The sequence below is a fragment of the Hemibagrus wyckioides genome, linkage group LG09 (assembly GCF_019097595.1).
Source record: "Hemibagrus wyckioides isolate EC202008001 linkage group LG09, SWU_Hwy_1.0, whole genome shotgun sequence".
Lineage (NCBI taxonomy): Eukaryota > Metazoa > Chordata > Actinopteri > Siluriformes > Bagridae > Hemibagrus > Hemibagrus wyckioides.
Genome location: NC_080718.1, coordinates 14,449,807 through 14,715,656, shown reverse-complemented (window position 1 = coordinate 14,715,656; position 265,850 = coordinate 14,449,807). Strand labels below are relative to the sequence as shown.

The window sequence follows — 265,850 nt, the reverse complement described above, 5'->3', positions numbered from 1 at the left end:
ATTTGGGTCTAATAATAGTTGTTTAAAGCTAACCTGACTCATCACAGCAGCTGTGGTTTGAGTTTGAGGCTGCTGGCAGTGTTCAGGGTTTATGCAGGTAAACATGCGCTGACTGTTTCATGACCTCTTGCACATTTCTGTACATTAACTAGAGAGTGTCAATGATGTTGCAACCTTCTGAGCTTGCTAATAACCGTCAACTTACTGAAATGTTTAGGCCATGTTTGGACTGGAACGACTTGGAAAAAAAAAAAAGACTTGTTTATTTTAAGGTTGGTAAGTACTATGGAAAGGAGGGACAGAGAAAAAAAAAGGGTGCAAACATTTTAAATATCTTGTTCAACACCACTGAGGAGTGCTTACTGCACACTCCCACTAAACTGAAGCAAAACATGTGCTTTTACTTATCGCCTCTTTCTGTTCATTTGTTCTTGTTTGATGGACAGCCTACAAACTGCAGACTGTGTGCGTGTGTGTGTGTGTGTGTGTGTGTGTGTGCGCGTGAGACTTCACCCAGCTCAGAAAGTCACAGCATGCTTTTTTATTTTAGTGGTGTCACTAAAGATTAGTCTGACACTGAGAGGGTATGTGTGTGTGTGTGTGTGTGTGGTTTTAAATGAGACATTAAAGAGAAAGAGTGCATAGTGCCAGAGAGAGAGAGACAGCGAGAGAGAGAGAGAGAGAGAGAGAGAGAGAGAGAGAGAGGAGTAAGAAAAAGTGTGTGTGTGTGTGTATATGTGTGTGTGTATGTGTGTGATAAATGAGAAAAGAGAGATTAGTACATGCTGTGCAAAATCTGAAACAGTCTCTCACTCTAGTTCTTTCTATCACGTCCCTCTCTCTCTCCTTCCCCACAGTCTTTCTTCCTTTCTCTCTTCATATTTTCCTTTTCTCTCTAGCCCCTTTAACACATCCCGTCCTTTTTTATCTCCCATGCAATATATCCCTGTCTTTCTCTCTTTATTCCAGTCTGCGTTGTCTCTTTATCCCATGTTCTATCGCTCCATGCTTTTCTTCTCTCCCCTCTTTCACTCCCTCTATCTCTCTATCTTCCCATCTGCACTTGCACAGAAAGCAGTATTGAAATTGACCACCCCTCTCCCTCTCTTACACATACACACCTCCATTCTTAATACACAAACATACACACACTTCTCCTGTTTTCATCAAACAAAGGCGTGACCACACACAAACAGTGAGCAGAATGTCAAGTAAGAGTGCACACACACACATACACATGCAGTCACACACACACACACAAAACATTGGCCTACTCTCTTATCTCTCCAGTCCGTTGACCAAATAGAGGCTGGTTGCCACGGTTACACCATTTACCATGTAAATGGCCATAAGCAGCAGTGGGCCGAGCATTGTGGGCCTTCAGTTTGGCCTTTATCACTAAGAAAACTATTTTAAATCTAACAGATCGAATAGAGTGTGCCATCACACATTACAGAGCCTATAGCTCAACTGTCTTGCAATAAAAATGGGACACTGGCTTTTATCAGCCTCATACAAACAGCCGTTAATGTTAACAATTCAACACTAGCATCTGGACATCAGCTGGTGGACCAAAAATATCACATAGCCTCACTTCTTAATAACATTTACTCATGAATTTACTCAGAATGGATAAATAAATGTTAATAACTATATACAATAGTTAATAACTACTAACACTTATGTATATGTTGTTGTTGTTGATCTTTTGGCTGCGCGTGTAAGGGGTCGCCACAGCGGACCAACTGGCCAACTGACCAACTGGTCCGCATAACAACTTGGCACAGATTTTAACGCCGGATGCCCTTCCTGATGCAACCCTCCCATTTTATCCGGGCTTGGGACCAGCACTGCATCCAGTGGCTGGGGTTTGGGCACTGGCTGGGAAATCGAACCTGGGCCTTCCGCATGGTGGTACCCCTGAGCCACCAGCACCTTTCGGTCACGCCTATGTATATAAAGTATAATATATAATAGACTGTATGATATTCGGCTCAATTTTCCTGTCGCAGGCTCAACTTGTACATCACATAGTGTAATCTTCGGTTGCAGGTTGAGTCTGTTGCTCTTTGAACGCATAATGGGACATGCTTGCTGACAGACAACTTACTGCTGCTGTGAACAAAGACAGCCGATGACAAAGTTCTGCTTAAAATCTCATCGTGGGAGTGCTGCCATGACACTTTGTCTACAATCCGCCAATAGGAAGATGGCATATGATTACAAAACAAACAACTACGAACATGGGAGAGACCATGGCAAAAGACCTGATGCAGATACTGCAGAATGTCACATGAATGTCTTACTAGTTACAGTGAGGGAAAAAATAATTTGATCCCCTGCTGATTTTGTACGTTTGCCCACTGACAAAGAAATGATCAGTCTGTAATTTTAATGGTAGGTGTATTTGAACAGTGAGAGACAGAATAACAACAAAAAAATCCAGAAAACGCATTTCAGAAAAGTCGATTACATCGATTTGCATTTTAATGAGTGAAATAAGTATTTGATCCCCTATCAATCAGAAAAATTTCTGGCTCCCAGGTGTCTTTTATACAGGTAAGGAGCTGAGATTACAGTAGGAGCACTCTCGGGGGGTGCTCTTAATCTCAGCTCGTTACCTGTATGAAAGACACCCTGTCCACAGAAGGAAGCAATCAATCAGATTCCAAACTCTCCATCATGGTCAAGACCAAAGAGCTGTCCATGGATGTCAGGGACAAGATTGTAGACCTACACAAGGCTAGAATGCACTACAAGACCATCGCCAAGCAGCTTGGTGAGAAGGTGACAACAGTTGGTGCGATTATTCCCAAATGGAAGAAACACAAAAGGACAATCTTCCTCAGTCTGGGGCTCCATGCAAGATCTCACCTCATGGAGTTTCAATGATCATGAGAACGGTGAGGAATCAGCCCAGAATTACACTGGAGGATTTTGTCAACGATCTCAAGGCAGCTGAGACCATAGTCACCAAGAAAACAATTGGTAACACACTACGCTGTGAAAGACTGAAATCCAGTAGCGGCCGCAAGGTCCCCCTGCTAAAGAAAGCACATGTACAGGCTCATCTGAAGTTTGCCAATGAACATCTGAATGATTCAGAGGAGAACTGGGTGAAAGTGTTGTGGTCAAATGAGACCAAAATCCAGCTCTTTGGCATCAACTCAACTCGCCATGTTTGGAGGAGGAGGAATGCTGCCTATGACTCCAAGAAGACCATCCCCACCATCAAACATGGAGGTGGAAACATTATGCTTTGGGGGTGTTTTCTGCTAAGGGGACAGGACAACCGCACCACATCAAAGGGACGATGGAAGGAGCCATGTACCGTCAAATCTTGAGTGAGAACATCCTTCCCTCAGCCAGGGCATTGAAAATGGGTAGTGGATGCAAAGAGGAGTAGGCCCAAATTCCTTGAGATGTGAGATGTGTGCAAACCTGGTGGCCAACTACAAGAAATGTCTGACGTCTGTGATTGCCAACAAGGGTTTGCCACCAAGTACTAAGTCATGTTTTGCAAAGGGGTCAAATACTTATTTCACTCAATAAAATGCAAATCAATGTAGAACTTTTTTGAAATGTGTTTTTCTGGATTTTTTTGTTGTTATTCTGTCTCTCACTGTTCAGATAAACCTACCATTAAAATTATAGACTGATCATTTCTTTGTCAGTGGGCAAACATACAAAATCAGCAGGGGATCAAATAATTTTTTCCCTCACTGTACATCATGACATGGAACGCAGCCTGGAAAGAAATAGAGGATTAATTACAGCTTTCAGGTGTGGAGCTGGCTGATTAGCATGCACATGTCTATTTTAGTCTATTTACTATAATGACAACAGCCTCCAGGATCCCGTGCTGTCATTGCCGTGGCCTGGGTTCGATACCTGGGCGGGGCGCTAACCCAGACACTGAAGAGCTAGCTCTCAGTGCCGGCCTCAAGCCTGGATTAAATGGGAGGGTTGCGTCAGGAAGGGCATCCGGCGTAAAAAAGAACCTGTGCCAAATCTAAATGTGCGGACCAAATAACCTGTTACGGCGAATCTACAACAACAACATTTACTATTAAGACAAAGTGAAACTATTTTTATGCTTTCCAGTTGAGGAGCTAATAACCTCTGCTGTGTCGTTTTGCACTCAGTGTGGCACAACATAGTAACTATCTTCATGGTTTAATCAGACATCACACAGTCGGTTACAGAAATCTTTTTGCGGTCATCTCGTACAGTGTAGCAAGGAATAATCAAAAGTCTGCTGGAACTGCACAGTGTAAACTAGCATGAAACTTTATTCACAAAACAAGGATGAAGTGGCACGGATGTGATTGTAATCTTTTTTTTTTTTTTTTAAAGCTAAATGATCACAATAAGGTTGTTTCAGAAGAGGTGATAGATTTGGGACACATCTATTGATCGATATGATCCCTCAAGGTAAAAAATTAGAGACTTTTTCTAGGGAACTGCTGACAAACTCGCACAAAAGTGAAGCTCAGACATGCTTCACTTAGAAATATCAGACAACAAAATCTGCCAGAAGCAGAATAGGTGATTATACAAACACAGGGAGATGATGAAAAGAAGAAAAAAATAAAATAAATGCAGAAATCTACATATTAGGCTCTATTCCTGTAATCACAGTGCTTTTGCAAAAAAACAAAAAACAAAAAAAAAACAAGGTATAACACTGGTGCATTGTACATTTCTGGAATTTTTCTGACCAGCTGCTCAAAGTGGCTTAGGATTTGGGTTTTAATGAATAAATTAATAAGCGGTGTGTGTACGCGTGCTGCTGCAACATCCAATCAAATCAGCTGCTCTTGTTTCCTTTAAAGGACGGAGTGTGTGAAGTGGAGGACTGGGGATTTCGTAATAACCTACCAACAGAATTCACTTACAGGTTTTAGAGTGTTATATAAACAATACAAATCAAAATCTGCCCTCTTTTTCACTGCAATCTATTGTACTCGGAGCTCTGAATGTTCCGAATCAATTTACTCCTGACTTCCGATTTAAAAGTGTCTAGTGCTTCAGCTTGGAAAAGACTCGGAAGCCCGGAGCAAAGTCATACATGTACGCCTACTTTCTCAATTTGATCGACAAGAATTTTTAAAGGTTTAGGTTTGTTTGGTTAGAGCACTCGGTATATACTTGAGACCAAAATCCATTCAGATTCACACAAGGGGTTAAATAATACAGCTATCAGGAAATTGCAGAGAATGAATGAACCTGCAGAAGGCAAATAATGCCTAGAGACAGAATGACAGCCTGTTAGTGTATGTAATATTTGTATATTTGTTTGTCTACGATGCAGACTCATTTTGGATTTGGTCTTTCCACGTCCCTGTCCCTCCTACCAGCCATCTCGTCCTGTCACGTCCTGACAGCTACCTACCAACCCTGGAGCAAACACGTGCTTTCTCAAAGAAATAAGAAACATGAAGCCAACTGACGCATCTTTTTGATCTGCTGCTCGTGCTGCATCACAGAGTAGTGCTATCTGCCCTGTTCTGTATACATAAGCTCACAGATGGCTAGTGTCAGTGTGATTGGCAGGAGAGAGAGGAACAGCGTAGCCAATTTTGCTCTTAGGACTGGCCACGGGTGGCTATGGCAACATCGGGATTTGACCATGCAATTGCTCATGAAGAACGAATGCTTTCCTGTTACCCCACTAAGGAGCATTTCTCTGTGCTTTTACCAATAGCAAGAATTTAATCAGCAAATTTTGTTTCCATCAGCACAAACAACACGTTTTCAAGCTGAAGGTTTTAATGGTCACATATCATGCAGATGCTTAGTGTCTGTTTTCTCAACAGACCTTACTGCTCATAACCCATGGTTACCTCCATCTTACACACACTAACACACACCTAGCCTGTAACCACGGTAACACACACACAACCAGTTGGCATGGTTACGTAAGCAAGCCCACATCCAGTATAAGGAGCACTGTGGCAGGACACAGATACAAAAAATCTCCTCTGAGAGCAGGAGCTCGGCACGGGAGCTAGTAAACGCCAAGTGCTCAATCTGCTTTCTCTCTCTACAGCCTGGGAGTCTGTGTGTGTGTGTGTTTTAGAGAGAGAGAAAGAGAGAGAGAGAGAGAGAGAAGGATGACTCACTCCAGAGTGGGAGTCAGGTGACAGAAAACCTTTTATGCTTTGACAACCATCAACACACACACACACACACACACACAGACTTGTGTGTCAGATTTACAACTAATCAAAAGCAGCCTTCAGAACTGTTTAAATCACACAAATTCCTAAAATCTGGAAGTGGAAAGACTAAAGAAAAACAAAAAAGTGCGGAAGAAAATCAATAACTGTCTGTCAAATGCTGTCTTTGAGCTGTTGCAGTAGAGGCAGTGTTGGAAAGAGAGAGAGAGAGAGAGAGAGAGAGTGAGTGTGTGTGTGTGTGTGTGTGTGTGTACCTACCAGTGCAGGCTGTGGAGAGCTGTTCTCCTGTGAGGTGCTGTTCCTCTTGGCCCATACCAACTCGTGCTCCAGCACAAACACCTCCCACTCCTCCCTCAGCCTCCTCCATTTACACTCTGCTGACGGCTCGCCGTCCCACTCCACACGCACCTAATATACACACAAAGACAGGAGGGGTGAGATGTCAGAGGTATCACTATCTCACTCACTCACTCACACACACACACACACACACACACACACATACACCCCAGGGGTGGGGATAAGGGGGGGTTATAAAAGCTCACACACACAGAAACATCAAAAACACATTCCCATAATAGCACCCTCATGGCTCACATACGGCCACAATTCAGTTGATTAATGTAATTAATAAACATATAACAGAGTGGAGTAATTACTAACAGACTGATGCATGGCTACACACACACACACACACACACACACTGAAATGCATTTCCTCAGTAGCAAATTACATCCTGAAACCAGAGCACACTCTTACACACACACACACACACACACAAATTCTCCAGCAAACTGTATCCATGCCACACTATTGCACAGTGTCTCTGATACTCAAAACTCTCACACTCATTCTGTCTAGCTTTGTCAGTTTAAGCCATTTAATTGACAGAAGTCCTTTTGCTTCATCGCCTGTAAACAGTTTCAGCACAGGAAAGCCTTTACCAAGAATAATATACTAAAGAACCAATTATGAATTTTGGAATTTGGCAGCAATGTTAGCATTTGTAGGTTTCTAAAGTAATATGCAATTTGAGCAACAGTAGCTCGTCTGTTGGATCGGATCACACGGGCCAGCCTTCACTCCCCACGTCTTGGCTGCCCATGACCCTGTCGCCGGTTCACCACTGTTCCTTCCTTGGACCACTTTTGATAGATACTGACCACTGCAGACCGGGAACACCCCACAAGAGCTCCAGCTTTGGAGATGCTCTGATCCAGTCGTCTAGCCATCACAATTTGGTCCTTGTCAAACTCGCTCAAATCCTTACACTTGCCCATTTTTCCTGCTTCTAACACATCAACTTTGAGGACAAAACATTCACTTGCTGCCTAATACACTATATTGCCAAAAGTATTCGCTCACCTGCCTTGACTCGCATATGAACTTAAGTGACATCCCATTCCTAATCCATAGGGTTCAATATGACGTCGGTCCACCCTTTGCAGCTATAACAGCTTCAACTCTTCTGGGAAGGCTGTCCACAAGGTTTAGGAGTGTGTTTATGGGAATTTTTGACCATTCTTCCAGAAGCGCATTTGTGAGGTCACACACTGATGTTGGACGAGAAGGCCTGGCTCTCAGTCTCCGTTCTAATTCATCCCAAAGGTGTTCTATCGGGTTGAGGTCAGGACTCTGTGCAGGCCAGTCAAGTTCCTCCACACCAGACTCTGTCATCCATGTCTTTATGGACCTTGCTTTGTGCACTGGTGCACAGTCATGTTGGAAGAGGAAGGGGCCAGCTCCAAACTGTTCCCACAAAGTTGGGAGCATGGAATTGTCCAAAATGTCTTGGTATGCTGAAGCATTCAGAGTTCCTTTCACTGGAACTAAGGGGCCAAGTCCAGCTCCTGAAAAACAACCCCACACCATAATCCCCCCTCCACCAAACTTTACACTTGGCACAATGCAGTCAGACAAGTACCGTTCTCCTGGCAACCGCCAAACCCAGACTCGTCCATCAGATTGCCAGATGGAGAAGCGCGATTCGTCACTCCAGAGAACGTGTCTCCACTGCTCTAGAGTCCAGTGGCGGCATGCTTTACACCACTGCATCCGACGCTTTGCATTGCACTTGGTGATGTACGGCTTGGATGCAGCTGCTCGGCCATGGAAACCCATTCCATAAAGCTCTCTGCGCACTGTTCTTGAGCTAATCTGAAGGCCACATGAAGTTTGGAGGTCTGTAGCGAACACTTCCCAAACACTTCCACGTTCTTATAATACAGCTGACAGTTGACTGTGGAATATTTAGGAGCGAGGAAATTTCACGACTGGATTTATTGCACAGGTGGCATCCTATCACAGTTCCACGCTGGAATTCACTGAGCTCCTGAGAGCGACCCATTCTTTCACAAATGTTTGTAAAAACAGTCTGCATGCCTAGGTGCTTGATTTTATACACCTGTGGCCATGGAAGTGATTGGAACACCTGAATCTGATTATTTGGATGGGTGAGCGAATACTTTTGGCAATATAGTGTATATCCCACCCACTAACAGGTGCCATGATGAGGAGATAATCAGTGTTATTCACTTTACCTGTCACTGCTCATAATGTTATGCCTGACCGGTGTATTTGTCTATATACAGAAACAATATACAGATGTTCTGTCCACAGCCACACTTGTTATCTATATAATAATTTCATAATTCGTTTCTAAAAGCATGGTTCTGAGTATTCAGCATGCTCCTGACATCACTGTGCACTTCTAGAGGATAGTGACCACAATACGCTGTGGAGCTGGTAGGGAATGAGAAAAAGTGTGCCAGAAGGAGAGTTTTATTGGCACAGGCTTGAGCAATATAAGGATATTATCATCCCTACATGATCTTCCACTGCCACAATGTTTATCCAAGGATGTTTATCACAATTATATTACCAGATCTGCCCTTACAGATTTCACACAGGAGCACTGCGATTTAAGATTGGAGAATGCAAGTTATCACTAAAAATACACCCATAAGATAACTCCATTTCTCCTCAGTATAACAAGAGATGAGCTACACATGAATCTGATGATTTGAAATCTCCAATACACAACAGACACTTCCATTTATCTCACTTGCTCTGACTTACATGGGCTCCCTCACTTTCTGCAAAGGTTAATGGAGAATGTTTTCAGCTCTTTAATGCGAAATAAATCTATCAGTGGGGGGCCCAGTGGTTTAGTGGTTAGCACGTTGCCTCGCACCTCTAGGGTTGCGGGTTTAATTTCCGCCTCTGCTTTGGGTGTTTGCATATCCTTTTCGGGGTACTCTGGGTACTCCGGTTTCTTCCCCCAGGCCAAAGACATGCGTTGTAGGTTGAGTGCTATCTCTAAATTGTTTGTAGTGTGTGTGATTATACTGCTTCAAACATTTATGCAACATTTTGGACATAAATTGAAGCAAAGTACAGCAACAACAGTGGATAAGAGCCTGTAGATCAGCAACAAGCTAGCCAGTTGACAATAGCGAGCAGTTTAACAGGAAGTTACCTGGCCATCAATAATGATAACTCTTAATGTTGATGATTACCTTCTTTCAAAACAGCGATTTTGAGTACCATATCTGTAACAGAATTCTATTCACACACTATTCACAAACGTGTGTTGATTTGATGCCACTCTGTGAATGGGGAAGGAACTGGTAGATGAGAAGACTAACCCAAGCTGACAAAATTTAAATTTTATCAAAGTTAAAGAGGCATTGTCTGACCAGTTTTATGCAGGGAATCAAAATTATTACTGACCACATAGTGCTATTTAATATCACTATATGGTCAGTCTATAGGAGATCCATTTTTTACCATTATTTTTAAGCACCTAATCTTGTTAAGGAATTTGACTAGATAAGAGGCCGCTCATGAGTGCTGATATCCAGCATGCCAGCGGTGCTGCGTTGTATGTAGGCATGCTGATATAATCACTGATTACATCGATTTCATATTTATGAATATGCTTATGAAAATATTCGATTGATATTATGAATGGTTGTCAGATAAGGAAGAGGATGAAGAAGGGATGCTGACTGCTGTGTAAATGAGGAACACTGATAGAAGCTAGCTTCTAGCCATGAGTTGGAAAAACAGGTAATGTGTTGCTTGGTAACATTTCTCTTATGCTAATGAAACAATAAGCAAACAATGTTTTGTTGATAAGCCAAAATGGAATCAGAGCAATGCTGAGAAGAGTTGCATGATATAATTCTTACACAAAACGGGAAATAAATGGCTTCCAGTACAGTAGTGTTTCTATACTCGGTGGCATGATGTGGTGCTGCTGCCTCACAGCTCAGGGTTTGATCCTCAGCTGCATGTTTAAGTGGCTTCCTCTGGTTTCTTCCACTGTGCAAAAGCATGCAGGTAGATGGCTTGGCTGTGCCAAATTATCCCTAGGGGTGTGTGTGTGTGGTGCACTGCAATGGATTGGGGTCCTAACTGGAGTGGATTTTTCCGCATGTGGCCCAGTGCTCCAGGATTCACCAGGATAGAGTGAAGATGAATGAATGAATTGTTTCCATATTAAAAGAACTGCTTCATTTTAATAACTAATGCACTATTTAGAGACTAATTAATTAATTGATTGATTGACTGTCAGTTATGTTATTGTGAATATAACACTACTGCATGCAGTTATGGTATAGTGTACATTAGATTACTGCCATACACATACTCATAACTTGAATATTTAATAATAGATTTAAAAAAGGGAAGAAAAAGAGGAACACCTTGATATGAACTAAAACACTCAGGCCTCTTTACCACTGAGTATATTCATGGGCAGTAATCAGTAAGCAAAAGCGCTTGGTCAGTAATCTCTAACTACTCATCTCCTGTCTTTTGTATACAGAGAAGCTTAGACCAGCAAGAAAATAAAGAGGAATCAGTCAGCACTCTTTATTAAACTAATACCATCTGTCTGAATGTGTCAGTGCCGAACGTGTGGACGTCTTATTTATCAACTAGTGTGAGGCAAGCATGTGAAACTAATCTGGACACTGATCATATTAACTGGACATATTTGGACTTTCATCATATAGACTGCAGCCTTCACACTTATACGGTTTATCAGTGTCCTCTGGGCAAGCTTACTTCACACATTAATAAACACACTGCTGCCTGTGTGTGTGTGTGTGTGTGTGTGCGCATGGAGGAGTATCTCAGGCGACTGATTTGTCTCACACTCAACTGAGGGAGAAGGAGAAGAATAGTGTATAATATATTGCAGGGATGCTGTCATTGGTCAAGATCATCACAGAGACAGAAAAGGAAGGAGAGATGAGGAGGAAGGAGAGAGAGAGAGAGAGAGAGAGAGTGTGTGTGAAGACTTGAGTTGCTATGCTACGATCAGCTCCATCTCTCTCTCTCTCTCTCTCTCTCTCTCGCTCTCTCTCCCCATCTCGTGGTCTTTCACTCATTCCTTACCCTCCCACACCCCCTCTCTCCTCATCAGCTTCTGTCTGGCTGATTGTCTGTCCACCCTCAACAACCTTCAAAACACACACACACACACACACACACACACAGTCTCGCTCTCAAATTCACCTTCCTCTTTTATAACCCTCTGTACCTCTAACCACACTAACCTTTCCTCTTTTTTTTCTCTCTTTTTCCCTCTCCCACAAACACATGTATGTGCGCACACACACACACACACTCTCTCTCTCTCTCTGGTCTAAGGATGCATGTCGGACACTGAGGTGATTTACGTGCTCTCTTGCCATTATCACTGATGAGTGTATATGTGTGTGTGTATGTGTGTGTGTGCATGTGTGTGTGCGTGTGTGTGCGCGTGTGTGTGCATGTGTGGAGGGAGTAAAAGGAAAACAGCAATTATTCATTTAGAGAAGATCATTAGTCATAAGAACCAGTCTGACTACCATTTGAAATATCACACACAAATACAGAGAAAGAGCTTCATCTGTGCTGTGAATGTTAAGTGAGAGTGCTGTATTATGTAGTCATTGTTCACACTGAATATTCTCCTCTGCACGTGTTATAATAATGTGGGTTACAGCTTTATAGTCCCTGTGTGTGTGTGTGTGTGTGTGTGTGTGTAGTATTTACAATGAAATATTTTCCTGCCTCCCTTCTGTCCACACACACACACACACATTTTATGAAGTCTGTGTTTATTTGTTTGTGTTCCCTTGTGGGTGGCTCCTCTTTTGTGTGTGTGTGTGTGTGTGTGTGTGTGTGTGTGTATGTATGTGTGTGTGTGTGTGTGTGTGTGTGTGTGTTTGTTTATTGGGCTGTGAACCACAGACAAGCTGTAACAGGTCATGCTAGTTTTTCACACATACACACACACACACACACACGTGTATAAATACATAGAGACTCACACACCTCCAAGCCATCTGCAACACTGCGCGCACACACACACACACACACACACACACACACACACACACACACAGTATCTCTTATTGACAGACTGCCTCATTTCTCACTCAGTAAACTCTAGCCTGCAGGAGAGAAACATTACACACACACACACACACACACACACAGAGTGTAAACACTTCCTCCAGGCTTGTGGGAGGGAAACATTCAGAGGCATCAGATTTCAGCTTGGACAACTGCCAACACTTGGGCAGAAAAGTGCTTATAGCATCAGCATTTAAACACACACACACACACTCTCTCTCTCTCTCTCTCTCTCTCTCTGTCTCTCTCTCTCTCTCACTGTATGTGTGTGAACGGAAGAGAGAAAATGTGTCTGGGAGATAAAAGCAGTCCGCCAACATGGGTTGCATGAGGAGACAATCATGTGACTTAGCTTGTGTGAGCATGTGTTTTGTGCATTCTGTCTCATGTCCTTAGCCCCATGTCCAAAGAGGAGTTTACACACACACTCTCTCTCTCTCTCTCTCTCTCATTTAGTGAGAGAAAGAGATAGAGAGACACACACAATCACAAAGAGAGAAAGGGGGGGGGTATAACAGAGAGGGAGAGAGAGAGAGGGAGAGAGACACACACCCACTTACAGAGAGGGAGAGCGAGGGGGACACACACACACACTCACAGAAAGGAAGAGAGAGAGAGATATAGAGATAGAGAGAGAGACATACACACACAGACAATCACTTACAGAGAGGGAGGGGGGGACAATCACACAGAGAGGGAGAGAAAAAGATATAAAGAGAGAGAGGCAGGCACACACACAGAGGGAGAGGGAGAGAGAGAGAATCACTTACAGAGGGACACACACACACACACACACACACACAGGCCGCTCTGATCAATAATTCACTGAGCAGTAGAGAAAGTGTGTGTGTATTTGTCTCAGCTCCCTTTCTCAGGTTGGTTAGTGAGGACAGTGTGAGAGAGATTACAGAACTCTGATAGGGAGTACTGAGTACTGAGTGTAGTGTACTGCAGTGTAATATAGTGTAGCCTAGTCAGTAGTGCAGTGTAATATAGTGTAGCCTAGTCAGTAGTGCAGTGTAATATAGTGTAGCCTAGTCAGTAGTGCAGTGTAATATAGTGTAGCCTAGTCAGTAGTGCAGTCAGTGTAATATAGTGTAGCCTAGTCAGTAGTGCAGTCAGTGTAATATAGTGTAGCCTAGTCAGTAGTGCAGTCAGTGTAATATAGTGTAGCCTAGTCAGTAGTGCAGTCAGTGTAATATAGTGTAGCCTAGTGAGTAGGGTAGTCAGTGTAATATAGTGTAGCCTAGTCAGTACTGCAGTGTAATATAGTGTAGCCTAGTGAGTAGGGTAGTCAGTGTAATATAGTGTAGCCTAGTCAGTAGTGCAGTCAGTGTAATATAGTGTAGCCTAGTGAGTAGGGTAGTCAGTGTAATATAGTGTAGCCTAGTCAGTAGTGCAGTCAGTGTAATATAGTGTAGCCTAGTCAGTAGTGCAGTGTAATATAGTGTAGCCTAGTCAGTAGTGCAGTCAGTGTAATATAGTGTAGCCTAGTCAGTAGTGCAGTGTAATATAGTGTAGCCTAGTCAGTAGTGCAGTCAGTGTAATATAGTGTTGTGAGTGTAGTACAGCACTGTAGTGAAGAATAGCTTACTGAAGTGTAGTGAAATGTAGTGAGTGCAGTGTAGAGTCACTTAGTGAGTGTGGTGATGTTTAATGAGAGTGGTGTAGTGTAGCATAGCGTGTAATGTAGTACAGTGTTTTACAGCATAGTAAGTGTAGTGTAATGGAGTGTAGTGTAGTGCAGACTAAAGTAGTGTGTTTTGTGCGGTTTCATATAGCATAAGTGTAGAAAAACATTATGAGAGTAGTGGAGTGAGTGCAGTATAGCATAACGCAGTGAGTGTAATGTGCTGCATAAAAGCATAATGAGTGTAGAATAGTGTAATGCAGTGCAGTGTAGCATGGTGAGTGTAGTGTAGTGCAGTATAGCATAGTTCATTGTATTGTGAAACAGTGTAGTGTAGTGTAGTACAGCATAGAGGGTACAGGGTAGGGTAGTATAGTGTAGTGTGGTACAGCATAGAGAGTACAGTACAGTGTAGTGTAGTACAGCATAGAGAGTACAGTACAGTGTAGTGTAGTACAGCATAGAGAGTACAGTACAGTGTAGTGTAGTACAGCATAGTGTAGTGTAGTACAGCATAGAGAGTACAGTACAGTGTAGTGTAGTACAGCATAGAGAGCACAGTACAGTGTAGTACAGCATAGTGAGTACAGTACAGTACAGCATAGTGAGTACAGTACAGTGTAGTACAGCATAGTGAGTACAGTACAGTGTAGTGTACTGTAGTACAGCATAGTGAGTACAGCATAGTGTAGTGTACTGACTACAGCATAGTGTAGTGTAGTACAGCAAAGAGAGTATAGTACTGTATAATGTACTGTAGTACAGCATAATGAGTACAGTACAGTATAGTGTAGTACAGCATAGACAGTACAGTATAGTGTAGTGTAGTACAGCATAGTGAGTACTGTATAGTGTATTGTAGTACAGCATAGTGAGTACAGTATAGTGTAGTGTAGTGTAGTACAGCATAATGAGTACAGTATAGTGTAGTGTAGTACAGCATAGTGAGTACAGTATAGTGTAGTGTAGTGTAGTACAGCATAATGAGTACAGTATAGTGTAGTGTAGTACAGCATAGTGAGTACAGTATAGTGTAGTGTAGTACAGCATAGTTAGTACAGTATAGTGTAGTGTAGTACAGCATAGAGAGTACAGTATAGTGTAGTGTAGTACAGCATAGTTAGTACAGTATAGTGTAGTGTAGTACAGCATAGAGAGTACAGTATAGTGTAGTGTAGTACAGCATAGAGAGTACAGTACAGTGTAATGTAGTACAGCATAGAGAGTACAGTGTAGTGTAGTACAGCATAGAGAGTACAGTACAGTGTAATGTAGTACAGCATAGAGAGTACAGTACAGTGTAATGTAGTACAGCACAGAGAGTACAGTACAGTGTAATGTAGTACAGCATAGAGAGTACAGTACAGTGTAATGTAGTACAGCATAGAGAGTACAGTACAGTGTAGTGTAGTACAGCATAGTGTAGTGTAGTACAGCATAGAGAGTACAGTACAGTGTAATGTAGTACAGCATAGTGAGTACAGTATAGTGTAGTGTAGTACAGCATAGTGAGTACAGTATAGTGTAGTGTAGTACAGCATAGTGTAGTGTACTGTAGTACAGCATAGAGAGTACAGTACAGTGTAGTGTAGTACAGCATAGAGAGTACAGTACAGTGTAATGTAGTACAGCATAGAGAGTACAGTATAGTGTAGTGTAGTGTAGTACAGCATAATGAGTACAGTATAGTGTAGTGTAGTGTAGTACAGCATAGTGAGTACAGTACAGTGTAGTGTAGTACAGCATAGTGAGTACAGTATAGTGTAGTACAGCATAGTTAGTACAGTATAGTGTAGTGTAGTACAGCACAGAGAGTACAGTATAGTGTAGTGTAGTACAGTATAGTGTAGTGTAGTACAGCATAGAGAGTACAGTACAGTGTAATGTAGTACAGCATAGAGAGTACAGTACAGTGTAGTGTAGTACAGCATAGAGAGTACAGTACAGTGTAATGTAGTACAGCATAGAGAGTACAGTACAGTGTAGTGTAGTACAGCATAGTGTAGTGTAGTACAGCATAGAGAGTACAGTACAGTGTAATGTAGTACAGCATAGTGAGTACAGTATAGTGTAGTACAGCATAGAGAGTACAGTACAGTGTAATGTAGTACAGCATAGTGAGTACAGTATAGTGTAGTGTACTGTAGTACAGCATAGAGAGTACAGTACAGTGTAGTGTAGTACAGCATAGAGAGTACAGTACAGTGTAATGTAGTACAGCATAGAGAGTACAGTACAGTGTAGTGTAGTACAGCATAGTGTAGTGTAGTACAGCATAGAGAGTACAGTACAGTGTAATGTAGTACAGCATAGTGAGTACAGTACAGTGTAGTACAGCATAGAGAGTACAGTATAGTGTAGTGTAGTACAGTATAGTGTAGTGTAGTACGGCATAGAGAGTACAGTACAGTGTAATGTAGTACAGCATAGTGAGTACAGTATAGTGTAGTGTAGTACAGCATAGAGAGTACAGTACAGTGTAGTACAGCATAGAGAGTACAGTACAGTGTAGTACAGCATAGAGAGTACAGTGTAGTGTAGTACAGCATAGTGAGTACAGTACAGTGTAGTACAGCATAGAGAGTACAGTACAGTGTAGTACAGCATAGAGAGTACAGTATAGTATAGTGTAGTACAGCATAGTGAGTACAGTACAGTGTAGTACAGCATAGAGAGTACAGTACAGTGTAGTGTAGTACAGCATAGTGAGTACAGTACAGTGTAGTGTAGTACAGCATAGTGAGTACAGTATAGTGTAGTGTAGTACAGCATAGAGAGTACAGTCTAGTATAGTGTAGTACAGCATAGAGAGTACAGTATAGTATAGTGTAGTACAGCATAGTGAGAACAGTACAGTGTAGTGTAGTACAGCATAGAGAGTACATTATAGTGTAGTACAGCATAGAGAGTACAGTATAGTGTAGTGTAGTACAGCATAGAGAGTACAGTATAGTATAGTGTACTGTAGTACATCATAGAGAGTACAGTATAGTGTAGTGTACTGTAGTACATCATAGAGAGTACAGTATAGTGTAGTGTAGTACAGCATAGTGAGAACAGTACAGTGTAGTGTAGTGTAGTACAGCATAGAGAGTACAGTATAGTGTAGTGTACTGTAGTACATCATAGAGAGTACAGTATAGTGTACTGTAGTACATCATAGAGAGTACAGTATAGTGTAGTGTAGTACAGCATAGTGAGTACAGTACAGTATAGTGTAGTGTAGTACAGCATAGTGAGTACAGTACAGTATAGTGTAGTGTAGTACAGCATAGTGAGTACAGTACAGTATAGTGTAGCATAGTATAGTGTGGTGAGGTGTGGTACAGCATAGTGAGTACAGTATAGTGTAGCATAGTATAGTGTGGTGAGGTGTGGTACAGCATAGTGAGTACAGTATAGTGTAGCATAGTATAGTGTGGTGTGGTACAGCATAGTGAGTACAATATAGTGTAGCATAGTGTAGTGTGGTGTGGTGTGGTGTGGTACAGCATAGTGAGTACAGTATAGTGTAGCATAGTGTGGTGTGGTGTGGTACAGCATAGTGAGTACAATATAGTGTAGCATAGTGTAGTGTGGTGTGGTGAGGTGTGGTACAGCATAGTGAGTACAATATAGTGTAGCATAGTGTAGTGTGGTGTGGTGAGGTGTGGTACAGCATAGTGAGTACAGTATAGTGTAGCATAGTGTAGTGTGGTGTGGTGAGGTGTGGTACAGCATTGTGAGTAGTGCATTTTGGAATAGAGCTGTAGAGTAGTTCACTACTATATATAATAGTTGTGTGAGCATGCTATGTATTTGCATATTTAAATATGGATGCATCAGGTACTAATCAAGATACTCAAATGCAGGTATAATATAGTACAGAATGAATTACATTAATATAGCAAACAAGCCCATATTCTGCATGTTTCAGTCTAACATTATAAAGATTTTGTATTTATCACACTATATTGCTAACCAAGATTGCCAGGAAACTGCCATGCAACTTACTCAGAAATGATTCCATGTGAAGTAATCCAGAAAAAAGGATCATGTGGGTGGTGTGATTGGACACCTGACCAGAACCACTTACCTCACTGTCTATACTGAAGCTCTACAACTGCATAAACTCCCATACCTGAGATTATCATCTTCATACATCATTTTCGGGTATTTTAATGCCACATTAATATCATCCTCATCAGAGAGGTGAACATGTGAAGAGTCGGAGGTGTGATTAGCAGAATTACACACTGCTCAGTAGAAATAGCTAACTGGCTTGTTTAGAATCTTAATTATTCACATTGCACCAGTTTGCAATATATTATTATTTTCAATGGAATAAAATCTAAATATACGAGAAGTGAAAATAAATTCTGCTCTTTGCTTCATTACTTTTTACTGTTCAGATGTTCAGAGTCTAATTAGCATGTGTATTTATTCTATATTGGCTTTTGTATTGTATGTAATCCAGTGTACTGTGCTGTTGTATTGCTGTTTGTTGCACCATGGTCCTGAAGAAGTGACATTTCATTTCAGTGGATACAAGTCTGATTCTGAAAGGTGCATAACTGTGCCATAGAGCTGTCCAAAAAGAAATTCATGTGCTCATGTGAGCTAGAGAAATATCTGGGATTCAGTAGCTTAATATAATACAATGTACGTGTACTTGCAGGTTATTAGATGATCTTGGATGCTAGCTTTAATTAAGTTGTGTGTGTGTGTGTGTGTGTAGCCTAGAAAGGGATAAAATCTGACATATCCATCGGCTAGCACTCACACACACACACACACACACACACTCACACACACACACACAGCTAACTTGACACCTCATAAGGACGTAAATCTAGGCCACTGAATACATCGTCTTTATAACTCTGATTCTGACATGCACAGTGCTCCAGCTTAAATACACATCCTCAGTCTACTCTCTCACTTTCTCATTCTCTCTTTCTCTCTCTCTCATACAAATACACACACACACACACACACACACACACAATCCCTTTGGGACACTAGCTCAGGCGAATAAACTCTCTTCCTCTTCACCTGCACACAGACTTTCTCTTTCTCTCTCAACTCCTGTCTCTCTTCCCCTCTCTCTCTTTCTCTCTCTCTCTGACACACACACACACCATTGTTAGCTGTGCCTTATCAGAAAACAGGACTGAAAGAACTGAGTATTGTCATGTCTCTCTGTGTGTGGTAGTGTGTGTATGTGATCTATTATCACACTCCCTGAGCTGGACTAAAGATAAGCTACAGTGTTCTCACACTCACACACACACATACACACACAATCTGTCTGGTCTGCAGAATCACAAACACTTCCCTGGCAGTGCTTCAAACCATCTGCCAAAGGTCAAGGGTCAACTGAAACGAAAGCCATATATGGATCATGCATACACACGTGCACAGACACACACACACACGCTCACACACACTACAGTACACTCGGTTCACACACTCACACAAATGCTCACAAAGAATATATAAAGCAAGTGCTGTGTAAATACAAGCAAGCTTAAGGACTTGCTTATCTACAGAGAGAGAGAGTGAGAGAGAGAGAGAAGGGGGGGTGAGAGAGAGGGAGAGAGAGAGAGAAGGAGAGAGAGACAGAGACAGACAGAGAGAGAGAGAGAGAAAGACAGAGAGAGCAAAGTAGAGAACCTCCTTTTCTCCTCTTCTGTTGAAATGAACTGATGAAATACAACCTGTGTTACTGACACTGCGGAATCATAATGTGTGTGTGTGTGTGTGTGTGTGTGCGCGCGCGAGTGTCTGCGTGCGTACGGACACATTCTGAGAGACAGAGTGGTGCTGGAGAACACATACACAGATGCTTAAATAGAGCAGAGTACAAACACACACACAGCTGCAGAAGAGAGAGAGAGAGAGACAGAGAGAGAGAGTGAGAGAGAGAGAGAGAGACAGAGAGAGAGAGAGTGAGAGATTGTGAGAGAGAGAGTGAGAGAGAGAGTGAGAGTGAGAGAGAGAGAGTGAGAGAGTGAGAGAGTGAGAGAGAGAGAGAGAGAGAGAGAGAGAGAGAGAGATGAGGTGGAGTCCAAACAAAGACATCTGGCTTTACTTAATGCTGTGCAGAACAAAATCAGAAGACTATCAAAGCAAGCTGACAACACACACACACACACACACACACACACACACAGAATCATGTCATTTTGCCTGTTAGGCAACACATGTGAATGTACTTTAGCATGAGACACATGATAACAGATGATTTAGACCCGGTGTGCTATCAGTCATGTTTCATCCTTGGAGGCAGGTAAGAGCCATGTACTACACACACACACACACACACACACACAGAGCAATGACAAACATCTTAATCTGTCACTTAAGAGTGTGTACAGACACTGTGGCTGAAACTAACATTCATTACACTTTACAATTCTAATTATTCACAGTCACTGACCACTGCATGCCAGGTCACACCGCATGACCTGGTGTGTTGGAGATGCTCTGTCTCGGTCGTCTACAAGTTACCATCGCAATCTGGCACTTCAAAGCCACTCAGATCATTACGCTTGCCCATTTTTCCTGCTTCCAACACATCAACTTTAACAACTGACTGTTTCCCTGTTCACATTGACCGGTGCCACTGTACAGAGATGATCCATGCTCTTCACTTCACTACACTTTACCATGCAGTGGCTTTGGCTGACCGGTGTATATTAAAACCTCATGACTTATTTTCCCATCATGTAAAATGTACTGTTTGTTCTGTTAGCAGCGGCAGTGTCATCTGAAGACGTTTCCTACCGTTTGGACTGTCAGTAAGCTAGCATGCAGTCAGGTCTATTCATTTCTAAGAAAAGAATGCAAATGAACGAGTGTGTTCTAGCTAGCTGTCTGGAGCAGGAGGAAACCTATTCAAATTGGACTTGCCTTGAAGACCGCTGCCTGCTTAGACTACAGCTGCTGGTGAGAAAAAAAAATCAAAAAATGTCTTTAGCTGAACATTTTTTTATGGTTTTAATTTGTGATCAGCTTGTATTCCCCGCAATAATCCACCCATCCATCTTCTATACCCGCTTTATTCCTAATTAGGGTCACAGGGATCTGCTGGAGCTTATCCCAGCACACATTGGGTGAAAGGCAGGGGTACACCCTGGACAGGTCACCAATCCATCACAGGACCACACACACACTCACTCCTGTGGGCAATTTAGAATTACCAATCAACCTAATGTACATGTTTTTGGACTGTAGGCGAAGTGGTAGCTCAAGTGCTTTACGCTCTGGGTTGTTGACCAGAAGATTGGGGTTCAAGCCCCAGCACTGCCGCCAACCCACTCTGCTCCAGGGGTGCTGCATCGTGGCTGACCCTGCGCTCTGACCCCAACCTCCAGGGATGGGATATGCGAAGTAATGTGCAGTAATGTATATGTGACAAATAAATACAACTTAAAACATATAGATAATTCACTATTTATTGTAATCTGTGTGTTGTGGCATCATCAGTGAACAACACAGAACAGGAGCGTTGCAACAAGTTACCACAGAAATGGAGAGCATTAAGGTGTGTGTGTGTGTGTGCTCTCAGCATGCTCTTCAGCACGGCAGGTGGTTGTAACCCAGGGAAAACTGTCAGTCACACGACTAAGCTGTTGTTGCCACGGGGACGGTTATCTAGCCAATAGTGAGAGACCTGAGTCCCCAAAGACAAACAAGCCTGCATCTCTCTCTCCTTTCTCTCTCTCTCACACACACACACAGACATATTTACATACAGTTTCACAAACATGATCCACTGCATTCCCATAAACACACACACACACACACACAGCAGCTCCACCTACGCCCACACACACACACCCACACGGCATGTGGGATCAAAAGGGAAGTGGCACATATTTGCACAGCCAGTCTGAGTGCATTTCCCATGAGCACGTCAGCGTTTATGATCCTGAGTGCATTCTGAAAAACACACATTCACCAGAGAAATAAACACACACACAATAACAGAGTCACAGGAACAGGTACACACTGAAGACATGCACATGTAGGAAGTGCTCAATACTAAGACCTTATGGTTGAGTGGTGTGTGAATACACTCTTCCTACATCACAATGATAGCTAGTAAGAATTGGGGCTATGTGATGTAAAGAAGAACATCAATGACCTTGATATCGTGATCCATTACAACACATTCATGAGATTTATGTACTGTACTTCACTGTCACTTAGACTGAAAGTTAAAATGCACTTGTCGAAATACAGTTCGCTTCCTCCTCTTCCAAAAATAAACGCTTGCTGCGTATCGTATTTGTATGTTAAAGTGCCTCAGAACTTCAACAAGTAGTTTGATTTAAGCTGCAATATAACCCTGACCACTGTGAAGAGACCAGCAGTGCATGGACATAAGGCTCTCTACACACAGACACAAACTAATCATCCTCTTAGTGCAGAGAGAGAGAGAGAGAGAGAGAGAGAGAGAGAGAGGGAGGTGTTTATAGGTAAAGATGATAGCAGCAGCCCCCACCACCACCACACACACACACACACACCTCTATTTATTAGGAGAAGGAGATTAAGAGCTCTCATCTCCATCACTGAGCAGAATACACCAGACATATAAGGTGTTATTTGGCCAGCGCTAATTAGGCTTGAAATGACAGCTATGTGCAGGTGTTCATAATGCAAAAGCTTGGCTGGATAAAATACATCAAGAGTCAGCACAGTGCAGGTTTATAGCAGCTTCTCGCTTTCTCTTACAGTCAAGCTCAGAGTAATTCATAATTATTAATGATGAAGATATGCTTAAGCTTCTGAGGTGAGAAAAGTCTGTATTCAGTATTCTGGGCTCTGTATATGCACCACACTGACTTTATATAAAGAGACAGAATCATTACGGTAGGTGATTAGTAGAGAGGAGTCTCACTGAGCCGTGGAGACACACACACACGCACATAGACACACACACATAGACACACACACAGACACACACACACATAGACGCGCGCGCGCGCGCACACAGATTGGTGTTACTATCCTTGTGAGGACCTTCCATTGACGTAACTATTAATGCAGCTAATACTATGCTTATTCTTATCTATTTAACTAGATTATTTCCTATTTAACAACAACCTTCACGTCAACAAACAAAAGTAAACAATTTATCTTATTTGTTTTTTTAATTCTTTTTAAATAAAAAGCTGTAGGTTTTTCCCCCGAAACAAACCAAAACAAACATTTTCCTCACGTAGAACTGAAAAATGTCCCCAAAAAGATTTAAAAACACTGACACACACACACACACACACACACACACACGCGTGCGCTTTTTTTCCACAATCATAGTAACACGCCCAGGCCCCGGCTCCTCACACTCGGCTGAGTGTTTGTTGACTACACACACCCGACACACACCCGACACACACCCGACACCATGACGGTGCTGAGAGTAACGTTACACGAGCTGAAGTTTTGTAGAGACAGAGACAGAGACAGAGAGAGAGAGAGAGAGAGAGAGAGTAAATACTGGAACTTTTCTGAAGCAGTCCAGGAACACAGTGCAGATATGGAGTGTAAAGATCAAGAGTGAAGCGTTGAGTGTAAACATGTGTTTAGAGATGTGACTCACAGCTAAAGTGGGGCTGTCAGTGTGGCGGCTTGTGACAGCGCGGATGAGTCCGGCTCTCCAGCCCCAGCGCGCCACGCCGCCCAGCTCGCGCTCCTCTCCGGCGCTCGCGCACAGGAAGCGCCGACCCACCAGCTCCATGTCCCCGCCGAAAGAAAAGTGCCACAAACACTATATCCGCGGGAGAACTAACTTCCAGGAAGCGCTCCAACTACCGTATAATCATCATTCAAAACAAATAAAAACAACCGGACTAAAGGAAATAACGGTGCTGGAATTGTCACACTGACAGAATACCGGGTGGCCGGGTTAAATTCCCAGTTCACGGTCTCCGGCAACAGAGCTGTGTGCGCGCGCGCCGTGAAACTGATTTACACTGAGAGTAGTAACAGTCATTACAGCTCTCTCTCTCTCTCTCTCTCTCTCTCTCTCTTACTCACTCACTCACTCTCTCACACGCTCAGTTTCTCTCTCTTACTCACTGACTGAGACAGACACACACACACACACACACACACACACACACACACATTTGTAGTATTCATCCGCCGTCACTAACTCGCGATGTAAAACACACGGCACTAGCACACCGCACACATTCAAGTCGTTATCCTTCCGCCAGACAGAGTTCACTCGCTCGTTGCGTCCATCACTACATACAGAGAAAGAAACTAGTCCGTGCTGTAAATTACAAGTCTAGAACGAACCCTCAGTATAAACGCATCAGATCATAACTCGTGAACCTGTGAAGCTTTTAATAGGATTTATAAAACGATTCAGGAACTAGATAACGGTAGGATTAAACATTCACAATTAACTCTTTACTGCCCGAGGTGATTAGGTCTGCTTTAACATTATTGATGCATATTTGGCGATGTAAACAAATATTTCAAAGGCAACAAAATTGATCTATCATGCGTATATTTTCCCTTGAAGTCATTTGATTGTTTTAAATGAACATGCTGTAAACTCTAGAAGTGATATAAATGTAATAGCTTTAATAAATACAGCCAGCTGACATTGTATAGACCAAAGAAGTTTTGCAACTATATGATGTAGTGAAATATATTCCCTTGTTTCATCATCTGGACTGAGCTGAGGAGAATTTTTTTTTTTCCACATGTCATATGACATAGTCGCAGCTCTTTGTCAACCAGATATGACAAGCAATGAGATGAGTTGTGGAATGAATTGCAAATGAGACCTTTGTACACCTACAGATTACAGGCTATTAGAGTGTGGAAGAAATATAAGATACATTAGCCTATGGGTCTAGGCTGATTTGCTATTTTAGGAAGGGTATGGTTGTGTACAATTTTGGTGGTAGGCTCCAACCGCTCAGCATGGTGTCAAAACTTGTGAACAAAATAATCCCCTGTTCACACTCACACTCATTTCCATAAACCAGCCTCGTCAAAACCAGACCCCCTGATTTGCAGTCACAGTTACACACTACCACCTGCTACCACGGGCCAACTTGTGCCATGACAACTCATGGGAGTAAATATATCCCCTTAGGGTACTGGTGACTGTGTCTATTTTAGATGTCTTACACACAAGCACTAGCTGTCCTTCCTCTGCAGTTACAAAACATTAGCTTTCATCAGCACCACTGTCATAGTATCAGGAGTGTTAATTAAAGGGTGTTATATAATCTGATCTATATTGTAACTAATTGCATCTTTAATCATCTTCAATCTCTTTAAGGAAACGGTAGCCCTAAAGGAGTTCATGTATTCCAATAAAATCTTAATTTCCAAACGCACTATCTCGCGCACACGTCATCAGCTGATGTAGGTCTTAAACGCATCAAGGTCTTAATTGTATTTCAGCTGATCACCGCTAGATGTCGCCGTTTCCTAAAATCCAGATTTTGTCATTTCACCACTGCCTGATTAATAATCCTGCTGTAGTTATTTTGCCCTCTGGTGGTGTTCACTTGATTTGACATCTATTAATAGCACTTAAAAAAGGTATGGAACTAGACTGCTTTACATATCAAAACATTATTAATAGTTCAGTAATATACCCTGCATTTTTGTAGCTATTTTTGAACTTTGGGCCGTTCAAGCTGACATTAGTGACATAAAAAAAACACACACGTTCAAGTCAAGTCAAGGAGCTTTTATTGCCATTTCAACCATACACTATATTGCCAAAGGTTTTGGGACACCCCTCCAAATCTTTCCACAAGGTTTAGGAGTGTGTTTATGGGAATTTTTGACCATTCCTCTATTTGTGAAGTCAGGCACTGATGTTGGGCTAGAAGGCCTGGCTCGCAGTCTCCGCTCTAATTTATCCCAAAGGTCTTCTATCGGGTTGAGGTTAGTCAAGTTCCTCCACACCAAACTCTCTCATCCATGTCTTTATGGACCTTGCTTTGTGCACTGTTGCACAGTCATGTTGGAACAGGAAGGAGCCATCCACAAATGGTTCCCACAAAGTTGAGAGCATGAAATTGTCTAAAATGTCTTGGTATGCACCTGAATTCAATGATTTGGAGGGGTGTCCCAAAACGTTTGCCAATATAGTGTATATAGCTAAAGCAGTACACAGTGAAATGAAACAGCGTTCCTCCAGGACCATGGTGCTACATGAAAACACAGAGCTTACATAAAATAAAACAGAGCTAATGACTAAAAAGTAAGTTAAACCTAGCCACATGAAGTGTATGTGTGCAACCTAGTGCAAATTAAATGTTCAAGCTGACATTATTTACAGGCCTAAATGTTATTGAGTTATTGAGGTCTGGATAAAATCAATTCATTTGAAGGAGCCAATCAAACCTAATAGCCAGAATACCTCAATATAACATATGTTTGATAACAGTAGTGATTTCCATTTTCAAAAAACAAAAACAAATAAACAAACAAACAAAAAATCAATCACAAAACACTGTGTTTCCCTTTAAAAGTCACTGATCTAGGCCATATATATATATATATATATATATATATATATATATATATATATATATATAGACTTTAAAAAATATTTTATAAATGATATATAATTAAATTCTTCCTTAATGCCTTTATGTCATAGAATTAAAATGGTAAAATATAATCCAAAATGCCTAAAATTGTAAACATTTAAATGCATGTGACTACATAGCTTTGCATATCATTAAGACAAAATGTAAATAAATAAATAAATAAATAAATAAATAAATTAGGAAAAAAAGGATTTAATTTATAGAAACAAGACATTTATTGTGTCCGGATTCACAGATGTATTTATCTATTTTTAGTCACCTAACAGAAAAAAAAAATTGATACTATTAAAAATACGAAAAATACGATTGATGACGTAGGCTGGAGTTTGTGGGCGTGGCCTCCGTCTTGATCACCTCCACTTCTCGGCTTTCTTCACTTGAGAAGCTGGACTTCCTGTGAAAGGTAAACAAATGGAACGCCTAACACAAAACTGTCAAATTCGTCAAAATGTAACCCGCAAACGGGTATTTAAAGGACCGAAATGCCTGGACAGAAAAGAAAATACAACGTTCGTTTTCCACCCGTGAGTAAAACCCGAGGTTTCTTGATAATTAAGAAGTTTTTCTGTGCGTGAACTGAGCCAGCCTGTGCTCCACTCTCAAGCAGGGTCGCATTAAGAAAATCATGCAGAAAGACACGGAGGTGGGCAGAATGGCCACTGCTGTTCCGGTCATTATATGTATCCTTTCAGAGCACTGTTTGCTGTTTATCTACTCAATGCTAATGATTGTTAATTAGAAAGGGGAAAGGTGTGAACTCTGCAATATATTCCTTGACTTGATGCTAAGCTAAAGCTCTGGAAATGTTCTTGATCTCACTGCTCACCAAGACCAGCTTAATCACTCAGTCCAAGAACAGCAGAGTCATGTCCATCAACCACATGTAAGTGGTTAAAATATCTCATACTAGATTTACAATCAATTTAACCATTGTTCTGCTTTTCCTTTTTGCCTGTGGGTGTGTGCAAAGTGAAATCTTCCTCATCCATGCACTTACTTCATGTCACCACCTTTCATATATCCTACAGGAAACAGTGCATTGAGTCTGAGAAGCTGTTCGACTTCCTGAGGGAGCTTGCAGATCAGGCCTCTGGCTCGGCACCCGCTAAAGAGAGCAAAGCCAAGGGGAAGTGTTTGGGGCACAGGTACATAATCCAGCATTCAGCTGAAGAGCCTTGAACGGTTTTATTGCCTGTGTAGATTCACCACATCACAATTCATACGTTATTGCTCAGTGCTTGCTCTCTCGCATGTCAACTGCTTTGGAGATGATATATGCCAAGGATTCACTGTCACATTGATGTTGCATGCTTTTGAGTATAAATGTTGACCTCCTTTCTAGAAAGAAGTGGCACAACATGTCCATCAAAACCAAATCACCAGAGAAGGAGGAGCTGCCCAAGAGGCATAATACTGAGCCTTCAGACTCCTCTAGTGTAGGAAAATATTTTTAAAACCTTTCCCAAAACCTTTTTAATGTCATGCCTTATGCTTGAGACTCGGTTTAAAACAATATAGGTTCAACTGCCATTGAGCTCTGCATTGAAAATGTACCTGCGTGAACATCATTCAGCTCTCTGGACAAGCATTAATTCAGTTTAGTGTGTGTGTGTTGGGGTTTCTGTGTATGTTTTGCTCAGCCTGTGCTTGATTTCTTTCCCAGGAGTCTGAGCTTGTCATCTGCTTGGAGACACAGTCACCTTGATAACAGCCGCTGACATAGTGAGTCCCGCTCTTAAGATTCATTCATCGATTCTACTGTACGGGCTACAAAGGAGCAGGACTTGGATCCTCTCAACATATGCTACACACTAGATAAGAGGAAAGAATAGTCTGCATAAGGAGGTATTCTCCACATTTCATCAGCTATTATACTGCCGTCCAAATGTCATTGCAATTTACTCTTCTAGCTGGCTCTGTAGCTCACCTCTGTGACAAAAAATACTCCAGCAATATTTATGAAAACCCAACATTTTCTTTTAATATTCCCCCCCCCAAAAAAATTTTAATTTGTAATTTTTTTGCTACTAAGGCAGAATTAAAATGCAAAGAAAACTAAAATGCGTAGAATTTTGATAAAACAAAAATGTCTATCTATTTCTATATATATATATATATATAATGTGTGTGTGTGTGTAAAAATGGTAATGCAGATATCTTGTTCATGACTTTAGTAAGTTTTAAATCCTTTGTAAGGAATATGATTTTTGTGTTATTCTATAAAGAGGGAGATATTTGTTTTCTATTCTGAGCACTACTGCTACTTTTTCTTTTCCTCTGTTGGATATTCATAATTGTTGTTGAACCTGCGACTGTCTAACATGTTAAAGAGCTAATGAAAGATCAATGCTATCAAAACTACAGCACTGTTCCTTAACCAGATTTAATGTGCTATTCATGTAATCCAGAAGAAAATGGGCTTTGGGGAGAATACACATAAGAGGATGTATTTTATAGCTACAACACTATGTATTGTTTTAAGTTTTGCTGTAAAAATGTTCTGTGGATGTTACATGATTTTTGAAAGCCATTTTCCGTTCTTACTCAATATTTAACAAATCACTAATAGAATCAGAGGAAAAAGAGAGTTATATAAAAGGAGTGAGAGGATGATGAAAGTCATTTTAAGAATGCGAGTTACAGTTTCACCCCGTTTCCAAATTATGATGCTGAGGTAAAATAAATAAAATCAGATTTCTATAGACCTAGAGCATTTCCATATTTAAAAACAACTTTCTTTCATTCCTGAAATGAGTTCATATATTTTTTTTTCGTCTCATCTTCTGCACGATGCCTTGAGGAAAACTGTTCATTTGAATGACATCAGGTACATAAAACAGACAAAATATGCTGGGGAATGAATTAAATGTATACAAAAGCAGTCATGTGGAAGGAAAAAGAAAAAAAAAAATGCCCACTTGCACATTTGAAACAAATTTGAATACATCAATCTGAACATACAAGCCTAGGTCCTTTTCTGAGAATAAAACATTTCAAGCAAATATCACATAAATTATAATACCATATGATATCATGTTGATAACCATTTATAGAAATGATTTTTTTTCCTAATTGTTTTTTTTTTTTTGTCATATCTAATCAGAACAAAATTTAGTGGTTTGACAATTCATTTTACTTTTCTCAGTCCTACATGACAAACGGATCCATAAGTTAAACTCTCAATCCAAAGAAGGCACAAGTCAAGTCTGCCCCTGTCCAGACAAGGTCAGGAGGTGAGAGTGCCAAATGTAGATCTTACTGCGCTACGATAAATGATGATACATGAAAAGAATGTCAATACCTTACCTCATGTCAATCATTGTAACTATACATTTCTTTTCTGATTTTTGGATTTTTTTTTTTTTTAAACACATAAACCAAAACCAGAAAGGTAGAACATGGTGCAATGGTAAGTCTGTTTTTCAGTAGAGTCACATTCCAGGTGCTCATTTGTACATAGGGAAGAAAAAAGGGGGAAAAAAAAAACAGCCAAAATGATGTGACGGCTGAAGTTAAAGCTCAGCAGAGTCGTGCACCAAAGCCAAATGTCTGTTTGATGGCCTGGCAGTAGTACCTCTGCCAGCCTTCTCGCGTGCGGTCCTCCTCGCTCTCTGGCACGGCTCGGCACTCGATCTTCAGCCCGGTCTCATTGCCCTTGTCTATGAAGGTCAGCGTCACTGTCGCATAGTGCTCTACATCCCAGTGTAGACAAGACAAAGGGGAAAGGAGAAAAGTGAGAAAGCAAACAAGGAAGGATTAACTGAAACTTAAGCTAACACCAATGTTTTAAGCCCTCTATTTAGGCAGGGCACAAACATGATATAAAAAGATTTTGATAATCAGACTAATTTACACATAGTGCACCACAGAACTATTTCAACTATTTGGATTTCTCTCTCTGAACTGGAAGCCAGTCACAGAAGTGAAAGCAAAGACTTGCCTTTTTGTTCAGACAACAAAGATATAAAAAATGCCGTGTGTGGTTGAAATGACAATAAAGCTACTTGATTCTTGAATATCTCCATCATTAAATCCCTCAGGAAACCATCAAAAGCACTGTCATTTATAGATTAATAAATTTACTGAGGTATATACTTAAGTATTTAATGACATGTTTTGGACTAATGCAGACACTAACATTATTTAGTTCTTCTTAAAGTTTAATCTCTTACCGCTTGGCCACGTGTTGTACCTCCATTTCATGACTATCTTCTCGTCAGGAACCTGTGCAAACCCCAGCAAGATTTCCAGTCACTAGCTGCTTAATTTTCAAGTGGTGATTTACTTACATATACAGATAGTAGATATGAAACAACAAAGCTTTGTAACTCATTTACTCAAGAGTACTTCGAATGTACCGTGACAACCGTCTCATCTTTAACCCATGTATAACTCAGTACGTACATTTCTAATATAAACAAACAGATTCTCACCAGCTCCTGGAACTCTCCGAATACATTTCCATCCAACAGGCGGAACTTGCCTCCCTTCTCTGGGTCAACGATGGCAGCTGAGTGCGTAAATGCCTGCACCAACTACAACACACATAACTACATTATAATAAAGATGAAAATTACCCAAGAGAGCACTTTTTGTGTGTTAATAATTCAGACTATACTGACCTCCTGTTTGAGGAAAACTCTGTAGAGCTCCTCCGGTGAAGTGAGGAAAGTGTCTTTTATGGAGAACTTGCATGTAGGGATCTTTACCCCTGTGCCGGGAGGAGGAGCTGTGCCACCTGAGCCAATCTGTGCATGAAAATGACAAACTCCATCAGAAATCAACGCCACAGTCTGTTAATTCATTAATACACATCACTCAAAATTCTTAGAAAATTAAGAGTGATTTTTCTCAATTAAGGAGATTAACAGGTGCCACCTGCAAATGTCCATAACTACCTGGGTTTTGTTCAGCTTGACTTTCGTCTGAGAGGTTGCCTGTTTGGTCACACCATTGGCAGTTGGTAAGATCATGCCCTGCGTGAACTCTGTGCAAACGAGAGGTCAGACAAATTCATCATGGAGTTACACACAAACAGTATAATAACTGAATAACAGTATAACTCAATAACTCCTAAATCTTAATAACAGAAGTTTCCCAACATTATTTGTGGAACTGTTGATTGACCCTAAAATCTAAAGACAAAGACGAGATTTTTTTTTTATTTGTTCTTACAGGCATACTTACTGACATAATATTCAAAAACTAAATCATGTGTTCTCTGTTGCCCTCTAGTGCTTCCTCCCTGCAGCTGCAGGGTAATACTGCCCTGCACTGAAGAAAGCCAACCCCCTATCAATATGCCACACCTCACTCGTAGCCCTTTCATCTCCTATCAGGTGTAATGCAGTTTCTCTTGTAATAACTGATTTCAGAGTAAGCGGTTGCTAGACCTTTACTGGAGTATTAACAAAGCGGGCTGTCATAAGCTATGTTAGAACGGCTGACCTGTTTTGAGAAGGTCAAGGTAGCTGCTCAGTGCGTCGCGGACTTTCGAAGCCCCCTCCTTTCTCATCAGATTAAAGAGTGGTGTGTCAGGCTCGCCTTTACAAAGGGACACACTGATCTGTTTCCCCACATCAAAAACAAAAGCCACAATTATTAAACAGCATGAGAAAATATATAACAATAGATAGAATTAATAATGAATAGATATGAGAATAATTTAGATGGCTGTGTAACAATCACACACAACACACTACTCAGTGTGTGCAAAAAATATATTATACAAAGAAAGTGTTTTGTGCACTAAAATAACTTACGTCAAGGTCCTCTTTATCATTTTCATCAGACAGGTTTGGAACGTCAATCTCTCCTTTGTATTTGATCCCTGATTTCGAGGTCCCTATTTAAAAAAAAATGATTAAATAAATCAAAACTGGACAGTGTCCTTGTCACTTTATAACATCTGCAACTGGTCATCCTGCAGATCTCTTAGGTTTAGCTCCCCCAACACAAAACAGCTTCCTGTTTCGTTAACATGTTCGATTCATAGGGTGTAACACGTTACAGAACATACATTGCTTACTACTTGACCAAAAGAAAAGCCAGTCAAGGTTGAGCCATAGAAAGTGAGTCAGTTAAGTGACATTTTGTTCCTTTTTCATATATTTTGAAATCAAAAGCCAAAAGATAATAAGAAATATAGCACAATAAGTAAATAGTCTGGAAAATCTGACGAGTATTCAAATTTCATACATTAATTCTGGCAGCCATAACAACGGTTATGCAGCAACACATGCTCTTGCTCTCACCTTTCCACTTGGCCTTTAGGTTCCACTCGTAGAAGAAGATGAGCTTCCCTTTTCGGTTGTTGATAGAAGCCTCTCCTTCCACCTTGCTGACCTCTGTGATTTCACATTTGCCTTCATCGTTTTCTACTTGCAGACCCACCAGAAGCTCTTTCAACTTCTCTGACGACCAGTTTGTGGCGTCCCTCTCCGTCCTAACCAAGACAGCAACAGCTTGGGTTTACAAAACCAAATCACAGATACAGGGACATGGCAAGTTTTATATCAGCACTCTAATGTTCAAGAAATGACAAAGTGCAATAGTTGCATGATGACATCAGCATTCATTAAGAAAATCACTGCATACTTGAAGGCATAAATGCCATGAACTACTGCCTCACAGCTCCTACTGTTTCTGTTTTTCCTTTATGTGTTACCTCTGGTTTCCTCCCACCTCCCCAAAACATGCATATAAGTAGATGCATGAGTGTGTGTGTGTGTGTGTGAGTGAGTGAGAGAGAGAGTGAGAGAGAAAGAGATGTCCTATGATGGCAAGGCTTTCCACACAGGGTTTATTCCAGTATTCCAGTACTCCAGTTCCACCATGACCCTGACCAGCTGAAGTGGGCAAATGAATTAACTTGATTTAAGTTGTATTGATAATTAATTATGAAGCATTTTTCTAGTAGGTTTCTGGACATCCAAACGTGCCACAGACACTGATTACTATAATTCAAGGAGAAGCTATTAGTATTTAAGTAAAACATGTTAAATGGTATATGACTGTGTATATGAGGAAAAACAGAAACAGCTAGAAGAGCCTGGAAACCATCTCCCCAAAGCCATGAACCTCCTGTCAATACAGGCAAACATCTCAGTATTAATATTCCTCAGTGTCTCGACACCAGAACCCGTTCTACCATTGCGGATGCTATTGTAGTCTGTGGTCGAAAAGAGAACAATCAACAGGACCAGAGGTTACGTGTTGTCCATGCCATGATTCATGTAGCCCTCTAGCTAACACAGCGCCGGGGAAACAATGCTACATGTCTTAAAGCTAAATGCCGACAACCTGTCACAAATATACCTTGGTCCATCAGCTATAACTATCTGGAAATAACCTCGATATATAACTGTTGCTTATGCAAACAAAAAGAATATACATGTAACAGTAGCGAGTTATCTTATCGCCGGTGATTACAGTGGATGTCTCCATGGTTAGCAAAGATGGCTGTGATCAGCCACACGCCGGCTCAGCGCTCTCTCTTCACATCTTACCAGTGCCAATTGTTGACATTTGTAGCATCGGCTCTTTCTTCCACGATCCACCGAGGGTCCCCTTCTCCCCACTTGGCCATGTTTACTCAAAAGTACAAGGTGAATGATATCAGCGGACAGCCGTGAGAACCAGTCCGGTCTACAGGACACTTCTGGAACACTCTTCACGCGACCCACCGATTTTGTTGCCCGTAGAAATTACTGGAAACGGAATCACGCGTCACACGTAAAACGCTCCGTGTGCGCACCGCGGCTGTCGAGACCGTTCCTGCTTTTTTTTTTTATTTCGTTTTGCCGCCTGATATCTTTCGGAATAGATTATTAAAGCAAATTATATATATTTATTATATATATTTATATAAATATGGAGAATTAGATGAAAAACAAGACAAGTAATGTGCAAAACAAGTGTTTAAGGTTACATACCTAGTTGATGTGCAAAAACTGTTTATGTGCAAAAACTGCGTGTTAATGTTAAAATTCGTTCATTTATCCTTTCTTTTTTTCAATCATTCTTTCATTCATTATTAGTTTATAGAAAGTTTAGTTATTTAAAATGGTTAACCCCATGTTAATATTGCGGTTGTGATGAAAAGTTCGGGCCTGCTCTGTGGATAATTCACTGCACCCTAGTGGACATTATTTTCACGTAGTATTTCCACACATCAATCGAAAAAGCTGTCCAAAGCTTATCTGCCCAGACCCATCTACATGCACATGCACATACACAGCAAATAAAGGATGAAAGAGGAAAACAGTTACATTTTTCACCACACATGATTCCAGAGCAAGAAATTGCTTTAAAAAGCAATGCTTACTCTTGTCATGCAGACACCCACAACTAAAGTGGTTAGAGTAAAGGAAGAGGGTGTAATGTGTGTGACGGATATGTAACTAAAGCACGTCAGTGTTCCTGTTTTTTTCTTCAAATGAAAGTGCATCAGACTACACTCACACGGTGCACATCGTCTAGAACCTCAGTCTGTGATTGTTTTATATCTGTAAGTATTATAATTATTTTATTTCATATTAGGATTGAACAGAAAAAAACACTGGACATCTCTTGTTAAATTTAAGTGTGTTTTAATAGACTATTAATGTTCATGCCTTAATAGGGCATAAAATGTTCATCAGCATACCTATATATATATATTTAATATTTAAATAATATTAAATATTATATTTAAATATTTATATATTTAAATATATATTTTTACCTACATTGACTGGGCAAAGTGTTTTAGAGATCTTGAATAGGTCTGTTTCCGCTTTGTTCAATCTGCTATGTGAACATCATTGTTTTTGGTCTGTATTTCCAACACTACAATGTTACTGAGTAAACTTTGCACAGAAATGGAATTTCTTTTATTAGTAGCAAACAAATTTAAAAAATAAAAAGGAACTTAAAACATGTTTGTCTAAACTGCATGTGGTTGAAGGTGCTACATTTATAGATAGCATACATCACACAGTAGCAGTTGAGTGTGTTAATTTTTTAAACTGAACTGTATTCTATTTCACTACATGGATTACTGAGTCAGTCTCTGCTTCTCTCTGGCCAATATGTCTGTGTTTAGTGACCATGGGATTGACTAATGGAACCTCATACAATGTATCGAATTCATCATACAACTGCAGCCTTCCCTATGAAAATGACCGACTTCCACTTCTGATTCTGTATGGCATTGTTCTGATTGTGGGAGTACCTGCTAACCTCGTCACCATCTATCTTACTTTCCTCGAGGTGCAAAGGAAGAATGTGTTGGGAATCTACCTGCTGAGTCTGTCTGTGTGTGATCTGATGTACTTAGGAACGTTACCTGTATGGGCCATTTACATACACCATGGCCATCGCTGGCTCATGGGCTCTCTGGCTTGTAAAATGACATGCTACATTTTCTTTAACAACATGTATGTTAGCATCTTCCTCCTGTGCTGCGTGTCTGTGGATCGTTACATTGCTGTGGTGTATTCACTGAAATCTCGAGGTCTGCGGCAGATGAAATTAGCTATAATAGTCACTTCAGTAATTGTAGTTGTCGTGGCACTGGGACACATGCCAGTGTTTACCATGGGAGAAGGTGAAACAGATACAAAAGAGGAGAAGCGGTGCTTTGAACCTGGACAGAACACAGCCACCGTGACTGCCTTCAACTATTCCCGCTTTGTGATTGGATTCTTCATTCCACTGTGCGTTCTGCTGGTCACCAACCGTGGCATTCTTTCGATGGTCCAGGCCAGTGCTGGCTTGAGTTCAGAGCAAAAATTTAAAGTCCGCTATCTTGTTCTGGCAGTAATCCTGTTCTTCCTGGTCTGCTTTGCTCCCTATCACATTATTCTTTTGTTACGGGCCGTCAGTTACCATTTCTCAGAGACGACCTGTGTCTTTGACACAGCACTTTACTCACCTTACACCATCTCTCTGGGACTGTCCACTCTTAATAGTGCTACGAACCCTATTCTGTATGTGCTGGCCAGTGACAACACCCGCAAGGAGATCTGCAGAAGCAAGTTCTGCCTGTGCAGTGGTTTCTCTTCTGGACAGGAGACAGGACCAGTTGTGTCATCACGGGGGAACGGTCAGATAACTGCTTAAGTCTAGTGAGGGAACACAGGAGTGTGCCTTGCAGACAAAAACCATGTGAAATCTGTCTATTTGATGGAAACCTTGATGGACATATACATAAGCTATGTACATTTCATTGAATGGCATTACATTTTGGAGAAATCTTGTTTAAACATTCAACAAGTTTTAGGTTTTTCCATTTACATACTACCAGCCATTTTATACCCTTGCTAGTAGAGATGAATCTTCTTGTTATTCGTATAACTTTAGGGAAACATTCACATGCATGTACATTCCATGGCCGAGCTGCTACATCTTGTATAATAAAAAGTCTTTAGTTGGTCTTCTGAAAACCACACTTCATACATATTTCACAATTCTATATATATATATATAAATATATATATGATGAAATGTGCCAAACAAAAGAATGAAACCTGGTACATCTTTCTTGCCATTCATAATGATATGTACCTTAGATAGGTCAGATAACTTCTTTGATGGCATGAGTGTAACCCATCAAGGGGAATTTTTTTTTTCTGCAGTTGTGGGCCTTTTTTTTTCTATAGTTACCATAAACTTCCTGTAAGCTTGACTCAGTCTAGGTAATTTCTAGAGACTGTTTTGATATTTGCAGTTTCTGGCCTACACCCACGCCACGGTCAAAGCCATCAAGGATCATAATTTTTCCATTCTGATGATTAATGGGGGCTTTAACTTAAGACCTGTGGTATTGCTGCCACATGATTGGTTCATAGCACAAATGAATAAGTGTACAGGAGGTAAAATGAATAGTGTGTGCATATAATACGTTTAAAATTCAATAATTTTACAAGAACAAAAATAGACCAGAACCTTAACTGTCATGCATACAGGGGGTGAAAAACTCCCAGTGACTGAATATCTCTTGGGGGTTAAGCTCAGGCTTTCATCTTTGGAAGGGGGAAAGAACAACACACAGGTAGATCTATGAACTCTATAACAGACAGACTAATGAAATATTGATTGATTATAAGGAGGGGGAGCTATAAGAATACTGACCTATGAGAGTACCTGGGGCATACTACAATACTGAAGCCACTTCACTACTGACACTGAAAACACATCCTGTTTGTAATTTCCTGGAAGTTTGTGAAATGGCAGAATTTGAAAGTTATGCCACTTTGTGAGAAACTTTGTGTTCAATCACCGCAGAGCACTGCTGTCATTTGACACCTGTTGAGAAACTCACACACATTTCACACATGAGTTTCTTTAACATCCGAGAAACACGTGAAGGTTAATTTCAGTGACGGTATTTATAGGTTTTGGAACAATAATACTGAGCACCTGAGGCAGTGAAATTTGTAGTTGTAGAAAATAGTCACACACGTGTAGCAGTAAATTTGAAGCCAAAGAGAAAATTGCTTCATGGGGTCACAAACTTTTTTTATTTTTCCGAATGTTCGACAATAATTGCAGGTGCACAAATCTACAAATCACAAATGAAGAACCTCATAAACTTACGTTTCTGCTACAGTTGCTGAATGGTGCAAAACACATTCCCACACCTGTGTTAACAACAAAGTCACAGACAAATTCTGCCCACCTGTAAATCACTATATAAATTCATATGCAGTGAGTGTTGCACACCTTTGGAATATATTTTGACCACAATAACAATAACTGCTTGAATTGCTTCACTCACAAATGTCAAGTTTCATGCATTCTCACTTCTGCACCACATATTTCTCTGAAATGTAGGGGAAAAGTGATTTGTGCAACTATAGAAACAGGGGTGGGAACTGTTTTAAGAGCAGAGAGAGAGCTTTTAGCCAATCAAAGTAGCTTGTATGGGTGTCAGTCGCATGCTGTCCAAATGAAAAAAAAACCCCGAAAAACTCCAACCTCCAGGCAAACTCATCTTCATTATACTTCAGTCAGCTATATTAGTAATCCGTTTCTTAGAGCAGCTCTCGTTTGTATGCGTTCACTTTTTCACATGTGCACAATTTGGTAGTGACTTCACATTTGTTGTCGGGGTTAGAGAATGTGTTTTGCACCATATTCACTGAAGCAACTGTAGCAAAAAAAAAAAAAAGGTGAGTGCTTGAGCTTCTTCATTTGTAATTTGTAGAATCAATATTCAATAACACCTTCATATATAACAACCTGTTATGCCCTGAAATACGTCATTGAATAATTCATGTGAAAAGTTAACATGTGAAAATAAATCAAATGAAAAAAAAAAAAAAAAAAAAAAAAAAAAATATATATATATATATATATATATATATATATATAACATTTTATGAATGTAATTATTTAATTTTGATTGAAAAATATTTGATTACAAAAATAAATTAACATGTGAAAAGGGTGATTATTTACATGTAAACTTGAAGGAAATGAACAGAAGAGAAAACAGAAATTCCCTGTGTTTTGTTCTAGTTTTTTTTTTTTTAGTTTTTCTGTCTGAAGCCTTTGTTGTTTGGACTACCATGATTGATATTTTACAGTGTGTCAAGCAGACAAGACAACTGTTATCACTTCTATTGTGGTCTAGTTGCTTAAAAAATTACCAAGTAAATGATCTGACCACAGAAGTTCTGCATCTGCATGACAGTAACTGACTCATTATTGCTGATTTCCGTGTGTAACTTATCTGCGAAGATTTTATCTGATGCTCATGTACATACTATTGAAACTACAGCCTACTTTAACTATTCTAATATCTGCGATCAGATATAAATGTTACAAAAACAAAAACGAAAAACATTTTAGTTTAATGGAGCTTGTTGAGACAAATATATGAAGCAAGTATAGTGTGTGTCAGATCACTTTGACTCCTCCTTTGACATCTCAATCTTGTAAACAGACCTTTTCTCTTAAATGCATACTGTATATTCAATCTACTGTATTTATTGTGTAATAAATTAATATTGTGTACAGTGTGGAAGAATGCTGCTTATACCGAAGTTACATTAAATAAAATATTATATATAGATATATAAAATAATATTAGAACAAATAAACACAATTCATTCAGTTCTTTCAGTTCAGTTGTTTATTTTTCTCCTCATCCAACACCAAATACAGGTTGTGGAGCATAAAATCAGTATTTTGTAGTGCTTACCCAAAAATGCAGTGTTTTTTCGTTTGCCACAGATTTTAGTGGGAGGTACAAAATTAACAGCCACAAATCCTCGAACAAAATTAAGTTGAGACACTATCACACTTGACCCTCTAGGCTTCTATCCAATGACTTTTATTAGTAAGGCTAATAAAATTAATAATAAAGAGTTGACAGTCAGTCTCGAAAACACACAAAACAATTAAACTTAGCCGGACAAAAAACAGGAACTGATTCAGGAACAGGAACAGCCCTTCTCATGTATTTAATTATACATCAACCAGGCATAACATTATGACCACCTGCCTAATATTGTGTTGGTCCCCCTTTGGCTGCCGAAACAGATCTGAACCATCGAGGCATGGATGCACAAGATCCCTGAAGGTGTGTTTTGCCTTTATGGGACCTTGCAACTTACAGGACTTTTGATAGATACTGACCACTGCAGACTGGGAACATCCCACAAGTGCTGCGTTTATGGAGATGCTCTGATCCAGATGTCAAGCCATCACAATTTGGCCCTCGCCCAAATCCTTACACTTGCCCATTTTTCCTGCTTCTAACGTCAACTTTGAGGACAAAATGTTCACTTGCTGCCTAATATATCCCACCCACTAACAGGTGCCATGATGAGGAGATAATCAGTCTTATTCATTCACCTGGCAGTGGTTATAATATTATGCTTGATTGGTTTAAGAAATTCACACACACTGTAATAACAGACATTACTTCACTCCACATTGTTTCCTCTCCCAAATCTTGGCAATATATCAGTAATCTTTATGGATCTTTAGATCACATACTGTCTCCACGTGTTTAATAAATTATTAATAAATATCTAGTTAAAAGTAAATTAAAACTAAAATATTTAAAAAATGGAGAAGATAAGAAGGGAAAGGCATGACCTATCAGGCCTCCATGCAAACATTTGTTGAATGACTGATATTGATGCTGGGGCTCTGCCTCAGTTGCCCCTGTTGATGAGACACCACTGTGGACAAATGTAACTATACATTATGTATTTTCTTAACAACTAGAAGGCTATGTTATATGTCAAGGATTGTTCAAGCACTTAGTTACAGCCTAGGGGTGCAGTACCATGCACCCCTAGGCTGTACCTGCTGTGCTTGACAAGGAGCTGTTAGTGTAAACCTAGAAAATGGTAGACAATACTTTTGGACCTCAAATACATTTGTTGCAAGGTGGATTTGTTGCAGTCAAAAGCATTAGCAATAAAATGATATCATCTCTCCAGGCCACTGAAAGGGAGTCATTGAAAACTAACAGGACGTCCCTCCTTTATTTCATTTGGAATTACGTGAGAGAGGATGCCAGCTTGACACACATCCGTTCAGACATTGCAGCGTAAGTGATGAAATTAACACAGAGCACTGAAATCATCTCAGGCAAACATTTAGATGCACAATATGGAATGAATTAATGCTGCTGAGTTTAGTGTAACATACACTTCACAGTTTCTTAAAACCATTTTGCAATTTTGGAAGAACTTGAAACATGTCCTAGTGAGTAAAATATGCTTTGTGACTTTAGAGAATGCCTTTAAGCCATGAAAGTAAAGCATTGGATCTCCATGGCTTAAAATTTGATTTGTAGAATCTTGTTCTGTAAGCACCTTATATTATCGCCTCAGGCACAGTTTAAATGCCTTTTTTGCCTTTGATTGGTAACATATCGTATTTTTGGAGCAAGCATAATGGATGTATACACACAGTGAATTTCTCTTCGCACATTAAATATTTTCAAGCCCTTAGCCCTTGTTACACTTACTTGAGAGGTGTGAAGATCAATGAAAATGTCATTTCCTGTGTTAGTTTAGACCAGTTAATGTCTCTATTATTAGAAAGACTGCTATTGTTTTCTGTGTATCAGTATCAATATATCAGTGTTTCACAGCAGAAGGAAGTGTGTGTGTCATTACAGCAGGTCTTTCTTGCCCTGATGATTTTGTAGTCTCAAACTATACTGGCTGAGCCACTGGTGCGAGATCTGGTAGAAGAATCCAGGTGAATTCTGACAGCACGTGGGTGACGTTAACTGTACACACAAATACACAACAAGGGTTTAGCGTACACTTTGCAATAAGTTCAAACCTTTCAGTCAGATTGTAAGTGGCCACATTAACAAACTAAATCACAACAGCAACACCACAAAGAACACAACAGCATTTTTTTCCCAAATGTGTTGTTTTTATTTTATCTTATTTAGTGTTTTTATTTTTTTCTCTTTTACTGTTGCATTTCTAGCTTCTGCACATAAACATCACTATAGACACATATCTCTCCAAAAATCACAAACCTACCTTTGTTTGGATGAGAGCAGGAGAGGAACTTTCAGGCTTCTCAAACCCAAGTTGAGCTATATCTGTGTTCTGGAAATGTAAAGACCAATAGCTGTTTACTTTAGTTCATCCATGTGCACCATCTAGTGCCCTAGAATAATCTAGAACAATTCTCTCTTCCAATAACATTCAGTTTTCTCCATAAATTGCATCATGTTTGCCACATTCATCCCAAACCCCTGATATAATATAATAATAATAATAATAATAATAATAATAATAATAATAATAATAATAATAATAAAAATAATAATTGTATTATTGAGAATTATTATATTAATCATTATATATTATATTAAATATTATTGTTCTTATTGTTGTTTATTATTATTATTATTATTATTATTATTATGTCATATATAAATTATTTCAGAGTAGTAAATGTGTCTCTACATTCTCTTTGTTTACCTGTGTAGTGTTGGTCTGTTTGAGCTGTAGTGTGTCAGTGAGCTGCTTGTGGGAATACAAGTTGGGTTTCGTAGGACCCGTGATGCTCTGAGATTTTGGCTCACACAACAACCTGTGATAAAAGCTGGCACCCTTTCTGTACCGAGAATGTAGAAGAAAAATGTAAAAAATAAATAAATCACTGACTCAAATCTGGAGGAATGAAATGAATAACAGTGTTCCAAAACCTGTAGTGTGTTTGAAATGTCTTATACTGAAAGCTGCTAAACAGGTACATTTTATAACCAGCATTTTGTCCCAGAAAGCCCACTGCATACATTCCATTAGTTGGCAATACAGAATGTTTCAGCTTCTATGATACGCATGTCATGTCTTACCTTAATATAAGTGCTGGTGGAGGAGGTTTGTGTGTGAAATTGTGCAGTAGCTGTGACAGTGGCAGGACATCCGTCATGCCCGTTTCTCTTACCATCTCCTCAACATGAAAGCAATTGTGAATTGCAGTCCAGAGTGCATCATCTCTCTCTTCCTGCACACAAGTGTCAAGCTCTTTATCCATACACTTTACTTTTTTTTTTAAAACCACTTTACATAAGAAGATTATTTCAGTTTCATTTCATATTTTCAGCATTTACCAGTATTCTTTCTGGGCCTGAAGAATTTTCCCCATAAGTCATAGAATAAGAAGTATAAGTATTGTTGTAGGTTGTAGGTTTGTTGTATTAGAAAATATGCTTTAGGAAAAGGGGGAAAATAGTAATGATATGATATCTGTAATGATCCTCTATTAACTCAGAATGAAACTTTCGCCTTGTTGATATGTGTAATTTGCTTTCTCCAGAGATTTTCGCTTCCCAGAAATTAAAAGACACACTATTTGTCTTCATAAAAAGACAATGTTCTCATACTGTCCTTTATGTTTTCACACACTCAGTACTATTAGCCTTCGCTCTGTCCGAGCACATAGTCTTCTCCTTTAATCACATGATTAATATCAAAACCTACACTCAGGACAAAACCATCCACAAGGTCTAGTTGCACAGTTAAGGCTTCAAATCTTATCAAACTACTTGGATAACTCTCTGATACAAAATTTTCTTGCATGGTTCTTCACAGATAAACTAAAAAAAAACCATTTTAGGGTGCTCAATAAAGCATTTTCTTTGTTAGATTACTTCTGATGTTCATTATTTTGTTTTGCCATTTCTGCAACGTACCGTTTATTTTATGATTTGCATTTGCACCATTTATTTTACTTCAAAAGTTTCTTTTTCAAGAATGAAAGTAATTACAAGTTGGATGTGTAAACACAGTAGCATTTATAAATGCAGCTGTAATGGCTGTTGATGTGTTTACTGTAGCAGAAAAACAGTTCTCACACCACTGCATTCTCCTTTCCAACCCCCCAGATTTTCTAGAAACGTATTGGCAAAATGTTTAGGAATGAATAAAACTTTAAAACTTCTATTTATCATTACTATGAAGATAAAAAAAAAGAGAGCTTGCATTTAGTTGCCAAACACATCATAGTTACCTTGTGTTCATGACCATGTCCTTCCTGAGTTGATACATCTGCAGTATCTTCACCAAGACCTTCTTTAAAACTAGCCCAGTTCCCAAAGCCACTGCTGTCCCTGTGATCCTCATCCCAGTGTCCAGAGCTGCAGGTGGACCAGTCTCCAAACTGTTCACCTCTCTCAAAGCCATCTTCGCTGAGGTTCTCCATCGCTGCCCACTCACACTTTCTAACTACAACTCTCTCATCTAATCAGTGCAGTAATGCACAGCTTAAAACAGGTAAAAAAAAAAAAAATCCACTGGGGTCTACAGTAGCAGCTGAGGTCATCATATGTCCTCCTTCATAGTCTTTTCTAATCTTTCAGCAAGTCAGCACTCCTCAGTATGAAGGTTAGACCTCATGTTTGTCACTTCTTCACATTTTTGGTGACTTTACACATGTGCGATATTGTGGGAAGTTCTTCTGAGGAAAGAGAAAACAGGAAGTAGCGATTGTGTTTCATCCGAAAACATGAAGCCAACACTTGCTTCCTCTGACCGTATGGGTGCCTGTATTGCCTTTTCTATGGTGAAGTTGAATTTCCAGGAATAGAAGACAGAAGAAAATGGAGACAGTGAAGGACATGCTGGAGCCTAATAAAGTCATTTTTACATGAACATATGAATTGACATTGTGTCTTGGGTTTCTTTTTAGATAATTGAATGTCATGACATCTTAAATCTGTATATTACACATCATAAATCTGTATATTAGCTATAAACACTAGATGCCAGCTGAATAAATAACAGTATTAGAAAACCTAGATATGAGCAACTAAGAATAAATAAAAGTGCGAGACTCTGACAACAGGTGCTGTTTTTTTTAATGCAAATTCAGATGTGTCCGTGCTTGGAGGAAGGACATTCTTTCCCTTTTTCTTCACTTTCGCTTTCTCTGATGTTTTTCTAAACAGATAAAGTCCCTGGCATTTCCACTGAAAATGACCACAGCTCTGTCAAAGAATAGGCAGAAACACGCACATGCGCACTGGCGCCTCTCACAGCGCCTGAGTCTGAGTCTGTTTACTTGTCGTTAAGACCGTGTGTGTACGCTGTTAAATATGCTAACTTTATTTATTCATTCATTTATTTTTTCTCTTGATTTGTAGTTTTATAGTAAGGCACGTGATGTTTTAATCCCATCCCCGAGCACCAGATTTCTCCTGTACTTAGTTGAGTACATTAGAATTCTTTAAGGATCTGAGACTTTGGAGTCAAGTATCTGTTCCTGTTAGAGTCTAAACTGCAGGAAATATCACTAAACAAAAAAAGATGGTGGTGTTAATTTTCTGAAAGTGTATAAGAAAACAGAGTGTACATACTTTTTGTTGCCGCTGAGGATGAACACAGGTGTAAATGCTTCCGCACCGCCTGGGTTCTGACGCAAACAGGAGGAGCAAAGGATGAGCACAAATCTCTCTCTCTCTCTCTCTCTCTCTCTCTCTCACACACACACACACACACACACACACCTAGCACAGATATGTGGATAGTCAGTCCCCTCCTTAGTTTCACTGACATTTTAGAAAAAAAAAAAAGTCCCCATACAATTCATTCTACAGAAATATTTGTTTTGACAGTGTTTTGCGCACACAGATCTTCTCCCTTTAATACGATTTTTCATTCATTCTTTCATCTTTAGTAATCACTTGATCCTGGTAAGAAGTTGTAGTGGAATCATGTCCTGGGAACACTGGACATGAAGCAAGAACAAACTTCCTGGGTTGCCAGTTCATCATAGGACACCATGCACTAATATTTACACCTAATTTAGGTAGTCCACCTATACTATATGGCCAAAGCTTTGTGTACACTTGACCATCACACTCATTTGTGTGCCTTCCCAAAAATTTGGAAACACACAATTATGATATAGGATAATACACGGATCAGGCATAACATTATGAGCAGTGACAGGTGAAGTGAATAAGACTGATGTTCTCCTCATCATGGCACCTGTTACTGGGTGGGATATATTAGGCAGCAGGTGAACATTTTGTCCTCAAAGTTGATGTGGAAGCAGGAAAAATGGACAAGTGTAAGGATTTGAGCGAGTTTGATGAGGGAAAGATTGTGATGGCTAGATGACTGGATCAGAGCATCTCCAAAGCTGCAGCTCTTGTGGGGTGTTCCCGGTCTGCAGTGGTCAGTATCTATCAAAAGTGGTCCAAAAAAGGAACAGTGGTGAACCGGCGACAGGGTCATGAGCGGCCAATTGATTATACACCATGCCACACACTATAAAGGCAAATAATACTACTAACTGGAGTATTAACAGTATGAATGCATTGTTAATACAGGTCTTCATAATTACAGCTGCAGTCCTTATACTGTACATGTGGGGTTATCCAGTAAAGCAAGGGTAGGACCTGGGGATACTGTATATAAAATGTTTAGGACTTGCATATGTAACAACAGAAGGCAGGTTAAGTGGAGAAGCTACAAGAAATAAAGCCAGATATTTCTATCATTTACCATGACTTTTTCTGTTTTTTTTTTTAAATGGCAAAATCAGGACTTGCATACTGTATATCCTTATTTTTAGTAACTAATGTACACTGATATAAGTACAGTGATATGCAATTTATTACCATCATTGTTAAAACAATAAAGTTAAATGTTATTGATAGAGTGCTTAACATTTTCACAAAGCAGCTTTTTAAAAAAACAATCTAGACCACCAGGCCTTAAATACAGCTCACATATTCATTATCCTCAGCTCTTCAAGTCTTCCTCCTACTAACAACTAATACACCTTGTGGACATCTGACCATCATGTGCTCATTGAATATTCCTTTTTAAACCCTTTTCACTGCTGTAAAGGCCTCCACTCATTTGGGAATGCGTTTCACTAGTGCATGGCTGTGGGAATTTGCCCATTCAGCTACAAGAGCATTAGTGGCATCAGGCAAGAAGGCTTGGTGCACAAGGCTTGGTGTTCCAATTTATGTTAATGGGGTTGAGGTACAGACTCTGCAGGTCAGCTGAGTTCTTCTGCATCAACTCTGTTAAACCATGTCATCATGGACACATCACACCAGAACATATTTGGGCCCTTTAGTTCCTAGTAAGGAAAATCTTAGATCTACAGCAAAGACATTCTAAACAATTGTGCAGTTTCAGTTTTGCTGCAACATGAAGGCCCACATATAGGTGTGATCTCAGGTGTCCACAAACATTTGGCCTAATAGTGTATGTATAAATGCCAGGTAATCACCCTGTCAACATGTCAAGCATAAAAGAAAAACAAACAAACAATGCAATCAGGCCACAAACATAACAGAAATGAAGATCCCTTTATTTTAGACAAGCTGTAAGTGTAATGAATTACCTGAATGACAGAGATTAGGAAACAAAAACCAAAGATGTAGAGGTTTGATATTTCATTATATGTCTAATGACAGAGATTAAGCTTGGGTCTCTATCTCAATATCTGACAATAGAATAGTACATATGCATGGTCTGTGCCTCACACAAATATGTCCTGAGAGTTACCGGACAGACAGAATCTTTACTCAGAGAGAAGCAGATGACTCCAGCATGATCATGACTAGGGGTTAATGTAAGAAGGAACAATGGTTTGCTGAAGTTCATGTTAGTACATTTGTCAATTCTAAGATGCTTTAGACTCTAATTTGGGGCAGATTCAGGTAGAGCGGTTTTCTTAATAACTACGACCGAATAGTGTGTAGTGCTGGGCTGGCTCTTTGCCACTGACACACATCTGGCCTGGCTGGAGGGTCTTTAGTGGTTGGAAGGGGATGCACAGACTCTTGGCTCCCATTGAGGGTGCACCTGGCTCCAGATCCTGATCCCTATAGGCAGAAAACAGAAGTCCTTTTAGCGCTAATTAGGCAAAGTACAATATATTCTTTGTCACATGAAGGGACAATAAGTAAACATGGTTAGAATTAGGTCTCTTACTTTGCAGTGGTCTTTTTTATCCAGTCCTCACATTCAATGCCTCCACAGAATGGTATCTGCACAATCTGTAAACCATTAATCAAATACATTAGTGAGCATTGTGTACTTTTTCATAATTTAGATAAAAGACATTTGGTCACAGCTAAATGAAATGCATACCTTTCCCTGGTCCAGCTCTTTCTGGAACTGCTCCATAGTGTCAACTGCTACCATGTGTGACTTGAGATCAACAGATGCCCTAAATAATATACAAATTATGGTTTATTTTTTTAAATCATTCAAATATTGAAAGGACTTCTTACTCTTCATTTACAACAGTGTAGGCATGCATGATGATAGACATGTATTCTGGTAATTAGTTATCTGTTTATGTACACAAGAGCATGTACCGTTTGTAGAGGTTGTCCTGGATATCCTCAAGTAGGTGTGCAATTTTCTTTTCAAGCTCCCCATCTGGAAGGATGATTTTCTCTCCTGTGTCTCTCCTCACTGCCACACACTGTTTCTGCTTCAGATCTTTAGGTCCAACCTCCAAGCGAATTGGCACACCCTGAATTCAAGAAATAAAACATTTAGAGGTTTTCTACATGAACCCAGGAGTATGTTGAGTGCTGAAGATCACCTTAACAGAACACATTTACCTTCAACTCCCAGTGATTAAACTTCCAACCAGGTGAGTAGTTGTCACGAAGATCAGACTTCACCCTGATCTCTGCTTTCTGCAGCCTGGAGAGATACTTAGAGCATTGAGCCAAGAGGAGCTCCTTCTCAGCCTCAGGCAGAGAGACAGTGATACCACAGGGAATGATGACAACCTGAAAAAAGAATAAAATTAAACATATCAGAATCTGAAGTTCAGAAATACTGAGATGAGCTTTAATGAATCTTAGTAGTTTGAACCTGCAGACAGGCCACTCTGGGTGGCAGCACCATTCCTGTGTTGTCTCCGTGCACCATGGTCAGGACTCCAATGGTGCGTGTGGTTATTCCCCATGAGTTCTGATAGGCCAGCTGTTTCTCACCAGGCTTCTTGGGATCTTCAAACACGATCTCAAACATCCTAGAAAAGTTCTGGCCCAGGTGATGTGATGTGGCACCCTGAGAGAACACAAAGCTGTATATATTTAACCTCTGGGTTTATACACCAACCTGAATGGGCTTTAATTAAATAATATTTTCATGTACCCTTAATGTTGTCAGAAGAGTGAGCACTGACCTGAATGGCTCTTCCACTGGCTGAGATAAAGGCCTCTACGGTTGTAGTGTAGTCTCCTCCTGCAAACTTCTCTTTCTCCGTTTTCCTACCTTTCACCACAGGGATGGCCATGAGCTCCTCATACACCCGTGCGTACAAGTCCAAAATCTGTAGAACCTGTTCTCACAAACACACACACACACATATACACACACTGAAGGAGGCTTTATTTACTGCAGTAACCGCAGTAGTATAACGGACTCATGTATAACCTCCTCTGCAGCTTCTTCCTTAGTGGCGAAGGCTGTGTGTCCCTCCTGCCAGAGGAACTCTCTGGTCCTGAGGAAAGGCTGGGGATGCTTGAACTCCCACCGCTAAGCAAAAGAGACAGAAAGAGAATGTAAACAGGCCGATTTTAGTGTGGACCAATATATAGAGCTCAAGCATCAAATAATTATCTTATTAAATCTATTAAACAAATGCAGTTTTGTACAACTTTATATAAAATTTTACCTTTATTTAAATTTATTTTTATTATACTGTTAATATTTCTATTGTAAAATTACACAAATACTCTATATAAAATATTTATAGCATTAACAAAGAAAGAAACAGAATTCCATTGCATTTCTCAACCTCATCAGATCTGTTGTATCTATTAAAGCCATTTAAATTTCTACAATAATACCTAATGCTATTTTACATGATTTCCTTTTAACTGATCAAAGTGTAAACTTAAGTTTAGAATTGCATTGTAAACTATAAAAAGCTGTCAATTTGCTAGATGCTCTTTGCACCTCAAACCATTAACAGTGATCTACTGATCAGAGCACTAAGAGCACCACTGCACAGGTTGAGGAACATTAAAATACATGGATTTTCCTGACATTTATATTAAATGAGAGCAGTGCAGGTGTTAAAGTGTTTGTGCTTTTATGTGTAATGGAACAATCGTGATTTGAAACTCACCACAACGTTACACCACTGGTTGAGTTTTATTGGCAGATCTCTGTGTGACTGGACCCATTTGGCATAAGCAGGGTACATTACTGAAAAAGAAGCCAAATAAAAAACCCATTTGCACCAAAGTATTCATTATGATTCTGTTTTATGTTGTGTGAAGGCCATCGTGTGCCACACCTGTCTCACTAGTGGGACGCACAGCAATAGGCTCTGCGAGTTCAGTCTTCCCTGATCTCGTCACCCAGGCAACCTAGACAGAGAGGTCATCAGAATGAATGGTTTTGCTCCAAAACACCTCTCTATATTTTCAGATACTTCAAAACAGATCCATACCTCAGGTGCAAAGTCAGCGATGTGAGTCTTCTCCTTCTCCAGAGCTGCTTGAGATACGAACATGGGGAAGTAACAGTTCTCCACTCCTAGCTTCTTGATTTCCCGGTCAAAGAATTCTTTGATACTCTCCCAGATAGCATAAGCCCACGGCCTCAGCACGTAACAACCACTAACATCATAATACTCAATCATCTCCGCCTTGGTAATCACCTGGAGTATCAAGTTAAGCATGAAGATGTCAGAAACATTTTACTTTCACGTGTTAACATGCATCTTTACATGACATACAATAGAAATTGCAGCACAGTACCTGAGAGTACCAGTCAGCCAGATTTTCCTCTTTCTTTGCCTCAAGTCCTAGCCTGAAGCATAAGAAGGAAATAAAGAGGGAAATGTGAGCCTAATAAATAAGTAATACTGCACAAGCAAAAGTGCAATTATACTGAATACACTTTAATTTCTTGTTTGTGGAGCTGTTGTATAAAAGCAATTTTATACTTGCAATCATGTACTCATACTAAACATCAGCACTCAGTTTTGATTCAAAGGCAGATATAAGTACAGTGTTCTTTAAATGGGAAATTATTATCCCTTAACTGACACAAAAACTCAGGCACAAAATGGCCACGATTTTAGTTAATTTTTGTATGGAAATAGATCCCAAAGAAGCCACACTTACTTTACAGCATTTCAGCCATTTGGTTAGCTATCTCACATTGATGTGTACATACAAAAACTAGCGTCTCTCTTTTCTATTCTTACTACTGTACTAAACGTGTTGAACTTAGGAAAAGGAATTTCCTGTGGCAAACAGACGAGCAGAGTGATAGAGTGGAATTTCTCAGTGAGGTTATAGTACCTACAGGCACTCTCAGAAAACTGCTTGTCCAGTCTACTCAGTGGGCTGTTATACATTATACAACTAACTGTTATATAATGATGGTTTCTCAATTATATTACCATTATGACTTTTAATAATATAATCCCAGATGGACATTTGAACAGACGAAGAATCTTTTCTGATACTAATCTTGTTCTCATAGTGATTTATTATGTATATTGTATAATCCTGACAAATGTCCTCGACCATAGCGCATAATCTGAACTGAATAATCAGACATGAATGCAGTGATCGAGATTTAGTCTTGGAGGTTATAACCAGTTATGGCAGTACTGTAACACCACCCAAACTTTCTCAAGCCTCCATCGACAACCATTCACAAGATCTACTGTGTGAATAATTATGACTAGAGGAAATATGACAGCTTAATAGATAGATAACTTTAAGCATCCCAGAGGAAAATTTAACATTAGGGCTGTCAAAATTAACGCGTTATTAATGCGTTAACACAAATTCATTTTAACGGCACTAATTTTATTAACGCGCAATTAACGCAGCATGCATTTTCTGTTTGACCCTCGGCCTTGCCCGTAGTTTGGGAAATGGGAGATGCAGCAGCAAGCCGAAATTGAGAAAGAAAAGCGTCTTCTTTATATATAAAACGATGTCTGATGGTTCTGTCGACAAGACAAAAGTCTGCATTTATTGTGGATGTGAATTAAGTTATCACCGCAGCACGTCGAGTTTAAAATATCACTTGATGGCGAAGCATACAGCCGATACAGAGAGCTCTCCTGACTCTCGCCAAAGGCAGACAACACTAGATGTAATGTAATGAGATGTGAGATGAGATGTAATGTGAACCTGTGTTCTTTCTATGTTCTTTTCTTCATGTGTTTAATAGTCATGAACAAGTTATTTGAAAAATCATGCCTATGTTCTTTATGCTCTATATTTAAGGTGGTTTCAGTAATAAATGTACACTTTGCATGTTTAGAAGAAGTGATCTGAAAATGTTAACAGGCTTGTGTAAGTAAATCACTCAGTGCAAAGAAAGAAATAATTGTTTTCTATGTTCTTTTTTTCACATGTTTAAGAGACATGAACAAGAAAAATATCTATGACCTTTGAAACATGTCTAGTCTTCATTCTCTATGTTGAATATGGTTTCACTAATAATAAACGACATACATTTCAATATTTGTCCATGCCCATGTTGATTAGAGTATTAAAAACTAAAAAAGTATTAATTTAAGGTACATTTAGAATGGATAAAAATGTGCGATTAAGTTGTGATTAACGATTGACAGCCCTATTTAACATTATAACAATATAAGAATACATACATATACACACACACACACACATTACATATATACAAACATATACATATACATATATATATATATATATATATACGTAAAGATGCAGAGTAAGAGTGCAAGTGTGTCAGGAATATACAGCATTATACAGCAATATGAGGAATGGGGTAAAAAGAAAGAAAGTGGCAGTACATATGAATGAGAATAGTGAATGGGGGATCCAACAAAATCAGTGTAAATACCGTGTTTGTTTCTTCAGTCCCTGACCATCTCCTGCTCCTCCTGCCCCACTCTCCTGACCCTGTTGAGGTTTTTCTCCTCCTTTCTGTGACTTGCGGCCTCCTCCTCCTTGTTTCTCAGAAGTGTTCTCGCGCTCCTTGCGGCTCTTGTCCTCTGATCCTGTGCTCCCTGTTCCTGCTGCAGCACTCACTGGCTTGTACTCTTGCCCAGTGAGAGCTTTGTACTGGCCCTTTAGCTCCAGCAGGGTCTTTACTGCAGTGTCGACCTGTTCCTAATCAAAGAAAGTGAAATGAGGATGCAATGACTGGCCAGCTCTTGTCTTGGTGAACCACAGCACTGTATGTGCCATCAAGATGTTAAAGAAAAACAGAAACCACCAATTTTTACAAAATGTTACAATAACCTGGTTGCATAAATTACCTAAATGTATTCTTTTTTTAAGGCACCTTTTCTCATTTTAATTTTTCATTATTTATTGTATAGGTACAGCAAAGTGCGCACGTGTATATGTGTGCATACAACTCGAGGCTCCGAGTCTCTTCAGAATTTACATATGAATGACAAAACTTTGAAATCAATCACACAGAGTAAATGTGAAGGCTTTGAAGTACCTTTGGGGCTTTCTCTGTTTTGAGCTTTCTCACTTGCTCCCCCTGCTGGGAGACCTGTGCATACAGAGCCTGTGCCTGAGGGGAAGCACTGGACGGAGGAGGTGCGGGGTTGGCCTTTGCAGGGGCTGGAGCAGCGCTGGGAGCCTGGCCTGGTTTATACTCTTTTCCAGTTTGCTGTTTATATTCAGCCTTCAGATCTAGCAGCTGTTTCACAGCAGCATCCACCTGGTCCTAGATTAGAAGGAAACATCACTTGTGAATAAAAAAAAAAAAACAAACAAACAAAAAAAATCTGCAAGCATGACGGGTATAGGTTTGGGCTGGTGAAAAGATAATAATATAAGAAAATAACTTCAATTTAATTTAATTTAAACTTATCTTAATTTATTTTAAACTAATGGATGCAGTTGAACCTTCAGTGGCTCAACTATGTATACGAGATGTATCCAGACTTGTTTGTCACTTTGGATAGAACCACATACTAAATCAATGAGGATCTTTGTTAAAAAGGCACAAAAATACAAACCTTAGGTGCTTTCTCAGTTTTCAGTTTCCTCACAAGGTCACCCTGCTCTGCCACACGCTGGTAAATGTCCACAGTGTCTTTATTGAGGCATTTGGGTGCTGATGACACGGATGGCGTGGTGGTTGATGGAGCAGGGGCTGATGGAGCAGGGGCTGATGGAGCAGGAGCTGATGGAGCAGGGGCAGCTCCTGGCTTGTAGTCCTGACCAGTCACCTTCTTATACTCTCCTTTTAGAGACAGCAGCTGCTTAACAGCAGCATCAATTTGCTCCTAGGGAGAAAAGCATGCAGGATGGACATAAAGAAAGTCAATTTGATTCTCAATTTAATAAAACCTAAGTGGTTGCTAAGTGAAAGCAGACCCAAGAATCATGCAATATAAGCCACATTCACAGAAATCATTTCACTACAAACTGATTCCTGTCATTTTCTCTTGGTTGCAAATTGGGAAAGAGATACAGATCGAGTAGTAAAATTGTGTGTGTTCTATATAAAAATATAGAAACCTGTCATTTATGGAATCTTATGCAGTAAGTGATATTTTGAGCTCATCCAGGGACAGTTTTATTATGTAATGTTTTATTTAAGCATGTTTGAATAATTTAAGCATATTTAATGTTTTATGATGCCTAGCATTGAGTCTCATCCTGTTAGAGATACTTGCAGAAGGATTGTATCCACAGCTAAACACCAAATATTTAATGTGATTCTAGGCATATTAGGTCTGTACATGTGGACTCCTTTTCAAGACCACAGGTTTTGAAGTAACTAGTAAATATCATGGTCATTACAAACACTGACCTTAAGTTTCTTTAATCATTTCTGTGTTTATATGGAAGCATTTTTCTGTCCTCATCTTGTCAACTCTATGGCCAAGTCTGTATCTCTTGGCAGAAGCAGCCACATTTTAGGCCGTAATACCATGCAGCCTGTGGCACCATTGGAACTCCAGTTAAATCATAAGTCAGGATATATAACTGCTCCTAAAGCACATGTTGAGAGTACTTAACTTGATTTTTGGTTGCACCACAGGCACTTCAGTTTTGTCACAAATAGTACATAAAATGCTCATCAGTCAAGACCTTCTGTCCATTTTACTGTATCAATGGCACAGTAGGTTTTTTTAATGACCAGATGAATTGAATACTATTGTACAAGTTGTTACATCAGTTCACCTTTGCTGCTTTCTCTGTTTTGAGTTTCCTGACCACCTCTCCCTGTGCTGCCACTTGTGCACAGAGATCAGTAGGGGCGAAGCTAGATGTAGGAGCTGGCTGCGTTGGTGCTGCAGAGGGAGGAGTCATGCCTGGTTTGTAATCTTGCCCTGTCAGTTGCTTAAACTCAGCTTTCAGAGCCAAAAGCTCTTTAACTGCTGCATCTATTTTGTCCTGTAAAAGACAAAGTAGAATATTAAAAAAAGAGAATGCATTAATACAAAAAGAGAATAGTTGGGTTATTCAAAGTAACTAATAACTCCGACAGAGGCACACCTTGGGTGCTTTCTCAGCCTTCAGTTTTCGCACCACTTCGCCTTGCTCAGTTACACGTGTGTAAGGGCAGGATGAAGATATGCTTGGGCTTTTGGCTGTAGGGGTTGCAGACACTTCAGGCTCAGCACTTGCCTAAGGACAAATACATATGAACATATGAACAGAACCATAAAACAACAGATGAAAGGAAGAATATTCCCAGGATATAATGGAAAATATTACACTCACAGGCTTGGCAGTTGGCTGACTCTTACTTTTGTCCCTAGAGCCAGATGTTGGCATCTCCTTTGTGTGGCCGTCTGGAATATACAGCAGGACACAGGGGCTCTCCTTACAGCTGTGAGGACTGGACAAATAGATCAAATTTATAGTTCAGTAAGGTCTAAATCTTCAAACTACAGTATTAGTTTGTTACAAAAATAAAACTATAACAGTTGGTGATAAAGGTTCTGGTTTATGATTTATTGTAACAGTTGTTATAATCAGTCATAAGTCAGCAGCTTCATTAGCCAGACAGAATTACTAAAACATGCTAAGGTGTTATTAATGAGCAGTGAACTATATTAACCTGACTGGTTCATAGGGCTGATCACAGATATAGAAGCCCCTCCTCTGCAGCTGGATGATGTCACCCTTCTTCAAGTCCTTCAAGCATGGGTCTCCAATCATGATCTCTTCGGTCTTTAAAACACAGACAAGACTTCATGTCAGCATAATCCTCGCATCTGCATTTACTTATCCACAATGCAATCTGTTATCTGCCAAAACCCTGAATTGCATTTTCTACATAATACATCAGAGCATAAGACAGAGTATTAGACCAGACATGAATTCTGTCAGGAGAAATTGATGCATGTGTGATGCTTTATTCACACAAGTCCTGTTAATAAACTATGTACTTTCATTTAAAAAACTTCTTAAAACATGACATCTATTTGGCTTTTATTTGGTTACAACAGCATGCGGAGGATGCATTATCAGTGCCTGTTGTTACATCACACTTTTTCCGAAAAAATATTTCTTTTCTTCAAATTGGTATTTTGAAGATTGTGAAGGAGAGCACTGTCTAAAGACATATTTCAGTGTTAGATATTACAGCTATGACAAGCTATCAGAATACAGAATGAACTGAGAAATTTACTACAATTTACTGATTTCCCCTTGCCATGACAACTCTGGCAATTACAATGGTTATAATATATTTAAAAAAAAAGTGAAATTTGACTTTATAATGCTAGAACACATCAAACAGGCAAATTAGGCCAATGCAAAAATTCTGAGATTCATATTACTTTCTTTTTTGTCACTGCATTTGCTGGAGTAAATGAAACTGCTTACAGTCTGGAAATTAACCATGCTCCACTAGCCTCAGCGCTCACCTTGCTGTTTGGGTTAATGTAGTCCTTGAAGTTGTCGTCTTTGCCCAGCACGGGTTTGGTGATGAGGTGCTGGTAGGCGACACACACAGCAGGGGTGAAGGGAGCTTTGGGGGTTTCAGCCAACCAAGTGATCTTCGTTGTCTTCTTATAGTCCGTGTTCTCCAGGTTCAGACGGCCTTCCAGAGATGTGATGGCTCCAGTGCTGTTTCTGAGGAGGAGGGAGACAGAGGGAAGGGGAAAAAAAATTAGAAAACCGTCTTGTATTTAAGAGACATGTTAAATGTTAAGTGTCCATTAGCTATCAGATTCCAGAAGAATCTTACTTGTGAATTTTAGTGATGATGACATTGCCCCAGTTAATGAAGGTAACAGTCTCCCCTTCAGTGAAGGTCTCAGCATCTGCTCCCTCAACAAACACCTTTGGGCCATACCATACCTGCTTCATCCCCACATCCGCGTTCTACATAGGAAAAAGACAGGAAACTTAATTTCTCATTGTTCAACCAGATCAAACCACACTCTGTAGTCCAATTTGAGATAAAACTAATTTAATCATGATTTTATCTCTGAACTGATTCCATTTAAACTGATTGAGGTTAACGATTTAACATGAACTGCTATAACAGACAGGAGAAGGTGTATTTCTTGTTTAAGAAGAGTAGGGGAGAAAAGAGTATAACGTTATCCGCTGTACAGTCAGAACTGCAGCATTCAAAACTCAGAGTCTGGATTTCAGAATGAAATAAATGGAAAAAATACAAAAAAAACCCAGCATATGTTGATCCAACCCTTTTACAAATCGGTTGTCTAATGTTCATGTGGCTGATATTTTTTCTGTTGATGCTGTTCAGAGTCGAATGGGAGAGCGTGCGGGAGAGTGATGGGCAAAAGGAAAACAAAACAAAGCAGCATATATAATCACCTTATAATTAGTATTATCATTAATATTTTTTGTACATTGCTCAATTAGACACTTTGTTGTAGGCCTGCTTAAGTAGGCCTTTCCTTCCCTGTTTCTGATGAAGTAAATATATAAATAGTCATACTAGTCATACCCATTTTCTCAGAAATACATTACATGACAATGTAATATGATAGGGATAATAATATTACATCCCACATGCCTAGAATAATCCTTAAAACTTAACAATTGTTATTTACCTTGGGATGTCTGGCCACCTCCTTCATTTCTTCCTTGGCATCAGAAATGGAGATAGGAATGACTTGTGAGCTTAGCAAGGCACTATACCTGGGAGCGATGGGGTCAATGACCTACAGCAGAGAGAGCAAGAAAATCCATGAGACACTGATAAATGATGACAGACAGGGTAAAAACAAAAAAAAAAAAAAAAAAACATTCTGCCATTGCAAGAGCCCAAATCAGTAACAAAAAGAAACAGATGATGGAGGAGAGACAGATGGAGTGCAACGAAAGCTGAAATATTTGTTACATCCAAAAGGAGAAGATTAAAATGGTTCGAATTTTCCAAGGTTATACCAGCAACTCATATTAAGCACATTGTATAATGTGTGACTACAAAACCACTGCATGAAGCAAAATGATTTAGGTTGAAAATACTAAGTTGCAAAAACAACAGTGTCAAACTGAAGGCAACTAGGAGTTATGACATGGAAAACTATGGTGCATGAAATCTGCCAGAAGCTGTATGAAGGGAGGGGAGTCATAAAGAAAAGCAAATACACAGTGGGAAAGCCAGGAGGAGTCAGGTCCCATCACAGAAAACTGTTTTAGCACATGGATAAGCTGCATTAGCTCCAAAAACTTTATAATGTTTGCTCACTTAACAAAAAATATGCACAATAGACATGTGTTCTTGCCAAAATTACACTTTTGCCTTCTGTGACAGATGGCCTTGGGGTTGGAAAGAGAGAATGAGAGGAACTATAAATATTGAATAGAAAGGACACAGAAGTGAGAAAGGGAAAACAAGAGGAGAAAGCAGACAAGGACAAGGAGGAGGAGTACCTTTTTACAGCTAACTGGCAGCTTGGAAACAGAAGAGTGAGATGCATTTTAATGCAGAACACAGGACAGAGTTCAAGAGGTCAGACAGTTCAGGTCAGACAGAATGGGAAATGTTTTGAGGCGCTTTCTCCTTGCTCCTATCATTCAGTAACAACTGAAGGATGTGTGACTAATCTCCACCTGTGCCTCCTCCAGTCTTTATAGCATGGGACTGAAAGTTGCAGTCAGATCAAAGTCAAAGACCAAGTACAAGGCTATCCTTCTACACAAACAAAATGCATGTCACAAACAAAAACGCTGCACCCGAAGAAAAGCGATAAAGTGCCAAGAAATGCCTCCCTGACTGCAACCAGAATACAGTGTTGTTTATAGCATGTTACAGGTTCTGAAAGAGCAGACAGTTTGAGCCAGTGGCACACTTTAGGTTGAGAAATATGATACAGATGGTGCAAAATGCAAAACACTACGCATAATATGCTGATTATTTACTGTTCAAATGACAGGTAATGATCTCCATGGGTTTGGATGAGACAGGCTGCATTGCCGATATGGCATCTTCATAACATAATTAAGAGATACGGTTTGAAAGAAGCAGCTGCCAAAACACAATTACAAGAAAATAAGAGGGGTGGGTGAGGGCTCTAGATATAACAAATTGCAAATTAAAAAAAGAAAGCATGAAGGAAAGAAGGCGAGGATAGATGTTAGAACAAAACTCACACAAGGCTGGGAATGAGGACACACAACACTTAAGGAATACAGGGCCCTCTTAAAGTACAAAAGGCATCCAAACGTAGATTAAGCAAGCAGCATAAAATGAAAACAAAGAATGAAAGAATCTTTTACTAAGAATAAATAGAACATTATATCAGAGCCCAATGTTCGTAATCAGTTCTCAGGCTACTGTCAGATGTCTGAGTCTCTGCATCAAGCTTCCAGCAAAAAATGCTGACTTCACAGTGCTTCCTGCGGTCATTTGGAAGCACTTTTGCAAATCATGTCCTACATCAGCATGCTTACTGAAAAGTGTGACACGACTGACCAAAGATGCTGTTGAATTTAGCGCAACATAAGGCTGTAGGTCTTTACCTTTTTGTTAAATGCCCAGATCTTGTCCCACTCCATGTTGACCACAGACCTGGATCCGCCCTGTGTGAGAACAGGAAGCGTAAGGGAAATAAAAGGCAAAAGGCACAGACATGCTAATAACGCATAGATGCATAAAATGTCGCATACCTGGGCAGCAATGAATTGCTTGAGCCCTTCAACGGTCATTCCCCTGCGGAGGACTCCTCTGACCGTAGGGAATCGTGGGTCATCCCTGGGGGGAAAGACAAGCAGCATAATCTGTATTACAAGGTAAAACTTCATTCAGTGTGTAGCCAGCTCATACACACACACTTCAGTCATGAGCCTTTATTATACAAGGTTTGACATTTCTGACAAAGTTCTGTGGAACAACTCACCATCCATCTACATAGCCCTGATCCACAAACCAGGTGAGTTTCCTCTTAGAGAGCACAGTGTTGTTGAGATTGAGCCGAGCATACTCCCAGATGTAGGGCTTGCGCAGCCGCAGGGCTTCGATTACCCAGTAGTACTGCTCATCACGGTCGTGGTACTCTGTGGTACGAAGAGCATGGGTCACACCCTCAATGCTGTCTACGATGGGGCAGGCAAAGTCATACGTGGGGTACACCCTAGAGCAAAAGAGCAAGAGACATCTTAACACAAGTCAAATTTAGGACCCAATCAAACCATTAATCCACAATGCTTACATACACATTTTAAATCAACATTTATCTTTGTATCTGTATGATAATACTTGCAACTAAAAGATGTGAAACATCCAATTTCCAGTTAAAGGTATAATTAGATATTTCAATACATTGATATATCTGTTATTGAGCGGCACAGTATTTTCTCAGACCTTAAAAAATTGATGGTTGCAATTACATTTAAATGCACAATTTGTCTTTACTAGCCAGTTCACAGTGTAGTGTATTAAAACTATGATTCAATAATGCATGGTGTAACAGCATGAATCTTAAAATCTGATGGACTCAGTTTTACTGAAGGCTTTGAGCAAGACCTCAAAGACCTTGGTCACTTCCAGCTATTTCAACTGAATTATTTGTGTTCATCACAGCATCAACCAACAAAGATTTCCTTCAAGCTGCTGTGTTTTGACCACAAACTTCCCGCTAGAGCCAAATATGCACACCTCAAAAGACCTGCTTCCACCCGACTCCTAAACAGGAGGCAGCTATTCGGCTTTGATTAAAGGCTCTGAATTTAAAGAAAACAAAGCACGTTTGCTCATTTCACTTTGTAAAGAGAAGCCTAAAAGAAAAACCTTGAAAAACTCAGGGGCAGCATCCTGCCAGGAGAATATCAGTGCATGAAGATAAGCTCGATCGCATGTGAGGAAAAAAATGAAAGATTACAGAGATTGGCTAGTTGCTTGACAGCCCCATTATATCTCGTGTCTCTAAACAGCAGCTGATGTGGCCAGGGTAAAAGTTATTCCAGGATTTATTTATTCTTTTGATAATTGTGAGACTGGCTAGTGAGCAAGCTAACGTTAACATATTACTTTATACATTAATATTTGCAATGTAACTTTCTTTTTTCTCCAGAAGTTTACAGAGCGAGAGGTGCCACAGAAACCAGAGTTACTCCTGTGTGCAGTCGTGGCCTTTAACACCAGCCCACACACACAGGTCCTGTCATACATACATTATGACATCCCTGTATAAAGACATCAAAGCTGTGCATATGTGTGTACGTACTTATATGTGTTGCCAGTGCGGGGATGGGAGGCAATTTTGCAGCGGTACAGTGTAGGGTCACGCAAGCAGCCATTGTTGGAGTTCATATCAATCTTAGCTCTCATACAGCAGGTCTGACCATACTCTGTGCCTGCCTTCATCTCCTCCCACATCTGCAAATTCTTCTCCATAGCTACAGGAAGGAATAGAAACAGAAAAGAATGAAAATATTACATTTATTTTATTTATTGTCTTCAAATCCCAGCTTTAGTTTGGTAGTAGCAGGAACTCACAGTTTTTGCGGTTGTGTGACTCAATCCTCTGCTCCCTCTCCTGCTTCATGGTGTCAGGGGGTGTGTCGTCAATGTAAGCCTTGTCTTCCCGAATTAGCTGTTCAGCCAGACGTTCGGTGGTGGGGAAGTGGTCGCTTGTGAAGGTGAACTGATCCGGCTTAATCTGCAGCATGGCCACATCCTCCAAGATCACCTGTAGTAAAAAGCAGCATCTTACCACTGAATCTGCATAAAGAATCTTAAAGGTTTTACAAGTCATCCTTAGAGAGAGAGAGAGAGAGAGAGAGAGAGAGAGAGAGAGAGATGTGCTTAACAAAGAAGCAGCTAAGTAAAAACTGATTAAGGAAGCAACGTTACACACCTTCTCAAAGTCCTCCTTTTCCTTCTCAGGGTTCGTGTCATCAAAGCGCATGATCAGCTTGCCCTTGAAGTTAACCTGGTAGTGTTGATTGAGAAGGGCGGCCTTGGCATGGCCAATGTGCAAGTACCTACAGATGTTAGTGTGACATTAAGGAACATTTTAGAACTAGGTGATAAAACTGAGGAGCACAGCTCAGCAGTTTCAATCACTGTGTTCTATGCAAGCTTTGGTGTAACGTACCCACTGGCCTCCGGGGGGAATCGCACCACAACTTTTCCCATCTCGGCACCAGGCAGCTCCACAAACTTCCCAAGATCCTGCTTCTTCTCTTTCGGAACAGGCTGAAACAAAAAGGATGAAAAACAGAATAAAGTTCTGTCTGAAATTCATTATAGATTTCCCACAAACGTTTGTTATTATTTAGTTTTGTGCTATATATAATAAGGTTTTCCTTGAAGGTACAAATTATAATTTGATCATTTACCAAACTGAAAGTAGCCCTGCCCCAAACTACTACAGTAAAGTTCAGCTCTAGCCCTTTATAATGAAAGTCGATGCATACTCTATGTAATTTCAATATAGAGAGTTTAGTGCCTGTTCCATGAAGAAAACCCCCCACCAAAAAACAGAAGCTCCTTTAATGGGACAAACATTCATAGTAATGTAAAAGCACCGAGTGTGGATTGTGCCTTAGTTCTAGGACATTTAGAGCAAAAAAAGGGACTTACAGCAGCCTGACTGCTTGAGAGCTTGCTGGCCCACTTGGTGCCGACCTCACTAAAGGGCACCTGAGAGCTCAGGAAAGAGAACCAGCGGCAAACATGAGGAAAGGAGCTTGGTTTAGCCTGCACTGCCGCCCACTCCAGACTTCCTACAGACACACAAGAAATACACACTTTGATATATCATGATGGCTTGATAAGAATGGTAACCACGCAGACTTTTCTGTTACTAAGACAAGTAAGATGTTCGGACGAAGCCAGGTTCACGTTAATGACATAATGACCCTCACCTTTGAGAGCTGCCCACACACAGAGATCAGCCAGTGTCAGGGTGTGGCCCACCAGGAAGGTGCGCAGTGACAGTGCTGCATCCAATTCTGCAAGAGCAGGTGCCAGGTCCGACCGTCCACCCAGGCTCCGGGCGCTGAACTCTAGCCAGTGGTCCACCTAGAGACATAGAGAACAGCTTATATAGCAATTATCATAGTATTAACATGACAATACTACAAAAATCATAAAACATGCTTGCATTCCTAATATTCTCAGGAATATTATTCCTGATTTTAGGGATAAGTCAAGTATTTGTGATGTAATAACTACAATTTCAAATATAACGTGTCAGAATGGAATTTAACAGATCCCATAAGCTTTTAAATGCTTAGAATTTTTCTGCTGGTAAGGAAGCAGACTGAAGATCACTACATGTGGGATGTAGTAGTTTCTCAGCATTATCTACATTAAACTTCAGAGATGACACTTTAAATAATGACACAGCAGTACTGAAGGCTACACCACGGTTTTTAGTCATCAAATGCTATGGGAACATAAATCTTTTTTCAGCCTGATTTCATCCAAGATTTAATGTCTTTAACACGGCCGTCCATTTTGATTAACAGTGCTGCTGAATTGGACTCATCACCAGTCAATATTTCCGTATGGTGTAGGAAACAAAGAACCACCACATTCTCTCACCTCAGTTTGTTCCAGCATGTTAGAGCCATACAGACCCAGACTTGGTGCTACACGTGCAAGGTAACGTGTAATGGAGTTCACATCATTGAACTGCACCTGGCTAAAAAAAAATAAATAGATAAATATATAAATAAATAAAAAAGACAAATGTCAGAACATTGTGTGGGGTTTCAGAATAAACATATCATTAGTATTTATTAATTCATTATCAGTAACCGCTTAGTATCAGGGCTGGGGTGGATCTCTGTAATGGGAACACTGGGTACATGGCCAGTCAGGGGCAATATACAGTAGCCATTCTCTCTTACTGGCATGGCTTTGGGGGTAAATAAAAACTCACATGAACACTAAAAGAACCACCCCATAAAATTTATTAGAGAAACTATTAAGAACTAGTAATCTTCTTCACATATATTTCTGTTTATGTTCTACAGCATGGCCACTTACTCAGAGACTTGGAGTTTGGTGTCTTTGCCTTCCTCCACAGAGACACTGACACTGCCCTTCACGTGCTCTGCTGCTAACAGCGCCCCTGCAGGCACACAGTGGTACTACAAGTCAAAATGTTTTCTCAACAAGCAATGTGCACATAAATAGAAACATCAAAGCCTGCAAGTCATGAAAAAGGCAGCTGCTGAACCTCCTCCCCATCAGATCAATGTGAAATAACATCAAACATTGCTCGCATACAATCCTGCCTCAACTAAGCCTACGGTAAAGTGATAGTAACCTGTTTATAAGGTGGTTTTGTATTTTATTTTTACTGCCAGCCAAAACTGAAAGTGCTAGTCTTTGATTCGAAAAGATGCGCAGTTTATTAGTGTTGGTGAGAGTGTAGAATTGTTGATGAACAAGTACATTTCCATTAAATGCCTGTATTATCAATAAGCTTTGTGGAGACCGAGCTGCACTTCTGCAATGTAGGGATTTCTTATATTGGTCTGTCACGACAGCCTGCCTGTCAGTCTGTGTTTCTGGTTAGTCACTGTGCTCAGGTAATCTGCCAAAATGTACTGTCACTTTAGGGGCAGAGAGCACTGCATTAGAGCGTGATACTGTGGACTGTTTTAGCACAGTGTTGGAGCATGCTAGTGCAGTGTAGAAGAGTGTGACAATGTGGTGTTGGAGTGTGTTGGTGCAGTGCTGGAGCAGTTTTGGAGTGTGTTAGTGCAGTGTCAGTGTGATAATGTGGTGTTGGAGTGTGTTAGTGCCGTGCTAGTGCAGTATTGACGCAGTTCTGGAGCAGTGTTATTTTAGTGCAATACTGGAGTGTGTTGGTGTGGTGCTGGAGCAGTGTTATGTTAGTGCAGTGTTGGAGCAGTGTTATTATAGTGCAGTGTTGGAGTGTGTTGGAGCAGTGTTATGTTAGTGCAGTGTTGGAGCAGTGTTATTATAGTGCAGTGTTGGAGTGTGTTGGAGCAGTGTTATTATAGTGCAGTGTTGGAGTGTGTTGGAGCAGTGTTATTATAGTGCAGTGTTGGAGTGTGTTGGAGCAGTGTTATTATAGTGCAGTGTTGGAGCAGTGTTATTATAGTGCAGTGTTGGAGCAGTGTTATTATAGTGCAGTGTTATTATAGTGCAGTGTTGGAGTGTGTTGGAGCAGTGTTATTATAGTGCAGTGTTGGAGCAGTGTTATGTTAGTGCAGTGTTGGAGCAGTGTTATTATAGTGCAGTGTTATTATAGTGCAGTGTTGGAGTGTGTTGGAGCAGTGTTATTATAGTGCAGTGTTATTATAGTGCAGTGTTGGAGTGTGTTGGAGCAGTGTTATTATAGTGCAGTGTTATTATAGTGCAGTGTTGGAGTGTGTTGGAGCAGTGTTATTATAGTGCAGTGTTGGAGCAGTGTTATTATAGTGCAGTGTTGGAGCAGTGTTATTATAGTGCAGTGTTGGAGCAGTGTTATTATAGTGCAGTGTTATTATAGTGCAGTGTTGGAGCAGTGTTATTATAGTGCAGTGTTATTATAGTGCAGTGTTGGAGTGTGTTGGAGCAGTGTTATTATAGTGCAGTGTTATTATAGTGCAGTGTTGGAGTGTGTTGGTGCAGTGTTATTATAGTGCAGTGTTATTATAGTGCAGTGTTATTATAGTGCAGTGTTATTATAGTGCAGTGTTGGAGTGTGTTGGAGCAGTGTTATTATAGTGCAGTGTTATTATAGTGCAGTGTTGGAGTGTGTTGGTGCAGTGTTATTATAGTGCAGTGTTATTATAGTGCAGTGTTGGAGTGTGTTGGTGCAGTGTTATTATAGTGCAGTGTTATTATAGTGCAGTGTTATTATAGTGCAGTGTTATTATAGTGCAGTGTTATTATAGTGCAGTGTTATTATAGTGCAGTGTTGGAGTGTGTTGGTGCAGTGTTATTATAGTGCAGTGTTATTATAGTGCAGTGTTATTATAGTGCAGTGTTGGAGTGTGTTGGTGCAGTGTTATTATAGTGCAGTGTTATTATAGTGCAGTGTTGGAGTGTGTTGGTGCAGTGTTGGAGCAGTGTTATTATAGTGCAGTGTTGGAGTGTGTTGGAGCAGTGTTATTATAGTGCAGTGTTGGAGTGTGTTGGAGCAGTGTTATTATAGTGCAGTGTTGGAGTGTGTTGGAGCAGTGTTATTATAGTGCAGTGTTGGAGTGTGTTGGTGCAGTGTTATTATAGTGCAGTGTTATTATAGTGCAGTGTTGGAGTGTGTTGGAGCAGTGTTATTATAGTGCAGTGTTGGAGTGTGTTGGAGCAGTGTTATTATAGTGCAGTGTTATGTGTGTCCTGTCTTAATCACCTAAACCCTGGAAGCCTGAGGAGAAAATGTCATGTGATAAAAGTCTGCAGTCTGTAACTTTGGTTTGTCAGCTGACATCTTCTGCACTTTAAAAAATAAGAAGCGACTCGTTTCGTTTGGATTGCATCAGCCTGTAATACCGACTCTAAACAGACGGTGGCAGCACTGCAGGTTAGTGTATCTGAACCACTGTAGCACACAGTGTGCTCAGAAGACACAGCTAACTCTGAGTGCATGTTAAAAAAAATACACTTCTAACAAAAACAGACCGCACTCCATTTCTCCGGGTTACAAACAATCTCTCTTTCTCTCGCGCTACAGATCTAGTTTAAAATGGAGGCAGTCATCACTGAACAGAAACAGAAAGCAACATTTAACATTAGCTAAGGAGCTCTTTGCTCATGCACTGAAGCATTTCCACGCCACAAAGACATAACCAATAATTAACGATTCTTTATTTTTAATATTTTATATATGTGAAACTGTTTGGAGGAGCTGTGATATGAATATTTATAGCTCTACACCATGTGTTTAGCTAGCGTACTGACTGTGCCACGACAGCACTTGCAGCGCGTGCAGCAATCACAACATATTACAATTAAACCAAGACCCGCGTTTTTTGACACAGAGAAGTCATTTAAACCTTGGTGTTGTTTGTCTTACCTAGCGGAAGGTTGCTGGGATTGACGGTGAGGTTTAAAGCCATGCTGTTTGCTCCCTGACTGCTCCCGGTACCTTGTATCACGCTGCTAACACAAACAGCAGCTCTTCCCCAAGCGCCACGAAGTATCTGTGCGGATTACGACCCTCGTTTTTTTTTCCTAGCCGTATTGAAGAAAATCCCGCCCACTGCGCTATGATTAGTCAGTAGCTCACGCAGGAAACACATTCAGCTTTTGATTGGTCATGACAATGAACTGCAAACCAATCATACGGCATTTGATGGGCTTTCCACCCGAATACAGGTGAAGAAACAAATAAGTAACCGGCTGAGAGTTGAAAGGAGCAGTCCTCGGAATGATGGGTAAATTATGTCTAAATAAAAGTCCCCTGAGTAGCAGTCCCTGTGCCTGGGGTTGGTGCTCCGCCGCTTTGCCTGGAACTGGAGGACTTTTAAACCTATCTCGAGTTGGGTGAATTTGGTTGTTTTGCACAAATTTCGTAAATTAATCCAAGGCAAAATATATCTGTTACACAATCATGGGGAATGTGGGAGATTAAAATGAGGTGAAAGTGTGTATGAGTAGATAAAGGTCATCAAATACGAATTTGCTTAGTAAAATCAATTGCAAGCTAACATTTATTCATATTTATTCAATCTATAATATCACAAAACAATTTAGCACCCTGGTTAAAGAACTAAGGCTTATTTTAACACATTGTTGAATGATATAGAATGTTACTTTGCACATATTACTTTACATTTGGCCATACAGAGTTAACGTATTTATATTTGTGGATATTTGCTATGCCGTGGCTCAGTCCTGTGTGGATGCTGTGAAGTCTTGCATCTGATTGGCCAGAAGGTGTTGATTAATTAATTTTCCATAACAGCAGCTTACAATTGCCGAGAAGTACAAAACAAAAGAACAAATCTGAAAACAAAATAACAAAACCTAAAGCAAAATAACAAAACTGAAACGACAATTCAGACAATCCAGAAAAGGTAGGTATAGTTTGCGAATGGAATTCTTTTGTTATTTATTTATTCATTTATTTATTTATTTATTGTTTGGGATTTGTTACTTTGTTTTCTGATTTAGTATTGTGTTTTTTAATTTATTGTTTTGTTTTCTGATTTAGTATTGTGTTTTTAATTTATTGTTTTGTTTTCTGATTTAGTATTGTGTTTTTTAATTTATTGTTTTGTTTTCTGATTTAGTATTGTGTTTTTTAATTTACTGTTTTATTTTCTGATTTATTATTGTGTTTTCTGATTTACTGTTTTGTTTTCTGATTTGTTATTGTGTTTTCTATTTGTTATTGTGTTTTCTCATTTGTTATTGTGTTTTTGAATTTGTTATTGTGTTTTCTCATTTGTTATTGTGTTTTCTATTTGTTATTGTGTTTTTGAATTTGTTATTTTGTTTTCTTATTTGTCATTGTGTTTACAGATATGTTATTGTGTTTACAGATGTTATTGTGTTTTCTGATTTGTTATTGTGTTTTCTGATTTTTATTTTGTTTTCGGAATTGTTATTGTGTTTTGCACTTCTTGGCCACTGTAGCAGCTTGGACAGCAGTGCAATCATTTCTACAGTAACAGCTCTTTCACAGGGACTTGCATATTGAACATTCCACAGAGTTTAAGCATAACAATAAGCAGATAAACAACAGGTAATCATTAAAAAAAAGTAAAGGTGGTGCTCTTTCTGTAAGCAGATGATTTATGAAAGAAACCTTCGATCTGCATTGGTGCTTTCAGATAAAGCTGTTTGTTATAGCTGTCTTCAAGACCAAACACTTTGTGCTTTGTGGTTTCTTATGACAAGCTGCATTCTTTTTTAATTATAAGCTTCAGGTGCGAGAAGAACAGTTTATACCTGTTAAAACAAAAGTGATAACATTGCACTTGTTTTGCTGATGCACCAATGAATATACCTGTGAACTGTGAGAAAGAGATTTTAAAAAACTGTTGTATAAGCTGTTGTATAACTGTTGTATAGCTGTTGTATAAGCGCACTGTCTAACATCTTGGCCAAATATGTCTCACAGCTGTTCAGGTGGTTTGAGATATTTAACACTCAATAAACTATTTAGAGAGTGCTATTTACTGCAGTTAAACAGTAGATGGGGATGGAGTCATCATGGAAGAGACCACTTCCTTTAACATTTCATCATGGGATCAAGGTGGTCAGTCAAAATAATAATTTTAGATGTGCAGACACTCTTTGCTATATATGCATGCATTGTATGCACACACTGAGCAACCATTAAGTGGAGTGTGCTTACACTGTCTGGTTATTTTATCATGTATGTACACTGTCAGTTACTGACTGTAGTTGACCTGTTATTATACACATTGTAACAGAGGAAAAAAACTACCATAGGACCCATGCTTACCTTCTTTGAGTATACCAGAGACACTGACATGGTCGCACGGTAAGAGTATGTGTAGCTACAGCACAGCTGAAACAAAACATGAATGCCACTATTGGGTCATCTACCACAAAAATCTTCTGTTCCATATAATTAAGCACAGATTAAATGGAGGATCACAAATTGACTGTAACTTTATACCTACAACATGGTGACCTGTAAATGCACAATGTGCCTAAAAATCCCCGCAATGCTGCTGCTCCCGGTGCATTTATACCATGACTGTGTGCCACCATGAAAACAACATTACTGCTATGCCTAGATTAGTTCACTATCGAAGTAACATCAGGTAAGTGGTGGTTCGGTCACATTCCACTGATGGGTGTGGATGTTTGTCGATAGTCAAGTAGCAGGATAGGATCCTCAGTAGCAGTATAGCTATATATGTGGCTCTATGCTAGATTATATTTGTACCATAGTTATGGATTGGAAAATGCAAAAGTCTCTACATGGAGGTGTCTGAGAATTGTTTTTGTTCTACCAAATGAGACTTTCAGCTGATTAGTAATTATTTTTCAAGGGGACCCTCACTGAGGATGACCTCAGTAACTAAATTAAATCTGTTCAGTTTCAAAAGGGGATTTAAAATGTCCAGGCAATAAGTTAAATAATATTAAATGAAATTGTAAAATGGAAATTGGTCCTCATAATCAGCAACAAAGCCTCCAGTAGGCTTTTTCATGAGTGTAATTAGTGTAGCTGAGAAAACTGAAAGGCCAACAATAGACTTGTGTTTATGCAATATTTAATATAATAATATGCAGCATAAAAGGACATTGATAAATTATGAATCATATTGTCATTCTTTGATTGCACCTCTGTTTTATCCAGTCCTTAATCTGACAGTTACAGTATACACAGAGTTGTGATGTCTGATCTAAATACACAAATACACATACTGGAGTTATAACATTCACATATAATGACTTGTTATGGTCACAATGTGCTTCAATTCAGCATAGTGAATGGGATGAACAGGAAGTGACACATGTTCAAAATAAAATAAAATAAAATCACTCATCTTACAAAAAGTTTAACTGTGAATTTAACATATTAACACATTTTAAAAATGTTGAAATTTAAGCTTAAGTTAATCTGTAATTATATTTTAAGCTGCAGGTATGACTGCCTGTGCTGCTCATTTTAAAATAAATTGCCAAAGCTCTATGTGTTGCATTTTATTTTTGTATTCTTGATTGTTGTGTTAGTCCTTTTTAGGGTCTGTCATGAGATAAAGACATAAAAAGCTACAATTATCTCTTTGTGTTGTAAGCCAGTATTTTAATGAAATTGTCTCTCGCAAAGCTTCTTGCTATGCCAGTCATGGCAGCTTTCCAAATTTTGTAGAGCATTAGCATTCAACTCGAAATGAGAGTGGCACTCAGATGCCACATCATATTTATCTCTTCAAAAGGCAGATACATAAAACCTAATAATGCCTGACGCTTCAGCAGGTACACCTCTGTCTGATGAAATATGGAAATGCGGCTTGTTGTTCCACAGAAGTCTGCAGTTGGAACTGACATTTTCACACATTAAGCAAGTGTAAGCCTATTAATGTGGAAAAGATTTTATACATGGAAAAACCGAGACAGGAGAGAGAAAAATAATCTCTAGACAAAGGTGGGTGATAAACCTGCTCAGCTTGTCTTGTTCTCCTTGTATAAAAATACCTGTTTTTATCTTTAATAATTATTCAATAGTATCAATAAAATGCAGAACACATCTTTCACCATTTCCTTTGTCAATTTTGTCTATTTTTTTTCCCACCACTGAACATGTGACAGAGCCATTCCTTAAAAGAATCTACAGCATTGTGAGGGCTCATGTGAGGAGCCCTAACGTGTGAAAATAAATTAACCGATGATGTTTCATCACTTAATCTGACCCAGCTTGCACAAAAATGTCATGTATATCATTTGTAACATCTATAATTATTCCACCACATAATAACATTATGGATTGTTTGACTTTTCTCTGGTTCGTCTTTCTCTCCCAGTTTAACACCATAGGACCTGTCCATATCTTAATTACATGCCATGTCAGGTATGTAATTGCAGACAAAAATGAAAGGTCTTGCACTCAATCAATCTCAGTGCTGTAATTGTCTTGTCACCTCACTGAGGCGGGAGGTCTGGGTGAGAGCAAAAGAACTTGCTTTGGACATTTACACTTTGCCATATTCCCTCATCTGGGAATAATGGATTCAATTGAAGAAAATTACTACATCACACTTGTTCTCCGTGGCACCTATACAAAGACAGAGAAAAGTCTCATTTGCAGGGCTGAATCATCCTATGAATAAACGGAGTAAGTGATGTATGAATAAACACTATGAACAAAGTGACCAGGAGATGGAGATGTGAGTCTATAGAATGTAGGTATGACCTGCTTGGAGTGGAGTGACTAAACAAAAGCACAACAGTGAAAGAGGCAATACAGAATAAAAGCTATATCTTCATGCCCCACTCTTACAGAGAGGGTGTTAAATTAGAAATGTGTGAATTAATTTAGAGAGGGAGAGAGAGGGAGAGAAAGAGAGAGAGATGCTCTTTTGTTTTTGCAATACACTGAAGACATTTGGATTTGACAGCTAATAATGAATATGAGACGATAGATGCTTCTTCCTTCAGTGTCGACGTCAGGAGGTACAATGCTGCTGAGTGGGTTAAGGGCTGTTGAGTGTCTTAAACAGTCTAAAACCTTCCACTTTTCCCCCTGATGAAGTCTTTTGTTGTGTTGGCAGTGTGTTTTGGTCATTGTCTTGTTGCCTCCCAATAAAATTAGATGCAATTGTCAGACTTGATGTAAACTTTATTCTGCTGCTACCATCATGAGTAAAATCATCAATAAAGATTAATAAGCCTGTTCCAGGAGCAGCCATGCAAGTCCAAGCCATGACACTACCACCACCAGGTTTCAGAGATGAGCTCATATGTTTTGTATCATGAGCAGATCCTTACTTGGTTAATCTGTGGTTCATTTCTACATTTCTAAATTTTCTCATGGTATGGCATCTATATTTCTGCTTTCAATGTCTTCTGCAAATGATGGATTGTGATACGTTCACTCTTGCCATGTGGCGAATGTTGGTGCTGTCACTGATTGTTTAGCTCTCATGTTTATGTCATCATTTGTTGTTGTTGTTGTTGTTGTTGTTCCTTGGTGACCTTGTTGAAGTCTGGTTGTTAGTACACCACAGGTTTCTTTCTGTTTCAGGACATTCCAAATGGTTGAATTAGCTATGCTCAGTGCTTGTGCAATGGCTCTGATTGATTTTCCCTCTATTCTCAGCTTCAGAATGGCTTGCTTTTCTCTCATAAACAGCTCTCTGGTCTTCATGTTGATTTATCCCTTTTAAACAACAAATTCAGTTTTCACAGGATTCAAACCAAGAGTCTAAAACCTGTTAGTCCCATGTTCCAAGATTTCAGTTTACTTGAAAAATGGATAGCTTTTACATTTAATGTAGATGTAAATATCAGGAAATGTAAGCTGAAATTCTGATCTATTGTCTCAATGTCATCTTTTGATCTCAAACCCACATGGCTTCATTTGTAAAGAAAAAACAATATAATTGGCCTTGCTTTTCCAGTACTTTCAGTAGGGACTGTATACCACTTTATGATATATACATAATAAAATAAATATTGAATATTTATGTTTCATCGGTGAAAAGTTCATTACTTCAGTGTAATAAATCTCTGAATGTTAATGCTTTAACTAGAGGTGGTCTGTTAGCCTGCCAGAAATGGTCTTTGACTTGCTGAGAGAGAGAGAGAGAGAGAGAGGGAGAGAGAGAGAGAGAGAGAGAGAGAGAGAGAGAAGCTTTAGTTTCTCTGTAAGAAGCAAACAAAAAGCTTTTAAAGGACACAGTAGCCTACTTGGCAGAGGTTTGAAAATAACAACCTGATCTCATTGCCAGCCTTATAACCTGAACCCTATATCACAAAGACCCCTTAGAGGCTGTGCAGCCAGGCTTTTCTGCTCCTCTCACTATCTCACAGCTTTACATGTAATGTATTTATTTTGCCAAGTTAACATGAAAAAAGATTCAGCCCAATCAGGCCTGTATTACTAAACTACTATCTAGAACTATGGTGTATAGAATAAAATACTATTGCCTTTTCAATTTTTATACTTACTGTCCTAATTATTAATATATACACCCATCAGCTATAGCATTATGACCAGCTGCCTAATATTGTGTTGGTCCCCCTTTTGCTGCCAAAACAGTCCTGACCTGACGAGGCATGCACTCCACTAGATCCCAGTGGATCCTTTAAGTCCTGCAGATTGCAAGGTGGGGACTCCATGGATCGGACTTGTTCATCCAGCACATACCACAGATGCTAGATTGGATTGAGATCTGGGGAATTTGGAGGCCAAGTCAACACCTCAAACTGGTTGTTGTGCTCATCGAACCATTCCTGAACCATTTTTGCTTTGTGGCACGGCGCATTATTAAGAGGCCACAGACATCAGGAAATACCGTTTCCATGAAAGGGTGTACATGGTCTGCAACAATGCTTAGGTAGGTGGTACATGTCAAAGTAACATCCACATGAATGGCAGAACCAAAGGTTTCCCAGCAGAACATTACCCAAAAGCATGACACTGTCTTGCCTTCTATCCATACTGCATCGTGGAGCCACATGCACCATGACTGGTCTGCGTCTATGCAGCCTCACATGCAACAAACTGCGATGCACTGTATTCTAACACGTTTATATCAGAACCAGCATTAACTTTAGCAATTTGAGCAACAGCAACTCATCTGTTGGATAAGACCACATGAGCCTTGGCCGCCCATGACCCTGTCGCCGGTTCACCACTGTTCCTTCCTTGGGCCACTTCTGATAGATACTGACCACTGCAGACCGGGAACACCCTGTAAGATCTGAAGTTTTGGAGATGCTCTGATCCAGTCATCTAGCCATAACAATTTGGCCCTTCATCAAACTCTCTCAAATCCTTACGCTTGCCCATTTTTCCTGCTTCTAACACATCAACTTTGAGGACAAAATGTTCACTTGCTGCTGAATATATCCCACCGACTAACAGGTGCCATGATGAGGAGATAATCAGTGTTCTTCACTTCACCTGGCAGTGCTTAAAATGTTATTGCTGATCAGTGTATGTATTTTCAATCCTGTAGGTGTCCTTGTGCTGTAAACATCAATATCTACAGCATAATCCACTGTACTCTTACATTACATTTCCATTCTACCAATTTATGTCTGTGTGAGATTCTCATGTGAGAAAAATTGCGAATTATTAGTTTGCACACTTCAGTTCATTTGAACATGTTGGTCAATTTCCATAGTTATAGTACTAATAAACAGAAAAATGTATTAATCTTCAGGAACCATTTTATCCTGCTCAGGAACATTAAGTGCAACTTGGAATCTACCCCCCAGATGGGACCCTGCCCCTCCACCCCCACCATTTCTTGCACCTAATTTTACACTTCTTTACACCTATGCAGACATTCACAGGAACAATGTGAAAAATTGAGCTGAGGATGAGAACTGGGGACCCTGGAACTGTGTGATCCTGGTGCCCTGTCATGGGCTGATGTGTTTTCCAGTGTGTATCCCAAACCCACTGTGGATCCTCTGCAACACTGACCAGGTTAAAGCAGTTATTGAAAGTGAGTGAACTCTAGCTTGAATCAACAGTATGGTCAAAATAAAAATTAAATCTGCACAATTTTCCCAGCTGAGTTGTCGCCAATTAACACCCTCACATATGGGATGACAGCTAGCATGTGTCAGTCAGCCATCACATCTTTTCATTCTGTTGCTCATTCAGTGTTACTGGGCAGCTAGAAAAGGAGCTCTAACTACACTCATCCGTATACGTACGCTAACAGATGGCTCAGATTGACTAGTGTTGTTCTGATCGACAGAGGATAGAGAAATTGCAGCCATTTAATGAGATGGGCCAATTTTACTCTCTTGGCCTTCGCACTACAGATGGCTGTGGCATCGTCAGTATTCAAATTTGCAATCTTCTGAATACAGGGTGAACACTCAGGCAATTTCACCAATTGGGAGCCTTAGAAGGATCTATATCTCTGATGTAAAATCACTTCATATAGTGGAGACACAAGAAACCCCAGAAGATTTCCTAGTTTGGGTAATGATGAAAATGTCTCCTGATGTCCTATCTTCACTGTAGTATTTGCTTCTTCAAAAACTGGAGGGCAGGATGTTTGAATTTCTGTCTTTTTCAGCTGTTTAGAGGATAGAACAGCATTGGAACTACTCGGGGTTCATTTCCACTATCCACACATTTCCTTTTCTGTTTTTTTTCCCCAAGTAGCCACTAACCCCTAGCTGTTATTACAGCTTATAACAGCTTGTAAATATAACTATCAACTAATTTGTGGTCCCTAAATTAATTAATAAATCAATAAATTTGTAATTCAAGTAATTAAGTAAACCATAAATAAACTAATTAAAGTGTTTAAAGAAAGAAAAAAATGAATAACTAACATATTAACAAATATATTGTACAATAAACAAATACAAAAAAATCTTTTCATAATTTCTTTAGCTAGGAAATTAATTTATTATAATTTTTTATTATTACATGCTACTCATATTTGAGGTAAGCATTTCTTCATATGGTTTTATGAACCATCATTCTTACTATACAGCTGCTGATCCTGAAAACCCTACAGAGCATGCAGTATGTATGAGTGTTGAATCCACCAGCTTATCATGTGTCTGTCAAATACTGCAGTCTTACCTAATACTCCAACTCAAATTTCCCCCTTGAATATGTGGGGCAGTTGGGGCTCAAAGTCTGTTATTAAAACACCATCTACTGAGATGAATTGAAGTATTGCCAGGTTAATGGCTCCAGTGTTATTTTTTTTTCATCACAGACATCATTAGCGTGGAGGCTTTGTTGCCCTCTGTTGAACTCCTTAACACCAGAGATGATTTCACAGAGGAAGGATATTTGTTTTTCCTACATTGTTGTGGGCTTTTTGAGAATCACTGCAATATATTCTATTGACGTGATTCCATAGAGAATATTTTTCAGCCATGTCACTTTCACAATTGCCTGTCTACATGCAAGATAAACGTGCGGTGGCTTGACTGAGCTGCTAAACCATATATAAAAATACAATACAAACAAGTATAGTGCAAGTATCCAAATGATTCAGTATTTACTGCATGATTTTAGATTATTCGAGGCGTGTGTTCAGAAGTGTCTATATGCAATGCTCACACAATCCAATAAAGGTATAATAAAGGCTACTGATAAATCACATTAACTAACATGACATACTGTAGTTGTCAGTTCTTTTATTAAGAATCTCTGATATTTGGCTGTATGGATAACACTACATCAACATCTTGCATACATCCAGCACCCCATTTTAACAGCAATTTATCTGAATTCATGGTTCTCATTTCCAGTGCAGCATGGTGAACTTGAAGCCTCAGGGTCCAAAGTTCCCAGGGTCCAGTGAAAAAAAGGAGTAAGCGGTCAGTCAGATTTAAGAACCAATGAGCACGTATAGTTTACATAAAAATATTCTGAACAAAAAGTGTTTTCATTGCTAATACTAAAGTTAATCTAAACAAGTGAGTAGATTGAATTATGTAGTGCGTTGCGATCATGAAGTATTAAAGTGAAGCATTGTGAAATTTAATGAGCATCTAAAACTACAGTATTAAATTGAAGGGCTTAAACTCTCCATGGTAAAATAATGCAGTTTGTGGCAAAACACCAGTGTCATAGGTTTGATTCTCAGCTCAGGTAAAAGCTAGGTGTTTGATTTTATTCAGGATTTTAATGCAATGCTCAAATCATGTCTGATGAATGCAAAATTATTTTGTTACTGTTCCTTAATTCAATCATGTGCAAGAAAATGTTTTTAGTAAATTTAACAAGCAATATTTTCTCAGTGTTTGATCCCAAACTCGGGGTACTGATTGTGTGGAGTTCTGCATGGCTCTGGGCTCTCCAGCTTCCTCTCACTGTCCAAAAAAATCTGCTGGTACAGAGATGCTTAAGTGTGTGAATGTGCATCCCAAATAGTATGAATTCTCTCAGTGTACCACACTAGGCTCTGTATTCGCCAGCTCGAGCAGGATAAATCAGTTACTGATAATTAATGATAGTTAATCAACGAATTAATTCATAAAATGGGAAACAGGACAGGAAAAACATCCTCAAATTTGACTTACATTTTCATTTCCTTCTAGCATTCTAAACTGAATGCTGTACTTGTTCTTTTGTATCCTCAATATACTCATCTTAAATCTCACACTTCATCCATAAATTATATAACCTCCAGGCAAATCAGCACTCTGAGTAGCAGACAAGGAAACAAAGAAATTGGAAAACACTAGATACTTCATGAAACACATGAAAGGTATTACTGAACTGTAAATCTTTCTGATGGGCTTTGCCACAGTCGTTAGTGAGCTGCAGAACAGCATGACACAAAAGACAGTCAGCTTTTGACAAGACTGTATTTGCTGAGTGCAAAAAGAAATGTGAAATAATAGTTGCTATTGTGATTACTGTCATAATAATCCTTCACTGGATACATGGGCAGCTGGGTTCTCCTGAGCATTCACTCTCAGATCAATCATTTCCAATAAAGCCACTTTTTCAAAGCAGAGCAAATGAGCCAGACACTTTTACCAACATGTGCACTTTCCAGCCCACCTGCCGGAACTCAACCAAGGCAAGGCAATCACTGTGCCCAGGAGAGTAGAAACATACACACACACACACACACACACAGAAAAGGCATGTTTTAGACATGTTTGTGTTTTAGCTGGTTAGATAGGCAAGCAGACAAAGAGAGAGAGAGAGAGAGAGAGAGAATGTCAAAATGTACTTCTTGAATACAAAATTGTTATGTGCTTGCTACTGGCTTGAATGTTGTCATCAAAAACAAATACTTTGATTTGACTGCTTACTTTTTCACCCCCCCACCCCCACACACACACAAAATAAAAAATAAAAGATGGGTCACCTTTAAAATTTTCAATTTTCAGCATACAGATGTCACTATTACCCGTATATCTCCTGGAAATAGTATTAAAACAGGCATGCACAAATACACACTATTAATAAATTAACAAGGGCACACAACTTTAAAAATTCTCTTACGCTGTCAGTCACCTTATTAAACATGATGGTGGAAACAAAAAAGACTCTTTTGATTTTACTTATTCTGGAGAAGCAAGGCTACTATAAGTAATGTGACATTCAGCCTTGAGTTTCTCTCTTTTGCGGCTTCTGTGTTGTCATCACTTCTGTCTTCTCAGAGCTGAGTAATTTTTTAATAACTTGCCATTAAAATCATTTTTTTGTCTAAATCTAAAAAGTTTCTGTAAGACCTGCTTACAACTGGAGGGGATCTCTTGTTGGCCCGAAACTACTTAGCTGACATGCAGCATGACCGAGGCATAGCATGTGCATATATTGTGTCATTTTGTCAGACAGTAAGCAGACTGTTAATGTCAAATTGTCAGATTTAAATGGAAATAATTATAGTCCAATGTACAGTCTAATTTATCCACTATGGCTAGGCTCATGTTTGAGGTAAAACATATGGCCTCTTTTGAGTTTCTCCCTCTTTTTAGGCAGCAAAAAAGAGAAGAGATGTGTTTTGACTGCATAGATAGGCGAGCAGAGAGAGAGAGAGAGAGAGAGAGAGTGAGAGAAATTGGGGGTTGTTAGGTTTATTTGCTAATTTGCTAAAAAAAAATTACTGTTTTTTGTTACTGTCTTCCTTCTTCAATGTACTATCTATTTAATCCTTTTCACCCAATAATATGTTTTTGGAATAAAAATGAGAAAGCATTTCTGTGCCTCAGAATAAATAAATAAATTCTTCATCATGCTTAGAATAATGAAAATCTTTGTATTTGTACACTAGCATGTTATGCTTGAAAGACATGGCCTGAAATAATCAGGGGTTGTATTCACAAAACTTTTCACGACTAAAAATCTAAGACCAAAAATCCCATTTAACCCCTACAACAGAACCTGAAGTCACTTCCTGTTCACTGTATCCTCCTTAACCATGACCAAAACTGGATCAAGTCAAAATAGCATTTACATTTAGCATTTACATGAGCTGTTTAGTGTAGTAATTTATTAATGGTAATGGTGAGATGTAAAGGAATGAGAATTATAGGCTGCATTATAATTTAATCACCATCTACCTCCTGCTGTATGAAAGCAGGCAAGGTGTGTTTGCCTTGTTCACCATGTTATGAATAAAAAAAATAAAATAAAATTTCATCTGACCTTGCTGAGCTTCACCGGCAAAACCCAAAACCCTAAATGATTCATAAGCTGGTTACCCCTGCATGATAGTAGGCAGTTAAATGAGAGGAGAGTCAAGCGGGTTTTAAAACATTATATTAAACCGCACAGATTATACATGCTTCCTCTCTTCATTGTAATGTCCGCTAATTAACGTAGCACACAAACAGCATTTCCTCATCTTCACCTCATTTGCAGCTTTCTGTGAGTGATACACTGCTACAAGTTTGTACAAACTATGTACACACCACACAATGCTCACAACCTTGTGTATAAGCACAAACATTGAGACTTTTTAATTATAGATACTGTCATTTCTATAGGCTTTAATATCACTAGCACTGTTTCCTTGACCTGATTTTGTCACACAAAGTGCAGATCGGAGCTCTTAGTTATAACTGAGAGTTAAAATAAAATGTTACTTAAAGACATACGTGTACGTTTTGACTATAACATTTTTATATGATCATTAAATTACAGATTGCAACCCAGAGGATTATATAACCCTTCTACTGACATGAATGTTGTCATCAGAAGTAAATATAATTATATAATATCAAATAATTAGATTTGACTGCTTACTTTTTCACATCACATACAATTAAAAAAAAAAAAAAGCATACCAAAGACTAAAAAAAATCTGCTATGCATTCGGTGACCAGAATGTTTGGCAAACGTTTTTAAACCTTTGTCCCATTGTGTAAATTGCTGTGTTTTGTGCTTCTACCCCCAACACAGCAAGAAATTCCTAATTTCTTCCAGTTACTCTTCCCAAGAGAAAACTACTGATAAACACCTATCAGTACACAACACCCACCTGATCAAAGTCTTTAATCCAGTGTGGAGATGTGCGTGTGGGTGGGTGCATATATCGGAGGACACGAGGCTATACATCAGTGGCTGTAGTAGTGATGTATAGTCAGTATGCATTACTACAGTATACAGTTGAAGCTGCAACATCGCCGATCTTTTGAGAAAAAAAAGAAGAAGAAAAACACTACAATACAAAGGCCAAGGTGAGTTCAGCAAGCTTCAGAGTTATGCATTGACCTGTTTCAAATGTATTCTTCATTTATGTTCTGTTTATTTGACTTGCAAACTGTATGAGTTTATGACACATTCATGAAATTGAAATGATCAAAATGAATATGGAGGACAAACTCACTTTAGGTATGCACATATGACAGCTATAGACTGTGAATGTTATGATTTGCAAATGTAATTGGGTTTAAAGAAAAAAAAGTTCAGTGCAAATTCAATTAGAAAATCAATTTGAGAACGTATCCGCTGCATGTGTCATAAATCAATAAATAATGGCTTAATCATGCTCGTCTTTTTCTCTTTCTCTTTCTGCCTATCTGTTTCTCTCTCCCAAATGTTCAAAAGGCTTTTAGTCTGAGGGGCAGTAGAGGATTTTTCTGTATGTGTTCTGTGTACTGTGAAGGCAGAGGCACATGCCAGGGATATCAAACAGCTTTGAAACAGTGGGGAATCTCGCTGGTTGTCTGTCTGCAGGGTTGGTTGAGCTCCTAATATCATGATCTCAGTAGATAGGTGTCAGGTTCTTGCAGGACAAATGCAAAACCTTTATCTAAAGAACATTCTCAATAATAAATCATTGGATGTACAATTTGCATGGATCTTTTTTCTGTAATTCCTCCTTCTTTTTTATTCGTTTTCTCAATATCTTGCTCTGAAAGGTGAATAAAGTCAAAGCACCTCAATGTTCCAAACTAATAGGATACGAAAGCAAAATCATGATTTGAACCCTGATCACTTTATTATAAGGCTACTACATACTGAAGAAAGGCTTCACTTCAGTTTAGACATTATTACTTATTAGACCTTGTTTTTTAATCGCGCACTGGCTAGTTAACTAGCTGCACTAAGCTAAAGACAAGGCCATGGTACGGCTAGTATGATTTAAAGATAATCATAGATAATCTATAAGATAATTTTCAGTATAAAACATTGGTGGTGTGCCAAGGAGTGTTTAAGGTACCTTCAGATAAAGCGACATTTGTTGTCAGAAGCTTTGGCTGAAAAAGCTCAAAAGTTTATGTAAAATAGCTGAGTAGACAAAAACATTTTTTGAATTCCTATATGCCATGGAAAACGAACAGACAAGCAACAGCAACAAGAAAACAGAGTACAGAAAGAGAGCTACAAATGGTAAAAAATGTCTTCCAATCATCAGGCTTAAACAAAGGTGAATGCATCTGCATGCAGTGCACATAGCTGCAATAAGTTGTTTGTATGTGGAGCTAAAAGATTAGTGTCACACTGAGCTAGAATTTTCCTCGCTGTGGGACAGATTTGCATATTTCCTCATCTGTCTCGAAGCCATCCAACCTGCATCTCTGGGGCCAATCCCATAACCTCCCCCCCTTTCTGCAATCATGCATAGCAGGGGAATCCATGGTATGTGGTTCTGAGGGCAGCACAAATTGCCTGCAGGGTCTCTCGCTGCATGTCTTTGTTGTCAGTTCATTTGACTAGGGTCAATGTCTATCAATGTCAGAGCCAATCATTGTTATGGTACAAACATAATCGTACTAGCACTGGGCATCCCAATGAGCCCTGCATAGTGCGCAGAGCCACATATGATCACTGGGAAGTGGGACATTATGCTTCTTGGGTGCCAAACTCTCGGGATGCCAAGCAAAGGAGGCTGTTAAATTCCTGCTGTTCTTGAATGAAATGTCAATCTCTGTATTCTTTCCTGTTCTGAAACACACCAGCTCCCACTGTGTGCTAAAGGAGTGTGTTATTTCATCTCTTCTTTGTCACCTCAGGGCTCGATTGAAGAATCTAGATGAAGATACTTGCTATGGTAAACTTCAGGGAGGTATTTCTGGTGCCTCCAGTTTTAGATGGATCTGTCACATCCTTCAAGATCTTTCATGCCGTTATTCCCTTTGATGCTAATGCATTTTTTATGGTAGTCGAACACAAAATAGCTTGACTACCTGACATCAACGAATTATAGAGTTTTTAATTGAGACAATTCGGCGGCACAAGCAACAGCCGCTCCATCTGAGATTAAACGAGAGACGATAGCATATCGTTAATTAAGAACAGAGATACAGAGAACAGAGTTAAATGTAGCATATTTTCTGCAAGCATTTTCCTGAAGTGAATAGTGAGTAACTGTAGCATAAAAACCTTCAACCTTCTGCCTGCATTTTCTGCTAGCTAGAGATGGCCTCTTGTGCACAGAGGTGGAAAGTACTTCAGTAAATATACTTGGCTACTGTTCCTAAGTATCACTGTAATAGAAAATGAATCTGTGTACTTTCACTCAGTTACATCTTTCACTTTTTAGATTTCAACTTTTTTTTTTTTTTCCCCTGCTACCAATTCAATAAACTTTCTGTACATTTGAACTCTAGTTAATAATTATAAATAGTCTGTAGAGGTTAACTTTTTTTAAAACCTACAAACATATGTATACCAATTTGTGCGGATTTATTCAAGTCTATTAGTCTCACTTTAGTTTAAGAAATAATCTGATCCTTATTTCCTAAAAAGTGTGAGCAGCATGTGGGTGGTGTTTGTTTATTTTCATATAACTGAAGTCTTAAGAAAAGTTTCATAATGTTTCATGTAAATTAAATTATGTAACTTTTTACTTTTAAAAACGTAAGTACATTTTAAAACTTTCACTCAATGCTTCGCTAGCTACCAGCACTTTCATCTGAGTAAATATTTTACACAGTACCTGTGCTTTCACCTTTGGCTAATTTTATTGTATTATTTCTACTGCTGCAAGTGTGTAAGCAGGAAGGAAGTCAAGCAAACACCCACAACCTTCTTCCACTCAAAGACACATACACACACACAGATAGAGAGAGAGAGAGAAACCATTTACATCTACAGTTCACACTTTCAATACAGTATAGAGAGCAGAGACTTTGGATATGCACAGACACTGCACTTACTTCAAGAAGCATCTAATCTTCTCCTGATCTCTCTCTGCTCCCTGCAGACTTCAATCCCCTCAGGTCCCTACACAGACAGCATGTCAATGAGCTGTCAGTGTCATAATACCTGACACTCATTCTGCATCTGCAGTGTATACAGTATGTACTGCAGCAGGCACAGCAGAAGGCGCCATGCTTTACTGAGCCTCAACATGACGTGAACTGGCCTTTAAATATACTTCCTTACAGCGTGAAATTATTCACAGAATGGATGAGCAGTGGCAACTTTACTCAAGGGGCCAGACATGCATAAATCATAAGTAAATGGTCTGAAAAAGAGGAGGTGCTTTGGCCTTTTCCGTTTATTAATGCGATCTAAGGCTAGTTCATGTATGTTGGCTGAATATCAAGCTCTGTGAAATGCCCCAGTCACGTCAATCTCTCCTGGACAGTTAAATCAATGCTACAAAGGAAATAGCTCTTTAAATTATTCTCCATCTCTCGCTTTCTCATTCTCTCCCCTCCCTATCTGCGATCTATATGTGTTTATTCAACAGTCAAGTCATTTGAAAATCACTCCCCGACTTCATATGTAACCTGATTAAATGTTATACATTGAAATTTACGCAGAGCAATAACCTCCGCTCTGGCGTTTACATTTAAAATGCTCCAAAGGCCTTTCTTCTCTATCCACTTTGCTTGTCAAGATAACAACTTGTACAGCAGAACAGCTTTACAGCTACCTTTCTTCACTTAATCCCTCTGGCTGTGGTGGAATTATTCCAGTGATGCAATTGTCCAAGATTGTGTGTGATGCTGTGGATTTCATGTTTCCATAACATTACAGTCTGTTATTAGTTTCCAACATAGAATAAGTTCTTTACTAAATGCCTACAGCCATAGTGTAGAATAGACTGATTCATTATATGTTTTTACATTTCTGGCATTTGGCAGATGCCCTTATCCAGAGGGAAGTACAATTTATCTCATTTTTTTATACAAATAAGCAATTGAGGGTTAAGGGGCCTTGACCAGCAGTGGCAGCTTGGTGGACCTGGGATTCAAACTCACAACCTTCCGATCAGCAAGCTACCACTAAGCTACTATCATTTACCGATACAGCCTAGATTTTACTGCAAGCCCTATGTCTTGTACACTTCATTCTTAAATTACCTTATCCTCTAAAAACTCTAGTCTATGGTAATACTTCTTTCAGATGTAATTATGTAGCATGTAAGAGGGCTGGTGGATGATGTGTGGATTTGCAACTCCCTGCAAATTCTGCTCTGATTGTGAATTACTATTACATTAGATTTCCAGGAAGACTCACAGCAGTTCTTGAATTTCATGTATTTTGAGTATTTTCTTTCAATTACTGGCTTATTTTGTTAAAAAAAAAAACATACTGTAACTTTAATTGAATTTTTTAACTTTCAATCATTTGCTTGCTCTCCCATGTTAGGCCTGTAGTGCAGGACCTCATTGTAAGTAATATGTAAATGGAAGGACAGAAATTGATGAGTGACAGGCAGCTGACCAGAAGACATTCCACATTTTTGGAATTCATGTTGCTGATGGAGTGTCTGAATCCTGAAAGCACTCCTGTTAGGTTTTCAGTCTTTTACCAACAGTCTGCCTTTCTCCTTCTTTTTCTCCTCTCGGAGCGATCAGTCTTCTTCAGAGAAGCTGATAATACTATGACGTGCTTGATCTTCCACTGTTTCAAGTCCAGAGCTTTTTCCAGCTAGGAGACCTTGGGTTGGAATGACACATCAGCCAGCCAGCTATGTGATTTTTTTTTTGCTTGTTTGAATGAGTAAGTGAAAGAAACATACAAAAGACAAAGAGAGAGATATCACAAGAGAAGTGTATGAGTGATATTCAGCCACCCCCAGCTATGGCCCCCTTCACTGGATAAGGTCAAAAGCTAGTCAAAAGCTCTTTGCAAAGTATATTTCTAAGAACTCCTTGGGTTTTTGGTTTTGATTCTGTTATTCCATATATGGGAAGACAGACAGTGCAGTCTAAGAGATGCAAAAAAACACAAATTTATGCAGTGGTTCCACCCCAGGAGAATCTTTGTGGGTGCACATGAGCATGTAGCAGAAAAGTCAGGAAGTAGACTGTGAGGCTGTGCCCAAACAGGTGAAGCTGAAGAAAGTGGGAGTTGTGATTACAGACATGCCAGGTGTTTGTGTGGTCAAGGATACCTGCTCTGTTTGTGTCTTGAATCCTGCCAACACTTCCTCCTCATCACTTAACTCTGAGGAAATACTTTCTGCCATAATGAATTTTGAAACTCTTTTTGTGTTTAAGCTCACAAGCTCCGACAGGGTGAATTACAGCAGCTCCATTTTTAGAGGACTGTAATTTGACGTCTACAAACTGATTGCACAAGCTCTAGGGGCTGGAAATGGCGAGGTAAATGTGCATGTGAAGTGAAAAATACAGGCCTGCTGTAACAGAGCACAGCAGTGAGGACACAGCATGAGTCTTTCATCCATCTCCCTGGCTACCCTTAATGCAGAGGAACCTGCCATTCATCTTTTCTATGCTTAATTTCACAGTCTAAATGTAGCAGAAGCACTTCTTATACTTCAAAAAAGTAAAGCAATTACACCCTTCATTAAAACTCTTATATCAGCTGCTAATTGCCCCCGCTCTGCCAAACAAACATGCTTCTAGTCCTCTGGCTTGGCATTGCAACTGCTTGATACCAGCCAGCTCTTGAACTACCATAAAAATTGCAAGAGCCCTTCATTACAATTGTGGACTAATTTTAAAACAATTTTGCCTCTTACCTTTCTTTATTCTATATTTTCTGTTCTTTCTTTTTTTTTTTTTACTTTTGGGAATGGATGGCACTCTTGCTTGGACTGAAAAGCTACTTACAACATTGCTTGAGTGGAACAAATGATGATAATTGGTGTCTCTGAGCACTTCTGATTAATATTACTGGCTGATGAACACACATATAAAATCCCAGCAGTGATTAGCAAAACTACACACAGTAAAAGCTTGGCAGACGTCTTCCAAATGTGCTAAATGTTTGCAAAATATGTTGTCGGGCATATACTGTATATTAATTAAATATATATTCACAGATCAACATTTTGATGTAATTTATAATAACAGTGCTTTACTGAATTTCTCAATTCAGTGGAACACAGTAGTAGTTTTTATACCTGAGTGCATGTATCTCTTATTCACAGCTTATAACTATATAATTTTTTAAAAACACATTTTCTCTATGACAAACTAATGAGTTATAACAACAACAACAACAACAACAACAACAACAACAACAATAATAATAATAATAATAATAATAATAATAATAATTATTATTATTATTATTGTTAAAACCATGTGTACAGTGTTGCTGATGTCCCTGTAGGTTTTTTACATTTAGAAAGTAGAGGTTTTCATTGTCTATTAATACCTTTTAAATTAATTAATTTATTTCTTTTTGAAATTGGTGCTCAAACTCTTAGAATGCAAAAAGAAAATGAAGAAAGGATGAAGGTCATGGCCACGTCAGAATTCCTCTGTGTCATAATTGATTCTGTGGTCCTAATGAAAGTTGCTGAATTTGGGAAACATATTTTCTCTCATTATTGTTCTGAGAAATTTAAGTCCTTGAATTTATTACCAGATTTCTGTCAGTTCCTTGTCATATAGTCTATAAATGCCAAGCATGCAATTATTTCTCTTCTTCGGAATTTCCCGTGAATTTGATCACAGAATGGTATTGAACCCTCTGACCTTCAGTTTTATTTCAAATAATGTCCTGCTTACTGTGCAAACATCAACCAGTTAACACCTGTTGCCGCATTAGCACTTATTATGGTGTTCTAGTCTTTCTGATATTAATTTATTATAATTTATTAAATTATTATACTGAAATGGCATAAATTCCTGTTAATACATACACAAATCCCCAGTGTATGTCCTGGGTATGACCAGTTTTTTCCCCCTGAATTCAGAGTAAATACTATGATTTTAAAAATTTAAGTTATTGAAAAATAGGCCGTCTTCTTCAAACAGATTACTGAAGCCTGATGCCTGGAAAACACCAGATATCATGAAAAGCTGCTTTCATGTTCTGCATTAGAACAGCTTCTAGGCAAACATCATCCCTTAGACTTCGTCAGGGTCACTCAAAAAACAACATCTGAATATATGCCAGTTTCAGACACTCACCAGGAATCAGAGAGTAGAGAGAGAGAGAGAGAGAGAGAGAGAGAGAGAGAGAGATGCACTGCAATTTCATTTTGGTCATGCTTCATAACCAGATTTCATGACTTTAATGAGCTCATTACAGCAATCTGGCCTCTTGAGAAGAAGCTCTAGTACTGCTTTTGGACTCTCTCAGTCAGCCAGAGGAGCTACTCTTACTAAAGCAAACAATCCCACAACCAGAATCAAGCTGCTGAAAGAATATTAATTTTATGGACATTCAATTGATCATAAACACTGCTACATGCATTTGCATATATCACTAGCCCATATCGGGATTCTATGATGTGCTTCCTGAACAAATTATGCGATGGAAATTCTTAGACTTCGCACGAATTAGCAAATAAAATGCAGTTTGTCTAAATGAAATCGTTAAATCATGCAGTATTTGAACTCGCTCATTTAGTTGTGCAGAGATAATTCTCATCAGTGAGCTAAACGCAGGAGTATGTAAGATTCCTGCTGCATGTATTATGCATAATTAACCAAACTTAGTGTGCCATTCAGAATTTCTCTCTAATCTTCTGATTTGAGCAACATCTGTACTTGCTCTTCTTTCCCAAAAGTCAATTTATGTTATTTCAGGAAGAGTGACTAAAGACAAAACAAAACTGTCAGGAGAAAAAGTTTATACGGACAGATTTTGTACTATTTTGTTCCTTATCTCAGCATGGCTCCATGTTCACATGAACAATTCATATCTCCTCAATCTCCTCTTCCACAACCAAACCATACCAACCAAACCTATCAGCTTGCACCATGATGTCTGTATTTTATTGCTTCTTTTACCCTAGCCCTTTGCAGATGTTAGTACAGATACGGGACAACACATAAATAAATTAGACATAATACTCCTGTCTGTAATTCTCCTTTCTGTCTTGTTTTGTGTCCATTTCTTCATTTGGCCAGTGAAGAAACCCTCTGGTTCTGATCATATCATCTGAAATCACCACCATGACCTTGACACATGTTCCTCAGTTTAATGCATGTGATATTCTTTCAGCAGTCTACATTACAAGATAGGGTTCAATTCTATAGGAAGCCACATACTGATAAGGGCAGCAAGGAGAGACTGGAGGTTGACTGGGGGTGAGGTGAACTGTTTAATAAGAGAGTTCCAGATTTCACTAAAATGCATGCAGATGCAGCTGATAAGAGATAAGAACAACAATAATACTACTTCTTCCGCAAATAGGACCTGACTATAAGAACTATTCATTATCAGAATAATGAATATACTATATAAAGCTTCCTATATACTTTTGTATAGGTGAATGGCACTTGGCTGGCCACAGACTGAGCTGCTTAGTGGCTGGGGTGTTGTGGTGGATTGGAGGCTAATGACCCGTTTGAGCAGCTCTTCCCCCTGACTGCTCCTGCTCTCTTGAGTGGGATGGAGAAAACCAGTCAGGGGCAGCATGCTGAGGCAGGAAAGAGAGCTGTAAAGAACAACACTTCATCCTATTTTTCTTCCTTCCTAAATCCTCTTTTCAAATCTATGTGCTTATTTTTTCTCACCCCATCCACTTTAACTTTATTCATTTCTTGTCCTTGTTTAATGCAGCCGCAATCTCTTTTCCTATCATTCTCAGTCACTTGTTGTAGTAAAACTAAGGACCATCATGCATCTGGCAGGTTTGTGGGAAATGGCCCCAGACCCATCTTTCTTGTTTAGTGGCACATGAACTCTTCAGAATAAATACTCCAGGACTAGATTTGTCCTATATGAAACAAACCACGAGTGTGGACTAAAGTGCAGGTTCCTCTTAGTAAACTATTTTAATCCTTCGTATAAAAAAACAACAACCCCTCACTGTTTGCAAAGATAATGATTAAAGCAATTACTGTGAGCCTGCACTTAAATTTCATAGAAAAATGTTTAACAGCAGGGCATCATTACTCATAAATATGGGGCAATTTATTTCTTTAGCAAATAAAAGGTGCAAAATATCAGTGACTACACTGTTCCACCATTTATTTAACATGCTTTGGAAAGTTATCTTTACATAAAGTTGTCTTTAACTTTATATAAGGAAAGACAGTGGATGCACAGGTCCTGGAAGCCCAGTGAAACCCTGCTTTGCTCCTACAATCAATCATATGATGCATTCAAGCACACTGTGTAAGATCATTTTCCAATAGGCTTTTAAAGCACCATGAACTTTCACTTTAATTAGTTTCCTACTATTCATTTGAAAAGCAAAAGAAAGAATGCTATATTTATTCATTTTAAAGACATAATAAATGGCTGTTTTTGCAATATCCTCCGGCTGGTTGGAGATGATCAGCACTATAAGGACTATCAGGTCTATGTTTGCAGATAACCCCACATGCAAATCACAAGTAACCATTTCTTTATGTAACCCATGCCCTTACTCCAACCACAGAAACTGAATGAACTCTTGTCCCACCAGTTCAGCATCATTTTTCTTAAGCTATATTGAAATTGAAAGAAACTAGCTAGCTATATCTAGGTAGAATTATTAACCATTTTACACACATCGGTTAAGTGCAGTGGTTTATGTATATTAGGAACAGAAATGAACAGGAGTAGTAATGTAAGATAGCTATGCAGGAGTACCAATACAAGAGTATCTATAGCAAGATCTTCAGCAGTTGCCTTAGATCTATATGTAATGCTAGGTTAGGAAAGGCCTCTGGATAATTAACCTGTAGCTGCTTCCTTCATTCATCTTCACTAACAGCTTTATTATGGGCAGAGTTGCCATGGATCTGGAAAACACAAGGCAGGAATACACCCTGGACAGGACACTATTCTACACACACACAAATAAACATATCTATGGGCAATTTTGCATAATCAATCCTCCTACCTACACATTTCTGGGAGGTGAGAGGAAACCAGAGTACAGAGAGACATGGAGAGAACTCTGAAATTCCACACAGACGGTAACCTTAAATAAAAGCTAGATGAGAACCTTATTATAAAGAGTTGATGCATATTTTTAACATGACAAACTACAGAATAGCTCTGAGTGTTAAATAACGTTCTGGATAATTGATTTCGATAGTCCTGTGATGAGTTGCACCCTGTTCAGGCTGTCCCCTGCCTTGTGCCCCGAATCCCCTAATAGTCTCCAGGTTCCCTGTGACCCTGTGTAAAGTAAGTGCTACAGAAAATAGATGGATGGTGGAGATAATTTATTTAGACAGATAGCTGACAGTGTATTAATTGTTATAGACTACAATCCATTTGACCACAAGTTGTATTAGTGACAGTTCTTCAGTCATAGATTTTATAAGGTCATATTTCATATGGCCATATTAGTCAGTGCAAAAAACTATTTGTCGATTAATATAATAAATTGCATGCATTCCATTTATCGGAATTTAGATTTAGAATGAATATATTACTTCCATCTATTCCTTTTTCACCATGCTTTACATCAATGTATCCATTTTCCTCACGTTTTAGTAGCAGTAAATTCCTGTAAACAGCCATCACCACTTTTTGCTCTGCACAGTTGAATGCAATAATCAGTGGCTTGGGAAAGTGGTGTATTTGACTTTATAACCCACAATAATTCATGCACTACCATTAGTGCAGGTGTGTTGGTTAATTACCTCAGTCACATGAAAAAGCCTCCTCCCACATTCAAAGTTGACTCTATAAAGGGACCTTATTATTCATGACATTTTGACATCTGTAATCAAGTCAGAAAATCACAGAATAATCTCCAGTCATTTTCATAAATGTTACAGTCAGAAATAAAACTATTTTACCTCTATGCCATCTTTATATTGTGTAGATATTTTTACAGTAGTAATGGTAGTAATGGTGCTATGAAGAACTTCCATTAGGAATAACCACTTGCTGTAAACCCTTCAGTCTGGGTATGTTTTATAGCTCTCTAAATATGGCTGGCCAATTCCCATACTAACAGCGCAATGAGGCTGTAATCACTGTCTTCGTGTTCTGTGCTTATGACACTGATGCTGGCACATTTTAGTGCCTGCATTGGTGCTTCATTTGCCACCTCATAAAGCAAGCGGTCTGATCTAGGCCAAAAGCATTGCGCCTAACACCTGGAACCAAAGAAAATTGGCATGGCAACCTTGTGGGGGCTATGTGATTTGTATAGGCATACCTTCTGTACATATAAGAGTTTTTTATTCCCAGAAATCTTGTTTCACATTTGACACTGCTGATACTTTACCCATACTTAGCAATTAATACTGACTTGATGATCTAAATACAGCATGTGACTGCTTTAAATAACAGCTTGTCTCTGCTTTCACGTCAATGAGGGGAAAGAAAGGATTGTTCTGCTCTGTTTGACTTGTAGTTAACCAGACATTTGTTGATATCCAATTCCTGCTAATTTTTCAGTGGCACGTATTTCCCCTTCAATACAGCGCTCATTTCCATGATGTTCAGAGTTGACACTGCCTGACACCATAGTGTTGCTATGTCTTGGTTTTCACATGATATGATGGACGCACTTTTTAGTTTCTGATTGAATGTCTGTTGCTAAGCATCTAGCCATAACATTCTAATACCACATTGCTTCACACTGTATACGTTTGCTGAGTTAACACTGCAAAAGTGTTACAAGATATTTCAGGGCAGAGGATCATAACCCCAGGTAAAAAGCCGTACTAACCCCGCTTCTAAATTACAAGTGCAAAACATTTCTCTATTCAGGGTTAAAAGCGGGGTTTACAGCAACAATAACCCTGGGTTAAGTGTAGTGCAAAAAGCCCTATTTAGTCCTATTTTTAAAAATATATATTTATGTCAAATTACATGTTTAGTCTTTTTGCTAGTTGGCACGTAGAATCTCAAGGATAGGCCTTGAAAAAGCCCAGTTTTTTATGTCAGCAGTGCAGGTTTACTGTAAAAGCTTCAGTATGAATATGGATTAGACAGTTCTGAGCCACCTGAGGGCTTTTCCAAGACAGTGTGCAGATCAGTCAGTCAGAAGTCGCTGTCACCAGCCATAACAATCATGAGCGGCGTCAATCACGCATAGCCCAAAGCTCTCCACTTGACTTCTTCTTTGCCGTCTTGGCATCCGCTGGATTGGAGCTCATTTATGCGGAAAATGATTTGAGCTCATATGCAAAGGATGTGTGTAAGCCATAAGACTGGGTTGTAATAGCTCAGCTACATCATAAATACATACAGTATGTTCACTGGCCATTTAACTGGGTACACCAACCATACAGATGCACTTTGTAGGTAAATAATTACTGCCTGTAGCTCATCGTTTTGTACGATTTTTCAGCCACTTGTGTACCCTGTCCATCAAGGCACTGGTATAGGATCACAACCAAATATTATTTGAATTGTTGACTAATCTCAATGTTTGTAGATCCAAGTATAAATCCTAAAGGAATTAAATGATATTTAGGTTAGGGCCAGATACATCACTCTTGATGTCTAAAATGAACCAATGTTATAGTTTCTCCTCACAGTAAAACACAGTATATCATTATGACCTAGTGAAACCTAGTGCAAAAAAATCATTGAAAACTTGTTGCATTCTGCTAGGTGGCTGGCTGACCATGCGTTGACACTGCAAATGAGATGGTTCTGTTTGCAGTTGAGAAAGTGGGCTTTGGTTTATTGGAATCTGGATCCCTTTACACTAGCTCCATTAATCAGAGTCCATACTCACTGGAGCAAGGCAAAGACATTGTCACACCACCTTATGGTGCACCAGCTGTGAGCAGATGAACCTAGGCACTGTCTTAATTTGAGAGTGCATACATGCATAAAAACCAAACTACAGCCCACATACTTCAGCTACTGTTCCTGATTAGAATATAAAACCATTGAAAAAATCATTAGGAATCATTAAAAAATTAGTGAAACTGCTGTGTATGCATAAAATAAAAGCACAGCAGAGTTATAAGTTATATAAATTCTTTCTCGGGGCCTATGATGGATTATTTGTTAGCTTGTTATCCTCTTGGGGTTGGGGATATGATTCCCACTTCCACCAGTTTGCATGTTCTCCTCATGCTTCATGGCACTCTGGTTTCCTCCCCCAGTAAAAAAACATTATAGATTTACATCTCTAAATTGTCCGTAGTGTGTGAATGAATGAGTCCTCTAGGATAGGCTGCAGGATCTGTGTGTAAGACAGCAGTACAGAAAATAGATTGATGGAAATGCTTCCTGAACAGATTTTATATAAACATCTGTCTGATGATTTGATGTATTCCATATAGTATTGAATACACTGCATCCCTAGGCATAAAGTAATGCTTAAACTAATTTCACTGGTAAATATCACATATTTTTATCCCTGTACACAAAAGACTAGATGTAAAACACTAGCCTAGAGATGATCTCTTTCATGTGTACTGTAGCAGACTGTGTTTGTTTTAGAAGTTCATGAATGACCGGGTTATTTCAAAGCAAAGTCATCTGATAAAGTTGAGTACCTCAAGACAGATTAATATTAGAATTCTCCAAGCATCCTTCAAATAATATTTAAATATTGGAACTGTCACTGATAGACCTGTAAAATGACTTGTATGTCAAAACATTAAGCATTTACTCACAGTATGTGTGAATTTTACAACATCCTCAGGCGGTATTGAGTTCACTTTTGGTATGTTTATGGCCAAAGCTGTGTTTGTGGCATCATAATTAGTAAGTAAGTAGAAATTAGTAGTAATTAACAACAGTAAGTTTGATGTATTATGTACAGTATGATGTAATGGCAATTATTTCCCACTTCAGGAGATTTTTTTTGAGAGAAGTGGAAAAACATGACTAGCTCCATAAAGTGTGTCTTTGTTTGATCTGTAAGATCATGTACACCTCATAAATAGTTACTTTAACCACACTTTTACAGTTTTATTATTTTACAGTAGTGAACTTCTAGTGAACATCATGCAACATTTTGGACTGAAACTGCAGTACAGCAGCAACAGCAGACAATAGTGGGTAGCATTAGCAACAAGTTAGTCAGCTAACGATAGTTAGAGTTGTAACTCTAATGTTGATGATTAACTTCCTAAACAGTGATTAGTATGGTAAGTATAATCACCATAGATTTAACCAAGTGCTCATTCAGTATATAAAATGTTAGAATCTCATTTAAAAGTGAGGAAGAGACATCACTCTTTAAACTGAGGAGGAACTGGTCAGTGAAAAGACTACCTCATGTATACATTTTGTAAGGTGAAGAGACATTTTCACAGTTAGGGTTGGGGATTAGTTAACTCAGTCCAGGTTAATCACTAGAGATATCTTAACTGGGTGATTATGCCTTTATAATGGCCTTAGAATGTGTGTTTTAATGATTGATAGACAAATCAACCATTAATTTCAACTAAAAGTGTATACGACTTCTAATCATTTTCCTCCTGATCACCAACCTCAGTGAGACCTGCTTCTCCAGCCCTTTCGGTCACCAGCTCCAAGCCTGTGTTAAGATGTTATTTTAAGTGGCAAGATATTATTAGGTTCAAATTTTAGTTTGAGCTGGCAAAATTTTCTCATGAGACTGACTTTCAGCAGAGCCACCATCTCTCTTCCTCCATTTTCTCTAATTCAGTCTCAACCAATTCCCACCCACCATTCAAGTTTCCCTTATCATATGACAGCTACCAACCAGGAAGGTGGAGGCTAATATATGTTTCCTCTGAGACATGTCTTCTCAGACTGCTGCTCATGCTGTGTCACAGAGTGACATAACACATTCAGAGGATAGAGTTACGTGTTCCTTTCCGCATGCATAAGCTCACAGACTTGTACAATTGGCTAGTGTCGCTGTGATTGACAGGAGAGGGAGTACGCCATCCCTCCCACTCAGAGAGCACGGACAATTTTTCTTTCCTGACTCCTGGCCTCAGATGATTGTGGCAATATTGGGATTCTAACTCATGTCCTCTGGTCAGTAGGGTAACCACTTCTCTGTTGTGTGCTCTTAAAAAATGCTATATTTATCTACAGGTATTTTACATAGAGTTGCTGAAGCATATAAAATTGCATTATGATAAACACTATGTGACTTTCTTCATAGGTTTTTCTTAAAATTCCTGCATAGGCTAAGTTAGCTGACTCATCAGCTAACTACAATTAGTTATATATGTCTGTTTTTATCTTACATATGTTTAAAGTTGGCTAACTAACAACTGGGAAAAAATTCCATAGTTGCTGTATTTACATTACTCTGTCCCTACTTACTGTTTTTAGGTATTTTTAATAAGACCTAACTCTTCATACTGGGCCAATAATAACCCGGTTGTATCCTCATCATACTACCACACATTTAGTTGGCTGCATATATATGATGAGCAACAAAATCACTTTGCACTCACCAGACTTTGCTAAGGATGCCTTAATGCCTTTCACCTCTAATTTAATTAAAAGTAAGGTCTGACCCCTTTTCCAGTTTACGTTTAAAAGCTCAACCACTGCAACAGACCACAGAATGATCAGTAGTAAAAAGTCACAGTCTGTACAGGGAAAAAGTACTTCGTTTTACAGCACTGAATCATTTACCACTAGGATAAAAATACTGCACAGCAGGGGTGCAAATACCACCGTTCAGCTGGGGCACTTGCACCGGGGCCTGCAGGTGGCCCGAGCACTGACACCACTGTGTGGCTAATGGCTTACTCGGAACTGTGAAAGTGTGGATAACTATATGGAGTTAACTAATTTATTTATTTTTTGCATTACTTTGTTCTTTTACATTATCTTGTAGAATTTGAATGGTAACTGGTGTTTTCTATATTTTGATGGTATCTAAAAGGTCTAGAAATCATGCATTCTGTCCAATAGCCTATGTCTAATTTCATCAGTAAAGTCAATAATAATCAGTCTATTTATTTCTATTGTGTTGCTTAATTCTAAGTTCTTCACTTTATTTCTAACAGATTCTAACAGTGCATAATCCCAACAGTTTAAAGCAAAGGCATCAGACCCTGCAAAGCTCCCACGATGAGATAAAAATATATTCCTTCTGGTACCTCATCTCCCTCATCGACAGTGAAGTGACTGTCACTCATTAGGTCACTCATTAGGTCAAGTTGAGCTGTACGAGAGGCTGAAATGATGCAGCCATATGCTACTAAGTTTATATAAATACTGTATGTGTGTGTGTGTGTGTGTGTGTGTGTGCAATTTTGTAGCATATGGCTGCTCCCTTTGAGCCTCTCATACAGCTCACCTTGACCCACCATTCCTGAAAACACAAAGAAGGCAAGCATCAAGACAGTTCTCTGTACTTTAAACCTCCCCTGGCTTATAGCTGAGATACAAGATTGAGCTCTTTTACCACATACATAAGCATGAACTAAACAAAAACAACAAAACAACTTGACTTCCTGTACCACACCATACACGTAACAGTCCTCTCTAACAGACCTTGAGAGGACTGTTACACTCTGCCCTATTTCTACCAGCATGAGGATATGTATTTGATAGTGGCTACAAAGCACTTTTGTAAGTCACTCTGGATAAATGTGTCTGCCAAATGCTGTGAATGTAATACCATGTGTAGCCACAACAGTGCTACGACTTTACTGCCTCTTACAAAATATTGAAACTACGGGAATATGCACATGCAAATAATTTTTTGGAAAGGGAAAATGAGTCGGGTCCTAAACTGCAAAATTGCATCTGGAACTCTGGACTGATGAGTTGAATAGCTTTCCGATTTGCAGGGTATCCACAGTCAGAGTGTTTCGAAGACACAGTAGAACAACAAAGAAGTAGGCAAAGAGAAAAATATATATAACTATAAAAGCAATAATCAAGTTTTTTTTTTAGTGATGTGAATTTTAAGTGATTTGTTTCAGATTCTTTCACTATAATTTGTTCATTTGTTCAGTCTGGCAGACAACAAAACAGCTTAATTAGTTTAAAAAAGCTGATAAATGTTGCTAAATTGTGCTATTTTATAATGTGCAAGTACGTATATCTAGGTTTAGAAGAGCTGAAACCCCAAAAATCTTATGCTCTGGCTAAAAATGCCCAAGGGGGGGGGTCATCAACCTCAAATGGGACTCATTGCAACAAACACTGATGGTAAAGAAGGATCCAAATCACATCTTTCAGCTGTGACTGAAACGATTCACTCACTCAAGAGGCCAGGTCAGGATTGACATCCTGATAAATCCTACATAAAATCTCTGCTTGATATTCATGATGTTACAGATATGCATAGAAACTGTAGTGCTTACAATTACAATTCAATTTTGCAAGTACTTTTAAATATTTATGTTTGCAATTGCAGAGCCTATCAGCAGAATCTAAATGAAAGGAATGACTTACTTTAAAGAAAGGATCGATAACAATTAATTCACCTTATTGACTCATTCAAAAACAAAGGAGCTCCACTCATAACCTGCAGGAAGCCACACACCTCCCCTCCAACAGTTCACTTTCCTGCAAACATGCTAAGCATGCATCACACAACAACCACTGATTACTCTTAAATAATACTCTAAAATGGCTAAATTGCTATTCAGCATTTTAGACTTGTGAATACCAAATAGTTGAAAATAAGTACTCATCTGCAAAATGTCAGTGAGATGAAAGCTGTAGATCTAAAGACACATGTTTCATCCCAGCTAACATTTTGTAAATCGCTGGTTACTGTAGCAATCAACTCTCTCATCTGACATAAGCCACGTATGTCAGTGTTTAGGACTGACAACCAGATAAGCAAATGTCTAGCACGGCTGTACAACATTTGTGTATAATGTTTGGATTTTGAATTAAGCACATGTATAATGTAATATATTCTGAGGAAAATAATTCCAGATAATCTTTAGTATAAAACTTTAATCATGTGATAAGACAGATGTCATGTGTACCTCAGTGTTATGAACAGAACAGCTTGGAGCATGAACTCTAATGGATTATACTAACAGTAGATTTGTCTGTCAATGCTGCAGGGAAAGCAGCATAAGTGTAAGGCAGCTGTAGCACCTGAAAACCTGAGCAGCATGCAAAAGCACCGTGACTGATTTATGAAGTCCAATCTTGTGCAAAGTGTGAATCTCAGGGAAGGGGCCTTTATGAAAGGTAACTAACAGGTAACTAACAATATTTGAAACAGTCCATTGTCTGTGGAGCCCATTATGAACACTACTGTACATTGATCTGGTTCTTCTTTGGCAAATTCAATGCAATTACTTTTGTATCATGGCTTTTATGATCATGGCTGCACAGTGAAATTTTCAGCTAAAAAAATGATATTCCATTGTGCTAGGATATCAAAATATTCAGAAAGTGTTTCACATATAACAATGACGCTGATCCAAGCTAACTGCATTAATCAAAAATCCAATTAATGACTGGTGTGTAATAACGTCAGGGTGTAATAAACACACATGCAGCAAGAAAATAAGAGGGAGTCAAGAATGAGACACATAATATATATTTATATCACTAGGATGAAGCTGCTGTACCACAGAGATAAAGCTGTGCAGTTCAGATAGACCTGAAAATGTCAGTTTCATAATATAATGAGAATATTGGCCGGTAGTAAACAGTTTGTACAATAGAAAAAGAACAGGTTATGATGTCCACACATATGTGTTTATAATCTTCTGGAGATATTTGATATGGAAATTATGTAGTTAGAAAGAGAAATAGAAAAGGATACCATATATTGCATTCAGTAAGCCTTGAAGAAGTGCAAGATGGCCTCAGACAATCCTGACAGAACAATGATAGTGCTGATCTGTAATATTCTGACTTCTAGAAGTGAAGAAACACAGAATAGAGTTATTACTAAGTTAGAGCTGGGTGACCTCGACCCTCAAATGACAACTCACACTGGAAGCACAGAGTGTTCTGATGCTTTGGCAGTGAGAAAAATCCATCTCACCCTTCAACACGCCAGGATGAGGAATGGGAGTGATATTTGAGAAAAAGCTGTCTTTTATGGTAATGTGTCACATGAGAATATAATGTAATGACTATGTTCGGAAGTACTGTGGTTTTTAAAATTGCTGCTATTCTTAAAATTAGTTCAAATGTAATATCCCTGCTAATATTGTTTTATCACACTGGCATTGCTAATCATATTTTTTTTTCAGAGATTTTGATTGCTGGAATGCAATATTGTGAATTACACTGAATGTAATGCATTATTAAGTCTGTAACCACACTGGATTAAATATATTATACAGTATGTTTTAAATGTTGAGCCTTCTCGCTTGGTTCACTGACTGTAGCAGGAGTAAAAAATGGGCTTGAGATGAGGGTAATTAAATGATGCTGGGTATTCAAAGAATTACACAAGCTCACAGCAGTGTCCTCACAGCAGGAGAAGCTGCCATTTAAAAAACTTCATACACAATCTTACTCAAATCAACATTACACCCCCCTCCACACAGGCAAACACACACACACACACACACATTCAATTAATTTCAGATTGCACTCAATTGTAGTACAAGTAAATGGTTAAAAAAAGAGACTTGACTTAATACACATAATGGGTGGTCTTGATATTTTGAGCTGATTTCTATATCAATATTTATCATACTACAACAGCAGATATTTCAGGGTAGCTATGTCTAGAGCCAATCCTGGATCGACACTATAAACAAGCTTGAGACTAAATGATAGCAATGAAAAATGTTAATATCTACTGAAGGAAGATCATTAACCTTATTATCATAGTTCCCTAAGTGGCAAAGCATTTTGATTTTGACTAAGATCCAAGTGTTTTCGTTTATTATATGTCCAGAGGACTTTTCCATAGTAGTGTGCTGCTAGGCAAGTATAGAGGGTGTGAGATACTAATAGGGAGCCAAACAGATTCCTCTGAGGTTAGAGAGCCCATTTTCTACCTCTGTGCTTATTGGCTACACCAAAATCCCTAGTATTGGGGGTGTGTAATTGGTTTTGAGGTGGATGCCAAGTTAGCTGTGGTTCTTTTTCCATTACAGCAAATTACTATGAATATTTGGTTATGCTGTTTGGCTTGGCCAGTGCTAACCTTGTTCCAGTTCATTGTCACTAGTCATCTTTCACGACATGTTCCACAGATTTGTTGTAGTTTACATCAATGATATTCTGATCTGCTAGCCTGGAGGAGCGTGCAGATTAAATGAGGGCTATTTTGGCAAGCCCTGTTTGTTCTGGTGTCCAGCTGTTAAAGAGGCATTCATTTCCCTCAGTAATGTTCCAGCTCCCATCATGCATCATCCTGAACTGTCACTTGTCATTTGTGGTCGAAGTGGATGCGTCTAAGCAGGAAGTCAGAGGAAGAGGGTGCTTAGGTGACCAAGTATCCAATCCTGAGATACTATGATGATAACATACAGTTTGTTAGGTCTCACAGCCACCAAACATTAACATTAAGTCATAAGCGATTATTTTAAAACTATAAGGGAAGTCCACCCTCCTCTAAGATATGATTAAAATGTGGTTATGTAATGAGGAGGTGGTAGCTTAGTGGTTGAGGTATTGGCCTACTGATCAGATGGATGTGAGTTTGAATCTCAGGTCCACCAAGCTGCCACTGCTAGGCCCATGAGCAATGTCCTTAATCCTCAACTGCTCAGTTGCATAATATGAGATAAAATGTAAGTTGCTCTGGTTATGGGTGTCTGCCAAATGCCATAAACTGTACTATATCAAATGTTTCTATTTTATTCATCACTTTTGCTGAAATTCAACATTTTAGCCGATCAAATAATTTTATCTCTATGATGCTATTTATACTGTTACAGAGTGCTCAGAGCTGTAGTAGTAGCCAGTTGCCTAGTTTGTATACTACAATAATTATTAAATAAATAAATTGTAAATGTAAACTTATGTTTCATTATTTGTTTTGTAATTTCTTTAGCTTGCTAGCTAGCCGTCACTATCTTCTTCAGTGAAATTTAGCTAGCTAAGTATCATCTCAGCTGCTATTTATTGTGACATGGAGGACATTGCTTCATATATTTTGATGCTCGTACTTTTGAGGAGAGAATTAAACAGGAGGCAGATGACACAGATAAAACAGAACACAGATGTGTACTGTATAAATTTCAATAAAAGACACCTATGCTTCCCTGTTTATTAAAAACCACCAGCCACCACAGCATCAAATATTATAAGCTGCAGTTTATTGTAAAGTTGATAAATCACTGCACATATACAGTGCAGTGACCCTGGTGTTAGAGGAGCTGGAAACTGAGGACACCAAAGCCATGACTCTGCAACGCTTCCCTACAGCTTGGACACATCATGAGAAGCAAGATTTGTAGAAAGTGGTCCTGACCTTTCCAGGGGCAGAATAATTCACATGGGTCATCTATCCCACAGGAAAAATATTATTATTTGGGAGCCTTTTTTAAAACTAATGGGAGTATACAGCTTTTATTTTCTGAGGTACTGTAGGTGTGAGTGCAGTGTTATAAAGCATGATGAAGTTAGTGCCTATGTTCAGTCCAGGTTTATTTATGTCCCCATTTATTGCATTGCCTTTGAGGACAAGAAAATTATGGAGCATGTGGCCAACCTAATGGCTCAGATGAGAAGACTGGCAGACACATTCTTGACACGTCGCTCTAGAAATGGCTCCCTTTCCTGTTTTTGTTCAGAGGAGGCAAATTGACAAAGCTTAGCGCACATACAAGCCTTAACCATTTATCCCTGACTGCCTTTAATGCCCCCTCTGCTGCTTCAGTTGCCTACATTCCATTAATCTCAACTGCAGAGCTGGCCTCAGCCTTTCCAGTGCTCTTTGTGACTGTCTCCATGTTTCATTCTGCTACCTGCAGCAGCTTCTCACTGTTTGTAAAAAATATCTCTTCTTTCTGCTTTCCTTAACATGTGATCCTGTATGTACAAGCTATGCTGGCAAGGGATTTCACTTTGTCTGTGTATGGGTGAGTAATGTCTTGGAGCAAGAGAGTGCAAGAGAGACAGACAGTGTTAAATGATGCACAATGGTGCTGTTTGGCTGGAGTGATTTGTTTAGGCTCTAGGGTATTGATTCCCCAGCTGCCCAATACTAAACAAGACAAACGGCCAGACTCATTGGGAATAAACTGCTGCAGAATGTGAAAGATGGAGAAAACTACTTACTGTGTGTATAGTATGTATGTGTGTGTGTGTGTGTGTGTGTGTGTGTGTAGGAATCACAGAATGCGTTTACACAAGCTTAGAGATAAATGTTAGCATACCTACACTACTAAAGCTGCTAAACTAATTTTGCACATGGAGTTCCTGCTGGGTTTTCACACTTCCTAATAGATAGAACTGAAATGAGATGCTCTCTGATTTTCAGACTTATCTCTAGCTCAAAGAAGCACAGCTACATTTCAGCCTTAAACCTTAGCTGTAACATGCTTAGCACAATGTCTTTTTACAAAGCTTAATAAATACTACTTTTCAGACATATGTGGAGAAAAAGATCATCAGTTACAATCAGTCAATGTCAATTACAAAGTGTTTATAGCTATCACCTTGTAATGAGCTATCAGGAATGACGTGGTACTACCAGGAGCTTGTGCTTGTAATTTATTGTGACCTTTACTTCAGAAGTGCTGTGAAGACAGACCAGACTGCTGGCAGAGATATGGAGCAGAGTGTCAATCTCTCTCTCTCTCTTTCTCTCTCTCTGTGCAAATATTTCTGCCGGTCTGACAGACTGTCCATCTATTTAACTATTTATCTAAATGTCAAATTTTAACCTTAATCACCTAAAGGTAAATTTCCATTTGGCATTTACATTTCTTTTACTTCAACACTTAGAGAGAAATAACTTTAATAAGAGAATTTTTTTAAGGCAAATTGTTAATGAATTCCCAATTTGTAAAATATATATATATATATATTGAACACCTGGTAAGTGATAAGTTAAGATTTTATTAATCACTTGAGGGCAAAATAATAATTACTTTTCTGGAAGACCAATCTACCATGGAGGTAATTTCAAATTTTATCTGAAAATTCAAGTGAATGGTATGTTAACTGCATTTAAAACATGTGATCCACACCAGCATGTGCCCCACACCTTATTTTTTCCAGAAAATCTGCAGTTTTATAAACATTATACGATATGCATTTATTTTTCTTTCCTATTTATTGTCTTGTCTATTGTGCACTGCCACTTTGTCTCCCTCAATTTTAGCACTAAATGTTATTGATTGTGTACACAGCTGTCTGTGTCTTCTCACCAAGGCCTTGGAGAACGCTTTTTTCATTCAACTGTATACTTGTATATGGCTAGAATGACAATAAAAACTCTCTAATCGAATCTCTATTTAATCATGAGAGTTTACAGAAGACACAATAAAAGTCCACTACGCGTCCATCACACCTAAGCTGCAATAAAGTGCTGATGCCCTTTTCAACCCTCTGCTTGATGTACGTTGACGGCTTCAGCCTGATGGGGGTGTGAGGTGTTTGATGAAGGTAGACGTCTGTGGAGTCTAGTCACATCCAGCAGGCCCTGAAGCCTCAGCTCTTTTCAGTGCTCAACATATTGGCCCCCCACTGAAAGGGGCTGGATCTAGAGGTGTGGGTCTGGACTGGGACCTCAGGGCTTTTTTTTTAACAGTCATGCTGGTTGAAGGTCAAATCCTGAGTAAATGTTTTAGTCTGGATAAAGCACACTCTGGGGATGATTTATTAACTGAAACTATGGTTTAAATTAATAATGGGTTTATATTTTGGATCTTGGTCAGGTGTACTATGGTCTAAATGACTAATTTTGTTTTTATTTTGGAGAATATACATCATTAGTCATTCATTAATTATGAATATTAATTAAATAATATATTTTTTATTTTTTTAAATAAGAGTTTGCTATAAATCACAATCACTGAGTTTTGCTACAAAGCATAAATGCTGAATTACTGAAAAACTGACTGTGTATTAAACCACTGAATGGAAATATATTTGTAAATACAGATTTATAAATTCAACGAAGTTCACTTTAACAAACATGCACAACCCCAGTGTGTTTTCTTGCTTTATACGTAAAATAGCACATGAGTGTACTATATGAATGTGTGGGTTCCACTTATTGTGGGTAAATTCTACATAATACAATATACACTCTCAGATAGATTTAAAGATACTGTGACCAAAGTGTACATAACAAGTTGAGTTAATGCCAATTGCCAATAATAAGTAATGAGGTAATCATTTGTAGATCCACAGATTCCTTCATCAATTTAACAATACAGTAGTACATTTGATTAAAAAAAAAGTGTATAAAATATAGTACAATATAGGTAAAACCTACATATAAATACCTTATTATAGTAGTTAAATTAAGTAATAATTAAATGAAAATATTAAATATTAAATTAGCCAAGTGCAGGGTAATGCTGACATTATACAGTCCCTCCAGGAGGTTTTTTATGATTATTGCAGCCCAGAATGCTTAATTTTCCTCCTTCTTTTCTCCCCCAAAATTTACGGCGCAGCTTGTGGAGTATATTTGTACTTTCTTGTGGAAAACTGTGCACAAGGTGAGCTCTATAAAGACATGGGTTTGCCAAGGTTGATGTGATGGTGGTCATGCCCACATACCTCTGGCTATATAGAGTAAATCAGATAGGGGAAATGACATGTGAAGCATACACTGATGTAGCAACTGCTTCAGCTGTAATGGGCAAAACACTGACTTTATGTTTCAGAATCACCATCAACAAGAACAAGAGATTCTGGAGATACAGAAACAATATAATATGCTGCACTCTGATGAGTTATAGCATTAGAAACTGGTTATTGGTAACTGTTTTTTTATATTATAAATGATTCCTGTCTGATATGTTAGGGTTAGGGTTACCTGTTTTATAGATTTTGATCAGTATTTTATCTTCTGATATATTCGCCCATTTGGTTATGGTATTATCCGGATCATGGAATTATCCTGACTTGCTTGTTCATGTTCTGTTGACATTTTCAATGTGGAAATTAAACATGTAAAAAGAAAACGGATCAGTCTGTGAACATAAACTGAAATGGATGGAATGTTGTTGTTTTTTATTGGTTTAAAATTTTAGGTTTTTAAATTAAAGGTTTTTAAAATTTCTTTTCTTTTTTCATTTTAATTTTTTTATTCATACTGAACCCAATGCTCCCAGTGAAACCCTGGAAAACACTAGAAAGAAACAGAGGTAGAAATGCCAGCTCTGTCAAAACGGTCTGTGAATTCTGGCTCAGGCAGTTCCACAGCTTTTAACTAGTTTCACCAAAAATGTCTGAAGCACCATTTTTCACTTCTCGTCAGTCCTGCTATTGTTTTTGTTTGTGCCTGCCTGTGATATTTTCTAATGAATGGACAGAGGGTTGATTTTCTACCTATGAGCTCAATTAAAACCGCTGCAACCCTCACTAGGCAGCTACTAAGGATCGGAGACTAAATGCTTTAAATGTGTTATGTACCACTGCCTGTTCATAAATGTGGTCATTTTTGTCTTGTGAGTTCATGTCTGCCATCTTGCTCATGCCTGCCCACAAGTACCCCCCCTCACCCCCCCAGCTGGCATGACTTCTCTACATTAATATGTTAACAAGGTTGAACTTGATGAGACAAGCAGGATAACTGCTAGATAAAGATATGCAAATGTTATCACAAAGCTAATTTTTCCAGACCAGTGGAAGTGATTTCAGATGCTCATTCTTCTCAAGCCTTCAACATTAAGAGTGGTGAAGATTGTCATTTGGGCTCTTTGCTTGCATATGATTCTAATTTGCATTAAATTCTCCAGAAGTATAGGCTTGTTTTTGCACCTAAAAAGCATGACCATGGTAACATCTCTGATGATGAGGTCAGTGCAAACAACAAGTATCTTAATGGCGTTCATTCTTCAAGTCTACAATAAATGATCAGCTAGCACAGCATGTATACCTTAGGGAACATTGCTCCCCTTATATAAACTTAAGGCCATAACAAAAAAAAAAAGTACCATTTTATCATAGCCCCCAGAACACAGACTTACAATTGATTTTCTTGCTTTGAATGTCAAACTTGAATCAACTGTACTTTCCCAATGTTATGGGCTCCATAAGCCCATAGCCACATACTTTGCTGTACTGGACCTGCATGATGATTTATATCCTGCGTCCCTTTTTTTGTTTCTGAGGACGTTATATACATATATAGAACGCTATACCTCACCCACATGTTTTCCAAAAATGTATATAATAATATGAGAAAGATTCTGAACTTATGTGGATATCTAACACTATAGACACAAGCTTGAAAAAATAAAGGCATTATTATTAACAGTATTTATGGCCGATGTATGGAGAGAGGGCCTTCCTAATGCTCACGGCAATGACTCCCTGTGACCGCATCAGTAATGGAGATATTATGATATGTTTTGGATATATTTTACTTAACTAGCTAAGCTGAAAGAAATGTGTATGGAAAGTCCTTCCAGCTATGATAAAGGTTTTGTCAGCCATTTAGCAGCTGAAGGTCAAATTTGACCCAGCCATAAAGAATCTGCCCAACGAATGGCAAACAAATGCTGTAGACAGTTGTTTTCTCCCAAGAACATAATGTGCTAAGATGTTTGGCTTAGCCATCAAGGGTCATGTCAGCAGTGGAGCAAACACACAATGCCTGCAGAAGATATCTGAACAGTTCTGGTAGTTTTGGACCTGAATAGATTTGAGATCATTTTGGACTCATAACACACACACACACACACACACACACAGCTTTTGTTAAAGGGTGGTGTTACTCGAGTAACACTTGATCTAGCCTACAGAGACATGAACAAGTGAGGTGTCAATCCTTCCCATTACAGGGGGGTCAAAGCCTGCAAATTGGAGGGACTGCTCCTACACAGGCAACAAAATAGCTAACATAGTGCTGGGAAGTGCTGCACAAAATACAATATTGTAAATCCTCCCCAGGGAATCATCAGTGTACCTACATTCTGCACTTAGGCAGTGCACATCTGGATGTAGCACATGATCTGCATGAAGCATCAATGGTAGACATTTCATATCTCCAGAGATGGCAGAAACTCAAAAAAATCAAGGGTGCAATTACTCTTTAAAATATTAAATGACAGATTCTGTCAAGGCAGAAGGTGACAGCTTGGGACTGTGGGACAGATTTATGCATCACCTGAGATGTTTTTAGTTTCTCTGGTAATAGGAAATAGAAAACATTCTGCTCTCTTTTTTTGTACCTCTCCACTTTTTTTTTTTTTTGCTTTTCATAGTAATCAATGTTTATTCTTTGAAATATCAATGAAAATTATTCTTGCCAAACTGAATAAATCTGACGAAGGCAGTATTGGCTAAGTTGGTTATACAATAATTCATACACAACCAAATGGGTCCAGGATCTTCTGTTTTGCTTTTTACAACCTAGAAACATCCATCTCTTATATAAATACTGGCTTTTAATATGCTGGCAATTCATGAAAAAGTCCTAAAACTGCAAAAACATCAGTTGATGATTTTAATAAGTCTACTGAAAAACTCAAAACATTAATGCTAGATGGTCAGTTTCTAACTTATTTTCTGGCCAAGGTCAGGGTCAGATTGCCTGCTGTCATTCCAGGAAAATCCAGAACTGCAAACTTCCCACAGATGACTGGCTTCATCTAGAGTGTGACCTTCAACTTAGTTGCCATTTTATTAGTTGCTGGTTGCCCAGGAACTGCCAGCTGAACTGTGACCCCAAAAACAGTGTGAGTATAAGAAATACAGTGGCCTTTACTTTTGACATGCCCAGCTTTAAATGCTCCAGTGAGTACCCCCTGCCAGACTTTCCAGGAAAAATGTACTATAGTTTATAATGCTAAAAATTGCAGACATCTGGAAGGTAGATAGTGAATTGCATAATCTACAAACAGGCAGATCTACAAACATGACAACCCTGTACAAGCACTTGAAGGTCCAAATGGATCTCATACCAGCAATAGGAGATGGAAATGTTACTCTGAGAGCTAGATATGAATAATAATAGAGCTATCAATTTTCTTGTGTTTGGCTTGGTACTATATCTGGACACAAAAGTCTTCGCCCCTTCCAAACTCAAAATCCAACGAATGATCCCTCAGACAAACAGAACTTGATTAAGCAGTAACCCATGAGATCTTTCAGGCATTTTTGGCTGTCATTGTGTCATGAGATAAAAGAAAATCTATTTAAGTTCAAGTTGGTAATTACTGATTTAAATTGTAAGGTAAATCATGGTCAAACAGATAGAGGTCAATTGTCGGGCAAACGGAGCAATTTAGATGAAGTAGAGTGATTGAAGTGATAACAAAGGAATTCGTCAATGATGCTAGGGTCCAGTAGGTTTGTAGCCAATACCAGCTCCTCTCCTCAGGGCTGTATCCCTCATCAATTATTGAATACTGCCCTCCACTGCTGCAAGTTCAATAATGAGCGTACAATGTAAGCAGGTGTCCGATCAATGTCAAAAGGATTGGAAGATTTTTGGACATTTCCAGCACCAGGAACCTGCCTTCTGGTGTGCAGGATCCTGTGCTCTCATTGCCATAGCCCAGGTTTGGTTCCCAGGCAGGGAGCTAACCCAGCCACTGAAGAGTTAACTCTCAGTGCTGGTCCCAAGCCTGGATAAAATAAGAGCGTTGCATCAAGAAGGGCATCCGGCATAAAACCTGTGCCAAATCAAAGCATGCTGATCAAATGAGCCGCTGTGGAAACCCCGAACAGGAGGCACCCGAAAAAACAGCAACAACCAGCACCAAGAACCACAGGTACATGGGACAGAAGTTGAGATTTTATATTTCTTAGGCAGTTGCAAACCGTTAGATTACATGGTTAATTCATACAAATGATTTAGGGCTCAGTTTTTAAAAAAGGTCATGATGAAGGTCCTGTATCAATACATCTTTCAATAAGCCAGCACACATGGACCTCTTCTCTGTGAAGGATGCTCTATGATACTATAAGATTCTGTGCAGGTGTGTGTTGCTGTGAATCCTGCTGTGTACCTTGCTGGTGATTTTGTGATCATACATTGTGAAGTGCTGTAATGATGGAACCCTTGCTCAAACAGCACCACAACCACCTGGAAGGCAACAGGAATAGATCTTAGGCACACTAGTTTTACAGGCTTTTGAGGAATGGTCCACAGATGTGAACCCAGTGGAGAATGGAAGGTCTGTCATAACAGAAGCTGAAATGTGTGACCCGGGTGGTTATACGATGGGTAGTGGCACAAGCTAACCACTGTGAGAGGAATGAAGAAACTAGATTGAGGTACAAGTGATGCATATTCTAACACAGAGTGGGCCACCAATCGTGTTGCAGAAATAACTTTGTGTTCCATCAAGACTACCATCTGTGCCTATTCTAGTAGTTGATTATTGGACATACAACTTTCTCCCTGTGGATGTGCTAGAGTTTGGGTCTGTCTCTGTGTTTGGCACATTTTCCTTTTCAACATCCCAGATGATGTGGACAATATGCATGATAGTGCTAGGATGATTGTGCTATTCCTTTGCATAGATGCATGACAAAACATCAGCCTTAAAGATGATAGACCTTGTTTGTTAAGCTATGGTAAAAGTTGAAAAAAATAATAAGATCCCTATTACACTCAAATATACTCAAGATAACGATGGTCTGTTAACACCAAGAAAAGGCGAAGGTCTCCTTCCAGTCAGTGCCTCCAATGCCAATTTTCTGGTTAGACGTTCCATAAACAGCACAGGAGTACAATTTAGAGAAAAAAAAAAAGGTTTCTACTTCCACATCAGAGGTGAACTCTAGCATGAGTGCTATGGAATTATGAGCATGCTTTGGCAGAACCCAGATTATTCACTTCTTGAGGTTCAAGAAGTCTAGGATAACTGCAAGGCTCCTTCTGAATTAGTTTCATTTTTTCTCATTTTCTACCATTGAATTTAGAGCAGGTTTGATTGTGCTGAAATTTTTCATAATGTGGCAGTAAAGGTTATCGAATCCTACGAACCTTTGACAGCTGTGTATTGCCACTGTTTTATCAGCTGTTTATTATCAAGCAAGCATCTTGCTTGATAAAACCTTATGGACATGTTGAATTTAATTGGTCAGGGTAGCAAAGTATGAGAATACGATCAATATAACCATCATAGACAAATGCCTGAATGCCCTGAGTGGGCATTAACCAGTCAGCAAGGCATGCCAAAGTATTCATAGTGCCCTGTGTTAATAGAAAAGGCTGTCTTTCCTTCATCATGCTCTCTAATACCACATATTCACCTGACCATCACACCCACATGTACTTATTGAATATCCTACTCCCAAGTTTGAACCCTTCTTTTACTACTGTAAAAGCCTTCACTTATCTGGACAATCTTTCCACTAGATGTTGCAATCTGGCTATGAGGATTTGCTCATTCAGCTAAAAGAGCATCATTAAGGTCAGATACTGGTGTCAGATGAGGAGGCCTGGGGCAAAGTCCACTTTCCAGTTAATTCCGAAGGTATTCAGTGGGGTTGAGGTCAGGGCTCTGTGCAAGACACTCAAACCATGTTTTCATGGACCTCACTTGGTGACTGTGGCATTGTCATGCTGTAAAATGGGTGTTTAATTCCAGTAAAGCAAAATCTTATTGCTACACCATACAAAGACAACTGTATGCTGCAACTGTCTGGAAAGATCCTTTACAGATCCAAACATATCTATCTATCTATCTATCTATCTATCTATCTATCTATCTATCTATCTATCTATCTATCTATCTATCTATCTATCTATCTATCTATCTATCTATCTATCTATCTATATTTTACCTCTGATCTCAAATACTTCTGCATCAAGCGTAACATTTCTCAAACAAAACGAATAGTGACACATTTTCGAGGTATTTCCACAGAAAGCCAGTGTACTCATGATACATATTTCATAATAAATCTGTTTCCGTTAAAGTAAAGACATGGTTGATGTATCTTTTTATTTTGTTCATGTGGATAAATTTGCTCTGCAGGTTATTTCACAGTTGTGCTGCCAAATTACCAAAGAAGCCTGCCTCCAACGATTTATTTCTGAATCTTTGCAGAAAGAAAAATGACAATACCTCAGATGGAAATATTTCTGTTGTCAGCAGAAAAGAAAAAAAGGCATTCTTTTTAAAAGGAAAACACAATCCATAGATCTCCAGAATCTACATCAACAAGTAATTCTACTTACTCTACTTTAATTCTACTATAATATGACAATGTTCCTAAATGAATGGATCTAATTGTCACAAAAAAGCAACAGCTTTTATAAATGTATAATGTATTGTATAAACACATAGTAATAATTCCTATTAAATAACTGCTATTAAGCAGTAAGCGATGTGTGGTGATGTGTTTATTTCTCTTTGGGGAATTACAGACAACCATTCGCAGCCTGAAACACGTCTCGGGAAAAGAAAGGGAAGAATTACTGAAATGATAACCAACTACCACATGAAATACAGAGCATGTCTGATGCATGACAGCTGCTGTAATTTCTCCTGCTTTGGAGAGAGAAGCCTGTTTCCGGGAGATAGTCTAAATTAGGCTCTATTTCCTGAGATTTGATTTTTTATTAAAATAGAATCAGTGATTAATCACCACATATTAAAATGACAACATTCTCTACTGCAGGCCAAGCAGCCACTCTGGGAGGAAAAAACCCACCATGAGACAGCTGTTAATAAAGCTCCAGTCTACCAAAATACCACAGCAGCATTTATGTGATGTTTATAGTCTTTTCTGCTAGCTTATTCTGCATTAATTCATCACATTTTCTAATCCTCTACATATGAACCAAAGGAATCTTCTTCTGTGTGAGGAGAATAAGAGAAGAGTGTGGGATAGTGGGAAGTATTTGACCTCCTTAGGGTAAATAATACCAGATTTAGCTTTGCCAGTTCTGCCTTCTTTTTTTTATCTCAACAGGGCAAAGCACTGACTTAAATTAAGTGTGAGGTACAGCTAAATGCTTAATTGTTTCTCCCATTAAGGGAAATGAATAGGACTGATCTTGTTGCCTCTGAAACTGCCATTCGCTCAATTATTGTCTGAATAATAAATGATATTCGTCGCTTTCAGCTGTACCAAAACTTTATGTATCAGACCTACAAAACTAACTAGAGAGCCACTCTCCTTGAATTGTGCTATTACTGTTTAAGGCATGATATAAAGCAGTAAAAAAATATCAATAGCTCTATTCACAGCTGAATTTCAACTCAACAGAGGACATAAAATGAGATGTACACAATATACAGTGTAGTCAAGGACTTAAGCATGCTGTAACATGAAAAAAAAAAAAGACAGAGAAGCAGTGGTGGCAGTCAATATATTGATTATAGAGGCAGTTCTTTTCCATTCACACTGTACCATAAAAATATACATTCATAACTAATCCTAAAAAATAATACAGCTCTAAAAATATCTTGCAAATCAGTTTGTCATACATGAATTATGTTATTACATGTTTTTATGTGTCCACTCATAAGGAGGGCACCTTGCATTTGCGTGTTCAATTACATCTAACTGACTAATGATTGAACAGTTAAATGCATTTCATGCTGTAATATTCAGTATAACATTTTAGCACTCCGGGCTATTGAAAAACAATAACATCAGCTATAGTCCATTGCCTTGAGAAAATATTGTATATTTGTAATCAAACTCCCAACCAACCCTAAACCCGCCCCTCAAAAAACACACAAACAATACATTCTATAGGCTGCAAAAATCTTTATAGAAATATGACAAAACTATTCACTTATATTGTACATGATGTCCTGTTTCATAAACACAATTTGCTATATATTTTGCTATATATATATATATATATATATATATATATATATATATATATATATATATATATATATATATATATATATAAATATTATATATATAAATATTATATATATATATATAATTATGATTATATGGCCGCTTAGATGTTACTTTTCGTGGTCATATTTTATTTACTTGAACAGTCTTAAACAGAAATTCCTGGACTAATAATTGATTCTGAATTGGAGTCCGCCAACTTTGTTCCAGATATATTTTGTTGCACTAACAGTTCCTTAGCAGTAGGTGGTGATCTATGGTGTTTTGAGTAACATCTACAAAAGAGGCTAGCATGCAACTTTGACATTAAAACCTATACATGCGTACACAAAATAATGATTTTTAAATAGCTGTCAACTTTTTGACCACCAACGCACTAAAGTGTTGAAAGTCATACAACTACCAGTGATTAGTGCTTGTTTAGTGACCATTTTAATGCTTGTTTTAACGACTTATTTTGGGAGAAATTATACCTTCTGATCCATTAATCCCACTTAAACATAATAGGGAGATTAATCATGACTAATTATTCTGATTGAAAGAAGGTACACTCTTTTGTTCACCTTTTGTGTCCCTGAATGGAACAGACCTCAGTCTAGACCTCATCATGCTATGATCCTTACAGTCTGAGTGTGCTTTACAGAGATGATCTCTGAAGGTTCTTCTTTTTTTTTTTGCATTATAACATTTTATAACAGCCGAAATGACAGTGTTATTAAAGATTAGTCCTGACACTACTGCAAAAGATCTTAATGTTTGCGTGCACTTATCTTCTGCTTCGCCACTTCAAAGCTACATAGATTAATCATTGTACCTCAGTGATACAGAAGCAGCACGCTTAGCATTACTGTCCTTACATCTAACAGTCACATGGACGCAGCACAGCAATTACTCAGTGTACCTTTTACAGCACCACATTGTCTAAAGGTGACTGCTGAAGATTGCGGTTATCTTGTCATAGTACATCCACTCTAATAATTCCTGTTCCTTTTACTGTTTTAAAGGAAAAGTGTGAGGATTTCTCATCACAAGCAAACAAACTACATTGCTAAAATACTACTTTCTACAGTGGATGCAGCTATACATATCCTGTAGATCTCAAGCTCAAATCAGCCAGAAGAAAATATCCTTCTTTTGCAGTAGATAGTAAATTAAACTATAAAAGAAGCTATAACGAATAGTTGAGAGGAGATTTACCCGCAGCAATGTTTGATGCTATGTAGTCAGTAAATGCCATGGTGGTTTATAATGTGTTTGTGGCTTACTTTAGTTATAGTGTAGTTGTACTTAATGGTGTAGTAAAAGGTGAATTTGTCTGCAGCTGTTATAGCACAGAACGAGTTGAAGTCTATGCTATATCTGCAAAATCTAATTAACATTCTATTTATAGTTATGGCTGTAATTTAATTTGAGGAGTGACTAGGAGGTTTAAAGACAGCCTACATCTCATAGTAGCACATAATTATCACATCCATGTCTGTAAATCCTAAAGTGGCAGAGTACAACTCCCATAATCCTCAACCCACGACTTCAACACATGACCTCCAGGCGAGCACCTATCCCCTACACAATCCCAGTCTTTAAATAACCCAGACTGAAAAACACACTTTTCTAAGTCTCAGCCCAGTATTGTATTTGTAATGATTCCAAGCCTCTGTTCTCTGCCTGTCTAGAAAAGTCTTTGAGGTAAGCTTGCTTACTGTTTGCCTCTTTTGCCTTGTCTGGTTTAGGCCTATTTCTATGCTTTATTTTTCTGAGTATTGCCTAACCATTTTGTTTGTCTACCGTGTTGGTTTAAATAAAACCAGAAACCCTGCCCTCACATTCGTCTGTTCGCTTCATGGCAGTAATGGCAGAGGAAGCAGAAGGTGTAATTTGCTAGCTCTTGGGGATAATGCTCATAGCTCATCAAAGATTTCTGAAGCAAACATTAGATCATGTTCACATTTCAAGGTGATATTGTGCATTTGTAATACCTTCAAATTTAATGACAGTTTGCAGTCTATGTTATTTTCTTAATTTGTGTCCCCTGATGGTCCTTTTAACATTGGGCTAATGAATCAAGCCTTCAGGCAGGATTTTAACAATGGTCCTTTGGTACCTGTATAAAGGCTATTTTATACTCTAGCCTTGAAATACATGTTTATATTAATCTCATTAAATCAATTTTAGCCACAAGCTAGTAGTTTTCAGATAGCAGCCAATAAAAACAGACACTGGCACTTTTTAGACACTAGCAGACGGTGAAACTGAGATTTGTAATAAAATAAAGAGATTAATAATGTGAGAAAACTTCATGGACACTGTAGCAAAGATTCACAAGGACCTTTCACAGGGACACTACAGAGGGAATTAGCTTGCCTTTGACAGGAGTTTGGATGTATACTTGGTGTGTGTGTGTGTGTGTGATTTACACCAATATGCCAGTGTCAGCATGTTTCTCCCAGTGGAAAACTGCCCAGGCTTTAGACGTGCTGACCTCATTTAGATTGAAATCCTGGTAGCAATGACTCTTGACTGAGGACATATTTCATACCTTACACACACACACACACACACACACACACACACACACTGAAAGAAAAAAATAAGAGGTAGGAAACGAGCTCCTTGTTGATTTCCTTGTTTGATCTTGTATATCATGCTCTTTGACTGATTGCATATGTTTGCTATAGATAGTTTTGTGCTCTGTGGCTTTCAAGTGTATGGTTTAGCTGGGAAATTGAATCGGGGCCGTTTTCTCTCTAAAAGCCAAGTGTCAGGAAGAGCTTCTTTTGACTCTCTAAAAAGCTGTCTGCTTTAGGAGGATGGGCTGTCTCTACAACAAAAATTAACATTATCTATCAAGATAAAACAGTGTGGAACACAAAACCTACATGCTTTCAAAGCATCTAGTTATATAATGTGTGAGGTTTTGCCTACCTTACTGTCTTCTAGTCATCTAGCTTTTTTTTTTTTGCTAAATGAACATTTGGTGTTTTGTGACTGGTTGGATCTTAAATATTCCTTTGATATGTATTGATGCCGCTCACAATAATCAGTGTTGGGAAGATATGATGATAAAAATATCAGAAGACTTTCCTATAACCTTATAACTTTTGTTTTTATAAAATAAAGAATATTTGATACTTGCAGATGGGACTGTAATGGGAACCGAAACAAGCGCTACATCAAATATATTAAATGTATGATACTGTCATTACTTATTTTTGTCAACAAACCCAGGAGGAACAAAAAGGAAATGAAACTGAGCTTTCCGACACTTGTACTGAACGACTGCCTGTCTGTCTGACCATAGGATCTGAGCGTAACCATGGAGACGAAGGACTCTCCTTGGCAATGATAGAGCTCATTGCTGGAGTCTGCTAGAGACTGCACATGAATAAGAAGTTTGATATATATATATATATATATATATATATATAAAAGGGCCAGTTCATTTCAAATAAAAATAATCAACAAACAAATATACTTATAATTACTGTATTTACTCCTCATATTCATCCCGTCTTCATACTTTCTACTCCTCTGCACTTGTTCTTATTTCTTCCTGTTTTACCAGAATGTTTACTTGCTTGCGTTCTCGTGTATCGACTGTTTACCTGTTGTACGGTTCTGCTTTTGTCTTCACATCAATCTGTCTATATTGTCAGCCTTGACATGAGCAGTTTATTGGATTTGGTTGCACTGGACCTTGTGATTTTTATTTTTTTTATGAGGAGTCAAAATGCATTACGTGTACACATTTGAAGTTGATATACTGGAGGTATATTAAATAACAATAAAAAAGTGTTTCAATTTTTATTTACCCTCACTGTATAGATTCTCCCACGAGTCTTCATTGTGATGTAACATAGAGTTTCAGTTTGTCATTTCACTGCTCTCCTCTTTGTGCAAGCTATGACTACACAATGAAAAGGCTTATAGGATGAGGCGGTAATGCAGGCATACAATAACAAACAGAGATATCATTGCAAAGCTTGCTTTTTATTGTTTCGAGAAACACTTTTCCCAACGCATTTCCCACAGGCTGACTGAAAGGAATTTGATCATATAGGCTGAAATGATTTTAATAATAATAATAATAAACTACTTCACTATCTAAAACATTTAAATATAGTTATAAATAAATCATTGTTTTTTCTAGTTATGATACATCAGGAAGACAAATCAGTACTTGATGGGTATATCAAGTGCGGATAGAAGACAAAAATGCGTTGTATTTTGCTTTAGTGGAGCATGCGATGTTGTTGTAGGGTCTCTTTCTATTTATGTGAGCTTGTGCTGTTAAAGAAGCTGTACTTAGTGCCACGAGTGTGAGGCTCATGCAGAGGATTAGCCTGCAAAGCCAGTGTGTCCTCCAGAGGTGGGCGTGATGGCTCTGATTTGTAATGGCTCACTGCAGGTTCTACTGAACACTGTGCAGTTCTTAACATTTACAGATTTGGAGTGAATGCTATTTACTCTCCTTCTCCTTCTGCTATATGCACCCTCAGACCTCAGACTCTTTGCACTCCAGCAACAAATTGCTTTGCTGGAATTGCATGGTGTTCTCCTGCAAGTATCCAACTTCACTTTCCAGAAAAAAAAGACCTTCACTTAAGCAGGCATTACATGACATTTGAAATGACAAGAATTTCATGTTTATCTTGAATTATATATTAGAGCACATGGATTCAGCATTTTTAATTTTTTTTTAGACTGCATTAAAAACTAAATTGGAGTCATAAAGCGTTCTGGGAAAGGCCGATAATTGTATGAATGCACCCTGACCATGACTGATGAATTTGTGATGACAAAATTTCTAAAGGAAAGAAATGCAAAATGGCTTTCTGTGTGAAACATTGACTATTAAATGATCAGGCTGAAATGTCACCATCATATCACTGTTGTTTGGGAGGCTTTTTTTTAGCAAAGCAGTACAATTAGTAAATAAAAAAATTTAATGTAAAAACATGTAAATGAATAATACTTTTAAATGTATCATTAAATAAAAATGTGTTTATTTATTTATTTATTTAAAAATGGTTGGTGAACCACGTTAATGAGCTACATCATATAAACAGCTTATTTATTCTACCTGACTATAATATATATATATACACTACCAGTCAAAAGTTTGGACACATCTTCTAATTCCATGGTCTTTCCTGATGTTTATTTCTTTCTACATTGTAAAACAATGCTGAAGGCGGCCGAAATACACAATAATCTCGTTTGAACAGTTGATATTGAGATCTGTCTGCTACTGATGCTCTGTAAAGCCTTCATAACGGCTCTAATCTGAGGTGCTGTTAATTGGTGATTTCTGAGGCTGGTAACTCTAAATGAACGTCTCCTCTGCAGCAGAGGTAAGTTTTGGTCTTGCTTTACTGGGATGGTCTTCATGTGAGCCAGTTTCATCATGGTGCTTGATGGGTTTTGCAAATGCACTTGACAATACTGTTCTTGCAAGAACTATTCCAGAACACCTGACCTTCGTGTCTTAAAATAACAACTGACTGTTTTTTGTTGTCATTACATATGGATTACTTAAGTCCATGTGTGTTATTTCATAGTTTTAAAATCTCCAGTATTGTTCTAGAATGTAGAAAATAAATACCTAAACAAAAAACATTGAATTTGTGTCCAAACTTTTGACTGGTAGTGTATATGTATATTTTCCAAAGCTTCTCATTTCATATTGAAGAGCATGTGGTGATCTGACAGAGCTTAATGTAATTTAAAGCTCATTCTCAGTATAGATAAAGGCAAATATTACCAGGGGCTTTCTAAGACCCAGTCTCTGAAGAGTCATTTGTCTTGATTGAGGAGTGGATGGGAGATGACAGCTAAACTAATGCCATACTGCACAAATGGATTCAGGATAGTGGAAGCAAAGAAATTCCACCGCTCTCTGACTGGAGCTTCTAAATGAAGTGGTAAAGTCGGGGAATACATCTGCACATTACAGGCAAATTAGAGAAAATGGTGTGTTTATGGATGTTTAGGATACATTACTCTGTTTAGGTGTAATGTTGAGAGGCTGGTGGAAGAAATAATGGGACAGACAGCTCAAAATGACTTAAACCCCTACACATTCTTACAGTAATGTACGGGGTGTAACACATATACAACTATCAGCCCTAACATTAAACCTCCAGACAGGTGAAGTGAATAACATTGATGATCTTGTTATGATGGCACCTGTTAAGAATTGGGATATATTAGGGAGCAAATGAACAGTCAGTTCTCAAAGTTGATGTGTTGGAAGCAGAAAAAATTGGCTAGTGTAGGATTTTGACAAGGGCTGAATTATGACTGGGTCAGAGCATCTTACTTAATGTTCATACCTCACTGTTTTTGGCAGATCAGGGCAACCTACACAATATTAGGCTGGTGAGTTAAAGTTATGGCTGACCAGTGAACAGTGTATATAAGCGTTCATAGTGTAAATGATTACTGTTGTATTTTTAAACGCGGTGTGAAACAGCTTAATATATTAACAGAACTACATATTCCCAGTGGTATTTTACTGTTAAAATACAATTCTACACTTTGTACTGTTATTTCAACTCTTTAGCCAAATATCTTAAATATCTCAAATTAAGTGTCAAATCCAGAAAGTCCACATAAAACCCATAATATAGATAAGATAATGTGTATTTATAATATCAGGCTAGCTGCAGCTATCTCACTAGTTCGACATTACATAGCTGTACCTCTAGTAAACCTACTGCACTGTTAAAACAATACAGTATATGTTTGATTAAGATGAAAATTTAAAGGGAGAAATGAAATTTTGAGAAAAATTAAAGACTCTAGGTGAGTGTTATACACAAAACCATCACAGTGGATTTACTTTATATATATAGCTATACACTTAGCATTCATTTGCTTATACTATTCATACAGTATATATCAATGCCGTAATCTTTTCTGAATATATCAAGTGCGTTAAATATTGAGATGTATAATGCATTAAAGTACCATACTTGGTCAAACACTTTCATTGTAGTAATGAAAGAAATTCTCTTCAGTGTTGGATAGGTTAAATGAATTCCACTGTGGAAAAATGAGCTTTATAAATATATTTATTTACTGTATACACAGATGTCTCTGGAATCTATGTTACCCACAATTGACCTAAATGACTGAAGAACTTTATAGCAAGCTTTAAGAACTGACATGAGGAAAGAGCTTTAGAGAGTTTTTTTTTCCTTCTCTGGCACGGAGGGAAAAAAAATCATTTTTGTGGAGAATAACAAAAGAGAGGGCCTTGTGTAGGATAGAAACACCTATAAGAAGATACACACAGGCAGTATTCTGTAATACATTAATACACTAGATGCCCTTGTCCCTTGCTCGTACTTCCTTCTTTTTTTCAGATAGGGGAAAACATCATTTATTATACAGCGCTGAGATTATTTGGATGTAAACACTTGCACCATCATTGTTAACAGCTGCATTTGTCTGCTTTGTGATAAAGCTACATCCTACAGAGAAGTAAACATTTTAATTAGAGAAAAAACAATGGGTGGCAACTTTATCTCCTCCTTTTTGCTGTATGTGTCACGAAGAATACACACCTCCTCCATCTTCTTCCTGCATCTGCTTACTCAAACACAAGACTCACGTGGTCCTCTGCAGCTCCAGAATACAATAAGAATCCAGATGACAGATGAACAGATGAACGTCACATTGCTTACCGCTTACCTACAATAGACACATCACATCCTAGCAAGAATCAGGAGGGAAGACGACGCCAAACACTATCACTCCAACATAAAATCCAATATGAATCAATGTCTGATTTCAGAGTTTTGCATAAACGATTCTGATTACTGCAAAGCTTTGACACAGCTTTTTTCTTTCTTGAAATGTTGCTAAGATGAATTAGTCTCCAAAATGTTATTAAATGATTGAGAGGAACATGAAGTATTTCCAATGGAAAAGTACTTTCTACATGACCTATCAACATGACATTGTGTGTTGATATCTGGATGATGCCACAGTCCTCCATTGACAGCAGTCTTGAAAGCAAAATTGGCCACACTCACAGGGTGTGAGGTATTACATTACTCTGTCTACACTGTCAGTCACAGTATCACTAGCCTATCATGAGTCCATGTATGGAAGAGCACAGATAGCACTTTATGTTGAGTGTGCTGTGATGGCCCATGATCTCACATGTTTTGAAGAAAGTACATGCTGGCAAAGTGAAGATCATCTCTATTATATGATAGAGACAAATAAATTGTGTACCTTTTTACTCTTGCCTGTGCCTACCAGTGTGCTATTTTTCTCAAAATTTCCAGAGCAACCTGGGTCGGCTACAGGGATTCCTGGGGAGGTGTAGGCGCGCTGATGCCTTGAATTCACCTTGACCGCACGATTGGCTACGAGTGTGAGAGGACTCGGGAGTTCTCCGACTGGTTAGCTGATTGGTGGTTGGAACATGGCAAATCTTGTGATCCCACAGCAAAATATAGTATAAGTAATGTATTTTGTAGTACAGTTGTGCTCAAATTTATTTATACCCCTTGGACAAATCAATACTTTTACATTTTTTTCATTTATAAAAACTACTTTTGTGAAACTTCCATTGTATTCAACATATATTAGTTGCACAACTCCACATATGTGTTAGCTAAACTTCATTTGTATACCAATAGATATGGCCAGAGATTCTCTTTTGAGCCTATTCAAAATGAATCACACAATCTCAGAAAAAATTCCTTCTTGTGACTATAGTGACTATAATCAATTTAATCAAATTAGGTGTAATCAATTAAGGCCTAATAATGTTAAATGGCAACACCTGCTCTGTATATTTATAATATTTATATTTATAGAATAATTAAGGAGAAAGAGCTCATGATCATGATCTCCGTACGCATATTGTCAATGCCCATAGAGGAGGCAAAGACTACAAGGCAATTTGGAAAGAACTGGATGTCCCTGTATCAACCGTATATCAAGAAGTATAATCAAGAGTATAATCAAGAAGTTCAAGATGTTCAACACTACCAAAAACCTGGATGGGTGTGGCAGGAAGCTCAAAGTATCCTCTAGAGTTGCTAGAAAGATCTGCCGCAATGCAAACAACAATCCCTTTATTACCACCAAAGCTCTAATAGACACCCTCAACCAAGCAGGGGAGACGGTATCAGAAGCCACCATTCAGCGAATTCTGCATCGAGGTGGTCTCCATGGACATCGCACGAGAAAGGCATCACTCCTTACCCAGAGACACTGGGATGCAAGCCTGGCCTTTGCGAGGGGTCGCCTAGATGGAGATTTTAGAGAACTTCTGGTTATCCATCCTGTGGTCAGATGAGACTAAACTGGAGCTCTTTGGACAAATGGATGTTGTATATGTTTGGCTCAAGAAAGGAGAAGCCTTCAGTCCTAAGAATACCATCCCAGCGGTCAAGCATGGTAACCTTGTTAAGATAGATGGTATCATGAAAAAGAAGGACTATGTCAAGATTCTTGAAGAAAACCTGGTGGCGTCAGCACACAAGCACAACCTGCCAGAGAATTGGACCTCACAGCAGGATAATGACCCGAAGCATACGGCATGAGTGATCAAGCAATGGTTCAGGGACAACAACATAAATGTTCTGGAGTGGCCAAATCAGAGCCCTGACCTGAACCCAACTGAGAATTTGTGGAGAGAGTTGAAGATCCGGATCAGGGCTAGGAAGTCTCCAACAACTGGAGACTTTTGTGAAGGAAGAATGGGGAAACATTTCGCAGCAGACCTGTAGAAATCTTGCGGAGACCTACAAGAAACGTCTGCAGGCTGTCATTAAGAACAAAGGCTTTCCTATTGATTATTGAAACATTGTAATATAAAGGGTATGAATAATTCTGAACATGGTGATTTTTGAATATTTGTCAATAAATAAAAAAATTCTTGAAATATCGCATGTTGTTATTTCTTCAGTTGTTTGTCACATATTAAATATATGAAAGTATTATAAAATTCATTACAGAAGACAACTCAAAAACAAATAATTTTGAGCACAACTGTAGCTAGAAACCACAACAATGCCACAGAAATATCAGCTTAAAATAAGTCACAGAGTAGCTATTTAAAATAAATATATTATTGTGTTGCACTCTGAAGGCTGCAGTGATTAACATGAGCATGTTGAATGTGTCGTCACTCTGGTCTTGTGTCAAATGGATTTGAGAGAAGATCAAATTTAATGAAGGCTAATGGAATTTTAATAGTAATCAGATTTTGCCTGGTTTTTTATGTATGAATTTTAAGTACAAACTCCATTTCCAGAAAAGTTGGGACACTTTGTGAAAATGCACTAGAAACTAAAATCTGTAATTTTTTTTTAACACTTCTTAATTTAACAGACAATAGGAGAAAAAAAAAGACTTTCAAAAAGTGTTTACTGACAATTCTCTTTGTTAAATATAAACAAATTTAGGCAAATAAAGAAATTGATGCCTGCAACACACTCAGAGGCATGTTTACCACTAGGTAACATCACATTGTCTCTTAATTACCACATCACATTTTCATTTAATTAGACTTTTTAATCATTTGGGAATTGAAGATGCTAACAGAGAGAGAGAGAGACAGAGAGAGACAGAGAGAGAGTGATAGAGAGAATTTCTGGTGATCCTCTGTAAGGTTGCAACCCCAAGGTTTAGATCCTGTGCCATATTTTTGCCAAGAGATTTAATAATGTAATATTTCAGTATAAGTCAATAGCACTGCACTATCTGATCTCTTCTTCTTCTGCTGCTTTTTTTTTTTTTTTTAATTTTTTATTACAAATGATACCCAAATAGATCCTTCACATTCTGTTAAAACAATCAAACATGAACAGTGAACTGCCTCCAGCTCTAGGTTATACATATAAAATATTAATATGAAGGTTATATTTACTCTTCGTAAAACATTATTGCATCCTCTTGTTAAGGTCAGCCTGTAGCCATTTCGGGCTCTCAGACAGTGAAAAAAAAGAAAGCTTAGTAAATATTTGCAGAGGACTTTTGGGGCCATTTGTAGATGCAAATATTGAACAGCAGGCATGAATCCAAAGTAGCTGCAAGTAACGAGTAAAAAAAAAAAACAGCTTATAATGTTTATGTAAGCATGATCTTTCCATTCTTGTGCTGTGATTTAAGGACACGCATTTCTGGTATCTTGAGGGAAAAGTTCACCTTGAATATTACTGCAGAAACTGTATCTAATTATACATGTACGGATAAACTGCATATGTATATATAATGTAGTTCCAGCTTTAAACCATTAAAATAAATAGCATGATAGCATAGTTGATTCTTGACTCAGTGAGGTCAGATCTTTGAAGCATCAGTGGAAAGTCTGGGCTACGTAACATCTTACAGGAATGAACAGCATGAGTGAATTCAGACCCAAATGCTGAGGTTCAAGGGCAGTCCAGTGGGTGATTTCCTTAAGACCAGCACTCCCATATATCATAACACATTGCTTGGGAACAAGTGGTTTTAATGGAATTTCAGCAAGCCGGCTGGCAGTCTGCTCCACCATCTGTCTTCATCAAATGACTTTGTCAAAGAGCACTGAAGCCCAATGTACTTCATCAAGCCAGCAATTGCAGTTAACCAGAGGTAGAGCACAACTGCTTTAGCATAGTATGCCACAGTTAGCAAATGTGTAAAGTCCTGGTAGGAGAAAGAAAATGTGTTCGTTTTAAGCAAGAAGCAAGCTGCAATATCTTAGACAGCATATTCGGAATTGATATCGGTGGGAATGTTCTCTTTATGCAGCCGTTTTTTTTTCCCCTGTTCATTTTTCTGTGACTGTTGCAGCGACAATCTTCATTTCCTCTCGGCTTCTTTGTCTTCTGATTAGAAATGATACTATTTGGATGCTATTAACTGCTTGATAAATAACAGCCACACTCCGTAGCACCAGGCAGATATTATAAACAAATGCATAACACGGTGGAATCGAGAGCGAAATAACAGCATTTTTCTCTTATTGATTTTGACTGGTAAACCATCACCAGTGTTTTGAATGAATTTCTGGGTGAAGTTTAAAACAGAATCTGTTTGTAAGGTATCATGTCCCTACTGCAGCATTTGAGTGTTCATGAGAATTTTAGATTCTATCTGAGAATACTGACTTTGTTTTTAAAAAGCTAAGATGCTGGTTCTGGCAGAATCCTGTGCTTCAATGATAAAATAAAGGTCTACATTTGTAGCATGATAACCTGCTAATGCTAAACCTATTTCGAGCCCTTGTACCTGTTTCACTTTCATATATTTAGTGATACAAAAAAAAAAAAAGTTGACGTCTTCTCTGCACAGTGAAGTAAAAAGACCTACACTAGGTATTGTGGAACCTGACTTTTTTTTTTTTCCTAGACTGTAACAAGGAGGATACGCTGCACTTAAATGTGCAAGTAGAACAGAAATGACCTTCAAACAGCCACATTTAGAAAATGTATCATGCACAATATTAGCCTTTTCATTATCAGCCTGACATTATTCTATACAGTGAGTAATTATCTGCTCCTCTGGCTAATGTTGAAGGCTGAAGTGAATGGATAATGGCAATGGCTTCAGACCTCAGCTTGTCCTTAGGAGATCAGAGAGTAGTATAGACAAACTTATGAAATTCATCCCTCCCACACTATCCTGCTTTCTCTTGGAACAAAGCTGAGATTAATTGGCCTGAGGTTGCAAGGACAGCACATTCCACGGACCGGTGCGTTGACTGCAGCTGAGCTCTGATATAATGTTCATCCTCTCTCCCTTTTCTCCACCCATCACAGTAAGGCCTGCATCAGATGCACAGGACAGAAGCATTTTGCCTGATGGCAATTTTAGTACAGCTCTCACACTAAACAGCCACAGCATGAGCAATCATCTCTCACTGAAATCACAGAAATCCTCCTGCACAAACCCGAGCATTTGTATGCGGTGCAGCATGCAGACGGATTGCACACTGATCAGATGGAGTCGAAAGATTTTGGCAGCGAGGACCTAAAATTCAAACGCACATTATAGAGGCTGATGAGCTTCCTCTTTGTGTGCTCATGAACGCAGCAGGTTGAGATGTCCTCGAAAGCCTGAGTGGAATAACCGAGACCGCTTCTGCCACAGAGCAGCACAGCCAGGTGTCACACAGCCATGAGTGACCAATTGAAAAAGAAGACAACAGAATTATAATATGTAAAACAGGGGCTATCTAATTCCTTTGGGTGAAACCATGTCTGAAATTGATTAGCATGGTGAAACGGTTATCCACTGCTGAGTTCATTACAGAATGCATATGCTCTGTACTGCTGAAATGTTTCCTTGAGCACACTTGCTGTTTCATTTGAAGCCTCTGCTGGCACAGATGGCTTTCTGCTCGTGACAGAAGATATATTTTATAGAGACTTTTCTCAGCACATTCAATACGAATCAGTGCTGATTTTCTAGCCAAGGCATTACACTTTCTTATTTCACACAAGAGTGACGGCAAAAAAACCTACTCTTTGCCCCGAGGAGCTTGACATCTCATAAAAGATTAAGATTAAAGCTGGCCTATTTGTAGAAGGTTATTCGCAAGCTCTAATACTCCATATCGAATGTGATGAGACTGTTTATTGGGATGCGGCATCTATTTTTCCCTCAGCTATTCTCCTTTTCAATCCAGACATGGATTCACCACCAAAATATCATCTGCCAAATCCTTAGTCACACAACCTTTCTTTGGAAAACATCCTCTTGCTTTTTTGTTCTCATTTGTTGAATGTTGCTTTACATTTATGCAGTAATTGCTCACAGATCAAGTACAGATTACAGAAACCTGAGGTGCTAAATTTATCCACAGGTTTCTGTAATCTGTACTAAATCTCTGGGAAACAGATTGTGCCCTGTTCCACACACCTGACTCAGCTCACTAAGAAATCGAGCTAAATCACATATAACTGTGCAGCGATATGGGTAGCGCCAGAAACATCTGCTGTTAAAAAAGACGCCAGGTTCTCTATAATTTCATGCAGACAAAATGGACATTTACATTGTTGTGGTTAGGTAATTTGAATGGACATTAGTGCTGGCAGAGTGATTAAGGTTCAGTGTTTAAAGCTATAGCCGACTAATCAGGAGGTCGTGAGTTCATATTCCAGCTCTGCCAAGCTTCAGTGAGCAAGGCCCTTAACCCTCTCTGCTTCAGGGCTGCTGTATCATGGATGAGCTGTCACTTCCTAACAAGCTAGGATGTGTAAAGAAAAATAACCTTAATGGTTAGCTGGTTTACCTCGTACCTCAGAGGTAGGGTTTTTAGAATCCTTTCTCTGCTTTGTCTTCACAGACCGTGAATATTCTCCATGAGCTTCAGGGGTTTCCGCTGGTTACTCCAGTTTAGAGACATGCATCTCTGAATTGTTCTGTGTGAATGGGTGTGTGAGTGTGTGTGACTGTGCTCTGTGATGGTGTCCCCCACCTTGTCCCTTGAGTCCCCTGGCATAGACTTTTACTGAGTGTAAAATGTAATTGTTGCAATAGCTGATTTTTATGAGATCTATCTAATAAAGACTTTTTGGCTACTCTACTCATGAACATGTTGATACAGTAACTAGTACACTTTATTCATGTATTGTCTTCCAAGGTTGGTGTCCATCCCCTATCAGTTTTAAAAACGGAACACAAAATTTTATTCGATTTTATTTTTTCTACTTAATGCCATTGGGTGCAGTAGCATCATAGAATGCTCCATTCTATCTAGTCTGTTCAGCAGTGTATTTTTTTTTTTCCCCCATTACATCTGCTTATGTCAAATGTAAGTGGTGATATTGCGAAAAGGATATGACTAGGTGCAACAACAACTCAGCAGTGAAGTGCCAAACCACACAAACTGACAGAATGGGGCCATAGAGTCCCTAAGCATGCTGTGCTTAAAAATCATCTGGATTCAATTGAAATGATCACTACCAAGTGCTAAAATACCTTTGGAAGCAAAGTCAAGCACAAGAACCTTTCATTGTGAGCTAAACAACCTGGGTTTCAATGGCCGAGCACTACAACCACCTAATATCACTATTCACAGTGGCAAGTGTTGGCTAGGGAGGTGTAAAGCTCACTGCTGTTGAACTCTGAAGCAGTAAAAACAGGTTATATGGAGTGATGAGTCATTCTTCACTGACTGGCAGTGTGATGGATGACTCCTGGAGAACTCTACCTGGTTCAAATGCATAATACCATATGTAAAGATTGTTTTGTGGCCCCCCGGTGGTCCAGCGACAGGATCCCGTGCTCTCATTGCCGCAGCCTGGGTTCGATTCCCGGGCAGGGCGCTGGCCCAGCCACGGAAGAGTTAACTCTCAATGCCGGTCCCAAGCCCGGATAAAAATGAGAGGGTTGTGACAGTAAACCCTGTGCCAAATCATGTGGATCAAATGATCCACCACGAAACAGCGGACCCTGCCATCGTGCGGGGCAAATACTAGGATATATATATATATATATATATAGAGAGAGAGAGAGAGAGAGAGAGATTTGTGGGAGAAACTGTGGTTTTGGATTGCTTTCACAGTTCATGGTAGGCCACTCTTTATGTTACAACCAAAAGTGTCGAATGGCAGTCAGGATCCTGTGTATTATCTACTTTCTGGAAACAGTTTAGAGAATTTTCAGAGAATAGAATGGAAATACAGAGGTCCCTGACCTCAACACTATCAGCTTTTGGATAAATTTGAACCACTTGCAAGCTAGAATTATGTAATGTTAATCCCTGGCCCTTTTAATGCCCCTGAGACTGAATTTCCCACTAGATATTTAGTAGAAAGCCTGTTGATGAGCTGTTAGACAGGAAGAGGTAAGGGTAAGGGGCAACCAGAAGAATTGGCTCATGGTGTCTGGAAACTTTTGTGCGTATAATTTATATAAAAAGCTGAAAAACCGCCAAATATTAACAAGTTCAGCCATTCTGGGATTTTATGTCTTTCAAGAACCAGAATGATTTTACTATTAGAGAATTACACTGTATAAATACAGAATTATATTTTACTAACAGATTTAACATTCAGAAAAGTCTTTAAATAATACACAAAAGTTTTTTTTAAATATATTTCCGGTGTGATATAACACAGTACAGAGGAAGGACCTTTAAAACCTACAGCTTTTGAAAACTTAATCTTAAGATGGGTAAGATGGGCATTTAGAGCCATTACAGGGCAACTGCCATTAGTTGTATCAGATTATAAATGAATGTATCAGGTTCAAACGAATGCAGATTTTTGTAAATGTATAATCTAATTATATTGTAAAAGCTTTTGTTTACTTGCCATATTATGTGAATAATTTATAATATTAAATGTGCAGTATCCACTTTATGACTGCACACACACAGTTTTCTATTCTACTCTCATTGTGTCCAGGTAGGAGTGTACAACTATAGCACAAGACTTTCGGTGTATATAGACACTTAAACCACTCTTTATGCACAAGACAACCTTGAAACTTGGTTTTAATGATTTTGGACTACAAAGACCTCTCATGCAGTAGTTTTGAATTGACATTTGTCCTGGAAATCCATGAACGTATTACACATTTTAATAGATTGGCCTGCTCTATAACACCTGGCTCAAGTCATGAAAGGCAACTAACTAACTGAATAAATCAGTAAAAATCTTAAAGATACGGCGGGGTAAAAAAATCAGAGCCCATTGGTCTTATTAAATTTGAAAACCGCAATTTTCATCACAAATGTATTATTTACAATAGCAGCAGTAAAAATATAGAATCTTTAAAATATTGATATACATTTTTTAGTATTCAGCATGTCCCCTTTTTGCGTTAATGACAGTCAGTCGAAGAGATTTAGATACCAGAAAAATCTGATCCTTTGTACAATCATAATTAATATCACACATTTGCTTTCATTTAAATAGAGGTCCAGAAATCGTGAGGAATCTTATATATATTCAGTATCGTATATTCAAGATATTGAATATTTTTGTTTGTTTTTTGTTCAGTTTCAATTTTAAAAGAAAGAAAAAACTACTTTTTCAACTTTGAATAGACCCAATATCAACACCATCAACGCTATGACATATAGCGTTTAAGTACCGATCTAGCCCCATTTCATTTCAAGCAGGGACACATGCATGCTGCAAGAGTCCACTTTTCTTCCAAACCACCTTGTTTCATTTCTGTTCCACCTCTGCATGTCAGATTTGCTTTGTGTGACTTGACACTGGCAAATAGAATAACAAAACATGCACAGCCCTCAGCCAGGCTCCAGCTTGCCCTGCATTATTCATATCAGTAGGCTACATATGAGGCCATGCTTCTACTGAACTGGCCACTGACTCAAAAAAGTTCTTGCACAGAAATGAGTTTATGGCAGCTAAGTCTTATGTGGTTTGGCCCAGAAAAGCATTTAATACAATATTGTTGCTTCAGGAATCAGGACGACTGTACATCTGGGCTGTGTTGTTTTTACATCAGTTTCTATCCAGCTGTTTTATTCTGATTGGGTTGAAGGTATACTGAATGCAGAATGGTCACATTCACCACAGGCGAGCTTCATGCCAGTGCTCCAATCACAGCCCTCTCACTGAGATTACACTGATAAGAGCTCTGCAATGTTCCACTCTATCAGGCAACAGCAGCTGCTAATTCTTAACTGGAGTTAATTAAAACACAATTACAGATCTGATCCTCGCAGACAAATAATGCATCCACTCTTGAGCAGAATGAAAAGAAACATTAATAATGTGTTTAGAGTTCAACCGAATGAAGGTTTGGTCAATGAAATTTCATTTGGCCTGTTTGCCTGAACGATTATTGTGGATAGCTTCACTCCTTGTTGGAAGATTGAGGGGTAAATTATGGAGATTACATGAATCATTAAGAGATTAGGTCCTTAGTTAATACTGTACAACACTAAAGTGGGCTGCTTAATAAGCCAGAAGCTGATAATAGAATGTTTAGCAGAGATTGAAGCACAGAGGAACGTTTACTGTAATCAGATAAATAATATCAGGGTTATAAACACGTATCTAGGAAATGTGGCTTCACACTAAATTCTTCCCTGAAGCTAAAAATGCTGAGAACTTCACTTCATTTGCAGCACTGAAAATGAAAATTTAATACAAGCAAATCTCAACCACTAAATAATAATATCAAATTAATGATTTTTTCCCTTTTCTTTTCTTTTCTTTTCTTTTCTTTTCTTTTCTTTTCTTTTCTTTTCTTTTCTTTTCTTTTCTCTTCTCTTATTATTATTATTATTATTATTATTTATTTATTTTTATTATTTATTATTTTTTTCTCTTAGTGTCTCAATAAATTCAAATTCAAATTCAAATTCAAATTCTCATCTTCTCTTCTCTTCTCTTCTCTTCTCTTCTCTTCTCTTCTCTTCTCTTCTCTTCTCTTCTCTTCTCTTCTCTTCTCTTCTCTTCTTCTTCTCTTCTCTTCTCTTCTTCTTTTTCTTCTTCTTCTTCTTATTATTTGTTTTCTCTGATATCTCAAATTAATTCAAATTCTTTTCTTTTCTTTTCTTTTCTTTTCTTTTCTTTTCTTTTCTTTTCTTTTCTTTTCTTTTCTTTGCATTAATTTTCTTTTTTTCTTTTATTATTCTTTAATATTTTGTCTTCTTTTAATATCTCAAATTGATTCAAATTCTTTTCTTTTCAAGACTTTCCTTTTATTATTTTGTTTCTTTTAGTATCTCAAATTTATTTAGTTTATATTCTCGTCTTTTTTCTTTTCTTTAGTTTTTTTCTTTTATTATCTCTTAATATTTTGTCTTCTTTTAGTATCTCAAATTGATTCAAATTCTCTTCTCTTCTCTTCTCTTCTCTTCTCTTCTCTTCTCTTCTCTTCTCTTCTCTTCTCTTCTCTTCTCTCTTCTGTTCTACAGAGTGAGGGATATAGGTGACTATCTTGCTCTGTTAAGGCTGTGAAATACAGCTGTTATGATTTAGGCAATCATGCTGAAACCCCTGGCTGTTTTCATATCAGACCTGCAGCAGTCTGGTCAGATAGAAATCAAATGGTTTAGGTATCACACCAGCTGGGATGTGCTGATTATATTGCACAGACAGGCTTAAACAGCCTAGATGATATGAATGAAGACATAATACAGTTGAAATTTTATTAGATCATTTTCAGTCTAAGCGGTATGTTTTTAGTGAGTTACTTTCCTGCATACCCATAGGAAAGATGTGAATATGACATTAAAATTGATAAATGGTAATTGGGGACATTATTGAGCTTTTGCTCAATTGTCATTATGGATTAAATGGAAGATCTAGCATGCATTGATCAAACCATTTATGCTCATATTGGAGTGATGAAATTTCCTTTATTACAGCTTCGCTGAAGATTAATCTGAAAACAAAATCGAAATTATTTAAACTGAGTGGTGACAGACTAAATTATTGAAGTCTACTGAATTCTGTTTTTCTGTACTTTTTAAAGCTGAAAATGTTTCTCGTTTTGCGAATTTCACATATGTTTAAAAGTGTCCAATGAACAGAAAAATAGGCATTGTGGATAGATGTGAGCTAATTAATTTAATTTAATTTAATTTAATTTAATTTAATTTAATTTAATTTAATTTAATTTAATTTAATTTAATTTAATTTAATTTAATTTAATTATTTTCCATGCCAATTCCATGATCAGTTGCTTAGCTGTAATTTTATCTATTTTGACACGATTTTTGTTGATTTTTTTTGTTGTTGTTGTTACTGCACATGAAAAAGCTACTATTGCCCACTGATATAATCTAATCCTGGGTACCAGTACAAAAGTAATCCATAAACTACAAAAATAAAAGAAAATAAAGTGAAAATTTCTCCTTCTTTCAGGAACACCTGCTAGCATTTACTATATAAGTTATTATGTGCAGAGGATGCTTTACCTGGGGAGTGGATGGCACTATTTAAAAATGACACACACATTAAAAACAGTATGAAAAGAAACTTTGAAATATATTGTTCCTTGGGCACCTGTTCACAGTCAGTGTGGTCCAACAAAATGTTTTGTAACCTGACAAAATCTTTCAGATCTCTGAGTCCTGTTGTGTATCTTCTGAGCTCTTATTGGTTCACACTGCAGGTGACCAGGGTGGCATAATTTCTCAAAACAGAAAAGATGAGGATATGGGAAGGGTTATACAGGGAAGCATAAATGGTTACATTACGCTATAATGGTAATTAATAAATGAAAGGGGATACTGATGTTCAGGTAGCAGGGGATTGTTTTGCATGGAAATGAACTGCAGATAGAACAAGAAGAGAATTAAAGATGATATTGCTCACTGCATTTGTGTATAGCAGAAGTTCAGATAGCGTAGAAGAGAACGGGCAGAAAAGATTAATACGAAAAGATGTATTGTAACAAATAAACCCACATGGAGAGATTGTAGGAGAAGGTAATGCTAAGTGTTTAATAAAAAATGACTGCATCTTAAACCGAATGTTAAATTCTGTTGTTAAACTCAGGACTGTTGGTGTGTTGGAGCCCTGCTGAGAACACATGTGACCTTTTCTGAGATAAAAAGCAGAATTCTACTGTGTGACATTTTAAGGTAGCTGAATATGGCTCTGTATGGGGGAGGAAGAGGTTTAGGATCATTGTCCAATTTTATGATGCATGACAAAATGGATTGACTTCATTTTAGTAGGAACACTCCAATACAGAAAAACACACACTATCCGTTTTCATGTGTGTGCAGCTGGATGTAAAGTGCAGAAACATATATCAGAGCAGAAGAGGCATGTCATGGATTCTCAAGTACGCTGAAAGGAGCACACAGGCCTAAGAATACATCCCCTTCTTTCATTCACACATCCAATTAATGATAACCTAGAATTCTCAAAAGTCTTCACATTCTAAATTATAAACATTTATAACAAAGCTTCTCTGTGTTAAATGAAACCTAGTGAAGCATGCACAGGGTATAATTGTTACAATGTTGAAAGTCACAGTTAATTAAAGGTCACCTAAGCTGTTCTGAATATTATTGAATGGTGACGAATGGATCTGAAAGGATTTGAAGCTGCGGGACAGGTTGTGAACCAAAGCAGCGAGTTCATTCATCCTGTATTTGTCACTAAAGCTGTGGTGCCACAGGACTGTGTGAGATTAAATTAATGTAAAAGCCCATGAGAATTGCTCTGCATTAATCATTGTGCTGCATGGATTGCTATTGCTGGCTTGCTTTCTGTCTTCTTTTTACCCAGATGTAATGAACAGAGCGTAGCATACTATAGCATAGCATAGTAAAGCACACATATACAGAACTGTACAACAACTATAACAACATAACACTAAGAGAAAGCAAAACTGATCTACTGTTTGTTTAGACCTCCATCTTGAAATTTTCTAGGTAATTTAAGTTAATTACATACACAATGTTTGATATGTTGCCTCTATACAGCTCCACAGTGGAACTGAAATGAAGACTTTCAGCTTTAATTCAAAGGGTTTAACAAAAACTCTGTAAGAATTACAGCCAAATAATACATAGACAAGGGGACTCCAACACTCCTGCTGCATGAGGATGCAGAAAGAGTGTGCTGTAGACATTTCTTATTAGTGCAGCTGGTGTTTCGGCATAAAGTACTGTTTAATATTTCCCATTGCTCGTATGAAGGCCAAATACTATTATTTAATCACATGAAGTCCAATTCAAGTCTGTTTTCAAAATTAACATCAATATCAACATCAAAATTAACATCAATATCAACATCAAAATTAACATCAATATCAACATCAATATCAACGGTTTTCCGCAAAAATAGTTTATTCAGCTGGTTTAAGGTTTATGGCAATAAGCTAAGTAAATATACTATTATTAATTAATACTAATACTATTACTAATTATTACTTAATTTTTGTCAAAGTTTGGTGACACCTGATATAGACCCTCCAGTTTCACCGCCTCAAAAGTACTTGAACAACAGACTACACAGTTTTGTGACCAGGTGTGGTCTGCTGGTGGCCTGATCTCTCATTATTCCAGGACAAATTGAGGAGATAAAAGGTCTGGAGTAGATTCCAAATGTTGACTTTACATTTGGTAGATGTTTGTGGGAACTCTCAATATGCAGTCCAAAGAGGTGTCAATGCAAGTGAAGGAGGCCATCATTAGGCTGAAAAAAAAAACAGCCCTATCAAAGAGAGAGCAGAAACTGTGGGAATTTGGTACATTCTTAAAAAGAAGGAATCCGCTGGCCTCAAAGACCACAAACACCACAAAAGTGGATGATCACAGTATTCTTTCCTTGGTGAAGAAAAACTCCTTCCCAGCATCAGGCCAAGCCAAGAACACTCTTCAGGTGGTAGGGGAATCATCATCAAAGTCTACAGTCAGGAGCTGCCTTCATGAATGTACAGAGGGTTTACCTCAAAACGCAAACCACTAGTAACACACTCAAGAACAGAAGGGCCAAATTAGACTAGAAAGCATCTAAAAAGCTTTGAAAGTTATGAAATAAGACTCTTTGGACAGATTCACTTCTACCAGAATGATGAGAAGAGAAGAGTATGGAGAAGGAAAGAAAGGGCTCATTATCCAAAGCCAGACATGGTGGAGGTAGTGTTATGGCATGAGCAACTGGCTCACTGGTGTTTATTGATGATGTGACTGCTGATAGAAGCAGCAGGATGCATTCTTACATCTACAGAACTTTAATTTCTGCTCAGATTCAGTCAAATGCTGCGAAACTGCTTCACAGTACAAATGGATAATGACCCAAAACATACTGCGAAAGCAACCCAAGAGCTTCTTAAAGCATGAAATGGAATGATCTTAAATGCACAAGTCAGTCATCTGACTTCAACCCAACTGAGCATGCTTTACACTTACTGAAGACTAAACTGAAGGCAGAAAAACTAACAAACAGCACTTGTAGGTTGGTGCAGTAAAGACCTAAGCATCTTGAAGGAGGATTCAATGTTCAATTGGACATTTATATTTGCCTTATATATACATCTACAAATATATTTATATATATTTATCTTACATATGCACACTGTACATACTGTATTCATTTGCTACACCATTTCAAAGTTGGCCTTTTTATCTACATATATGCATATACTGTACCTTCTATATATTATAGAGTCTACACATATATATTTATTTATATTGTTCTATTTTTCACATATACTATATATATACTATATTGTACATTATTATGTTAGTGTATTATATTTTTGTTTTTATATTTGTTTGTTTTTTTATATTTAGTTTATATAACAGTTTTATATTTGTATACATTATATATTATATTACTATTTTTATTATTATTATTTTTATTTTATTTTATTTTTCATTATTTATAATATCTACTGCTATATTGATACTACATATATATTTATATTATATACATATATATTTATATATACATACATATTTGCATATTTGCATATGCATATCTGACACTTGACTTTCAAGTTATTTTCGTTTGTGATTTCCACCATTTAATTTTCCCTACTTTTCCCTACATATTCTTAACTGTATCCCCTATTTTTCATGTCCACACTTTAAATTTTTCTTTTTTACTATTTCTTTTTTTATGTAAGACAGTCGTAAAAAGCGTTTCACTACATGTCGTACTGTGTATGATTTCGTATGTGACCAATAAAATTTGAATTTGAATTTGAATTTGAATTTGAATTTGAATTTGAATTTGAAAGCAGCATTTAGTAATGCCCACGTCTTCTGGACTTCATTGACAGCAAACGATTTTCATTCATGTATTAAAAATAATCCTTATATTATCCAATTATCCAATTACTTTAGAGTCTGTGAAAATGTAAAGATTGTGTAAAAAAAAAGGCTTTCATTCAGATCCATTGTGGTGGTGTACAAAATATACAATTTACAATTATGAAAACTGTGTCACCAAACACTTGGAGGCATGTTTGCAGATTATTTCACCTAATTCATTCAATGCATTTCAATGTAAAAAATAAAAGCACTGAAGGAAAACAAAATAAGGATTATAAAGAGAGCCAAGATTTGTGTTACATCTCTGATACTGGTGTGAAATGATAATGCTTATCCAGCATAAACCAAAAATGTCTAGAAAACCTGATTAGCTTTCATGCTTGTATGTATGAGATTTAATTCCCAAACAATATTCTGCCATCTCAGACCTAACCCTGACTAGTTAATCCTCTAGAACAGAGAATTGTATGTCATATGACTGCACATTATAGGGAGCTGCTGCCACATATCCACCATGCATAAAATATTCTCTAAAATGTTCTTATATAGCTTGGTGTCAGATAGAAAGGTTTCATACACAAGCTGATCTCTTGCCAGCTCTTAATATCATTTGTCACACTCCTGAAGCAGTAGACTGCACTTCACAAGTACTACAGAACCCTTAGCTGGGGGCATCTCTGTCACAATACAATATTTTTGAACTAATGGTTTTTATGTCCTGGGAGTTCCAGCCCTCTTACTTACAGCGATCATTAAAAGTTTTCTTTGAGCTTGTGGGAACTCAGGCTTCTAGCCATGCCCTCATAAGTATTCTACTAACTCTTCTGGTGAGGCCAGACTGGGTAAAATGCTCTTTTTTTGTGCATGTTAAAATGGATGATGGTCCCCTTGTCACCATGGCTGAGGGCTGCTGAGTGTCATCAGCGGCTGTTTGAAACTATATGCCTGCGGTGCCCCCTACGCCTGGCTAATGGTTTACGGAAAACGCATATCCTGAAGGCAAAGCATGGCCGAGCAACGGTGGCCTGTTTTCTTTGATCTCACAGAAAACAAAACCTAGGCTATACACACCCCAGAGGAATTTCAAAATGGAAAGCACCATGCATTTAACGATTCATTTTCCATCATCATACTACACACTCTATAAAGTATACAGACGATGGGTAAATACGCCGACTTTTTTAGTCTTTCACCAGTTTTTGTGCCCATTAACTCCAGATCCTTGTGGCATGTGCTGCGTCTTTATAAGAGCTAATGTGCACAACACATTACTGTGGCTAAAGGCACAGGATTATATTATATTACAAATACTGAAGTGGAACTTTTGTGCACATTTATTCAGGAAAACAAAAAGGACTAAAAAAAAAAAAAAGAAGATCTGGGCCGGTTGTTAAAGATGTATAAAATAACTGGAGGCGGAAAGGTACACTTTCACTAAAATGTTGGGTCCAGGATCTAAGATGAAGCAATCCATTAAATCTAGATCCCGGTGGCATGCGCTGTACCATTATGCGAATTAAAGTGTGCACCAAATTATTATAATGGATGAAAGTACAGGAAGGCTATTACAATAGAAATATACAACTGAAAGTGGAGCATGTGCATTTGTTCATGGAAACAACAAAAAAAGTCAGAAAGAAAAGAAATAAAAAAAGCAAAGATCTGGGAAACCAGTTACTATGGCAAGTAGCCAATCGTTTGAGCATTCTTCAAAGACAGTTGAAAGAGGAAATAAGTAATTGTAAAAGGAACACTTTCAATAGACTTTCAGTATCTAAGCTGAAAAACTTCAATAGCATGCACCTGATTGCTGATCTTTTTCACAGCACTGAGTATACTTTAGTAGTGCTGAGAGCTCATTGGCTGAAGAATGCCTCCTGTTACAAGCCAACACTTCACGAGACAAAACCCATCTCGAATCTCTAACCATGTCCACAAAACTTCTGTCTAGCTTTTTTTTTAAGTCCATCTTTTTCTGTCCATCTTTTTTTAAGAGAAGGTCAGTCATTGGAGCAAGCAGAGATTCTCTATCTTTCCTTTAAAACACCTTCTGGACCCCAATATAACAACTTAAAAATTTGGAGTGTGCTAAACCTTACCTCTAGGCTAACACATCACAATATTTGCTCTTTGCCCTCCTTTTATTTTTCAGTTGAATGCTTTCCTGCCAGATAATTCCCTCATCTTCAGATATCTCTCGGCCCTCCGAAAAGTTCAGATTGACAGTTTGATAGATTGTGTTCTGTGGAAAGCCTAATTTTATTGTATGGTTGTCAGATGACCTCATTTCTGAGGCCATGAGATGCAGCGTGACAGATCAAACATGGCACTCACTGTACATGCACAAGGAAAGGCAGAGGCATTCTCTACACTGGGAGTAAAGCATCTGTAAAAATCTGTCATCGTGTTAAACCATTGCTCAGTGAACACAACAGATTTTGAGACTAAATAATCCTTCCCCATGACGAAATACTGAAGAGTTCACACATGTTGAGTAATAAGTTGCTAAAAATAGGGATCCATTCCAATAGCTAATAGGTTACTGTTTTTAGGCAGACGCTTTGATTGGCAGGTCAGTAGCATGCTGCAAGAAAAATGATGAGCTCCATCTGTTAAGTTGGCTTTGCCCCATGGCTTTTCTTATAGAAAAAATTCTGAATTAGGAGGAAAAGAAAACAGTAGTTTCTTTTAAGGCAGTTATTAGCTGGCTGTCACATCCATCCTTAGAGAGGGGGTTCTAAATGATTTTCCTTCAACAAAAAATTGGATTGAAATTGTATTACTTTTCTTCATTGCATGATTCTGTAGACAAGCTGCTCCACTTATTCAGCACCTTTTTTCAGAACTTGGATAATTGCAGCGAGCAAGACACCTCTGAAACCCCTGCTTTCTAGGGGAGATTTATTCATTCTCCATTAGAGGATCTCAGATCTGGAGGACTGATTGCTTCAGGTAACCACCAGCTACAAATGCCTGGAGCAGTCATTGCCATTTCTTTCAGCAGGACCACGCAGCATGGATCATATTTCCAGGTTTGGTGCTCAGTCAGCCGCAAAAAGACGTGCCATTTTCCTGCTGCAGAAGGCTGCACATACTAAGTGAATCACAGCACATGCTACTGCCCCTAGCACCTGCTAAGAAGCTGTGATACTCACTGAAATGAGTTGGAACATCAGCTCATGGCCACACATGGGGATAACTCAGTGGCATCGCTATAACTAGGTCACTTTATACACATCTGAAGCAGCCCTGTCAGGTGCTCCCAGGGCAGCCAAGAAGGATATAGCATATTGCAGCTCTCCACATTTTCTGCTTGAGAAGCCCTCAGGGCAGCTTACATCCAAACTTCTGACAGTGCTTCCCCACTCCTGCCCCACTTGCTAAAAAACGCACAATACTGCCATTGCATCGAATACCTATTTTTATTTACACTATGTTTATTTTCATTTCATTCCAAATTTGTATTTCTTTAAATGCTTTTTCATGGGATTCCCTGCTTGTTTAAGAATTGTACTTATAACACGCACTTGGATAAGTTTTAACAGACATGCTGAAGAGAGTCAAAGACAATATAAGGAAGAGAGAGATAAGTAGAGACAGCGAGAGAAATATTTAAAAAGGAGAAAGAAAGGGATAAGAGGATATGTGCATAGCAAGCGGTGCAGAAGTTTCAGAAGTTCACCATGAAGCACATTGCAGCCTGCATGCTTTATCTTTTCATATCACTGTCAACAATGAAAAGCACTAAAGCATCTAAAATTACACCCTCAGCCCTGCTTTAAACATTTAATCTGTCTATGCAGATGAATAACCTTATGCAGATCAGCACATTTCTGAACCATGACTAATAATATGACTTGCAGAGAAGAAAACATGTGCTTAAACAAATATTGAAAGGAGCCGTTTCATCCTACATCAAAGCAAAGTAAACTTGGACCTGATTGAATAAAAAATGAAGATAAATAAATAAATAAGGGAGAAAATGGTCATGTCTTCAGCAAAGTGGATTGCTGACTTTAGTGAGGCGGAAAAGTAGAGTTGGTGAAAGTGGAGTGACAGGGCCATCCTTCCTCCAGCAGCCGGGGTTCAGAGCGTATTAAATCCAGCTCTAAGACAATAAACTAGCATTGCTGACATGAGAGAGCTTGTTAAAATTCTAAGAGAGAGTGCCATAATGGACAGCGGTGCAGTCTCGTCGTGAGGAAATTCTTTTTCATGTTCCCACACTGAGAAGAAGGCCCCCAGCACTCTTTGATGTTCATCTAAAGCACTTTAATCCTTGCTCCTCTGAAGACCCCCTGTCCCAAATCTGTGTCTCATGTCTCTGTAACCCATCCTTTCCCATGGAAATTGGTATAAATCATAATCTCTCACGTTTCTTCAGGATCTTTTTTATGCTTATGACATGGGTCTTATGTTTATTTGTGCCAAACAGCATATATGCTGTTGTTTCTTTCTGTGTTTCTCCAAAGCACATGCAGTACCCACGGTTCATTAGTGCAGTCTTCTGATTCCTGCTAATGAATAATTAGAAGCACACACTTTTTCAATCTGAAAAAAATCCAAATCCGAAGCTTCAAAGACGTGAAATAAATCCCCAATGGGTTTAACTTTATGCAATATAAAATTAATGCAATAACAAAAAACTGGTTTAAGTATAAAAGTATTCAAAAATATCACTGCAAAAAGTCACAAGTCATCAAGAATCTGCTGCTGTCTGATTACTAAACAAATGAATTTCAGAATCAATATCAGTTAAAGTATATGTTAGTTCTGTCCAGTTTCAGATTCATTTTATTTAGTGGGCCTTGCATGAATTTCTGTCTGTTAGCTTTAAGAATCTCTGTAAAAGAGGATTCTCTGAAGAGGTTTTGAGTATGTCGGTACAAGCAGTAGGACTTTCCACTGAAACAGTGTGCTAAACTATTTAATAATGATGAACACACTCATTTGTACATAGGAGAAAAATTACTGTAACCAATCCACCAGCCTGCATGTTTTTGGTAGCAGTAGGAAACGGGAGAACTCAGAGGAAACGCATGCAAACACAGGAAAAAGATACGACTGAACCATGGGACCCTGGAGCTATGAAAAGACAACACAGAGTCTCTGAATTGTACAAGGCCAAGAAATACAATTAAAATAGTCGTTGCTTGTAAGAGTACGGTATAAGGTATCGAACGGAAAAGACATAGAAATGCATTTTCTGCAGCATTTACAGATCAGCCAGCCAAAGGTACAATTAACCTTTAGGTCAGCCACAACTCATCGCTCTGATTGATTCCTTTTTACCTGCACAAACAGAACAGATCAAAGTCCCTTTAGGTAAAGGTACAAAACAATATAGAGAAATGTATATATATTACACCAAAATAGTAATTTGCTCTTGGATGGAACAGGGAATTAATCAATCAATTTACTGCAGTTTTCTCTAACAGCCCAAGAAAACAAAAAACAAAACAAGCCACCAAATATATTTAATGATAAAATCATGCCCCAGGTGAAAACCTTTGTCACTCATAATTTATCCTTTGCAGCCATAATCAAAGGTTCTGGCTCATCTGTCCCTCCTCAGTTCTTTCCCAGAGTGTATATACCTCAATGTTATATTGTAAAAGAAAATACAAGGCAGACGGAAGCAATTTCATGCACCACGACACATGATGTATAAACAAAATGGATCCTGATATCCGCATGAAAACCACAAAGCCTTCACAAGATGCTCTGCTTAACTTAATTCTTCAGGGCTGATGTGGAAAAAATGTACAGATTGCTGCTGAGCAGTGGCCTGTGCAAGTGTACCACTCTTGCCATGCTTTCATAACTCTAAATTTGAAAATGGAGCTCCAGAATGGAAATTGCACAAAAGAGCCTAATGTATAGGCGCAGATTTCATTAGGACCTACAGGCCTGATGAGCCGAGCAGCTATAAGGGGCCAAACGCTGGAATGGATTCCAGTTATATGTCAGTGATCTGCATGTTCATAATAGAAGTAGAAGGGTATTATATTTACATCAGAAGCTCTAGGAGAATATGTACAGCATTAACAGAGACAGCCTTCAATATGCTAGGCACAAAAGATAAAAGATCAAACAAATCCTGCCACAATGCATGAGAAGGGAGCCATGTATGGAGAAATGGGCAAAATTCAGTAATCAGCATGACTGATATAAGATCTTTAATAATAATAATAATAATAATAATAATAATAATAATAATAATAATAATAATAATAACACATCAGAAATATTTCCCTCACCTCCTTCATAACTACATATCCCAGAATGCACCACAAACTACAACCATGGACTCCTTGCACTTCAAAGCCTTCATACTCTCTGCTGGTCAGTGTATATGGATTCTGTGTCTACCTTGATTATCATTTTGTCTGGCACTCTGAAAGACCCAGTCTGTTCATTGGCTAACCTCACACCTCTCTCTCAACCTTTCAGCTAAACAAATCTAGTGTCTTGGATTTTTTTTTTTTGTATTTGCCAGTCTTTCAATAAAAGCATTTACTGGCACAATCTCTGCAACCTGACAGTACACTTTGCCTGAAACATGGTAGGAATGTTCAATTGGCACTAGGTGATGCCGGCTCAGGTGACTACTCACCGTAAAACTAGCCTTGAGAAATGGAGATATTGGCTAGAAGGGACTCTACATCTGTTCCTCATCCTCACAGACTGATAGAACCTGGAATATCCAAGAACAACCAAACGATGCCAAACAAGATGGGCTGTGTTTTTCACCAGGTTTAATTACAGCATTTTATTTCATCCCAGTTCAAAAAAATTGTAATGCTGACTTCCTTTCCTACATGATCCTACCCAATAACTAACTGAGGAAAATTACCCAAGCCAACCAAGACTTGTCCCAATGGAGAAACATTGCATTCCCCTCAGTTTTTGGGTACAACCCATCACCTGGGATTGCACGTCACCTACCAGTGGAGATATGTTTACTGACATCATCATATCATCATGCACTGTCTGTACCCAGTCCATGGTTTCACAGACCTTACCTGCAGGTAATTTATGCCAGTTCCTCAATGCCTGTTCCTCAACACACCTTGCCCTTAATTTCATGACCAACCTACTGATCTCCCAAAAAAATGACAGCGAACCTGTTGATCATAGATTGATTTAAGCTTCCCACAGGTAGACAGGTAGCAGTCTGAGCCATCCACACCTGTTGAAACTGCTGAGCTCTTGTTTCACCATGTGTTCAGATGCTTTGAATTACCAGAGGACATTGTGAGCGACCAGGAAGCAAATTTCACATCCCATGCCTGAAAGAAATTAATGGAAAAGCTGTAATGCTAATCCACAGGCCAATCACTTACAAGCCAATGGTAAAATAGATTAAAACTATGTAAGAATTTGGCAGGCTCCTACAGTCATTTTGTGAGGCACTTAGCCACCCAGCTCATTCCCTTACAGTACATCCTCAGCTACCAATCTTCCGTGTTTTAGCAGAAAGTGAGTCACCATCTCCAACACCAATGATATTATTTGCATTTACACAATTAGCTAAAAATAAGCAAGACATACAGTCTCATTAAAGACTACATATCAGAAATTGACCGAACTCTTTCTTTAAATGCTTCCAAAATGTTTAACCTATAAAACCACAAACATTACACCAGTATGGCAATTAATGCAACATACAATGAACCTTCACAGTCAATGAAAGCAATCAAATTCATGAATAACCATGGATATAGTGCTCAAATCAACATAATCAACATAATTCTGTGATTCTCCAGTTATAATAATGAAATTGCAGCACAACGATGGGTCCATTGTAGCCTTTTTGATTGCGGAAACAGTAGCATCTTGAATAAGAATGATATGCTAAATAAAATGAACCTGTATTGCAGGCAAACTGTGGTGTTATTACATATACATTATGTTATACATTAAACACTAAATGAGATTCAATTAAATGAAAATCTATCACATTTCATGTCATATTATCATCACTTTAATCTATTAAAATCTATCTATGATAAATTAACAGTACTTTTCTGACTTCTTACCTGGATGCCCTTAACATATCTAGAAGTTTGCACTGTTGGTGGTAGCCATTGATTGATTTGTCAAATATAAATAAATGACCAATGCCCAGAAGAAATATCTTCATGGAATCATGCATCGGTTGAGAATTATTAATAAATCCTGTTATAATTTGGAAACCAAAAACACTTGCTGATGCTTAAAGAGCTTGCTCTTATACTAAAGGACATTTTATTATATTCAGTATCTTTGCTGTGAAATGTGGATGTGGTGGTTTTGTAGTTAAAGCTTTGGGTTTCCTGCTTGGGACTGTTCAAATCCCAGTTTTGACACATTTGGGTCCATGAGCTTAACCCTCAACCTGCTCAGCATCCTACCTATTTGAAATTCTTTTGAAGTCTTCTAGTGATAAACTCTATATAACATCAACAAAATAAACCCCTGAAACACCAGGTAATGCATTGTGCACCAGTTCATGGAGCTATAAGTGCTGAAAGAATGTGCTTGGTTTGGGAAACTCTGTGGTTCTTATTACACAACTCTATTTTTATTGGTCCATTTTGATACAATAAACCTCCATGCAGCTGAGCAACGAGCCCAATACTCATTCTTCCATGCTGGTGTGTATTGATCATGGTAGTAATAAGGAGAGAGTCTATGGAAAAATAATGATTTTTCTATGCTAACAAACAGATATATGTTTTGGAGGGTTTGTATGCAGGGCCATTAGTAGCTGCTTACATTTCTCATTATGAAAGATGTCAGCATCATCTGCCCCTAGGCACCAAGGGCAGGAGAGCAGTCTCCTGTAACACAAAATGTATTTACAAAATAACTAGTTTGGGAGAAACATCCCTTCTGCTGGCTAAGGCAAAATGTATGTACTATCTACACTATAGTAGTAGACTAAAACTAAAGTACAATTTAATTATTTCATTATGGAACATGAAATCATGGCATTGGTTGACAAGTCTTTCCGGAGCTGCCACTAGTCTCCTGATTCCTCTTGCTAATTATTCTTGCTGATCCATGTTTTGACATTCCAAGCTTCTCTATCCAGTTTGGTCTCAGCAGAATCTGCTACTTGACACCTGTACTAGCCTTGATCCTTCTGAAAACACTCATTGACGTCCCCACCTCCAAGGACTCAGCAACTGCCTTCTACATCCTCTGCAGCACTGGTGGTTTGTCTGCTTCTTCCTCCATGTCCACTGAACAGGGGAATCATCATTACTTGCACTCAAAGAGCATTTATTTTGTTCTTATACGTCCTCACCCCTCCATTTTTTTATCCCTTACTCACTTCAACCCTTTTTCCCAAGCTCTCTTCACCTCCTGTCATTATTCATTCCAATCCCTTTCCTGTCAGTCCTCCTATAATCCTGAGGCCCACACTGATTCTACTCTGTCAGTCCTGTTCAGTTTTCCCTGATAGACTGGTGATTGTTGATCTAACAACAACTTGTCTTCTCACCTCACATATCTAATACAATGATATCTTTGATGGCTTCCTACTTCCAAATCCAGAGGAATTCTTTCTTGTCACTGTTATCCTTACTCACTGGAAAATAAACACTGTTGTATCAAGAAGCCGACATTCCATATTGTTAAAATACTTAAAAATAAATTATGTGATATTTTCAAACATGCTATATATTCCAGCCACTATCATACTGCACCTGCTTTTTCTTTAGTTATGAGTCCTTTAATCACCTCACCCCATGACAGCCACAAAATGTCTGCTGATCTGCAGCAACTATAACTTTGGAATTTACTTTGCTCTTTACTCAAGCTGCTTCATGTCAATTTTAAACTTCTCAGATGAATTCACTCTGGCATGTCCACTTCTGTCTAGTGTCAGTTGGTTGCCCAAATCCCTGTCCACCCTGGTCAATGTTCTCACACTAAAATATGATCTTTCCTACTGTCCTGACCACTCAGTTATTTTTCTTCTCTTCCTCATCACACACCCTTACCTCTGGGACTGAGCCCGACAAAACTCTCCTCAAAACCCTTTCCTCAACCTCCTTCCAATGCCTTTCACCACCATCCTTTCTATCATCTTTTCATGGTCCTCTACTGAACACCCGTCCAAGCTTCCTTTTCTCATATCAAGGTTGGTTACATTAAGCTATCATTTCTAACACCAAGATACCACACCGCAACATCCTCCCATCCTGCATTAGAGTTCTCCCCAAAAGACTAACATTTTTACACATTTACACATCTCTGCAGTTTGAGTCTGATGAGTATTTGATCCTGTGAGAGCTGTCATCATCACTTGTCCTTCTTTGGGCACATTAATGGACCTTCATTATCAAACTAATTTAGTAGTTGTCTATGTCATCAACAAAGTACACTCCAATCAGTATGTCGCACACATTTTTTTTTTTGACAATTCAAGCAGTACAACAGCAGATTTTTCCCAGGGATTCACAAAGTGCACAGTATTTTAGAGCTACAACTGAATCTCTCTCATTTACAAATTCATAAATTCAGAGCCTTTACCTGCTCAAGGAAAGTCATCTCCTACATCAATTGCTTAACTACATCTAGGTTCATCACCTCACTAATATCTAAAGGAACAATATTACATACATGTGTATTACACTATCTAGACTTCTTCCTTGCTTTAATCATCTACTGTGATGGGCTTTATAATACGCTCATGTTCCCTGGTCTGATTGTCCTAGCATTAACTGCACACAATCTACTGAAAATAGAGAGGATAATAAGTAGATTCAAATACAATCCCAAACTAAATTACTTTTTTGGGATTGTTTGACCATGATCATGATATGGTCTTGATAAATGTTTTCAGATAATAGGTCAGATAAAATCTTTTAATCACCCACACCTAAACAGGGTCTAACAATGTTAATTACTTTATTCAAGGAGCTTTTATCTCCGATATCTGCCTCAACATAGTTTAAACACTGAGCATTTGTTTTTTTATTTGCCAGCATATATCACAATGCCAGTCGTTTCTGGTGCCAATGGACACACTAACAGAACATGCCTGCAGCCCAATTAACGGGGCAACGATTTCAAAATAGCTTGGCCCATGATTAAATACAATCTCCCTAATTGGAGACCAATTCCAGGCCTCCATACTAGAGGTGAAAGAGAATATTGAGGATGGTCCCTTTGCTCAAGCTGTGGAATGGCTTATCAGGGAGAACAGTTTAAAGCTGCAATTCTCAATTACCTCTCCTCGGTATGCCATTGACCTTTCAGTGTTCTTATTTCATTATGGTTGTTATTATGGCTTACGCTCTTTATACACTCAATCAAATCACACCGCTCCAAACGACTTCCTATGAGTACTTTTCACAGTTTTCTCTACATTAGTAACATTTGAACCATGCTGGCATGTTCTGTTATTTTTTGTGCTGCCCCTTTAGTGGAATTCAGTCTAGGCTAATTATATATGTGACTGAGTAGGAAAATTCTCGTGTGGTTTCAATACAGTTTCATTAGAAGTATGAGAGATGACTAATATAAAAACTTATATCTAAAATATATACTGTGGCTTCTATATTGTACATCCACATTACATGTACTAATTAGCGATGTTTTGAGTCAATTAAAGGCCCTGTGGGAAGTAAAACTTGCTATCGTTTTTAATGGATCTTCAGTAAATCATCAAATAGCAGTCTGTACAGGATGACAGTGAGAGATATTCTCAGTCTTGCAGCATCAGGCGAGGCTGAGTGGTTGGCATTTCACTTATCCACCTGTAAGAACAGAGAAAGAGCGAGAGAGAGAGAGAGAGAGAAAGAGAGAGAGGGAGAGGTCACTTATTAAAAGAAATTCAAAGACTGAGATAGAGGAGCTAGGAGGAAGAAAAAAACTGGAATACAGACAGCAAACTATCAATAATTCACATTATTAATTCATTACACCATCTTCACTAACCACTTTATTCTTATCAAGGTAGCAGCAGATCTAGACCTATTTCAATAATTATGATGCACCATGTCTGAACACATTAAAATTTCTGTTGGATGTAATGGCTTGTGTTGCTTTATTTCACAGGAAACTATTTGCTTGTTATGTAAAACAAAAATAAGGGCTTGCTGTGTATCATTTTAAGACATTTATTATTGTATACTGTAATGTTCTATCATACCATCCAAAGGATGTTTCTTTTCTTTTTTTTAAGTTTTATCCTCTTGTCCTCTCTGTGTGTTTTTCCTTGCCACTGTTGCCTCTGGGATGCTCATTAGTGCTGTAAATCTACATCTGGATTTTTGTAAAGCTGCATTGTGACATTTTTATAAAAAAAAGTCATTCTTCAATCTCTAGCTCAAGGCTACAATAAAACAAAGCCTTTTGTGGAGAAAAAAAAGTTTTATTTTCAAGTTTTATTTTCATCACTTTTTTTTAATATCATCTAAGAATACTATTAGTTGTGCTAGCTGCAATATTAAATCTTTAAATAATTCACAGGGAGGTCAGAGGGCAAGGTATATAGCAACTGCATTCATCGCATGTTTATTTTGCTCTGTGCTTTATAGCATTTGGCTGCTAGCTTTCTCTAGGCTCTACCGACATATAGTAGTCTATAACACAGCAGTACTTGTGATATTAGCTCCTCATTTCACTTAAACACTGAGAATTCTTGTACATGGAGTTTATTGTCTTTGTGTATTAGTGTCTTTACAGTCTGTTGGTTATCAGGAATAAAGAGGAACAGAAAGATAATAATGAGTATTTCCGTTTCCAAATTTAGCCATTTACTTGACTCTAATTTAAAGTGAAATGCGCTCAGAGAAAGCAGAGACATATTAGTGTCATATTAGTTACATGTAACAAACACGTTACACTGACCACCCACCCTTAGAGAATGACTAACAATGCAACTTTGGAATAATATTAGAGCAACATTGTGATATGTAATTAATTGTCATTTTCTGGGGTTTTAAGTGGGCTCCATTTCTGGTAGCTAATTGTTGTTGACAGATAATATGCAGGCGTGCCTTTGCTTTCTGTCTGGGTGCTTTGTGGGTTTGTCAGGCAGCGAGGTGGGCCTTCATTTCCACTCTTAATGAGAGACTACACATGCGGAACAATATCAGGCATCACTGCTAATACTCCATTACTGTTGTTCTTCCCCCACAGACACAGCCATGGCCTAACTAAGCCTTAATTTCAGAATCATGAGAAGCAGCTCATTCTTAATTGCTGCTCCACAGCAGACTGCACACAGCCACACAGAAAGAGCATGTGAGAGATGAGACTTCATCTTTTATCTAATAAAGTCTAATGATGTCTGGGGATGGTATAGGTTTCCCTAACGGGCCTGGGTCTGTCTTACTTGTGTTCTATTTCTGCATAACAAAACTCATATATATAAATAATGGTGCACGGATACCACTTTTACCAAGATTAATCTGAGTACAAATTATTTAATGTTAAAGTATTAGCTATTACTGAGTACAGATGTGAATCCCTTGTTTCAATTTGGCTAGAGGTTGGGCAGTTGAAAAACAAAGCATAATAGTACTTACATAAAATGTTTTTCCTTATGTTGGGAAATGTAAAATAAAATGATTATTAATGTGTTTGTAGGTTAATATTTTGGAACGGTATAGTCTTGCTTCAATTAAGCTAATTCGATTTGCCTCCAGGCTTCACTGGACAGTGAGCAGCGAAAAGGTTATTCTGCACAATAAATCAAGATTAATGCTGCACATCTGGGCGGATTTGTATTTTGTACCTCCTTTCATGTAAAATGTATTTCAAAATGAGAAAATGTAAAAAGTCGAGCATTTATTATTATATCGTGTCTATCTATAATGCATGGTGCTGTTACGAGCAATCCATTTCACATGTTTGAGCTGTTTGACTATGACAGTGTAGTTATACTCAGCAGGCTGATGCAAAATGCAAGCACCTACTATGCAGTAACACCTCATATGTGCTCCAATGAATATGTATTCATCCTCACTATCAGGGTTTCTTTTTGTCTTATTATGCAAATTTGGTATATACAAGTCTCAAACATACACACCTGTGTATTTCCCCATTGCGGTTGCAGACTGAGAGTGCAATTATTCATGATGCAAAAATGACAAAATCCTTACCAACTAACACAGCTGTTAGTGCATGTTGTGCATGTTTAATCCCGACTCAATAAAGAATTCTATTCTTATTCTAACTGCAATATACTACACTCGTCTTGGGCCAGTTTTGACGAGAATGGTTAATTCGAACAGCAGTTTGCATGATTGAAATTGAATTTTGAGACAGATACTCAAGATTCAGACTTCAATGCGAAAAATGATCAGCCAACAATCTTCTGCACCGCACTTAAAGACTACATGTGCATCGTTCAGTGTATAAAGCTGTCACTCATATTTATGGTGCACCTATAGAAACCAGTTCAGTGATGCCATCCATCAAAGCACTGTATTCCCCTCCAGGCTAAAACCAATAACCTGCTCCTTTAGATGGAATAAGAACTAAATAAACGATTATAGTAGAAATAGTAGAAATAATATTCACCAGGCTCCTCTATTCACTATTCACATTTAAATCTCCCATGCTCTTACAAGATGTGCCATCGCTAAGCACAGTGAATGAAGGACATTCAGTTATTGGTTAGAACGTGTTGTACAGACTGTTCTAACCTTGCATTAAGACAAAAAAAACCTTTTACCTCTTACCAATATAGTGATCTAAGTAAAGAAATTCCAAGAGTTGATGTGAAGTCTGACTTTCCAACAAAGCACAGATGCTTTGGTAACAGCATCATTTCACAGCATATTAATTTCATTGGTTTTAACTGTCTTCCAACACCAGTAGCAAATACATTCTTGTATAAATGAAAAAAAAAAGAGAGAATATTTCTGTGGCTCACTTGTTAATACAATTGCATACTTGTAACTGTAACTGCATATAAAAAATTACAAGGAGGATGGAAAAAGTATAGCACAGGCATTTAGCCTGATCCAATCAAAATGCTTGAGAGCAGAAGGTAGGGGTAATTGTTGAGGATAATGAGAGTGATGCTTTGATGGATGGATTAAGTCTGGTTTTAAGTGCGTATTCTCCTGTGACAATGTAAACTCTGCTGTGCCTCACATCACTGAGCCATCCTACCCTTTGTTCACCCTTACTGACTTGGCCATCATTACTTCTCTCATTATCGCTCATGGCTCATCAATATTCTAGAAGATCAGCCTTAGGAAGACCTGCACACCTTCTCTGGAGCTTGACACAGACGCATACAAATCTATGCACACCACATGTACATGTGCATGCACTGCCTGACTGAGGGGGGGTGGGGTAATCTAATTTCATAGCCATAGGAAGAGTATCTAAAAGTTCTGACAATAATGTCTTCTAATGACATTTTTCATTATCCTCATGAGGGCCTTAGGGCTTTTTAATACTCTAAAAGGCACGCTCACTTTAATGTGCTTCAAATTATGTACACTCCAGAAAGCTGAATTCAGTGGAACGATGGAAAAGAATAGGATTAAACCGTGGTATCTCTGCTGTTCAAAAGAATTTATATTGATCTCTCACTATTCTAATTAAGGCATTCATGTGAAAACGTATTGACATCTTACTGTTCTAATTAATGCATCTAATCTAATATGACACATACATGCTTGCTGGGTAATTTTTACCATTATCACTTTTTGCTATAAGCAACGTCACAGTGTTTTTAAACACTTCAAGAAGGTAGAGCGTCAAAAATAGAGCTTTGCTAGATCTGATTTACTAACATTATTGCAGTACTTTATAAGCACTAAAATATGGTGTGTGTGAATGACTGATTGCACACCTATTACTCCCCTGGGGTTTATTATGGGCTATGGGTTCCTGCCACTTACTTTATTGTCCTGTAATAGTAGCATGGAGGGCTGCAAGTTCCACAGGATTTAACTGTAAGGCTGGACCAGCCCCGGATCCAAGGAGCAGGCCATTAGTGGTATAATTATAGACAGGGTATGATAACCATTCCACACTTCAATAACCACTGCACAGAGTCTTTATTGTGCTAGTGGTTCTTAATACCTTCATTACGAAAGACAATCGCTTAATTATAGAGTCTACAGAATATCAAATGTGTTTCAAAATCAATTTCGAGTCTGGTAATAGAGATTATTAGAAGTTTAATTGTTATCCTGGTGCATACTGTAGGCTAGTTCCAGCAGACAAAGATAGTCTGGTAAATAAGAAAATATTAGCACATACCATAATGGTGTGGAAATAAGTAACATTTCCAACTGTTTTTTAAGGGCAAGTTTTTTAAGGGAGTGTTGGTGATTGTTTCACTGGAAACAATGAAAATCCATTTAGGGTCTAATTACACTTAAAGTACTGGTGCCACATTCGTTCAGCATCAAACACATAAGGAGATGCTTCCTGAAAGTTGCAGCATCATTATTTATTGAGCTCGGAGTAAGAGTAATACTGTGGGTTCAGTCATGCATCAATAGTTCTGTGTACATTAGTGTGAAACAGGATGTACTGACCTAATGAATCAAATCTTGGCCTGAAAAGTATTGACTTTGTAAATTTATATAGCCTGTATGGTGCTAATTGTCATCCTAAACTTTAAATGACTAGACATTATTGATTACTAGGATTGATGTTTGTTCAAACAGAATGTGCTGCACGTGGCATGACGTGCTGACGCACATATACACTAAAGTAATTATTATTCAGGATATTAGTATATGGAGAGTATATGGACCATTTGTTAAAAATACACAAGCAGGTCATTAAGAAGCATGTCAAAGACTGTGAATAAACATAGGAAAGGGAAAAGCACATTTTATAGTCGTCATACACTCATAGTCCAAATACAATGGCCCATGTGTTTAAATGTTTACATTTAAATTATACACTATACAGAAACATTATTTAATGTTATACCTGACTGAGTAATACAGCCATTTTGCCATTGTCATATGTCTGTTTTTCATGAAAGGCTTGTATATACTGAAGGTATATACAAGAGAAGGATCAATATCTAATTCCCTCTGGTCTTCATTACTCTGCTCAGGAATGAGTATCATAACTGTGCCTCATATTTAACAGCAGCAGAATGCTGTGATTGTATCATGCTGTTTGTTATCACCTCAATTTTTATGTGACCACACTAACGGCTCATGTAAATGAATAATGTATGAAAATGGGCCTGTGTTCCATGCTAAGCAAGATAAATATTATCTACATTTAGTAAAAAATATGAAAATCTGTCACTATCGCTGTTTCGGAATGACACGAAATACAAAAGCACTGAAGACACATGAGGTAAACAGACAAAAAGAAAAACCTTCTAAAGATATTACTGGCTATTAAGACAAAATGATGCTCATGTGCAGCCCACATTTGAGGAAAATGAAATGAGCACATAGAATTCTGTCTCAGTGCAATTACAGCACATTAGAAGGTGATTATATATTCTTTATGAATATTACACTGAGGTCATTTGCAAAGATATTAAAAGAAAATTTGAATGCGTTTGAGAAATATCTCATGGTGTTGATTTGAAACTTTTCCATCTGAAAACTATGACTATAAGTCTGGTTAAAGCCCTGCTAAAGTGGTTAGTGATGTAGTGCAATTATTCCTAATGCTCAGAGATTGGCCACATTTATATGCAATAATTACAGTTTTGCCTCATTTGATAAGGGTTACTAGGGCTGCTGTGCATGTCAACAAACATTAAAAGCTTGTTTATGAGTCAGTATGGCACCACTGCCATTGATGTCATCATAATATAGCAAGCATCATTTATTGTCTCTATCACTCATAATGGTACTTACTGCATAAGGATGAAGACAATGATGCAAAAAGTAGCCATGATGATGAAGGGCATGCCCGGGAACGTAGGCAGGGTCAGAGGGTACAGGCCGTTGAATATGATGGCAGCAATGAGGATACAAGTGGCCTCCACTGAAGCTGAGAAGGAAAACATGGCACCTAGCGAGATAAGATCAGACCAGTGGCAGAATTGTTTGAAGCTATTGTTAGTGGTATAAACAGACTCTGTTTTTCATCTAGGTTTTGCTTCAGAACTGAGATGCTATATAAATCCTGTTTTTATCCGCAGTATGCTGGTTGGTGGAGCTGAATAACTGTTTTGCTCACTTGAGTCCATACAATAGTGTTTGGAGGGACACATAAGCACCGGTTTGATCCGCATTGATAAAACATTTACCCAGGCTGTAGTCAACTCTGGGGCAGTTCTGATTAACTGGAGCAGAATGAGCTGGCGTGCAGGGTGCATGAGAGCAGCATTTAAGTGCCTCTAACAGGGAATCCTTATTGATTTGAGCTGGAAAGTGCCTCTGAATGCTAAATCTAAAGTGTTGCTGATATGTAATCTGAGAGACAGAAGACATAAAAGTAGTAACTGCATTTTTTTTAAGTTGCTGGGTGGGGATAGTATGTCTGTGTAAAAGAGTAAAATTAGAGCATCATCATAGAGAATCTGTGGCTCACTGCTGCACCCCAGGTTCGAACCAATTCAGTCACTGAGGGGTTAACTCAGTGCTGGTCTCAACCCCGGGATAAAACAAGAGGGTTGTGTCAGGAAGGGAATCCGGCGTAAAACCTGTGCCAAATCAAAAAATGTGGATCAGATGATCTCCTGTGATGACCCTGTACAAGGAACAGCTGAAGGACAACAACAACAACCTAGGGAATCTGTGACAAAGACATGTTATCATTTCAGTGTTATCATTTCAAATGCATCAAATGTGAAGAGTTTTGAAAGACAGGGAACTCTCTAAAGCATCATCTCCATTCTACATGTTTGAGCAAAGATGCACACACACACACACACACACACACACATTACACAGGTTATGATGACAGAAAGGCTGCCTTTTGTTTTGACAATCAATTCATCTAAATGTTTGCTGTTTTTGAAGCCATTTAATAGACTAAAATAAAGGAGGCAGGGATTGCATGTCCCACTTTCTTGCTCACGAAAAGCTGAAAATTGCATAATTTAAGCTCTGTTAATGTTAGATGTGCCCATCTGAGCATATCATATTGACTGGTGTCAGTTCCCAAAGATCCTAAGCCAGATTAAAAGTATCTAGCTGCACAAGCTATTGGTAATTAATTTTGACTGACATCCAAATTCCAGTAGCCTGTTCGCTTGAAAATAAATTCCTCTTTCATTTGCCATAATTCATATACAATATGTAATGCAAACAATTCCCAGCTGCATCCTGCAAAACCTAGACTCTATGGACTGACAGAATTAAACTATGCAATTTAATTATTTAATAAAATATATATAAACAGCAATAAAATGGCTTTCAGTCATCTAATAAATCTATACAGCTGTGCCTTTCATTATGGCACAAATGGCATGGAGTGGAAAATTGTTATTAATATCATGGGCTTTCAGCTCTAACTACATCACATGCCATGAAAACTACAGATTAACAATGCAGACATGAATCATCTAATCATCTTCTGAGAATAGTGGTGGTTAAAGTTAATCTTGGGGTATTACACTATTTCTCAAAGGAGCAGGCATAACTGCTGGCCATGGCTAGACTAAATGTGTGGGTACATTGAAAGCCTACCTTGTTCATCAGGTCCCACAATAGCAGAGGACAATGATCGAATCACTGCTTGTGTGATCCCACCTGGCATGCCTACTACAGCCACTAAATAATAAACATAAAAAAAACACATACAATTTCCATTCTTGGCAAAATTGCACTCAGTATTTGCATAATGTTATACACATGCAGTGCAGCTATGTCTACAGTTACCACCGCACTAGGCACTGCTGAGAGCTGCATGTCTCTCATATCTTATAAAGTGATGTGTAAATTGGACAGAATTAGGATGTTCAATTATTCATGAATGCATGCACCAAATCCAATTTTAACTTAAATATCTTGGTTCGAGTATGCAGCAGTAGCAGTTCCCTTAAATGACATAGAAAATGCTCACTTATTGCCAAAGCTATTTGGAATAAGGCATGCTTGATTCCATCCTGTTACACACACACTCACACAGTCACACACACTCGTGCTTTTGCATTGAAATCGAGGTGGCGACTTCTGCATGATGCCGCTGTGTCCCTTATTATCTCAGGCAAGAGAATAGAGCAGAATGCAGATGCCTCCTTCAGCTGCTGATTATTCACCAGAGCCACCACTCATCTCCCTGTCAAAGTACTCCAGTTCTCAGGGTCGATTAGAATAACAGTCTCCATAACGATTTATGTAATTAAAGATATCAATATTGATCAGTCCCTCTTCCCCTTCATTGGCTCTCTGCATTGAATGATGTGGTGCTATAAATGCCTCTTTGTAGTTTTGTTTACAGAGGCACTCACACTACAAAGAAATCCATTTCACATCTGAAATATATATATACACACACCCGTCAAAAGTTTGGACACACCTTCTAATTCCATGGTTTTCCATTATTTCTTTCTACATTGTAAAACAATGCTGAAGGCGGCCGAAATACACAATAATCTCGTTTGAACAGTTGATATTGAGATATGTCTGCTACTGATGCTCTGTAAAGCCTTCATAATGGCTCTAATCTGAGGTGCTGTTAATTGGTGATTTCTGAGGCTGGTAACTCTAAATGAACTTCTCCTCTGCAACAGAGGTAAGTTTTGGTCTTGCTTTACCAGGATGGTCTTCATGTGAGCCAGTTTCATCATAGTGCTTGATGGGTTTTGCAAATGCACTTGACAATACTGTTCTTGCAAGAACTGTTCCAGAACACCTGACCTTCATGTCTTAAAATAACAACTGACTGTTTTTTGTTGTCATTACATATGGATTATGGATATATATATATATATATATATATATATATATATATATATATATATATATATATATATATATATATACACTATATTGCCAAAAGTATTCGCTCACCTGCCTTGACTCGCACATGAACTTAAGTGACATCCCATTCCTAATCCATAGGGTTCAATATGACGTCGGTCCACCCTTTGCAGCTATAACAGCTTCAACTCATCTGGGAAGGCTGTCCACAAGGTTTAGGAGTGTGTTTTTGGGAATTTTTGACCATTCTTCCAGAAGCGCATTTGTGAGGTCACACACTGATGTTGGACGAGAAGGCCTGGCTCTCAGTCTCCGCTCTAATTCATCCCAAAGGTGTTCTATCGGGTTGAGGTCAGGACTCTGTGCAGACCAGTCAAGTTCATCCACACCAGACTCTGTCATCCATGTCTTTATGGACCTTGCTTTGTGCACTGGTGCACAGTCATGTTGGAAGAGGAAGGGGCCAGCTCCAAACTGTTCCCACAAAGTTGGGAGCATGGAATTGTCCAAAATGTCTTGGTATGCTGAAGCATTCAGAGTTCCTTTCACTGGAACTAAGGGGCCAAGCCCAGCTCCTGAAAAACAACCCCACACCATAATCCCCCCTCCACCAAACTTTACATTTGGCACAATGCAGTCAGACAAGTACCGTTCTCCTGGCAACCGCCAAACCCAGACTCGTCTATCAGATTGCCAGATGGAGAAGCGTGATTCGTCACTCCAGAGAATGCGTCTCCACTGCTCTAGAGTCCAGTGGCGGCGTGCTTTACACCACTGCATCCGACGCTTTGCATTGCACTTGGTGATGTATGGCTTGGATGCAGCTGCTCGGCCATGGAAACCCATTCCATGAAGCTCTCTGCGCACTGTTCTTGAGCTAATCTGAAGCCCACATGAAGTTTGGAGGTCTGTAGCGATTGACTCTGCAGAAAGTTGGCGACCTCTTCGCACTATGCGCCTCAGCATCCACTGACCCGCTCCGTCAGTTTACGTGGCCTACCACTTTGTGGTTGAGTTGCTGTCGTTCCCAAACACTTCCACGTTCTTATAATACAGCTGACAGTTGACTGTGGAATATTTAGGAGCGAGGAAATTTCACGAATGGATTTGTTGCACAGGTGGCATCCTATCACAGTTCCACGCTGGAATTCACTGAGCTCCTGAGAGCGACCCATTCTTTCACAAATGTTTGTAAAAACAGTCTGCATGCCTAGGTGCTTGATTTTATACACCTGTGGCCATGGAAGTGATTGGAACACCTGATTCTGATTATTTGGATGGGTGAGCGAATACTTTTGGCAATATAGTGTATATATATATATATATATATATATATATATATATATATATATATATATATATATATATATATATATATATAAAGAAAGAAAGAGAGAGAGAGAAACAGACAGACAGACAATGTCTGACACACACACACACACACACAATGGGATATTTTTACCAAATTGTCTCATTTAAAGCAGGTAGTTTTAGTTAGAAAAAAGCAGACAAGAAAAGTAAGCAATTATGTAGAGTAGACCATTTTACATTTTTAATATTTTACCAGGCATAACTGAACATATTTTTCTTTAGAACAGAAGCTTCCAATGGAGTGTAATAATAATGCCATTTGGTACAATTATATTTGATACACACTGCATACATTAATGCACTTGACTGCTCATGACACCTTTATGACAGGTTGGTTGCACATATACCTATTGGCATATTTTAATTCATTGATACATTACATCTTGAAGAATATTGTTGCGTACCATCATGCAGAATGTTATGTGTGTATTTGATGAAGGGAAATCATGGAGTAAGACAATGGGCACTTACCCAAGTAGACCATCCATGTGTTGGTGGAAAAAGCCAGCAGGACATATGAGGCAGCCCTAAACACAACACTGAGTTTTGCCAATGTCATTTCCTTAAGGCAATGCAGCAGCAAAGGGAACAGGCCCAAGAGGCCAGCACCCTGGCAGAGAGCATAGGAGCAATATCCAGATTAATATCCATGTAAGTTATGATGGCAGATATTTGTAGACAGATTGAGAAAAAAATGTTGACACATTTGGAACATTTCCTATGTCATCATCCATAATATGTTAAAAAATTAATTGGTATAATGTGTTGTAGTGGCCAAAATTTTTACAAGAGATATTTCTCTTAATTAAAATTAAACATGACTATATGTATATAATTTGTAGGCATTTTAGAGGAGCTGAAAGGCTAACAAAATATTATACATAAACATTTAATGTAGCCATGGGATACCCCATTTTTTTGAGTGCAGTTTTGTTTTGCCCAATATGCTCTTGTTTGGCTATTCATTAACAAATATGCTATAAATATTTCAAGCTCTTTTGATTCATTATGGTTCAAACATGTGACTTAATTAACCTTCACAGACTCCTCTTGATGAAAATATCAGAAATAATTACGATTCTAAATGTATTAATCAACATGTCAGACTACAACATATTTATAAATGATTGCTTGTGATAGCGTGTCATCACCACGATCCATTTCAAGAAGATAGTAAGTAATTATGCCCCAGTCTTTAGCTAGTAGGTGGCTGATGTCATTATATTTCTTTGCTTTCTTTGATAGAGGAAAAAAAAAGAATAAACCTTTCTCTTAACACTTACTATGAAGCCAGTATTCATAATGCATAATACTATACACTTATATAGCAGACATATTACCTGGTATGACTCTGAAAAGAAGCTCATAAGCAGTTACTGATATATATTCCTGTATGTAACTTAACAAATCATGCCCATTTCTACATATATATGCCAAACACAATAAGGGATTATGTGTAATAATGCATCTACAGTATGTATGAAGTCAGGTTACATAATGCATTATATGTTCATACATTCAGATACCTGCTGAAACTGTCATAAAATTTTAAAGTATTATGAATAATATATTCATAGGATGTATTACCATATTCTTTAGAAATGGCCATTGCTGTTTTCTACTTATTACGGTTTGTGGATTTCTCACTGTCTCCATAAACATTAGTGAATCAACCCTGAACTCAACTCTAGGTTTTGTTGTGTCAGATACTAAAAACTGTGTAAGTCTGTGTTTTGTCGTGACTTGTAATAAAACAGCACCATCTTGTACTTTGCAGCAACATTATTACAAACTCTCTTCCTTTTTCTCTTCAAGATGTTTTCCCTCTAAGAGCTGTCTGGTTGGTGGTTGGATAATCCTCCTTCAAAGTGTTTGTGTATTAACCAGAATATCTCCAGCAGCCATCTGCTCCAGACATAGAGCATCATAGTATTTCACAGAATCGATGGCTTTACCTGCCTCACAAAAGGCAACTGTCCCATGGTGCATTGCGGACCACTCGAGTTAACATGGAGCGGTATCCCCTGCCTGGTCGGGAAGCTCTGTTCCTTAACGAGCAGCTTTTTTTAAAACGACACTTTAAGACATGGCATCGATCTGTTCACATGATCGATGAAATCAGAGTGCAAGGCTCCGGTCACAGTGGGAAAAACTGAGACCCCTACAGTTTCCTGTCACTGGACAAAGACAAACTGAAGCAGGTCCTTAATATAGTGGATGTTTCTGGAAAGCATAAAAATAAAAAAAAATTGTTTTTTAGAAACTTGATTTTTGTTGAATTGCAGATGTTTCCATGAAGAATGTGGACTACCTTCTTTCACAATACCATCTTTGATTTAGATGAATGATCTACATTGACTCTAAGTCTTGTTAGGAATTGTTATACATGTAGTTTGTTAAGGAGGACTTAAGCAGTTTGGTTGCGTCAGGTCCACACAACCCACAAACTCCAATTCCCAGAACACACTGTGGCCAACAAACATGGCTGCCTGGAGCTATGCACCTCAGAAACTAACCTGCTCGTAATGAAGGGACTTCTAGTGACATACATATATATATATATATATATATATATATATATATATATATATATATATATATATATATATATATATATATATATATATATATATATATATATATATATATATATGCATAAAAGAAACTTTCATTCCTAGAAAGTTTGTAAAGTAAACACTCAGTTTGTTCTGTGCATCACACTTTACCAAGTCTTACTGTTTGTCATTCTGGCTTTCTGTATTGTTGCCTGTTTTTTGACCCTCATGTTTGCCTTTGCCTAGTCCACTCTGTTTGCTGATGGTCTGACCCATGGCTGTTTTTTGACAGTAATTCTGCCTTTCATTATGGACTTTTCTGCTTTGTCTCATTAAATCATGCTGAATTGCAATTGCATCTATAAGCTCTCTCTTTTCTTGATAATTTACTGTTATACTGTATGTAAGATAAAGAATAGATCACATTATCTACAGAGTCATATGTAATAAAATCAAAATAATTCCAAATTTCAAACCCACAAATTCCACACCTCTAGTGCTAATTATGGTGTAATATCAGTGGTATATAACACACTGTCACTATGACCTGCTATATGCTTGGGTAATATCCTTAACGAAGGATGGGTTATTATAAATGTATAAGATGCATTGTATGCTGTAGAATTAAAATTTCCCTTCACTGGAACCAAGGAGCCCAGTCCAAACATGCTCCAGCATGACAATGTGTCTTTGTACAAAGTGAGGTCCATGGTTTGCCAGGGTTGGTGTGGAAGAACTGGTGTGGAGTGGCCTACACAGAGCACTGACCTCAACCTCATTAACAACTATGGGATGAATTGGAACACCGGCTGTGCTCCAGGCCTCTTCACCTGACATCAGTAACTCTAAGGTGGTGACCCCCCTGAATATTCAAAGACACCTCCATCCTGTTTGTGTCTCCACAGCGAAGAAATGCACTGTTCCACTCTTTACAAAATGTAATTTGCTAATTTGTCCGCAGAAAAGCAAAGCAGAATAGAGTGAAAAGGAAATTTATTTTGGCACATGAATGGATCTTTGAACCCATGGTATGGTCCACTAGAGGCATTTTGAAGAAACGTTGAGCTCCACACTTTGATCTGGTTAAAAAATAAAAACATGATTCATCAGAGAGAACATGACTCTGTGGAAACAAAACCACTTACCAACAAGAACATTTTGGCAGAGTTAAACACTCCAAACATTGCAGTTGTGAACTCTCTGGGCTCATACATCAAATAGAGCAGTAAGACAGAATTATCCCCTGGGGAGACATAAGCACATAAAGGCACATATCGTTACCCTCTCTCTCTCTCTCTCTCTCTTTCTCTCTCTCTCTCTCTCTCTCTCCCCCCCACCTCTAGAGTACTAATTCAGAGAGAGAGCATTTATAAACCACCTTGAAAGAGCTTAGAAGTATTATCAACACAAACAGGCAGCTTGGCCAATGCGCTCACATTAGCCTAACTAGCCAAATTGCCAGAGTCAGAATGTCTTAATGGTAGGAAATTAGTTCGGTTAATTACATATGGCACATACATACACACGCATGTCCTGTAGGGCTCTTTGGAATGAACACATTCTACTTTAATTACATATTTCTAAATGTATTCTTTGTAATCTTCTTTCTTTCTTTCTTCTTTCTTCTTTCTAAATGTATTTTTATTATAGTGATTATTGTTATGTATTATTATTTTTTTTAATTATTTTTTTAGTTACTTCTACTTTTGTGTAATTTTATTTGATTTATTACTTTTTCAAGATTCAAGAGTTTATGTAGTTTAGGTTTATTTACAGAAGACAGTCATTTACACAATATAATGAAATTCTTGTTCTGTGGCTCCTCCAGTAACCACTGACATCATTTAAACAAAACATGCAGAAGATACAAAAACCTTGGCTTCATCAGCTAGCAAACTTAATTAGTAATCTTTAGATGTTATGCTATGTCTATACTTCTATTTGGTTCTATACACATTGATAGATGAGATTTCTTTTTAAACGTGTCTTGAATGTTACAATACAAATCTCTTGTATACAGGCTGGAATGTTTCTTGAGCTTCATCTGAAGCTGTATGTGGTGGTCAAATAATATAACCATTTTCACAATGATGTGTGAAATGATATGCGCTAAGCTCTAAGCTCTAAAAAAATGGAAGTCCATTTGTAAATCACACATCTTAGAGAATTTACCACAGTTCTTTAGCAGATAAATTACCAGGATTTTGCATACTGAATACCACTGAATGAGATGATCCTCAAATCACTTCAGTGTTATTCACTAAATAAAGCCATTGCAAAAATTCCAACATATAATGCCATGCAGAATTACTAGCACACTTCCAAGAAATGCACAACAAAAAAATCATTGTAATTTTCTTTCAAGTATATATATATATATATATATATATATATATATATATATATATATATATTTATATACACGGATATATATATATATATATATATATATATATATATATATATATATATATATATATATATATATATATATATCTGTGAACCAAATTTTTGCCAAGTTTTAAAAAACGAACTGCTCACACAAACTTTACCAAATGTTAATCGAACTATAGTTGGCATTGTGTGTTGTGGTCAGATTGTTGTGAGTGAAAACTTGTGAGTGAAAATATGAATTCTGCTAAGTTCCAAGATATTTCAGCCCTGGCCACAAACAAGTTAATGAGCCAGAGATGATAGTGCCAAATCAACTAATGTTTAATTGGACACAAAATCAACGTTCTGCAATGACCACCTCAGTCTAGGATCTGATTTAAACCCTTGTGAAAACCAGTGGTTCGAATTAAAGAGATATGTCCACATGCACAGTCCTTTAGTATATAATTTAAGTTAAAATATTCTGCTTTGAATAGTGAACCAATCTCATATAAAAGTGTCTCCAATCTTGTTAAATATTACAGAAAGAGACTCAGTTCAGTTATTCCCTCTGGGGATTGTTTAAATTAAAGATCATTTTCTTTAAGGGTGCCAATAATTCTGAAGGACACTGTATATTTGCTTATATAACTTATCTTGCACTGTTTTATTCAACCAAAGATTTATGCTGTACTCACCAATAGCTACCAGGTTATTTATGAAGGTGCATAGGATGAGAAGGTGCAGTTTCAGTCTATCCTGACCTGGCCTTCTCTTGAACACTGCCCTAAAGGACATCCTGGCATACTTTAGAATAACCGCTCCAGACTCCTGCCCATCATTTTCCGTAGAAAGGATGCTTAAAGTGCTGTTGATTGGTTTGGGGTCTCGGAGCCACAGCAGGATATAGAGTATGGCTAAAACATGGCATGCAGTGTAGGCTCCGAAAGCTGCCACCAGACCGAACTCCTGTGTCAGGAAGCCACCCAGGAGAAAGCCCACCATTCCCCCCACAAAGATCATAGACTCGGCTATGGCCATGCGCAAAGTACGGCTAGAGCTAGATTCCATGGTAATATCAGCTAGGAAGCTGAAAGAGCTGAGGAAGATGGAAACATGGCCACCGGTTAAGCCAATGAAGGCAGCTGCCAGCAGGCACCAGTAGACACTCAGGTTCTGCACCAATACCATAGCCAACAGCACTCCACCACTCAGCAGTGAGAGTATGAAAGGTAGGAGCATTACTGACCTGCGGCCAGCCTGGTCAGACCAGGAACCCAAAATTATGGCTGGGGGGATAGATACCAAACTGGTCATGGCTGTGTAGAGGAGCAGGATATAGGAGGACCGTGACTCAACTTCCTCAGTCTCTCTCTGCTCAGAGTCACTGCATATGGACGAGTCCTTGTATAGTTCTAGGCAAACCTACAGATATTGAGAAAGAGAGAAGAGTTAGTATTCTCATCATTTTGCAAATGATGGGCTTCACTACGAGTAGGACTTCTTGACTGATTAGCAGATTTCTTGCTAAAGTGTGATGACCTGTGCTTTATGTAGCTCTGTCAATGTATGTTTTATTTTTCTGTACTATAATTATTTATTTCCTAAGCAACATTTAATGCAGCCGTTAAATTAAAAATTAAATGTATATTGTATAATGTATGCATGCATTGTATGTATATAAATCTAAAACTGAAGATTTCATATGTTTTGAACGGTTTTCACCTCAAACATTTTTGACAAATGTATAATGTATGAATAATGTATACAGTATGTGTGCAATCTTACAAACCTTACAAGAATAGTAAGAATTGATAAAGAATAGAAGGGTGTCTGTCTGATATATGCGGAACAGGTTAGCAGGTGGCCCAAAACAAATGCATAAAGGCTTTTTGATGGTTCAATTTTCATCTATTAACACAAAATGGAGCTAAATTGGATGTCACCTATATGATCTTAATGAACGTTGGTGCTCAGAAGCTAATCTCTGGCCAGTAAATGATGGCCAGTAAATCTTGGAGTAATTGAATCTAGAACACAAACAATTACACAGCTTTCTGGTTTCGCTTCAGGATCCCTGTGAGTCATGGTCATTTCAGTTTGATTAATGCTTGCTGTTGTCCTGGGTTTTGAGTGCAGCGTAACACTGTTGCACCTCATGCATGCACTACCCTGTATGCGAACTTCCCTAGTACTGCACTCTGCTGACCTGTTTTTTTTTCAGGTGACAGCAAAACACTTCCCTAGAACCAACTTTGATTAATCTCTCTCCCTCTCCCTCTTCTCTCTGAAGCGGTTGTAGGACACAGACAGCCTAAAGGAGCAGGCGCAACACTTACCTTGTCCATGACCAGGCGCTGATAAGCCGGCAGCATGATGAAGGTGCTGGTCATGTAAAAGAATATTGCCGGCTCCACTGTAACAATTCTCCTCAGCTTCTCCAGACATTGTGGCATACTCTGTTTCACAGGTAAAGGATACACAAACAAAGAAGGATGTGTGCTATATAAGGTCAAGCAAGCAGTCGCTGCATTTCTTTAGTTCTCAATTTCTAAAATGAAACACCTATCTATGTAAGGAAAGCCGTGCTGTGCGGCTGAGGTCACATGCATGTCAGCTGCAAAAACCAGGAAGTGCCTTAGTCACGACCTGCTCTTATCAGGAAACAACTGTTTATCTTCATTGGCTGGGATTTATGGTACCTGATTCACGCCTTTTCTGACGTTCCTAGTGTACATAGATAACAGGGCTTTTTTCCAGGATACCAAATCACAAAAAAAAGTCTTATAGAATAGAGCAAGGTTCAAGCTATCAGAATCATGTAGAATAAATTGTTGTAAATTGGCATGGAAGCTGCAAGAATGGCTAATAATTTTATTATATGCTGTCAGAATATTATATAGAATTTCAAAATTGTCTGGTAGGTTTAAAAGAGATACACTGGTAGGGATTGATAGCAAGACATTTTTTTTTTTCCAAAAATATGCTAGACAATATATTGGCAATTACATTATTTTATATTATTCCAAGCCTAATAAATTGACTGTATAATGCAATGTTGAACAACACCTTAGACCAAATATCCAGAAATAACATTTCAAAATCTTCTTCTCTTAAAGGATTGCTCATATGGACTGTCCTGACATCTCACTCAATACTGGTCTTTGCTGAATCCCTAAACCATAATGTCCACAATCCCTTACACAATAACAAATGGCAAACTGCATCACATGACCCATCACATGATCCTTATCACTGGACTTCTAATCACCTGTTTTCAATCACGCATACTGCCATAAACAGGTTAAGGGGCTGTACTTTCGCAAATACTCTGAAATTATACCCCACAGTGATTTTCTAATGCCAATAATCACCTGTTGTGAAAACTGACAAACTGACAAATGACTAAACCCTCATCAGGAAAATGGCACTGTTTTTCTTATTAATCATTCTTGCATCTCCAGACAGCATCCCCATACTCCACAAATCCTACCTTCATCACAATCTGACAAATAAACCAAGAAACTGCTTAAGATTGATTACATCTATGCATGTACCCCATCACCACATATCCACTCATCATGCATCATGGGGCCCTGCATAAACCACACAGCCTATATGACTGCATATAGTTAAATATTCATCAAGTATATGTGTACGCAGGCCAAAGTTGCCAGAACTCTCCTGAGTAGTAAGCATCTGCCTCTACAGCCAAATCTTATCCTCCTAGCAGAGACTATAAGTCACAGTGCTATCAATCTTCACAAGGGCCCCTGGTCCTCTAGCTGCAAAACAGTCCCAAAGCATTAATGATCCAACATCATATTGTACAAATTATATGTAATTATGCCAAAGGTGTGCATAGCAAATTCAAAAGTGTACTTCCAATGAAATTCTAGTGGTGATGTTGGGGTGCTAGAATTATGCTCAGGAAATGCTTTTTTGTGGATTTTGCCTTTGTGGATTAATCAACATCTATCAGGCTCTCTTGTAATGAAAGCTCTTTGGATTCCACATGTGCGATACCCTATATTTATATTTATGTTAACAGAGGAGATGGCCACATTAGAGCTGCTGGAGAAACTTTCTTAAAGAAACTAATGCAAACCTTAATAGATTAAGTTTAATACATATAATTTGCAAAGAATTACAGCAATTACTGCAGTTTTATATACAGATTTTGTTGTCAAGTTTAGATAGCTTGTGTATTTCAGTTCCACACAAAAAGTTTTGTGAAACTTTAATAGCTTTTTATAGAATGAATTAAATAAAGATGACAAAAAATTTAAGAAAGTAAGCCGAAATAAATCCATAAATCAAGACAAATAAGACCAGCCACTCAATTAAGAATGCTGCAGAATAAAAAGAGGAATCTTTATAATAACTATGCATATAAGCTGTCACATTTACTGCACAGTGAAATTGTTTCTTTGCATATCCCATCCTTGGGGCCACAGCACAGGGGAAGCCATGAAGCAGTGCCCCTGGAGCAGGGTGGGTTGGGGGTTTGATCCCCAATCTTCAGGTCAGTGACAGATTCTTATCCACTTGAGCTACCAATGAAGTTGGTTCTGTGTGCATTTTCTTTCAATGCTGAAAAACACTTTATTAAAACTAGCACTAAGTGAGCAGTAAGTGACAGATCTGGTTTGTCTCAGGCTGCAATGTGCCATATATTACCCAATGTTCTGTGTGATTTCCTATGATACCCTCCTTCCAGCACAGCAATAGGGAGGGAGCATTGGCATTCCAGAAATATCTGTTGTCCACTCACTTTGTTTGAATAAAAACAAACAAAAAAAATCGCTGTTTCCTAATATGATGTGCTTGGTGTACATGATGACCTGGTAGAGTATATATTTTTTCTCACTTTTTATGTCAAACCATTTTCTTTTCATCTCGCTTACATTACATCTCATTTGAACCTTTTCTGTAATTTGTGTGTGTGTGTGTGTGTGTGTGTGTGTAGATGTGAGTCGAAATATATTTCATTTCAATCTTTGAGAAAATCTTTCATGGAAGTTTGTGGGCATCATCAAATGCAATTCAGCTGTGATGTGCATGCGCCTGGTAATTCATGGGTAATTGACATTCGTCAACATATGCATTTGAGCATGAAGAAAATCAGCATTTCAAAAACCTTCGTAAACATGGCAGAATTTTTGGTTTGGCTCAAGCAAATATTCACACACTGAAAATAATGGCCTTAAAAAACGTAGTTTAGGGATGTTAATATTATATTTGTTTATTTGAAGGGATACAATAGACTCAAGATTCAAGATACAAGATCCAAATTATTATACATGTATTGCATTTTACTGTTTTTAGATGTTATTAGGTGAGATTTAGTTCATAAATCTCTGATTAACAATTAGGTTTTACTTTAAACATGTACCTTGAGCCTGGGGTTCAGAGGTTGTGTATTCAGCAGGGTGCTAATACTGAATACTGAATAACTGCTTTACTTTTTTTGGTTTTTGATTGTAATTTAACAACACCCAGCCCTCATTCAGCTCATGATAAAGTTTGTAGATGGCACACTGACCCTGAACCTGATAAACATGACTAATAGATGATGCAGTAAATTATAATGACAGCTTTTGTTATGAAACTAATTTAGCTGATAAAGAAGTTCGACAGCAGAGGTTCAGTCTGTCATTAGCTTTCTGATAAATACATAGAATAGTAGACAGTGAGTCAGAACCACCAAAGTGTGATGCATGAACACCTCTGGGGTCAGAGAAAGACCAAAGACCATAAAGAAAAATAGGTATTCATTAATTGCAGATGCAGTAAAATCATGCTTTGTTATGTAATCCACAATTCATATACAGTATACTGCCTTGACTAGCCAGAATGCCCATATTACTAATCATACTTCTTCCGTTTCACAATTGGTGTACAAGTAACAAGGGTAATTAACCAACTTGTGAAACTGGAAAACACAATGTCCAGAACACTATAACTATTGTCACTCAAAAATGGCCAAAATCCTCCACACTATAATTGATTTAAATGAATTGTTTCAAATGCGAACACAAGATTCACACCCCTTGTCAGTGGCAACAAAAAACGGGTTAAAATATGCTGTATATATACTGTATATATATATATATATATATATATATATATATATATATATATATATATATATATATATATATATATATATATATATATATATATATATATATATATATGCCTGGATATTTTTAACAACTCAATATGGGAATTTGAGACAAAGATAAATAATCCTTTCGGAGTTGTGCTGAGTTGATTACTTCCATCTTCTTTTCACTTGCTGCAGCTGATTGTCAAAGTACCCTTGAAGAGCAAACACAGCAGTGAGGGGTAACTGATGCAGTCGCTGATTGAAAAGATTCTCCAGCCAAATATCAAGTTTTGCACTGTTTTGAATTTTTGGAATCTCTACCTCGTCTAAGCTTTCTTGCCAATAATAAACCAAACACCTGATACTTTTCTTAAATCCTCAAGGGTCTGACTATCTACATGGGACTTAAAGTCATTTGGTCCAGTTGGTTTGATCATTTGGGAGTCTCAGTAGTTTGGGGATTTACTGTTATCCTTAATAATTTGTTTAAAATGTTATTTATTTTGCAGACCTTTTTGCTACCTGACACTATCATTACTTGGAAGACAGATGAACTATGTAACTATGTGCCTCAGTACATGTGGGAAGACGTGATGGGCTGGGGACACAGCTCAGGATACAGAAGCATTATAAGAAACAGAAACATAGAGGAACACAAAATGTTTGTGCCCAAACCTGAAAACCTGACCATGACAATGGTCTTCTGCAATCTCTCCTCATACTCCAATGACCTTAGCCATAGATTTTATCACTGATCGGCCATATTCACAGGTTCACACTGTCATACTGACCATCACAAATGGCTTTTTGAAGGCCTGGGAAACATCCATTTGACAAAAATACCCACAGCCATTGAAACCCCTGAAATCCTGGAAGGGTAATCAGGCTCTATGCTCTTCCAGAGGACATAATTTCAGACCATGGTATCCAGTTCTCATTTTTGGTATGGCAAGGCTTCTGTAAGAGAATGAATATTCAACATCAGTGAATATCAAAGGTTCTTGAGAGTCTACTGCCTCAACCACCAACAAAATACTTTCACAGGTCTGAGTGTGCCCAGAATCAATCCCACTTTTCTTGTGTTCTGGAGAGTAATCCAATGCACCAGCTATGGATGATTGGATGAGACATAGCAAACACACCTTGGTGGCAGTGCATGCCTGTCTCCAGAGAGCCATTCAGTGACAAAAGAGGCTATCAGAAGGACAGCAATGGCTACATCAGCCCTGACAACCAGACCATATGGTCCTGTTGTCCACCTGAGACTTTCTCATTGAAACTTTCATATCAAAATTAAAGTTCATGGCTCATCTGTCATTTCAATGCAATACAATAATTTAACCCTGTATCTTATAAACTTGATTTACTCCCGCAATATGATATTGTGACAAGCAAACCATGTGCCTCAGCACCATCCCAACCGTTGACCAAAGCTGATTCACTTGCACTGGAGAATAAGGAAATGCAGTCAAGACACTCCTTCTCTCTAAGAGGTGGGGAAAAAATTCATATTATGAATGGGTGGAAAGACTGAAAAGACTGTGGACCCTGGCGATTTATACCCTTGGCCTGTCACTTGTCACAAAATTCCTCTGAGATTCCCCTGGCCATCCTGCACCTAGTCCCAGAGGAAGACTGGAGAGTTCTTCTTTGGGAGCCAGTTGTCCAGGGGGTTTAGATTCTCTTTTGACTTTGGACTGGATTTTCTTTTAAGTTTGTGTTCTGTAAAACTTGTGCATATGGATCTGTATTCCACATCTCTACCTTAGTCCTACATTTCAGGGATGTGTCTTGCATCTATTCATGCATCCATTATATCCCTTCACTTTTCCTCTCTTTACTTGTGTATTTTAAGACTGCCCTAATTAACCTCAACCACACTGTCCTAAATTACTAAACCAATTATTATTTGATAAATTGGAGCATCCTGATAATGATTACATTATAGATATATGTAAATGATTGCTTTTAATCTTATTTTATTACAGTATTACATCTAATGTATGAATATGCTTCATAAATATATGTAATATTTTAGTCATGTCAGTTTTATACACATTTTATTTGGACGTTCTGACTTTCACTTATCAGGCCAGAAAATAAACTGTACAAAATTACAGTAAAACTGCACAAATTTACCTGATGTCCCACTACACCTACAACACGATGAAATGTATAGAGTGTATATTACTTATACAACACTAATGATATCCACTGAGAATATGACATCCTTAAATAAAAATCAGAGCATCGTTGCTACCTTGCAGACATCTGCTGCATTAAACCATTTCAAACCAATTCCTCAGTCTAGCACATTTTTGTTCTATATCCAAAAGCAGTTCACCACAGAAGAGCAGTAAAGTGGTTCACAGAGATTTTGCAATTATTTTTTGTATTATTACATTAATTTCCCAACACTTACTGTTAAACTGTGCAGAAATGTAGATGAATAACACACCATTCTCTGCTCAATGCATCAATGGATTTTAATACTTTTATTACGGCCATTGGATAATTTTTGTCTTATTTTGTAGCCAAATGTGATTATCAACAAAGATCATTTTTGTTGCTTTGTTTACAGCATGATTGTGAAGTTGCTGATGATAAAATGAAATTTCCCTTCTATTTTATTTCGAATGAATTCTCTTTGATATATTTTTGCTAAAAAGTGAAGCCTCTAAAGTAATGTATTATTTGATAATGATGTGGTATGAGACCTCTGACCATATGTATGAGGCAGCATATATTCATGAGCTCAGAACAAATATGCTGCAAGGTCAGACATACTGTAGTAACTTGGTGTTCATTCTTTACACGTGCTCTACGTCCCTTCAGGGTCCACATCCCTCGTATCCAGCACGACCCACAACCTCATCAAATCATACACAGCTTATCACAACGCAGGCTTACCAAATACCCCATAAGGGATGAGAGAGACTGAGGCAGAGTGGAACAAACTTCCAAATGCATTAACCTCTATAACACTGTAAGGGACATTTTAGGTTCAACATGATTACTGTTGATATGCATGTATTTATTGCGCTCAAGGACATCTGTCACTTACAGTCACAGTAGTAATGGAGAAAATGAAAATGGGGTCTCTCTCTATCTTTCTCTCTCTCTCTCTCTCTCTCTCTCCCTTATATGCACACCATCAACACTAATACATATATGCACAGAGCCCTTTTCTGCTCATCAGCATTAATTAGTGTGCGTGTATGTGTGTGGGGTATGTGTCAGGGGAACTGTGTCTGGAAGGTAACAGAGCTGTTCAAACCCATGCTGAGCCTGGTCAGGCGCATATGTAGGTTGGGTTACCTGGTCCTGAAGGAGCATTAGTCAGCCATGTAGTTCAACTCCTAATAACACTCGGCAAACACACACACACACGCACACAAAGACAGCACACACGCTATACAACTATAAGAATGAAAATATCTGCTTTAAGGCTAGAGTTTTTTTAAGCACACAATGCTATAACAAAGTAAAGGCACATCATGTACAGTACTGAAAGATATACAGTAGCATATAGAAAACCTGCTGAGTGGTGCATTACAGTTTAAGATTCCTGTCTTGTTTTAGTCTATTTGCTTGATGTAATATAAAAATAGAGTATGCAATGCTCAATTTAATATCAGGTAAGTTCCGCCCTCTTTCCAGGTTTCAGTAAAAGTTGTGTGATGCCTGTTTAAGTGCTCTGGTCACATCCCAAGACCTGATCAAATAGCCATATGAGACCTTGCACATTATAAAGAACATGCAACATACAAAACATATAGGTAACATGACTATCTATATAACTCTATTAAGGAATATAACTGCAGTATGGCATTATGGGATGCTATTCCTTTTTTCAGATACTTTCTATTTCATTGTAACCTTTATATCTATGTAGGTAGTCATCTGGTACTCATATGAAACCAGGTGCTGCAAAAAACATTCTAACCTTGAGCCATCTATAGCCACAGTGCGTACATCCACCCATTGTGACAACTGAGTACATTATGCCATTTCTTTGAGTCCAAGGCTGAGATGAATTCCATTCACAGGGAGCTGTGTGAGAACAGGCCAAAGTCAGTGTAGTTATTTCAGAGTGGAAGGAAAAGCAGGGAGGACAGATGGGATGAAGCGATGAAGACGAATGAGGAATAAATGACTGTGAGCAAATGACAGTTTAAACAGTGACATGGGGTAGATGCATGTGGAAGTGCCTACTCCATCTGGCTAACGGGTGCTAAAAGAATACTGATTGTATAGCCCTGTCACTGCAGCATCCTCTGAGTGGAACATGAAATGCGGAAATCTGAGCTCAGCCATGATAACCTGTGTGCCTCTGTTCGTGAAAAGCAAATAGCAATGATGTAGGCAAATCCCCAACGTTGAGGCTGCAGAAAGAGGCTAAAATCAACAGACCAATTTTGACTATGTGCACAGTGGTTGTCATGGCAACTGGACATTGCAACCATGGATCATGAAGGTCACAGGGTCAGGCATCATCTATATCACCTCGAAATGTATTCAACACTGAATAGATTTTGGATGAGTGGCATCATGTTGCCTCAGAATAATAATAAAGCAGGCTTTTTAATTAAAATAAACACCTGATGATCAGCAAAGTCTATTAAAATTTGCTGCCAGAATGAAGCAGAAGGATGTGATGTTACAACATCACTCTGAGTGGTCTCTGATTCATTTCTGTTTCTATGCTGTGAAGCTTGATGGCACTTTGTGTGCGGAGGGGGAAAAAATGAGAAAGAAAAAGCAATAACAAAGGCTGCTCACTGGAGCTTGCTATGAAAGCTCCAAACACACTAGCAGATTATGGGTTTGAGCCTGGCTGCCAATGTTCATTAAGTGTTGGGAGAAGGATAAGCCCTTGTGATTTCTCTAATGGTGACTCACCGTGCCCTGTTCTGCCTGTCCCATACATGGCACTTCAGATAAGCAAGTAGTCTCTCATTTGAGTTTTTTTTTTATATTCTTAGTTGAAGCAATTATGTTCTAAATGGGTGACAACAAATAAACCAACATAAAGTGTCTTAGTAAGGTGTTAAGCTGACATAAGCCACTGGAACAACTTTGGTGCATCTGGCCATAGATTTTACTGTACTGGACGAATGAATTGCAATCTACCGAAAGAATGGGTTGAGATCGGGTGACTGAACTCAATAGCATATGATTTACATTGTTTTCGTTCTCATCAGACCGTTCATTTTGCCCTCGTGCCCTGTGGATGGGGAAATTGTTTATACCGGAAGAGACCCCTCATTTTTATCAACATAGAAATGTTTCATCATAGTATTGCAGTGTTATTGAACCACATTTTTTCCCTTTAATTTGTCTCCTATTTATATGCTGACAGAGGATTGGAGAAAGCAGAAACGTTTAATCCTGGAACCAGCTGGAAGACGGCCATGCAAACGATTCATCATACAGGCAGATGTTCATGAACCTGGCATTATGTTTCATATAGGTGATTGGCTTTTCACCAAGGGCATCATGGCTAGTCCCTTGTTTGTAGTTCTACTCATGATGAGGTATTTTAAGCCACAAAGAAGAAAAAAATGGCTGTGGTTTAACGGTAAGTGCACTTTGCATGAAAATATAATTCAAGTGCTTAATTAAGAAAAGTTGGGGTCTAAAAGCTATAGACAACTTGAATGAAGCCATACTTAGGTCTACTGCAGAGGAGTGAAAAGAACAGTGCCTGAGGCTATGAGTGGTGATTCCAAAGCGTATCTTTTTGCGGGTCCTCCTCTGGATTGTGAATATATTCAGCTATAGTGTACTTTTGCACATCAGCTGCTTATTAATAGAGTGTTTACTTAATGATCAAGAGCAATGTGTAATTCACTGCAACACCCAGGTTTACTGCTGATCCATGGCATTTCAGCTTGGAAGTCTAAAACATACAATACAAAACAACAGCAGATCAATTTGTGTCAGATGGTTTGACCTCTGAGTGCACTAGGGGAAGAGGTGTGCTAGACAGTGACTGGGTTAATCCACTCACTGCCTTTCACTTGGACTTTCTACTTTGAATGGCCTTTATTCAGGCTAGCACTCACCCCCCCTTCCTTTCCCATTTAGTCTATCAGAGCGAGAGAAAGCTGAAAGTGACTCCTTTTACTGTATCCAGAGACTATTGCTGCTTCTCTTCTCCTATCTCTCTCTTTCTTTCACTCCATCCACCTGCCTTTCTCTCTTCCTTTATCTCTTTTCCTCTGTCACTATGACTGGCTGTTTTTCTGTCTCTCTGTCTCCATTTCTGTCTCTTTCTCTCTTTGTGCATATCTCTTTTCATAGTAAAAGTAGGATTAGGTTTGCTGGTCAGGCTGTGGCATGCACTTCTTTATATGGAAAAAAACGTAATTTCCCCAAACACAGTAAAGAGTCAAGACTTCGGAGCCAGCCCCCTTATCCTCATTCCCAGTTCTCACAGGCTAGTGCTACTGGAAACACTGCTGGCTCGCCGCTCACTGACATTCCACACATTCTTTTGTCATGTGCTCATGAAAAAGAACAAGCTGAAAAAAGAGACAGGGAGAGAATGAAGCAGGAGAAAAATTACAGTTAGAAATGCATGTGGAAAAGAGTTCTTTTGAGTAGCTCTTGGGACATTTAGAGGAGTAACTAGATTTTTATAGGCTGTTAACAAAATGTAGCACTATGATTATAAGGTCAAGTTTAATAAATTGATAGATAATGCTTTGGAAAGGTGTGTAATATGCTCATGTGACCTTATACCTGGGTAATGCACGAGAGTGTTAGTAATGCATACCTATGTCAATGCTAAGAGGTGTATAGATTACTCGGGAATGAATGATGATTGAATATGTATTTGCCCTTGAGGTAACCTGGTAAGCTGAGTCCTCCAATCCAAAACCCAAACACATTACTAAATAGTTTTGGGCAATGAAATCTTGGAATGGAAACAATGACATGGAACCAAGCACCTATTTCTGAGTAGTTTCTTGGTATATGGAGCACATTATGCTGCTGTTTCAAGTCAAGTCAAGTCAATTTCAGTCATATTTATAAATATATGAGATTACATAAAAGGTAAAAACCATCTTAATGTTTGACAGAACAATTCAAAAGAGAACTCTTCTCTAATGCGCCCACAGAGTTGTTTTACGGTTATGGCACCTACTTGCTACAGTCTTGGTCTTGAATCAGACGTTTGTATGTCACTCCCAAAACGAGTCAGCTGTCATATTATAGGAATAGAAACTGCTTTTTATTTGGTCTGGAAGAAGATCTAAACTGTTCAAAAGAAAATGTTATGTTTTATGTGGTCTGTAATTACCAGGTACAAAGTTCCACTATAAACTATCATCCCCATGTAACTTGCATTCCAGTGTAGACACATAAGCAAGACATGGAATTGCTGAAATGCCTGGGATGCTTTGAGGAGTGCAGATGAATGTTAATGAAAGACATTAACTCCATTTTTTTTTGCCTCACAGACAACAAAAAGCAAACTCAATTATCAGGTAATTCATCTGTCAAACATTCATTCAATGCAGATTTTTTGACAGGTTTGCCTGTAATTGGCTGCTGTTTCATGTACTGCAAAGATATTTCAGCCATGCAAAACGAACCCAGTCTACAGTAAGACCAAGGCTATTTTTTGGACTGGCCACAGGAGGGCTTCTGCTGGCAAGAAGTCCTGCATCAAACAATCCAATTAAACCTGTGACATTTGATGAAGCAGAAAAATGTCTCGGAATCCGGCCTCAGCAGCCTTGTACAATAAAGTCTGTATTTATTGCATGGTGCAATCATTAGGTGTGCACAGACATAACCCATAAGCAATCAGCAAACTTTATACAGAAACAAACATGTATATTCTATATTAAGTCAGTTGTGGTAATAAAAAGAATGGGATAAGGCCAAAGTCAGTTCCACAATTTTATGGCACAAAAGAACAAACAGCTGCTGTTGTGTATTTGGAGAATGATGCTCTGTCTGTGTTGGTGATTGATGGTGCAGTTAGCCAACTGCCTGCAGTGCTGACGCTCCAGTCACAATGACTCTGCTGGCCGTCATCAGACCCTCTCCGCACATCGGCAGTGCTCCCTGGTCCCACGTTTATGGCACCCGCTCACTCCAGTGGCCAAGGGAATTAAATTACCTCATGAATCTCAGCAGTAACTTTGTATGTGGACATTAATTATTTGCTTTTTTGGGCTTCTTTATTTTTCTGTCTCCACTCCCCTACGCTTTGCTGTGAGTAAAGCCTACTGGCTCTGGCCTGCGTTATTTAATTTAAGATATACCATTAATCTACGCAATTGTTTCCGAGCGTGAAAAAACAGGGCAATGGTGGAGTAAATGCCAGAGAAAACTGTTAAACGCAAAATTGCCTACAGGAGGGATTCATAGAACAACTGCCATTAGTCCTGTCGCGATCTAATCAGTTCAAGCAGAGTATGTATGAGGGCACAAAAGTGCTAGGAATTCTTTAACGCAAATACCATGATAGACTGTACAGGTGTGTGAGAGAGAACAAAACATTCTGCGACGGCTCTAATGGGGTGATCAAAGAGTACACACACACACACACACACACACAAGAAACTACTTAAATTAAACACCAATGTTATCTAGTTCCTCATCTCTACTCTCACTGACCTCTGTGAAACTGACAGAGTGCTGCCACCAGGAAACTATATCAAACCTGGCTATAGTGTAGAAGCACACACAAAAGCAGATGTCACAGAGATTAGCATTTACATACAGCACCATGTGTCCTCTGAGAGATAAAGAATGCGCTAGGGCAAATCTGTGAAAATGGCAAGCCTTCAATCAGTGCCCGCAAAATATAACTGAGAAAAAGGGAATAACACTTAATGATTATCAAAATGCAAGTATGAAAGCATTCAGTCCACAACCTGGTACCAAGCTGTGAGAAATATATTTTGGACATTTTAGTGGAAATCAGCAGATGAAAAATGCTTGAATCCCAGTGGGTGCAGGTTTGTGCGTAGTCAGAGAGCAATGGTGCCCAGCATCAGTTGATTTCATCACGACAGGTCGAAGAGGAAAACATGTCGTCGTCTCCATGCAGTGCTGTCACAACATAATAGGAATAAACTAAAACGAGTTCCCTGTCTGGGATCTGCGTTTAGTTTAAAATCTAATCTCACTACTCGGTAAGGGGTAGCGATGCATAATAAGGCTGATTGCTAAAAATGATTTGCAGAGCCTGCCCAAAATGAAAGGGCATAGTTTAACAGCTAAACATGAGCAAATATCCAAAATGTGTCCCGTGGCATTTGACGAACTTCCTCTAATTTAATACAGTGCATGAGGGCTGAGATGGCTCTGCTCGAGGAACCCTGGGTATGAGACGCATTTCTTGAGGTTCTTTGCATGTATTCTGTTTTGTGAGAGGACTCGCAGGGGTCATACTTCCACTGCAGTCAGATGACTGATAAGACATGGCTCATCAGAGCTAATTCAATAGGGCACAGGAGCACCTGTGGCTCTCTCCTTGGTAACTCTCACAACAAACACAGTGGTGCTGGAACAGTGGGTGTTCAATTTGCCGGCGCCTAACATCATTACATGATTAGACACATCCAAATTAAAGTGACACAGAACATTGCTGCAGTTAACTCATTGACAATGTCAGTACCTTTTCTTAAGATAGGTCTGTGTCAGGAGCAATGAAGGCAAATATTACAGGTGTTTAAATGTTCTACAGTAACAAGAAACAAATGCACGTGACATAGAAGAAAACTTTGATAAAAAATATACATTTACAACATGTATATAGCTTTATTGATAATGAATATACATTACAGGGTCAGAGTTGATCTGGACAATATCCAGGAAACACTGGATCTGAGGCAGGAATATATTCTGGATGTATAGGCATTTTTTTTGACAGTTGGAGAACTTGTGAAACTGCACACAAAAAATCGATGATAGTCTTTATGTTTTTCTGAGAAAAGAAGTCTTATGATATGATGGGTTGTCTAAAGCGATGAGTAGAAAAACTCTTCTCTAGTCATTTGATATCACAATGTTTCCTTTTATTGTCATTGTAGAACTCTGATTTGACTCTGGCAGTGGTCCAAAGACATACTTTCTTTGTGTCACTGTATCTGAGCTACTGTATCTGTCATCAAAGTAGGGAGGAAAAAAACTCCTCGAAACCTGTGATGAGATTTTCAATACTTGTCAGATAGATCTGACAAGAAAAAACCCATGGTGAAACACACTTTAAAGGCCCTGAAGATTGTGTTTTATTGATCTCTTAGACCACATTTCAAAATCAATTGCAATGCCCCTGTTCTGTAAAATCTATGGTTAAGGTTCACCCTGCATTAACAAATTTATTATCTTGGTGGCCCAAATAAAACCCCTCAGCTCTGACAGATATCACACACCTAGCCTACCTACTTGACACTACATCTGACATTGGCATACATGGTCTAGTTCAAAGGTCACTGATAGTTGAAAAACAAGCCATTGTGGCAGGCAGCAAAACAGACAAGAACGTGTGAAGCACATATACGGTCCAAGGGGATCTGATTTCACCAAAGATGTTTGTGCTAATGATTTCTTAAGGCGTTTTTGCCTCATACCCATGATTATGACTTGACACCTGCTGGATTATTCATCTGATAGAGCTTCAGGGGGTGTGTGAGAAAAGCTGGGTGAGAATCCCTTGGGTTTATGTGATTTACTGAGTTTTAATGGACACACCTGGGTAATGGTTTCCTCATCCAAGGAATAAAAAATGTAATGAATAAATCCTGTAATGATTTTGCTTTTATAACACGTCTTTTCCTTGGATATTTTAAAATAGCCATGTGACATATTAAAAGGCTTTCTTTTCTTTTAAAGATTTAAGATTTTGGTTTAAAACTATCATTATTACCATGGACCACCTAGATGCAAAAAAAATATTTTGTCAGAAACCTTTTTGTGACTCCCATTGATAGTTTTACTTATTCCTATGCCATACGACTTCTTTCTTTTTATAATGGTTCCTTCTTTCATTGGGGACCTCCCCGTGTTTTTTCTTCCGTTTTTCAGAAATATGGTTTGAGTGTGAAAGAAAGGAAAAATGTGTGCGCGGGCCCCCCCATGCCTTACCGGCACTTAAACAGCGCGACCCGCGCGCCCCCTGCTCCCTATTCTTGCGTGTCCGGCTCGTGAGTGCGCGCGCTTCCCGCGTGCTCCATATGTGGAGTGAACGGCCCAGCGGAGCGGAGTAATGCAAGATGGGAGTGGTTCCGTTATGAGGTCACGGACAGGCACAGAGCGGAGCGCGCGCAGCAACGGCAATAGAGAGAGAGAGAGAGAGAGAGAGAAAACATGAGCTGTGCGACAGAGGCAGGAAACGTTTTATTCACGCAAGCTTAAGTCGAGCGAATTCCCGACCGACAACTCATTTTTTACTTCTTTAAATAGGAACTATTAGGAGAACGCAGTGCTCTAGACGCTGCTGGATCTTGGTTGGAACAGGAAGAAATTCCCCTCCTTGCGTAAGAGGAAAAAAAACAGACCGAAAAGACTCGGGTGCATGAGTACGAAGAGGAAAGTTTTCCTGTCTGAAAAGCGTCTGAACTCGGCTGAAATCGAGAGGGGTGAACCATGCACGCGCTGTACAGCGTGGGGTAGCTGCGTCGTGTCCTGCTTTTGAAGGGATTTCGGAGACCTCTGCAAAGTTTAACGGGGGTTTGTTCTCATGCGACAGAAGACGGACGGTAGAAACGGATCCCGTCACGCGCTCGCTTAGAGCCATTGTTCGCAAGCTTTTTCGCTGAGGGATTCTGCGTTCCTCGAACGGGGCAACCAGGGAGATAACTTGGTTGGATTTACATTTATGCGTTTTTACTTTTTTCCCATGTTCTCTTCATCATCGTTCCCCACCTTCAGGATGCACGTTCTTCTGAAATGCGTGTTGATCTCGCAGCTCGCGCTGCTGCTGCTGGCCACAAGCGGCCGGGCGCTGTTGTGTTTGCCCTGTGACGAGTCCAAGTGCGAGGAGCCCAAGCAGTGTGTCGGCGCCGTGGTACCTGGTATATGTGGCTGCTGCTCCGTGTGCGCCAAGCAGAAGAACGAGAGCTGCGGCGGTGTATACGGCCTGTACGGCACGTGCGACGCGGGGCTGCGGTGCGTGATCAGACCACCGCTCGACGGCGGCTCCATCACGCAGTACGAAGTCGGAGTTTGCGAAGGTAACTGACAAGCCTGAGATCTGCCCACAACGCAGTTCTACTCAGCACCAAGTTGGTTTTACACAAGCTGGGGTTTACTTCAAGTCCGATCTCGTAGTTTTAACCACCATTTCAGCGTTTATTAGTTCGCCCTTAGTTTATTCACCCTGCCATTACAAAACATCAACAGCAATCCAGTATACATAGAAATGTCACGCATCAGTCAAGTTATTAAACTACGACTGTGAGAAGTGGAAGATCTGATTTCCACCTTGACAATCCGAATCAAGAAAACGGTCATGACGATTTGATTTAGATTCGCATTAATAGAAACTGAACTGGGGAATCGACAAAGTTACTGGAAAGGGAGAAAAAACAGGGAACTATTTATCGTAGTTGTTAATAATAGTCTGTTTTAATGCATTGCGCAGGATCTAATGAACAGACTGTAATCATTATTATGCAAAGTGTAAAGCTGATCTGTAAGAGTGCTGAAGGTCGCTACAGCTGTTTACCGTAAACATGTTTCTCTCGGAGTGTTTACGGTAGCCTACATTGAGGAAAGAGAAAGAGCGAGGAGAAGGGAGCGGGTTGCTTAATGTGTTTGCAGTATGTCGGTTTTGCATTTCTTTGAGATATGATTGCGAACGGATTCCGTGCTGTTTTGGGACGAGGTGCCAGTCTCCTTCCTCCAAGGCTCGTTGGGGTTTTTTTCATCGGAATGTCAGCTATGCGGCTCAGCTCGCGCGTCCCATCGTTTATTTTACACCGGAGGACAGAAGGACGACAGCTTCCAATCACAAGTGTCTCAAGTTGCCACCATGTCCAGTGCACACTTCCCCTTCACTCTTTAATCACCATTATCATGATGTCGTCATTAGTAGTAATGTGTTGACTTAACTGGTTATTTTTTTTCCATTTTCCACCTGTTGAACTGTTCCTCAGACCTAAACAAGTTAAGTAATGTAATAGAAATCAAATGATTTGTGCAACAAGATGGATCAGGACCATGGGGGCACTCCTGGTACTTGTCTGTACCTGTCCTTGTCACTGGGGTGGTCTTTTGTACCTTTATTGTACATCAATTACATAGTGAATTACTTTTAGTGTAATAGGATATAGTTGCACCATAGGCACCTTTCTCGGCTTAATTTACACACTAAAGGTGCAAAAGTTGTCCCCTCAATTTAACATCCCAGTGAGTACTGTTTAGTATTCTTTTTTTTCTGACAGTGTGTTAGACTGCACTGAAACCAGTGATGAGACTGGTTGTTTTTGTTGTTAAGACCAGTCCTGGTCTTGGTCAGACACACTGTGCTCAGTGCAGTGGGTCAGATTTCGGTGTGACTGATTATGAAAACATGCCGAAGGCGTCTTGGCTGCTTTGCGGGTAATCTCTTAGGTGACATCTAATGCAATCCAGCCAAGAAAACTGAACAGGATAAAGTGTCAAAGCAATGCGTGCCACAGGAATGCAAAAGATCAAAGCAAGGATCGCAAGAGCTGCGGTTTTGGCCGTAATATCCTTTGCTATGGTGACCCCACCCTAACCCAATAACAAGCTGAGATCAGGGTCATTCTAGTGAAGTGCTTTCAGATCTGACATGCATTCACATTGAGCTTCATGTTTTCTGACAGGCCAATATGTGGTGGTCTGGAAAAGCCCACTGGATGTCACTGTGGTTGGATTCTGGCAAGCAGCCAAAAAAAAGCTTAAAGATCAAATTTTGGCCTAAATTGGGGTTTTCTGACTGTAACAAATTTTGACACCTCAAATGTACAAAAGCATGAATGTTCCATTTGAAATATTTTTTATTTACTTGTCAGTGGTAGAACAGGCTGCTGAAAGATGTCTAAACCTTTGATAGATTTTCTCATATAGTGAATGTCAATCCCTGTGTCTCATGTACGCAACACGTCCATCTCACTGTGATTATCTGTCCATTGAACTCCACTCTGAGAGCTGACGTTTCGGGTCCTGTGTTAACAGAAGAGTCACAGGTTCCCATGGGACACTGCCTTTACTTTGTAGCGCTGTAACAGAGGAATTCCATTAAGCCCAGGCTCCCAGCACACAGCACAGCGCATAAAGCTAAAATACACGGGCTGTTGTTTAGATTACTATGCAGATCTGAGGCACTATGAACTATTTATACCACTATACATCAGTTAATAGCTGTTAAATTCACTAATCACTAACGAAACGCACCAGTTGAAGCACTGGACAAGATGCTTTCTTATATTAAACTGATAAGTGTAAAAAAGATGTAAAGCTTATAGACAAAATCGGTTTTGTTTTCTTTGTATAATAAGACAATTCTTACTTAGTTATGATTTAGAAGATGGTTTTAAAAACGTTTTGTCACCATTTAGGGTTTTTATAGATTTTATTTGATGTTGACAAAAAAAAAAAATCCAGAATCCTCTGTCTGTCCTCTGTCAGTTTTTGTAAAGCGGGAAACTACAAGATCCTTTTCATTCTATCAGCTTTAAAAATATACCCTGGGTCTTGTCAGAGGACTTTGCTATTTGAGCAATGCTCAGAAATAATGGAAATCAGGACGTCTCCGAAAATTGCTGATGCCCGCTGAGTGTTGGTATTTTCAATTAACAGCTTGAGATAAATGGTAAACAGATATATATATATATATATATATATATATATATATATATATATATATATATATATATATATCTTATATATATTATATATATATATATATATATATATATATATATATATATATATATATATATATATATATATGAAACAATCAAACAAACAAGCAAACAAAACATTTCAGCTGGAAAAAAAGAGATTTGAAGATAGACTATCTGCGCCAGGGCGAAGTCACAACCGTCTGATCAGGAGCCCAGAGCCTTAATCACTGAGACTCTCTTACACCCTGATTCATAAAGTGCTAGAAGTTTTTAACCTCTATTACTAACACTCCAACTTTGACAAACCTTTGACATCACCTTTTTTGATGCAGCATCCAGACATTTTTAAAAATAATTACTACCAACATTAGAAAGAGAGAAACTGTCCACGTACGCCTTTGTTTGTTCCCATAAACCATTCGTAGGCAGTGCTGTTGCAGAGCCAGGAAGAAGCATAAAAAGTGAGCACACACAAACACTTCCTTTTCCCCTTGTTTTTGCAGTGTATCGGAGGAATGTGTGTGCTCGGCCTGTTGCAGCCTATCTGAGTTTTCAGCCCTCTGGCTGCGTGTCAACCCAGCTGTCTGATGCCAAATAATTTAGGGCCTTAAAAACAACACGTATTAATCCCAAAAGAGTGGAGCATGTACGGCGCTCACGCTTGCCTGGGAAGCATGGGTATTTACTCACATATTCTGTCAGACATTCTTTCCCAAGCTTCCATTGACAGTTCACCTCGGAATGCAATGGCATGGCAGTGAGCCGGCTGGAATTTGTTTGTGTAGCTTGACACTCCAGTCCATCGCACATAGCGTGAATTTCGGACATGGCAAACTGTACTTGTGTGTTTAAAACACACATGGCTTGAACTTTCCTGAATCGTGGTTTGTCTCTCAGAAGCTGATTATCAGTGTTGAGTTTGGCACAAGAGTCTTGGACCTGTTTGCATGTTCTGCATCCAAACTCTTGCACCGTGTCCCTGCTGCCAGTATTGCAATGTCATGCACTAAAATCACAATCTGTCTGGCTGGGAGAATAATCAGCAGCCTTTATTACATAAATGACTGGAAAGTGGACAAAGGGCACACGGAATTACATGCAGTCTGTTCAGTGACAACAGCGCAGGCATGTCTATCCTTGTTGTCGTCATACACACAGACCCAGGCCTCTGCCTGTTAATAAAAGAGCACCATATTGCTCTTCATCAATGTCAGTCAGACAGATTTCTGTGAAACTCTTTTAGCAAATGCTAAATGACCTATTAAAACAGGGGTTAGGTGTACTCCTGCTGAATTTAATTTTCCTGGCTTGGACATTTCTGAATACTCTCTGGGCTTGTTCTTTTCCCGTATTTTTATACATCAGGTTGTGTGTTTACTTCTCCATTTTCGCCTCTATTGTTGTAATGCCAGCAGATATGAATTGCTCTGGGCCAGGTCCAAAAAAACACTCCTTAGAGTGAAGCTTTCAACTTCCTTTCTTCTACATTCTACATTGAATTCAACTCTGGATGCTTGCCCTTGTCTTTTTTCTTTGTCCCCTGTAAAAAAAAAAGGACAGTGAAGGCCAGATTACTTTTGTCAGTGAACACAGGTTGTCTTGTGTTGTCAGGGAAGACAAGCGGAAATGCTTTCCTCCCTTTTAGCAGCCTCACTGTCACTCTTTCTTTGGAAGTTTCTCTTTTGCACTACAGTGCAGTGTAAGAGTCAGAGGAGAGAGATGCAGGGGTTTTTGGTGATTATCATTCCCAAGCCCCAGGCTAGAGAAAGCTTTCCCGGCATGAATGATGGTGGATGCTGCTTCCTGGAAAAACAGCTGCACATCATGGCCCACACCTTTCTCGAGTCATGTGAGCCGAACGTAATTTTACAAAATCACAATCTGCATATTATTTTACTCTCCTCTATATACACACCTGCTATTGTTTATTAGATATTAGAGGATATTCGTTTCTGAGTGAACTAATTAATAGGTGTTGTGGATGCAAATTAGCAAACTCTTTGTGCTTCAAGAAGGTCTCTAGCTTGGATAACAACCAGGTGCCACTGTGGGCACAGCAGCAAAATGAGCTGCCGTAGTAGGACAAGCTGTAATTTGAGGACTGCTGTAAAAGCCTTCCATTTGTGCTTTAACTACACTGAGGTTTCAAGTGCAGTGGATATATTACAGTTTAATGTAGATAATGTTTGCTGCTTTGTTTTATGAGGGCTATTTGCATAACGTTTATGAGTCTACTTTAGCTGCCTATTTGTTTACTGGTTGATCTATATTAAGTAATGTGAAAGTTCACGATTTTTCCTCATTATTTAACTTTCTAAGTCATGGTAATGGTAAACGTACCAGATTTGAGTTGAATTGCAATGTTATTTAATCTTGAATTATAGCATATTTATTTCGGTGAAGTAGTGGTGTGTTATTTCTATCTTTCTAGCCAAAATCCCCAGAAAACGTTTCCTGTTTTTGGGATCCGATAATGAGTTATTATAATAAAACTGTCACCTTATTCTTAAATATACTAATGGACTTGTACTATCCCTAGAATCCTCTAGAATAAGGTTTCCTTAAACATGCTTGGCTCAGGAACAGTGTCAAAACACAAGCATGCTTTTAAAAGATGTTCTCTCCCCGATCTCTTGGAACCCGAAATCTAATCTCGGCAGCTATATACAACTTCTCCTGGAACGTACCGGAGCTGTGGGACTTGAAATGGCACCGTTCGTCAAAAGCAGCTCATGTGAAAGAATCAGAGATGCGAGGGTACTCAGTAACATGTCTCTCAGTGTTGTTGTTGCCAAGCGGAGGCTCTGCGTGTGGCTCAGACCACCAGGAGAGTGTTTATTGTATGAGCCCTGTGCCAGGCTAGAAGCAGACATGTTTGGCCAGGAGTGCACCGGCTTGAACTTCCTCACCCTGCTATATGACCCACAGCTCGTCTGGAGAGCCTGGCTTAGTTATTGGAGTATCGGCTGTTGACAGCATCTATTCAAGGTCAGGGTGAAGTCAGGCGGATGCTGCTTCCTGGCAGTCCAGCTTCGCAACACGTTCTGGATGATATGCATTGTTACCTGGAGTGCCACGATTCATTTCACCTGTTTATACTTTGCATATTTTTCATTTCTTTATTGCACGTTTTTCATTACACATATACAGTACTCCAAAGCTGAGTTAGTATTGCAGGACAATGCAGAGTCTATGGACACGGCTGCACACACTAGGCAAAGGCATTGTGTTGTTCAGCTGTGATCGCACCCAGCATGTTTGATCCCGGTGGCTGAATGGCTGTGCTGCCTCCGGGAGCCATATCACCAGCAGCCATGCACACACTCAGTCCCTAATGCAAAAGGGAATTGGTTGTCCACCATTTATTTATCCTCAGACTAATACTTTAAGTATTTAAACCGGATCCGCCTGGGGGTTTCAGCATTTTTTTAATACCATTCATCTTTATCCTGGTCAGGGTTGTGGTGGATCCATAGCCTTTCCTGGGAACACAGTTTATGAATTGGAGATACACACTGGATGTGATACAGCCACTTCATCGCCAGGCAACATACACACAAATTCACACATTAATTCATACCTAGGGGCAATTTAGAGCTGTCACCACACATGTAAACACTGCACATAAAGTTACCCATACTCAAGACTGAACCACAGAGATGTAAGGCACTGCACCACCACACAGCCCCAAGTTTAAGCCCAGCACATGGCATATATCTGATGTAACCCTGGCCAAATGTAAGATTGATGTTGGCGCTGTTTGAGAAAATCATGCAGCAAGCAATTTATTGCATAGTTGTCAAACAGCAAGATACTGTTTTCCACTGTTATATATTAGCTACTAAGAAAGGAGAATTTCACTAGACAACTCGACGACCTTCATGGAAAAAGGAAGTGTCTGTTGAATCTATGGGCCTTTATTTACTGGCTGCTTTCGGGCAGAGGCAGAGATTGCAGGAAGTACACACACTACACACCCACTAGTAGACTTCCATAAACGTACAGGCACTTGAACAATGTGCATATATAGTTTTGTGTTCTGTCCCATCTGAACACACACACACACACACAGTGATAAGGTGAGCACACAGCAACATGGAACACCAGTTTACATATCAGTTATTTGTATTTGCACTGTAAATAACACTTCATAATATGGCTGGGTGCCACAAGGTTAAGGTTCATTCTTACTTAAGAACTGGTGTTAAAACAATACTGTTTACAAGCTGGAGCTTTTGAATATCTTTCTTTGTCACTTCCAAGTACTCAGTTAAATATTGTACCTGTATATGTGCCATTAGCTATCCTTTTTACCAGCTAACACTAAAGCTTAGCGTACAGTGATCACTGTGATGAACAGTTCAAGAAATATAGATGATATCGCTTTTTGCCCCTGTAACTCTGCTCGTCTTCTAGCTTAGTAAATATTTTTTTCCCTTTGATCCTTGCTCAGATGAAAACTGGGATGACGACCAGCTCTTGGGATTTGAACCATGCAACGAGAACCTGGTTACGGGCTGTAACATAATTGACGGGAGGTGTGAATGTGACAGCGTACGAACATGCAACAACCCATTTGAGTTTGCCAGCGAGGAGGCTTGTCAGACAGCCCTGAAGAAGATCGAAGGTAAAAATCACTGTCTTCTATTCTGTCATGCAGGAACTCATCCATGCGTGGCCATGTTTAATCATAGCTTTTAGAATTTTCCTGTGTAAAAATCTGCCGATTTAAACGTTTGTTTGGACACCCAGGTTACCCGGCTCAAATAACCATCGAATCCGATCATGGTGGATCTGATAAGTACTCTCGGAGCAAGACTTTTCTAAATGATATTTTAGCCCATGTATTATGGGTCTCTTTACAACAAGCACATCCTCACCTCTGAATATAACACATACTTCTGCCAAACGAAATGATCTGTGATTAACTTGGTAATTGAAATGGGCTTCCTGGCTTATTCCGAGATGCTCCGAAATGATTCAGACAGCCAATAATCTCTCTGTATAATTTACAAAATGATTTAACCTATGATCTACTTTAGGCATTAGGAAATTAATTACAATTCCTATCTAATATGTAGACATTAGATTATGCAGGATGGAAATGTCATGTTCTGTTTTTGCTTGAGCTAACTTGGGATCAACAGCAGATGTGACATGTCAGCGATACGTGAGCACAGTGTAAACAGCCATCTATCCAAACCACATGGCTTCTGACTCCTCATTCATCTGAACTAATGCAACAGACAAGAATATACATGTGCATCAGCTCCACTGCTGCAGCACCTATACTATTTCTTCAGCAACTAGGTTACTGGGCCAGCAAGACCACAACATTGTAGTAGATTATGAGTTTAAATATAGTTCGCAATGATGAATTTAGATCACTGTATGGGTTCATATTGATTAAAATAAACGTTTTATTCACGTGCTTTAAAGTGATTTCCTTTGGACTGGACTTTATGTAGGAATTTTCAATTTAGCTTGTATATTCCTGTCCAGTTTTTCTTCCTTCTCTAACCATATTTATATCGATCAATTGTTTATTAAAAAATCAGTATGCTAGGCTGGGAATCCATGGCAACACATCGATTTTTTTTTTAGCCCTCCTGCTCTCGCTCGACCACCTTATAACATTTCCTGGACATTTTCAGAGCCAAATTTTTATTTTATCTTGTTTTTATATTATGCTTTTTCTTTTACAGCTGGTGTGGGGCAGAGAATGAATGTTTTCCTTATCTTTTTAATGAGGACCATGTTGTTTATATGTTTGTAAGTTTTTTTTAGAATGCCTGTGATTAACAAATAGCTTTACTTGCCCAAAGCTGATAAGCGCTATCAGAATGCAAATGGTGCGTTGAAGAATGCAGTTCCCGGTGGACAAACACTGCATTCTCTTGGTGTTCCTGTGTGTTCTGCTTGGATTGGCAGCACATTTGCAAATAAACTCCAAAATATATGTTTGCTATCACAGTTATCTTGGCAGTGGTTGATGGCCGTTGTTTTTGTGGCAGGTGTACTTTTGTCAGCGCTATAGCAGGCTACGGTTCTTTTTTACGCTTCCCCTGCAGCGCTTCATCTTAATAGGTAGTTGTTATCTTGTTTTGACTGTTTTGGATTGTTGTGCAATTGTCACTTGTTTATTGAGATGTTATGTCTAGGTCGGACTATTGTTTCGCGTGTATGTTTGCACGCTATTGTTTGCTGATAGTGCGTCTAGTTTTGGCTGCTGTTTTGCTGTATTTGGACCAGCACTTAGTCTCCTCGGGCAGCTCACTCTGGTGATGGTTGGGGATTGGGACACATTTCTGCACTGCAGTAATGGGATGTCCTTGGTGGTTATCATTTACATAAGGAAAACATTACTGCCATGATCCATCAGCTTAGCCCATAATTTTGTGTTGGGAGTCTGAAGAGAGGATGAGAGGTTTATTGATTCTACATTAAACAATCACTTGTGTTACGCAGAATTGGAACCTTTTCTATAATGTGATTAAGCCCTGTCTCCTACTCCCACAGTCACTTTTCTTTGCGTTGCTGGCAGCAGAGGGGAGGAAAAAGACAGAGCTGCATTTAAATTACTTCACTTGCAACTACTATGCTTGGAATCAGCTGATATAGGGTTGTCCGTAAAGGTCATTCATCCTGTTTCATCCTAAAGCCTAATCTTGCCGAAGAAATCCGTTAAATACGTTTTCCTGGAATTCCATGTGTATATACTCAACCGAGAAGTTATAACATTTGGGTTGAATGCAGCTTTTGATATGTGGTAGAACCTCTGGATTAAATATAGCATGTAATATTTATAAAAGCCAAAAAGCAATAGCCATGTAAAAGGGCAGACGAAGACTGATAACAATGCTGCTTGCCTTTCCTTGGTGGTTTCTAATGACCGCTTTCCTCTGGACCATTCCTACTTGGAAACTAAGGGAAATCAATCCTCAGCAGAACTGGAATAATATGTTGACCTTTGATGGCTAACTAGATTTTTCTCAAGGTGTGAAAAAATGTCAGAGTGGTAAATCATAGTTAGACCTGTCAATGGATGGTAAGACTGTTTGAAGATGCTGGGCAGGATTCTCTGACTGAAACGCCCAATTTTATCTGCAGTATATCCAGTGAGTTTTGAAAAATTAACTTTTAACCAAGGCAAATGAAATTCTTTTAATCAATGATCAGATGAAAGTGCATGTGAACAAGTGACAGAATCTTTGGACACAGAATCACAGAATGGAGACTGGAGTTTTCTACGCTTGACTTGAAATGAAAGACATGAATATTGGTTTTTTTTTTTTTTTCTTGACTGATGGTATATGTCTTTTACAGTGAAAAACAATTCTCTCACTTGATAAGGCAAAGCAGCTGTGGTATAAATGTTTTTGGGTTCATTGTGATAAATGTTTTGATATCAGTGAGAACTGGCCTTGGGGGACGTAATCTTGGGTAGATGAGAAAATGCTGAGGAACCAGGCTCCAGAGGGTCTGTATTTGAAATTAACATGGAGGTAAATGGTAAACTTCCACTGACCCAGTTTAGTCCTCTGAACCAGAGGTTTATGTAATTCTCTAGACTGCTGAAACTACTTTTAGAATCTATTACTTGATAGGGCAACGATTCCGAACACATTATTTGATTTTGATATTAAAGTGCAGATTTGTCAGCTTGTGCAAGAGAGTGTGGATGAGATGTGCAGATAAAAGGTGAGAGACTGGATTTGACATATGAGACACGAGTGAGAGTACTTTTTATGGGGACAATGAAAGAAAGGGAAAGCAAGTGCTAGAGACAGGAAGTTTTGTTCTCTGGGAGTCTGCTGTGCCGTGAAATTTGGTTCCTCTGGCCCAGCTAGGCCAAAGCACATTAAAGGAAATGCCTAACATTCCTGCTACAGTGCTGTGTCTCTGACGCTATGGCAGGATTACAGTGGAGAATATTTGTTCTGGGGAGCCGGCCATGCTAATTGCAGGCCCCGTTGTGTGCAGGGAGAGCGCAGGTGCTCGTGCCAAAAGCAACATGTTTCTGTTCGGCTCAACAATGTCCTGTTTTCAAGGAGAACATTGGAGTGTGGAGGGAGTCATTTCACTCTTATCCCATGAATCAGTGCACACCAACTGATTTCAAACAGGGATGAACTTTCTTTTTTGTGAGATGTGTCAGCAACACTGTGGCATGAAGAAACAGTTAAAGGTTCATTAGTGTTTATAGATGGCCATTGCTGTTCATTGGTGTGTACATTAATTGATTATTTGTGGAGGCTGAGTGTAATTAATCTAGGTGGCTATTGAAAGCTTTGTAAACAGATCCTTAGCATTCCTGCTGCGTGTTATTTTCTCCTCCCCTGACTTTGGTGCATGGGAATGTTTGGGGACATCTATTTATTCAGTATGACTGTGGTCCACCTCCTTCTTGCTGGAGAAAAGATTAAGAGCTATTGCAGCTCTATAAAACTCTCAATAATGTACTCACATCAATCGGTACACAAGACCTTTGACAAGTATAATGCTTCACCTTTCCTGTCCTGCAAGCTCAGGATGATGGTAGAATTTTACTCTATTCTCTCGAGGCAGAGCATTAGTGGCGTTACCATTGATTCCTCCTCTATAGCTAGTAGCAGTCTTGGGCAAAGAACTGCAGTCTATTAGTAGAAATTCCCTCAGAGTTTGTCACTTCAGCCTAATTCACTTGCTTTGATTATAGTAGTGTGTCTTTTGGAGGTTTTTATCTCTATATTTGATGATTTTTTTTATATCTAGGGTTAGGATTATGATTGCATTCCTACAGCATGTTGATTGACCTTGTTTTTCACTCCTTCTTCTCTTTTAGTGTCCTCAATGGTAAAGACCAAGTGGTACACAAGGACTACTAAAAATATCTACTAAATCCATTACAAAACTCTCATCATAAGGCCCATAAGTTTTTCAATAGCTCTAAAAAATAGTGATTATTGTATGTACTATGACAAGCAAAAAAGAGCAAGCCGCAGGCAGACGAATTGAAATGGCAGAAGGGGACTGGCAACAGTGCTGATAATCTATCTGTGTTTTAAAATCTATTGGCTGTGGAAACCTTTAAAGATGTTTACCTTTCTGCTGTAAAGATACTTGTGCCCAGAATTTCAATTGATTTGCAGGATGGAGAGATTTTGGGTTTTAAGGTTAGCTTACATCAAAATCACATGCTTTAAGGAAGTCTCCGAAGAAATACAGTTTTTGCAGTTCAATGCATCATCGCACGAAAGAAAAGAAAGAAAAGTCCATCTGAGCCAAGCCGTTCTGTCCTTTGTATGTGGAACAAAGGCAATCAAATCAATAGTAATGTGTCCAGACTTCCACACTGGGAGAGCTGCCAATAGCCAAGTATTGACCTCTGAGTACCATGAGGATGTGAGCTACAGACTAAAGCCAGGGTTATACTTGACATCTGACAGTATGTGGCAGCCATACTCATTATTCACCACCAATCATGTTATGAAATGCAGAGCATATTACTTATGTCCTACCAATGAGATAAACAGTTGACCAACCAATTGAATGTTTCCAGCAGCCATCTGGCTTATACATACAAGGGGGCAGTGGTGGCTCAAGGCTCTGGGATGTTGATTGGAGGTTTGGGGTTCAGCACTGCCAAATTTCCACTGTTAAGCCCCTGAGCATGGCCCTTATCCCTCACCACTCCAGGGGTGCTGTATCATGGCTGACCATGCTCTCTGACACCAACCCCCAAAGTTGGAATAAGTGAAGAAAGTATTTCACTGTGCTGTAATCTATTCTAAGTGTATCCCTGGTCGGATGCAAGTATGGCGAGTTGCTTCCACCAGTCTGGTTTGTTCCTTAACGTAAACAGTTAATTAAGCTTTTCCACACTGTTGCACTGTCAATGAACCAGTCAAAAGACTACACTTCAGCCCATGAGATATTTTCTAGAGATGCACAATTATTACATACTATACCAATATCAAAGCTCTGAATATTGACTGATATAACCAATGTTGATCTGATTCTCTCAGTAACCAAGCCAATTCTCTGCCAGTTGCTGTTGCCAAGTTATGCAAACCATCACAGACATGATGGTGTAATCTGTGCAAGGTCAGTCAACACATTCACAAGACCAAAAAATGGAATTTTCTCCTGTTTTGGTGTGCCCATGTTCAACATTGAATTTCTTTTGTAATATCACACTACACATTGGTGGATAATGACTCACAGAAAAGTAGGCACTTGGTGCTTTAAGAATTTGTAGTTTTTTGTAAGTATTTCTGTTTTTTTACCAAGAGTACAAGGTGCAATATATTCCATCAAAAACTTTCCAAAAAGACAAAAACTCAAATATTCAAAGTGAATGGGGATCTCAAATCCAGTTCTACTCTTTGAGATGCCCCAAGTGGTTCTTCATAAGCTTCTAAAATTTGAAAACTTTCTTCAGTCACTAAAAGTCTGTGTAAGGTTATCCCAGTAGAGGTAAAATCATTTCACACTGAAACAGTGTCCTGACACATTTTATATCAGACTTGTGGCCATAAAATACATCGTTTCTTTATATTGATTGGATGATGCACATTATCAAACAAAGACTGATCTGAAACCAGTCTAACCGTTCAGATTAATATCGCTCCTGATAGCAGCACTCAGTATTGGATCATTAGCTGTTGGACGAGCTTTATCTGATAACACTCACTATATGTTTTTGAGTAGTGTAATGGCCAGAGAATTATTGCAGAAGCATTCACTTGTACCGTCCATTTGATCTTCACTGTGGGTAGTCGAATAGCCTCTAAAGGGCATTTGACACAAATGTTCACTAAAATGATCCTGTAGTACAAAAGCTGACATATGTTCTAGCTCAGCCTGACTGTCATCCAAGCCACAGTGCCACACAACAGCCAGTGTTTAGTAGAGGAAGACTCGGGGGTACACCTTGATTCAGAAAAAGAGATGGAGTTTACTTAAAATAGGGCTGTTGAAAGCTTGACATTTAAGCCTGTGATTGCCTTGACAATTGGCTCCTTTACAGAAAGCCACTTTCGTTTATTCCCTTTCCTTTTTCTCTATGATTGCTACAAAACTGCAATATGTGATAAGCTCGTTTCCCCTCAGCTCCTACTTTCTATCCAGAGATTTCCAAGTGGAGACATTTTGACCGAATGATTTTGAACATGAAAAGGCAAGTGTGCTGATATTTTTGGGGCACAGGGTGTTTTGTTTGTTTGCTAGCAGATGTTGACATTCCGGAATCCCTTAGGTGAGGATGAAGGAGATGGCTGAAAGTGTGGCACAGTGCACTGATAAAGATGAATCACCTTCAGAAACACTCAACAGTGTCGATCTTTTGCCCTAAGAGTGACGATCTTTTGTATGTTAAAAGATAATAGAAAAGCTTTTAGGAAAAACTGTTCTGTCCTCTCTGTTTGTTTTCTAATTACATGCAGCATGTAAATCAGGGCTTTCTTCATGAACATGAGGATGTTTTAGTATTCACTTCAATTGACACTTCAATTTACTTATCCTACACCGCTGTATGATAAGTAAAAGCAAATAAGATTAACCTTCAGTGACTATTAGAAATCAATGTGGTTGCATTCTGAAATCATCCTCTATGTCATCTCTTCATTGTGGTAGCTTTCACACTTATTAGTCCATTTCCTGAGTCTGAATCGGACCAAAAATAAATAGTTTGGGTTTTGTTTGAGATTTTATTAGGTTCATTTTCCATTTTCTGTTTCACACTGCACATAATTAAATGAACCAAACAGAAAAAAAATGTTGCCTGAGGGCCAAGTAAGGCTGCAAGCACAATCCTATAACTCTATATGTATTGGTTATGAATCAAATATGGTATTAGATCATTCAGGTTAACAGCTCCATCTGTCCATAAAATCCATCCATCCATCCATCCATCCATCTTCTATAGACAGGGTTGAGGTGGAACCTAGAGTTTATCACTTGGGGGGACTTGGGTCGAGGCACCTCCCATATCAGGTGGTTAGCAACTCGCATCTACTAACTTAAAAAAATAATAACAATAAAATAAAAGCAATCAAACACAAAAACAAAACATTTTTGTTTCAGTTCCTGCAGCTGGTCGATTCAAGGTCGAAATGCTTCTTCACTGCAGTCAGACTGCTCTAGACTTTGCTTGCTTTGGTCTGCACCCACGTGTGATTGCTGAGTTCTCACCTGCATATGTGAACCTAACGAGTCAATATGAGGTCTGACAACACTGAGGAAACAATTTCATGACTACAGCTACCACCGAGTTAACGGAAATGCTTTCTGTGAGTGACATCATCGATTCTGCTTTTTATGCACAAATGGGTTCTCTGCATGACTCACTCTGTAGATCAGGTTAGAGGTTTGCGCACCTTTTGTTGGCCATTTTTGTTCGGTTGCTTGCAAGAAATCAGATGTCCCCATGCCTGAACAAAGAAAAAGCAGATGCAGAAGAGGCTCAGTGATTCAGTCTTACCTTGTCGATCCCATTTAGCTACGCCTCTGAGTGGAGCTGGCATTTAAAGCCGACTGTGCTTTCACTGGCCTGACTTTACACCTTTGTTTTTTTTCGTGACCTCTCCAAACTCAAACTGATGAAGAAATTTGAAAATGTGAAATGCTATGCTGAAGTGCTGTCTGCAAATAATCTTCTATCTTCAATCAGCCCACCAGAGGCTGGAGAGGCTAGCCTGCCCTGTTTACTCTGTAAATATGACTGTTTGCGTTGGTTTCGATGAAAGCACATTCATCAAGCATAAACGCGAGCACGAGCTTTTGTGGAGGAAGAATGCTGCTGCTTTTTTTTTCTCCTAGAAAGCTTTACAGGAAGGAAAATCTCTAAACAACTCTGAGCGGAAATGTTCAAAAAACAAGAGCTTATTGCTTGTTGACTCTGGAGGACCTCAGAGGGTCATGGAGTGTTTTGACCGGCTGTGGTGCAGCAAGTGAGGGAAAGATACTTATTTCCTCATGACAACAAGGCACAAACTTCTGTGTGTGTGTTTGCTCATCAGTGTGCTTATTCTTTAGAAAAGGAAAAATTTGGGGGATTCTGAGGTCGAAACAGGAACGTTGTACCTCAGTGATGCTGCATACTGACTCTAGCTCATACATTTACATACACATTACTTAGGTGGAAGTTCAGGTTCAGAGCTCTGTCTTAGGTCTGCTCAAATAAACTGTATCTGAAAGTTTACTTAGTATTGAAATCATTCTATTTCTATTTCATTTCTATTATTTGGTATCTAAATTGTTGAAAGAGCTAGGCGTGTCAGGAGTTTTACGGGCGTCAGCGTTGCGTGTGTAGCGTGCCTCGACGCTTGGCGATCATAATCATTTTTCTTCCCCAAGTTTTTGCAGCAACACAATCATGTCGATAGCTAATGGTTACATGCCTTACGTAACTGAATATTTGTCGTGGATTTCTCTAGGAGAGCATGTTTGGACTTATCGTCTGGAATGTTTGGCATAGCAGAGCTCCTTCTATCTAGTCTTTTCTTTTTCAAAGCTGGCTTCATCTCTCCCTCCCTCCCCTCTTGTGCTTTCATCTTGTTTGCTCTTTCCTTCTCCAAGTCTTGTGCTTTCTCGTTTTGTACCTACACTTTCTCTCTTCCTTTCCAATTTGTTATACAAGGACACACACACAAAAACCCACTATTCTTACCGAATTCAAGCTGGCCTCTTCTCTAGAGAGCTCAGATATTTGCACCATAAGGTGAAAGGCAGCATGGCCAAGTAGTGGGTGATGGGTCCTTCTGAAAAATGCTGGGAGATTGAAGATGGGGTGAAGGGAGTGGAAAGTGATCCACTCCACTGACAAAAAAAAATCTATCCTATTATCACATAAGAATGTGTGCTCAGCTTACAGGAGCAAGCCTGAAAGTGATTGACTCGCATAGTGAGTTTAAGATTCTTCCAGGCTCTGTAGAGTAGCCAATCCCACCTCAAAGCCCTAATGCTTCACTGCACCTTCTGTATCTTCACCCTGAAGGAAGCCATTCTTTCTTTTTCTCTTTCTGTATTTCAGGATTTATTGCAGGTGTTACTGCTATGCATTATTAGATGAAGAGTTTTCAATATGGCAGTCATCAAAAAGGTGAACAGTATTGACTTATCAGGGTTGACAGACATGCAAGCAGCAAACGCCAGATGGCTAGGAATAGATTTATCGTCTGTATAGAGCGTTTACACTACAAAGCCTAGAAAGAGAATCTGCTGAATCAACCGAATCTAAATCTAAATAGGGTTTGTGTTAACAGAAGAAATGAAACAGCCCTGAGAGACTCAATTTTTGCTGTGAATTTCCTGTGATTTATGGAAAGATAAAATTCTCTTCCATCTCCTACTTAACCGCTGGTCTCCTGAGGCTAGGCAAAATGGCTACTATTTATTTTCTATTCATTCATCCACATAAAATGGGGAAATGCATTAAAAGCTGCAAATGGTAATTTTATGTTCTTTTGTGTTACCTGGAGTCTTTCATGCTGTGAAAAAATGCTCAATGAGCACCTCGTACTTGCCTTTCAGAATTTATTGTATAGCCATATTAGCTAATTATAAAGAGCCCAAGCTGCCCCACTGATTAGTTTAATTCTGGACTCATTTAAGTGCTTTTAAGTACGTATTGTAAGTCAGTTCAATCAGGAACGTAAGCAAAGACTCCATCTCACACCAGGGTTTATCTTATGAACATTTTTGGCCTGATGTGTTGTATTGTACCTGAACATGGGGGAAAACAAGACATTTTGGAAGGAAACATCTGAAGAACTCGGGTAGTGGTGGGTGGGGTGGATTGGGAGGCGGTTATTGGGTTGTAGGTGGGGGTGAGTTGGTTAAAGATGTGTGTGCGTGATAGATAGACCTGCTGTAGTTATCAGCATGTCAGTGCCAGCTCTCCCTCATGTCACTCCTCTTTGATCTCTCTGTGCAGAGAGCCTTGGTTTTGGTGCTTGCATGGTGGCTTTGTGTTGCTCCACATGCCTGCATCCATCACCTGCCCATCTGCAACACCAGCTCTACCAGCGGGGGGGAAAAAATCAGTAGAAAAATGCAGGCCTTTGTGCAGTGGTAGCTGATGTAGTAGTGATGGGAACTGGGAGTGGAGACTATAGCTGTGACTGGGATTATGAGGGTGAGGATATACTGGTATGACAGTGCACTGTAATGAGGAAACATTGATAATGTTAATGTTATATTGATTTCAGCAGCAGGTAGGGTTGGTGCCTAACAAAAAAAAGGTTTATTTATGTTGTAATGGGATTGTAGTAGCATAGTGGTTGTTGGACTACTGTTTGGAAGGTTATGAGTTCAAATCCCAGGTCCACCAATCTGCCACTGCTGGACCCCTGAGCGAGGCCCTTAGCCCTTGATTGAACAGTTGAGATAAGTTGGTATCTGCCAAATGCTGCAAATGTCAGTGTTATAATACTGTGAATTTCTATGATTACTGTGGTGTTCTACATGTTGCTGGGATGGTGGAACTGCTAAAAGGGATGAACGAGACTAGTTTCAGGTCCAACAGTTCACTATGGAAAAGCCAACACTAATGGTCATGACTTGATTAGCAATTTTCATACGTTTCACATTGTTCTGATGCCCGTCTTTATGGTAGAACATCTGATATGCACCATCATGAGTCTCAGTCCTCCACTTGAGTGTTCAGGTGATTCCCTGCCCTGTTTAGTTAGGTGATTCTGTTCATCAGCAGGAGGGAAATACCGCCACCTGGATGAGCCATCCACCTCCACGCCTCATTAATACCTGATAAGACTACATCATGCTTATCCCATATGAAAGCAGCTGGCTCCGGTGATCCCACATCACTTCCCTTTAGGCCACACACGGCTCAGGCGCTTGCAGAAGCTTCCTAATTGCCTCAAAATAAGCAGGATCCTATGGGATTCTCCCTGTTTATAATGCACACTAAGTTGAATAGCTAAAGTCTTTTGGAAAATATTAAACGCCAGCGAGGTCTCTATGCTTTCACAAACACATCTGCTGCTACAAATAACCCTGCTACATTGGTTTCGCACTTCTAACCTGGCATGACATCTGCCTGATTCTGTTTGCTTGAATTTAGAGATGGATTCCTCTAAACAAAAAGAATATTTGAGGAATATGGGACATTAATGAAGAATGTGGCCACTGGCAGAAGCAAAATGAATTCCCACAGCACGGTGCTCTGTCGTCACGAATGACCGATTTGCTCTTGACAGGAAGGCTTTTGACAAGAGAAAGCTGCTGCAGATTTTAAAGCTGAAGATTACTGGAAATGATGCTGTCCATCACCTGTGCTACCATGGTGTGCACAATACTTATGCGTGTTTGAATATGCATGAGCCTGTTTTATTAAAAAAATAAATAAATTCCCATATAAATTTGCATGGGGAAAAAAACCTCTTCCATGATCCAGCTCTCTCTCCGTGACTCTGACTATAATGGAAAATTGCTGCAATTACATGTTATTGGTCATAACATTTTTCTGTTATTGTAATTCTGTGAGAGAAAATAAGGTGAGAAAAAAGGGCCGTCTAAGAGCTACTCTCATCCAGGCCATTCCTCTCTACGTGTATGTGTTACTCCACAACATGTTCTACATTGATGATCAGTGTCATTTGATGGCAGAGTCATTTTTCTTTTTGGATGTTCTCACTGAAGCAGCACTCAAGCTTATTGCATGTAAAGTTACAGTCAAGGCGTCTTCCAGAAATGTTAAATTCATGCAAAACCTCTGCACATTTTTTAGTGTGAGACAGGAGACATGATGACCCTTATTAGAGTTGCATGGAAATGAGTACATGAAATGACATGAACCACAGAAATGATGATCTGCATCTCATTTCTGAAAGCCAATGTAAAATCCTAGGGCAACATCCAATTTTAGTCTTTGTGTGTGTGTGTTCACCACCAGAATGAAAATCGACTTATCAGATATTTTCAATCAATATAAACAAATGGATTATTTTATGGCCACAAGTTTGATATAAAATTATTCAGGACTCCTGAGCATGACACTCCAGTCTTACTTCTGTATCTCACCTTACATTTGTTGTGATAACCTTACACAGAGTTTTAGCAGCTGAAGATAACTGCTTCAAATTTTAGATTCTTATAAACAAGCACTTGGAGCTTCTCAGAGCACAAAAGATTTTCTATATATACTTTGAAGATAGAAACATTTGTGTGAAAAAATAATAACCTTTTTTTGGAGCTTTTCAATGAAACTTTTGCCCCTAGTAGGATGGAAAAAACAGAAATACCTATACAAATTCTTAAAGCCCTGATTACAATGGAACCTTGGCATACATTTAATTCATTCTGGAGGCGAGTTCTTAAGGTGAACATTTGGATTGCGAAAGAAATTTTCCCATAAGAAATAATGTAAATGCAGATAATCCATCCCAGCCACCCAAAAATATTAGCAATATTAGCAGTACGAAGCGTATGTAAACTGCATGGCTGCTTACAAAGAACTGACCCAAGCCAAGCATTCCATGTCAAGGGTTCTCACAGGAAGTCATGCCTCCAATCTTGGGTTAAAAATAGAACAGACCATCCATGGCACCAATCTGTCAACAAAAAACGTGTGAAAAATCACCTAGCATTTGAGCTTCCGAAGGCAACGTTGGTATCGTGGGTTAATTCTTTTGAAACAGCTTTCACTGCTTAAAAAAATTTCATAAACTCGCTTCGGCTGGCTTCTCTTGACTTTCCACTGACGCAAACAAGTTTTGAACGGCTCCCAGACGTACGTGCAACTTAGCGTTTGATTTTGGTCATTTGCTGAAAATGCTTCGTATGCTGATGCAAATTTCTTGTGATATTTTCATTCTTAAGCCAAAAATTCATAAGGGAGGGCATTCGTATGCTGAGGTTCCACTGTATTTACGTTTTTCCATACGAGTTATTAAGCACCACTATGGAGTGTGACATGACAAAGAAATTCAGATGCAGCAAAACGTGGATATTTTATTCTTTAGCATCTGGTAAAAGACCTTTTCTGAGACCTTTTCTATCTTCAGAGAAGATGAAACAATGATAAACTTGGTTGAAAATCAAAATTGGGCAGAAAGACAAACATTACAATATGACTTTACATTTCAGTTGTTCTGTACTGTATTCAAATTCCAGTTAATATTAAATGAAGAGTTAAATGTCAGACGGTTAATAAATTCTATATACAGACTGTGGCAAGTATTAAAGATTTTGTGTTTAATCCCAGGTTAACATTCAGTGCTAATGTGAATGCATGGGCGTGAGTTGAGTCGTGACGCAGAGGAAAGATGTTTCACTATAAGACACACTGTAATTTAATAGCCAGTGGGTTGGTCAGATGCTCTGCTCTGTCCTGCACTACTGTCCTTTTGAAGAACTCATCTTCGGATCCCATACCGTGATGCGGAGATAGCGATTTTAATGCTTTCTGACACAGCTTGTCATGAAAGGAGGGATAGAGTGAAAAGAAATTAATAGAAGCTTTCAGTGTGTGTTTGAATTGGGGAGATTAATGGTTTCTGAAGATATTTACTGATGAACTCTTCAGGTGGCATTTTTTGCCTCTCTGCCGGTGCGAGAGAGTTTCGGTGAGGTTTGAAAGAGCTGTAGTTATTTCTGTGCCTCTGACAGGAACACAAAGTTTTATCACTTTAACGATGAGGTATTGAATAGTCTCGGGGGGGAGGTTACGTGCTTGTCTCGTGAATACTCTCGCCACATCTGTAGAGCTTTTTGAAGTGATATCCTCTTACGTCTGTCTAATGGCTGTGACTGCTTCAGTGCAACCTGGTGAATAATCTGGCATGGACAAAGAGTACAGCATGGATCTATCAGAACTGCTGCAGGGCATGGTGGGGTGGAGGATGGTTCTTGGGAGAGAGGGGAGGTGGGGTAAAATCGTTCCTAATGATTTTTTTTTTTTACTTAGATGTAGCATAGCATTACATATTACTTAGCATTTATAATGGAAGGTCACCTCATGGATGATAAGACAATTGAGTGTGTGTGTGTGTGTATGTATGTGTGTGTTTATGTGTGTGCGTTCTCCTCCTGTCAGTAAATTTAAGCTCTTTTCAGACTGAGTCAGTTTATCATACCTCACCTCGAGGTATTTCGAGTCATCAGTGAGGTTGGATTTGGAGTCATGGTGAAGCCTTTAACCCCTTAAACCTCTAACTTATTATTCAGTTATTCATATTAAAGCACAGTATTCTGTATCTACTATGAATTATTCAGCTCCCCCAGTAAAACTAATAGGAAAGTATGTCGTGAGGATCGAGAGGAATGTGCTCCTGTACTCTCAGACTGCTGCGTGTTTAAGGGGTTAATAAAGCCTGATGATCACAGAGAGCAAAAGAAAAGTCAACAATTCACAATGGAAAGGTACTTAAAGCAGCGTCACATCATGCAGACCTGATGAATTTTTCTGTAAAAAAAAAAAGTCATTTAGTAGACTGTTATTGCTCTTGCAGATTGTGTGTGTGTGTGTGTTTTATGCCAATTCAATTAGCACTGCAGATATTGGAAAATAGAGAGAGACAAAAAAAAAGAAAAGCAGAAGGCAAGATGCGAGGAAGAGACTTTTTGTTATATTGTTGTGCAGGTAATATGCCAGCAATCAGCTGATCAATCTCTGTCAAGCCTCCTGCTGGCTTTTTATTCATAAGATTAATTCCTGCAGTGAGCTGGTTTATAGTTTCAGCAGTAAGGATGAAGGTTGAATGTATTTTGTGTGTGTGTGTGTGTGTTTTGTATGTACTGTATGCATGTCCAGGAATGTGACAGTGCAGTTAAATGATTTTAAAGGGCGGGTGTCGGTTGGCATCCGGGGGGAGGTGTTACTCCTGCATGTGGTGACCCGCTCACTAAAGCTATTGATGAATGGATGAGTGAGCAATTCAGGCTTTACATAGATCCCAGATTTTAATAATGTCAGCTGTGAGAAGCTCTCTGAATGGGATGTAATAACTCAGCGCTGTACTTAGCATTTTCCGGCCAGTGCGTGTGGCCATGCCTCGTTTGCCGCTGCTGTTCATGGGGCTGCTGGGAGATTTTGTGCTCCCAAAGCAAGTTCCATACACTTTTTAACTGACCTGCAGGACTAAAGATCAAGCATGCCACCAGCAACAAAAACAACAGAAAGAAACAAATAGAAAAAAAAGGCAAGGATGTCTGGATATTCTGACTCACTGTGCTGAGGTTGTGAAGAAGAGTAGGGTTTTTTTTTCTTCTTTGATGTCTTCATGTGTCACATATCTATTACAGTACAGTGAAATACTTTTCTTCATATTTCCCAGCTTAGGAGGTTGAGGTCAGTGCACAGAGTCAGCAATGATACACTGCCCCTGGAGCAGTCAGGGTTAAGGGCCTTGCTCAAGGGCCCAAAAGCAACAGATTTGCTGTGCTGCAGCTTGAACCCTCAACCTTCTAATCAGTAACCCAAAGCCTTAATCGGTTGACGTTGCTGTGTTGTTACATTTCTTTTTCTTGGCCTATTGGGAGACAAAATCTACAAGTCATAGTGTGACAGAATTCCACAGAGTAAATATGTTCAATGAAATTAGTCCATGTGCTGCATGGCATGATAATCTTCAGAGGGCAAGGCTCATGGATTAACCTCATTTGTCTACTTATTGCCATACAGTTTGGATCATCTCACACACACACACACACTCTCTCACACACACACACTCACACACAAAACCCACTATGTCTATTTAGACCATATTTGCTTCCATTCAATGTAAGCCCTTTTATGGCCTTTTTACAACCTCCCCCATGGATGTCCTGTGTCCCGCTTTCTGCTGCCGTGCTTATTAATAACCCTGTCGGACACATGTTGGGAAATAATTTGTGGACCCTTGCTGTGCGGGGTTCTGCATGACTGACTGTGCTATGGCAGGAATGCAGGAAGCGTGACTCTACAGCGGAATGTCGCGCTCCTCCAGTGCCTCAAGGACAGCCTGAAAAACTGACCGAGCGAGAGGGAGGAGAGCCCAAGGCTACGAAAGACGGAAAGTGCACAAGGACAGATTGTTAGAGGTGACAGATTGGAATTTTGAAGGCTCACGTCACAACACATCTTCAAATAATGGTGTCTGTCTTCGAGATTATTGTTAAAAGGAAGAGTTGAAAACGCCACAGCATTTGCAGTAGCTGATGTTCCTGTCAGTTTTTACACAAAACTTATCAGACGCAGACACACTTCACAATTGCGCTGCTCTTATCATTTGCTAGTTATCTGGAGATGAGATGTCTGAGACTGTAGTTGTGTCTCGTTGATAATGAAGGACGCTGCATCCAGAACATCATGACTGGTCACTTCAATATCAGATTGTTCAGCTTTTTTTTTTTGTGTGTGTGTGTGTGTGTGATATCAATAGTAAAAAAGCATTATTCTCAGTAAAACCTCAGACAAAGTGTTAAACAACAAATTCCAAGATGCAAATTTTCCCTCGAAGTAAAAGTGAAGTTCAAGCTGAATCATTATTCATATTGCGTTTACGGGTTTTCCTTAGGGAAGCATGGAGCATGGAGATGAAGTCATTACGCTTGAGCTTCTTTTCTGTTTCCTCTCGTCACTCCTGCCTGTTTTTCATGTTAGAAACACACTAATCTTTCAAGTCGTTTCTCCACACTGGGTGGCAATTTCATCCGGACCGCATCCTTGTTATTTATTTCGCTCGCTTGGACAAGCGCTTTCATTTGCCATTCCATCTGAAGCACTCATCTTACACCAGCTCATTTCGGCTGAGACGGCTCCCTAGCTCACGCTCGCGCTCTCTTTCTCTCTGTTTTTCTTCTGGAACACTGGTCCTCCAAGTCTACGGAAACACACACGAGGCAGGCTGCTTAGGAGGATATGAGACAGCGAGGGTAGGTGGGTGTTAGCCTGGCCTAAACACTCAAAATCTAGCCATTTCCAGCCTGCGTGGGTGGAGTGCATAGCTGAGGACCGAGTCACTCAGAAAGAATTCCTCCTTTCCTGCTTTTCCTTCTTCCATTCCTCCCTCCCTCCCTGCTTGTCTGTCTGTCTGTCTGATGGAGGGATGATGTGATGCGGAGGTGTGTGAGAATGGCCACTTTTTTCCAAGGCTCAGCAGCAGGGGAGATGCAAACAGTCCAAACAGGCCCCAATTACAGGGTTTCCGCTGGGAGCACTCTAATCCTAATCCATCTAATGACCCCATGGCGTGATTCTATGCGAGGGAGAGAGAGAGACAGAGCGAGGGAGAGGGAGAGGGAGATGTATAGCACAAAAGTGTGCAAACCAACCTGGAAAGTGGCTTTCTGAGAAACCCTGTGGAGAAAGATGTGTTTACAGTTTTTAGTGACAAAACCACTTCTCCCTGTGTTTTTATTCTCAGTTATTCATCATGCGGCTGCGTTTATTCAGGCTGAAAACCAAACAACATCTATAATGCTGAGATTTCCATCACCTTGTAGATCTTGCGCTGACCCTTACAGCCGTGATCAATGAATAGATGCACTTTAAAGCTGTGAAGGCCAAGAATATCTGCTGCGTTTATTAAGGCAAGCTGTGATATACTGTGAAATCTGCAATCGACAAAACGATGAAGCACATAAGCTTCGGCTTTTGCTTTTAAATTGTTTCACGCCGCAGTGTTTCGAGGAGCGCAGAAGTCCTTCACACCTTTTTTTTTTTTTTTCCACGGCATTACTTAATCCTCCAAAGAATTAGGTTTGGAACGCACACTAATCTTGTTTCAAATCGTGGAAAATCATCGCACATGAACACGGATTAGACATGCGGGGGTCAATTTGATCGTTCTACTTTGTCATTTTTCTCGAGGCGAAACGTTTAAAAAGTGACGTTCCTGGGAAGTGCTGCGGTTTGTGAGGAAATGTGGCAGGCGTTTTATCTCTAGTTTAAAAAGAGTAGCGTTGAGAACATGGTGAAAGACATTTTTGGCTGATGATGATATTTCTCACTGCACATCCAGCCCTAATCCAGCGTTCGTGTTTGCTATAGGTGGAGACTTGCACAAGGCACATTTTTTTTTCCAGAAACTGAAGGTTTTTAATAAGACAGCAGCTCTCTAATCCTTCTGGCTCCTGATGAACCGCACCCATACACACACACACACACACACACGTCACTGTAAATAAAACAAAAGCCTGAAAGTCCATGTTATATAGTTAGGTGCAGAAAGATGTCTATTTTATTATTTCTTAAAAGGAAATCTTATTGTTATTTTAGTTTACTTTAATTCATCCCTTTCAGAAACTCTCCACAATCCTCAGACCTGCTAGATTTGTTTCTGTCTACAATTTTCAGCTCAGCAGAATTATTGAGCTGTAACTCTCCCTGATTTTGCTCTATTGGCTTTTTTTTGTGGTTATTGACAGGAATAAGTTGATGTATAGCTCAGGCCACTTGGCATGGATTTTCCTGTTCATAGCAAATGTTCCATTATTTGCGAAACCAAAAAAAAAGGGCATACAATGAGGAAAAATGCAAATAGGCAATAACACGTTTGTATAGCAAACAGTGCTTCAGTGCAGGAGTGTGTGTGTGTGTGTCTAACAGCTCAGGGGTGGATCGCTCCTGCTGTGTTCTGAAGCAAGGGTTCCTTCTTCATGAGCTCATTCCCTCGCTGTGTTATTGGGGCTCATGTTTATTTGTCAGGCAGAGAATCAGCACAGGGTGCAGGAATCTCATTTGTAACATGCACACACAAACACCAGGGTTCTTCCTGGCTCCAAATCAGAGAAAGATGGTAGACTGGTGAAGTGAGAAGGGCTGTGCGCTTGATTTGACAGGCGACTTGTTTCCGTTTATGTTTTCGGGAGTGGGTGGGGGGTAGAGGGAGGGGAGGAGGGCTGGGGGTTGGGGGGGTGGGGGTCATGTTTCTGCAGTGTGTCTGAACAAAAATGACAAATCATGTTAGTTTGAAGCTTGTTGCTTAGAAATTGAGTCACTGGAGAAAATAGTTTGTAAAATATTAAGTTCCCAAACTGCCTCCTATGTGCCTTGTGCAGTATGTTTTAATGACACATTCAAACACTCGGAGTAGCAGAGCGACTGTGAAACTTTTCCGCCGTGCTGACATTACACAGCCGATCTGTTAAAAAAAAAAATCATGGCGAAAATGTACAGTGTTACGTTTTTTATTGTTTCCTTGGGCTGAAATGCTCAAAATCCCATTTCTCTGAAATCCACCATCCAATTAAAAATGACTTATTTACAGTGTACACAGTGACTGTGGTCTAAAGTATGCTGAAAATATCTGACCATCACACCCATCTGTCAGTCATCCCCAAACTGCTGCTGTGAACACGTAATTGTCTAGAATTGTCTAGTTTATATAGGATAGTATATCATCGAGCTGCTGTAACGTAAATTTCCCAAGTTTGGGATCAATAAAATCTTATCTTATGTTATAGATAGATAGATAGATAGATAGATAGATAGATAGATAGATAGATAGATAGATAGATAGATAGATAGATAGATAGGTGGGTGGGTGGGTACATGGATGGATGGATAGGTAGATAGTCGGATGGGCGGAAGGGTGGGCGGATAGATAGATAGAACTTTATTGTCATTGCATAGTACAGGTACACGGTAACGAAATGCTGTCTAGCATCTACCAGAATGAACAAGTGCAAATGAACAAGTACAGATAAGTATGTAAATATGTGCATCAACAAATAAGGCTATATCAGTTAGTATGTGCATAGAGAAGTATTTGCAAGTTCTATTTACAGCATGTAATGTGTGAAGAAAATATAATTATATATTTGTGCAGTATGTGTGCATTATGTACATTGTATGTACAACAGTAACAGAGATAATGTACAGTGTATATACAAATAGTATATATATGGGTAGATACATTTAAGCTCTAACGTGTTCCAGCATGACAATGCCCCTGTACACAAAGTGTAGTCTATGAAGTCCTAGTGTGTTAAAGTTGGAGTAGAAGAACTCGAGTGTCCTGCACAGAGCCCTGACCTCAACCCCACTGCACACCTTTGGATCAACGGGAAGGTCAACTTCACACTAGTCCTCCTCACCTGTCCTCAGTGCTTGACCTCTTGTGCTCTTGTGGCTGAATGAACACAAATCCCCACAGCCATGCTTCAAATTCTAGAAGAAAATCTTGCAGGCTTTTCTAACAAAAAAAAAAGGAACAACCAATGTTTTGGCTGTTTAGTGTAGCATTAGTAGTGATTACTCAGAAACTGTTCCCTTGACCTAGCTGAACAGAATAAGTTTCGTTGTATATAGCACTAGAAAGTAAAAGCTCAATTCTTACTAGCCTCAAATCTAGTCCCAAGATCCCTAGAGAATGAATAAACTCACACCGAAGGCTGTGCGCTAGCAGCATGCTGAGTGGACAGAGCAACTTTTAATTCCTGCTTGTGTTTTACTTTTAATTATCTAGACGGCTAGCTTCCTCCGTCTCACTGCTGTGTTCTGCTTTCACAGAATGAGCTCAATTACAGCCTGCCTTTACTCATTTACTCATCTCCTTCCTTTATTTATCCAATCAGTACGCACACACATACACACACACACACACACAGGTATTAAAATGTATCACAGAATTAACATGAGCATGTGTATGCTGTGGCTGCAGTGAAACAAAGCCAATAAATACCTAAATAGATGCAGATCCCTGAACACTGGAATAAGAATGAAGACACATTATTCATGCAAACTTGTGCATCTGCCTGCAAACCCAAAACACATCGATCCTCACCCTTCCTGGCCACGGGTCAGCGATTTGCACTCTCCCTCACTCTCACTTGTTCACCTTACTTTGTTGGCATTTTTTATCTTTTAGACTCTCACTCTTTTGTTTCGTCTGTCCATCTCTATTATCGTCTCTGCTTCCCGTAGCTTTCACCTCTCACCACGCTTTACGCTTTTCATATTTCATCCTGCCTCCTACTCGTTCTTTTTTTTCTTCTTCTTTACTATTCCTTTCTTTCTCACACGCTTTCTTTCTCTTTGGCTCGTCACTCAGACAGCCGCTCAGCCGTCGGCGGGATGACAGTGTTAACTGGATGAGATGAAGCCGTAGCTTTACCTGCAGGCTACGCTGCCTCTATAAAGACGTGCACGGCTATCAGAGCATCGCACAACGTCCCTTTCACCATGGGCATCTTGACATGGCGGCCCTCCAGAGCTTCTCAGGTTTTCAGTCACGTGCTTTATCCTTCTGAGCTTTGCTATTTTCTTTTTCTTTTCTTTTTTTAAAGATCTGTCTTCATCATGTGCTACTGTATTCTACAGATGTAGAGAGAGAAAACTCACCCTGTCAGTCTCTGCGCCAAATCCAATAATCGCCACACGAGCAGCTGTCAGTTCCGAGTGCTGGTGTTCAGCAGTGATCTGATCATCACTTTCCCTGAAATCCACATTTAAACTAACTCTGTTTATAAGCTAATGAATCATCTAGTATGTCCTTGGGGTTGTCATGAAATTGTAAACGTCTCTTCATCAAGAGATGCATTCTCTCTTTCCTTTCATGCTTATAGCTTCATCAGTGCACTGATGGCAGTGTAGAGGAGCCTTTATTGAACAAAACCCAGAATCCCTCTGGGCTAATAAAGCACTTCTCCACTAAAAGAGAGCTACTGATAGAACTAATGAGCACTTAATGATAGCAGATATACAGACTTCTGGTGTGGAGGAACAATAGAGTTTGTAATCTGATTAACACCAGCATGTTAGAGATGAAGCATGTAACAGATGAAGATTTGTAGGGATTGTGATGGTTGCTCAACCTGATGGAGATGGTTCTAGCGCTACCTCCGTTCTGCAGGAGATGCTCCGACACCTGCTGTTTCATTCCTGTTCATCTTTCCATATTATCCAAGATGCATTCAGTTTTTGTTTTGATCTAACTCTTTGTGTCTTTTATTAAAGATGCTTTAGAGAACGCTTCCCCCTCCACAGGGAACACAAAAGCGTTCTTTAAATGCCCAGCAGGTATGCTGTGATCTTGTGTGTTCAATAAAGAATATGGTGGGTGGAATGCTTGGGAAATATTGGTGTATAATTCTAGAGGAAGTGGTTAGGTATAAAGGGCAATGATGCATCACTATAATAATTCCAAACCAAAAGCAAAACCATGGACACAAAATTCCTCATCCGTGACAATCCATCCTTTTAAGGCAGAGTTTATTTTCCACAAGCAGCTTTGCTGGAAGTCATAAGTGATTGCATGAATTTGTATGAAACATGAGAAGGCATGTTCAAGACCAGATTCCAAGGTCGTATGCAAAGTTTCGGGCATTTCAGTAAATTTCAGTAATCATTTGTGCTAATCAGAATCAGTGTATTTCTAATGATGACTGGGTCACTGCCATCAACCAGTAAAGCAAGAATTCCATAACAGTATTTTTATCTTTAGCTAAAATAGGAAGAGCTGGGTAGTAGTCCAGGGGGTTATTTAAGAAGCGTGCTATAACAGCGCAGATTGTTGCTTGTGGCTATATTTTATAATGGGGCTAAAGGTGCATAGACACCCTATACTTCCTCCTCCTCCTCCTCCTCCTCCTCCTCCTCCTTCTTCTTCTTCTTCTTCTTCTTCTTCTTCTTCTTCTTCTTCTTCGGTGGTAGCTCAAGTGGTTAAGGCTCTGGGTCGTTGACCGGAAGATCAAGCCCCAGCACCGCCAAGTTGCCACTGTTGGGCCCTTGAGCAAGGTCCTTAACCCTCTCTGCTCCAGGGGCGCTGCATCATGGCTGACCCTGTGCTCTGACCCCAACCTCCAAGGATGGGATATACGAAGAAAGAATTTCACTGTGCTGTAATGTATATGTGACAAATAAAAAGGCTATTTTTTCTTCTTCTTTTTTCTTCCTCCTCTTCTTCTTTTCCCTCTTTTCTACTTCATTTTCTTCTTCTGGCTTGTTTGTCTGTAGCAGTCCATAGACCTGTTTGGTAAAAAGGTATGAAATTTGGTACACTGACTGTGGAGAGTCTAAGAAATATTCTGACCAAATTTAGGACAAATGCTGCCATCACTCTAGCGCCACCATCGGGTCATAATTGGGCCTAATTCAGAAGTAAGTTTATGGTCATTCTGAACCCTGCACCCAACAATTGTAGCCTGTCTGTAATTATGTGGCTCGCTGGAATCTAGGTGTTTGGCCATATATTATTATTATTATTATTATTATTATTATCTTTTATTTTCATTTGCAATTTCTATAATTAAGCAATGCCTAATTGACAAGGTACAAACTAATTAAAAACAGACAATAAAAACTTTTCATTAACAATCCTTCACCTATTTAATACAACAGTGGCACCAAAACAAAACCTGACAATAAACAATTAATTTGCTAATCAGTTTGCTAATCTCCATTATTATTATTTTAGTATTTTTTTGGTACTTTGTTCCACACTACAAGTAGTACACTGTGTACTGGTTTCTCCTTTTTGTACCATTTTTTGGCAATTTACAGCTTAAAATATTTATTGGTTGGAATGTCTGTGTATTCATAATAAACATGTAATACAATACTCCAGGCTGTATTCTAAACCCAGCCATAAGCAGTACAAAGTCATCTCGGAAGTACTGATAATGCAGATGTTAAAGCGGCTGTGGTTCACGTGGTGGATGGATATTTGAATGAGGTATGAAGGGACAGTCCATCACTGGCTAATGATTCTGTGCTCAGTACAGATTTCTGTCTCGAGGCCACTTTCACTGAACTCTTGCTCCAGCCTCTCAGCTGGACAAAGCCTTTTGGAGGAGCCATTGTAGGAGCCAGTACTTGAAGGATGAGCAAGAACACTCCATCTTGGTTACCAGAGAAACAAGAGAGAAACACATGGAAAAGGCAAACGTTGCCTTAGTGACGAGGTCTGAATGAAAAAAAGGTGTGAAAAATTGTGCTAATTCTTAATTGATCATAAAAACGACTTCTTAGTCTCTTGTAGTCTCTTTTATTCCTGCTTGTGATTTTACATTTTGAAATATGACAGCAACAGGATATTTTCGGTATACAGATTGGCAGTCTGACGTCCGCATGTCCGTCATTTTCACTGACGATGCTACTTCAGGCTTCTATACTGACTGACGCAGGAGGGAGCAGGAGAGGGCTGGACAAAAAAAGCATGTTTTATTCACTTTCTATTTATCGCTACCATTAAGATAATTTGTTAAAGTGTTAGATCCATTAGGCCAGTTTAATCATTTTCGTACAAAATAATCCTCCAGGTTTTTTCTTTCGCCTAAAAAAAGAACGAGCCCCGTTCAGCCTCAACATTTCAGTGGCATCCCTAATAAATAGATTTAACTTACTGTATACTTGTCTAGTGTTAGCTGCGTTATACATACACTAATAGCTTTTATTTTTCATTAACAAACTCAAAACATTCTCCTGTTAGCTGTACACACAGCTACGAGTACATCAGAGCTTCTGAATAGTGCTGATATTATTGGAGAATTCCTGCGCAGATCAGTCCGGCTTCATGTGATGATTGACTCTTGGTTTATTAGGAAAGATCGAGTGATAGCATCCTCGCATTTTTAATTGCGGAGCTTCTATGCAAAATGAAAGGTTGATAGTAATATATAATCAGAACAAATGTCACTGGATATCATGTAGGGATGATTGTTTTATCCTGCACGCATGTCTCCATTTCTTGCTTTCCATGCTAGTCATGGTGAAATCTGAGTTCATTAATGGAAATGTAAGGCACTGATCATCTTCTGGTATGTATGATGCTCATTTGTAGCAGTTTTACACAGTTATGTAAAGGCAAGTCAGATGTATTAAGGCAGTTGTTTTCCATAAACCGTGTCAATAAATCTGGTTTTATTGTGTAGTAAACAGGTAGTGATTGGTCACTGGAGATTTTTGCCCTCTAGAAAGTTTAGTGAATGTCTGCGCCTTTACCATAAATGTCTGCACCATTGTAATTCATCCGAGGCCCTGTAGAGCCTTTTGTTTGGTGAAATGTGTGTGTGTGTGTGTGATGTGTGTGTTGTGTGTGTCAGGCTGCTGCGTGTTCTTTCTGACAGACTAGATTAAGCATGGTTGTTAATGAGTCAATGGAGGATCGTATCGATGCCGGCTCATTTTAATCCCATCCCTCTCCATGGATACCCTCCGCTGCCTCCGTCTGCATGGCGCGTCCACAGCTGGCTGAAATACGAGGAGGGGAATGGGAGAAGAGAGCCATTTCATTATAGCAGCTTGGCTCTGAGCAATTCTCACGCTTAGGAGTCATGTTTCACAGCAGCCAGCATGATTTCTCTTACTGTGTTGCTGAATAGTGGAAGGAAAAATGCAAGCAGAGCCTACTTGTAGCCGTTATTAGGTACAAACTAATTTGCTTCGGGTTGCGGGTTTGGGTTACACTTTTTCATTTCAATGAATATCGAAGAATCTCCTATCAGTTATTCGTTTATCTGTATAAGTGATGCTAAAAGAGTCAAAGCTAAGAATATATTCATTGTTTGTTTTGCATCTTTAGCTACATCCGTATCTGTCTCGCCTACCGGTGATTGCTTTTAAACCACTGATTGCTAATTTTTTTTTTGCATAGTCTCATGGCTGGGTTTTTGATTTTTCTGATTGTTTTGCTTGATTCATTCATCTGCTGGCTCAATCTCGTCTGTTTTGTTCTATGCACTGATCAGTTTGATTCATGTCACAGCCTGAAATAAGGCCATAAAACAAACCACTCTTAATATCTATAAGTGCAAATACAGCTACATGGCAGGATTGTTTTTGAGGTATGATTTTTTTTTTACATTGAGCTCATGAGAGTCTTTCACTTTTTGCTTCTGTTCTGCTTTCCATTCTTCACTATTTAGGTTACCTGCATTTGGCACAGTAGAATATCAAATAATGACTTTTCTATGTGAAAAACTAATCATTTCTTGCCAGAAGCTTGTCTCTCTGTCTCTCTTAACGACTGTAATATGATGGATTTGAGGACTCACCGGATCATTCAGTCAGACAGTAATAAGCAAGTGTTTGACAACTTTGTCATTTTTTTCTTATATATCAGGATATAAAGGTCAGGGTTTTTTTTTAGTGTTATTTATTGAAGCAAAAGTGCCAGATCTTTGTGTGAGTGTGTGTGTGTGTGTGTTGTGCAGCAGTAGTGCCAGGTCTGTCTGGACTTCATTACTGTGCACGGCAGCAGGTTCTTCTCTCCCCGCTGAACGTGTGTCACTCCAGCTGCTCTCAGATCCCTGGGATGATGGCAATAGTACCAACCACTGGCCATTACCAAAAAAAAAAGAAAAGAAAAAAAAAGGGAGAGACAAAACAAATGCTGTAAAAGAGAAAAACAAGCTTTAAAAAAAACCCTGGGTTGCTACAGTGGACTATTATCATCCTGTTTTTGCTGACATGCTCCATGTTTTCACGAATACTCCATTAACCGTGCTCATTCTACCTGACTTTCCAGCACCAAAAATTCGACCCGGGCTCAGCCATTTCTGTGTCATAATGTGCGCTTATTAGGGTTTCCATATTCCTGCTGCTTTGAGCCCATACTCTGCTTGAAATAAATGGGGAAAATTTGCTCAGGGCATTACCCACAATCCTTCCATGGTAAACAGGAGCACGAACAGACTCGGCTGTGAAACATTGGAAGGCTCTTGCAGGTCACTGCCATGGCCTGGATCTGCTGTTCATGTGGCCAGGAGAAAATTGATCAAATTGATTAAAAGTCTGTCTAGGCTGGTACATCAGCAAGAAATGGAACATACAAAGTGAATTTGTTCACTGATGGTCTAGTGTAGCTTTTGAGCACATTATGATTGGTTTTGGCACACAGAAGGAGCAGATGGAAACAGGGTCTAGGATGTTTGAGAGAGAGAGAGAGACAGACACAGAGAGACAGACAGAGAGAGCGAGAGAGAGAGCGAGAGAGAGAGAGAGCGAGCAAGGCAGAGACAGAGAGAGAGAAGGATTTAGGAAAGATTTATAGCATCACCATAGGCACTCATTTTAATTCAGCAAAAACCCACTTCAAACATTCTCCCGAATTCATCTTTCAAACATACTTCCCAACGCTTTCCTCTGAGTGCAAAATGGTGCATGTGGCGGTGGCTTTTCTGCCCTGCTTGGGAGCACTCTCTACAGTAGCAGCACATCTTCTTGCAGCGGCCTGTAATTGACTAAATGTATGCAGGTCTCATTTTCTCGCCATGTCAGACGCTGCTTGTTCTTGCTTTTAACGAAGTTGCACGTTTTTTTTTTTTTTCTTTCCTCAGTTCAAACTTTTAATCGTGCCACTCTTCATCTCTGCATGCCTATTTCTCTGCCAGTTGAGTCATTTCAAATTCAAGTCATAATTCTATCGTCATTTTCTCCGGTTCCTCATCTAGAACAAAAAAACGCCGTGACATGCTCTCGCATAATGACACATAAACACTGCACTTAAATATGAGCGGCTTTTTAAATAGCTGTCTCTTTGCTACTCTTATTGTGTATTTGCGGGCATTATGCTCTCCCTCCACACTCTTTCTCTTGCTACCCTTCATTGGAGGTAATTACCCTCTCTTGCTTAAGAGAGGAGTATCTCCTTTCCTCACACATCAAAAGGGAGTAATGGGCCACATTGCTTCTCCATAATAGCTACATTTCATACATTAGATGCAATTGTCTTTCTGGATGGTTTATATCAAACAAACAGCAGAACTTGGACCATATCATTACATGTTATGAACTGATGTTGCAGTTTAAGACTACAGCAAGTGATGAAAGTTTTGCACTTTTTTTTGTTTTGTTCAGTTTTGTCTGAATGTTTGAGGGATGCAAAGCGATGTGGTATTTTGTGGCCTACATAAAAATCCTCCTTCCTGCTGTTATCTCTTGTCCTACTGACATTTGTTTTTCCCTTTTCTTTTCCTTTCCATGTTTTTTTTTTATATTAGTCCTTCATTCCTTCTCTATTTAGATTGAATATGAGCAAGCAGTCTAAATGTCAAGGATGTGTTTATAATAGGGGTGCACTTTGACCCCAGTGGACAATAAAGCATTAAAGAAAACATGAAGCAAAAGCTTGTACAGAAAAAAACAAATCCATGAACACACGCTCATTTATTCATTCATGTTCAGAAGCTGCTTTATCCAGGTCAGCGTTGTGGAGGAGTCAATACCGGCAACACTGGTACAAGGTGGGAGAATTCACAGCGGATGGGATGCCAGATCATTGCAGGGGATGCCAGATCATTTACATACCTCTTACTAAATCTGCAAAATGGTAAAAAAATTAAAAGAAATAACAGGATTCTTATTAATTAAACTTAGGGACTCATTCACAGCTATTACAAAAGGTGCAAAGAGTCAGTGATGCTCAAGAAGGCAACTTAATACATTAAGAGCTGGGGGGGGGTTTAAATTATTATTCTGTTTAAAGATGTTATTTTTTCATTTGGTACTGCCCTTCAGAAGCTACATAAGATATTTCCCAGAGCACAAAATAATAAAAATTCCCACCTGAAATTTAAAAGATCTCTTATAAACCGTATTAATATTTTGCAGAATCAACAAGGGGTATGTAAACTTATGACCTCATCTAGATTCCTACGGGCAATTCAGCATCGGTCCGTCTGCCTGCATGTTTTTGGACAGTCGGAGGAAACCCACATGAATAAAGATAGAACATGTACAGACACTCCACACAGACAGTAAGAAGACGCTGAAGATGTGAGGCGGTAACACTGCAACCCGCTGCACCACCACACCACCCATGGAGCCAGATTTTTTATTATTTTTATTACCATATGATTCAATCAGGTCTCCATTTTAAATTTTAATTTGGATTTTTATCTGACTAGAGTTGTTTTTTCTGATGAATTCTGCAGCACAGCAACCTTCAGCAGCCTTGTGTGATAACATTCCTACTGCGTACAAAAATCCGGAAAGTTCTTTTTGGTCGGCTGCATTGATATAGAACCAAACGTAGACCTTTAAGCTCCTGCACTGATACTGTTGTTAGTCTTTACTGTTAACAACTATGCAGTACAGGAGATTTGACCAGAAAGTCCTCCTACTATTACATGTACCATTATTCAGTGGAAAAAGGTATACAGATATTTGGTCAGGTTATGAATAGCACTGCATTAGAATCCATACCATAGCACACTGTGCATGGGGAGAGAGAGAGAGAGAGAGAGAGAGAGAGAGAGAGCAGCTAGTGTTGCAACATTACATCAGCCATCAGATGAGGCAGATTTGTTTCTTCACAACATCAGAGGAAGGCAACATTTCCTCACTGCCAAAAAATTCTCATAAGCTCTAGTCTACACTGGATTACAGGAACTTGCAGGTCTCCAAGTGTTAGCTCATCTAAAGAGCATTCAGGATGCTGCTGCTCACCTGCTCTGTAATGTTCTCTCATGAGACTCATCTGCTGAGTTCACTTCAGAAAATTGGCTTTCAGTTGCAGTAGGAATCTTCTTGCATTCCAGGACTCTCAGGGTTTTGAACCACAATATCTATGGTTCAGATTGGTTCAGAACAATGCATAATCTTGCCAGTTCAGGTATTCAAGTAGTTCAGGGCATTTAGCTGGATGACTTCCCTTTTGAGTCTGGCACCTCTCCAGAATCCTTCCTCATATCTAAGTTTTCTCTTCCTATCAGGTCTGTGGTAGCTTAACGGTTAAGGTGTTGGACTTCTGCTTATGTAGTTATGAGTTCAAATCCCAGCTCTACCATCCTGCTACTTTTGGGCCCCTGAGTAAGGCCCTTAACTCTTGATTGCTCAGTTGTTTAAAATTCAAAGTTTCCAAAAATTAAAATTTAAAGTTGCTCTGGATAAGGGTGTTTGCAAAATGCCATAAATGTAAACATCATCTCTGGCTTGCTCATTAGGTATAAATTCAAATTATTTATATTCAGAATCGATATATTTCTATACAGCTACTTTGTGAAAATATCCATTGTTAAAGTTATATGAATTAAAATGAATTGAATTGAAGCATCTTGGCTCTCAGGTTTTTTTTAGTTACAAACTACACCACTCTAATACTTATATTAAGCAATATTATTCTCTCTGCTTTCAGGTTAAAATATTTGTACCTTCAACAGATGATTTGTATTTTTGCATGTTTAGCTGTTTACAGTTTTTTATCCAGTATGATTAGAGATCATATGATTGGAGTGGCTATTGGAGTGTCAGGACTGTGCACTTGACTCTTCACTGGCATTTTTCTCTGCACGTAATCCTAAAAACCAAAACCAAACCGCATCAAGTCCATCCACGTGTCTTGCAAATGATTAAGTGTGAATATAAATAACCACAAATAACCAAAGCAAGAAATTAGCTGAGATCAGCGGTCTGAAAGTATGTCTAAATCAGGATTAATTCATCCGTGTCGACATGTCTGACTCAGCCCACATTTCTGTCTCTGTGGGTTTCTAGAGGAGAGGCCGGACTGCTCTAAAGCCAGGTGTGAGGTCCAGTTCTCTCCCCGTTGTCCTGAAGACTCGGTGCTGATTGAAGGTTACGCCCCGCCTGGTGAATGCTGCCCTCTGCCCAGTCGCTGTGTGTGCAGTCCTGCTGGCTGTCTGAGGAAAGTCTGCCAACCTGGATACCTCAACATCCTCGTATCCAAAAGCTCTGGCAAACCTGGAGAATGCTGCGACCTGTACGAGTGCAAACCAGGTAAGAGTGCTGGACATGTGATATATTTATTAGCTAAAAACTACAGTTTCATGTTTTCATGGCCAGTCTAATGTTCTGGTTGCCCAGAAAGTCAACCATAATGTAATACCATACATGGAGTTAGCATGCTAGTTAAGCGCATTATGAACATCAACAGTCACTGGTCAGTGTGTGAGCTATGAGCTGTGGAGTCTCATCACTCTGAAAAGATATTATTAAACATGATTATATGTATAGTAGTATATGTAGTCATTTCTGTGACAGCTTTGTGCTGACGTGTATTCTTGTTCCTTATTCCTTATACAAGATAGTCTGTCTTACATGCATGCTAATTAATCCAGCTAGTAAAAATCATTCAGATCAACAGATCGTGTCTTACAGTTCTACTGACAGTGTAGACACAAATCACACGAAGGCACATTCAGTTTCATTTTAACATTTTTGCTTTAGCAGTCCTTCCAGGATTTCACGATTTTTTGAGATCGCAAAAACGTAAAATTAAGCACACTTCAGTATATTCCGAGGAGATATTTTTTTGACAATTCCCACCACGACCTGTAGTGTGAAATCGTCACAACAAGCATTCAGCCCAAGCCTTCTTCCATTCACCTGAATATGAGTACAGCTATCATAGAAAGTAATTACATAAGTGTCTTCAATCGTACAAGTTTAAAGGAAGAATCCTGTGCTTAAACTTTCACCAATTCACCACAACTTTTCAAAAAAGCTGCAGCAAAATCAAGCATTTTTGGCCAAACACAAAAAACCTGCAGAATCCTAGAGGAACTGATTTTTTTAAGGATAAAGAGTTTTGTCTTTTCTGATTGCTAAACAGTACTCGGGTGAAGCAGGCTGCTGTTTCGTCCTCTGCTGATGTAAAACATGAATTCAAGCACATCAACCCACATCTACACACTTAAAACAGTTGATCCTGGCTCGTATTTGTTTTCTCGTCAACGCCTGTTGGCAGCTGCGGTAAACAAAGTGACAGGCGTTAGAATTGTTTCCAATTGTGTTGGTGTTTTTTTTTTGTTTTCTGCACTTACCCCGTGCCTCTGTACATTCTGGTTTAAACAGAATTGAGCTGCTCTGAGTGTGAAATCAAAGGCAAATTATTTGCCAGAGGATTTGATAAATTGTGTTAAGGCAATTGTGTTAAATGATGATGTGTTTGTGTGGGCAGTTTTCAGTGTGGATTGCAGTACGGTGGAATGTCCTCCCATACAGCCCATGCAGTGTCCAGCAGATAGCTACGAAACACAGGTCAGGCTCACGGCAGATGGCTGCTGCACATTACCCACCAGGTGAGACACACACACGCACACACACACCCTCACACAAACACCATGCCTCACATCTTTGTCATACCCCTCCATCACTTCAGCACGGCTCTCACAGCAACATCCACGATCCTTCACTTCCCTGAGTGTTTATCTCCATTATGCACGGCTGAACTGTATCTGTATCTGTTCACTGCTTTACAACAGTCTTATTTGCTCAGGCTTTATAGCACTTTAGTGAAACGCATGCCTGTAAAAAGGCCCAAAAATGATCGACAGCATTACACCATGAAATGTAGCCTGAATTATTATTGATTGACACACCTGTCTATTTTTTATATCCCCTCATTTTCCTCTGTCTTCTCGCTCTCAGGTGTGAGTGTTTGCCTGGAGTCTGCACCTTCCCACAATGCTCAACAGGAACGCTGCCTCACTTGGTCTCCCGTGGGGATGGAACGCCGGGACGGTGCTGTGATGTGTACGAGTGTGTCAATGGTAGGTCTGGTTTGTTCATCATGTATGCGTGTGTGAGTGTGTGGGAGAGGTCCATAGGTGAAGTGTGCATATAGAATCTTACTGAGCTCGGACAAGAGGAGCCAGGAGCGAGTGTGTGTGTTGACTGAGTTGCAGTGGGAGGACCGAGCGTGTGATGTGTGCATGCAAACATACTAATGCTGTCTCTTGTAATGAGCTTCTCGAGCAATGTAAACACACAGCAGCAAGCTCATTTAGACTGCTCAGAAAAAACTGAGTATATTTGTTTAAAGGAAACACAAAGATCCACAGAGTTGCATGAGTTGAGTTCACTACCTTGTAAAAATGCAAAGAAAGTATGTGCTTTGTAGAGAGGTGATGAGCTGAGCTTTGTTATCTGACTCAGGAAGTCATTTTTGCAGTCGTGGCTCTTGTGGTAAACTCTGGAATTAATGCAGTTGGATTTTGTTTGTACATTTATGTGGAGAGTGAAATGGAAACAGACAGATGGGGCACGACCTTGTTTCTTCAATTGCTTGCCCAACTAACCTCAAATCACGCTCCGTCTTTAAGAGGTCTGTTACTCCTGTGGAATCCGTGTCGGCATAATAAATCATATCTATGTTGATTTTAGCAGTGCAGGCACTTTGACCCGATCCCTTAAGTATTAGCAAGAATAAAACCCAAATCTTATTATGTGGCTATTTGTTTTGCCGGCCACCAAAATATACATTTGGTGGCCGGGAAAACCTGCACTGCAGAAATGATTGAATTTTATCAAGTGAAACTACTGAATAAGGGCAAATCAAATAGAAGATTATTCAATGTATCTTGTGGATGTTTTTTTTTTTTTTTTACTTTTGTGTTCAATTTGTCTTCATAGAAATAAACACTTGAAATCTACCTTGAAAGATGCTTGATCTGCCAAAAGAATAAGACTATTCCAAGCTTATAATAAGAAAATATCTAGAAATAGGTTTAATATCCATACATGTGGTTTATTATAATCTTTAATAAATATGACTATGTACAAAGTAGTTCCAAATCTTTCTTTTTTTTAAAAAAAATTTACATTCAAATCATGCGACTGATATAGGAATTATAGATTGCAGGACTTGTATATATGGTCCACCCCCCTTTCAAGGGACTAAAGGGTAATTGGACAAACTAACGGTCATAAATGAAAGATGTAACTGGTTACGGTCAGTGACTGCCTGAAATCTCAGACCCATAGACATCACCAGACACTGGATTTGTTGATTTGTTCGACTCTGTTATGCCTTTACTACAGCTTTCTTCAGTTTTTGTGTGTTCTTGGGGTTTTCTGACTGCAGTTTGCCTTCAGCAAATCTTTTTCTCTGAGCTCATATTTATTATTCAGTTTCAACTCCGACGTACAAAATTACTTTAACCATTTCTTTATCGGTGTCCAAATATTTATGCACCTGGCTGCATACAGGCACAGGATGAAAGGTGCATTGACAGAATTAATTGCTGGCACCCTTTATGCAGCTGCAGATATTCAAAAAGAGAGGGAAAGATGAATAATGAAGGAAGAGCATGAGGCAGCGTGAAGAAGCCAGATCGAATACGAACTAAAGAAAAATGAGACATCCAGCGTGTTTGACTGCACACAAGCATCAATATAGGGAGAACAACAGGAAAGAGGCATGTCTTAAAATGATTGCACCTCCCTGGCAGGTGTTTATTTGTTTCCTGTTTATCCTTCAGTAAAGCCTGAGGCACGTGCTGCACATGAGAGAGCATTTAATAAGAGCCTCCTGTGCTTGATGCTTGAAGGATAAGAAAAGGATGAACACACAATACATACATTAACAGACAGAGACACGCAAGTGCAACACAGCAAGCGCAAACATCTGTGCTATGATGAGGAGCCAGGGTGTGTGTCATCTCAGTGGCGCGCTGTGAAGTAGCTCTGTGTCTGGCGGCTGATTAGAGAACAAAGAGGCAGGGCTCAAGATCAGCTCGGGGGAGCATCAAAGCCCCGGAAACAGGAACACTTTGATTGAACATCTGGCCACTGGTGGCTACGTTCGGGCAGCGAGCCTGTATTAATATCACACAGCCTAAGGGGGGAGAGAGAGAGCAGAGAACAGAGGAAGGATGAACTCATCCGTATGGGTGTTAACCTATAGTATCAATAAGAAACAGCTGTCCTGCTTTTACATCATCAGCTGTGTGCTGCAACCCCTGGCATCCCACTTTCCCATCTCAACATCCTGTCATCACATCAGCACAGGAAAATGCAGATTACAAAAGAAATGAAGAGCATTGCATGACACATCCACTCGTGAGCCCACGCCGCACCATGAGGTGTTACACACACTTCAGTTAATAAGCTAAACGGCCAAATGTGAGGACGGCTATGATAAATGCCTGCATCTCCTCTACAGCACATGGACAATTAGAGATCTTAAGTCTGATAAGATTGCAGTGCAGTTTGCCTTTCGTTTTCTTGATTAATGTTGCTAATCCTGGGCTTTTGTTCAATTAAAATCATTCATTTAGGTTACCTCAACCTCTGTTTGCACTTTTAAACACCAGAAATCTGTGCCACATCCTGCTAAAGTTAAAACCAGTTTATCTAATGATATAAATTCAGATTTAACTAGTAGCTAATCACAGTCCTCTAATAAGCTAGCTAATGCTTAGCTAACTAATTCATTAAGACTTCTGTCTAAAATTAGGCTTATTGTTATATTGGGAAATAAAAGCTAGTAGCAAGGATTGCTGGCAAGCTAAACAATATTAGGACAACGAACAAAGTTTGTCATTTGAATTGTGTTTTGTTTAGTAGAAAACTAAGTAATATTGTAGCCCAAATGCTAGTTAACATTAGCTAATGTGTAACTAAAATGAACCCTCCTGCTAAGCTGAATAACACTGCGCTGCTACATTGTATGCTAAAGACCTGTAGCTAAGCATGCTAGCCATCTCCCTGTCAGTAAAGAGTGTGCTATACAATTCCCATGTTCACTCTGGTGCAGATAGCGTTTGCAACTTTTGATTTTTCATTCCATTTTTAACAAGAACAGTATTAAAGCTGAGATTTTCAAATAATTTGACTTTGCTAATGAATATAAAACACTTTATTTAATTCCTGTTTATATAGCAGAGGTGAACACACCTGATATCAAGAGGATAACCAAGAAAATCCACCTTGAATGACTTGTCTATTAAACTTTATAATTAATATATGATCTTCAGTGGCATCTATGATTTATTCTGATTTCAATTCTGGGTTAGTTTTTAAGTATAATGTCTTTCATTAACATTTTGGTCTCTTAGGTTAATAGTTTCCTGCATTACCTACAAAGCCGTTGCTGATGGTAATGCCAGTGGGATTTAGCCATTGATTCATCTCTGCCTAAAGCGACTGGAGCTGGAGGGCTTTGTTAGGCAGGGCTTTAGGGCTTCTGTCCATCTCTCTCACCTTCTCATTTTTATAGTCTGTACCAACAGATCAGCTTCCAAAGCTTCAACTTTTAGGCTTATTCCACTTTCAACAGCATCACGCTTGGCATCTCATAGGTCTCTAACTAGCTGAGCTGTGTCTTTGCTGTGAATTTAAGTCTGATGTTTTCTGTCTTTGCTTCTTGTCTGTAGGATTTTTACATTAAAATGCCATGACTTAAGCTTGCTGGAAAATGATGAGAGTGAAAAGAAGGACTTGCTCTTTTGTTTTTAAGAGCTACCAGCAAAAGCAGCAAGACAGATGTCTATCCCATTTTATATGATTTTTTGTGCGTCACAGTAAATAGATCACATTTTCACTCTTGACTCATATCTGCATGATTTGATGCATTGCGCTGCTGCCATGTGATTGGCTGATTAGATAACTGCATGAATGAGTAGGTGTACAGGTGTTCCTAATAAAATGCTCTATGAGTGTATATTGCAATAAAACCAAATAATGATGCCATGGTTCACTTCCATCACTAAATGGTGAACACAGCACGATGGTCAAGAAAGTGCGTATGTATCTGTGTTGCGATGGAGGTGGTGGGGTTTGAACAAGCTCTCGTTGTTACCCTCCATGGTCAGGATGGACGTGCAGGCTCCGAGGGCCCTGTCACACGGTGTCTGGATCAGCTGTGCCATCTGCAAACAAACTGGCGGCTAGATTACTCTGTCGACCGCAGATGTTTGCTGGAGACAGAACGCAGTTTAGCGCTCTCTGGCAAAGGAGGATGTGTGTTGGGGACAGTGAGGGAGAAAGCATTCTCAGACAGTGTGTTTGTTCACTAGAATTCTCATTCAGACAATGATGTCATCTAGCTGGAGATAGATAAGGGGCTGATTAGCTTGGGGTGTGTGTGTGTGAGAAAGAGAGAGAGAGAGAGTGAGCGTGTGAGCGTGTGTGTGTGTGTGTGTGTTACCCTACAAGAATAGGAATATCTGACAGCTTTGTCCCTATGAGGAAAAGCACTTTTTTTTTAACAAAAACTGCAGCTTTGTTTAAAATCTTGGCACTGTCTAATAGCTTTTTAAAAAACCTGCATCTCTTTTTAACTGAAATAGTAAAAAACCACCCTTTTGTTTTCGGTTATTAAGGTTTTTTATGTACCGTATGTATAATTCGATGTGACAAAAACAAGCGTGTGTGTGTGTGTGTGTGTGTGTACTGAACACCCACGCTCAAATGCCAGGCTCTTTCTTCTTTACATGAGTGTGTGTTTCTGCTGCCTCATAATTATGCCTTTTTCACAAAGCCTCTTCCTGGTGTAAACAAGCAGTGCGCAGGTCTACGCGAGAGCTTTTGCTTTCCATTTGTTTGCTCATCCAAATCACCGCGTTCCAGTTTTGTCATTTTTTGCCGTCTTTATCCACTTATCTTAGAATCACTTCATTTCAGAGGAAGTGAGATAATGTTATTTACAAGTGAATACACAAACACAGGTCCATGAGTGCTGCTGAATTGGACCCTCTCTCTGTTCCACTCTGATTTCAGTGTGTCAATAATGATATTTTTAGGATTCTGATTACTTTTCTGTACTCACACACACACACACGCACACACACACACACGCACACACACACACACACACACATACCCCATTCCATTTTTGTGCTCCCACCAGCCCAACCGTTCACAGTCATTACACTAGTTTTTGCGCAGAGAAAGGCTGTCATTGTCAAGAGGATGATTGGCTGTTTATGTAAGCCACTTGAAACTCTACGGGCAAAAGATACAGTATAGAGACCTCAGAAGGCCTAATTTCAGCCATAGCACAAAATTTCTTTTTTCCCTTCCTTTTGAGAGTGTTCTTGTTCAGCTTGAAGGACCTTGACTTGCTGTTTTTTAAGCAGTAAACTTTGAGATTAGCCCTTTACATGCCTGTTGTTCTGTTGCATTCAAGTGACGTGAGGAAATTCAAGGAGAACGAGCCCTCTTTCAGACGATGGACTCCAATTAAGACCCACGCAATGTTGTGAAGTGCTGAGCTTAAGCAGCAGCCTAGGCGTTGAAGTGATTATCATCCTTAATCCACATGGACTGCTCTTTGATTGGCAGTGTAAACAGATCATGTTGTGTATAGAAATGTGTGGCTTTTCACCTACCCGCCTACTCTTCTTTGTTTGTTTGTTTTTCCGAGAACACCAAAGGAACTGTGCCTATGTTGGAGGTGAAGAGCGATATTAAGACCCTTCTAGCTTACATAAATCGCATAGGGGACTAACAGTATTACAAATGCAGTATAAATCCTGCCATGATTGACAGAATCTCCATTCTTCATTTTTTTTTCCGACACCTGACAGTTTTTCAGTAATGTTCACTAGCTGCAATGTTACACATAATTAGGACTGCAGAAACATTTGCACAAGGCATTTTAGTAAAAAAAAAAAAAAAAAAAAAAAAAGAATTGCAGGAGGGGACATGATTTGCATGGTCATAGTTGTCTTGGGCCTGCCAAGACGAAGCACACCTGCAGCTCTGTGCGCCTTATCACATTATTTAGTCTGTCTCGTGGCAGCTGCAGCCAAAACAAGCCAGGCTCCAGCATAGGGGAGGGAAGCAGGCGGCTGGGAGGCAGTGTCTGATGGGCTGCTCTACAGAGGAGGATAGAAAAACACAGGGCTGCTGGAAAATCGCCGGCTATTAGGAGCCCAAAATAATGCTCAACTTTATACAGTCATCACTGTCTACAGCCATATTTTTACTTTGTGTTAAGATGTGTGGGTTTACTCTGACTGCTTGAAGTACGAATGGAGTGTGCATCTTAATAAGGCTTTCATTACAGGTTTATTGTTTGAATCCAAGTACATGTCATGACCCTTAACTCCAGTTCAATTATGTTTCCACTCCGCATGGTGTGTTTAAAAGAAACTCAAGCAACATTTTCTTCAGTACATTATGGGATTATATTATGTAAATCTGCTCCCATGTGAAGTTTAGTGGCTTCTGGGTCACCATCGGCGTTATTCTGAACGGCCGCTTTTTGCGGCTGCGTGGCCGAGGTTGAAAGGTGCTTCTAATCTCCAGCTAGAGAATTTCACAGGCTGCTTCCACACAGCCCTGTGAACTAACACCAATGAGACAGGCTTCCTTTCGCCTCAGATACCTTCTGTCTGTAGATAAGCGCTGTCTGTGTGTGGGTGGCTGTGTCTGTTTCGCCATATGAGTGACATTGCAAAAGAACAGAGTAACCAGTCACATATTTGATGCGCCTCACCTGCGATTCTTCCACACAAACAAATATGTGAATGGACATTTATATTGCTGGAGAAAAAGAAAAAGAAAAAAAACAAGCACAAGTCTGTGGAACTGGAACTATGTCCACACATTGGAATTCTGCTTAGGCAGATTTTTATACAATTTAAGACAAGCTTACTGCTAAATGATTGCTTTAACATGCTCCAGTAGCAGATAAGGCTTCTAGAGCAGCTGTATAATCGGTAAAGATATACATCAGCCATTAAATGATATAGTCAGCCTACGAAGCAAGGTATATTTCAGCTACTCACCTTTACATTACTGTAATGGTTCTTCACACTGGGACTAATGTGAGACTGCAGAATGAGATCACATTTTGAGGACGCTTGCTGTTGGCATTCTTGGTAGGTTGTTCAGCAGAGCCAAATGCTGCAACTGCAAAATTGGTGCAAAACTGATTACTAAGGCATTTATAAAGGTGATTTTGTGTTTAATTTAATCACGCCAGACTCACTCTATAGCCAAAATTGTGTGTTAGGTTGGACACCAGCCCTTGGCCACTGTAGTGCACCAGTTATGTGATTATAACTGAGTCCCTTGGAGATGTCGCACTCCACAGCATCTATCATACACACACTGAACTGGCCTTCTGCAGGTGTTGATTGGACAGAGTGGACTTCTGCTAATACTCGACTTGTTCAGTTTTCACTAACCTGCCAACCCTTCAAGCGCAAATCTGCTCGAGTCTGTCTCCGGTTTTGCATCATTTCAGATATCTCTGGAGTGTTCGTTTATTTTTGAAAAGCATGGGTTACATTAAAGAGCTCGTTTCTGTGACCTTGACAAAAAAAAAAAAAAAATCAGATAGTAGTGATTTCCTAATGCAAAGTAATTTTTTTTCCTAATGCAAACATGTTATTCCTTATTGAGAATAAATGCCAGGAAAATGTACATGAAATGTAGATGTTTTAAAATACACTACACCCACTGGCCCATTTATCATGTCCACTTACCATATGTCATGTACGGCATGTAGAGACAGATGCAACTCCAGACGGATGCAACCGCAGTTGTAAACAAAGATAACTGGGATGATCAGTATGCACGACCAAGGAAACGGAAGTAGGTCAATAACTAGAGCAAAACAAAACCCGCATGGCAAAGTAAACAAACACATGGCAAACACAGAAGTGTGTGCGGTAGTGCTGCAGGCTGCTATGTGTTTTGAGCGCTGCGAGGGGGACATCCTGACACCATGCAGGTCCCACAGTAGGTGTATAGTTATTGACTGTAACCCTTCTGTTCATTTGTCCACCTGCCTCTGTTCAGACTCCTGGTGGAAATGGACCACTGCAGGACCCCCACTGAGCAGATATCATTTGGAAGATGGATTATTTTTAGCACCTGAGTGACAGGAACATAGTAGTCATTTTAGTGGTTGTGTGTGGTTTGAAGTACAGCAGCCTAGCAAAAATAATATTAATTAATCAAAACCCAGATAACATTATTTATTAAAACGTCTGAGCTCACTGTAGCATTTCTATTCCATGACTCTATACTCTATACCTGTACACATGCACATTATCTACTCACAGCAGCACAATGCAGAAAATCATGCAGATACAGGTCAACAACTTTACATCAACCATCAGAATGGGGAAAAAATGTGATCTCAGATATTTGTTGGTATTTGTTGGTGCCATATGGGCTGCTTTGAATGCTGTTGATCTCCTGGGATTTTCACACATGACACTATCTAGAGTTACAGTAACAGATAATCACTCTGAACAATTGGGGTGAGCAGAAAAGCATGTCAGAATGCTCAACACTTCAGTGCATGAGGCAGATGGGCTACAACTGCCAAAAATCACATCGGGTTTCACGTCTGTCAGCCAAGAACAGACACAGACTCACCAAAACTGGACAGGTAAAGACTGGATAAATGTAACCTGGTCTGATGATTCTGGATTTCTGCTGAGGTTCACAGATGATAGGATCAGAACTTGGCAGCAACATCATGAATCCATAAATCCAGCTTGCCCTGTGTCAACAGTCCAGGCTGGTGGAGGTGGTATAATGGTGTGGGGAATGTTTTCTCAGACACTTTAGGCTGTTAATACCAATCAAGTCACTGCAGGAATGCCTTCATGACCACAGTTTATCATCAGTGGCCTTCACAGCATCTGAATCCAGTAGAAGACCTTTGCAATGTGTCAGAATGGAAGATTCACAACATAAAAAGTACAATTTAATCATCTGCAGGAATTGTGTGATACGGTCACATCAACATGGACCAGAATCTTAAAGAAATGTTTCCAACATCTGAACTACTCAGTATTAGTAAAGTGTACTTTTTCAACACATTTTCATGCAGCACATGGCATTGTTTATTTCACAGAGTGAATTATGCCAAATATTTACATACAATATGTCAAATTTCGCTGGACATCATTCTGAATTCATTGGGAATAATATTTCAGCTTCTGGCTAAAAGTTTAACAGATGATAAAAAAGAAAAAGAAAAAATCGTGCACATTGTGTAAAAATGGCTTGTCTACTTTGTGAGAATACATTCCCTGGGTTGTAAAGTTTAAGGAGTGGTCTTGGTCTTACTACTTTAAAACCTTTATAGAGGGTATTAATGTTTGTTTTCTCTAAATGAAGCACAATGAAGGTAGAAAGAGGTGAAAGAGGATTTGTGAGACTTAAAAACTGTGATGCAATAAATTCTATTTCTCTTTAAATTCACATAGCTGCACTGTCTAAAGAACAGATAGAAAGTCGTATGATGCAACAGGTGTGTTTACTAAGATGGTCATCGGTGTGGTAGAAATAAAAAGCCAGAACGCAGGCAGGGTTCTGAGCTTAGAGTTTATGAGCAACTGTTAATGTTACGTCGTTTGGAAGCAGGAATGCAGCTAGAGGAATGCTGAGGCCAGAGTTTCCCCATGTCTAATGGATAGGTCACAAGTGATAAAGCAGATGGGACCCAAGATACTGTTTGTTCTCTGAGAACTCTCTGCTTGCTAAACACGAAACCTCTGAGTCGTGTTAAAAATGTATGTTTCCACCGACGTCTCCTTGGTTACTCTCGAGGTCTAATAGAAGCCGTCATGCTGCACGGTGGAGGCTTGTTTATGAATAACTACACCAGCGAGCTCAGAAATCACATGGTGAACATCTGGATGGTCTGGGAGAGCTGCATGGGCGCTGTATTTCTAATTGACCCGACCCTTTATCACACACTAGCTCTGGAGCATCAGTAGCTCTGTATTCAAGCATTAAGGCATATTGTTGCTGAATATTCTCATAAACAAAAAGCACAGGGGTAAGATAATTTAGATGTTTGTAATGTAGCATGTGTCAGTATTATATTCCTACCTGCTTTATAAAGTCTGTTGCTTTTCCTCAGTGCACGCTGTACATATTAATTCATCATGAATTGATCTGTTAGTGTAACAAACCTCTGGAGCGATGAAGACATGACGGATTTTTACACACAGCACTCACAGTCTGTCTGTTACACAACAGCTGTCTGGCTAATAATAGCATTGTCAGCACTTTTGCGTAAATCATGCCCAATTGTCATTTTGACTAGAACACCAGACAGAGAGAGAATGAGAAGAGCAAACCGATGGAAAAGACAAAGCTCTGATTATAAATCCCTTCCCTGATGTTTGGGACCTTGCTGGCATGACAACTGTGTCTCACAGGCTCTTTGTGTAATTCATTAAAACCTCACTAATTGGCAAAACAAGTCTTTGGAATTAAAGATAGACACTCTTTAGGCTGAGACCATGTCAGTGCTTATTCTCACATGGAATTGAGCTTTTTTTCTCATTTCTTTTATATCTGGTGTCTAATAATACTTCCGTTGAACTTGTTTGAAATGTGAAATGTGCTGAATGCCCAGAGACTTAGAGTTATACAGAGTTTTCGGATACCTGACACGCAGGATCTTTTATTAATTATTTATTTTGTTTTGTTTTGGGGTTGTTGTTTTTTTTTTCCACACAGTACACCTTCAGCATCACTCATCAGCCACGGGAACCGAGGGAAAAAGCTGACAGCGATTCTTTTAAAGTATTCTGTTTACTAATATTATTTCACTTTCAATGATTTTTATATTCACACGGTGCTGGTGCTACATAATGGTGCAGATTTTGTTTTGAGGTGCAAGCTGGAGAACGTAATAGCTTTATTTCCCAAGCACGAATGTGCAGCTCTTGAGTTTAGTACAAATGGCAGACATCATAACACATTGGCTGAGAGGTGAATTTTGCACCTTGCGTTGCTATGGTGACCAGCACACCAATCCTGTTGTGCTCTAAAAGCCGTCGGAGACATATACATGATGGAAAGGTTCTCCGCATAGCCCATCTCTGTCTGAACAGGAGGAACACAACCACACGGGGACATAAACCACACAGCCAAAAGAGATGAAAGGAATCGATTTAATAATTATGTGAGAGGAAAAAAAAACTCCAGGCTGAGATTTCTGTGCGCAGTTCCTGTAAGAAGGGCCCATGAAAGTGGGTGATGCATCACAAGATGGTGCAAAAGGATATCGGGCATCTGGTTTTGTGCATCTTTTTTGGAAGACTGGATCTGTTCATTTTTCTAAAGAACAACAATGTAGATTTTCTGATGAAAAAAAACTTCAGTTACTTAAGTTTCTGTTGTTCCTGTGATCATGATAAAGCACAGTTACAGCCACAAATTAGCTCGATGTTTCCAGTGACAGCACAACCTTGTGTGTGTTCATTTCATTTATTCTGCAGCAGTTTGAGCCATTACATTCTTTTGGTAAGAAGTATGACGTGTTTATAATTCTATTTAATGTTGTGGAACATCTGCAGGACAAGCTAGTTCCTCTTATCACTTACTTTACATCAGCTATAAACAACTGCTCCGTCATCAGCTTCTCTTTTTCTTTATTTTTCTTTTTGTTGATAGCACAAAAAGTACAGCATGTCATAAACTGGGAAGCACAAAGACTGAGAATGCTTACAGAATGCTCCACCTTACCAACAATTATATTTTTGATGAATAACAGCACATTTTTTAGTACATGTGAATTAGCTGCTTCTGTAGAAACTACAGTATTTTACAAGTGATATGGGTCAAGACGCATTGTGAAACATCCTCACAACACACATTCATTCAAAGGCCTTTAAACATTTATGTGCATCAAACAAGAGTGCAGCTATCTTTGAAAATATTTTCATGTGTCTTTTCACTGGTAGGAGTTTAAAAGAAGACTCCTGTGCTTGCAATATCTGCAATTTGAGTGCATTAAATACAACTGTTGAAAATAGTCGCAACAATCACAAAAAACTCAGGAAAATCCTGGAGGGACTGATATATACTCTACCAGTCAAAAGTTTGGACACATCTCCTAATTCCATGGTCTTTCCTGATGTTTATTTCTTTCTACATTGTAAAACAATGCTGAAGGCGGCCGAAATACACAATAATCTCGTTTGAACAGTTGATATTGAGATATGTCTGCTACTGATGCTCTGTAAAGCCTTCATAACGGCTCTAATCTGAGGTGCTGTTAATTGGTGATTTCTGAGGCTGGTAACTCTAAATGAACTTCTCCTCTGCAGCAGAGGTAAGTTTTGGTCTTGCTTTACTGGGATGGTCTTCATGTGAGCCAGTTTCATCATGGTGCTTGATGGGTTTTGTAAATGCACTTGACAATACTGTTCTTGCAAGAACTATTCCAGAACACCTGACCTTCGTGTCTTAAAATAACAACTGACTGTTTTTTGTTGTCATTACATATGGATTACTTAAGTCCATGTGTGTTATTTCATAGTTTTAAAATCTCCAGTATTGTTCTAGAATGTAGAAAATAAATCCCTAAACAAAAAATATTGAAATAAAAGGTGTGTCCAGACTTTTGACTGGTAGTGTATGTTACCTACAAACAATAATAATCAAATCACAGTACATGTATAATAATAATCGAATCACAGTACATGTATAATAATAATCAAATCACAGTACATAGATAATAATAATCAAATCACAGTACAGGCAATCCCTAATGTCTCACAATATAGCCTTTATATTTATTTATAACAATCCTATTTTTTTCAGTCCAGTCTTTTGCTGTTCTTCCCTTGTGGAGTTGATATGCACGTGTCACAGCTAGACGTCTAAAATGTGTGATTGTGTTTTACAGAGACTAAACCAGCCTGTATCTACAACGGAGTGGAATATCGTGATGGTGACATGTTCAGGATGGACGCCTGCCATTTCTGCCGCTGCCAGGGCGGCGTGTCAGTGTGTTTCACAGCACAGTGCGGCGTCCTCCACTGCGAACGCTACTACGTACCAGAGGGAGAGTGCTGTCCTGTCTGTGAAGGTGACCACAATCACATCACTAATACAGTGCTTCAGAAACTGCTAACGTAACTAAGAATGAATCTAATGATGCATTCGGGTCACATTGGAAATATTGTAATTAGGAGGTAATGAACCCATGAATTGGTAAATACGTCTCAGTTACTCTCATTGTTACTGGTTCATGATCTCTCACTTTGGGGATGTTGTAGCTTAGTGGTTAAAGTGTTGGACCACTGATCAGACGGTTGTGAGTTTGAAGCCCAGCTCCACAAAGCTGCTAGTGCTGAGCCCCTAAGCATGGCCCTTAACTGCTCGTTTAAATGAAATGTAAGTCACCCTGGGTAAGGGTGTCTGCCAAATGCATATTTCAAGGTAAAGCAACAGCACCACTGGTCTGAAACCCCACACTGCACAGCCACCCAGTCTACAGTGTCAAAGCACAGCCATTAAATGTACATTGTGATCAAAGTGAGCCAGCTCTTACCTGTAACTACATGTTATTAGCAGCAACACAACAGCCATTTAACAAGTGCTTGAACCAGTAACTCCGTAAATAACGGGGTGCGTCCATGTGAAGAGTTTTTCGCGGATCCGCGTGCAGTTTGAACAGTCCTTACTCTGAAGCAGAGAAGAGCAAATGAATTCTGACATTTTTATTAAAAAAAAATTATTTGGATTCACTAATCAATCTACAGTCATAGAATTGTAATGAACACTTTCGCCCAAGGGCTTTTTTTTTTTTTTTTTGCATCATCTATTTAATGTCTGTTTGAAATTGAATCAGATGATGATTATCCAAGCAAGAATGCTAATAAACGCCCGCACCCCTTGGAACAAGCTGCTAGGGCAATTAAATGGCAGTAGGAATTTTTCAGAAATGAAATACATTAAAAACGGATCATGAGGGAAGACCCTATCATCCCTATCATTATTCTCCCATTTAAACAAGCATCTTGGGTTAATTAGTTCAGGGAACTGCTTGTTGTTTTACTTTATAGACCAACCAAACACAACGTGCCTGTGAGCATGTAATTCGGATTATTTTGCAGGTCTCTCAGGTAGACTCTCTCCTCATCCCGCCATATTACTGCCTCATATTAGCTTTTTATCTTTGGCTGCTACTGTTAGGACGATAAGATTATTTCTATGTGAAGATTAGTTTAGTAATGTGGTTAATTAAGATGAAATCCCCATTACAGTCTACAATATTAGTCTGGGTAATTTCATTGCTGTAAAGTTTAGAATTAACCAGCATGCTGATGCAGGTTGGATTTCTGTACACGTAAAGAGCAGTTATATTTCCAACCGAGCCGACGTTTCTGTGAATGATTCTGAAGATTGGTTTAAATAAATCTAATTGTTTTCCATCGCTTAGTTGCTACCTCGGTTAATTTATTCAAATTAGACTTGCTGTCTCTATGCATCTCTATTACTCGTTGTTTTTTGTTGTTGTTGTTGTTTTTTAATTCAGGTCCTGGATTTCTTTCTAAGATCTTGAATAATGTATGCTAATTCACCGGTGCAATGGGATTACTAAGTTGTAGGTGATTTACAAAGAACAAGGCCACAAATTACATCATATTACATCATATAGTGGGAAGAATGTCTATTTGTTATGGATAATCGTGCCAAGTCAACATCTCCATGGAAATCAGAGTGAAAATAAAACTTGCCACATGCAAACACAATGTAAGAATACAATAAACACAGCCTAGGGAACTGATAGTTCTGTGGTTAAGATGTAGGAATATTGGGGATGTGGTAGCTAAAGTGGTTAAGGAGGTGGAGTACTGATCAAAAGGTTGTGAGTTTGAAGCCCAGTCCACCAAGATGCCACCACTGGGCTTTTGAGCAAGGCCCTTAACCCTTAGTTGCTCAGTTGTATGAAATGAGATAAATTGTAAGTCGCTCTGAATAAGAGCCAAACAATGTAAATGCAAAGTAATAGTGTCAGCGTGAAATTCTGTTTAAAAGCCTTTGTTGCTCTAGGTGCGAACATGTGATAGGTGGAAATGTCTAATATTCAAGATTCAAGATTAGTCTCATACTCATAACAGTATAGAATGTGCAAATATTACAGAATGGAAAGTGATGTGTTAACATGCGGGTGAGTTACATGTAGTAACAGTAAAGTGCATTGGACAGAATTGCAGTAGAGTAAACATGACTGTATGGAATCATAAGGGATCTGTGAGATGGACATGTCTGTGTCGAGGAGTCTGATGGCCTGAGGGAAGAAACTCCTCCTGATCCTCTCAGTTTTAGACATCAGACTGAGGAAGCGCTTGCCTGATTGCAACAGGCTGAACATACAGCTAGCAAGGAAGGTGGAGTCTCTGATGATTTTCACAGTGTTGGTGCTGCATCGTTTGTAATATCAACCCAATTTTTTTTTTACAATGATGTTTATGAAATAGTTAGTAGAAATGTTTCAAATATTAAAGTCTAGTCAGTGTTTTAACTAGTAGAAACAATCTTATGCAAATGTAATACTTGCTCTTTTCCATTGTGACTTTCAGGCTCGGTATGGTACATTGTTTACAGTGTTTTACAAACTTTAGTAAATCTGTGCCTCAGTGTAACAGTTTAGCAAGTAGTCATGATGGTGTACAAGTTTGAGTAAGAAGGCTGACTCATAAAAAGAGAAGGTGGCCACGTCAGGATTAAATACTCTCTCTCTCTCTCTCTCTCTCTCTCTCTCTCTATCTCTCTCTCTCTCACTTTGTTTCTCTGCAGATCCTATCTTCCCTGCACTGAATTTTGCCGGCTGCTATGTGAATGGCCAGATCCTGGCTCATGGGGATCATTGGCGAGAGGACGACTGCACATTCTGTCAGTGTGTGAGCGGCGAAGCCCGTTGTGTAGCTGCTGCCTGCGGCCATAACTGCCTCCACCCGGTCACAGTGCCTGGAGAATGCTGTCCTGTGTGTGAGGGTAAGGACAGTGTGTGTGTGTGTTTGTTGCGTCCACTCCTCCCTCCCTCTTCTCTATTGTTCATTGTTCCTAATGTACTTGTTTGTAGGTCATCGTGTGTGTTCACATACGTGAGGCTTTTACAACTAGTTCTGACTGAATATTGCTTTCTATGTAAAACTCTCTATGTAAAGATTTTCCAGACCTTGTTTTTAAAACCCACCCGAATCTGATCAGATCAGTTACAAAAAAATACACAAAGCACCAGGAATAGTTTTAACCTTGTAAATTTCGGTAATGATGCAATAAGTTTCAATGCTCACACCACAGCATGTGATTATTGTCACCGAGTTGTATTAGCTACAGCACTGCAGGCCTGGAGCAGTACACATGCTTGCGCCGCACTGAGCGTGTCTGCCTGCTAAGTGAAGGCTACAAGTTGAGAGCTTGTGTAGTTTCCCAGCAAACGGTAAGCTTTGATCAAGCAGATTCGTGTGCAGACTTCCACCCAGACATTTGGGATTGCTGTTTGAATCAAGGTTTTTTTTTTTTTTATTTTGTCTCGCGCTGAAGGCAAGGCTTCAGACAGGCTGTGCTCATGATGCGACGATGCGACGCCGCAGACACCCACACACAAATAACAGAGAGACAGGTGACGGATGAGTGACAGCTCTGTCAGATGATGAATCTCTTCTGGGATTGGCTCGAGCCACAGTCACAGAAACATCGTCTCTCTCAGGTCAAGCTGGAGAATATAGATTTGATATAAAGCTAGACGCGCCGCTCCGAGCTTCAGCGGCTTCTCTCTCCACTTTATTCTCTGCACGGTCACAGTCACAGTTCCTCACCGTGATTTAGGAGTGTGACTAAACTCTAATCAGCTCTTACTTAATGCAGCCGTCCTCAGTTCTGATCAAGAGGACAACACAACACCTTCCCTGCGCATTTCTCACATCACTCGTTTAACAGCGTCAACACACAAACAAAGCTTTCTTAGCCATCAAGACTGAGACGTGTCTGGCAAAAAATAAATAAATGCCGTCGTGCCTGGGGTTTCTCATATTGATTCTGCAGAAGGGAAAATTAGACCTAATATTGTTTTAAAAATAAGACATCACAGTTGAGACTATAAGCAAGAATAAAGACTATAATGCTTTGTGTCTGGAGGGATCTGGTGGTGTATTTAAACCTCCTCCAGCTGCTGGGATCTGTCTCATTATTAAGCCCTGCTCCTGCCTAAATGTCTCTGGGCAGGTGTATGTAACAGGGTTCTTGTCGGTCTGTTCTGCTGTCTGCTTCCTCTAATTAAAGATCTGTGCAAATTTCAGACGGCTACTGTGCAGATCGATACATTATGATGAAATCCCAGAAATGAATATTACACTCACGGCACAACGTCAGCAAGTTTTTACGCTCGTTCGTACCCTTCTGTTATAATCAGGATGCAAAGGGTCCAATTAGAATTGCACTGCTCTACTGAGGAGAACTCCGGCTGGCAGAAGGGATTGGAGAGAAAAAGAGAGGGATGAATGAAGGAAGGCAGCAGTATGGCCGCAGGCATCCTCTTTTATGTGCGTGGGCAGCATCGATTCTCTCTCTCTCTCTCTCTCTCTCTCTCTCTCTCTGTCTCTGTCTCTCTCTCTGTCTCTCCCTCCTTCCATCCCTCTTGCTCTCTCTCTCTCTCTCTCTCTCTCTCTCTCTGTCTCTCTCTCTCTCTCTCTCTCTCTCTCCCTCCTTCCATCCCTCTTGCTCCCTCTCTCTCTCTCTCTCTCTCTCTCTCTCCACCTTTCTCTCTCTCTCTCTCTTACTCAGTCTCTCTCAAACCCCTTTTCAATTAATCTTTTATGCAGCTGTCCATCCGTTAAGCAATTAGAGATGTGGGACTTACTGACTGTGTAGTGCACCTTCACATATACGATATGAGCAAGCACACATGCGCGCACACACACACACACAGAGAAAGAGAGAGAGATTGGCAGACAGAGCACAGAACACTTCATACATACAGTACAAGAATTGCATTATAATCTATACACCTTTCTGTATCTCTCTCTCTTTCCTCACGCAGCCATGTGGCTCAGGCTAGCTCCGCGTCATTGTGCTCAGTAGAAAGCTAAATTCCTCATGCGTTGCAGGCCGCGACACTGCTCGTCCGCCTTGGGTTGTTCCTGCTCTGATCAGTAATTTGATGTGAGAACGCTACCCTATATTTCACCATAACAAAGTGTATATTTGGGTAGATCTTGTGTGGGGCTGGACGCTAAAGACAGCTGTTTAAATAATGATAACCCTCACTGCATTTAAAGACCATATTCTCCGCTCCAGGCACAGGTCTGTGCACTCAGATTTCGAAGTAGTCTTTCTTACAGTAGGTGGGTTGTATTGATTTTGCAGGGCGTTTCATGGTGTTACGTTACCTGCGTATTGAATGCGTCTAGCTAGGCCGTGCCCTTCTGACCTTGCTCTTCAGTTATTTTGTTCGTAGTAACACAGATAAAAACAGGCGGAGAGCCATCTATTGTGTAATCCCATAGGAGAGCAGGTCGGAGGAAGGCTGTGTTTTGCTCTAAGCCCCTGTGCATGTAGGCCTCCTATTCGTGAGCCCATTATAGCAAGAGGCAGTGAGGAATAAAGCCGTGGTGTAGCGATATCCCCTCTCCCACCCAGACAGATGTCTTTTAAAAATAGCCGTACCTGTTGGCAAGGACTAGAGAACTCTTTGTCCACTCGGTTTGCTCATTTCCATAAGGCATGTGTGTGAGACTGCGCCATGGGAGGAGATGGTGAGATCGCCACAGGCTTTTAGCAGCTCTGTACATTAGCTGGTAAGAGAGAACAATGAGGGAAATGATAGGCTGGTCCAAATGACATTCACAAAGGCACTTAAGAATCTGTATGAAGGTGTGTTTCGGTCTGTTTTTCTCTCACGGACTCAGGCTTTTGACTTGCAGAGGAAGAAATGGGAAGATTCTTATTGTATAGAAGCATCTATTACAGAATAATGATGATACACGGGTCTGGAATTAGTTTGAACACAAAGCAGTCACTATTTCTGGATTGATTATTTGGATAATCAATGAATCCATTAATTCTTTTATTTTTTATCAGTTCATTAGATGGATTATTTTATTTCATTAATATCTACTACATTCTCTTAAGTAGGATTATTTAACTGCAAAACAACAATACTGATATTTATTAGACAATCCGTTCAAGCATTAATGTTGACCATTTATTAAATCAGACATCCATTCTGACAGCTTTTTGTACATTTTTTTTACATGAATGGCCTCAATGACTGGGAAATTTTGTTCTGAGAATTCATATTCAAAATCCAGGCCAATATCCACAGGCTTTCTTGTTTACTGAGACTCTCAGATGCTTTTTTACTAACTGAAACATTTTGCTCGCCATATTTGCGCAGATTGAATCAGTTTTGGTGTGTGAATTTGACTCCAAGCCTCAGGGTTGAGGGTTTAGGTTAATGCCTCGAGTCAGGAAATCGACTCTTTTTGGCATCAATTCCCAGTAACTTCGAAAGCTGCGGTGACTTGATGCCTTGGCACACAACATATGGTACAAATATATTGTCTATGTTAATAAGAGAAATGTCTTGTCAACACTACTGGGTTGGGAAAAGTGCTGACAAAATAAAAATTCTGTATAACAATATAATAACTTGGTATAATCTCAGTTGATTGATGTAGCTGTGCTAGTTGACATGACATCACAGCGAGCTTCGTAACAGACTAACTGATATTTTTATTATTGGATTTTAACAATTTTGTGGTGTAGATGTTTGGAGCACTAACCTGTCATCAAGTCCCTGTGCCTGATTTAATCTAAAGAATAGAACTGATGGCTGAACAAGAAAATGCTTTATAATTTTCTGATCAAGAGCCACTAAATGTCCACAGCGCCTCCTCTGTGGTCAGTGCAGGTTTATTCCCTGATCATTATGTTTGTTCAAGGTGACACACTCTCCTGGGCCAGGGGAGGATCTTGCGCCAGATGCCGAGTGTGTAATTAAGTAAATGAAGTCTGTCAGTCTGGGATGAGCCTCTATGACTCAACACTGTGTTTAGTAAAGCCCAGCTCAGGGCTGATGATGGATCCACTCCTGAATTACATCTTATCAAGTGTGTCTGTGTGTATTTATTCTTGCTTTTCATGTATTTCTAGCAAAATATATATCTGTGCTTGCATTTATTTGGTTACATGTGTGCTTTGTTGATGATGTTTGTTTTTTTCTTTAGGCTTTCCCCCTCATTTTATTTCATACAAAGATGAATAGGCTCCAGCATGAAAAGGGCATTCAGTGGTCTTCTGACGCCTCGATGAGAAGCAGCTTTTCTTAATGAATTAGAAAAACGAAGCCTTCGGCCTTAGGATTGTCCATATCAAAGGGAGCTCATTTTTAATTCATAATAAGCATATATTCAGACAAAATAACCTTGGGCAGAGGGAGATGAAATGAGAGAAAGTGGTAGACACTGAGAAAAAGTGAGGTAGAACGTGTGAGAGGACGCTCGTATTCAGCCTGTATCTGATCTGGCTTAATTAAATTTCTCACCCTAAAAATAATAGGCATTGATCTGCCTTCAGCCCTGCTTCTCATTCTGCGTGAGTGAGTCGTGGGAATTATCAACAAAAAACGACCTCTGACCAAAACTGAAATAGCTGCAATGCTTCAGCAGCCTCTTGGCCACAGCGGATGCATGACATAAGCCTTTTGTCATCCCAAGACATGCCACTGCAGACCGCCACCCCTTTTGCTCCTCGTGTTTGCTGAAAAGTGTCCTGTTATCATTTCGTATGCAGAGATGTGTGGCTTTTCTTCTGTCTCTTGCAGTAAATGTTATGTGTTGGTTAGAAGTGTATGTCCACTAAAGGGTCTGAACTCAACTCAACTTTTTTTTTTTTCTTTTTTTTTCAATCCTCCATTTCTTGAGTTCAGAGCGTGGAATGATTTAAAGCAGGAATGACAGCGACGGCGCTGCAGCATGTCAGAGCTGTCATAACCTAAACCACACAGCGGTGTGCATGCCACTGATATACAACACACTGCGCCGTATTAAAAAGCCCCATAATCTTTTAATGGAATCCAACAAATAAATTATAAGCACTAAGAATTTCTTTTAAAATTAGATGAGGGCTACGGACGGGGCTTTCCACTTATGTCGTGTCTGTTTGCGTCTCTCTTGCTTTCACTCTCCTCTTTCTCTTTCTTTTACATTCTGCAGCTTTCATGCTCTGTGTCGTCTCACTGTCAGTCATTAACAGAAGCTAGGAAGTGGGGTTCTGTTTAAAATTGCTTTCAACCCCCATGACTCACAAACCTAGTCCTGGATGAGTCTTCACGTTCTCCCTGTCTTTTAGCATCTCTCAAACACACACACACTAACTCATCCTGAGTTACTCAGCTTGACTCACCTGTGTCTGGGGAATGTGTGTGTTCATGTCTGTGTGTGTGTGTGTGTGTGTGTGTGTGTGTTTTTTTTTTCCAGAGCCCACCTATATCACCATGGCGCCCCCTGGCTGCAGCTTGCTGGAGAACTGCACTCTGACGGAGAAGGACTGTGCCTCCGGCTTCCGGCTCGACTCTCACGGATGCCGCACCTGCAGCTGCAGAACAAGTGAGCATTAAACAGAGCAGCGTCACTCAGGTCCTCATCCTCATTTCCAGAACAGGACAGCCAGCTGTCATCGAGCATTTAGCTGGAAGCTTTCCAGGCCAAAGTGGATTCAAGAGAGTAGTTTAGAGGGGAGTGCAGTCAGCTCCGCAAGAATAGCGCTGTGCTCAGTATGCTAAACGGCGAGAGTGGATATATGAGGCTGATGCATATCAAAGGGGAAAATGAGCGTAATGCTCTTTTATCTGAAGTGTAAAAGACTTCGTTTCATTTTCTTCAACCACATTAAGGGCCAAATGAGGAGATATTAAGAAGATAATGTGCATGTTTTTCATTCTTTTTGTTTCTGTAGAATAGTTTCATACGTCACAGGGGTCAAAGGCAAACTTAGGAGACTTGAATTTATTTTTCTGTTTCAAAACACCTATTTAAAAAAATCCTAGCTTCTCTGCTGAGAGGATGACTGTGACAACTGAGTCTAATGAGATTGTCAATGGCACAAATGCAATTAACCCTATTAGACAACTTGTCTTGCCAGTGGATGAAACCTCGTTGTCGTTTAAAGTGTTTGTGTTCAGTGAGAGTAGCGATATTAGGATCTTGAATTTGGTCACTTCAGCACCTCGCTTCTTTACATTACAGCAACCTCTTCCAAATACTGATTCATTCTTATAAAGCTGAAACCTGGCTATCAGTCTGTGTGATATATCCAATGAGATAAAAATAACATGATATTTTTGTCTCTAGGAGAGGAACTGTGCAGTGCTCTGATCTCAGGCTGCACCTTGAAGTGTCCGCTCGGCTTCCAGATAGATGCCAACGGCTGTGCCATGTGTCAGTGTCGGCATCGCCACAAGAAGTGCAAACCGGTAGCCTGCGCCAAGGAATGCCCCTTCGGCTTTGTGTAAGACTTCAAAGAAAGTGCTTTCTTCCTCCTTCTAAAACTTTCCTTCCTCCATCTCTGTCTCGTCATCAACCCCGGGTTTATTTCTAATATCCTCATCTAAGGGACAAGCTGTTCTCCTACTTTCCGCTATTACCACAGCTTCGTTTCCAAGCTCCTGTGTCGTTTGCAGCTGCTACCAGCACACGCTAAACTGCCTCCCTGTGATTTTCCTGAATGCTCAGTTTGGTTTTTGACTGACTAAACGCTCGTTCAGGGTGCAGGCAGCTTGTTGGGTCCAGGCAGCTGCAGGTACACGCCTGACAGCTCATTAAGCTCTGTTGAGATCAGCATAGGGAATTGGTCCTCTTAATGGACAGTCTGGAATAGTAGAGCTGAAGGCCTAATCCCCATGACGGTGAGTTCACACTTCACCGTGAATAAACCCAGTGTGTGAACAGTGTGAGAGCGTGCAATGATAGTGAGGAAAAACTGTTTATTATTGTTTTTTTTGTTTGTTTGTATAGAGCAGTGTTCTGCTTTTCATAATGGACCGATTCATGATTCCTTTTTGTTAGACATAAACAGAGGTGATCAGAGATCAGAGGTGTATTTTTCTGTATGATTCATATAAGCAGCTCAGTGAATGAGTGATTGTCAGAAGGAACTTACCATCTGTTTGGTTCTGTTTACTCCATGATTGTAGTAGTTAAAAATGTTCCCCTGCCTTTACTGTTTATGTACAAACTGCTGTTTGATTCATTCCAAATGCTGGCAGTCGACAGCGTCTTAAAAACTAAAAAGGTTTGGTGAAGCTCTTCCATCACTGATTTTCCATAAAGCCATCAAATACCTCAGAACATGACATCTGATGTAGTGGCAGCTTCTTCCTGAATCCTTATCATATACAGAGAAAGCCTCCTGACCCAAGCTCAGCTCCATTTCAGATCCAGAGCAGTTTTATTGATTCATGTCATGACATGTTTCTTGGGATGATGGATTAGCAGCCACCCAAAGCCAGAGATCACAAAGGAGGCCGAGTATCTCTATAAGTTCCCACAGAATGAGTTTCTGAACCGTGTCGTAGTGTAAAACTGCTTCCTCTGTTCATGCAGGTGTCGTCATCAGCACTCTGTCAATTCTGTCTCCGTATAGGATCCCGTGCGCTGGCATGCTCACATCGAAGATTCTAATTTTAGATATCTATTTATGCTCCTTCAAAGCGAAGGCAGTTGTTCGGGCCTGCACAGCGCCAGGTGTGAATAATGCATGAAGAGACGTGCAATATACCTATTCTCTCAAAATCTATTGCTATTCCACAGCAGGGAAATCACACCTGATAGGTCCTTATCACCAAACCAAATGTGCAGTGCATATGGCTGCTTTTCATGGTTATTATTTCTGAGATAAGAGAAAGGGTGGACAAGTGAATAGTGTGGATGCTCAAAGGGCTGTGCTGCTTCGAGCCCAGTAGCCTGACGGCCAAGAGCATGCTCTGAGAATCGATGCCTGAATGTTCGGTGCGTCCCTTTGGTTAGTCGTGTGCTGAAATGTGCCATCTGCTGACATGACTTCGTGAAAGGTCCAACCGTTCTCCTTTTCTTTCACTCTTTCCCTCTCTGTCCTGCGTGAAATGATGACATTGGGCGTCTTCTTCAGCACCTGGTGTGTTATGCATGCACAATATGAATGCATCAGTATATACAGAAGCAATGACAAATTCTAACTTAAAGGTTATCCGAGCTTATTATAATTCATAACTTCATCTCCTCGCTGATCTCCATCTCAGCAACAACACTCTCTCTCTCTCTCTCTCACACACACACACACATAAACCCACTCTTTCCCCCTGTCTCTCTCTCCCTCTCTTTCTTTCTCTGTCTCTCTCTCTCTCCTCTCTCTCTCTTTCTCCGATATTAATGTCCATCATTGTGCATAATACATTTCTAGTATTGTATCAGCACTGGCTTCGGCTGGACACGATGATGATGGTGCTGAGGTGATATCAGCATCATGATAAATTACGCTACACTTTTGGAAAAATTGCTGATCTCTTCAGGAATTAAAACGCCAGCAGAATCTTATTGCTCACAGTACCAGATTACTGAATGTTAACTTCAGGGTTTTTCCTCTTGCTCTCTGTTAAATACTTCTCAGAATTATATGACATGACATGCTCATAGTTTAATGTTGCACAACTCTTTTGCTGACATTTATTAATAAGCATCATTAAAATTCCATGATACATAAAGAATAAAAATACCCTTAATATTATAATGAATACACAGCTCTGTTACTAGCTAACACAACAATATTGTTTACCTGTATAACAGCTCACACTGTAAAAAAAACAAAAACAAACATGTATCACAGTATAGCACCGTACACTGAGATACTGTATGATTGAACATTATTGTAATATTATTTTAATTATTTATTATATTAGTTCAAACGTATGCACATAACGAAAACATAAAAGCAGAAAATCCAAAAATTAAAATTCATTGTGGATATACTTCACAGTATATTAGACATAACACAATACACATACTATATACAATACACTACAATGACTATATAATAATAAAATATAATGAGATTATATGAAACATACCTACAAAGAAAAAAATATTTATTTGATATCAGTTGATATGGAAAATTTATTGACAGCATATTAAATTATTTAAAATGTTTTATCTACTGTAGGTCTCTATACTGCAACTCCTGTAGATATACAGTGGAACCTCTGCCTACGAATGTCCTCCCTTACGAATTTTCGGCTAAAGAATTGAAATTATGCAAGAAATTTGCATTGGCTTAAGAAGCATATTTAGCATACGAACGAACCAAACTGAGCACCGGCTAAGTTGCACATACATCTGGGAGCCTTTCAAAACTTGTTAGCATCAGTGGAAAGCCAAGCGAAGCCAACCAAAGCGAGTTTTGGTTTTACATATTTTTTTTTACATATTTTACATATTTATTTTACATAAATATGTAAAAAATTTTACATATTTTACATATTTATCAAAGCTGTTTCGAAAGAGTCAACCTACGTTGCCTTCGGAAATGCATTCAAAAGCTACAGCTAAGATTTTCCGAACGTTTTTTTTTTAAGACAGATGGACAGATGGTGCCGTGGATGGTCTGTTCTATTTTTAGCCCAAGCTTGGTGGCACGACTTCCTGTGAGGAGCCTTAACATGGAATGCTTGACTTGGGTCAGTTCTTTGTAAACAGCCATACAGTTTACATACGCTTCGTATTGGTAATATTGCTAATATTTTTGGGTGGCTTTTGGAACAGATTATCTGCATTTACATTCTTTCTTATGGGAAAATTCATTTTGCAATACAAATATCCGCCTTAAGAACTCTCCTCCAGAACGAATTAAATTCCTATGCCGAGGTTCCACTGTATATCTTTTGAACAGAATTAAGCTAGAGAACAAAAAGACAAAGGATGTATGTGCACAATAATCTATTACTATACAGTATGAGTCTACACAATAAACACAGCTTAATATCTTAATTATTGGTATTTTCTGCTGTTTTGGAATTATACAGAAGACATTTTCAGACAGTAAAATATGGAATTATGTAGTGATCAGGTACAAGAGGTCGAAAAACCAAAGATTTCAACCTGATGAGCACTCTTGTTCTCAAACATCCTCAATATTTACATAGAGATTAAGTGCTACATTTTAATATATACGTAGCAATATATTGAAATGTGTCAAAGTGTTGACCTTTCACTGAGCAGTAACACATGGAAAATATAGTCCATATAATATATAACTATATATATTATTATAGATTGAATAATATATTTCAAATACATAGAAGAAATATAGACATATGTTGGTAGATACAGTGTGTGGGTGGATATCTGTGTTTTGAACATCCTATTCCAACACCATGGGCACGACTATTACCTTTAACCACTCTTATTCTTCTGAGAAAGCTTTCTACTAGGTTGTGGAGCTTGGGGCTAGAGATTTGTATCCATTCTGATGTCAGTCTGTCAGAAACTACAGGGACAAATCCCTGCCAGACCACCAGAGAGGATTTTGTTAGCGTTTGTTTAATGTCATGTGGTTATGTCACGTTTCCTCACGTGTGTTGTGCCACGCTCCTCCTATTCTCCTGTTTTCCGCCTTGTCACCTGCTTCTTATTATTCCTTGCCCTATTTATACCTGTCCTTTTGTATCTGTCTTTGTCAAGTCATTGTTAATGTCGTGTTTGGCTTTTAGGTACTCTGTTATGTTTTTCCATGTTGTGCCTTTTGTTTCAGTGATGCTTTCATGTCTACGTTTAGTTTTCATGTCATGTCTAAGTTACGTCTTTTTAAGTAAAAAAAAAACAAGTACTTTTTATCCTGCACATGGGTCTTATTCTCTGGCAGCGTTTCCCTATGCGACTCAGTCATTATTTCAAAGAATCCCTAGGTCGTTCAGTGCAATTGAGCTAATGGTTCTATACAGATTACTCAAGTTCTTCCAACCTTTGCAGGCAATGTCTTTATGGCTCTCAGTTAGTGCACATGCTTGTATTGACATGCTGGAACAGGTTTGGGCCTCTTAATTCTAGTGAAAGAAAATGAATGCATTAATGAATAGTTTGGGCCATATAGTGTAGATTTGCAGTACATCACAATATTTCTGTTGTATAAGTGTAGCATTTTCTTCTTCCTCTAACAGTAAAAACAAGCATGGCTGTGATACCTGTCGCTGTAAAAAGTGCCCTGAATTGCCATGTGACAAATCCTGTCCAGTGGGCTTCCAGCAGGACGAGCAGGGCTGTCTCATTTGCCAGTGCAGAGGTAAGCTGTTGTTTTTAAGCCAATATATTTCAACTGTTACTTTAACCCCAACACACCAGCTAGCATGGGCTCACACAGTTCAGTACCCGGTCTGTTACGCTTACACAGCACGCATACATCGCTACATACATTAGCAATCACAGTGTCCACTCGTGTGCTTTTCTCACTAATATAATTTATACCTTTTTACCAGTACATTGGTGTTCCATTCTGCCCGCGGAATGGAAATCGACTTATCAGACATTTTCAATCAGTTTAAAGAAATGAATTATTTTATTGCCACAAGTCTGATTAAAATTAGTCAGGACTGTGTTGGCTTTCAGTGTGAGACGTTTTTACCTCTGTTCAGATACCCTTACACATAATTTTAGTGGTCAGAGATAGCGTTTTAAAATTTTAGATGCTTATGAACAAACACTCGGGGCATCTCACAGAGCAGAGATGGTGTTCATATCACCATTTACTTTTTTTTTTGGATGTTTTCTGTGAATATATTGCTCCTATTGAGCTAGATGAAAAAACAAAAATACTTTTTAAAGACTACAGCGTTTTAAAGCACTGAGTGTCTACTTTTATGTGAGTCATTTATCACCACTGTAGAGTGTGACATGACAAAGAAATGATGCTGAATATGGATGCAACAAAACAGGAGGAAATTTCATTTTTGGCCTCTGGTAATAAAAAGTTTCACATCAATGAAGCTCAACATTATTGTTAGTTAATTTGATGGTTTTCTGATGTCCATGTCAGTATTCAGTACACAAACATCCCTAAAATCGTCCTCTTACTTTTAGACTTCTTGTAAATAGACTTTCTGGCAATTTAGCAAATGATAGTTTTCAAAAAATAGGGAGTAGAAATGTGTCTAAATGTGCAAAAGATTTCATGAAGGCATTCTAAAATAAAATACAGCATCAGAAAGGTTTTCTGTGTGCTGCTCAGTATGAAAATCCTTAACACAAAAAAACTGCTCTTATGGGTGCTATCCAAATCACTCCTCAGAGATTTATCTAAGCTTACAAGAATCCAATAAAACAGGCATTAAGAGAACCTTGTAATGTCCAGGTCACATTATCCAGAGAATAGAAGTGACCTCATGTCTCCTCACGCACTGAGATGTCATTGCTGTACACCTCTGATCAGTGAGACGGCTGCAGTCTGAGATGTTACAGAGTGTGTTCTACCTTAGCAGTAAATTATACATCAGAGAAATATTTAGCTCAACCACACACACACACACCTCACTTTTTTTTAGTTTCAATTCCACCTGTTGTACATGAAGCACATCTTTCTTCCCACTCTCTCTACTCTCTTGTGGGTCTTGCGTTTTCATTTGATGTGCCCCAAATAATGGGTTCCTGCACGTGAAATATTCATGAGCAGCCACAAGCTGCCATCTGATTAACGAGAATCACAAAATCTTTTTTTTTTTTTTTTCCAATCCAATTTTCTTTAAAATTCTGGAAATGCACCTCCGCCTCATATCTCAACGGCAGGATTTTAATCAAAGTGAGTTCTCTCTGTGGTAATGATTTGGGCTCTGATTTCATGAAAAGTGTAGCTTGTGGCAGATATCGTGAGGTTAGAGGAAGTGTAAGGGGAGCTGGGGACCCGAATGTAAGACACCGCACACTGAAATGTGGTCCACAGTCACTAGAGTGGGTAGGAAAGGCACCTCACTGATTAGGTCAAGAGGCACGAATTTAAATATAAATGCAGCTGGAAAAGGAAAAGTGTATGCTTGTGTGTGTGTGTGTGTGTGTGTGTGTATGTGTGTGTGTGTGTGTGTGTCTTTGAACAATGTGAAGTTAAACTTTTATTCCAACAATGTTAGATCATGTGCCCTCCTGAAATCAGCTCAATCAGACTAATGAGTGACTCCATGATACCATGGTGGATTAGCAGGGTTTTTAATTGTGTGTCTCCTTCTAGACCAGGGTTCTTCGTCTCTTGGCCCCTCAGTTAAGCTGGGCTCATGTCTCTCTATGGATGGCCGGAGACATGAGAACGGTCAAAGTTGGCACGACGGCTGCAGGGAGTGCTACTGCCATGATGGCCGAGAGATGTGCGCTCTGATCTCCTGCCCTGTGCCTAACTGTGACAACCCGAGCATCCGCGCCAGCCAGTGCTGTCCATCCTGCCCAGGTTTAAACACACACTTGCTCTCTGTAAACGTATGCATAATAGAGCTTGTATGATGTTGACTTTTTGTGCTAGACCTTTAAATGGTCTAATTGCCTTAAAAAAATTGCAGCAAAACACAAAAAAAAGTGACAGCCCACTGAATCACACACAGTAGATTGCAATCAGTTTGAGTGTAAATGAATGTGAATGATTCAACAATCAATTATGGATAATTTATTCAGTTATTATGTGCTTGTTCAAAGCAAAACAGGCTTGTATACACTGGAATATCTCAAATATTAAAAATGAACAACAAAAGGAATTGGTCAAAAACCACTTAACACTTAAATATATATATATATATATATATATTATAGACCATTTATAACGTAGTCATAGTCTTGATATAGAGGTTTTAAGGTAGTTCTTTACCCTTTCAGGTTTAAAACTACTAATGTTACTCACTGTTTTTTGTAAAACACACACACAAACACACTAGTAAAATTGTGAGCCACTGAACTAGTGGATTTTACGCACCATTGATGACATTTTCCCACAAGTATGTTAGGTCCAGTGTTGGTCCACTATTTCTTCCCACATTTATAACCATAACATAATATAATCATAAAATCAGAGTCGATGATTGTGTAAGATAATATGGGGAGACCGATATTGTTACAACGCACAAGTCTACCCCTAAATCTAATTACAGAATTCTGCCATACTCTATGTAGTCTTACAGACACAGTATTTTTTTCACTACTTCTAACTGCTTATAAATATTTTCCAGTTCACCAAGTGTTTTTGGTCTGTGACTGGGTGTCTGGAAAAAAAATCCTGTGTAGTGTGCTACAATGTATTGTGTCTTGTCTAGATGAATCTGGCTCTCACAGGCCGGAGCTGAGCGAGGCGTCCGTGTGTCTCGCCCCGGGTGGAGAGTACTTTGTGGAAGGAGAGACGTGGAATATTGACTCATGTACCCAGTGCACCTGCCACAGCGGCCGTGTGCTGTGCGAGACTGAGGTGTGTCCTCCTCTTCTCTGCCAGAGCCCAATCAGAACACAGGACTCCTGCTGCCCGCACTGTCCAGGTGAGATTTCCCACAACCCCATGCTCCTGTCCTGTGCTCCTTCATTACTAAAGCTGGCAGGGGTTTATATCAGTGTCCCTCTCCATGTATTTTTGAGAGGAGAGAAATAAATATTGATACCACCGTGTACATCTCACTTCCTGCACTACAAGCAGCCTTTCAGAGCCTTGTTAGAACAACAGCAAGGTCATGCAAGAGTGACTGACATGATTCTCAGACATCAACACCTTATTTTAACATGGCTTGTTGTCAGCTGCAGTGTTGTAGAGTAATCCATATTCTAGAGAAATGGTTTGTGAAAAAGATGAGTGTGCATACTGCATGCGCGAAGTCCTTACGAATACTCTGTGGAAGACTTGGAACATGGCAGGCTTACAGATGTTTCAGCACGATTCAGTGATAATACTGCAGCTTGCTGGAGAGGAGCTGGAAAATGTGCAAACAGATTAATTTCCTCCAGTCTGGTCACTCCGTTCAACATCGTTCCGTGTTGAGATAAGTCAGTGCTCTCCAGCTGGAACGGGAGAATAAAGATCCGCAGGCAGGCTGACATGCTCACCGAGGCCTCATGAATATTGATGGGCTTTGAATCAGACGCATGGAGGCAGGTGGAGCGTGAGCAACATGAGGGAACTGAACGGTGAAGGCTTGTGGCTTTGTTTAGGAAACATGTTCGCAGTCACTTGTGCGCTAACAACCTCTACATGTTCTGCTTTGGTGCTTTAGTTTAGGTGGCAGACGAAGGCCTACATTCATCAGTATGCCAACACGGGTCGCCTTCAGGGATGTACTATTAATCACATGTTACTTATCAGAAGGGAACTAATTAGCTGATGTTATGTTGAGGGTTTTTTTTGTGACTGCTGTGTTAAATCATATGACATATTTACTTGTTTATGTAATATCCATGTATTTATTTAGAATGTAATCTAAAATGATTAATAATCTATGAAGTGAGTAAGGAGTTTTATTTTTATCCAGGGATATGAATCAATATAGCATTAACATGCACAGTGCCGAACGGTTGGGGTTTTTTTTTCCCCTCTCAATATTATGCAAATAATATTTTGTTCCTAAATTGGCTGAATAATTATGATAAATATTCATGAATAAATCTCTGTCGAGCAAAACAATTGTGATTATCGTTTCAGCCGTTATCATTTGACACATGTGTTGATCAAACAATAATTTAGCAAAACACGGTTTAAGTAAGAGAAGGGAGAAGGTTGTTGGTCATTACAGTGCATTAATATTTGTCCACCGAGTGACACGATCAATCTGAACCGCTGTGTGTTTTTCCTGTCCGTGTCCTGGTGCTTTTCCTAATTACTCCTCGTAATCCCGTACACGATCTTTCAAAAAACATAAGATATATATAAAATTAAGATAGGAATGTGTGCTTTATTTGGAGATAAGCTCTGTATCTGCAAAGGAGCTGCAGAAGCAGATATAGCACACTTATCAGTAAACACATGAACACATTTTAAAGGCTTTTTAAAGGTCACTCAATAGGTGCGTCTTTCTGGCTATGGCTCAGTGGGTTCAGTGGCTGATCTCTGTATAATTGTGCCATATTTCATATTTGCTTAAAATCAAGTTATTTATGATTTATGCTTTACACTGTGAAAATAATTTACCTAAAGGTCACTGATTTGTGTTTTTATAAACAATACATTTTTTTCTACTTGATCTCTGTTGTTGTTGTTTTCCAGATGAGCCTCTAACTCCACCATCCCCCAGCAACAACAGCATGCCCAGCTACTGCCGCAATGAGGAGGGGGACATCTTTCTGGCAGCCGAGTCCTGGAAGCCCAATGTTTGCTCCAGCTGTGTGTGTGTGGATGGAGTCATCAGCTGTTTCTCAGAGTCTTGCCCTCCGGTCAACTGTGCACGGCCTGTCCTGCGCAAGGGCCAGTGCTGCCCCTATTGCCTAGGTACTAATCCCACATGCCAAGATTCTTTCAGGATTGTTTGTATTAACACTGTAGAGCAAATAGAGCTGCTTTGCTGTGATGTCAGTCTTCAGAACAATCAGAAGTGGGAGTTTTTAACATCTGCTTCTTACTGCTAGATGCTACACCGAGAGCTGTGTGCCACTTCAATGGGAAAACGTACGTGGATGAGGAGCGCTGGGACATTGACAGCTGCACACATTGCTACTGCTTGCAGGGCCAGACGCTGTGTTCCACAGTCAGTTGCCCTGCCCTCCCCTGCCACCAGCCAGTCACAGTGGAGGGCAGCTGCTGCCCCTTGTGTCCAGGTCAGCTACCACACATCGTATGCACTTTATAGACACGTTTCATATGTAGATTAATTTTAGAGCATTTCAGACCTGTATTCTGAAACAGGGGACTTAAATTGCTATAGTATTGCATTTTCTCCTCGGCTCAGTCTGCTTTCACGCAGCAAAATTGATGGACTACGGATTGGAAGGTTGTGAGTTTGAAATCCAGGTCCACCACATAGCCACTGCAACACTTTTAACCCTCAATTGCTTAGTTGTATAAAATGAGATAAAAATGTATGTTGCTCTGGATAAGGGCATCTGCCAAATGCCGTAAATATATATCAGGTTCATGTGGTTTCATAATGATTGTGGCGCTGATCCAAGCATGATTGATCCAGGGGAGAAAAAGCATCATGTTCCCAAACAAACACTCTAGAGAAGCTAGGTGTGAAAACATCCTTAGACTGGGGTTGAACTCAGTGTTTAATATTCTGTGATTGTCAGGAATAGATTTTGGGTTTAATCCCAGCACCGCTAGACTGCTGACCCTTTGAGTAAGGCTGTTATATCATACTGGGATATATGTGAAACATAATTGATGGAGTAATGAATGAAAAGTATACTGTCTGCTGCACTCCACTTATTTATCACATGTAGAGTTCCCTGTGTATCTGTTGTACTGTCACTGCAGAACAGTCCAGAGCCACATAGCTCTTAGATCAGATTTGTTGGAGTGTCTAAAACTTCTAAGCAAAAGGCAGACAGACGTCTGGTTATCAGCTGGCAGTTTTTGTCACTTAACATGGCCAGACATTGCCTTCTTTTTACAGGACATTTTACTGACACTGGAAAAGACCCAAAAAGACACTGAGGATACAAGATTGTTTACTAAGGCTTAGTCTCACAAGCAAGTCAGCCGGAGACTGAACAACTTGGATTCTGAGACTCGCACAAACTTTTTCCAATCCAGTGACTATATCTCACGCTGTTGTTGTCAGGATGATGAAAGTTTGTCTTCCTCTCAGACTGATAAAACTGCTGCATGTCTGAGGCAGAGACTAAGCCATGGCTGACTTGGTGCTCTGCAGCTTCAGTCTTATATTTGTCATTCAGACAACTCTCAGTCGTCCTCCATGTCTCTCTTTCTTTTATAAAAAAAAAAGTAATTTAGTGTTTTTGGACCTGGCCTTGTTTTCAGGTGAATACTTAAAAAGCAGTAGCTGGACTGGGTCACTGAAACAGAGCTTTTTTCCTGAAATTACACTCATTACACATGCCTCTCTCTCTCTCTCTCTCTCTCTCTCTCACTTTCACTGATGCAGCATTATCACATTTTATTACAACATTTTATGTGCAGAAATATTTCTTTATTATGCATAAAATGTTAGTTATGTAGCACAATATGCCTAAAGAAATAGAGATTTGTACTTAGATACTATGGATTTAAAAACTGGAAATAAAACTATGTGCATTTGTATTACAGAAACAGTCCCTACTAACGTTCCGATAGAGAAGACGGACCAGCACGGAGACAGACATCATCGACCTGCCTGGCCTACACATAGCGAGAATGACATCATGCCCCAGTTTAGAGGTCAGAGTTCAATACAAACACATTCCAACATTTGTGGTAGTCAGTTTCCTGCTACATTTGGCAACAGTTCTAGGGCAGTTTTTTATTTTTTATTTAGCAGATGGACATCCACACTGCTCAGTTCCCAGTATTACAATCGTTACACAAATATTTTTTTTTTAAATATACAGTATAAACAGCAACTTTTTATTCCACATATTCTCAATAAAAAAAATTTCTAGGTGTGTGTGTATACTTTAGTGATGCAGATGTTGACACTGTTTGCAGGATGATGATGGATTGTGAATAGCTTCTGTATGTGTTATTTAAATGACTTTCTTAAGCAGAATGTATTTAAGTATTTAAGATGGAACTATACTGATTTCAGCTTTAATAACATCCTGCCCAGAGGTGCTTAAGTGAATCCTAATTCGCAGATACAATGTAGGTTCAGATTCATAAAATAAACACGATCTTATTAGTGATGATGTATATTAATAATCTTATTAGGGCACATTATATACCCAGAAATATGCAGACACCTGAACTTCACACACATACACAGTTCCTCATTTGCCACACAATTGTCTCAGTTGTCTTTGTATACTATAGCAGTAAGATTTGACCTTCACTTCGCTGAGCTGTATCACCTTTCTGTCACCTGTTCCAGTGTGACAAAGCTACTGTGCACAATGCAAGCTCCAGAAAGTCACAGTGTACCAAGGTCGAACGAACACTGCAGGTCTGCGAAGAGTCCTGATCTAAACCCAGCTAAACACCTTTGGGATGAACTAAAATTCTTGCTGCAAGCACTGCCTTCTCAACATCAGAGGCTTCTATCTGTAATACTCTTGTGGCTAAATGGGTAAATCCCCATAGCTACAGTACAAAATCTAGTGGAAAGACTTCAAAGCAGCAAAGGGTTGACAAGCCCTTGTTAATTCTCATGATTTTGGAATGGGATATGCAAGAACATATATTTTTTTGTACTTCTATTTGAGTACATATGATTTATTAATTAATTTGGGTTTTGAATGTGTGATTAATCAAATCAGTAAACTATTATAATCACTTCAAAAAATAGAATGCCGAAAAACCTTTTTTTGCAGTTAAATGTGTCAGTTTTCACATTTCAAATGTGTTTGCGTGCGTCCTGGGATATAAATTAAATTTAAAGATTAATAAGTGTAAGAGAGCGTATTTGTTATAGCTTTAAGCTTGCTAATTGGTGTGTGCTTCAGCAGGGGACTTTGGCAGCCTGCAGATGCCGTATCTGGACGGGAAGACACCAGTGCCTAGTGAGGATGCCAGCCTTCATTGGGCCTGGGTGGCTTTGCCCATCCTCATGATGGTGCTCACCATCGCCGCTTTGCTACTAGTCAACCAGAGGAAACAGTGGATGCATGTGCCTTGCTACCATACACCCTCTAAGGTACGAGTGCAAGGATCAAGTGAACAAATTATAAATCTATTAGCTACGACACCAGGCAAGTAAGTGAGATGTACAATAATGTAATGCTTGTCTAGAAACTTAGTTATCTCTGCTAAAAGGCAGCAAATCACATCATTTCATTCCAAGGTGTAACAGAATAATTATGTGCACAGAGACTATGGAAAATTAGCCAGAACTTGACTCAGTGGGATTCCTGTAGTTTATTGTAAAATGTAGGGATTTTTTTTGTTGCGTAATCTCTATTCTGCTCACTGAGTCCACACTTTAAAATGTATTTCTGGTTCTAGAAAGATCCATCTGTTCACACTAATTATACATAGTAAAAAAAAAAAAAAAACTTTTTCAACCATGTGCCTAGTGCAGCAGGTACAGGATTCAGTAATGCTACTGAGAAGATATATGTACAAGTATGTGAAGCATGTTACGTTTTATTAATATAAAGAGTAGAGTTAGTTGTGATTATTATCCCAACAGCCTAGTGAACTTTCCTGTCTGATGGCTAACTGTCAGTGATAAACTGGTGTGTCTGCTTGTTCTGGGTGACAGATTTGTCCAGCTCTGAGAGTCAGGATGTTCAATAAGCGGCAGTGTTTACACGGTGGAGAGAAGCTCATTATTACATAGTATAGCAGCTTGTTCCCTGGTGGTCCAGCAGCAGGATCCTGTGCTCTCACCTCTCACCACCGTGGCCTGGGCAGGGAACCAACCCAGCCACCGAGGTGTGAACTCTCAGTGCCGGTCTCAAGCCCGGATAATATGTTAGGCTTGCATCAGGAAGGGCATACGGCATAAAACCTGAGCCAAAACCAAAAGGGATGATCCCCTGTGGTGACCCTGAACAGGCAGCAGTGGAAGAACCAACGACTATATATTACAAGAGCTTGTGATTCTTTAAGTGTTTTGATTTATGATAATTGTGATCAGGATAAAATGTGTGTATGTACTTGTGAGATAACACTGCTCACTGTCCTGTTTGTGTTCTTGCTCTAGCCCACGTGTCTGAATAACCAGCTGGTATACGTTGACTGCCAGAAAGGGACGAAGGTACAGGTGGACAGCTCCCAGCGCATGCTACGCATCGCCGACCCCGACTCACGCTACAGTGGTTATTACAGCATGCAGAAACATAACAACCTGGAGGCAGACAACTTCTACCAGACTGCGTGAGCGACAGCGGCCTGCGACGAGTGAGAGAGATTTTAGAGAGAGACAGAGAGACTGGGGTCAGCCGCCAAACCTAGAGAGCACATTAACAGAGAACTAGATTTAAAAAAGCTATTATCATGGCTAAGAAAATCCTGTGATGGACAGTGCAACCAAGCAGAAAAAAAGAGAACAGAGTTAAGACCCTGGTTAAACACAATAATCATAATACCCACATTAATCGAACGCCACTCCAAACCGCACGCAGACGACGTAAAAGTCTCAACAGGACGTGATCATGTTGCCAAGTCAGTCACTGCAGGACTGTATTTATTTGAATGGGAGGTGCTGAGTGCATTTCCTGGGATATTTTTGTGTATGTTATCGTGAGAATGTGTGTGTGTAAGTGTGTGTGTGTCTGTGGTTGGAGGTTAATGAGCTCAAACATACATATTTGGGATTAGGGCAGACTGGGGTGTTTTTGAAAAGTGATATTTTTTGTGCATTCCTGTTTTTTTTTTACACAGAAAAAAAAGCTATTTGAAAAGTTTTTGAAGAAAGACTCATAAAAAGTGCTTGGAGTGAATGTTGAACCAAAGCTTCTCTGGGAGGGATGAGTCTCCGTTGGTAGAGAAGATACTGGACAATGTGGGAGAAGGTGAGACGTAGAGAGAGACGAAACAAGGTGAAAAAGAATGAGAGCGCAGATCTGCTAGGACATTTCCCTCTTCTTACAAAGGCAGGGCTCAACTTTTTTTTAGCCCCTTTAAAAGAGGAACGGAGGGCAACTTAAAGAGCAGCTCAGTGGAAATTAGATGTTCCTGCTTAGGTGGATTGGTGTTGGTCTCTCTGCTTACAGTTATAAGCTTTTTTCCCCTTTTCACATTACCGTCTTTTTATTTTTATTCTACAACAGAGTGAGTAGATGCTTTCTCACACTCCCAGCAACAATATACATTGTGAGAAAGGGAGTATAAAGGGTTGTTACATGGGATAATTATAAGAGGTAGTTATACTGGTTTGATGAGTCTATGCTACAAGTGCTGCTTTTTTTTTTGCTTTGATTCTGTAGGCCTTGTTTTCTACAGGTTGAGCTGTAGTATCAATCACATACCTGGGAAACATGCAAGGAAACACAATCAAACCATACGACGAAAAGACTTTTGCTAGAGGACTTTTGTTTAAGGCCAAAAATGCTCTTTAATCAATTTCCCTTGTTTCTTACAGATAATGAAACAGCTTCCTCGTCTGGAGCCTTTGAAATGCTTTGAAAAGCACCTTTTGTTAATCCTTGCTTAAAAAAAAAAAAAGAAAAACAACAACTCTGCTACCAAATTGGCTTTAAATTCCTACACACCGTATAGGAACATTTTATGTACATATTAACACTATAATGAATAGACATGAGATATTGTGTGAGTATATATGTGTGTGTATGTTTGTGTTAGCATGTATGTACGTGTGTGCACACAAACGCACATGCATGCGCACATTGACTCTGCTTCACCTGTAAAGTTCTCTGTTTCATTTTTTTTCTTACTGAATGTATTTATGACTGAGTTTAAAAAAAAGAAAAAAAAAAAGAGATATTTCTATCTAGGGAAATCTGATCACGACAGGCATTCCATTGCCTAGCTTGTATGATAGTAAGTCGAAAGACGGACCCACAGAGAAAAAAAAAAAAAAAGAAGAGACCGAAAGAAAAAGACAAACATCTCATTCTATTTGTTGTTTCCTATTTTGTCGTTTTGTTTTTCGACTAGTTTTACTTTCTTACTTCCTCTGTTTTGTTTTTTTCGTTTTGTTTTTGAATGGAGTGGTCCTCAACTGACCCGATTCAGCACTGTTTTAAACAAGCTCTTGTTGATTTGCCCATTTTAAAGAGCAAATGCAGTAAATGTGAGTAAATGCAGGACCGTCAGGGTGTACTTGTTTACTCGCTGAGGTGTTCAGCACTAATGAGAGGATCAACAGCAAAATCTGGCAAACATCTGCATCACAGTGCCTCTTGACCCGCTTTGCGTATGCAATTACTTCCTTCAACAAAGCTAATCTGTCTTGAGCTAACAGATTTTTCAGATTATTAATATACCATGGTGCCAGTACTGATGCTGGTTTCTGCTGAACTCAGCCACATAGTGACATTATAAACTCCAGTCCCTAGCTACTGTTCTTACCAGTAATGGACGCTAAGTAATACACTGACTAATCTGGCCATAGTGAAGGTCAGTAAAAATGCTGAAAGACATTATATTTGCATCTGCTGCTTCTTGGAAGCTGAGAAGACAAGCCTTCTGCCTGTTACTCTTTTTGCTGCAACAACACAGCAAAAACTACCTTTTTTCATCTTTTCATGAGGCTTCAGCAAGTGTGTTTGTTGCTCATTTTCACTTCTCAACTCCATGCATTGCTGCACTGTTGGCATCATTTTGTTGTGGAATGATCATTGCCCATAAATCCAATATAATCAGGGCCTGGCGAAACTTATTGCCATGATACGACAACATAGTTGATCAATTTTTTACCAGCCACTAGAATTAGCATCATCTAAAGTGTGCAGTAAAACACACATTCATTTGATGGTGCAGATTTAACAATAACAATAAGGCCACTTCCTCAAGTCCACCAGAGGAGAATGAGATACGTTTTATAGAAGTTTTTTTGTTGTTGATGTTTTTTGCTACGCAAAAGGGGTCACGGTTCACATGGTGTTGACTTGCTGTTGGTACTTGGCAAGTAAACAAGCACGTGGAAATGCTCGACTAGTTACAAACACTAGTTACATTATATCTGATAATACATGACAATGTGCATAAATACACTAGGTAACTTGGCAAGCTCACAGTTCGGAGGAAAGTGGCCATGTAAAATGCTTAAACAGCACTGCGCTCCCAAGGACAAGTGCCTTTTAATTAAAAGATATACTTCTTATTATTCCCTCCGAGCATTGTTCTACAAGTAGGTGATAAGTGCAAGTCAACAAGGGCGTGTTGAAAACAGATTTGAACTGCAGGTCATGTCTCTTTGCTCCTTTCCTTGCTTTCTATTGATCTGACAGTGTGAGCTGTCGGTTTGCGGCTCCATTGTTTTTCTCAGTCACGGGCCCCTGCAGGCGTCAGAACTACTGGAACCTCGGCACACAAGTTGAATCCCAAACGAGGATCCTTGTTAGGCATTAGGCAGGGTGCAACGCCAATGGTTCATACCCTATGCAGATTTGGTATCATGAGTTTAGGATTGAACCAAACGCTATAGAGAAGCAGGGGAGGGGCAAGGCTCTCCATCTAGTTCTTGTTGGTTGTGTCTAAAATATCTTGTCTGTTAATGTTTGTAGAACTATACTTTTGGCACTTTTATATAGTTTAATGAGTAACCTCTGGGTTTTTCTTTTCTTTCTTTTTCTAACAAATGCTTTTCATAGAAAAAGTTGCCCTTTTTGTGTTCTTAAAACCTTGCGGGACCCTTTGCAGTGCAGCAACGAGCAATTTGTCATGAATATATATATATGTATATATATATATATATATATATATATATATATATATATATATATATATATATATATATATATATATATAGACTAGTTTTGAAATTTCATGTAAGCATGATGGGGTACTGTGATGGAAAATGGGAATGGGAACAAAATGGGAATATTTACTCTTTATCTTCAGAGAGTACACAGAGAGCGAGCTATAAACCTGCTTCCCTCTGGTGAAATCACACAGCTTCTCTCCACCGTGTAAACACTGCCGCTTATTGAACATCCTGACTCTCAGTCACGGCCGGTGCAGCGACTCGAGATAAACAAGCAGTGGAACAGAGCCACGTCAACAATTGTTTCGTAGACTAGAGCCACAAATTCCAACCTGATATGACAATTTTTTAGTGAGCTGAATTAAAATTGATGAATGCATTAGAGTCAATCGGCATCTCAATTTCAAGTTTAAATTCAGCACTGCCTGTTACAAAGCAACGTAAATGCTCCCACACAGGATTTAGCTCCACCACTACCTTCGAATCAGACGTCTGTCTCAGTGCAGACGTATTGAATTTAGGTGTGGATGTGGCCTTATCTAATGGCTGAGGAGAACCACTGACTTATTCAGATTGCTCTGTTCAGAGGGTCTCGCAGGATCTTTTATTTTTATTTAAAAAAAAATTTCAGTGCATCCTTCAAGTATTGTTGTAAATACTTGAGTGTCACTCGCCAAAACAAAATAAATAAAAAAAAAAACAGACAAAAAAGGTTGGAAAGAGGTAAAAAAAAAATTAAAAGATTTAATTTATTGTTTTAAATACCTTAGTAATTTATTTACAAGCAGAACGATTGAGCATATATATACGAATTTTAATCAAAGACACAGCTGAAATCGTGCGACAGTTTTGGTGTTGTCTTGGACTCTAAACGAAGGTTTTAAGAATGGTTAAATTTGATGATATAGGACACACTTTATTTATGTTAGGCTGTTTTCCCCCTTTTCCCATTTTAACTTTCTCCTGGAACACTGCTCTTTCCTTTTGGGAAAAACAGGCAGGCCTGGTCCTGTGTTCCACTAAGTAACCTGAATGAATTTGGAGACATTTCTCTCCCGATCTCTTCCTTCCTACTCAGTCTGTCCACAAAAAAACACACACACAGAGCCTTTTTTAACTTTGTATACTACTGGTGTTGTATGCTCATGTAAAAAACGAAAAAAAAAAAAAAAGTAAGAATTGTTGATATTGGTAATGATAATGCAGATTTCTAAAGAGGGTAGATGAAGATTTGACTCAGAATTCCTGTAGCACAGCAGATCTTTTCAATTTCTTGTATTATTTTGTTTGTTTCTTCGCAGCACAATAAATACTTTTTAAATAGTTAATGACTTTTGTGCTGATTTGGGAAAACAGGTGTGTTAGTCATCCTCATGTCAGTCTTGCTTGTCATTTTCATTTATTGTTGTTTGTTCTCTTGATGTATTGTTCCTCAACGCAGTTCAAGGTCCTATAATCAAAAGCATTTTCTGTTATGTTAGCTGTGGGAATGAATAATTCAAAAAGAAGAACTTTTCCTGCCATCATGACATTGCAGCAGTAGCTGGCTGAATTCTGCTGTAGTCATGGAGACATCAAAAACTGTGGTGGAAATACATGTATAATTTATAATGTAGTAAAAAAAAACCCGACTACAAGGGAAACTGACTAAGCGGACAACCTCCAGGGAGAGTTCCACTGGAACTGGCGGAGTATTCCTGTTTGCTCGTTTCTATGTTTATTCTCAGGATTGTGACCCCATGTGAGTAGCCTATAAATAACCTATAAATGTTCCTCATCTTCATCCTCTGGCTGTGTCTGTCATCCTGAGTTCTGGTGGCCTTAGAAGCACCATTACATACATAACCCTTCATTCAACTTAATTACCTTCCAGACGTACACTACCAGTCAAAAGTCTGGACACACCTTTTAATTCGATGTTTTTTGTTTAGGGATTTATTTGCTACATTCTAGAACAATACTGGAGATTTTAAAACTATGAAATAACACACATGGACTTAAGTACTCC

At 39.1% G+C, this 265,850-nt stretch overlaps 8 protein-coding genes and 1 non-coding gene across 14 annotated transcripts in view; 3 read left to right on the top strand and 6 right to left on the bottom strand.

The window, feature by feature from the left end:
• jmjd1ca (jumonji domain containing 1Ca) overlaps nucleotides 1-24,283 on the bottom strand; it is a 71,485-nt gene extending 47,202 nt beyond the window's left edge. The window contains exons 1-2 of the mRNA XM_058399245.1: nucleotides 23,817-24,283; nucleotides 6,441-6,590 (exon numbers count right to left, since the gene is read on the bottom strand). Of these exons, the coding sequence (XP_058255228.1) occupies nucleotides 6,441-6,590; nucleotides 23,817-23,954 (288 nt within the window). The 5' untranslated portion in view covers nucleotides 23,955-24,283. The remainder of the gene's footprint in view (nucleotides 1-6,440; nucleotides 6,591-23,816) is intronic.
• A 2,849-nt stretch (nucleotides 24,284-27,132) lies between these two features.
• LOC131359380 (dr1-associated corepressor) lies at nucleotides 27,133-30,177 on the top strand. 3 transcript variants are annotated; one of them, XM_058399242.1, is made up of 6 exons: nucleotides 27,141-27,332; nucleotides 27,416-27,488; nucleotides 27,598-27,691; nucleotides 27,837-27,953; nucleotides 28,151-28,244; nucleotides 28,472-30,177. In XM_058399242.1, exons 1-6 carry the CDS (start codon nucleotides 27,291-27,293, stop codon nucleotides 28,511-28,513), a joined length of 462 nt encoding a protein of 153 aa, XP_058255225.1. In that variant the 5' UTR covers nucleotides 27,141-27,290; the 3' UTR covers nucleotides 28,514-30,177. The 3 variants fall into 3 exon arrangements, with proteins under 3 accessions (XP_058255226.1, XP_058255227.1, XP_058255225.1); XM_058399243.1 differs by having other exon boundaries at nucleotides 27,133-27,332; nucleotides 28,155-30,177; XM_058399244.1 differs by lacking the exon at nucleotides 28,151-28,244 and having other exon boundaries at nucleotides 27,138-27,332.
• Nucleotides 29,590-34,535, bottom strand: ahsa1b (AHA1, activator of heat shock protein ATPase homolog 1b). Its single transcript, XM_058399236.1, has 9 exons — nucleotides 34,317-34,535; nucleotides 33,063-33,253; nucleotides 32,571-32,653; nucleotides 32,257-32,374; nucleotides 31,707-31,795; nucleotides 31,431-31,556; nucleotides 31,242-31,343; nucleotides 30,981-31,032; nucleotides 29,590-30,500 (listed from the first exon to the last, which is right to left on the bottom strand). The coding sequence occupies exons 1-9, from the start codon at nucleotides 34,394-34,396 to the stop codon at nucleotides 30,328-30,330; spliced, it is 1,014 nt and encodes a 337-aa protein (XP_058255219.1). The 5' UTR covers nucleotides 34,397-34,535; the 3' UTR covers nucleotides 29,590-30,327.
• A 683-nt stretch (nucleotides 34,536-35,218) lies between these two features.
• gpr132a (G protein-coupled receptor 132a) lies at nucleotides 35,219-39,116 on the top strand. The gene is made up of 2 exons (XM_058399237.1): nucleotides 35,219-35,317; nucleotides 35,894-39,116. Exon 2 carries the CDS (start codon nucleotides 35,899-35,901, stop codon nucleotides 36,910-36,912), a length of 1,014 nt encoding a protein of 337 aa, XP_058255220.1. The 5' UTR covers nucleotides 35,219-35,317; nucleotides 35,894-35,898; the 3' UTR covers nucleotides 36,913-39,116.
• A 788-nt stretch (nucleotides 39,117-39,904) lies between these two features.
• si:dkey-229e3.2 (uncharacterized) lies at nucleotides 39,905-45,738 on the bottom strand. Of its 3 annotated transcripts, none has more exons than XM_058399238.1 (6): nucleotides 45,641-45,738; nucleotides 44,296-44,842; nucleotides 43,139-43,290; nucleotides 42,762-42,897; nucleotides 42,315-42,383; nucleotides 39,905-42,049 (listed from the first exon to the last, which is right to left on the bottom strand). In XM_058399238.1, exons 2-6 carry the CDS (start codon nucleotides 44,485-44,487, stop codon nucleotides 41,930-41,932), a joined length of 669 nt encoding a protein of 222 aa, XP_058255221.1. In that variant the 5' UTR covers nucleotides 44,488-44,842; nucleotides 45,641-45,738; the 3' UTR covers nucleotides 39,905-41,929. The 3 variants fall into 3 exon arrangements, with proteins under 3 accessions (XP_058255221.1, XP_058255223.1, XP_058255224.1); XM_058399240.1 differs by having other exon boundaries at nucleotides 44,296-44,742; nucleotides 45,641-45,732; XM_058399241.1 differs by having other exon boundaries at nucleotides 44,296-44,739; nucleotides 45,641-45,730.
• Nucleotides 45,739-47,595: 1,857 nt separating this feature from the next.
• On the bottom strand, nucleotides 47,596-67,836 carry eprs1 (glutamyl-prolyl-tRNA synthetase 1). Its single transcript, XM_058399323.1, has 34 exons — nucleotides 67,678-67,836; nucleotides 64,695-64,779; nucleotides 64,248-64,347; nucleotides 63,566-63,722; nucleotides 63,282-63,424; nucleotides 62,794-62,894; nucleotides 62,554-62,680; nucleotides 62,193-62,385; nucleotides 61,921-62,092; nucleotides 60,595-60,828; nucleotides 60,365-60,449; nucleotides 60,218-60,277; nucleotides 58,303-58,413; nucleotides 57,465-57,601; nucleotides 57,142-57,349; nucleotides 56,331-56,443; nucleotides 55,991-56,108; nucleotides 55,763-55,894; nucleotides 55,448-55,660; nucleotides 54,274-54,543; nucleotides 53,748-53,978; nucleotides 53,139-53,407; nucleotides 51,044-51,095; nucleotides 50,734-50,943; nucleotides 50,578-50,650; nucleotides 50,407-50,486; nucleotides 49,710-49,811; nucleotides 49,459-49,614; nucleotides 49,143-49,340; nucleotides 48,884-49,057; nucleotides 48,632-48,792; nucleotides 48,402-48,480; nucleotides 48,243-48,307; nucleotides 47,596-48,133 (listed from the first exon to the last, which is right to left on the bottom strand). The coding sequence occupies exons 1-34, from the start codon at nucleotides 67,718-67,720 to the stop codon at nucleotides 47,983-47,985; spliced, it is 4,803 nt and encodes a 1,600-aa protein (XP_058255306.1). The 5' UTR covers nucleotides 67,721-67,836; the 3' UTR covers nucleotides 47,596-47,982.
• On the bottom strand, nucleotides 51,807-51,939 carry LOC131359972 (small nucleolar RNA SNORA47). Its single transcript, XR_009205836.1, has one exon. It is a non-coding gene; the product is annotated as a small nucleolar RNA SNORA47 (small nucleolar RNA).
• A 78,309-nt stretch (nucleotides 67,837-146,145) lies between the features above and the next one.
• zgc:174356 (uncharacterized protein LOC100137120 homolog) lies at nucleotides 146,146-167,634 on the bottom strand. Its single transcript, XM_058398320.1, has 7 exons — nucleotides 167,444-167,634; nucleotides 165,803-166,529; nucleotides 163,877-163,974; nucleotides 160,648-160,786; nucleotides 157,570-157,653; nucleotides 155,791-155,947; nucleotides 146,146-149,736 (listed from the first exon to the last, which is right to left on the bottom strand). Exons 1-7 carry the CDS (start codon nucleotides 167,558-167,560, stop codon nucleotides 149,685-149,687), a joined length of 1,374 nt encoding a protein of 457 aa, XP_058254303.1. The 5' UTR covers nucleotides 167,561-167,634; the 3' UTR covers nucleotides 146,146-149,684.
• Nucleotides 167,635-182,475: 14,841 nt separating this feature from the next.
• crim1 (cysteine rich transmembrane BMP regulator 1 (chordin-like)) lies at nucleotides 182,476-265,165 on the top strand. 2 transcript variants are annotated; one of them, XM_058398820.1, is made up of 17 exons: nucleotides 182,476-183,416; nucleotides 190,510-190,683; nucleotides 221,419-221,661; nucleotides 222,845-222,965; nucleotides 223,315-223,436; nucleotides 236,285-236,467; nucleotides 239,185-239,382; nucleotides 244,869-244,997; nucleotides 245,742-245,898; nucleotides 250,577-250,698; nucleotides 252,631-252,843; nucleotides 253,697-253,912; nucleotides 255,625-255,846; nucleotides 255,984-256,172; nucleotides 257,623-257,733; nucleotides 258,954-259,144; nucleotides 260,156-265,165. In XM_058398820.1, the coding sequence occupies exons 1-17, from the start codon at nucleotides 183,062-183,064 to the stop codon at nucleotides 260,330-260,332; spliced, it is 3,123 nt and encodes a 1,040-aa protein (XP_058254803.1). In that variant the 5' UTR covers nucleotides 182,476-183,061; the 3' UTR covers nucleotides 260,333-265,165. The 2 variants fall into 2 exon arrangements, with proteins under 2 accessions (XP_058254803.1, XP_058254804.1); XM_058398821.1 differs by having other exon boundaries at nucleotides 182,477-183,416; nucleotides 258,957-259,144.
• Nucleotides 265,166-265,850: the final 685 nt, after the last annotated feature.

Bases quoted from the DNA above. Each gene is read 5' to 3' on its own strand.
- gpr132a (XM_058399237.1), top strand. From the start codon at position 35,899: ATGGGATTGACTAATGGAACCTCATACAATGTATCGAATTCATCATAC.
- eprs1 (XM_058399323.1), bottom strand. From the start codon at position 67,720: ATGGCTTTAAACCTCACCGTCAATCCCAGCAACCTTCCGCTAG. The intron at 50,651-50,733 runs GTATGGATCTGT...CTCTCTGTCTAG, and splicing joins TCGCTGACTTTGCACCTGAG to GTTGCCTGGGTGACGAGATC. The intron at 49,341-49,458 runs GTCAGTGCTCAC...GTGTTCTCTCAG, and splicing joins CCAGTGGAAGAGCCATTCAG to GGTGCCACATCACATCACCT.
- crim1 (XM_058398820.1), top strand. From the start codon at position 183,062: ATGCGTTTTTACTTTTTTCCCATGTTCTCTTCATCATCGTTCCCCACC. The intron at 253,913-255,624 runs GTGAGATTTCCC...GTTGTTTTCCAG, and splicing joins CTGCTGCCCGCACTGTCCAG to ATGAGCCTCTAACTCCACCA. The intron at 259,145-260,155 runs GTACGAGTGCAA...TTCTTGCTCTAG, and splicing joins GCTACCATACACCCTCTAAG to CCCACGTGTCTGAATAACCA.
- si:dkey-229e3.2 (XM_058399238.1), bottom strand. From the start codon at position 44,487: ATGGAGAACCTCAGCGAAGATGGCTTTGAGAGAGGTGAACAGTTTGGA. The intron at 43,291-44,295 runs GTAACTATGATG...ACTTGTGTGCAG, and splicing joins GACATGGTCATGAACACAAG to GAAGAGAGAGATGATGCACT. The intron at 42,050-42,314 runs GTAGGTTTGTGA...TTGTGTGTACAG, and splicing joins CTGCTCTCATCCAAACAAAG to TTAACGTCACCCACGTGCTG.
- LOC131359380 (XM_058399242.1), top strand. From the start codon at position 27,291: ATGCCTGGACAGAAAAGAAAATACAACGTTCGTTTTCCACCC. The intron at 27,333-27,415 runs GTGAGTAAAACC...ACTCTCAAGCAG, and splicing joins ACAACGTTCGTTTTCCACCC to GGTCGCATTAAGAAAATCAT. The intron at 27,692-27,836 runs GTAAGTGGTTAA...TATATCCTACAG, and splicing joins GTCATGTCCATCAACCACAT to GAAACAGTGCATTGAGTCTG.
- zgc:174356 (XM_058398320.1), bottom strand. From the start codon at position 167,560: ATGCCACAATGTCTGGAGAAGCTGAGGAGAATTGTTACAGTGGAGCCG. The intron at 160,787-163,876 runs GTAAGTGGTTTT...GCTCTCTGCCAG, and splicing joins CTGCCAAAATGTTCTTGTTG to GGTGCTGGCCTCTTGGGCCT. The intron at 149,737-155,790 runs GTAAGTACCATT...CTGTTCTTACAG, and splicing joins ATTGTCTTCATCCTTATGCA to GTGGATAAGTGAAATGCCAA.
- ahsa1b (XM_058399236.1), bottom strand. From the start codon at position 34,396: ATGGCCAAGTGGGGAGAAGGGGACCCTCGGTGGATCGTGGAAGAAAGA. The intron at 32,375-32,570 runs GTAAGTTATTTT...GTGGGGAAACAG, and splicing joins ATGATAAAGAGGACCTTGAC to ATCAGTGTGTCCCTTTGTAA. The intron at 31,557-31,706 runs GTAGTTATGGAC...TTTCATGCACAG, and splicing joins TCAAGCTGAACAAAACCCAG to ATTGGCTCAGGTGGCACAGC.